This window comes from Cinclus cinclus, chromosome 5 (genome assembly GCF_963662255.1).
Source record: "Cinclus cinclus chromosome 5, bCinCin1.1, whole genome shotgun sequence".
Lineage (NCBI taxonomy): Eukaryota > Metazoa > Chordata > Aves > Passeriformes > Cinclidae > Cinclus > Cinclus cinclus.
The window spans coordinates 42,564,685-42,803,300 of record NC_085050.1 but is presented as its reverse complement, the minus strand read 5'-3'; the positions used below and the strand labels follow the sequence as shown (position 1 = coordinate 42,803,300).

At 38.9% G+C, this 238,616-nt stretch overlaps 1 protein-coding gene across 2 annotated transcripts; it reads right to left on the bottom strand.

Annotated features, from left to right (window-relative positions):
- Positions 1-56,697: 56,697 nt before the first annotated feature.
- Positions 56,698-238,399, bottom strand: RAPGEF2 (Rap guanine nucleotide exchange factor 2). 2 transcript variants are annotated; one of them, XM_062492880.1, is made up of 30 exons: positions 238,331-238,399; positions 180,958-181,028; positions 177,383-177,439; positions 163,082-163,165; positions 143,404-143,479; positions 141,131-141,298; positions 138,488-138,505; positions 101,025-101,156; positions 92,380-92,557; positions 90,555-90,691; positions 89,885-90,043; positions 88,099-88,251; positions 87,573-87,737; positions 84,515-84,622; positions 84,220-84,423; positions 84,000-84,108; positions 81,560-81,806; positions 77,009-77,166; positions 72,930-73,170; positions 72,302-72,685; positions 70,656-70,867; positions 70,453-70,576; positions 69,819-69,842; positions 68,550-68,773; positions 67,539-67,718; positions 65,009-65,161; positions 62,750-62,975; positions 60,620-61,179; positions 57,763-58,068; positions 56,698-56,723 (listed from the first exon to the last, which is right to left on the bottom strand). In XM_062492880.1, exons 1-30 carry the CDS (start codon positions 238,397-238,399, stop codon positions 56,698-56,700), a joined length of 4,953 nt encoding a protein of 1,650 aa, XP_062348864.1. The 2 variants fall into 2 exon arrangements, with proteins under 2 accessions (XP_062348864.1, XP_062348865.1); XM_062492881.1 differs by lacking the exons at positions 138,488-138,505; positions 141,131-141,298; positions 143,404-143,479; ... (2 more) ...; positions 180,958-181,028; positions 238,331-238,399 and adding an exon at positions 124,240-124,299.
- Positions 238,400-238,616: the final 217 nt, after the last annotated feature.

Here is a 238,616-nt window from a genome sequence, read left to right as displayed (position 1 = left end):
ACATAAAATTTATGAGATTATCTAAATTACCAACTTTTCTCACACAGTAATAGATCACAACCTGCAATCAGATCCAGTAGTCAAATTCTATGTGTGTAGAAGAGTGAAAAAAGATGCAGATGTGAGAAATAAAATGGGACCAAAAACTGTTATCTGATGTGTTTGTTTGAACTGCAGATGATACTGAAAGTATGCAATGGCCAAACACATTTGCAGGAGCTTCAAATCCAGATAATCTTTATCTGAAAGCAGCCTCTTAAATCAGGGATGTGAGTGCAGCATTATAGAAGTTATTCCATATCTACAGGATATGATATCCTAGCATTTACTATGCTTCCCAATCTAACTCTCTCTAAGCATTGAAGCTTTGAAAATCAAGAACTGGCTGAGAGCATGCAGAACAAAGCCATAACAACCATATCTGAAGACACAGAAGTTATCTGTCCTGGTTTGAAAGACAGGTGTTTGCTAAGGAAAGCAGAAACTTCCCTTTGGACTGAAAAAAAAATTGTGATTCTTCCGATTACTATAATTTTGGAATTAAGAGAACTCTCAGGCAAAGATATGGGGGTAGGAATGACAGTTCTTTACTAGTATATCTAACAAGACAAACAAGAACAACAACAGCTATGAAATTAGCCACAAACAGAACAGTAACTCAGTCCCAGTGTTTTTTGGCTGCAGGCACCTTTTCCCTGAGCTGCAGTTCCCGGTGCTGGGGGCGGGCAGGTCCCGCAGAGCCGCAGGAGGGCTGGGGGTGATGGCAGCGCTGTCCCAGGGGGAGAGAGAGATGGAGAGAGAGCTCTCTGCTCACGGTGTGGGTCCTGGTGCTCAGCAGAGTGCTGGATGGTGGTAGTTCACAGCGAGAAGAGAGCAGGGCAGGGTCCGATGGTGGTTTCCCGACGCTGGGATGGCAGGGATGGGACACAGGCGGCGATCGTCCTTCTCGTCCAAACTCCGCGGGGGAAATGGGCCGAGGCCCAGCCTTCCGCTTCCCCTTCTGGCTGTTTGAATCTCGTGGGGCTTTTTCTCTTCCCTCCCGTCCCCTCCCCCTTGTGACCAGGGCCCAGTCAACAGGTATCTTAGCATGACAATGGGGAAAATTCCACAGAGGGAAAAGGGAAAGAACCAACCCCCAACATTATCCACCCCGAATTTTCCCCTACCATCATGCCAAATCAAATTAAAATCTTCAAATTATAGACATCCATACAGTTACAGATACAGACACAGTATTGTAGGTAGTTCACCCTAAAACAAGGTCTCCTTGGTGTATGCATCGGGTCTTTCCATCCCTTTGCATCCCCTACCAGGTACAACCTGGCCCTTGAGCAAAAACCACCCCACGAATTGGATTGTCTTTGCTGGAGGCAGAGTTCACCCAAACAGTTTTTCCTAGCATACCTCTCATATGCACCACTGGAACCTTGTCCCCATCTGGTGTTCTCAAGGGCTCAGAATGGGCAGGGCCTGCTCGATTAGTGGAACCTCAGGTGTTCACTAACCATGTGGCCTTTGGTAGATTAATCTCCCAGTTTTTGAAAGTCCCCCCACCCAGTGCCTTCAAGATGGTTTTAAGCAGCCCATTGCACCGTTGCACTTTCCCAGCCGCTGGTGCGTGATAAGGAATGTGGTACACCCACTTAATGCAGTGTTCTCTGGCCCAGGTGTTTATGAGGCTGTTCTTGAAATGAGTCCCATTGTCTGCCTCAATTCTCTCAGGGGTACCATGTCTCCAAAGGACTTGCTTTTCCAGGCCCAGGATGGTGTTGTGGGCAGTGGCATGAGGTACAGGGTAGGTCTCCAACCATCCAGTGGTGGCTTCCACCATGGTCAGCACGTAGCGCTTGCCTTGGCGTGTCTGAGGCAGTGTGATGTAGTCAATCTGCCAGGCCTCCCCGTAGTTATATTTGGACCACCGCCCCCCATACCAGAGGGGCTTGTGACCAGGGCCCAGTCAACACGTATCTTAGCATGACAATGGGGAAAATTCCACAGAGGGAAAAGGGAAAGAACCAACCCCCAACATTATCAGAAGACTGCTCTGAATTAGCTCTTCCCAACTTTTCTTTCATTGATGTCAGTTAGCTGATGTTAATGTTGTCCAGCACTGTGCACAGTACTAGTGATGCCAGCAAGCCAAAAAACAGTAGTTGGAAGTTACAAGTCTGTTAACAGAGTTCAGGCTGCAAGCAAGATGCAAAGAGCAAGAACAATTGCAATGGCATGCCATGGGATAGGGTGCATTTTCTGTCAATTGCAGTCTTTAAAACAAGGTTAGATAGCTAACAGGAATGTTCTATTTCAGCCACAAATGACAGGGCTTTAGGCAGGAATTAATGAGTAAAATGAAGTCAGGCTAAATGATTAGGCTGTTCCTTTCTGGCTTTTACATCTATGAAAATACAGCTTCCCAGGGCAGCTGCCCTGATCACAGAAAAGCAGCCCACACAGTGTTCTTGAGACTGGAAACCTGCTGCTACCACTTCATCAGCTGATGTCCCCGCTGAGGACTCGAGGTTATGGTGCTGAGAGGAGGGAGGGTCTACACATAAAGCTGTGTCTTAATATGTTAAGCCACTCTGCCAGCTGCTTCCTTTGCTGCATTGAGCTAAGTAATTATTTTAAACAGATGTAAATCAGAAAATATCTTTGCTTTTAAAAGTTAAATGTACCATAAATTAATGCCCCTAGCTATTTTCTCCCTCCCACGTGTACAAACACTAAAAGCAATAAATTCTCCAGCAGTTTTTGAGCCTTTGTATTCCTCTTCCAGATGATAATTTCATAAAGAGTTTTGATGCCTGAGTTTTGGCTGCTGTACTACAACTGATACTACCACAATTACACTCCTGAAAGGTTCACATGTTTTCTTAAACAGTCTATTAAGACAAAGCTATAAATACACAAGAATAAAGCAATCTTCCTTGTCCCAGTAAAAGTGCCCTGAGCTGCTGATTTTCAGGGCACACAGTATTATGCAGTACTCTCTATTTCTCTGGGGAGGTGGCAGCTGGAGGTGTGGCTGGATGGGGTGAAAACCCCCCAGCAGCCATAGGGAAGCAGATACCTCCTGCAGCAGGTTTGTTTGTATTGGCAGCTGTCAGTAAACTGTTGCTGGGCAATTCTGCTTCTGTCATTTTGGTCAGTGGAGCACCTAGCACCTTCTTAAAAGGCACCCATTTTTACTAGATGTGAGACAAATTTGTACAGATCTTAATTAACGGATCCTATTTGATTGAAAGTAAGCCAGACTGAATGCTGGAGACAGAGGTTGATTGCCTATATTAATTTAGGTCATATAGGCTGCATCTGAAAGCAGTTCTGACAGCTTCCTCGAGCCTCTTCATGTCAGCAGGGGAAAATCCTACTTTTACAGTGCTGTCAGTGAATTATCGAAGATCTTATAATTTTTTAAATAAAATTTATCCATACAGAATCTTTATGGCACTGAGAAGGCTCATAATCACCATTCCACAGAGGACTGCAGGCAGATACTAAGGGCACATTCAAATCTTGCAATGGACAGAGACCCTTGAGGCAAAATTGAACCTGCTCTTTAGCTTGAGGTGTCACAGCACAACCCTAAGGGGCCCCAGCCTGAAATAACAGACCCAAGGTAGGGTTATATGCTGCAAATGCCCCAACCATCTCACCATCACAGTTTCTAGTGCCAAACAGTCTTTGCAATTTGCAAAGACAGTGTTCACAGACAGTGAATGGTGGGGAGCTCCCTGTGGAGCCCTCACTCCATGTGCGCATAGAGGGCATCAGTAATGCAACCTACACTTCCTGCATCCCAAGGCAATGGCTTTGGGCTTCTTTTCCCTGCTTGCTTTTTTTTTCCCCAGCCTGTTCTAGCTATATGACCTTTTTTTTTTTTCTCTGTCTGTCTGTGTGTGTTCAAGAATAAAATAATACAAGCTCTAACCAATTTACCAATTTTAACTGTGTATTTTCTGCTTTGGTGGCGGGAACATCAACTATAAGATGCTTGAAATCACAGGATCAGAGCAGTAGTTTTAAAACTTCAAATATGGACATCACACTGTTACCCACAGCATTGTTCCCCACCACAAAATAGTCAACACAGATATACTTCTAAATGTTTCTTCCATCACTCCGAGAATATTCATGAATATTCACATTTTTGACTATGTTACCTTTATTATAGATATGGGTTGCAATGCTTCCATGTATCATACTGGAGTAAATACAGAAATCAGTGTATTTCAGAGTGAACTCAGCCAAAAACGATAGGAAGGAGAAGTTTCTTAAGCCTTTAAATAAGGCATAAGATAAACTTCTGTAATGTATTTAGAGGAAAAAGAAAGACTGCTAGGCATCTGTAAAAGGAATGCAGGACTTCTAAACCCATGTACATTAATGCACTAGAATATGACAACAGGAACAAGAATATATCATAGGAAGACAATTACTACAGCTATGTTTAGGCAAGAACTGTCAGTAGGCCCAGACAAATTTCAATTACATTTGCCATGTGTTCACGCCTTACTTGACCAGATTGTTTCTGAATTCCTGCATGTTGAGGGTTAGTTCTCTCCCTTTTTCCCTCTGTGGAATTTTCCCCATTGTCATGCTAAGATACCTGTTGACTGGGCCCTGGTCACAAGGGGGAGGGGACGGGAGGGAAGAGAGAAAGCCCCGCGAGATTCAAACAGCCAGAAGAGGAAATGGAAGGCTCTGGCTCGGCCCATTTCACCCGCGGAGTTCGGACGAGAAGGACGATCGCCGCCTGTGTCCCATCCCTGCCATCCCAGCGTTGGGAAACCACTATGGGACCCTGCCCTGCTGTCTTCTGGCTGTGAACTACCACCATCCACCACTCTGCTGAGCATTAGGACCCACACCGTGAGCGGAGGGCTCTCTCTCTCCATCTCTCTCTCCCCCTGGGACAGCTCTGCCATCACCCCCAGCCCTCCTGCGGCTCTGCGGGACCTGCCCGCCCCCAGCACCGGGAACTGCAGCTCAGGGAAAAGGTGCCTGCAGCCAAAAAACACTGGGACTGAGTTACTGTTCTGTTTGTGGGTAATTTCATAGCTGTTGTTGTTCTTGTTTGTCTTGTTAGATATACTAGTAAAGAACTGTCGGAAGAAACACGGGAGACGAGTCTCATGCTATCATGATCAACAAGCCTCGTTTATTATGCGCTAGATAATTACTTTTATACATGCAATAATTAGCTCATACATATTGCAAACTTATAGCTCTTCATTTGTTATATAGTTCATGACGCATATGACCTTTGCAGTAAGCCTTGCAGTTGCTAGTTCCTCTATTTTAGATACTTTTTCTGCACTCCTTCTGCTTTCAACAACCTTGTTTTTGTATAATATCTGTGCTCAAGGATACTGTGTCCCTGCAGGCAGTCACATAGGCCACGGCTACACTTTGACTAGCCTGATTGTATCGTGGCCTTTGCAACGCAGCCATTCTTCTGTTATGCTCTCCACACTTCCCCCGTTTTCTTTTTGTGCTAATAGGGATGTATTCCCTTTTTGATTTATAGCTCGCATTATTGCACTTTGCAAGCATTTAAAAAGGCATGGCACTATAATAAGCACACTAAAAATTACAATCCAAATTGTAATCAAATGTTGCAATACGGATGACAGCCAGGGACTTAAACTAAGACTTTTTATCCAGTCTTCAAGCCCAAACCCAGAGTTTTGTTGTAAGTGTGTGGTTAGTGTATGTAATTGCTGCAATTGTGCGTGTATGGAAACAGAGTGGTCTGATAAATTCATGCAACACATACCTTCAAAGTCTTCACACCCGTGGCCTTGGGCTAATAATAAAAAGTCGATGGCGGCTCGATTCTGTAAGGTAGCGTGTCTCACTGAATCAACGTCTGTTAACAATTGTGACAGTGCAATCGATGTGGCATTAGTTTGTTTTGCAAGCCAGCATCCTAGTTTTCTTAAGGTGGTTAAGGCTTGCGCGGTACCTATATTTGGGATTAATGATGCCCCAAAAATCTTTCCACGGGACCAAAAGGTGGCTTTATCATCACATTCGGATGTGAAAGCATGCGCCATCCTTTTGGTTCTAAAATGGCTTTTACGTCGTTGTAAAATCATGGACGTATTTGGTGTAAGCAATGTTAATCGCCCAAGTGTACAGGGTCTCCTACTAATTTGGAGGGGATTCCTGCCCAGGCACGATCTCCGCATATAAGGAATACTCCTGGAGGCAAACTAACTGGCGAGTTAGAGGACAGCGACAAATTACTAGTTGTATAATTGCACCACCTAGAGGCGTTGCGGTATACTGGCTGGGTAGCGTTAACAACCATAGGAAATAAGAGATTAGCACCTTGCTTACCAGGGCCTGCGCGATAAACACTTGTCCAATTAAATTGGACACATGCATCTGCTTTAATTGAGCCTAATATTTCAAGTTCTTGAGGTTCTAGTGGAGCCTGTAGAAAATGGGATATAATTTTGTCCCAGCTGTCCACGTTGTTACCAGGACTGCAGGCATTACAGGAGGATACTCCTTTTGGGCATGGCCACGAATTCAGTGGCACTCCTGCCAGGCACGTTGAAAAGGGATTTTCTGGCGATGACAGTGCCAGGCATATAGCTTCTTGCCCTGTCTTGTTAGCTAACGTCACCCATATGTTTTCTTTTGGCTGTGGAGGGACCCAAATAGCAGCGGAAGCATATAGGTAAAATGATGTTACAGCAGTTAACACTAGCTTTAACTTGCTTTCCCTCATTGCTGATTTTTCTTTCTATTCTTTTGTGCTTGCTTTTTAACTCTCAACCGCTGATATCTGTTACAGAGTGCTTCCCACTCTTGGGGGTGGACTACCCACTGTCGAGGGATTCTGTAATACACGTCACACTGCTTCTGTACTATGTGAGAGTTACGTATTGCTCTAGCCCTCTCTACTGAGCGTTGAAGCTCCCAACAGGCATATGCCAGAGCTTTTTGCTCGGGGCTCTCATATAAGAGAACCGCTTGGTGGAAGGGTAATCCTGTGCTTTCCTCAAGTGCCTGTAGATGAGTCTTATTTCTCCAGACTCCCCGACACGAAAAACACCACAATCTCCCACTTGTTGCCTGTTGATGTACCTAAGTGTCTCGACCACAACTCCCACAATGTATCAGCACCCATGCATGATGATACTGGTCTCCACAGCTTAAGCATCCACAAAGCCTTATCTCTTCAACACAATAATTGGCTAAGCAAACAAGCAAATATGCTAATTGGTCTGCTGTCCTTGGCTCTATGATAGCTGGGCTAAGTATTGCCTGCAAAAAAGGTCGGTGCGGTCGAATCAGCAGCTCCAACTGCAGGGGTAGGTTCCTGACGGTCTCCACCTTGTGGTCGGTTAGCTGGCCTAGTCCAGTGTGCAGGGATCCACTCGGGCCCTGTAGGGGTGGAAACACAGAGATAACCCCTTCCCCAAAATAGAACTTCAGCTGGACCCTGCCAGAGTCCTGTTTGGAGACATTTGTACTTGACCCACACCCCTGCTGGTTTTTTCCTGTCATCGTCTGGCTCACGTATTTTATGCATGACAGCAGCCGGAACCTCCTCTGACCCAAAGATACACAAGTGGTTTAACACAAACAAAGTTTTTTGAAGTCTTTCTTGTATGTCTAGGGTGTCTTTAAACTTGTCTAAATATCTTTTCAATGTGTTATGTGCTCTTTCTACTATTGCTTGTCCTTGAGGATTGTGCGGTATACCTGTCAGATGTTTGACTCCCCATTGATTTAGAAAACTTTGAACCCTGCGGCTGACATAGGTGGGCCCATTGTCCATCTTTAATTGCTGGCAAACTCCCATGACTGCGAAACAGCTAGTCAGGTGTCTGACTACGTGAAGCCCCTTTTCACCTGGCTGTGCTGTAGCCCAAATAAAATGACTATGTGTATCAATAGTAACATGTAGGTATTTCAGCCGACCAAAACTAGCTACATGGGTGACATCTGCCTGCCAGATTTCATTAATTACGGTCCCCCTTGGGTTGACCCCCATTCCCAAGCCCACTCCATTATTGTGATTGGCAGAAACAGGGCAGCTCCTAACAATTGCTGCAGCCTCGGCTTGCGAGATGCGAAACTGTCTTTGCAAGCCTTTTGCATTTTGATGAAATATTGAGTGAGCTTCTCTGGCTAATGTAAACTGAGGCAGAGGTACTGTAATGGCCGCAGATACCAAGTCGTCAGCTTTTTTGTTTCCTTCTCCTAGGCCTACATTCCACTTATGACTCCTAATATGCAACATTGAATAGGCCTCTGTTCTGTTTCTCAGAGCACGCTTGAGCTGTAAAAACAGCTCATACAGCCTTTTGTTTTGCACGTTCTTAATAACAGCATCCTCGATTCTGGCAGCAACCCCCACTACATAAAGTGAATCGGACACCACATTCAATGGTTCAGTGATGTGAGTCACTGCCCATACGACAGCCAAAAGCTCCAATGTCTGCAAACTATCCTCGGGCATTGCTTCCAGGAGTTGCTGGTGCCATTTCTCTCTCTTTTTCCAGACAATCGCTGCTCTGCGCATCCTTTTTCCTGCGTTGGTGAAGGCTGTAACAGCATTAGGGATGGGCTTTTCTTCTCTTAGTGGCCTACCGATCCAACTCCATTCTCCTATCCATTGCAGTGCTCTAGGTGCCAGAGTCCCTGTCTCTATTCGCGCTCCTGCTCCCAGCAGTGCTTCTGCAAGGTCAGTGGAGTTCAGCAGGTACCAATCCAATGTAGGTTTTTCGATGGGCAGGTTAATCACTGCTGGTTCTAAGCCAGTAATCTCCAAGATTCGCATGCGACCTCTTTTTATTAATATGGCCAGGTTTTCAATTTTTGTGGTTAATGTTTTTCGCTTCTGCAGTGGCGGCGAAATCCACTCTAGCACCCTCTCTCCTGTTTTCTTTTTACATTGCGTAATAGCTCCAAGTAAGTGGGGTGCATTATGCCAAATGGTAAGGCATAGGGGTAGCTCCGGATCTAAGCGTGACACAAAACCTTCTGAAATGCAAGTGCTGATATGTTGTAGTGCTTTTTGTTGTTCTAACGTGAGGCTCACAGGCATACAGGGATCAGTTCCCTTTAGCAATGGTTGTAACATTTCCAGTAAACTGTTTGGAATGCCTGTAACTGGTTTTAGCCATTGTAAGTCTCCCAGAAGTCTTTGAGCATCGTGTAAAGTTGCTATTGTAGTGGCAATTGACAACTTTTGTGGCTTGATTATCTGTTTAGTTATAGTCCAGCCTAAGTACTTCCACGGTGGGGCTCTTTGAACTTTTTCTGGAGCTATGATTAAGGAAGAATCTGCTAATGTTTTTCTGATTTTTTCTATTTGCTCTTTTGTAAAGTCCTTGGGTTGTGAAAACAAAATATCATCCATATAATGATAAATAATTGTGTTAGGCAGTTGTAGTCTCAAAGGTTGCAGTGCGGTATCAACATAAAGTTGGCATATAGTAGGTGAATTTCGCATGCCTTGTGGTAAAACAGTCCATTCAAACCTCTTATCTGGCTCTCCTCTGTTAATTGCAGGTAGTGTAAATGCAAAACGCTTGGTGTCACTCAAGTGTAGTGGAATCGTGAAAAAACAGTCTTTTAAGTCAATGATGAGAATGGGCCAATTTTCAGGCAGCATGGTCGGATTAGGGAGACCTGGCTGAAGGGCCCCCATTGGCTCCGTCTGGTCATTTACAGCTCTTAGGTCGTGGAGCAATCGATATTTCCCAGATTTCTTTTTTATTACAAAAATAGGTGTGTTCCATGGGCTGGTAGACAATTTTAAATGTCCTTGTTGAAATTGTTCTTGTACCAGCTGATGTGCATGTTTTAGACTTTCCCTTTTTAAAGGCCATTGCTTTACCATCACAGGTTCGTTAGTGGTCCAGGTGAGTGGGAGCGGGAAAGTCCAAGCAATGGCAGCTACTCTAAAGGGTGTTCATTAGTGAGAACAAGTCCCAATTGCGACAGTGCATCACGCCCAATTAAACATTGTACTGTGGGAGGAAGTGTGGCTATTGAAAAAGATGCCATTGCTTGTTTACCTTCTATTTCTATGGTGAGGACGGGGGTACGGTTGGCCAGGGTCATTCCTCTGATGCCGGTTATGGTGGTTGTTGCAGCTTGTACCGGCCAGTTGGAAGGCCATTCTTCAGGGGAAATAATACAAGAGTCTGCACCTGTATCCAATAGTCCAGTCAGCTTAATGCTTTGGCCTTGGAAATGTAACTGACAAGGCCGCTTGGGTCGTGTTGACAGGTCTAATGTGAGCCATGTCAGTCCTCCGGTGGAGCCAAAAACTCCTTTGTGCTCTGGGCTTTTGCTGTAAAGGAGTTATTTCTCTGGTTAATTGTGGGAGCGGTACCAATTGAGCCAACCTTTGCCCTTTTGTGATTTTTATTGGGGGATAGGGGGTATGGACCATGATCATGATTTCCCCTTCATAGTCCAAATCTATAACACCAGGCAAAACAAAAAGTCCCAATATTGACGCAGATGAACGACCCAAAAGTAGTCCCCCCACAAGTTTTCCTTTTTTTAAGATAGGTCCAATGAGTCCTGTGGGAATTTTGTGTGGCATTGTAGTTAGGATTGTGATGTCTACTGAGGCTGCCACGTCCATGCCGAGGCTCCCGCTGGTGGCTGGCTTCAGTTGTTGGCTGGTCCTGACGGCATCGCAGCTGCAACTTGTGTCCCCGCGCGGCCGCTGCTCGCGCTGTTTCTCGAGTTTCCCGACTTTCGGCGACAAGCATTGGTGTTATGTGTGTTGGACTGGCACTTCCCACACCAGACTCTCGTTGCAGCACACTCTCGTCGAATATGTCCATTACTGCCGCAGCGAAAACATTTTATCTTGCTGTTACCATTAGAGTGGGGGCGAGAGTTGACCACTGCTGCTTGGAGGGGTGCAAGAGCTGCCATGACTTGAGTCTGTGAAGATTTTGCCTGCTCCTGTAGTACTTTTGCCTGTTCCTGCAACCCCTCTCCTATCTTTTGTAGGGCATTAACTAAAAAGACTTGCAAGCCTGAGGGGAGGGAGGCAGCCCTCTCTAGTAAATCTGCTATTTGCCAATCTCCTGGCATAGAACTTATAAGATTTCTAGTAGCTGTATTGTAATTTTGCATTACACACTGTTTCAATAGGGCTCCCTGCATATATTCTTGTACTCCGGCCTTTTCTATTGCCTCTATGACCTTATCTACAAAAGCTCCCAGTGGTTCTTCCCTTCCTTGTTTTATGCCCATATAAATAGGTACTCCTCCTGGATTTTTAATTTTGCTCATGGCCCTCCTTGCTACATTCATAGCTTCCCGACATTTATCTGGACCCATTAGTGCCTGTGCTTCAACCCGCAAATAGGCCCCCAACCCCATCAACTCTTCCACTGTCAGGCCATGCAACGGATCTCCTGGGGCTCTCTGTACATTGGCCGATGCCATGGCCTCTTGCTGCCAATGTGCATTGAACAGCATTAACTGATGAGGTGTATAAATCAATCGTGCCAGACCCCTTATATCCGAAGCTAACATAATATAGGAGTTAAAAAGATAGTCCAGCATTTGTCTAACGGGTTCACTAGTGACTCCATAACTTCCCACTGTGGCACGCAATTGTGCTAAAAGCTTCCAATCCAGTGTTGTAATAGCCGCCTGCAATCCTCCTTGAGGACTGGGAGTAAAAACAACTGGAAATGCAAGAGACTCGGTGGCAGCTTCGACAAGGTCAGAGTCTCCCTTTTCCACCCCCTGACGAGCTAACGCAGCCCGCAGCTCGCGCCTCTCCCTTGCCATGGCCTCCACGAGGTCAGATTTTTCCTCAGGGACAGGCTCAGGGCTCGTTGGGGCTTGCGGCGCCTGACCTGGGTCTGCTGAATCTTCAACAGGAGGTGCAGACGGAGCTGGCGGCACTGAAGCCAGTAAATTAACACTGGTGAAAGTGGGAGGATTTGGAGCACTAGCATTCCATTGCGGGTCATAAACTTTATTTCTCTCTTGGGCTGTCACTACCTCCTGTGCTGCTCTTTTTTCCGCCTGACTCATCAAAAGTTCATTGTGTACTACTTTCCATAATTTGCTTATCTTTTTTGCTGGTTTATCATCTTCTAGTACTAATTCCCACAACTTATCTCCAAACTGTTTCCATTCTGACAATTTGTGCACAGTATGAGGGTTTATAAAATACCCATACGACTAAGCATACTACAAAAGGGAGGGGAGTTCCTTTGCTAAATCTATTCCTTTAATTTGCCTCTTTCTTAAGAAGGCTGTAAATAAATCATATGTCGCTTGCCTGTCCATACTCACGTCAGCACGCTGTTGCAGCCCCTCCAGGCTTCGGCAGCACGTACCAGCCAAGCCCATCGCTGTGGTCGCTCAGGACACGGAGCACTTTCTTTTTTAGGTCTGTAGTCGTCCCTCTAGCTGCAGGACCCGGACCCAACATATTCTCCGAAATCCGTGGCGTATCACGTCTATCACATGGGGGTCACCATTTGTCGGAAGAAACACGGGAGACAAGTCTCATGCTATCATGATCAACAAGCCTCGTTTATTATGCGCTAGATAATTACTTTTATACATGCAATAATTAGCTCATACATATTGCAAACTTATAGCTCTTCATTGGTTATATAGTTCATGACGCATATGACCTTTGCAGTAAGCCTTGCAGTTGCTAGTTCCTCTATTTTAGATGCTTTTCTGCACTCCTTCTGCTTTCAACAACCTTGTTTTTGTATAATATCTGTGCTCAAGGATACTGTGTCCCTGCAGGCAGTCACATAGGCCACGGCTACACTTTGACTAGCCTGATTGTATCGTGGCCTTTGCAACGCAGCCATTCTTCTGTTATGCTCTCCACAAAGAACTGTTATTCCTACCCCCATATCTTTGCCTGAGAGCTCTCTTAATTCCAAAATTATAATAATCGGAAGAATCACGGGTTTTTTTCAGTCCAAAGGGAAGCTTCTGCTTTCCTTAGTAAACACCTGTCTTTCAAACCAGGACAGATTTTGGCTGCCCAACGTGGGGCCCGAGGGCATTGAGAGAAAAGGGTGAAAAAGGAATAACAGTTCTTGAGTTACCTCAGTTTTGTGTTAGGTGGCATCAGGTTGTCCAGCTTACCGTGGTTTGGGCTCCATGTGGCCACAGCTTTATCTCTCCCATTTGCAATCCCTTACTTGAACATGAGTCCTATAACTCAGGCTGCTGTAACTATTATCCAGTTCCTTTTGTGGGCTGATAACGTGGGAAATTAATGGATTTTTAACTTCCTCTGAAAGGTGGGCACATGGATTCAGAGCTATCACACTCTAACTGTATGTTTTTGGGGTTACATTAATAATGGCACATACTGTGAGGATATGACACCAGAAAAAATTTTGTCCCAACCCCTTACACAGTTTTTTGGGTCTGCTCCACCAGCTTTTGAGGGGTTCAAATCTCTTCTAAGCAGTAATGATATCATACAGTGGCTGACATTGCTAATAGGCCTTGTAAACCTGTTCTATTTAACATTCCGAGATGAGGGGAGATTGACTTGGATGACAACCCTGATACATCCCCCAAGGAATAGGGATCCTGCCCCAGAGCCTGGCCCTGCCCTAGAGCCTGGCTCTGCCCCAGAGACTAAGGATTCTGCCCCAGATCCTGACCCTTACCCTGCCCCTGCCCCAGAGACTAAGGATTCTGTCCCAGAGCCTGACCCTGCCCCTGCCCCAGAGACTAAGGATTCTGCCCTAGAGACTAAGGATTCTGCCCCAGAGGTTAAGGATGTTGCCCCTGAGCCTGATTCTGCCCCAGAGCTCACCTCAGAAAGGAACCATCCAGAGTGGGTGGGGTTTCTAGTGAAGGAGATGGGCCAAATGCTGAAGGACTACCTTTCCCCAGCTCTTGAGAAACTCTCCCCCTGCCTTAAAGAGGGAGAACCTGATGGTGCAGCTGTGGAACCCACAAATGTTACATCTCACCAGGTTCCAGCTGAACTGCAAGGGCACTCACAGCCAGCAGTAGTTGCCCCTGTGGAAACTAGAAAGTTTAAGGTGAAAACAAAGCACCTGGATAATAAGGATCAGAAAGCAGGGCCCTCACAACCAGCAGGGGAGCCAGAGGTTGAGATCGTCACAGAGTCCCTGTCATACGAGAGTCTCCGTAATCTGCGTAAAGATGTTGTACGAAGGGGCCGTGAGGCTTTTACAACGTGGTTACTGCGGGTCTGGGACCTTATGGGTACAGGTGTGCAGCTGGATGGTACTGAGGCAAGGAATTTGGGACCCCTGACCCAGGACTCAGGTGTGGATCACATATTCGTAAGGGAACCAGGCCCCCTTTCCCTCTAGGAGCGGCTTTTAATGAGTGTAAGAGAGAGGTTTGTCCATAGAGAGAGAATGCAGGAGCACCACCATAGAATGCGCTGGAAGACCGCTGAGGAGGGGATCCAACAGCTGAGAGAAGTGGCAGTACTGGAGGTACTCTTTGGGAGGGGTGGACAACATGACAATGACCCCGACAAGGTCAGGTGCACAGGGCAGATGTTGTGGAATCTGGCACACCTGGGGCCATCTCAATACACCACATTCATTGCAGCCATTAATGCTGACACCAACCACGAGACAGTGGGTTCTGTTGCCAGTAGGCTCAGAAATTTTGAGAGTATAATGAATGGCCCAATGCAGGCTCAGGTCTCTGCTGTGATTAGGGAACTCAGAGAGGAGTTCAAGGAGGAGATAAGAGGGGTGAGGGAGGAGATGAGGAAGGTCAATGCAGCACCAGTGCAAGTCACAGATCCCAGAGTTAGAGCCCAACGTCCCCCAGCTAGGGATAGAGGATACACCCCGCCAGCTGACCTGTGGTTCTTTCTGCGTGACCATGGGGAAGACATGAGGAGGTGGGATGGGAAACCCACTTCTGCCCTGGCAGCGCGGGTGCGTCAACTCAGGGAGGGAAACACTAACCAAGGGAGCTCCACTAAAGTGAAGGTAGCCTCAACTTCCCATAACCAAGATGCAGGGTATTACAAAAGGGAGGATGATTTGTCAGATCCCCTTGAGGGAACCTCCAACATGTATGCCCAGGAAGGAAATAATAACCAGAGCTAGAGGGGCCCTGCCTCTAGCCAGGGAGAGGCACGGGAAAACCGGGTCTTTTGGACGGTGTGGATCCGATGGCCTGGCACATCAGAGCCACAAAAACATAGGGCATTAGTTGATACTGGTTCACAGGTCACCCTAATACCATCAGAACATGTGAGGGAGGAGCCTGTTTCTATTGCTGGGGTGACAGGGGGATCACAGGAATTGACTTTGCTGGAGGCTGAGGTGAGCCTGACTGGGAAGGAGTGGCAGAAGCATCCAATTGTGACTGGCCCAGAGGCACCGTGTATTCTAGGCATAGACTTCCTCAGGAATGGCTATTACAAAGACCCAAAGGGACTCAGGTGGGCTTTTGGAATAGCTGCTGTAGAGGCAGAAGGCATTAAGCAATTGAACACCTTGCTTGGACTGTCAGAGAACCCATCTGCAGTGGGACTTCTGAAGGTGAAGGAGCAGCAAGTGCCAATTGCCACCTCGACAGTGCACCACTGGCAGTACAGGACAAATCGAGATGCCATGATCCCCATCCACAAGATGATCCGTGAGCTGGAGGGCCAAGGGGTGGTCAGCAAAACCCACTCACCCTTCAACAGCCCCATCTGGCCTGTGCGCAAGTCTGATGGAGAATGGAGATTGACTGTGGACTATCGTGCATTGAATGAAGTGACTCCACCACTGAGCGCTGCCGTGCCAGACATGCTGGAACTCCAGTACGAGCTGGAGTCCAAGGCAGCAAAGTGGTACGCCACCACTGACATTGCGAATGCATTTTTCTCCATTCCTCTGGCAGCAGAGTGCAGGCCTCAGTTTGCTTTCACCTGGAGGGGCGTGCAGTACACCTGGAACCGACTGCCCCAGGGGTGGAAACACAGCCCAACCATCTGCCATGGACTGATCCAGGCTGCACTGGAAAAGGGTGAAGCTCCAGAACATCTGCAATACATTGATGACATCATTGTGTGGGGGAACACGGCAATGGAAGCATTTGAGGAAGGAGAGAAGATCATCCAGATTCTGCTGGGAGCCAATTTTGCCATCAAGAGGAGCAAAGTCAAAGGTCCTGCCCGAGAGATCCAGTTTCTGGGAGTAAAGTGGCAAGACGGGCGGCGCCAAATCCCCACTGAGGTCATCAATAAGATCACTGCGATGTCTCCACCAACCAACAAGAAGGAAACACAAGCTTTCCTAGGTGCCATAGGCTTTTGGAGAATGCACATTCCTGAGTACAGCCAGATCGTCAGCCCTTTCTACCTGGTCACCCGCAAGAAGAACGAATTCCACTGGGGCCCTGAGCAGCAGCAAGCCTTTGCCCAGATCAAGCAGGAGATCGCTCATGCTGTAGCCCTCGGCCCAGTCAGGACGGGACCAGAGGTGAAGAATGTGCTCTACTCTGCAGCCGGGAACAAGGGCTTGTCCTGGAGCCTTTGGCAGAAGGTACCTGGTGAGACCCGAGGCCGACCTCTGGGATTCTGGAGCCGAAGTTACAGAGGGTCTGAAGCCAACTACACCCCAACAGAGAAGGAGATCTTGGCTGCTTATGAAGGAGTTCAAGCTGCCTCAGAGGTGATTGGCACAGAAGCACAGCTCCTCCTGGCACCCCGACTACCAGTGCTGGGGTGGATGTTTAAAGGGAAGGTCCCCTCTACCCACCATGCCACCGATGCCACATGGAGCAAGTGGATTGCCCTCATCACACAGCGCGCCCGTATCGGAAACCCAAATTGCCCTGGGATTTTGGAAATAATTACAAACTGGTCGGAAGGTGAAAATTTTGGTCTTGCCAATGAAGAGGAGCAAGAACAAGTGACCTGGGCTGATGAAGCCCTGCCATACAAACAACTGCCAGCAGATGAAACTCGCTACGCTCTTTTCACTGACGGTTCCTGTCGCATCGTGGGAATGAACCGGAAGTGGAAAGCAGCCGTATGGAGCCCCACAGGACAGGTTGCACAAGCTACTGAAGGAGAAGGTGGATCAAGTCAACTTGATGAACTCAAAGCCGTTCAGCTGGCCCTGGACATTGCTGAAAGAGAGAAGTGGCCAAAGCTTTACCTTTACACTGATTCATGGATGGTAGCCAATTCTCTGTGGCTGGCTGGAAAGATGGAAAAAAGCTAACTGGCAATGTAGGGGAAAACCAATCTGGGCTGCTGATGAGTGGAAAGACATTGCCAGTCGGGTAGAGAAGCTACCTGTAAAGGTCTGTCATGTAGATGCCCATGTCCCCAAGAGTTCGGCTAATGAGGAGCACCAACACAATGAGCAAGTAGATCAGGCTGCAAGGATAGAGGTGTCACAGATAGACTTAGACTGGCAACACAAGGGAGAGTTGTTCCTGGCTCGATGGGCCCACGATGCCTCAGGTCACCAAGGCAGAGATGCTACCTATAAGTAGGCACGAGACCGAGGGGTGGATCTCACCATGGACAGTATTTCCCAGGTTATCCATGACTGTGAGACGTGTGCTGCCATCAAGCAAGCCAAGCGAGTGAAGCCCCTCTGGTATGGGGGGTGGTGGTCCAAATATAAGTATGGGGAGGCCTGGCAGATTGACTACATCACACTGCCTCAGACACGCCAAGGCAAGTGCTATGTGCTGACCATGGTAGAAGCCACCACTGGATGGTTGGAGACCTACCCTGTGCCTCATGCCACTGCCCACAACACCATCCTGGGCCTGGAAAAGCAAGTCCTTTGGAGACATGGTACCCCTGAGAGAATTGAGGCAGACAATGGGACTCATTTCAAGAACAGCCTCATAAACACCTGGGCCAGAGAACATGGCATCGAGTGGGTGTACCACATTCCTTATCACGCAACAGCGGCTGGGAAAGTGGAACGGTGCAATGGGCTGCTTAAAACCACCTTGAAGGCACTGGGTGGGGGGACTTTCAAAAACTGGGAGATTAATGTACCAAAGGCCACATGGTTAGGTAACACCTGAGGTTCCACTAATCGAGCAGGCCCTGCCCAGTCTGAGCCCTTGAGAACACCAGATGGGACAAGGTTCCAGTGGTGCATATGAGAGGTATGCTAGGAAAAACTGTTTGGGTGAACTCTGCCTCCAGCAAAGACAATCCAATTCGTGGGGTGGTTTTTGCTCAAGGGCCAGGTTGTACCTGGTAGGGGATGCAAAGGGATGGAAAGACCCGATGCATACACCAAGGAGACCTTGTTTTAGGGTGAACTACCTACAATACTGTGCCTGTATCTGTGACTGTATGGATGTCTATAATTTGAAGATTTTAATTTGATTTGGCATGATGGTAGGGGAAAATTCGGGGTGGATAATGTTGGGGGTTGGTTCTTTCCCTTTTCCCTCTGTGGAATTTTCCCCATTGTCATGCTAAGATACCTGTTGACTGGGCCCTGGTCACAAGGGGGAGGGGACGGGAGGGAAGAGAGAAAGCCCCACGAGATTCAAACAGCCAGAAGGGGAAGCGGAAGGCTGGGCCTCGGCCCATTTCCCCCGCGGAGTTTGGACGAGAAGGACGATCGCCGCCTGTGTCCCATCCCTGCCATCCCAGCGTTGGGAAACCACTATGGGACCCTGCCCTGCTGTCTTCTGGCTGTGAACTACCACCATCCAGCACTCTGCTGAGCACCAGGACCCACACCGTGAGCAGAGGGCTCTCTCTCCATCTCTCTCTCCCCCTGGGACAGCGCTGCCATCACCCCCAGCCCTCCTGCGGCTCTGCGGGACCCGCCCGCCCCCAGCACCGGGAACTGCAGCTCAGGGAAAAGGTGCCTGCAGCCAAAAAACACTGGGACTGAGTTACTGTTCTGTTTGTGGGTAATTTCATAGCTGTTGTTGTTCTTGTTTGTCTTGTTAGATATACTAGTAAAGAACTGTTATTCCTACCCCCATATCTTTGCCTGAGAGCTCTCTTAATTCCAAAATTATAATAATCGGAAGAATCACATTTTTTTTCAGTCCAAAGGGAAGTTTCTGCTTTCCTTAGCAAACACCTGTCTTTCAAACCAGGACACTGCATCAAACGGTTTATGGCTGCTTCTTTCAAAATAACTCAAAATGCATCCCATCTCTGAACTGCTCTGAAAAATGCCATCAGGAAAATGAAACTGGATTCCTAGACATGTTCATTAGAGTAGGTGTCTTGGGTATAGCACAGTTGGCATGGCCTCTCCCAGTGCCACGATGCCCCCAGCCACAGTCACACTCTAAAACTGGGTGTCAGCACTTTGAGGATTAGAAGAGTGCAAGTATTTTTAAATACTTTTTTTTCCTAACAAAAGGTACTAGCCTTTTTTAGGTTACCCAGGAAAATAATTAATGCTATGCTTTTCAGACTTTACAAATAAGAATGATATGCCACTCTTGAAAGGAATTGTGAAGTGTTTAGGTCTACAACAGGATGTGCAACAGATCACACTCTGCTGGGAGTAGTCCTCAGGCAAAGGGAAGTGTGATTGGGAAGAAAAGTAATTGAATGAGCAGGAAAGAATTAATATACTTACAGGACATGAAATTTGACTCATCTGGCAGCTGAAGCCATGCTCAAATTTTTGTATGGAATTTTTATACTCATAATCTATATTGCTGCTTTATTGAGACAGCTCTCTAGTTGTCAATGCAGGAAGTTTGCTTGTCAAGGCGATTTACTCGGAAATAGTCAAGTCATGCTTTGTTTTGTAGGGGGTGTTTTGGTAATTTTTCCCAGTTAAAAAAAAAACAAAAGAAGGCACTTTTGGATGCAGCACAAGGGTTTTTCTGATTGCACAAGCTACATTCTTACTTATAACAATAGTCTCCCAACAGCAATGCATCCTGTCACTGTGATATTCTGTGGCTATAAACTTGTTATTCCTCAGCTCACCACTTACGTGTCAGAAAAAAGCCAAATTCAGTGTTGTAAGGTAATCCCTACATTCAGTCAACCATTAAAAATTAACTTCACTATTTTTTTTTAAGATATTCCCCATGCAAACTTTGGCATCACTCTTCACACTCTACTTCTAAGCCTTGTTTAGAACTGTGCTTGCAAGCGCTTCCTCAGTGAAAATTCCAGTGCAGCTGCAAATCCCTCCAGAGTTATCATTCTGCAGTGGTCCACAATTCTTCACTTGCCACTGAATTTTCTGTAGTATACTGAGTTATGATTTTGAGCATGCAGATGCATACAACACCTGAACTTTTCAGAAATGCATTTTTAGCTTGCTATAAAAAGATTTATTTGCATCAAGGTGCCCACATTCTAATTTTCACCATTGGTGCACCCACATTAACACACTGTTGCTCCTCCATTCTTATATTTATACTCGTCTAATCCAGAAATGCCTCCTCTACTGCAGTCTACCAGGTAAATGTAGCAAGATTTCAAGTATTTCCTTTCAGACATCATAACTCTAGTCTCTTAATTCTTCCGCTATCCTTTTCACCTCCCTGAGAGGTTTCATTTAAGAAAACTGTTAATTACCTGATCTCTGAGAAGTCTTCATTTTTCTCTGTTTGTAGCCTTTGGTACTCATAATTCATACTGATGCTGCATTGACTCTCCCTTGCTCTGGAGGACTTAACCCTTCATCCCTTCTCTTAAGTGATGCATCAATGTTGGGGGTTGAGTTTTTTTCTTTTCCTCTGCCTGTGGAATTTTTCCCATTGATATGCTAAGAAGCACTGATGGCTAGGTACTTGAGATGGGGGAAGGGGAACTCTTTTGGGGTTTGGGAGTTTTCTCTCAGAGGAACAGAGAGACACTACAAGTTTAAAAGCAGGTAAAAGGAGAGCAGAGGGCAGCTGTTCTCTCACTCGTTCTCGGCTTTGAATGAGGACAGTCACAGCTACCACCGCCATAGCCCAGCTGGGAGCTGCCTCTTCTTCTGCTGCTAGACCCCGCACCCCCTGCCCTGCCAGGACATCCTGCCATTTCAGTTTGCTGTTTCTGAGATTCTTGCTAGAGCACCGGCACCGACACTGCCCCAGGGTTCATGAAGCAAACCCTCTCTTTTCCATCCCTTCCCATCCCAGACCCAGCCGCCATTACCGCGTGCTCCCCGAGCTCTCAGCACAGCGCCCCCTGCAGCCCCGGGGGGATCATTGCACCGGCCCCGTGCACCGGGAGCCGCCAGCGCTCCCTGCCGGCTGTGACGGGAACTGCACCAAAGGGAAAGTGCCTGCGGCTGAGAGGAACCGGCACTGGGTTCCTGGTTCTGTTTGTCATTAACTCCATAGTTGTTGTTTTGTTTGTCTTGTTGTACATACTAGTAAAGGACTGTTATTCCTATACCAATATCTTTGCCTGAGAGCCCCTTAATTTCAAAATTGTACTAATTCAGAAGGCAGGAATTCTCCATTTACATTCTCCGTTTCAAGCGAGGGTTCTGCTTTCCCTAGCAGACACCTGCCTTTCAAACCAAGACAATCAGCTGGGAAAAAAAGACATTTGAAGCATCTAAAAACTCAAGAATTGTTATTGGAGCACAAAGAGTAAAGGTGACATGTCTTGCAAAGACATGCTCTCCCTAAAAAATAAAGGCTGCAAAAACCTGTTGGCAGAAATGAGCGTTTCATACATTACCTGCATCTCTGAAACATAAGGGTAAGGTGTGCAGGGTTTTTGAGGAAAGAAGAAGAACTCCAGTACAATACAGATTTCCCAAGCATTTTCAACTACAGTTTTTTTGTCAGTGATTTCAACCTTCCATGCAAGGAGATAGATGTTTTGCTCAAGTATTTTACTGCTGAGGTCTAATTTGCAGGTCAGTGTCTCAAACTGATCCATGCTTTAGATATAAGTCTGGGGCTCGCGTACTCATTATATTCAAATAGAAACCCTAAAGAAAAGTTAATAAAATCCTGGTGATAACATACACCTGAAAGAAGTTAACATGTCAGTAGACTTAAGTACACAACTAAAGGGTACAAAGCTCATCTCACACAGATTCAAGACAAGCAGCAATAGGAAGACGCCTAAGGGATAATCCTGCAAATCCCTCAACAAAAAATATTTTAAAGATTTTCAAGAGAACATTTGGGAAAAAAACCCAAACAAGTCCACATCTAGAAACTCCACAGTTCCCATCAGAGTTTTACATCTTTACCTGAAAAATGCCTTACAGCAACTGTTACATAGAATACATAAAGACAAATTAAAGACAAAATTCTCTTGTTAGATGTGGTTATTTTGCTTGCAACCCTCTAAAAGTAATTTTGCAACATCAATATGTATGAACAGTTACATTGATATTCTTCAAGTTTCTGGTGCATCCTAGATGAGATTACAATGCTGCATGACTGCTGACTAACTTTATTCTTCAAGACAAGCAAACCTAGGAAAAATTCATGTGAAAAGAAGTGTTCCCAGAAGCAGTTACATTCTGCTAGCCCTGCAATCATGGCTGACTTACTGTCTTGGTTTGAAAGACAGGTGTTTGCTAAGGAAAGCAGAAGCTTCCCCTTGGACTGAAAAAAAAATTGTGATTCTTCCGATTATTATAATTTTGGAATTAAGAGAGCTCTCAGGCAAAGATATGGGGGTAGGAATAACAGTTCTTTACTAGTATATCTAACAAGACAAACAAGAACAACAACAGCTATGAAATTAGCCACAAACAGAACAGTAACTCAGTCCCAGTGTTTTTTGGCTGCAGGCACCTTTTCCCTGAGCTGCAGTTCCTGGTGCTGGGGGCGGGCGGGTCCCGCAGAGCTGCAGGAGGGCTGGGGGTGATGGCAGAGCTGTCCCAGGGGGAGAGAGAGAGATGGAGAGAGCCCTCTGCTCACGGTGTGGGTCCTGGTGCTCAGCAGAGTGCTGGATGGTGGTAGTTCACAGCCAGAAGACAGCAGGGCAGGGTCCCATAGTGGTTTCCCAACGCTGGGATGGCAGGGATGGGACACAGGCGGCGATCGTCCTTCTCGTCCGAACTCCGTGGGGGAAATGGGCCGAGGCCCAGCCTTCCGCTTCCTCTTCTGGCTGTTTGAATCTCGCGGGGCTTACCTCTTCCCTCCTGTCCCCTCCCCTTTGTGACCAGGGCCCAGTCAACAGGTATCTTAGCATGACAATGGGGAAAATTCCACAGAGGGAAAAAGGGAAAGAAACCAACCCCCAACACTTACAGATCCTTATTCAATATCAAAACAAGAAATGGAGATTCCCTGTCGCTGTCTGTGGGGTCTCCTGAACTTGAGATCACCCACAACAGGACATTTAGGTGGTTTAGAGTTCAAGTCTTCCCAGCTCGAGCACCAAAGAAGAGTCAGGAAGCCATTTTCTGAGGTTTCCAAGGTTGTTTATTCTTTCTTATCTAAGAAATTCTTTCTCTAACTAACAGAGCTCTGTGTAGCACGTCGATCCAAGGCACACTCTGTCTGCCCTTGGGCCAGACTTATCTTTTATACTATAAATTACATACTTAATGTTTACAATTACTTTCCAATACATGACACTTTTATTACACTGTCCAACTTTGTCCCAAACCAATCCAGTGATGCCATCCTGTCTCAGAAGATGGATGACATGAAGAAGAAGAAACGACATACCCAAAAGCCTCCATCTTAGCTTTAAACCCCCTAATATAAACATTTCTAAAAACTCACTTTTCTACCGTCTAACAATTTAACTTATACTCTAGTTAATTTTTGTGACTTGTAATTCTTCCTGCAATGTTGGTAATTTTTTCCAGGGACTAAAATCCAGTCCCCAGGGGTCTTGGGCACTATACCAAGCCCTCTGAGCCCCCTGCCTGGAGGGTCTCGAGGCATCCAGGGAAGCCAGGGGAACACCCTGGACTCCCACATCTCCCCCCGCTGTTTGCACCAAAAACACCTCTTTTGCAGCCCTGTCCATGGCTCGCCGAATGCACTGAATGATGCACGGCAGAATGAGCAGAAGAATTACAAATCCTACTAATATGTAATACCCTACTCTTAGAAGTTCTTTCCACAATGGTGAAAGATTAAAAAAGTCAAACACACCATCCAAACATGATACAGTGACTTCTCCAAGTTTTGTCACACCCTCTTGCAACTGCCTGATGTTCTCATTAATTGATTTTGAATGATCTGACAAGTTCATGCAGTACATTCCTTCAAATTCTTCGCACCCATATCCGTGAGTCAGCAATAGATAATCAATTGCTGCTCTGTTCTGAAGAGTGGCTTTTTCACACTGTTGACATCAGTTCAATGCAAGAGAAACAGCTTGCTCTCTTCTCTCTATGTTTTAACTTTCTTAAGATTTTCAAATCAGGTGTTAATAATGAAAGTCTTCCAATGCTGCATGGACCTCCTTTGATGTTTGCAGGGATAGCAGGCCAAATTCTGTCCACACAAATGAAAAATGTCCCTTGCAGCATTGCGCAGGAACTTGGAAGGATGGTTTCTCTGAAACCTTAGTATAATTACACCACGATGAAGCATTTTTATACACATCATGATTCGGAGTAACATCTATTGTTTTCTTCTCTGTCACTCCTGAAGAATTAAATTTGATATAGAAATCCATTCTTGTTGAACCAAAAGTTTCCGGTTCTTCTGGTTCAAAAGGAGCCACAGGGAGAAACTGAACCCACACATGCCATCCGTCTGCAGGAGAGGACACACCCTGTAACACCTTTGGAGGGATGTTCTCTGGAATTGGCCATTCTTTCACTGGCAATTCCACCAAACATGTTGAAAATGGCTTTTTTGACCTGGAATGTGTCAAACAAATTGTGTCTAGACCTGCTTCATGAGCTAAATTTTCCCAAACATTCTCCCTTGGCTGCATCATGGGTAAATCTGCCCCATCACTTAACACAATTGACAAAAAAATTGAACACAAAATTATCTGAATAGACATTTTCTTTTTCAGTTCTTGAGTTCTTTATGTGTTGCTCCAAGAGGAGTTCACAATCTCTGTGTCTGACTCTGTCTACGAACTCGACTCTTCTCTTCCAGGTTTGGCATCTGCTTGCATTTGAGCCTGATACGGCTTCACGTATCTCACTGGCAGCCACATCTGTCCTCTCTCTGTGAAGACACAAGCAAAACCCTTTCCCCAAGTGATTAATTTAAAGGCCCTTCAATTTGACCTGTCTCCAGATTTCTGATTAAAACCAAAGGATTTTCCGTCAGCTTTGCCCTCGTATTGTTAGTAAAGTGTCTTATAATCGGTGGAGTTGGCTCTGAAAAATAACCATTCAAAAAATTCAATACATATAAAGCTTTATTCAGTCGCAAGTGAGGCGTAGCCTCTGCCTCCCCCCTTTTTTGTTTATCTAAAAGTGTTTTTAGGGTATGATGTGTCCTTTCTATAACTGCCTGACCTGTGGAAGAGTGGGGTATGTCTGACATAAGGTATGTCTGACACCCCACTTTTTTAGAAATTTGTCTAGAACCTTTACAATATATGTTGGACCGTTATCTGTTTTGACTTCCTGCGGTACTCCTAAAGATGCAAATGCTTGTAAAAAATGTCTGCATGCATGCTGTGCTGTCTCTCCTGTATGTAGTGATGCAAAAATTGCCCCTGAAAAGGTATCAACTGAAACATGAATATTTTTCAGTTTCCCAAAAGATGGATGTTTTGTAACATCTGTTTCCTCTTCTGTTGACTGCTCCCATAGAAACTGGTGGCTGTACCATTTGACATTCTGGACAGGACTAAATAATTTCTTTTGCCTGGCTTTTCAAAATGTGAAAGGATTCCATCAATTCTTGTGCATTTTGATGGAAAAATGCATGGCTTAATTTCGCCTGCTCAAAGATACCTGGTAAAGTTTGCAAAACTGACATGGATAATTTATCTGCTTGTGCATTTCCTTCTGCTAAAAATCCTGGGAGTGATGAGTGTGCTCTAATGTGTGCAATGAAATACCTATGTGTTCTGCTTTCCGGCAGTGTTTTCATACATGATAAATATGAATACAGAATTTCATTGTTTTGAATACAGAATTTCATTGTTTGTCTCCCTCAGAAGTGATCCTTCTAATCTTTTAACTACATTTGCTACTGAACTGGTTTGAAAAGCAAAACCAGTGAGACTTCTAGTCAGTAATACAATTTTTAATAGGGAAGAGAAAAAGGAAAAACAAAATACATGCAATAATAAAAAATAAAACCACTGACAGAGTCAGAATACAACCTGATACCCTGTCAGTCAGGGTGCTGGTGCAGTTTTCCTCCAAAGGGTCCAGCAATGATGTGGAAAAAAGCCTGGTTCTTCCTCTGGAATCCAGTGGAAAAAGGCTGCCTTTGACGTTCTAAACCTCAGTTTTTATCTAGGTAGGAAAGGCTTGGCTCGTCCTCCTGGCTGGAGCATCTCCCAATGGGATGATGTAATCTTATCAGTTATACAGTAGGACTCAATGGCCCATTAACAGAACATACTTCCCACAGAGATAGGGATGATCACCCTTCTCAGATGGTAATATATATCTTGTATTGTAAACCAGGACATAATCCTCCCCTTTTTCTATTACCATCTACATTATACCCAAACCAATACCCTCTTACAGATATATATATATATATATATATATATATATATATATAAAATACAGAATGAAAGCCTACACACAGTTCTCTCTTAAAATAAGGTCTCCTTGCGGTACACAGCGGGTTTCCCCATCTTTCTGCATTACCCACCAAGTGTAACCAAGTCCTTGAGCAAAATCAATCCCACTGATTGGTTTGCCTTTGCCTGCAGTGGGATTAATCCAAACAGTCTTTCCTAAAATACCTTTCATGTGTACCACAGGGATTCTGTCTCCATCCACTGTGTGCAGGGGTTCAGACTGGGCAGGACCGGCTCGATTGATGGACCCTAGGGTGTTGACCATCCAGGTAGCTTTTGCCAAGTTCATTTCCCAATTTCTGAAGGTTCCCCCCACCCAGTGCCTTCAGGGTAGTCTTAAGGAGTCCATTGCACTGTTCAACTTTCCCGGCAGCTGTCGCGTGGTAAGGGATATGATATATCCATTCAATACCATGTTCTCTGGCCCAGGTGTTGATAAGGCCATTCTTGAAATGGGTTCCATTGTCTGACTCAATTCTTTCAGGGGTACCATGCCTCCAAAGGACTTGTTTTTCTAGGCCCAAGATGGTGTTCCAGGCAGTAGCATGAGGCACAGGGTAGGTTTTCAACTATCCTGTGGTTGCTTCCACCATGGTCAGTACGTAGCGCTTGCCTTGGCGGATTTGGGGAAGGGTGATGTAGTCAATTTGCCAGGCTTCCCCATACCTGTACTTTGACCATAGTCCACCGTACCACAGAGGCTTCACCCACTTGGCCTGTTTGACTGTGGCACAGGTCTCACAGTTCTTGATGACCTGTGAGATGCTGTCCATAGTAAGGTCCACCCCTCGGTCATGGGCCCATCGGTATGTTGCATTTCTTCCCTGGTGACCAGAGGCATCATGGGCCCAATGAACTAGGAATAATTCTCCCTTGTGCTGCCAATCTAGATCCACCTGTGATATTTTCACCTTGGCAGCTCAGTCCACCTGCTCATTGTTGTGATGCTCTTCATTAGCTTGACTCTTGGGTACGTGCGCATCCACGTGTCGAACCTTCACAGTTAGCTTCTTTAGTGGGGTGGCAATGTCCTGCCAAATCTCAGCAGCCCAGATGGGTTTCCCTCTGTGCTGCCAGTTGGCCTTTTTCCAGCGATCCAGCCATCCCCACAGAGCATTAGCTACCATCCATGAGTCAGTGTAGAGATAGAGCCTTGACCACTTCTCCCATTCAGCAATATCCAAAGCCAGCTGAACGGCTTTTAGCTCTGCGACCTGACTCGATCCACCTTGTCCCTCGGTAGCTTGTGCAATTTGTCGTGTGGGGCTCCATACTACAGCTTTCCATTTTCGGTTAGTGCCTATAACTCAGCAGGAACCATCAGTGAAGAGGGCATACCGTCTTTCAGTCTCTGGCAGCTCATTATATGGTGGGGCTTCCTCGGCATGTGCCACTTGCTCCTCTTCTTCTTCAGAAGACAACCCAAAAGTCTCACCTTAGGCCAGTTTGTAATTATTTCCAGAATCCCAGGGTGATTTGGATTTCCAATATGGGTGCGCTGAGTGAGGAGGGCAATCCATTTGCTCCATGTGGTGTCAGTGGCATGATGTGTGGAAGGAACCTTCCCCTTGAACATCCAGCCCAGTACCGGTAGTCGAGGTGCCAGAAGCAGCTGTGTTTAGTGCCAATTACTTCAGAGGCTGCTTGAACTCCTTCACAGGCAGCCAAAATTTCCTTCTCTGTAGGAGTGTAGCTGTTTTCAGACCCTTTGTAGCTTCTGCTCCAGAATCCCAGTGGTCGACCCCGAGTCTCACCAGGCACCTTCTGCCAAAGGCTCCAGGATAGACCATGGTTTCCAGCTGCAGAGTAGAGCACGTTCTTTACCTCTGGTCCTGTCCTGACTGGACCAAGGGCTACCGCATGAGGGATCTCTTGCTTGATCTGGGCAAAGGCTTGCTGTTGTTCAGGGCCCCAGTGGAAATCATTCTTCTTGCAGGTAACCAGGTAGAGAGGGCTCATGATCTGGTTGTACTCAGGAATGTGCATTCTCCAAAAGCCTATAGCACCTAGGAAAGCTTGTGTTTCCTTCTTGTTGGTTGGTGGAGACATAGCGGTGATCTTGTTAATTACCTCTGTTGGGATCTGACAACGTCCATCTTGCCATTTGACTCCTAGAAACTGAATTTCCTGAGCTGGTCCCTTAACCTTATTTCGCTTAATGGCAAAACCCACCTTCAGCAGAATCTGAATAATCTTCTTCTCTCCTTTCTCGAAGACTTCCCCTGCTGTGCTCCCCCATACAATGATGTAATCAATATACTGTAGATGTTCGGGAGCCTCACCCTTTTCCAGTGCAGCCTGGATCAGTCCATGGCAGATGGTGGGGCTGTGTTTCCACCCCTGGGGCAGTCGGTTCCAGGTGTACTGCACGCCCCTCCAGGTGAAAGCAAACTGAGGCCTGCACTCTGCTGCCAGAGGAATGGAGAAAAATGCATTGGCAATGTCAATGGTGGCGTACCACTTTGCTGCCTTGGACTCCAGCTTGTACTGGAGTTCCAGCATGTCCGGCACGGCAGCGCTCAGCAGTGGAGTCACTTCATTCAATGCACGATAGTCCACAGTCAATCTCCATTCTCCATCAGACTTGCACACAGGCCAGATGGGGCTGTTGCAGGGTGAGTGGGTTTTGCTGACCACCCCTTGGCTCTCCAGCTTACGATCATCTCATGGATGGGAGTCACAGAGTCTCTGTCAGTACGGTATTGTCGACGGTGTACTGTTGTTGTGATGATTGGTACTTGTTGCTCTTCAACTCTCAGTAGTCCCATAACAGAGGGGTCATCTGAGAGACCAGGCAAGGTACTCAGTTTTCTGATGTCTTCTGTCTCTACAGCAGCTATCCTGAAAGCCCAGAGATATCTTTTTGCGTCTATGAAATATCCATTTTGAAGATAGTCTACGCCGAGAATGCATGGGGCCTCTGGGCCAGTCACGATGGGGTGTTTCTGCCACCCTTTCCCAGTTAAACTCACTTCGGCCTCTACTACAGTCAGCTGCTGGGATCCTCCTGTTACCCCAGAAATAGAAACTGACTCTTCTCCTACATACCTTGATGGCATCAGGGTACATTGGCTGCCGGTGTCAACCAAAGCCTTATGTTTTTGTGGGTCGGATGTGCCAGGCCATCGGATCCACGCAGTCCAATAAAATCTGATTGTCCCTCTCCTCTACCTGGCTAGAGGCAGGGCTCCTCTATTCCTGGTCCTGGTACATGTTGCTCTCTTCCTGTAAATATGCTGCCCGATCCCAAAGAAGAAAACACAAATCAACAAAGTTGTTTTGTGCGGTGCTTTATTCAGGGCCCGGGGACCTGAGGACTAGCGTCCAAAGTCGAAGTCCCAACCCGTTACTGAATCTTACACAGTTTTATACCCTTTTACAAGTCTTGCTTCACCAGGCCTACGTGCTATGGTCCACATACTTTACATCAAAGGCAGCATTCATCTTCGAGATAACATTTCTAAAAGTTATAACTCTTGCACGCCTGCCTAAGTTAAGACAATAAGATACCTTTCTAACGGTTATAAATCCTACATGCTTGTCTAAACTAAAACTATAGATTAATCCCACACCTGTTTATTGCACTTCATCAGTAAATTCCCTACTGTTTCTACAAACAATCAGTTGGTCCTTCTTTGCTCCACTGGCCCTTAACTCATTATTCTGTAGTTCAGCACATTCCCAGGCTTAGTTCCCAGGGCCTACCTTGTGCTAGCTACAAACTGCAGCCTTAGCATTACTACCACTAACTATTAAATCTATATGTATATGCTAACAACTCCCCCCTTTTGAGCATCCTTCAATCTTCTGCAAGGATGCTCAACTTCTTCCCTCCATTCTTCATGTAACCATCTCTAAGTACGAAGGAGGCGGTGTGTTCCCAGCCGATTGTCCGTTCCTGGTCATAGCCTTCATTATTCTCCGGGTATGAATTCCTTCTCTGGTGATTACTCCTAGAAGACATCTGTAAACTCCATACACAACTCCAATTAATATTAACAACATTATTGCATATTGAACAATTGAGGATATCCAACCAGAGACCTGGATCCCTAAAGAGCTGAATATTGCTCCAATCCAATTATGTTCCGCATCTTTTGCTATTTCCCTAGTTTTAGATTCAATATTCTTCAATTGATCTATATCTTTTTCTACTTCCTTTGTCACATTTGGGATATGAATACAGCAATGATCTGTTTTCCCATGCAGATATCCACAAACTCCATGCTCTCTTAGTAACAGCATATCTAGTGCCATCCGGTTTTGCAATGTCATCCAAGTAGTTGCCTGTAATTGTGAATTTAAATCTTTAAATCCCTTCTTGGTGGCTGCTGCTAATCTTTCGGTCTGTCCCAGGAGTCTATACAACATTTCCCTATTTCGATATGGGGAGATAGGTGCAAATAAAGATTCTAGTGCCCATCCGAATTTTACTCCCCCTGACGGTTCATGCCACTCATTTTCTTCAATAATTTCATCTCCTATGTCTCTCCTTTGCCTGGCCTGTATTTCTTGTTTATTAAGTTTAGATTGTTTCCAGAATGGACATAAGGTAGGAACTCCTAAAGTTATTTGAGTTACCATCCCATCGATCGGCATATGAGTGGTCCATTTCCCATGTCCCATTACCCAGACCAAGTTACCAGGGCTTCTGATAGTGGTAGTTTTGCAATCTACTTGTTTGTTACCGGCCATCTCTCCCCTAATTGTACGATTGTACCCTCTACATTCACATCCCCACTTGAGTAACACTCTTACTGGTACCAAACCTATTTCTGCTTCAGGAGTATCACAAGTAATAACTCGTGAACAATTCCATATCTCTGTTGTCCCAGTTGATGTCCTCTGAGCTGTCTCTGTTGTTAATACTCTAGTATAGGTCTGGTTCTTATTTCCTGTCCATTGAATGCACCAATTCACGGTTCCTAGGTAACTATATGTTTCTAATAAACTTGGTCCCCAAATTGCTCCCCAATCGTCTTCTAAAGACTGTGATTGTGTAATATTTTGACATACTTCTTCATTTTTTATGTGTTTTACTTGCATCCAAACCTTATTACAGGGTTCCTTTATCGGTCCCGCCACAATGCATTTGTTCATTTTACTAACCCACCCATAGTAGCCTGGCATTTGCTGGCAATCTTTTTCCAACATATTCCTAATCAATTGGCATCCTTCCTTCTTTTCTACATACTCCTTTGGTATCAATTTACAACTCCAAGTAAAATCCACAAATGCCCTGGGTAAAATTTCTACTGGGATGATTCCCCACGGTATCGGCTCCCCGGCTGCCTGTGGTAAAGGTAAACAGGCTGTAATCGAGGAAACATTCTGCACTTTGCCAAAGTCCCGAATTAATCCTACTATCAAATTTTCCTGTTCCTGACTGCGGGGAAATGTTACCTCTATGGCTCGAGTTCTTCTGTGAGTTCCTCTGATGCTATTAAGATAGACTGCAGTTATTGCATGTCCCCGCCCACTATAGACCCCATGTTGGCCAGTGATTCCATCTCTCAGATGCGACCAAGCCCTGACGTTTCGTATTCCAAAGTCACCCATTTCTCCACATGAGACTATACACAAATATCTACCTTCGAATTTCCCAATCTTAAGATCAGTAATATTTAACCATCCTCCTCCCACGGTTCCTTCGGACCACCAGCTAACTCCTTCGCTGATTTGGTCCCACATTCCCTGAGAATTTTCCTTCCACCACTTAACTTGTATCCCATATTCACACTCGTTTTCCAATCGGAAAGTACAATTCGTTCGCAAAGGAGGACTGTCCCACATGTCTACATAGGTTGAGGTTGGAATGACCTCAACATCCCCCTTCTTGGTACCATCTCCTAATAATGACATTACCCGTAATTTCAAGTCACCGTAGTCGAAACTATCTCTGATCCAGACTACACATAAATACTTGTCTTCAAATCCCGATGTTACATTTGTCAATTGTAGGGTAGTGTTTCCCATTTGTGTTTTCATATCCCAAGTTGTGACAATACCTGTGTCTACCAAATCTATATCCTTTTTCCATCTCACATTGACTTCTTCAGATCCAGCTCCCTGGTCATCGGTGAATGAACAAGTCAGATTTACATTCATTCCTTCAACCGCCATAGTCACCAGCTCTAGAACAGTAATAACAACAGATTCATGAGTTAAAGTTACTTGACATGACATGATCAGTCCAATGATTAAGATGTAGGCCTTGGGTCGATGGGTTTGGCTCGAATGACCATCTTGGTGGAAGACAGTGGCTGCACTTCCCAATGAGTAGGGACTTTCTTGATCCGGGTGTAGTGGATCCAGTTGTTGATGCCCTCGACTTTTGCCGCCGTGAAGGTTGTCATAATCACCTGACGTGGACCCTCCCATGATTCCTTCAAGGGGTCTGCGCTCCAGTTCTTTACATACACCCGATCTCCTGGTTGGATGTCATGGACTGGATTTTCCAGCGGCAGAGGGCGGTTCCACTGCAAAGCACCTCTCAAGGCTGTAAGAGTCTTGTTAAGAGATAGAACATAGTTAAAGAGCATTTGGTCCCCAGCCATGTGAGGATCACCTTTTAACATTGTTGCATGATATGGTCTGCCATATAGTATTTCATATGGACTTACTCCTACTCTTTCCTTGGGTTTAATCCTGATTCTTAACAAAGCCAATGGTAATGCTTGCAGCCATTGAATCTTAGCTTCTTGACAGATTTTCTTAATCTGACCTTTCAATGTCTGATTCATCCTTTCTACCTGCCCACTTGATTGAGGTCTCCATGGGGTATGTAAATTCCATTTAACATCGAGCACTCGTGCTATGTTTTGTACTATTCCGGCCACAAAATGTGGTCCCCTATCTGATGAAATTCCCAGGGGTACTCCAAACCTAGGAATAATTTCCCTTAATAAAGTTTTGACCACCTCCTTAGCCTGGTTAGTTCTGCACGGAAAAGCCTCGGGCCATCCCGAAAAGGTACAAACATATACCAGGAGGTATCTGTACCCTTGAGCCCTGGGCAACTCTGAAAAGTCAACCTGCCAATAATCACCTGGCTCTGGTCCTACCTGTAATTTTCCTAATTGAATCTGCTTCCTCACTACGGGATTGTTCTTTATACAGACTGGGCACATTGCGTTAACTCGTTTAGCTAAAGTCAACATCTGGTTAGAAATGATTTCTTTCTTTAAAAATTTTACCAATACCTCTGCCCCCCCGTGGCATTTGTTGTGCTCTGCTTCTAAAATTATTTTCATGATCTTGACAGGTACTAATACTTGCCCTGTGTCGGTCACATACCACCCTAACGTGTTCTTCTGGGCATTCACAAGTCTGGCCAGTCTTTCATCTTCTAAGGAGTAATTGGGCTTCTGCTCTAGGTGAGGAGTGACTGGGCTTACCTTTGTCGGAATCAATGCCAATTGTGTCCAAACCTCACGTGCCACTTTCCGAGCAGTAGCATCTGCTAGATTATTTCCTTGGAAAATTTTTCCTTCTTCCTTCTGATGTCCTCTCACATGCATTACTGCTACTGCAGCTGGTTTATGCACAGCGTCCAAAAGAGATAGGATTTAGTTTCGATGTTTTATAGATGTCCCTTGAGAACTTAACAGTCCTCTTTCTTTCCATAATGCTCCATGGACATGCAGAACTCCAAATGCATATTTAGAATCAGTCCATATATTTACCTTCTTTCCTTGACTCAAAACCAAGGCGCGAATCAAAGCCACAATCCCTGCTTTCTGCGCTGATGTTCCCGGGGTGAGGGCTTTAGCTTCCACGACCTGGAGAAGCGTTACCACCGCATAACCCGCATACCTGGTCCCATTCTCGACGAAACTGGATCCATCTGTAAACAGTTCCCAGTCCGGAGACTCCAATGGCACGTCTTTCAGGTCAGTGCGGCTAGCGAAGACTTGTTCAATGACTTCCACACAGTCGTGGGTCAATTCGCCTTCTTCCTGCTCACTGCGGAGAAATTCTGCTGGATTGATATGGTTAGTTACTTTTAGCTCAACATCATCTTGTTCCCTTAATATTGCTTGATATTGCAACATTCTGCTGGAGGACAACCAATGCCCCCCTTTTTGTTCCAGAACTGTTATCACCATATGAGGCACAAACACTTCTATTTTCTTACCCAAAGTCAATTTTCTTGATTCCTGAATCAATAGCACAGTAGCTGCCACGGCTCGCAAACAGGACGGCCATCCAGAGCTGACTGCATCTAGTTGTTTCGAAAAATAGCTGACCGGACGCTTCCATGATCCCAGCTTTTGTGTGAGTACTCCTAAAGCCAGTCTCTGTCTCTCATTTACATATAATTGAAAGTCCTTGGTTAAATCAGGTAGTCCCAATGCCGGGGCTTCTTTTAGTGCTTGCTTTAGCCCTTGGAATGCATTCTGCTGTGGCTTGTCCCACCGTAACTGTGTCTCTTTTAGTGCCTCATATAAGGGTTTGGCCAGGAGTCCGAAATTCGGGATCCACAGCTGGCACTATCCTACCATTCCTAGAAAGGATCTTAGTTCCTGATGATTTCGGGGAATAGGTATGGTGCAGATGGCTTCAATTCTATTTGCCCCTAATCGCCTTACTCCTTGTGTTATTTCACAGCCCAAATATAACACACTTGTCTGGATGAGCTGGGCCTTTTCTTTCGAGACCCGATATCCAGCCTGGCCTAGCATGTTCAATAAGCCTATAGTTAAATTTAGGCAAACGTCCCTTTCTTCTGTGGCCAGGAAAATGTCATCTACATACTGTAGTATTACATAAGAAAAGGGAGATTCTTTTACCTGTGTTGTTTTCCATTCTTCCAATTCCTTGGCTAACTGGTTCCCAAATATTGTGGGGGAATTCTTGAATCCTTGCGGAAGTCGTGTCCAAGTAAGCTGTTTCTTCCGGCCAGAGTCAGGGTCTTCCCACTCGAATACAAAATATTTCCTACTTTCAAATGCCAGAGGGATGCAGAAGAAAGCGTCTTTTAAATCAATTACTGTAAACCATTGAAATCTTTCAGACACAGATGTTAACAAAGTATAGGGGTTTGCCACCACTGGGTGGATATCCTTGGTTATATTATTTATAGCTCTCAGATCCTGAACTAGCCTATATTTACCATTAGGTTTTTGTACTGGAAAAATTGGGGTATTAAATTCTGATTCACATTCTTGCAAAATACCTTGGATTAAGAACTGAGCAATCATGAGGGCTACTCCTTTCCTAGCTTCTAACTTAATCGGATATTGTCTAATCCTTACCGGTTGGACTCCCTCCTTTAGCTCGACCACTACTGGTTGAGCTGCCTTAGATTTACCTGGAGTGCCGGTTTCCCAAACCCAAGGTACCACTGCCTGTTCAACCTCTTCGGGAATTGGGGTGGGTTCTACCTCCTTAATCACAAATAGTCTAGATATCTCTTTATCAAGAATCTCTAATTTCACTCGTCCTCCTTCAAATAATATTCTCACGTTTAGGAGAGATAATAGATCTCTTCCAAACAGTGACTCTGGGCAATTAGGCATATACAGGAATTGATGATCAAATTCTTTTCCCCCGAATTTTATGTCTAACGGCTGCAAAAATGTCCTCTTTTCTACTTGCCCAGTTGCCCCTATTACTTGAATTTTTACATCACTTAACAACCTTAATTTTGTATTCAAAACCGAATGTGTTGCTCCCGTATCAACTCTAAATTCTCGTTCTTGTCCCCCTACCTCCAATACTACCTTCAGATCCTGATCTACTCAGCTCTGATTTTGATAGTCCCCTAACACCAATGCTTGAGCGACATCTACCGGCCCCGTGGTAGCTCCTGCGTTTCCCATAGGATTTACATTTCCCACATTACCCATTCCCCATTTGACTGGACATTCATTTTTCCAGTGCCCTAACTGTCTGCAGAAAGAGCATTGATTAGGACCCAATTTTCCTTGCCCCCCGAAGGGATTTCCCAATCCTCCCATTGCTCCCCTTCCCAAATTCTGCTGAATTATGCCCCTTCCTCGACCCATACCACCCCGGCCCCGTCCTCGTCCTCTTAGGCTTCCTCCCGTAGCGTGTTGCATTACTGCTAAAATATTTGCCTGATGTCTTTTTGCTGTCTCTTTTTCTCTATTATTATATACCTTCCATGCCACTTCTAGCATTTTCTCTAGGTTCCGAGTGTCTTCCCCTTCTAACTTTTGCAGCTTTTTCCTAATATCATCCTGAGATTGCCCCATAAAAATCAAAGCCAACTGTAATTTCCCTGCCTCCCCGTCAACCTCTAAATTAGTAAATCTGCGTGCAGTTTCCTTCAGCCATTCCAGGAATGCTGACGGGGACTCACTTTTATCCTGTCTTATGGAATACAACTTTGACCAATTCATCGTTTTTGGCATCCCCGTTCTAATCCCTTCTATTATTAATTCTTGATAAACTTGAAGTCTTTTCCAACCCCGACTGGTGTTAGGATCCCACCCGGGGTCCTCTCTCGGGACCAAGTCATTTAGAGTTCCATCCGTCATTTGTACCCTCAACATTTCCCTGGCTCGTTCTGTCATTGCCCGTAACACCATCTCTTTCTCGGTTGAATCCATCAATGTATCTAGTAACACCTGTAAATCATTCCAATCAGGATTTTGTGTTTTTATTATCATTTTTACCACTCGAGCAACCTTGTCCGGATCCTCCCGGTATGACCCTGCTGCTTGTTTCCAAATTATCAGATCCCCAGGTGAGAACGGGACTTTAATAACCACCTTCTCACCCTGAGGTCCCATAGCTTCCCTTAAAGGGGCTATCAGTTGGGGTTCTTTCCTATTTTTCCTCCCTTGTCTAGTTCTTTCTGCAATAGGGGTTCTCGGTATATTATGGGTATGACCAGGAGATGGCTCCCCAGGACAAGGTACTATTGATTCCTGGGAACCCTTCCCTATTTCTGGAGTTTGTATTATTTCTCTTTCTTCTTTATCACTGTCTTCTTCTTCCGAAGCTAATTCTGCAGGAGGGGCACTAGGAGCTATAAACAAAGATAGGTCCTCTTCCTGGCTTGTCAGCTTTGTCAAGCAACCATTACACCTATTTCTTTGTCTACAACCTTGGCAATTTTGTTCCTCTACCTGTAATACCATAATACCACATTCTTTCTGCCATTCGGGTTTGCCTTTTAGGGTATAAAACAAATCCAGATAAGGAATCTCATCCCATTTTTCATTTTCCTGTAAAAACTGCATTAACGGGGATATCACACCAGGGTCAATAGACCCATTGAGGGGCCACCCCGAACCTCCAGTTTCATATTGTGGCCACCAATGATTACAATAGTCAATCATCCTTTCCCTTTTTAACTCTTGATGGAACCCTTCTCTTTTCCAACGCCCCAACAAACATCCTAACAGAGTATTTTCCAGAATTTTTCCATTAGATTGAACCAAAGCTTTAAACGTTTTGAATGGCATCATAATAACACAATCACACAATACTATCTCACAAACACACTTCCAACAGTCACAGCTACAACAGATATTGATTATCAAATTATTAACCAATAAACCAACAGATACTGATTATCAAATTATTAACCAATAAACCAATAACCAACCAAACTTGCCACTTCTCGACGCCGCGAGGGGCAAGTGCCGATCCTGCGCAGCTTTCGCTGCGTCTATCGGTCGGCGCCTAGGCTTTACCAACCAAAGACGTCTTTTGCCCAACCCTGCGAGGATCGCCGCCTCGACTTATCAGGCAGGCACCCAAACCAAATAATAAAGCACCTTCGGGCTTACCTGTTACAGTCGTCCATCAGGCGCGGGGTCGGGCGCGGGTCGATGACTCCCCAGGAATCACCTGGTGCCGGCGTGGAGTGGATCAGCTCGCGAACCGCCCCAGCCACCTCCGGAGTCCTGCTGCAGTCGCCAAAAACTGCTGCCCGATCCCAAAGAAGAAAACACAAATCAACAAAGTTGTTTTGTGCGGTGCTTTATTCAGGGCCCGGGGACCAGAGGACTAGCGTCCAAAGTCAAAGTCCCAACCCGTTACTGAATCTTACACAGTTTTATACCCTTTTACAAGTCTTGCTTCACCAGGCCTACATGCTATGGTCCACATACTTTACATCAAAGGCAGCATTCATCTTCGAGATAACATTTCTAAAAGTTATAACTCTTGCACGCCTGCCTAAGTTAAGACAATAAGATACCTTTCTAACGGTTATAAATCCTACATGCTTGTCTAAACTAAAACTATAGATTAATCCCACACCTGTTTATTGTACTTCATCAGTAAATTCCCTACTGTTTCTACAAACAATCAGTTGGTCCTTCTTTGCTCCACTGGCCCTTAACTCATTATTCTGTAGTTCAGCACATTCCCAGGCTTAGTTCCCAGGGCCTACCTTGTGCTAGCTACAAACTGCAGCCTTAGCATTACTACCACTAACTATTAAATCTATATGTATATGCTAACAACTAGGTTCTCGAGGTCCCTTCAAGAGGATCAGTGATATCATCATTCTGATACTGCTTGGAATTCTGTGCACAAGAGACTGGAGCAGCGTTGAGTCTAGATGAGCTTCTCGTGTTGGGTGTCCCTCTTTTCAGTTCACGTACCTGGGCCGCTAAGGAGGAGGTGGGTTTTCCATCCCACTTCCTCATTTCTTCTCCATGTTCCTGAAGGAAAAATCAGAGGTTACCTCGTGGAGTGGGTCCTCTCTCCCTGGCTGGGAAATGCCAGCTCCTAATGGCAGAGACTCTTGTTGGTTCTGGTGAGATCTGGTAGTTTTCTTCCTTAAGTTCTTGTTTTAGTTTCTGATGGCCCTCTTCAGTCAAGCTCCGGACTTGCTCAACCAGCCTTGTTTTCACAGATGAGACATGGGTACAAAATGGGGCAGTGACAGTGTCCTCATAAATTCTTAGTTTATTGGCCAAGACGCCTACCATATCCTCACCTTCCCTCCATTGCAGCATTGCCAGGTTACGGGAGTACATCTCTGGTCCAAGCCATGCAAATCTTAACCACATCTGTGACGTGCACCGGACACAGTCTGGGCTCTTAGGAAATCTCTCATCTTCTGAGAAAATGATCTCCAGCACAGCTAATTCTCTCAGGCATCGGATACCTTGTTCCATTGTGCTCCATTTTCCTTGGTGCACCTGGAGATCTTCTTTACAAAGGTATCTGTCCTTCACACTTGTCAGCAGTCGCCACCAGAGGCTGAGGGTTTCTTGAGTTTTCCCGATCCCCTGGTCAATGACCACATCCCGGGACAGAGATCCCAGTTGCCTGGCCTCACTTCCATCCAGAACTGTGTCATTGGCTGCAGCGTCCCAGATGCAGAGCAGCCAGGTCAGGATGGACTCGTTTGCCTGGCGGGTGAATTCCCACCGCAGGTCACGCAGCTCACCCAGGGACAGAGAGCAAGTGATGATTTCTGGCTCTGTCTCTTCTGCTGGGTGCAAAGGTCCTGCCACATCCTCATCAGTGACTATGTGAACTGATTTGCTCTTTGATTTCTTCTTCTGAACGGGAGCAACTGCTACTGGTCTGGGCTGTTCTGGTTCGGTGACAGTTTGTGTGGAGATGCTGATGGCACTTTTGGTTCCTTCCTCCTGGGTAAAAGTCTTCGTAGAGACGGACACTGTTGCTTTTCTTTTGGCTTTTTTCTCCTCTGTGACACTCTGTGCAGACATGGACGCAGTAGATTTGTTTCTTTTTTCCTCTTCCTCAAGAATACGCTGCCCTATACCATGTAGTGTTTTGTTTCTAATCTTGTTGCAGGCTGTGAAGGCTGTGCAGAGAAGACAAAGCAGAACTAACAACAATATTATGCTGTCCTTGGCATCCAGAGAGAACTCAACATTTCCAAAAACTGCCAGGCCTGAAAGATTAGAAAAAATCATCCTTTTCCCCTCCCCCCAGGGGCTGGGTGCGATTGTTGAGACCCCAGATGTAGCAGCCTAGACTAGGACAAACAAACAAAGTTGAGTATATATTCTGAATTATGTTGTTCATTGCCTCAGAGGTTATCATGCAATAGACATAATAGACCAATAAAGCAATTTTTATACCATACCCTGGTCTACACAGGAGCATTACAACCGGCAGATAGTTCCCCATGTGCGGAAAAATATAGAGAGTAAAATATAAAACCCACGTAATCATGTTGAGAATCATGGCGAATAGGTGGCTTCCACAATTCAAAATTGTAATGCTGACTTTTTCTCAGTACGTTCTTGTCTCACGTTGGGCACCAATAAAACCAGTACATTTACTGGTTTGAAAAGCAAAACCAGTGAGACTTCTAGTCAGTAATACAATTTTTAATAGGGAAGAGAAAAAGGAAAAACAAAATACATGCAATAATAAAAAATAAAACCACTGACAGAGTCAGAATACAACCTGATACCCTGTCAGTCAGGGTGCTGGTGCAGTTTTCCTCCAAAGGGTCCAGCAATGATGTGGATAAAAACCTGGTTCTTCCTCTGGAATCCAGTGGAAAAAGGCTGCCTTTGGCGTTCTAAACCTCAGTTTTTATCTAGGTAGGAAAGGCTTGGCTCGTCCTCCTGGCTGGAGCATCTCCCAATGGGATGATGTAATCTTATCAGTTATACAGTAGGACTCAATGGCCCATTAACAGAAGATACTTCCCACAGAGATAAGGATGATCACCCTTATCAGATGGTAATAGAATATATATCTTGTATTGTAAACCAGGACAGCTACATATGCCAAATCTGTGATCAAATTGAGAGGCTGCTGAAACAAATCAAAAACTCTGACCATTGCTGCTAATTCTACAATCTGTGGTGAACCTTGCACTATTTTCACATCTGACTCCCATTTTCCTGTAGCTGAATTTTGCCATGTAATTACTGATTTGTGAGTCTTTCCTGAACCATCAGTGAATATTGTGATTCCATCCAATGGTTCCTCACTTATTTTTGGTTTCTCTCTAAAGCTTTTAACATCTTGTGACTTGGATAATGAATTGTACAAACACCTGGATAATCTAACAATGCAACTGCTAAATCTTGTGATTTTTGATTTGCCCAAAGTATTGCTTTTTCAGAGGTAGATACATTATTGAAAAATCTCTGCCTGCCATTGTCATCAACCTTGTCTTCCCCTTTATTATGATCTGAGCCATCATTTCCAGGTTTGTGAGAATCGTTTTCAGGGACCAGTAGGATAAAAAAATCCACTCTATAATTAAAAGAGGGTCTCTTTGAGACTCATCACATTGAAAAATCAAGCCATATAGCTGTGTCTCTTCTCCCAACACCACTAAACAAAAAGGTAGTGAATCTACATAATAGTGTGCCCATCTTTGTTGTACGATTTCTGCAACTCTCTCTGGAGCTTTCCATGCTTCTGGTGTGCGAGTTCTGGGAGATTTGATACTATTGTCTCCTCTCAAAAGATTGAACAAAGATGAAAGATCCTCATTTGTGATTCCTAAAATTGGTCTCATCCAGTTTATCTCTCCAAAAAGTTGTTGTAGATCTTGTAAATTGTTGAATGTTGAGTTGATTTCTATTTTCTGAGGCTTTATTGTCTGCTCCATGATTTCCCATCCAAGGTATTTCCAAGGTGCAATCTCTTGAATCTTCAAAGTGCTGATTTCCAGTCCAGCCTTTTGCACTTCTGCAATCACACTGTCACGAGCTTCTTGTAGCTTTTGTTGTCAATACCGCAATGAGCAAATCATCCATGTAATTAATGATCCTCACTTCAGGATATTTTTTCCTTGCTGGAGCCAAAGCTTGTGCCACGTACCACTGGCAAATTGCTGGCGAATTCTTGAGGCCTTGTGGTAAAACCACCCAATGACATATTTTCAAAGGTTCTTCTCTATTTAGACTTGGAACAGAGAACGCCATTTGATGAGCATCATCTGGATGAAGTGGTATGCTAAAGAAACAATCCTTGAGACCGTTGATCACAAGCGGCCAATCTCTCGGAATCATCATGAGAGAAGGAAGTCCTTGTTGAATTGGTCCTATTTCTTTCATTATTTCATTCAGCTTCCTGAGATCATGAAGCAGTCTCCATGAACCAGAAGTCTTCTCCCGAATGACAAACACTGGAAAATTCCAGGGACTATTTGTTGGCTTGATATGTCCTTTTTACAACTGTTCTCTGACTAAACTCTTCAAAGCACTCAATTTTTCTTCTCCAAGGCCCACTGATCCACCCAAACAGGTTGTCCTGGTTTGAAAGACAGGTGTTTGCTAAGGAAAGCAGAAACTCCCCTTTGGACTGAAAAAAAAATGTGATTCTTCCGATTATTATAATTTTGGAATTAAGAGAGCTCTCAGGGGGTAGGAATAACAGTTCTTCACTAGTATATCTAACACAACAAACAAGAACAACAACAGCTATGAAATTACCCACAAACAGAACAGTAACTCAGTCCCAGTGTTTTTTGGCTGCAGGCACCTTTCCCCTGAGCTGCAGTTCCCGGTGCTGGGGGCGGGCGGGTCCCACAGAGCCGCAGGAGGGCTGGGGGTGGTGGCAGAGCTGTCCCAGGGGGAGAGAGAGATGGAGAGAGAGAGCTCTCCGCTCACGGTGTGGGTCCCAGTGCTCAGCAGAGTGCTGGATGGTGGTAGTTCACAGCCAGAAGACAGCAGGGCAGGGTCCCATAGTGGTTTCCCGACGCTGGGATGGCAGGGGGGGAGAGGCAGCGATCGTCCTTCTCGTCCGAACTCCGCGGGGGAAATGGGCCAAGCCAGAGCCTTCCGCTTGCTCTTCTGGCTGTTTGAATCTCGCAGGGCTTACCTCTTCTCTCTCCTCCCCCTTGTCACCAGGGCCCAGTCAACAGGTATCTTAGCATGACAATGGGGAAAATTCCACAGAGGGAAAAAAGGGAGAGAACTAACCCTCAACACTCCTGTTGGAGCACATTGCAATAGTCAGGCACAAACTGGTATCAGGAATGTTAGGAATACAGCCTTGATTTCCCCATTTTTCTCTGCCACATTTTTAAACACAATATCCCAATACCTTGTTATCCCATCCATATTATTCTCCTGATGTTTTTAGGTGTCTTAAAAAGGTAGCAGATCTTTTGGTTACAGGTAAGAACCTGATATTTTGTCAACATATAGGTTATCATAGGTCAGTTTGGGTTCAAAGGGACCTTTAAAGGTCTTCTAGTCCCATCCCCCTGCAGTGAGCAGGGACATCTTCAACCAGATCAGGTTGCTCAGAGCTCTGTTCAACCTGACCTTGAATGTTTTCACAGGTGGGGCATCTACCACCTCTCTGGGCTGGTCTTGGATGTTTCAGTGTTTCACCACCCTCATTGTAAGACATCTCTTTCTTATATCTAGTCTGAATCTATACTTTTTTAATTTAAAATCATTACTCCTTCACTCTTACCACTACAAGTCCTGTTAAAAAGTTTCTTTCAGTGCTGAAAGGCCACAGTAAGGTCCTCCTGAAGCCTTCTCTTCTACAGATTGAACAACCCCAACTCCTTCAGTCTTCCATCATAGCAGAGATGTCCCTTCCTTGTTATTACTTTTGTTGCCCTCCTCTGGACCCACTCCAATATGTCCATGTATTTCCAGTACTGAGGGCTCCAAAACTGAAGCCAGGTCTGCATTAGAGTGGAATAGAGGAACAGAATTATTTGATCGGGCCACTAGATGGGTCAGGCAGGACTTGCCCTTGCTGAAGCCATGGTGGCTGTCCCAAATCACCTCCCTTAACATAGCTTGTAGGAGCATCTGTTCCAAGATCTTGGATCAGGCTTTTCCTTGTCCCTTGTTACCCATTTGGAAGCTTCGCTCATCATGAGGAGGATGCTTTCTTTGATCTTCCTTTACTGGCTGTCTACCTATATGTGGCTCATCTCCGTAAAGCTCCAAGTGCTCCAGTGTAGCCAGCAGATCTCAGAGCAACAGGCTGAGGGCTCTCAGCAGCACCCTCTCCCTCTAACCTTGGCATGTCATCCCACAGCTTGTCACATGCACTCCTGGTATTATCCCACTTCCCCTTCAAGTCTAGCTTAAAGCTCTGCCACTGAGCCCCACTAGCTCATGAGGAAAGACCTCTCCTCCCGCTTTGAGAAATGTGAATCCCATCTGACACCAGAACATCTGGTGCTGTGTAGGCCACCCCGTTATAGAAAAAACCAAAACTGTTTATAGCACCAGTTGTGGAGCCATGTTTTCATGGTATGGTCCTGTTTCATCCCACGTAGCTTCCTGAAACTGGAGAGATAGAGGAAAGAACCACCTGTGCTCCAGATTCCTTATCAACCATGCCAAGGCCCTGAAGTCTCTTTTGATGGCCCTTGGACTACACATTGCAGCTCCATCAGCAATCACATGGAACAGCAATGATAGGTAACAGTTCAAGATTGGGAAGTTTCCTGGTGATGTCCTTAACCTGGATCCCAGGGGAAGAGGCCTTGGCAACATCTGCGCTGTACATTGCAGTCAAAGGAGACCATAAATATGCCAAATATACTGTGCGCTTGCCTCAAGCCTTGTATTCCCCAGCCCCCTACTCATCTGTCAATATGTGTTGATGGCTTATTACTTACCACATCTTAGATGAAAGGGAGACCAAAACCCAGCTCAAAGTAATGATCAGCAGGCAGACTCAGCCTCTAAACTTTAAAAATATAAGTTCTTATTATGAATACAGGTTATTTGATTTTAAAGATCAGTATTCCAGAACTGTTTTCTTCAGGTATTAATTCTTATGGCACAATTTTAAATAGTAATTTTTTCATATTATTTTTATGCCTTAATTTTTAATTGCATTTTGTTCTTTGTATTAGTTTGAGTTAAATTTATCACTCATTAATGACAAGAAATGAGACATGTAAAATAAAATTACCTAATCTCATCTGACTAGCACTAGCACTAATTCTATTCTAGCACTAATGGCTAGGGAAAGAATTGCTCTCACCCTGTCTTGCAAAACCACCTGCTTTCAAGACTTTATTTGTGTGTATTATACATGTTCTTCATGCTTGTTGTTTGGCCAGAATGTGAGTATACCTAAAGATTACTGAGGGAAGGTCAGATTAGCATGATGTCTGTTCCATGGTTTGGACCAGTGCTCTTCCTTGTACATTTTTCTCCTTAGAATGAAATATGCCATTTTGTAACAAAAAAGCTGGAAGTGCTAAGGTCATTTTTTTTTGTGCTGGGCAAAAGTTGAAGATTGAAGTAAGCATTCAGCTTGTTCAAAGTCTCCAGACCATTATACCCATATCAGTCTTAGTCAATTTATCACTATTTTTCTTTAAGTATGTATTAAGAGCTCAATAACTTTAACTGAACCCTCATCTTTGAAAAATCCAATTTATTCTAACAAGAATAAATGCTATGTCATCAACATGCAGTATTTTGTAAGAACATATTTTTAGCAGTTTTGTGATAGGTATTGATTGGGTACATCTGGCCAATTCCATGTTTCTAAAATCCCAGCACATTTCATTTATAAAATAATATTTCAGAAAAAAGGTGACCTTCACAGAGCAAGCAGTGTTTTCTAAACTATTTAAGTGTGCATCTATAATTTAAGAAATCTGCAGAGAACTGGGTTGTTCTTTGTTGTTTTTTGGTAACCTTGGCAATGCAGAGCGTGCTTTGAGAAAGAAAAAAGCCAAGAGTTATCCACTGATATAATTTTATAAATGCATACTGCCTTTCTCACAGGGTCTCCAGTCTAAATTAAGCATACAAATTGGATGTAGTAAATGAAGGTAAACAGTGAGGCGGGACTGAAATGAAGGACAGATTGTGCTGGTACAGTGCAGTGAAAGATTATATGAGAAACAAATACTGGTATAGGCTAAATTGACAAAGACTGCAAGATATATAGCTGAAGACAGAAGAAAGGCAGTAAAATAATGTATAAAACATTAACCTACAACCCTGAAACTCCAAGCAGCAGCAACAGCAATTTACTTGACTACTCTAGGTGAATAATCAAAAGAACGCCACTGATGACTAGCTAAGTCAGCTTTATGCTCTTGTCTCCACAAGGACACAAGGCAGGCAGGGATCCAACTGGAAGTGGGACAGCCCACAAGAGAGCCTTCAGCCCATCATGCCACAGGAGCTTGAACTGCTGTCAAGCAGCTCATTTGGATGTAGAGGGGACATGACCGCATTCAGCAGGTCAGCAATTTGCATTCTTCCCATTTATTTATGTGTACCTTTTATGTATGCACACTTCAGAGCATCAGAGATATGAAGGAAGGAGCTCCTGCTTCAATCACCATGCCTTTTTGGAGTGACCCACACCAAATGGCAACTTTCATAAATGCCCATCAGGTCTGAGGGCAGGACCCTCTCAGCTCAGAACTCCAGGCACACCAGAATTAACTGAACTGGGATTTCTGCTGTGATGAAATTATGTAGTAAATCATGAAACCATTTGGATGGCTCACTAATGATACAGACCTACATCATAATCAAACAATGATAGAACTAAAGCACTGGATAATATAGCTGCAAATCAGGGAGCAGGAGCAGGGAATTAAAGGTAGATTATCCTAATAAAAAGGAGTATAACTTGCTTTTAGAAATCTTGTTTAAAAAAACGCAGCATTATTCCACTGTTTAGAAATAAGCAGGTTCATTCACTTACAATATAAAGCGTTGAGAATGCCAACTACATACCCAGATAATTATGCACTTCTTACTTTGTCTTTGCCAATTGGACTAAGGCAGGCCTATCATATAGTATGAAAGATTGTTTTAAGAAAATAATCAGCAAGTTAACATTGCAGTACAGGCTGCCATGAGAAAGCTCCTCGGACACCTGTGACTTGCACAAAGAATTAAGAACTCTAACAGTACAAGCTAGGACAGGATCAACATTTTCTTTCAATCTGTCTGATACTGAGATGCATCCTCAAGAGAAAATGTCTCCTTGTTGTCCAAAGACACCAACTGCTGCAAATGAAACTATGCCCAAGAAAAGTCCATCTTAAGTATTAAGGGCAGCTTGTGCATACAGCATTAGTGCACTTCAACACCAGGAAAAGAAATTGTTTGTGACATCAGGCTAACAGGAGATGCAAAGAGGAATAGCATCAGCGCAACAGGAGGCAGCAAATACATTCAGCTGCAAAGATTTCTTTAACAGTATACAGAAGTTGAAAGCAAAATTTCAGCCAAAGCTATTAATTATGAGGACACAATCATCAGGACAACATTGAAATCAAGGGCAAGCTTACAAGTATGAAAGGAATAAAGGCTGACACTGCTGATGCTACATAAACACCACTAAATTTCTGATTTCAGTGAAAATGCAAACTCAGAAACCTCAACGAACCTCAACCTGAAATGAACAATTCAAACAATATTTAGGTGAATAAAAAACAAAGTAAAAGAAGTACTAAGAGAAAATGATGCAGTGTGACATCCCAGCAGGTTAGAGGTCGGCAATGATTAAAAAGATGCAGAGCATGTCACACTTACTTCAGGGAGAACCCATTGCACTCAAATTAAAAACAAATCTTGCAAAACAGAGGCTGAAATTAGAAACTTAAATCAAAGACTAGTAGTTGCAAAGACACCAAAATAATGTCTCCATCAGATCCAGGTGATTTAAACAAACATTTAATCACCTCATACTCTTAGTGATAGTTATAGACAGTGTCACTTGACTGAATAGAGTAACTTGCTCTCTGCAAGTGGACTGACATTTTGAAATGAATATTTGTGCACAGTGACTCCACCAGCTGGTCAAATAAGCCTTTAAGGGAGCCTTGCCCAAAACTGACAACATTTTTATGTCCCTAGTGCAAAGATAACATGAAGGAAGGTATAAGGTATTGAAGGTATTACCTTCAAATACTTTCCAGAAATATCTCTAAGTGTAATAAGACCTACAGGACACTTACTGACCTCCGCAAGCCTTAGTCCAATCCCTTACTGGAAAAGTGGGATACTAACTGCCTAAAGACAGTACTCCAGCTACTCAGGAACTATCAGAACTTGCAAACTGCTGCCTTCTAGCTGAAATGACCCTGTTACATCCCACTTGCATGCCACATCAAAAGAAACAGGATGTATCCAACTGACTCCTTAACTGAGGTAGCTCTACAGTATAAGCAACGAAGAACTGGATACAATCTTCAGTGAATTACAGATGACTCACAAGATTTCAAAGACATTAAATGTGTGACATGCCAGTTATGATAAGAAGTATTAAAAGAGCAAAACACAAAGCTACACCAAAAAAAGAATGCCTATGCACATCACTCTGGAAAGCCAACTGCTTGAAAAGCAAGTGCCAGAATGGAAACATCCCAACCAAATGTTGTAATCATGGAATATTCTGAGCTGGAATGGAACCACTATGATCATCGAAGTTCAATTCCTGACTCTGCACAGGACAGCACTCAGAGTCACACCATGTGCTGGATAGTGTTGCCTAAACACTTATTGAACTCTGGCAGGCTTGGTGCTGTGCCCACTTCCCTGGGGAGCCTGTAATACACAACGTGGAGGTACTTCAGTCCTGAACAGGTCTTCAATAGTATTTTGTAAAGAAGTACGTTTTTATAGAGAATGCATACTGGTTAAACATGAAAAGCAGCAAAAATGTGATTTACAAAAATGTAAGTTGGACTAAATAAATTCTTTCAGTTATACAACAGACCCCTCTGCCTGTTGGATTACTGTTTGCATCTGAGAAGTCTGGCCAGAACCACAGCTTCTCTCTTAGTTTCCCTCCTCACTACCTCCCTTCATTGATCCTGAGCCACACTCCATTTCTATCTGACAAAGACTTCAGAACATAACAAACCAAAAACTTTGTATTCATCAGATCACAACAAAGTAAGGGTTATGCTATGAATATATTATGGGCGCTATACAGAAACTTGAACAATCCAGCTTTCAGGCAGTAATTGAGAAAAGGGCTATATACATGCAGACAAAGAACTGGAGTCTGAATTTGTCCTGTCTGGGTACACTCCTTTCAAGCTTTCTTAGCACTAAAGTGTTGCCTCCTTCCATTGTTTCTGAGGACTACACACAAAACACACTTTGGGAGGAAGGAAATGGGTGGTGCTGTGTTCGACAAAGAAGCAAAGAGAAGCTGTGTGAGAAAGCTGGTAATATAAGCAACAGGAAGAGGTTAACAGGGAGGGAGAATTATGCATCTAAAGAACAAGGGAGGGATGAGAAAGAGGAAAAGCATGTATGTGCTGGGAAGAGGAGAAGCAGAAAAGTGCACCCTTTTGTAGTCAACAAAGCACTTAAAACATGAATGAATTGTTGAATCATATTCAAGAGCAATAAATAAATAAGCCATGTGAACATGAATTTCAGTAAAGTCTCTTGTTTTGAGCTTTTCATAAATACAATGACTGCCTTGCCAAATGAACTTATATGAATCAAGGCATAGCAGGCAAAATCTCAGGAAGCTCAGCGACTTTGCCAACATTTGATTGAACATAGAACAAAATTCAACATTCTTTAGAAACTTTTATGTTCAGCCTTAATGACAAAGACTTCTGTCAGTTTCAGGGCTGTTCAGCTTAAATGTTGCACTGTGCTACAACCTCCTCTCAGGGAGCTACAGGAAACAGGACCCCAAGTTTCCTTGGAAGTTGCATTTCACAGGTTTTCTTTTTCTCCTCTAAGAAGGCACAGACTTTCTCAAAGCACAGTACCAGAATCTGAATAAAATTCTTCAGCCAAGTTCTCCACTAATGTTACTTAGAGTGAAATATTCAATTATTTCAAAGATTTCCCAAGACACAAACACTGTTCAGAATGTATCATCAGCAAGGGTAAGAAATAAAATCAAACCACATTTTTTTGATTAACCAGGAAAACCTAGACTCTGTCCTCTAACCCAAACCAAAACAAGCAAAGGAAACAAAGATTGACAAATTACTGGAGGACGGAGAAGAAAAATCAAAATGGACAGAAGTCAATCTGAATTAGACTTTTTCATTGACACAAAAGGACAAAGATTCTTCAACAGAATAAATATCTTGAAACAAAAATGAGTCTGCAGTGCCACTATATGGCCAAGAAAGAACAGAGCTCAGGAATAATCCATCTATAGCTATGTACTATACCTACTAGTTTTGAAAGAGCTAGTATTTGATATCACAGACTGAATAACAAGACCTAGTGAAGCTGTCCCATGAGGAGCAACACCAGGGGACTGAAGCATTACAAACATACAAAAAATGTGGCAGGGACAAACAAGTCATCAGTCTGACCTTATAAAACCTTGAGAACACATCTCAAAATAGAAAATTGTTTATAGATCCTGGAGAAAATACAGAATACCTACCTGCACGGGAGGGAATATACTATGTGCTGTAAGACATGGAAGGATCAGTTTGGAGAGGGACTACTGCTGGAGTTTTTGATGATCAGATTATTACCTTAATAACAAACAATAATCATTGTAGCACAAATGGTTGAGACTACAGTGTTAGAAGAGACTGACAGCAGATGAAAATATTGTAAGAGGAGAATGTGATGACAAGATAATCACAGTGACAAAATTAGAATAAAATTCAGATCAAGATGCAGATCATGCTTCACTTTAAGCAGTATTTTTAGACATCTACATTAAAATTAAAAAAAAAACAAAACCCAGAAACAACCAAATAAACACAACAAAAACCCCCAAACAAACTCCACAAGATGCAGAATGCATACAGAAGTTTCCATTCTACCTGTCCCACTTAAGTTTGATTTATTCTGACAGGACAGATAAGAAGAACATATGGCCACCATAAGGAAAAGGTACAAAGGAGACGGGAAGAGAGCTGCTCAGCCCAAAGAACGTTTAATGTAAAAATTATATACACATAAACCAGCAATATGGAGGCTCATGTTCCATTGACAACCAGAGGAATGGATCAGTCTCCCAAGTAAGAAGTGCAGCAACAGCACAATCTCTCCTTAAGAGCAAAACGTGCATCAAGGCCATATGAGGGTTCCTGGGACCAGAACAAATCTAGTTCTATGCTGATGTTGGAAGTAGGGCCTCAGTGTGGAAAGTTGCTTTTTATCAGTGCAATTTCCTGTGTTTTACTTGGACTCTTACCAAAGACATCAAGGCAGAAAAGACATCCTTGGCCTCATGGCCTACCTTCTCTTAGAGACACAGATCAAAGCATCTTATTGTTACACAAAACTCAATAAAACTAGTTAAAAACTACTCATATTTCTCTAGTTATGAGAAAAGCCTGAACACATATTGAACACAGCACCTAGGTAATTTATCTCTGCCACACCTGATTGCAAATGGCAAATTCTTCCTGGAACTGTATGAGAAGATTAACAATTCCATGTCAAAACAGTTTGGTAGTTATTGAGAAAGCATTTTAAACATCAGTACTCCAGTGTAAGTTTCACTGAAAAAAAAATACTTTAAATAATGCTGCACTGGCTTCTTTTCCAGTGCAGACATCCTAGCTAAGAAAGTGGATGCTGCGATAGTACACCTTAGGTTTTTTCCTACATATACACACATATAAAATGGGATTTTTATGTATGTTTTTATATACATACACAAAGGATTTAACTGCCAGCAAGTGCAACACTTCTGCCAAGAAAATAATCCTCCTTTCAGACATTAGACTACCTAGGTGAACACTATGCCTTTAAGGATCAATTGAATAAAGAAAGAAAATCCCAATTCTCCAAACTGGAAGAGAAGACTGAGCATGTCAAGCCACCAAGTAAAAAGCTGAGGGAGCTACAAGTCTACACTTAATGAGAAGCCAGCACTTCTACTTAACACAAACTTGAGTTTTGACACAGAGAGCCAAGACTCATTTCTCTACAAGGAATGAAGGCTGTGTATAGGTGTGTAGAGATTTATAATAGGTGTCACAGATTTAATCGCAGGAAAACCAAACGAGAATAGTTTAAGATTATGCTGTTGATGTTTGCTAGTAGTTGAATATCTTCAAGTAATTCCTACATACTCACCACATATAAGCAAGAGAGAACTTTAAAGGTTTTCATATTCTAGCAAAAACTCTAAATTTTCATTTATCACATTTTCAGTGGAAAACAGAAATAATGGATTCCACCTCACATCAGCAATAAATCTACTTTCACTCCCGGCCTTCTCTCAAAGCATGCCATTATTAGATACAAGACTGTAAAGCTTACTTAAAGGACAATCTAGAGATAAAGGACCAAAATGATATTAATCATCTCACATGGCTGCTGTCTGCTGAGGGGGTCATTTTTCAGAGTAATTTTAACAATATTCATATTTTCTTCAATGGATCTGTGCTATTTAATCTATGTTAGAGAGGCTGTTGCTGCTACATAGGCTTTATTCACATAAGTATTTTTAATGTTTCATTCCATATAAAGGAATACATAAATATTAATACGTGCAATTAAATCATTACTTGAATTCTCTAGAGTTGATTTTGTTTCAATTATGCAAAAATCCATATGAGACAACCTGGAAATTTACTGCATTTCCTACTAGTCTTGAAGAAAATGGTGGGCTTTTGATTTCATTTATTTTTTAAAAGAAAACCTGTTCCTCACTTTAGGTTGACCAAATATTTGAATCTCAGATATACAGATGTAAAATGTGCATGCTCCTCCAAGATGAATCCATTAAAGCAGTACCCTCAATATTTCAGCTTTTACAGATTGGTGCTGACTCCAATATGCAATATATTGCACAAAGGAGTAGCCTCTGCCTCAGTAAGTTTCAGTTAAAAAAAAGCCATAAAAGAAAACAGATAATTAAATGACCTTTCCTCAAACACATGCAAAAAATCCTTAGATTTCAATGTTCCTTCCCATTTTGTTGAATGCAACACTAAATCTCAGCAAGTGGTATTTATTTCTCTGCATCTTGCTGCAGTAAGTACAAAATTCATATTACACATAGTACAACTACCAAACCTGTTTGAGATGTCACACCAAGGCCTTTATTTCTAGTGAATCAGTTGCTGTGTGATGTGTTATCACCCAGTCCATAATAAATTAAGCTATCTGTATTGGATGCTATGTTGAGGAGGTCTCCACATAATGTGTTCTAAAAATACTAATTACAGTAAGGAGGCATGAACAGGAGGATAGGAAGTGCTGCCTAACCCAATAATACATCAGGCATAGAGAAAAAAATTGACAAGTGTGCAAACACCTCACAAGTTGGTAAGTGAAATTACTTCCCTATCACTGTGCCCTTAGTACCACAGGAGGACAATCTTGCAGGTAAAATATGCAAAAATGTGTCTTCATTCTACTAATGAAAAAAAAAAAATTAATCTTTAGCTTGTTAAAATGTACCCAACAAGTATTAGCCATAGATGCACAGAGATTAGTTCCAGTCACACCACACAAATCTAAATCTCCATAATTTCTCTCCTTACAGTGATAGAAATTACAGTGATAAAAACGCAATGTTTGCAAGTGCTATATTTTCAGTGGTTTTAGCTTTCTTATAATTTTAAGTGTGGATCATTTCTAGAATTATGTTAGGAGGACTTATATCTAGACAGCATTTTGTTGCTTCTCTTTACATTGAACTAAAAATTTCAGACTTGGAAGCACCACCTGCCAGGCATTTCAAAGCTAAATAGGATACGGCTGTTTATGGCTTCAGCAGTACCATCTTAAACCAGCCTTCTGCATACCACTGGAAATAAAGAATCTAGCCTCTAGGGAAAAAATAAAGCCTACAGATTTTATTTTAATTAACATCAGCTTTTATTACTGGGGATGCTATTGGGTGGTATTTATTATTTGAAATACTTTGTTTAGTAAAAACTCAAATGGGTCACCTTCCATACTTCTCCCTACCCAAATGTTAAAACATATATTCCTTACTTTTACACTATTCAGAATATATAATCAACACAATCTTACCCTTAAAACTTCACATTCTACATACACCTGAACCCATACCTTTTTTGGCATCTCAGATGTTTCTGCTGGGGATGCTCACAGTATCAGTCATTCTCATTCAGCAGTACACACACCAAAGTTTTCAAAAATTATCAGCAGCACAACTGTATATTAAGAAAAACTCCACACCAGTGGTTTGCCCACATCACTTGGCAATGTCCCTTTAATATTAATACACAGAGAAGTAAATTTTTTTCATAAGTTTGTTCAAGTATGTGGAACATGGAAAATGCATAAGAATCAATATGGACTTCATTAATGTTATATTTATTTATTTATTTTCCAGCTTCATACAAACTGGATGTAGAAGCATAAACATAGTACATTTCTACCATTTTCAACAAAAATATAACCAATATGTACAATTATTGTATTAAAAATACAAAAGGATACAGACTCCACCAATGTCTTTCTAAAAGACATACAGGTACAAGTAGTATCAAAAGTATGAGGAAATCACCAGTTAATTGTACATTCTGCACTTGACATCACAGAGCGAACTGAGATTAGCAGTCCTATGGTCTACAATTACTTAATGCTTATATAACATTTGTGCAACTTGTGATAGAGCTAGGATTTTGTATTTCTATATGCACATGAGGTCCATAGCCTTGAGAATAAAACTGGCAAATAATGCATATTACATATAAAATTACAAATGCATAATTGACAATGTGGTATATAAGCAAATAGACAAAAGCTATGATTACTGGAGAGAGAATTAAATAAAGCACTGACATTTGTTTGATACAGTGAAAAAACACTGCAATTTGATCTTTAAAAGTTGAAGCTATTTACGTTTATCTACTGATCAATATGATCAGCTGAGTTCAATGGAAAAAAAAAAATCCAAGACCAGCAGTTCCTCACATTTGAGTACTACTCGGATTGGCAGCCTTCACTTCTCCGGAGTCTGTGCAAAAACAACACAAAAATAGAGGGGAGGGTAATTTCAGTCATTATAGGGTTAATAGCAGCTGTGAGCAGGTGGTTGCTACACATTGGCCTTCTCTACACATGCAGTGTTCCATGAAGCCATTAACAGTTGTGACTATTTCTGCATTGCAAAGGCTGGCAAATCTAACTTTGTTATTTTTTTTATTTTACTTAAAGGCTCAATTATCCCCTAATGTCAAAGTCAATAGATGGAGGTTATTAGATCAGTGTTAACAGCTGACACGAGCTGTGAAATCCCAACTTGCCTTCACTGCAATGTTATCCAGTTAATTTTTATTTTAATATAACTACTATATAGTTTAAAAAAATATATATAACTTAATGGTGGGGTTGCCATCTGTCTTATTACAACAGGACACTTTTTTAGCATGCCATCCTGTATTCCACAAGGCACAGGTATGAGACACTGTGTCCTCTTCCATCACTGACCAGTTGTGAGCACTGTGTTTCTGCATTTACACCAGACCCGGATGAGAATGCCATTAACACTAACATTTACAAACTTATGAAGATTCCAGGGTGGGGCACATTAAGAGCAAAGCCAGGTGGTCAAGGAAAGGCTGCATCCTGCAACCTCTGCCTTCCCTTCTGCCCTACTCAGCCATGTGATAGCAATATTCTTCCAGGAGCTCAGGCTGGCAACCCTACTTACAGGTGTGAAATAATACTGTAATTACTATTCAGATGCACTATTTGATCTCCCAAACGCAAACATACAAAATTGTAACAAAGGCATTGTAAACAAGCAAACAAGCACTGCCTCCTTGAAGGATCTCAAAGCAATTTTCTCTTTGTAGGTTAAAGGCCAAATGTAGTTTGACAACTAACTTATCTCATTATCCCAATGAGACTAAGTGCTAGGATTGTGATTAAAATCTAAAAGGAAGATTTTAAAAAACCCTTCCAGGCATTGGGAAGTGCAGCCAGAGTTAATCATCCTGATGTGATGATCTTGGAATTTGGAATGATACTGTGTGATGTGGCAGACAGCGACAGTGGTAGCTTGGAGATTGCTGCACTGTGCATTTCAAGCAACACAGTTTGAAAAGTGCCGGGGCGATTTCTTCACAGTATTTCACATGCAGGGGGAGAGGGGACAGAAGGGGGAGGGGCAGAGGAAGAAGCCCCATGCTGCTTTAAGGCAGGGAAGGAGGCAAATGGGTCCACCATCCTTTAATCATAGTTCCAAGGCTCCTATTCTAGGGACGTCTTCTTGTGCTCTCCTTTAAGGTGGCTCACTCTGGATCCAGAAAAGCCCAAGTCTTAGACAGCAGAGACTTGTTCATCTTCTGCAAACATAATAGGATAAGGGAAAATAGAATTTAGTTCATAAAAGAACATGACTGCTACTGAATGAAACAAGCTGAGTGTTCAACAGCTGTGTGTATTGTGCTCATGCGTTCTCCATTTCATTGTATATTGTATAAATACATATACTTTTAAAACAATCTAAGTTTCAGTACATTTCAGGTCTCATGAGACATATTTCTTTGGAATTTTGATCTTGAAGAAAATAAGGCAATTGCTTTAACTGAGCTAAATGCAGTTATTCACCCTGAGGAGCACAACAGATACTCCTAGATATCTAATAGCTTAAGAAAGGCATCTGACATTTTCCCCTAAATATATCTTCTATTTAGTCATCATTAGTAGAAACAATTACAATTCTTTGTCATGGTAGCTCTCAAAGTTTGAGGCAATTCAATTAAGGTAGATTCATTTTTTCCCCATCAAGTTCAACTGTAAAGTTTATCCTGCACCTAAAACCTTAGTAACTAAGAAGTTACAGGGAGAAGGGGAATGTTGGTCTATCATTAAGAAAAACAAAGCATTCAAATGAGTGATTTTGGCACCACCCCGCCTAAATTTTAAGGACCTAAAGCTGCAATCCAGCTACACTTGCTCTTCTGTGGAAAAACATCACAGTTAAGCTAAAGCATAAAGATGTAGATGCATATGGATCAGCAAGGTAGTGAGACAGCAGTGGGCTCATAATGGGAAACAGCTGGAGTGGAAGACTCCATGTCCACAGTTAATGTGGAAAATCATGGCAGGCAGGGCCGTACAAGGTGAACATAGGCAACTTCAGAGATGCTGCCTAAGCCAACTGCTTGGATGTTCAAGATTCAGGTAGACCGACATTCCAAATTTTAAATTATATTTAGGAGGAACTGAATTCCTTCCCTTCCAAAAAGTTAACAAATACCAAGTTTGGAAAGGAAATAGAGTTGAAATTATGGGAAGATTTGTGCAATTTGCTTTGTGTCTGTGAAAGCGCTGACCCGTTTTGCATGCAGCACACTCAAAATCTAACAACTAGAAATTTACCATCTTCCTCTGTGGAAAACCCTTGAGTTGGATAGTGAGCAAGACGTGGATCTGACTCATTTGGTTTATGCCACTGAGGTTTGTTCACAGGCCTGCCAGTTGAATGGCTGTGAGACTGCTGCTGTGGAGTTGCTGTCCCATGAGTCTCACATGTCCGTGCCACCATTCTAGACCTCTGAAGTGCTATGTTGTAGTCTGGAGGCTTCCTGGTTGGATGGGAGCCACCTTCTGCAAATTCAGCAATAGGTATTCCTACATAACCAGGAGGAGTTGGAGGTGGCTCCCGATATCGACCCTCTTTTCTTGCTGCAGGAAAAACAACAGATGATTGTTAGAAACAGGATGAGGAACACTGCTCAAAGGCAAATAGACAGCTAAAAGCTAAATAATTATCAACCAACTCAGCAGCCCAGGAAAAGAAAATCTGAACTACAAAGATTAACTATTATATGCTAGACAAAGAGCTTGTGAAAAAGAAATCAATCAAGAAAGTACAGAATATACAACGTAGACAGGATGTAGCTATTCTTCCAACAATGAAGCATCAGTCTAACAAAATTCACCAAATTTCATGGGGAATTTGTTCAAACTTTGCAATGGAAGCTGTTTGATCAATTATACAGAATAAAATGTACAGTGATCAAAGTAACATGGAAGACTCAAGAGTTGACAGAAGTAGTAAATGTCAGGAATTCTGGCATCTCCCCAAATGTATCATTGTCTTAATTCTGAAGAGGGGCTTCACGTCCCAGAGGTCATCCCTTTTGTTTTTAGCATCTTGGAGGGGTAAAAAGAAATACATCTGATACATTATTTTCTTCCTAAAATCTTACTACTTAATGAGGCATAAGTTGCAACTCCAAGAGGTCAGGAAGAGAATTGGACTTCATCATTATACCATTTGCATGCACTACTGCCTGCAGCCCCTATGGTTGTATTCTCTACAAAATCAAAATTGAAAGCCTTCAAGTAAGAACAAAAACTGGGTGTGATTTTATCTAGGACGACCACCTAGCTTGTTGATCTCACTGAGATGTAATTGTTTGCCTGAACAAGCACTAACTCAGGGCATACTGAGAAGCTCTCAGAGAGAACTACTTTAAGGAAAAAAAAAACAGTCAAGCATCTGCAAGGATGCACAACAGATAAGCAGTAGTCTCTGTTTCACAGTTAAGTACTTAGACAAGTCAGCTGGGACTTTGATACTGAACACTTAATGTGGACCCAGCCCTTTAACATATGACCAGTTTAATGACAAACATTACAAGTACAGCAGGAAAAACCACTGACACGGACAATTTACTTTCCACAACTTGTCATACACTGTATATTCTTGCGTAAGTGGTGATGACAACACCCCCTGCATTAGGCAGCATGATTTGACTGAAAGGGTAGTACAAGCTTAAAATGGACTGGTGCTACTTGGATGCAAGTTTTTATAGACCAAAAATAAATCCTTAGCATTACAACAAAAGCAAACATTTTCTAACAGTCGAAGTATTTTTCTTGGACAAACTGTTTTCACTAAGCAAAGCAGCATAAGGCAGTTTCTGAGAAACTTTATTCAAAGATTTCTGGAAATCAGAAGTTCTGTAGAAAAATTCTGTTGTAGAAGAATTCTACTGAAATACTGTGAAAAATCAGTATCTATTAAGTGAAAAGAAATATGTAAAAAGCAGGTTCTGTTGGATAGTGGTACACAGAGTTACATTTGCAGGGCAGTTAGTTAATAGTAGTGAAGGGCATAGAATTGTGTTGGTTTGAATTTTCAGGTCTCTTTCATGTTCTTTCAAGTCTCTAAAAATGTAGTAACAAGCACTTGAGAGGCAAGTTTAGAAGCATATGTTACACATTCTGGAGGAAACCAAGAATACCAAAGAGTAAATTAGAGATTGGCATGAATCTGTACACATTTTTCCCCTTAATAGTCCAGGCATTTCGACCTGCACCCAAGCTTTGAAGCTGAAGGGCACTGCTAGGCAATATACCCATAGCAATACAGGCAGAAAATGGAAAAGCAGTTTATCACAGTGGTCTCAGCATGACCTCAATCTGGCAGACATTCAACTGTCTCAGCAAAAAATAGCTTTTAGATAGTTCTTTGTGTTAACTTGACAAAAGGCAAAGCGAGGGGGGAATGAAAGGAAGATAACAGGCAAAAATGAAGAAGTATTGGACAGCCCATGGATCGGGATGCATAGAAGGAACAATATGATAAAAATGTTAAGCTCTGCCAAAGACACCTGCATACTAATTTATATATTATCTGATCTTTCCATTATTGAATGCATAGAAATTTATTTCAGCTCTAACTTCTTTGAAACCTCTTCAGTTTCGGCAGTCCAAAGAAACATTTCAGTTGGTATTTAAACACAAAGGGATCCCATTTTCAGAAGTCAGGAATATTCACAATTATCAGACAAGTCACACAAAGGTATAACGTAAAACACTATAAAAATCAGGCCACATTTACTAAGATTTCTAAATATAGCCTATGGAGCCTTACTGTGATGAGAAATTCAAATTTCAGAACAGACATCTAAATACATCAACCTCTCAAAATACTGTCCAGCAGTTGAGCTAGTTTTTTGATGTATGGCAGGCTCTCTTGAAACACAAAGGCACTGTCAGAACTGAGAACCAACAATAAATTATATTTTCCCTAGTAATAAACGCACAGTTAAAGGGAAAAAAAAAATTAAGAGAGACTACAGAATGTTCAGTTTTGCTTTAAAAATTAAAAGGAAAAAAAAAGAGAAAGCAAAAAAATCAAACCAGACAAAAGAAATTCAGAACAATATGGGAAAACTTAAGCAAATAAATTAAAATACTTCATGGTAAACTGAACTTAACTTACCAACAAGCCCCTTTGTACTGCTTGATGCTGCTGCTGTGTGAGCGGGGATGGGAGCTGGCTTTGTCTCCTCTGCTGGTGCAGATGTTATGCTACTGGTTTCAGCTTCAATCGAAACATCCTTCCCACCCCTCCGCTTTATGGTACCTGTATCACCCTCAGAGTCCTCTCCCCAATATCCTGTGGAAGATGCCCAGCTTGCTCTGGACTGCGCTTGATCGAGGCCCTCCCTACCTTGACTTTGTTTGCCATATTTTGTACCATGGTCAGGGAACATCAGCTGGTCCACATGGCCGCCTGAGGCCCACAGTCCTGCCCCATCACCTGAACTATCAAAATGAGCATGTCCAAAAGGCAGAGTCTCCCAGCTCCTCTGGTGCTGTATTGTCTGGATGTTATCATGAGAACCACTCGAACAAGAAGTCCAGCTACCACGGCCACTGTCAGCTGCGTCGAGCGAAGCTCTGTCCCCCTGGTCCTGTGACAGCTCTTCTGTACTAGGAGAAGAAAGTACAGTTGCTCCAGCATACAGGCCTCTGGTCTCTGACAGCGGTGCATATGAGCTGGATACACATTGATGAGGGGGACAAAAAATCCAGTGTTGGAATTGGAAATTATGAATAAGACACACACAAAAAAAAAAAACAACAACCAAAGAAAAACAAAATACACTGTGGGTTGCACTAGGTAACCTTTATGACATTTTAAAGGTCCCTTTCCACCCAAAATATTCTATGAGTCTATGGTTGAAGATTTGGATGCACTTTATAGTATTTATTGTTTGCATGAATGGCTAATTCAATTTTGAGACTATATCTCTTTTCTTTCAAGTATATATTCAACAAAACAAAAACAAACCAAACAAAACTGGATAGATAACTTGCTGAAGCCTTACACTTCAGCATGTTATTTCCAAAGGTACAATCTTAACTTCACAACAGTTTGCCTTTAAGACAGGCAAACCACACACACACATATACAGGGAAACAGACAGGAAATTTTCCAGCCATGCTGAGCAAATAGTTCAAAAGTTAGAAACAGAATTTAGCAGGAGCTGGCTGATATTCAGGTTTAGATTTCAGATTTATTTTTTTTCTGCTTAGGAAACTGTGAAATGGAAATGTATTTTAACCTTATTTTTGGAAACGCTACTTCATAGAGCAAGTATGTTTTCTGTAGCCTTGCAACAATTAAGTGAGCCTGACATAATCCCTTACACAGCAGCAGAGAAAACCAACAAAGTGTCATTTCTGCTTAGCAGATATCCAGGCTCCTGGGACTTGTTCTTCCAGGGCACCCTCCTATGCAGACTGCAACCCTTTTCTTCCAAATATTTAAGATATCTGATGAAAGAGTTTGCATAGCCTGAGATTCCCAAAGCTGAAGTGCAGTAGTTTTGGAATAGGTCTGCCATTCACAGACCCTGCAGGATGAAAACCCTAGAAAACATTCAGAGGACTGAAGCATCCAAATAAACAAACAAACAACAACAACAAAAAAAAAAGAGTGGAGACTAAACAAGAGCCAGAGTTCCAATTATTTTCACACCAAGGCTCACTGCTAGAGATTTAGAGAACTCCTCACAGCACTATCTTCCCCACCATTACAGAAGTTAATTACCTAGAAAATTACTAGAAAACCAGCAGCATAATGTGAATTTTAGTTTCCAATTATTGTTGACTAGAAGAGATACTTGGATTAAAATATTGTGGAGTTTGACAAATATGCACTTTTCCATGAAGCAGACTGGAAAATTGCTAGCTATTTCTGGTCTCAGTTTGATCACTGAATAATTGTATGAAAATCTCATCTAATTCAGTCAATTTTCTGTGAAGAAAGCAGGCTAGAGTACTAGACTGCCACAAGTTGATAATCCATGGCACCACTGAAGATGGTAACATCTTCTGAGGTAAAGTCTTGCTGCTGTAGACCTCATCACTCACTCAGGAGTGCAAAACTTTTTCTTGGCAGGAATGGAGCATTATCACAAAATGCAGCACTGAAGCAGTAGTTTTTTAAGAGCAGAGGAGAAAAAGTATTTGAGAGACACAGGGAAAGTTACATGGACAAATACACATGCCACACACACACAATATGAAAGTATAATATAAGTAAGCAAAATTAAATTCTTACCCTAAGCTGTATTGATCTGGTTCAATCATGATTCTTCTATCAATCCTTCCCACACCAAGATTTGTCTCCACGATGCTGACAGAATGCCTCTGTCTCCTCTCATCATGCAGGGAGACTGGCATAGAGTCAAAAGAGGAATTGCTGACAATACTAGATCTAGAAGAAATTTCACTGTGACCAGAATCAGAGAAGTTATCCACAGTGCTGCTTGGAGCCAAAGAGTAGCCTGCAAGAGGAACATTGTGTTACTCAGACTCTCCAAGCTGCCTGCTCAGTTCTTGACAGGCCACTGGCAATACTGCAATAAAACTGGCAATAAAACAAAGCTGCCATTACATTTGCACAGCACTGCAAAAGATAAACATACACGGCAAAACTGGGTGACACTCTTTGGTATCTTAAGAGATTCAGAGAATCAGAGATTGAGGATTGTGGGAACGTATACTACTAATTTACAAGCCAACTGGTCTCCTTCCCTATTCTCTGCCCTCCTCTCCTAAATTCTTTTGAAATTCATCATCATACTTGTATCCTTACATTATGAAATACTACTTCTCAAAATCTGCCTTTGTATAAACATTGTCTCCAAGACTGGAAGGAAAGAGGTGCTCTGGTTGAGATTACTGTTTATAAAGTATTCCCAGAGACTCTCTCATACAGTCTTTTTATTCTGCAAAACTACACTTCAGAGATGAACAGATATATGAAGCCCAGATGTCTGGGCTGACTGCTTATTACATGTCTTAGCTGAGACATGGGCAGGTTTTCAAGATTTCTTTGTGATAATTGGCTCACTAATTAATTCCAAATTCCACATTACCAGAATTATGGTGAAATTTGGAGGTAGGTAGCACTGACACAGCCCAACTGAGATAAAATCTGCAAACCATGTCATAGAAGCAAATTCAGCTTTTCTTTCAGTATTAAACAAAATGCACTGAATGTTCTTGCCAGCTAAGTTAAAGATCATTAAACACATCCACAAGTGTCCACAGTTTTCACTTGTTGCTTTTACTCTACTCTTAAGTGTCAAAATTACTTCAACTTATCTATCCCAATTCACTTGCTGAGAACTAATGCTGGGAATTAATGCTGTCATTTTTATCTGAAAGAATGTATGATTAGCTTAATGTAACCAAGGATTTTTAAAATCATGTTTATGATTTGCTTTCTGCAAAAATAAAGTGCTGTTCACACTGAGTCAAGTACAGAATTCCAATTCTTTTTTCAAAAAATGCATAGGTGTGACCATATTTATATAAGTTCACTCTTTGCTAGTGTAGTATTTGAGAGAAATAATGATGACAGCTTACAAGGACTCAAGATGATATATACTCTACATATTGTCCTCCTCCATCTGACCTTAGTAAATAACACTTCAATAGAAGTCATTCCAGGCCCAATGTATATTTTACCATAATGCTCTACTATGTAACTGCTAAACTGAACTTCTATGCTATTCTGAAAAGAGAATAACTTAAAAGGCACATGCAATACATCCAGGCTATTGTACTTCCAAAGTGTCTTCTGTTGTTTTTTTTAAACTACAGGACAATGCCTCCATACTCCGTTTTGTCAATTCATAGCCAGAACCACCATGAAAGCAAACAAACAGGTTTTCAAAAAATCTCTTTAAAGTCCTAAATTCACTTTAAAAAATAACTCTGTGAAATTGCTTTAAAATATCTTGGTCAAGAAAGCTCCAATGTATAATACTATTCCTCAAAAAATCATACACATGGTTTAAATAATCAGGTTGCTATTGAAATATTCTGTAGTATAAAACAGAAATTACAGTATTAAATATTCTGATTTGAATTCCAAAACACCTTAAGCCTTTCTGTCATACGTAGGTCACATCCCATTCAGATGCATAAAACAGCAAATAATTCCTCTAATAGACCGGTGTGGTCAATGCTGTACAAAGACCTTAAGTTTCAACCTGCACATCCTTCCACCGAAGGCAGAAAACACTGATCACGGGAATATGTTTTGTCAGAAGCAGCTGCAGCCAGAGTGACCTACTGCATCAAATCCTGTATCATACCAGGCTTTCATTTCTGGCTTTTTATCAGCAGAGAGCTTTAAAGTACCCTTGAAATCAGGTTCACAGCTACCTTTCATGTATCCCACTCTGCACTACATTTTCTGCCCTCTTGCTGACCATATGTGACAAAAATAGGAGCAGCTTCTTTCTCAGAAGCTTCCAAAGTCCATGAGCTTCAGGAAACAGGATAAGAAATACTGAACATCTACTACCTTTCCTTGGAGAACTCTGTGGTGAAGTAGGAGGAGAAGACAGCTGTGAAGATGCACTTGAGACAGTGTCTTCAGACTGTTTCTTGTGACGATCCAAACTTCCTTCTTCTGATAATGAAAGGATTTTCTTTAAAGCTTGTGGGGAGTTAATGCCTTTAGGTAAGAATTAAAGTAGGCAGATGTAAAGTCCAGTATAGATATATCCTTATGTTTCACAATGCATTTATAGAGAAGACACCCCACAGGAGGAAAAAGCCACATTTTTTCCTGTATATTTCTGAATTCCTGACACCAGCTTAAATGAAGCAAAATGTTTAAAAACTATTCCCTTTTAAAATATAGCACTTTATTCCTGCATATTAGTGCAGATGGTCTTTCCTTCTGGCCACTTAAGATAAATACTTTGCCACAGAAAACACAAAGATTTGATGTTGCAGAATGCCACCTGTACAATATATAGTTGAGGATTATCTTGGGTTGCAAATCAGGATGTAACCAGAAGTATGTATTTTGTCACCATCTGTTGAAGCCAGGTGGGGCAGTGCTCTTTATCTTGTCCACAACCCATGCTTCCTCCAAGGAGATATCTTCTATTAATGGACCACTGAGTCCCACTGCATGACTGATAAAATCATATAATCCCATTGGGAGATGCTCCACCCAGGGGGAAGAGCCAAGCATTTCCTACCTAGATAAAAACTGAGATTTGGAACACCAAAGCAGCCTTTTTTCCACTGGACTCCAGAGGAAAACCAGACCATTTTATATCATCACTGGACCTTCAGAGGAAAACTGCACCCTTCTACAGGACCACTGCTTCAACTGAACCACATCTGTCACTTCAGGAGGACTGCAGCCACCATTTAATGGGACTGCTACCAATGCCCTGACTGACGGGGAGTCAGGTTGTATTCTGAGTCTGTCAGTTCTGGTTCTTTTTGTATTACTGTACTTTTATTTTAATTTTTTCCCAGTAAAGAACTGTTATTCCTATTCCCATATCTTTGCCTGAGAGCTCCTTTATTTCAAAATGATAATAATTTGGAGGGAGGACACTTTCCATTTCAAGAGAGGCTCCTGCCTTTCTTAGCAGACACCTGTCTTTCAAACCAAGACAGGGATATGCATAGAAATAGTTACTGAGAAACTTGAACTAAAATTAGCTTAAATACAGACATACACCATCTCCCTGGTTAGTGAAGATGTATATAGTAAGAATGCAAACTGCTCTCCTATTTCTTTTCTATTCAGAGTAGCCTAGAAGGTCAAAGGAAGCTGGAAAGAAAAATTAATGATTAGTCTTACAAGGCCATCCTGCAGCTGCCTTTTGTCTTTCATTTTTAGGAACTATTGCTGCACCAGTTTATTTTGGAAAACTACAGAGTAAAAATATCCTGAAGATGATATATGACGTAAAGATCTAGGGCATCAGGAATTGCTTTTTCCAGACCACATTTATCCATCTTTCTCCGATCCCCTCAAAATCCACCCTGGGACAGCCTTGTAAGTTAAGATAGAGTTTGTCTGACAGTTTTGCCATTTTTTGTGGTAGAGGTTATTTCTAAGCATTCATGGACTTTTATCTTTGATCTGTTGGATCACAATCCTGCTATCAATAATTCACAGCCGCCTGATCAGCATAACCTAGTGAGTTTTCAGAAGCCTTGCCACTATAAGCAAAAAATTGCAGTCTATAGTGCTTCAAAGTCCTTTTAAGATTAAAATTTAATGGTAAAATCAACAAGATTTAGATGAATATTGAGTTGTTTCTTGCTCATTTTGCTACTTCTAATGCTTTGTTGCAGGCTAAGCAGTGCATGAGGAAAACCAATAAAGAGCGAAATCAGAATTAAGCTCTTATGAAATGACCATCATAAAAAAGGAAGGGTCAGTTATGCTACATATACTTCCTAGGGATATTACCATACTTGTGATTTAAGGAGTTCATTAATAGTGCATACATGTTTTGTACACATGTTGTGACACAGATTTGGAAATCAGGGTAGAAGAACTTCCTCTAGTCTGGTACCTTTCTGTAGAATATGGAGGCAGCAAGAACTGCATAACAATAAAAAAGCAGAAGGGAGTAGAAGCCAAAGGGACAATTGTTAACATGGAAGTTCAGACCCACATTTCTAACAGGACTGCCAGTTGGAGCAGGCCTGAATTTCACCTTAAATTTTTTACTTGTGAAGAAACACCAAAACTTAGGAGGCATCTTAAGAACTCCAGGTCCCTAATTCCTCTAAAAAAATTAAGGCAAGATCCCAGGGAAAACAGTGAGAAACATTTATTCTTTCCAGCTGCTACCAACAGGTAAATACTTATACTGATTAAATTGACAGGATGCTTTCCCTAGATTTTTTTCTTTCCATTTCTAGAGAAGTGAACTATGCCTAGATACTGCATGAACAGGTGCAACTGCATATCATACTACCAGAAATGGAGCCTTATTTGATTAAAAAAGTCTTCCCGACGCAGGCAAACAAACTTCAGAAAATTAAACCAAATTCTTCCTTGTTCTACCTACCAAATGGTGGGAGGTCTTTGACTGGCACTTTCTTGCGAGAGGGATAAAGAGACACGGCTGGGACCTGCAATGCTTGGTTTACTTTATGCTGCTGCTGCACTTTCTGCTGGATGCCTGCCCGGGGAGCCACTGGTGATGTTTCAGATTTCCCAGATCGCTTGTCTCCTGTGTTCTTCGGCACTTTGCAAGAAAGGGGACAAAACACTGAATGACTACGAGCTAAGAACACAGTGGTGTTTTAGTCTGAGCAGTGCAAAAGCCTCTGAATTAGAAAGTGCTCAAATACTTGTACAATTAATGCAGCATGGTATCTTTAGATAGAAGAGATGAAGAAGAGAATAGGGGGAGATGTAACTCCATTTAGAAGATGTACATTATCTATGAATGTTTTCTTTCTCAAAATAAAGCTCTGATAAATGACCACTGTTACAAAAAACATGACTAGAAGTTATACTGGACTATCTATCATAAGGACTACAACTGATCCAGAACAGACATATAATTACTAGTTTTTGCTATCCTGCAGGAAGGGAAGGGCACAAGATACAACATTTCCCAAAATAAAAACAAAATTGATACCCATGATAAGGTCCCCCTCTGCTGCCCCAGGTACAGCCCTCCAGGTATCTCTGAAACATCTGAACATAAAAAAATCCCATACTCCATCAGAATAATCATATCACTATTCACACTATTAATCTCTGTATGTCAGAAAAACAGAAGAACTTTTGATTCCCCCATACCCTTTGTAGAGACAAATCTAGAAAGCCACTGTACACTTCATTGTGACATCATCCTAAAGCCTTATCACCTGTATAAATACTATATCTCTATCCTGTTAATCCACAAGATTATTTCCTTCGGATTCATAGATGTTTAGTACTTGAAAATGACTAGACAAATAATTTTCTACTTCTTTGTCTAGTTACTGTTCCCAACTGATTCACTAGACTAGAAACAGAGTTATATTGAACAGTTTTCTTGAAATTCACAACAAATGTCAATGCTCACATGTGTTTGTGGCTGGCTCACACTGCAGAGAGAGCATCTGGAGGCTCTCTTCGTCCATTTCCAGATCCAAGTTTGAGAGATACTGCTTTACTTTCCGTGCCATCTGAGCATCTTCATAGAGCTTTTTAGCATTAAGAAAGGAGCTGCGACGGACCCGCTTCTTATGCCCCCCTGCTTGTGCAACATCAAGCACGGCTGCATTGGCACTGCCCTGGCTGAGAGACCTGGAATGAAGGATAGCAGAAGGGGGAAGAAAGAGAGCAAAAGTATGACTTAGTCCAACATGGTATCACCCAATCAACATGAAATGTGCAAGAGATTGCATGAATGTCAGTCTATGGTCAAAGCTTACATGCCTCATTCCAGTAAGTCAAACAGCTATAACAGACAGAAAGATAAGGGCCAGGAAATATTTTTTTCTTGGTTACAGGCACTATTTTAATGGCACAGATATTTTAACCTATTTTGCTCCAGCTACGCAATAACACTTCACATGTCTAGAAAAGCATTCAAGGTAGCTTTTTCACATAAGCCATCTACTGAGAGGACTGGAGCATTAGGAAAAGCTCATGCAGTAAGGCAGTGCTGACAGAAGACTATAGTTGAGGTTCAAATTCAAATACATACAAAGGAGGCATTTTGAAAGCCCTCTGTGTTTCAAATCAGACTGTATACAAAATGTACAGCTCAATTTTACAGAATAAAACTTCTTTATAACTTGCAAGCCTGAAGAGAATTTTGTTAAGTAAAATGAGCAGCTAGTTCATGATAAAATAAATGTCATGCACACTTCAATGTATGTATATCTATATGAATGCTATGCATTGATCCTGAATTGTTAAGGTAAAAATGATGGCTAATTGTAATATGAAAGTAAGTTAGTCAAGCAGATACTCTAAGTTTTAACTTTTGAATTTGATTGTGATAATTATTTAATAGGTATAAGGAAATTAACAGCTATTTTCAGCTGTTGCAACCTTGTCATTTTGTAATTTCTCTTTGACCGCAAGTCTCTTCCTTCACCAATTTAAACTGGAGGTGGGAAAGAATATTTCACTTCTATCCATGACCACTTAAAAATAATTTACAACTTCAGTGTTTTAATCTCAAATCAAAAGCACTCCTACATTAAAATGTATTGTCAGTAAAAAAGGGTTAACAAAAGAAAAAAAAAGTCAAAGCACCAGAAAATTAAAGATAGCAAGTAGGAAAAAATGCAAATGATAAAGGAAGAATGAATGGGTGCGTATGTTGTCTCCAATCACTTACCCCAAACTCCTCCATTTCTTCTTCCTGCAAGTGAGAGCCAGGAAGAATAAAGCACGGGTTTAAGAGAAGACAGAGAAAGATCACAAGCTCAGAAAGAAAAAGACCAGACTTCAGGACAAGCAGCTCTGGAAGCCCACATTAAAAAGAGCCTTACTCGGGCATACAATCAGATATTACAGACCCTTCTAGCCCAAATTCAGAAAAAAAGAGTATGCAATAAGCTTGTAAAATATGAAGCCAAAGAGCATTCACTCCACTCTTGTTTCCTAACACAAGAAGCCGACACTGCTTCAGATACATTACCACTTCCACTAAATCAAAATTACAAGGCTGACACCAGTCAATGTTTCAAACAGACAGATAAGTTTTCAAAACAGTTTCCCTCCCTCCCACTGGTAGAATCTCATTTTTATGAAGTAACCATCAACTACAGAATAGTAACAAACATTTTAGAATGTATCAGTAACCACAAAATGTCAGGGTTTCTACAGTTTTAGACCACCACATCATGCTGATCAATTGTTAACATAAAAAATTCATCCTGCACCAACAGAAAGTGCACACAGAAGTGCCTCTTGCTGCCACCTAGCCTTCTCCCAGCTGGGGAAAGCTCTGCCTTGTACAACACACTTACCTTGTTCTGAACATGAGAGCAGGATCCATGTTCACGGATGCCATGCGACCAACATGGCGTATCTCCTTCGCAATCATCCGCAGCTTCTCAAAATTCACCAGGCCCTCAACTTTAGAATCATTTCCTACAACCAACAACATCGGTGATTAGGCAGGAAAGTTACTTTCCTTAGCCAGCAGAAGATTATCTACTTCTGCCTTTACCTTCATGAAGGAATGTAAGGTCCTTTTTGATGACAGGAAACAGGGGGATAATAGGGGGCTGTAGGTTTTGGCTGTTAAGGACATTACGATATTTTGCCATATTCCTAGATGGATCAAACAAGTCCTGCAGATCTTGAAACAGTTTCTCATACTTGCTTGGAAGCTTTTCCCAAGTAGTTCGGAGCCTTGCAACTGGTGCCAAATTCAGGCCACTTGAAACAAAAGAAGTGCATAACAGAAATTTAAAAACTTCTTTTTACAAGCGTTTATTACAGAATACATGTATTACAGAAGATCATTCTTATAAAACCCATAAAAAACTGGAGATATCTACATGATGCAACCATAAGCAGAAAAAAGTTACACTTGGATGAGTAATTAAACCTTACAGAGAGTCTATGTTTGTTGCTGTAGAACAGTGTCTGAGTTTGATGAGATTATCATAATCTAAGTAAATCACGATCACCACTTACTTTCAGATTAAGAAACTGGCAGAAAAACCATCTTCCACCTCCATGATAATGTTCAGGTGGTGACAGCACACCTTCTTTCTGCAATAATCCATTTGACTTTGTTCTTTCAGGATGAAATTTTGCAACACACTCTATACCTGAGGTTATTCTCAAGCTGTAGCTGGTGCAAACCCCCTTCTTCCCTTGTAGTGACATTGACTGTCTTGCTGTTAATTTCTACCTGGTGGGAAAGTCTGATACCTAGAATCTTTCCTTCAAGTTTTTCCTAGCTGCTTTTATTTCTCATTGAGACTGGCTGAAATAGCTGAAAAAAAATCTCAGTATTTTCATGTCTCAGAGATGCTGAGTGATCATCAGCATGGATTCTTGACTTGACTTTGGAACTTGCCCCATTTGCTGAATAGTATTCAAACCTACTCATCTTCAGGAAAAGTGTCACATTCAGTCTGTTGACCTAAGGTCAAGACAATGATGACAAGAGCTTGTGTCAAAAACAGTGATAACACTGTCAGTTTACTGTAATTTTGAGTTTTTTTCATGAGAGACAATATAGGGGCATTGTTTGGTTTACTTTGGGTTTTAAAAAAATGTGTATAAACATAGACATTAGAGCTTTCTCTCTTCTTATTCCAAAACTAAGAAAGGTTTACTGAGATTTTCAGTACATTTTAAAATTCTTATTAAAAGATCTTTTTTTACAGACTGTTATGGTATCACAGTCTGTTATTGATTATTATCAGAGTTCCTTGCATGAAACTGCTGATACGAAGAAAACCAAAGGAAACATATCATGGCTGAATGAATTTATGATACTGGCCAGTATGTATAAAAATGAGCTGCCTTGGGGAAATTAGTCCATTAATTTCCAACAACTGTGTGGTTTTCTTGTATATACCTGTTGTTACTTCTGCTCTTTGTCTTTAAATAAGTGTATTAGTTTCTCTTGTGCCATGTTGACATTGCCACACTATCTTGAGCAGTAACTACCTAAACAGCAGCATTCCAAACAATGTTTTAGCAAACATTTCAGATTACAGAAAGTTCCAAATACAGATGGCCAAGTGTTGATGTTAGCAGTACAAACTGGTTTATTCTATTAAGTCCATTTTTTTTAAACTAACATAAGTAAGACTTTGCTTTTTACTTAGAAGTAAAATTATTAGTGGACAATACCTAATGATGGCAAACATCGAGTTGAAGTTCTTGCATTCTCTGCAGTGTAGCGCTATCTTAATGAAATGCTTAATGATCTTCATCCTCTTCAGTTGGTTGGTTTCTCTTAGAATCTCAGAAGCCACCCAGAATGTTTCTTGATTTATCACCTCTTCAAACCTTTTTAGATTAGTGCAACCTGTTTTTGATTTGAGTTTAAACAAGTCATCTATGTATTCTGTGGGTTCGATATTACGGAACAGCTCAAAGTTTCTCATGGAGAGTTGGGTAGCCACCTCAACAGTGCTGAGCTGTAGTAGGGAAATTTGGCTTTCCCTTAGTAACTCTTGTGCATCTTCATCTGAACAAAGAGTTTCTGTTTCCATGTTGTTCTTCAGGTAATACCTGTAAAAAAAAATTTAAAAAGACACTAGATACAATACAGCTGATCAGTGCTGAGAGTTACAGCAATGATCCAGCTGGAATCTGAGAATAAAAATGAACTTCACCAGGGTCTAGGTATCAATGGGAAGTTGCATAAGCAGCAATGTGTTGCAAAGAAACAGAACATTAAATAATTAACACTCCTTTAACAAGATTTTGACTTAATAAACTGGCATCATCAGCTTTAGCTCAGTCTCCATCTTACCTGCCACTCAGCTGTATCCTGTCAGCAAGCTTGGACAGCTGATCAGGAAGCCTCCTTTGTTTGATGACACCCTCAGGTGTGACAGAGACTTCACATAGTGAGTATGCATCAGGGGTTGCAGTCAGAGCAAATTCCCTGATGGCCTGGATGACCACTTCCTTTGCTGTTGTGTCCTTGCTGATCATTATGTAGCGACTTTGCTGGTCTGCCTTGAAAACTCGCAGAACTTGGTCTGGTAAGTCTGGGAAAAAAATTACAAGCAAGTTATGCAATTTAGTAAGCAAAGAAAAATAAAAACTTAATGCTAAAAGAACAAGCAAGTCACATTGAGTTTAATTATTAGTGTTTTCAGTTTTTATTTCAGCAAAAGTCCTGATGAAAAGCTAGGCTCTTACTGACAAAGAATATTTTCTATTAACATCCTAGTTAAAAAAGCTACTTCTACTAACATCCAGGAAAAGAAGGTAGTTTGGCTATAAATGGAGAAAGCCAAAAAAAAGTTAATATTTTCAAAGTTTGGACAGACAAACAAATGAGCATGAATGTATTGAAATCTAGACCCACCGATCAACTGAATTTTTGTATTTATCACTGTATTATTAGAAAAAAAAGAGATGAATTAAATTATACAGGTATCCATCAGTAGTTTTTTTAACTGACAAGTATTTAAATTAATTTCTTCCCTTTTTCTAGTTTTGTGAGGCATGACGTCTACTCATTTCTCTTTAATATATTTCTTCTTATAAATAATTATTTTTTTAGATCAAAGAGGTCATAGAAGCAATAAAATATATAATAATAATAACAGAAAGCCTTCTACATGAAGGCTTCTGAAATTACTATAATGAAAAAGTACTGAAAAAACAACTGCCAAACAAAAACATTCACTTTGGTACAACTAGGTTTTTTTGACAAGATCTGAATGCGCATAACATGAATTCAAGTTATTACAGAAAGATCTATTCACCAGCAGAAATCTTGTGACAAAAGAACAGAACTTAACACTTCCCCACTGCTCTTGCATGTTTCCAAAATAATAATTTGTAAAGCATTAAGATGAATTCCTCTGAGTTCATTTACATGCCACAAAGGTTTTTTTATGCTAAAATATATTATTTTACAAATTTCATGCAACTAAGCCTGTAACTTTTTAAGCTCACAGTAGTTTTTGAAGCTTGAGAAGCACTAATACCAGAACACACCAGAACTGTGTGATTGCACCATCAGTTACACATAAAGGATATCATTATAGGCCAGCTTTTAGCTTTTCTTAAGCATTTGAGTCAAATGTACAAATACTTTATAACAAGCAAGCCAATTTTGCCTTTTATCACTCATTTTCCAGTGACCCATCTTCCTTCAGCAGTTAGTTGAAGAGGGATTCAGAGCAGAATATTTTCTAAAATGCTTTCTACATTTTTTGACATCTGGAAGAAGGCAGATGCCAAAGACACGGCCTTTTGGAAATGTTGTTAAAAATCAGATCCTTCTCTAGATGTTGCTGCCTCTTGCTGTTGCAGAAACACTTGCCAAAGGAATGCTGTGAAGTTGAGAAGCTGCTGTAAACAACACCAAGGTGAGAAATCATTTAAGGGTCCCTAGAAATAAAGTGTTTTGTGCAACAAGAAAATAGCCTGCTCTGCTGGGTCACTGAAGTCGATATGAAGAAATGTAGAGGACAGCAAACAGGATAGTCCCATCTTTGCACTGCATTTTATCACCAAACTTCTCAGGCTGCCTACCTATCAGAGCTGACAGCAAAAGCTCCATACAAAAATACACAGATGCCTGCCAGCAATTGAAATGATTACAGCTATAGCAATGGTAGCAAGTCATTCAGCCCAATATTTTTAAAATAAAACACTTGAAGAGAATTTTAATCATCCCCCTTCACTGGTTTTCAAAAAGGGAAACTGGAGTGGCAGGCTGAAGAATGCAATGCTGTATGATAGGAATCTATTCCCTTAGAAAGATTGTGAAGGGAAAGAAAAAATACCAGTGACTGGTAGTTCATCATTACTCTATTATTTTGATTTCCAATCAAACAGCAAAGGCAGCACAAGAAAAGAGAAATTAAAGTGCTATTGAACATTTAAAAATAAACCTTTAAAAGCATATTTGACACAGCCCGAGCCAATAAGAAGAGAAACCAAAATGACTCCTTGCAGATCTCAAGCTGTTCACACTTTCTCCTCAAAGACTATTCTTCTAAAAGGAGCAAGTTGTTTTATTTTCTATCCTGAGGGATATTTCTCAAAACCTCAAAGGACAGCTGCTCTACCAGTTTCTCTTTCTCCTCCAGTGCATTCAATTTCTTGCAAGTTGCTTCCATTGCTGTCTTTAATTTAGACCAAGGTAGTAAAAGGAATTAAAACTGCTGGCTTTAATTTTTTCAAGTCTTGGAATATATAGAGATAGAATTCAACTCTTCTATATATAATGCAACCATCTCTAAAGTCCTTAAGGTATATGTTTTTCATTTCAAGCCCCCTTTTCCTTCATTTCCACACAGGAAAAGAATTTTGCCTCAGAATTACTTTAAAAATATTCCCTGTGTTCATGAAGGCAAATTTTATGAAAAAAAAATTAAAATAAAAAAGAAATACATTTTCTACAAAGACATGGCAAAACTGTTAAACATTTGGGCCATGGTATTACATCATATTGATCTTCTTTCCTCACTGTAAAATGCAAACAGTTGAACCTTATTAATTTATTAAGCTTCTCTGAGCTCCATCTGTAATTGAAAAGTCTTTAGGCGTGCAATGGCTTTCCTTCTCATGGAAGTTTGTTCGAGCTGCATGAGACAGCAAGGCCCTCAGCTCTGGAGGGTGGCCAATGGCTGCACTTGGCATTAAGGGCACTCTGATTACCTAGAACTATCTGGTCGAGGTAAGTGGCAAGCTAGAGAATGCCATTTATGGAAAAAGTCCTGATGAAAAGTAAGGCTCTTACTGATAAAGAATAGCTTCAAGGTGTTAGACACTAGTCATTAGATAAAACGCAAAAAAATATCCACCTTCCAAGTTGCTCTGGATCCATCTTAGACACTGGAGCAAAAATTACAAACCACCCCCTTGCAAACTCCTCTAGCTCTAAAACACCTGAGATGAAGTAAGTAATGCTCAATATCACATTTTCAAGCACAATGATTGCACCAACTTGGCCAGTGTGTAGGCACCATCCCTTTAGCTAATCCTCTAGGGAATGTTTGAAATGCCTCAGTTTAAGGAAGGCACTGAACTTTCAGTTCTACTTTTGAGTAATTCTATAAAGATTAGGCTAAAATAACCAAGCATCTGCAGAGCTACCATCACCATATCCTGCTCCAGAAGCTATATTTTAAAAGCAAAGATTTGGATACTTAACTCAGGAAAGGTTTCCCACTAAGAACCTTCCTGCAGGCCGATAAGAGCCCAAATCCCAACCCTACCAGGAGTTCCAGCTGAACCGTTCTTGTAAGATAAGGCTCTCAAGTTTCTCATACTCTCAGCCTATTTCTCCCTCACTCACCCCTGTGCTTTGATCCTCTCTAAATGTGCTCATTTTTTATCTATTTCAGAAAGGGATTTTTATATTCAAAGAATTTGGCATACAGCTGTAGTGCAGGGTGACTAACAAGAAACTTTGAAATTCTGTCCCTTACAAATGTAGTACAAATTAAAAAGTCTGTTCAGAAAAAGACTAAAACACATGTCTTGTGTCCCAGACCAATGTCCTTTCCCTTTACTATAAGCTAAAGCTATTTGAAAATATTTCAGTCTTGTAAACAATGATCCATGAAGGCAAATGATAAAATACCAAGCAAAGCAGGTTTTTACTGACTAAGAATATTCAGTCAGTAAAAAGCACTCTGTATACAGCATATATGAAAAACAGACATCTATTATATGTGGATGAAGTATATTGCAGCAGATGTAATAAATCCTCATACATGAATATGTGATTAATTTGTGTGTGACAGCAAACAGTTAATAAAAACCCACATCCCTCTTCAGACTCTACAAATCCACACAAAAAACTTGAACTATGAAAGGAAATCAAAAGGTCAAGAACAACAATACAGAAAGGATCCTTACCCGGAGTAGTATTAAAGTCTAAGATGCGGTGATGAGACTGCAGCAGGTCAGGATTACTGGATGACAGGGTTCCACTGACAGGTAAAGCAGGAGGAATGTGCTTTGTTTGCCTCAGTCCCACAATGCTGTCATCCTGAGATTGGCCAATTCCAATGTCACTGCATGCAGAAAGAAATAAAATCAGGACAGACATTCAGAGCTTGGCTACACTAGAGGGATTCAGTGATGCCTCTATTGCTAAATTTTCGTACTTTCCATTGTTAATACAGCAATTGTTGTTTAGAAGGCAAAGTCTTCTAGACAACAGGACTTGCTTTGTCAACAGTCCACTCAGAGTGACTCAATTTGCTTGCTCACACTGCCAGAAGATCCTCATCATTAAGTTCTGAGGAGTTGCTAGGCTCCTTTTTCAAAAATTATTTTGGCCAAGATATTAATTGAAAAGATGGTACACACCTCATCATTCTTGCACCATCCTATCACCATCCTATCACCCAAACTTTGAGTAATACTGCTGCTTCCAGGTCTGAATTTCATAGATTTTTTTACCCTATCACAGACAGGATTTGCAACAGTATTTGTGATGTTTTTGTAGCCATAGTATACAAGATCTTTCAACAGACAGACAGACAAGAGAGGATCATTTAAGATAATTTAGTTTTCCCACCCTTTATCATTTCTCTAAGTTTCTCTTCACTCAGTGTGACTGAAGCAGTACCAGGTAAGGCTAAGCTAAACAGCCACACTTATGTGATCTAAGTATCCTCTCCAAACTTGACAGCTGTAAATAAAGTATTCTGTGATAAAGGTGAAGGGTTTTGTCCATTAAATTATGTAAGGCAGGGTCCCACAGGAGGTCAGCAGTGCTAGATGGATCGGAGGCATATTATTATATGACATAATATCATCATATTATAGAGGCACTGATTTGCTTATTGTTTTTGAGTTCATAATAAAGTGAAGCAGAACACCAGCCACAAGATGTAGAGCTGGAGACAGTCACTGACCTTCTCTCCAAATACACAGATCAAAACTCTTAATAAAATACTAAAATACTGCTGAAGAGCAGTCATTATAGAAAGTGAAAAGCATTAAAAATGCAGCAAGTATAGGCAATGCCTTTCTAAAAGCCAAGCATGTCTAAATCTGTATCTACGCACTTAAGTAAAACATCATCAACCAGAATTCAGACTTCACTGCAAATGTTACAGCTAAGTCAGTCTAGTAAATTAAATGATGCAACACAAATGACCACTTGTACTTTAATGTTGGGCACTTAAGCCTTTGTCTTTGGGCTCTATCCATCCTCAGAAAATCTAAACAGAAGTAATAAAAGGCTAGATAATTACCCTGATAGCTGTTACAGCACCAATATCCTTTTGTGGATGAAATGTACCAATGAATAACTCTACACAGTACACTCTTGTACTACTTCTTTAAGTGCTATGAATTGAACAGCAGTATGGAAAGCTACAACAGTATCTGAGAACTAAAGACACATTTTTAATTATATGGACACAACTGCTTTTGAGAAGGTAATGTATGGTATCTCTCTATGTTGTGTTTGGGTTTTCTCATAGTTTTGCTCTTAAAAAACAAGATAACTCTGTTTTACCAGAACACTTTCATGAAGTGTAAACCTCAAGCCATGAGAGTGACAGAAACACTCAAGTCCACTGAAAAAAGTTATAGTATTCTCTCTTAATCAGAATATAAGGTGAATCCAAATATTTGTATTTTTGTACTTCCATGTCAAGCATAAAATACTGTGACAAGCAGTGATGACCTATTCAGCACACAGCACCTTTCTATTAAGCCACAAGCAATTAAGTCTTTCACTACAAGCAAAAGAATTGCCAGCAATTGGTACCATGTCTTTCAAGTAGGAATCACTCCACATCAAAAAAAAAATAGAAAGCAAACAAAAACCCCTGCAGTCCTTGTACTTCAAGATGCCTTCTGGTGGTTCTAAACTACTATATAACAGATTCTGTAAGTGTGCCAACAGGTATTTTCTCTAAATTCAAATCAATTGACACGTGAATCTTATAGTAATAGTTTTACTTGCATTATGCATTCCTTTGGCAGTTTGCCAGTTTTATATATCTTATACCTATCCTGTGCATCATGACCAAAGCAGCTTCAGTAAAGTGGATCAACTCTGAAAATGCTAGGTTTAAAAGCAAAAAAGCATTTAAAATTGTGCTCGAGTTCAAGTATTCATATCAGAAATGGAAAATCATTTGCTTTATGCTCAGTCTACTCTTTTTTTTAAAAAACTTAGAATCTGAGTGAGTTCTAACTTAAGCAAACAAGTCCTGAACTCCAGAAATACCAAGGGGGGGGGAAAAAAAAAAAAAAAAAAGAGCAACACTAAAAAACAATCCATGTCCCATGAAAAACTATTGTTAGGTAAAATATTTTATTACTTTAATGAAAGGAGAATGTGGTTTTAAGGAAACAGCATTTCTATTGTTTTTTGTACATCTGCCATGTAGGGAGATAGCACATTAACTGAGAAATAACTTTCCTGCTGAAGGACAAACAGGGTAGAAGGGATAATGAAATGGCAGAAGTATCTGAATGCTTTCTCCCTCAGAACACAAAATCCTGTGCATGCCACTGCAGGGCTGCAGAGAGGAGAGACAGAGAGCCATCTGCTTTGTCTGGGATGCTGCACTATGGACCAGACAGAACTTCACTAGAGGGGGAGGTGGGGATTGTGTTTAATCCTTTCTTGGACCAACTGAGCCTACAGACCACAAAACCACTCTGTGTCAGAAAAGTGAACAAAGAGCTCCAGTGGAGGTTGTACCCGGAACCCTTCAAGAGATGTCTTACAGACAGTGAAGATTTCCCCAGAAGTGCAGACAAAATGGTGCTGTTTGCTCAGTTTGGGAAGTTATTTAAACTTACTGGACTAAACAGCAAGACTGAAGGAAGACATTACCTCCTGCTCAGACTAATTCATCTTTGATACTGATTTAATGTCTCATGAAGCAGACAAGCTCCCTCTAAGAGCGACCTAATCTTAGTTGAAATTGGTTTTGTCCGGGTACATCCTAGAGGCACTGGAGCCTTCTGCAGCCTTCACACTCAAAAAAGGTGGACAGTTTCACCTCTTAAGCCAGCTGAGTCATGAAGTCTTTAAATGCCTACTTTAACTAAGGAGCAAATCAGCTTTTTCACCCCTCTTGATTTTCTTATATGCAAAAGTGAGAATAGGTGAAGTCACCTAATATATGCAACACCAGTAATTAAAAGGAAGAATGAGATTGATGCTTCTACACAACAGGGGAAAGCAGAGCACAAACACTAAAGTCTATAGCTACAGATCTCTGTGCAGAAAAAACAACTGAACATCAACAGGCTTTGCAGACAAGCTGCTATATATAACACATGAAGTACAGCTAGCAAAAAGAAAATAAAATAGGTCAAGTTTTCCTGAATCTTACCTAAAGAGGTCCCTGCATAGAAAAGGTGTAAAAATGAAAGAAAATAAAGGGGAAAAAAAGAAAAATCATCATGAAAATTTTATGCAAATGCCATGAACCACAGTGACCAACGCAGAAAAACAGACCTAACTATGCACAGTTCATCAGAGAAACAAACATGCAAGACCAGTTAAATAAAGGAAAACATGCTAAAGACAAACAACATAAAAAGAGGATTTACAGATTCTCCTCTATTGAAAATTAAATTTAAATTTGAGAAATATCCATTATTTTGATATAATAATTTATATTAATTTAATCATTCTATTACTAACATTCTATATGCAGTGTTTCAGAACAGTTTGTATTTAGTAGGCAATATCTAACATTAGTTAAGCAAACTTTTTTAAAGTAATAGCAGGAAAAAAAATCCTGCATTTTTAGCACAAGTGTCTTTTTTTTTTCAGTTTCCATGGAATAGTTTCTCCGTTAGTGGGACACATGAAAGAAAAATGCAAGAAAACAAACAGATCACACAACTACCCTCTACGATTAATTTTTCCCCCATTGATACCATGTGCATTGGCCAAGAACCAGGTTCCCATAATATCATATAAAATTCACTCTTCTATTGTTGCCAGCAATTCTCAGAACGCTATTTCTAAAATGTGTTCATAGAATAAAGGCTACCAGATAGCATATTTAGCTTTCATTAAAAAAAACCCAAAACCCACAATTCTATCAAGGAACCCAAGTTAAAATTTTAACCTCAGTCTCCCTTACAGCAGTACACAGAAATTCTTATAGACCACTGGAATGTGGGTACATTGAAATCATAGCCTTTGCAAGTAACCTGCTTGCAGAATTATTCTGAAATAATTTCAATTAATGGTCCCCTTAAAAGAAAACAGGAAATGACAAAGTATTTGTGTCATTACTTTATCTATAAGAAACAAAATGCATCCAAATTGGAACTGGAACTGCATTGTTAGTCTATGCTTGTTCAAATATTAAGAACATTTTTTCCTAGCATTTTTTTCATATGTAAAAAAGTATATACACAAACTATAAGTTCATTAGAAATTCTTATAAGCTAATGTGGAGGAAATAAACTCACTTGTATGGTTTCTGAGGCAGAATACTGATTCGAGTCTTGTCAAGTATCTTCTTTAACTTATTTCTTCCTCCAACTGTGTTGGCTTTACTTTTCTTATTTACTTTTTCTAATCCTATTACCTGCTCCACATCAACAGCAAGGTCAGGGATGGAATAACGACTCGCCTTTTTAATATCACCAATTTTAGGCAGGTGGGGAGCACCATTTCTCTTTTCTTCTGACAACCGTGTTAAGAGTTCTTTAAAAACTGCACAAGAGAGGAAAAGGGAAGGAAGAAAAAGGACAAAAATGTAAAAGAAAGCTCTGTGCACCAGATCAGTTTAATAATTTAAAAAAATATATTAGGATATTCTGTCAATTCCAGCATTAAGTTAATTTAGGTTTAAGACTTGAAAAGCATTTTTGCTTTTAAAAATGAGATTCATTTTCTGTAGTATGAATCAGAAAAAGTCAATTGGCCCAGCCTAGAAGAGAAATACACAGGTACCCACATGGTTACATGGATGGTATCAAGAGAAGGAATTTTACTTTTCAGCCTAAGGATAAATGGTTCTGCAGAATTGCAGCACGTATAAAAAGAGCACATTAGACAAAAGTGAGATAGGAAAAATGCAAATGAGAGGGAACGTTTAAACAGAGAGGAAGCAACAAAAGCTTTCAGATGGACAAGAAGTTACTATCAACAGGATCAAAAACATCAGAAGGGAAACAGCAACAAAGTCATAAGGAAAATAAAGCAGGAGACTACTGAGACACCTTGGATGTTTGACAGGGCTGTTGTATCCATCTGCCAGAAATACCAAAAAGCCATTCATTTTCTCTCAGTTCCCTAAGGAAGAGTCATTTCTGAAGCAGAAATAGCTAATAAATTTGTAAGTTAGTTCCACTGCAACTTTGAGCCTTAAAAAAAAAAAAAATCTGATATACTTACATAAATCAAACAAAACTGAACTGGAGAGTAAGTCATGTATTCTGAGTGTTAAAGGAACTCTCCATACAAAAATAGAAAAAATCTTCTGATGAGTTCATTTGCAATAATAAATGAAAAGTGATAATTAAAACTAAGGAACTGTAGAAATAAATATAGGAACAAGGGCAACTAACTACAGATGAGTGTTAGGGGCTATGTTTTACTGTTACTTATTAATTTTGTCCTTAATATTCTCTAATATCTAGAGGTACAACAAATTGCCAAGATACCTCAAAAGCTTGAAATAAGACACAAAAGTGGAGAAGAGTAATCCCAACAATAACTATTCTGTTCAATAGGACTTGGAGGCTGGAGAGAGAAATTAGGTACAGATAACAAGATGCTGCTGAAAAGAGGAAACTCTCCTTTTGGGATTTGTGGAGGAGGAATTCTTCATGCAATACACAGAAAAGAACTGCTCTGGGACTGTACTGTAATCTGATTTCAGTACTGGCAGTGGAGCCATGAGATAGAAAAAAATAGAAAAACACATCTTCTGAAGAACAGAAGAAATCAGGTTTAATCTTTAACATAGTAAAGCAATACATGAGATTCAAACACCCCGTGTGAGAAGGATGGTTACAGAATTTATACACAGATAGACAAGAACATCTGGCTAAATAAGCATATGCAGATATGTTAGGAAATGTCTTAATTATTAGAAAAAACTGGAATATTAGAATCTTTACTGCAAAGCAAAATTTAAAAAAAAAAATCATCTCCAGAAAACAGATCAATGACTTTTGGAGATAACCTAGGCAAACTGTATCTTCATTTAGTGCAATGACATGCTGTGGTAATATTCTGCCCTACTTGCTTGTGATGAAGAACCTGATCCTGAAAGAGACACTCAAGGAACACATCATGAAATTGTCTAAGTAATCCCAAGTATCCAATGGTAAAAAATTCAAACCAAAACTCCAATCTATTAATTACTTATGATGCTAACTGAGGTCCTGAGCTGCTTGAGGACTCTTCCATGAGTACTTTAGTACTTGTTAAAGAGAAATATGTAGAGAACAAAGACAAAGGGTACCAAGAATACTTTCACCTAGATGACAGTAAAGGTTGTAATAGCCTTGAGCTTGTTACATTCAGAGTGGGCTGAAAAAGCATGAGTAAATTCAGCAGACAGAATAAGACCACTGATCAGATGAAATGCCTGAAGAGACTTCTTTCTTGAGAGAGAACCAAACATGATATATACAAGCAAGTTTTTTAAGTTTGAGCTACATGGTCACAATAGCTCCTCTTAATCCAGAAACATATACTTGTGAGAGGAAAGTCACTTCATGTAAATCCCTACTCATAAATTTTTCTTTGCAATTATGATCCAAAGTATTTTAGGACCTTCATGTTCCCTCTTTCTATTCTCTCCAGTACAAAAGAGTTTGAAACAAACTATTTTAAACTATTAAAAATAATTTAGGTCACTATCAAAACTAGAATGAACAATGCAGACAAACTTACCAAATAAATTGGTTTTCACAGTGATAGACAGGTGAGTGTTATTTCTAAGGATTTCCATGGCTTTTGTCAACTGAATGTTTTCAAAGTTTTGACCATTGACTTCCAATATCTAAAAGTCAAACAAGTTTGGAAAATGTTCATATAGTGAAGAGAAAGGAAACAAAAAAAAAAGAAAAAATGGGGGAGGGGCAATGGAGGGACACATTTTAAAATTACATACCTGGTCTCCACGTTTCAAGCCTGCTTCTGTAGCTTTGCTTCCAAAATCTACACTGTCAACAAAGATTCCAAATCCCTTTTCTGACCCTCCCAGCAAGATAAAAGGCAAAGGGGCTTCTCGAGATGGCTTTGTTAGGGTTATCAATCTTCGTTTAGCTTTAGCAGCACAAGCAATATTTAACAGCCTTAAATGTCCACCCATTTTCTATAAGAGAAATGCACAGTAAGTTATATATAACAACATCCTAGCTATTCCCTGTTATCCCAAGTTGTCAGAAAAAACCCCACACTCTTACCTCCCTCTCCAAATTGTTCTCAAATTCCTCCAGAAATCGAGTCATAGCAGGATCTCCTTCAAAATCATTGAAGTGATTGTTCACCCACAACAATACTACCCGTGTAACCTGAAAATTCATCAATATTATAAATATTTTGCTGGAATACTGAGAACAACACAAGTCCTTTAAAAACACTGGTGATTAAAGGCCCTGTAAATTTGGAACATTGGAATCTTAAATAATATATATACATACATCCAAATCAAAGTTCACTAATATGAAATTATTCATCGGGAGAATACAAAAAATTAAGTATTAAAATTGTTTGCACTTGTGTAAGCAATTGTATGCTGTTTTTCATAATGAATACTACGAGTCAGAAAACACTGGCTGTATAAAATTTGATTAAGTAGGGAACAGTGCACATAGGGAGAAGGCAACAAGGTAGATCCATTTCTGACTTATAACAATTTCCTGTTCATGTACATTTCCAAATCTGCTTAGCTCTCCAAGCACACGATCACGAAGCTTACGACACTGCTTAATATTGGCCCTTGAATCTCCTAAGTCTTTAGATGTGCCACCATTAACTTCATTTGGCATTTACCTCCGTAAAAGAGCTACTGTATGTTTAGAGAGGCAGGAAAAACATGATATTGCAAGAAGCAGGAAAGAGGTTTTAACAGCAAAACCAGCAATTCCTCTCCCTAGAGTCAAACTTTCCTTTTTTATTTATTTTCCTTATTTATTTTTATTCCTCCTTTTTTCCCTCTACCAGTTACTCCCCCCCAAGCAATTATGATGATCAAGCTGGAAAGAATCTTAGCTGGTATTTTACAGTTTCTTAGGAAAAAATCTAAAGGAATTCTAATGAAGGTAAAGCCACAAAATAAGAACTGCATTTTTTAAAACTATATGCTTTTACTATAATATTCTCTCTTTTAGTATGCGATTTGACCTGGAACATCAGCAGCACTTGCCTGACAAATCAAAACTCTTTTGGTGTCTTGAATTAATATTGATTCATGCTATTTTTAAAAAATTGCTGAATCCAAAGAGTTGTACCACTCAATGCAACCTCTAAAAATACAGCTGCACTTCTTTTATGCTGGGAAAGTAAATCAGTAGGGATAAATCTCTAAACATTTCAAAATATAGAGCTTAAGAACAAAGTCTCATACAAATTTTAATCAGCTAAGGCTAACAACCCCTGTCCATTCTTTGTGTTCCAAACCTCTGCAGCCTCATGTGCTAAAGGTCTGACACCAGGCATGCAAGACCAATCCCTGCCACCCTCAAAGTTTCTAAACAGTTTTCCTTTTATGCCAGAAAGGAAGCTAATTCAGAAGAACTGCTGAAATTAATGACCAAACTACACAAGCACTTCAGAACTCCTCAAGTTTAGATTCTAACTGAAGGCAACTGCCCAGCTCTATATGCTGCAGCTCCCAGCCACAGGAAAATACTTGAGATTTCTGTACCTTTGAAATTAAAGATGAACTTCATTCCATTAAACAGCTTTGATATTTTTCATTACTGTGGATGACAGTGGGAGATTCAGACAATGTCTGGTTGAATTTAGGGTAATTGCAGATTATTAAAATTGTCTGGGAAGTTGCAAGCTCTACCACGCAATATATTTTAAACTACCACAGTGACAGCTTCATTGTCAATGCTGCTTTTAAAGGTGGGAGTTACTCATCTACACCCAAAGGACACTGAGCTGAATGCTGACTTCCAGAGGAATGCCATTACTTGTGTCACAAATCAGGAACAGAAGATGAAAAGAGGATTAAAGCTGTAAAATCAAGAAACCTGCTGCAGGGCAAAATCATCACTACGGCTGGATGTCGAGTGTCTCACTCTGAATACTCCTGAGTACTGATCATCCCCAGGAAGTCTTATTCTCCCCCTCCACTCCCCTTACTGCCTATCAGCACTCAGTACAAAAGAGCCAAAATCTTCCAGATTCCTTATTACCTACTTGCTTATCTCCACTTGTCCCAAGATGTTCTCTGCCTCTTGCCTTTCTGTGAGTGCTACTGGAGGTCAGAAAAGGTTGGTTATTGAGGCAGCAGAACAAAGACCTGTTCTGCATTCAGACTGATACAAGCAACTGTGCTGGCTAATGCTTTTAGAGGCTGAAGGGGTTGTCCATTGGAGGACAAGCAACATAACTTTAAAGATGAACTCCAATATTATAGCTCTGAACAGTACTAGCTGCAAAGCCCACCCTCTGTCAAATATAAGATCCTTCCTTCAAGGCACAGCTATACTACCATTTCTGGAAACAATACCCAGATTCAAATAAAAGCCAAAAACCAAATTTCACTTTCACTGTACTAATATAATTCCCATGGTTTCAAATTTACAAAAAGAAAAGGACATCCGGAAACTTCTAGATTTTTTTTTTTTTTACATAACAATAAGTTGCATACAAGAGAAAATAAAGCAATACACTTTGAAGCACAATAAAACCTCAATGGACAGTGTGCTAAAACTGGATGTGCCTTATTCTTCCATCATGGAAATTTCATTTAGGGAAGAAGATATTTGATTGCTTTCTTGCATTTGGGTCAGGCTTGGTATGTTTGGTTTTTGTTTTTGTTTTTTTAAGCTACATAAAGCACAACAGATTCCTAACAATGCATGAATTTTCTATACTCTTTTTCAAAAATCACATTTGCCAAATTGAATTAACTAGCATTACATACAGAAAACACAGAACTTAGTTATATGCTCAGACTTGGAGATAAAATAAAATTCTACTGAATTACATTAAATAAAAATACTTCCTATTGGAAAAAATTTATCCTGTACATCTGCAAGCAACTAAGTAGTAAAAACACAGCAAGGTAAAACATGGGTAATTTACCTTGCATGAACACAGTAATATTTCAATAAAATAAGGAAAAAAAATGTTCTTCATTTTTTAGCTATATATTCTGCCATTCAAATATGTCACCAGCTGTTTGTGTCTTATTCAATTGAGTCATTCTCTCTAAAGCATATTTTATTCTTATTAGCTTATATTTCAATGCAAATGGTAACAGTATATGATTCAGGAGATTTTCACCTTATCCCTGAGGCTGGGGTCATTAAACCACTCCAACAACTTCTTGCCCACTTCCATTGGGCTGGAAAGAAAGGTCCTATATGTCAACAGGAAGTCTTCTATAAATGTTGGGTCTACCACAGAGTGCTCTTCCACCAAATGCATTGTTAACCTTTCAGCTGTTCCCTATTGAAAACAAATAGTTGAAAAGAATCATAGTTATTACCACATTTTCAACACAAGCAAGTTTCTTTTTCTTGTAACATACTGAAGACTCATCACACTAGAAAGAATACTGCCATCCATTAACTGGTGAGCTAAGCAAACATAACAGCTTGACCACTGTGGAAAGTAAATAAAAAATGGAATTAATCTCTACAGAAATCACTTAGCTGTCAACATACACAATTATAAAAAAAAAAATCTAGAAATATTAAAAGTCTGCTTTCAGATATTTACTTCTACTATATCTCTCAACTCATCATAACTAGGCAAGTTAAGAGGTTTACAGAACACAGACTTTTGCAAGAGACTCTTTTCCTTTTACCTTGATGACAATGTGACCTTTTCTTGTTCCAGTGCGGTCAAGCTCCCTGTGCTCCTTCACCATCACAATCTCCCCTTCCTCTTCTACCTTCTGCATGTTCTTTTCCACTTGATTGAGGATGCGGCAATAATCTTGCTGGGCTATACAAACAAACTGGAAAGAAACATCGCACGCCAGTATTAAAAGGTAAAATCTTCAGAAAAGCATTTAGACTTAAGGTGCAAGTACTCTATCAACAGACAAGATAAAGTAGCTTATCAACCTGCAGTGAGCCAAGTTTGTCTTTCCCACAGGTCAGCTGTTGCAAGCAGATGAACAGACAGGCACAGTACTGCCTCTACAGTCCTGCAGCTAGAGGAGACCAAGATCCATCAGAGCAGTATGATTTAGTATTCTCGGCCATTTTCCTTCAGCTGCTCTGACCTCCCCACTGCTGGAGATGAAGCCCAGTATCATAGCCAGTCATTTTTTTCTTACATGAAAGCTTTTTTGTGGTGTTCAGAAGGATTAAGTGAAAACCTAGCTTTTATTTTTGGGCCTATTGTTTTGGTAAATAATCTTCATTTGTTATAGCTATTTTATTGAAGTAAATGATTAAGAAAAGTAACATTTATTCAATTAATGAGTGCAGGCACAAAGAAAGAAATTACTTCTGGCTTAAAGCATACAGCAGGAAAATGCCTTTCTACAGTCATGAGTTCAGCCAAGAATAAGTGCAAGAATAAATACCTTAGGAATAATACCTAATATCTACACTACGTAAATATAATTAAGACTAACCACAACAAATTAGAAAATGACTACATTGTACACAAATTGTTATACACTTGTCTCTTTTGGGGAGCAAGTTTAAACTGCCTTATTATAAGAATTTGGCTATTTAACTGAGAGGAGCAGTGTTTCTTCTGATTGAAAAGTTGTTAAATCCTCATGTACCTACTTAGGACAAGGGCACAAGAATCAGACACAGTATTCTCTCTTTAAATTCATTTACACACCATTTCTTTTTTCCAGCAGCTAGTAGTAGCTGAAACAGAAGTCCCACAGTTTGGGTTTGCTGAAAACCTTACCCTAACATGGAACCATTTAGGCACATTTTGGGAGTTAGATGGCCAAGCTAAACCAGGTGATTCTATCAATACACATTTACACATCCCTTTCAAAGGTCATCTACTTAAAGCAAATTAGCCATCAGAACCAAGCAAATTGTTTAATTCACTCATGGCTGCGCTATTATTTTCTGGATGTGAATAAGCAAATAGCAACCACATAACCAGATTCAGGCAGTATTTCTATGCTATGAAAAGCCTTCTTTACATCTGACTGCTTATATTACAGCAAACATCAAGGCTTTTTCCCTGAAATGTCAGATCAGCCAAAATTAGATCTTTCACTCGAACTATGGAAAAAAAAGTCTGTATTACTCTGATATTCAGTAGCTCAGTTGAGTAAGGATGAAGGGCTATTAGCTGCAGAAATAAAGGTGTCTGTTACAGCTAATGGACCTTGAGATCCTACTAAGGAACACTGGAAGCAATAGATGTATGGAAGAGGCTGGTGGCCCTCACATTCTGGAAAAAGCATCTTTATCCAAAATGATCCCTTACCGAGATAAAAATAACTCCATTTCCCATACTGTGGGTATGCAGGAACCATACTGCCCAACTACTGTCAGGGTTACCCACTGTAGATTTTACATCTATTCAGTTTAAAATAAAACTGGGTCTCATTATTGAGTTGCACTACACCTATCTGGGTGTGAATTTGCATGTACTAGACACTCTACCTGGCAGTCATCCACTTTGGTTCTCATCACACCTTTCATGTATTCCTTTTCCATGGTGGGGGAAACACCAAAACTGTTCCCCATGCACAGTATTTCTGTTCTTCCATCAGGGTATGTCACTTCCACAGAGCCATTCAAAATGACTGACCAGGAATCCAGCTACAAATCAAACATTGCAGGACACATGAAGACCAAATCACTTGTAGTATCATACTTTATAAATACAACTCTCAAAATTGTTCTAGAGCAAAACTTATTTTTTAGCACCCATTATAAAATTTAGCTCATTTTTATTAAACGTGCAGCTATTTTCAGCTCAAGAAAACTGGGATCTTAAGTTTATCTTTATTATTAAGAGATAATACAATAAAAAAAAAGAAAGGAAGTTTTAAAACAGCACTTGAGCACTGAAATGAACTCCCCACATGAGCTCAAATAGGCAGGAAGCATTTTGTACAGTACAGAGAATGCTTTCTTTTGTTTTTATTGCTTAAGAAATGCGTGAGTACTTAAACAAAAGCTTTCAGAAAATCCAGGACAAAGAGGTCTGATTCACCTGAATGTTGCCTTTTTTCTTTTTTTTTTCTTTTAAGTAACAAAAGAGGACCTTAACCATGTGGAATCTGGGATGTTTGGTGTAATAGGAGAGTCAAAAGCAACTTCTACTGACCTCTTCCCCATCGTTTAGTACAATAGTTCCTGCTCTCTCCACAACTGCAAACACCATTACAGCACAGAGTTCTCTCCTCACTGACATTGTCATGTTGGCAAAAGCAGGCAATTGATGCATGAATTCCAGTAGTTGTTCTGAAGGAGAAAAAGCCCACTGAGTCGTGCATGTCAAAACAACAAAGCACAGTAAAGACAGTTCTTCAGCAAGATGCCTGAGGCTGCTTAAGTAAAAATGCTGCACAATCGTTTCTGTATACTAATAAATCATGTACAGTGGCCTGTTTTAATTACTGGGTATTTTGTCTGGCTGGTCATATCATCAATAGAAACACTGCAAAGTAAAAGTCAGCATAATGGAAGAATTGTAATGTAACCAACAGCTCTAAATAAAACCAATATTTTTAATACTCCAGTCTGGGTAATAATTTCACTGTGACTAGAACAGGACTATATAAAACCCAGCAAGACAAATTTCACAAAACTGAGCAAGTTGTTTGGTAAAGTCACCCCCTCCTAGGCTAGGCTTAACAGTAAATTGTACTTGATCACTGCCTGGTGGTTTCATAAGGCTCTTCTCAGATGGAACAGACAGGATTAATACCTTAAAGGGAATTAGTGCTGTTCTGTCTTCTACATGCACTTGAGTTGCACTTGTGCTCAACAGTGAATTTCCTGTATTTTCATTTTTATACTGTTCATAACCACAGAACTCAATTTTAGCAGCCCTGCCAAGTGATTATATGCCCTAAAAATGTTTTTGCATCCAGTTTGATCTAAAATGTCTACTGAAAGAGTTCATTAAGACCCCATCTTTTCCCTAATTTTTTATTTACTCTGAATCACAGAAAGGTTGTGGTTAAAAGGGACTTCCAGAAGTCATCTGGTCAAACCTGCTTGCTCAAGTAAAGCCACCTACAGCCAGTTGCCCAGGAACACATCCAAACATCTTTTGAACATCTTCAAGGAAGAATATTAACACCTCTCTGGACAACCTCTCCCAGTGCTCAGTCACAAAAAAAAAAAAAAAAAAAAATTTCCTAGTGCTCGGATGGAGCCTCCTGTGTTTTAGTTTGTGCCCTTTGTCATCTAGTTGGGCACCACAGTGAAGACTCCATCATCTTTACACCCTCACCAGAGGGTATTCATATACATTAATGAGATCCCCTGAATCTTTCCCAGGCTGAACAGCTCCAAGCTCTTTAAGACCTTCCTTGCATAAGAGATGCTCTAGTCTCTTAATCATCAGATAATCAACCTTAATCATCATTTAGTCATGCTTCAATAAAAGAAAAATATCTCACGCAATGAAACAGATTAGATTAAATTTTGGATTCTAGTTCTGCTTTGCTTTCAATGTGTTTACTTCTACGATAACATAACAAATTAGTTTGATTAGATGCACATTTATGTTAAGGTTTTAAAGGCGCCAATGTTTGCAACAAATGTCAAGTCACAATGTTACAACTGACAATTTCAAATATACTGTGAGAAGCAGCTTTGGCATTAATGTCACCTTTGCCAAGACTCTGGTTTCCAGTTTTCAACAACGTTCCCTTCATAAACCTGTTCTGATATCAAATGGAAGCTGAAGCCTGAGATAAAAAGGGGCAGCAAGTAACAGGTTTCACCCATATATTTTCCTCTTCTTTGGTTGTACTTGTTCACATTATATATATAGATACTTATGTATAAAAACAATAATAATAAACACTAAACTCACCAACTACAAAGGCCTAGGCTAAAATAAACCCACAAGCTCAAAAAGTAAGTTTTTGGAGGCAAAGAAAATGTTTGATAATATTTTACGACAATGCAATACTTACCAATGTCATCATCTGTCCTGTCTATTGGGTCTTTTTCCAAGCAGTCTCTAACAATATCCCTGCTCATCAAAGGATCTGATGCCCTTTCAATGTCTTCTTCATCATCATCATCCTCAGAATCCACTGCTGTCTCTGGCAATCCACTGAGATCCATATCACCAGCCTCACTTTCTGTAGCCTAATAAACATTTAAAAGACATTCAAATGCATTCTTTACTGCTGCAGTTTTCTGGTTAAATGTACAGAGATGAATTCTATCATCTAGCAGACCACTCAAATTTATTCAATATTTTTATATTGCCTTTTTTTATGTATCTTTTCAAAACAACTAACAATTGATCAATTAAAACACACTGTGTTTAAATAGAATTGTTAATATTTGTTTCAAACACGTACAAACGATTCAACAGACATTATTTAATCTGTGGGTCTTGGGGAGATTGAACGCTGTTACATTTCAAGCAACAATGTCTTGGACTGTTAGCTGAATATAATTTTCTTCAATAAACAGTTCATTTGACAATTTCTGTGCTCACCTCAAATTTACATTTTCAGACACTTAGGAAAGTAATGTAATTTTAAACAGGTAGTTCAAATAAGAAATAAGAACAGCATCAAATAAATAAGAACAGCATCAAAATGCTACAGGAATTTTGCTATCTCTCAGTCACCTAGGATCGTATTTTTCTTTTACAGTTCCAGTCGAACTTAGTTAAATATGGCTTTTGTTTGCTGATAAACTGCCTAAAAATTTACAGATGCAGAAAAAAACCACAGTCATTGCTTAAACACCACAGATGGACTACCCAGAATATTTGTCAAACTTAACCTCCTTTAAATTGCATTAAAATGAATGAAAACATAGTCTAGATATAGCTTGAGGTGGTCATTGGTATAGCACCTAAAGGTAAATATATTTTAATTATTCAATTTGAAGACTGAATACTTTAATAAATCCCACAAACATTTGTCCGTCATGGCTGATATGGCTGCTTTTTCTCAGAACCTGATTTAATACCACAGCAGCTGCCAAGGCTCAGCTATGATGATTTTTAAGGAAATGCAGGCTTCTAATGAGCAAGTTTTAAGCCATGGCCTGAGAAATCCAGTTTCACAGGCCTTAAAGAGATGTTTTGTTTCTGAGACTCGAAGCACACAATGCATTCACGTCTCCTTTTAAAATAATACATGGGACAGACATGCCTACTAAAGCTTGTTTCATCTGTCTATCTCAGACTGGTAAAAAAGACAACACACAAAACTAGGTCACTCTCTGAACACAGAGAAGGTAAGAGAAATTGCACTGGCAATTTTGTAGAATCATCTCCCCTGTTCCTGCCTCTCTATCTGTGGCTGACATCTGTTATTTTAATGCCACTACATACAGCCACCTCATGAACAGCAGCATATGGCTGGAGATGGATCAGGGGGCAGCTAGTGAGAGTCTTAAATGCTTCTGTCCCACAGCACAACACAAGCTTTGTAACTGGGCCTTGTTAATATAAAAAACATGATGACAGCAATATTCGAATTATTCTCACTTTGTGGTTTCGGCTCAGGTTTTTTTTTAGTTGTTGTTCATTTTTGGGGTTTAGTGGCTTTTTTGGTTTTGCTTTTGTCAAGAAAAAATGCTGCTCATTTTTTAACCGGGATAAGGAAAGATGTTACTGGCATAGAAACAAATCCCAAAACACAGCACAGATAGGAGTATTTTTATTAGCCGTCTTACTGTGTTTAACATGCACATTCCCTGCAATACATTTGAAACAGCTGTTGTAACTGCTCTTTCAAATTAGCCTTCATCAAAAGTGACTGGTGGAAAAATCAGTGGTGATGAGTCAGTAGACACACAGCTTATGACACCTATGTGTCAGAAACTGAAGTCTCCAACAGTGACAATTCTGGTGACAGTGGGACTGATTCACAGTCAGTTTTGCAAACCTTCCCATCTTTAACAAGTGCCCCTGCTACCTGCCCAGATTAAGCTCTCTCAAAAGCACGTTAGCAAAATGAATGCAGAGTCCAATTTAGATAGAGCTCAATGCTAACACAGACGAGAAACTTCCACCTATTGTACAACATCTGATTATTAAAAGATAAGTTATTTTAGCATCTTAAAGCAATAAAACAAAACTGGAAAACTCTTGAAGCTCTATTATCAAGAACAGTTGATGCTATTTAAAACAAATTATCACACTGAATTAAATGTAACTTTGGACTCAGAAAGCACTTTACAAATACTACTAAAGGATACAAGATCTCCCAAAGATGATCACTACTTACACCTGCTGGGTTTTTTTTTTTTTTTTGACAACTGAAGTTACAGGTGGATGGAAAGAAACTATTTGTAACTTCCTATCAAAAAATCCAAACCATAGCAACAAAGAAGCTCAGCACTGAATGCAACAATCCACAAAGAAAACTTGCTACTTTAGGACACATTTAAAAACACCTTTTGAGGAAAAAGAAAAAAATACATGTTTTCAAATACCTATCTGAAATTGCTATGATCATGCAAAAGATGGCAAAGAAAGACAAATGTAGCCTTTCTGCATGAAAAAAACAAAGCAAAAACGAAACCGAACATCCCCCTTCCCCCCCTGCAAAAACAAAAAAAAACCACAAAAAACACAAACAAACAAAAAACAACCAAAAAATCCAAACCAGAAAACCAAGAAAACCTCAAGGGCTCCTTGTGTTTATACATGACAAACACTTTTTTAGGTTTAGTAGCAGCACACATGATATCAAGTATTCAAGGTCCTCTTGCTGAGACATTAAATTTCCTGACCCAACTAGTCTGAGTGCTTTTGTACCCCCTCTTGTATGAGAAAAACCAAACATGTCTGCACAGGAACCCCTTGTTACTAAGCAACAGCCTTGCATCTGTCTAAGACTAAAGGGGAAAACTCCATGAGCTCCTTTGGGCATAGAGAATTCCTTATGAACCTCAGCCACCAAAAACCCAAACACAAGATGAATATCCAATAGAATTTTACAGGCAATCGGGAGGCTTAGATCTTCTCAGGGCATGCAATCAAGGATGAAATAAACCTCAAAATTACCATTCCTGGGTTCATGTACTTTGCTTCTTGGGAAACAGGAGAAATTCTTTTCACTGAAATAAATCTAAAAAGATTGCGTGCAAGAAAAATGCTGGTTGCAGCCTGAAGTAAAAAACAATGTCTTTCCATAGTCTGAATACCAACTGTGATAACAAATTTCTCCTGTCATCTTTCCAACCGTGGAGGAAATTCTTGAAGCTTCAAAGCAATCTTGGAATAGTGGCAGCCTAATATTTTATTTGTCACATCACCAACATGAGAGTTAAGAGATTAAGACAGACATTTTCAAGCCTGAGTTGAAGGAATATTTCATATTTGACACATAAAGAGAACATAACCAATTTTAAGCAGTGGCTATAAAGGTTAATACTGCACCAATAAACAACTAGTTGCTTCAACTGCTGAGGATTTGAAGTCCAAACACACTTCCAGATCTGAGTGATAACAGCTAATTAAACAAATATTGTGAAATAACCAAGGAAAAGATGTAAACTTAAAGAAGCATTGTCTGAGCTCTTGGTTAGCCTTTGGTTCCCTGACTGACATGGGGAAGAAGGGAAGGATTAAGAAAAGAAGAATAGCATTCATTCTCCCTAGGACAGAAATGGTGGACCCTTCTGGCCACTTCAGATTGGCAGGACAGGAAATTGGTTAGTCCCAACTCTACTGGTCTTTCATTTTTTAGAGGCACAATGAAGATGGGCATAATGAGAGACATGATGGACTACATGAGCAGCTAAAGAAGATGACTTCATTTACTGCCTCACTTCCTCCTCCTCCTCCAGTGAATTTTTGAGTTTCTTGAGAAAACAGATTAGAAGAAGTTAAGGGCAATCTCCACACAATCAACTCTAGCTCTAGTGAAACAACTGCTTCATCACACACAGCCCACCCTTACTATGGGAAACAAAGTGGGAAGACTTGGAGAGCTGTTTACAAGATAACTGGCTCTGTTTTAAGAGGCCTTCATGGTTTTCTTTCTGCACTGGTTTGAGAAAAACTTCCAACTGATGACAAAAAAGACAAAAAACTAGAAAACCTGTAAAAGTAATCACACAAGCCACTGTTTTTCGTAGTATTTTAAACAGACTATTTTAACCTTTACTTTTAAAAAAAAAATTTTCTTTAGGAAACATTTTATTATTTTGAAGACTACATTTGCCTTGTAACTATTGTTACCACCTAAATCAACAATCCAAAATCTCCAAATATACAAGAGAAAAATACCAGGGACAAAAAGGAAAAAAACAAAAACGTCAAGAACAGAAGAAACTCCTTGCACAAACCAGAAATATGTTCATTGCCTGGGGCAGTCCTTCAATTACATGAAGCTAACAAAGAAAGAAGCCATGCTCAGCTCAAGAACACCACCTCCACATTACTTTTCAACCATTGCCATTTAAGGGCTGAAAAAATAAACTAAAAAAAATGTAAATAAGAATGACTATTACCAAAGTCACTCACTTTTTACTCTGTAATTTTTCAGCTGATAGCAATACAAAACACCAAGAACACTGGCTCTACCTGTCTCATGAAATGACTTGCAGAAGTCACATTACCTTGAAATATTCCCTCACATCATATAGAAACATTGGATCCAGTGTCTCCACAGAGAGAAATCATGTCTGGGGTTTTGTTTTAAATTAGCTTTCAGATGACTGAGCAATAGTTTATAATATCAATAAATTAGGATGAAATTCAATCAATGCAACTATAATATGTATTTGTTTATTAAATAGTTATCATATGTACTACAATCAACTGTAATTATAACACGTACAGAAATCATACGCAATCTAAAGGTTATTTTTTCATACTACATTGACACAAGTGTGGATGTCCAGGAAATACTTTCAAACTCCTTCAAGTCCAAGATTTTCAGCACTCTCCATATTTGTTCTTTCATTATCTACCCCCAAAATTTACAATACAGCAACCCACATCCGTCACAGAAGTCAGTCTGAGCGGTTTTCCTCCCTAAAGATGGAAATCTTTAGTGTAGCAATCCAGACCACACACACCAGGAGCAGTGTCCTCCCCTACTGTCAATAATTGCCTCTTTCTCAGAATGGAGCAACATCTGCCAAGACCAAAGGCATACAGAACATGGACTCTGGAAGTTACAGAGCAGATTAAGAGGCCCTGAATTTATAGGAGCAATAAGGAACTGCATAGAGCTTTGTTGAAAGGGCAGGGGGGACAGTTCACAGGACAATTTACCTGAGCTGTTCCAGCCATTCTGGCATCAGGCAAAGCCCTGCACTTCAGCAGCTGATACAGTCAAAAAGACTGGCTTTATCTTAAGGTAAAGACTCTTTATTTTGCACACAGTGACTAAAAGGCAGGCTGCATGGACTCTCTCTGGTTTCAGAGACAGAAGACTGGTCTCCCTCAGGAGAGCTCCTGAAAGGTGGACCTTCCTTCTAGGAGCTACCATATCAGAATCATGAGAAAACAAAGCTGACATCTTGAAAATTTCCAAGCAATACACATATCCTGGGAGGGTCTCAGAAAGGATGTTCCTGGTTTCCTGTACCGACAGTGGTATCTGGGCAGGGACCAGAGGGCATACAAGTGTGGCAGGAAGCCATCAGTCTGAGGACAGGATGCAGCAAAGAAAGGCTGGCAAAGAGCTGAGCCAACACAACAATGCTTCCCAAAACAGGGAGGGGGAATAATGATCTTAGATCTCTCCAATCACCTGGCAATATATTTAGCAGGTATAGAAAGCATTTAGGAGCATAGAGGAACAAGTATATGAGTTCATTTAAGAATCATTAACTAAGCCTAGGAATCAAGAGCAAGCAGCCATACATGAGAAGCAGCAGTGAATGATTTTCTTTGCCAAGTCAATAAAATGACAGAAGCAAGGAATTGTTCTTGGCAAATACAAGCCAACACATAATCCACTGACATTCAGCATCCCCTTCCTCTCAAGTCACCCTACAGAGTTTGTCACTTGAACTTACTTCCTAAAATAAAAACAACAGTATTTAAGGATCTTATTAATTGGCACCTGGTATGTTTTTGAAACTTGGGTGGGGTCAACACCAAGGTTGATTTTATTTTGGTAAGTACTTCTTATTCTAAAAGAAGCTCTTTCATGTGCAACATTTGACAAACAAATTTAGATATGGCATTAATATTTAAAATGAAATATTCTCAGTTCAGTGCTGAAAGCATCTGAAGATTCAGCTTCATGATTAATTTAAAAAAATCTTAAAAGGCCATGAACATATTTTCACTGGAAGCAGCTGTTCTTAAGGCAACAGAGCTAAAACTTATGGGATGCAAAACATGACATATTACCTCAGATTGCAACAGTAATAATCTAAATAACACTATAATTTTTAAAAACTTTTTTCTATCAAGTGCAAGACAAGATGATGATCTTTCTAAATCATTGCTTTCTACTTAGCCATAATGAACAGAATTCCACCCCACTGAACAGAAAAATGCCATTATATACAGAAAATAAGAATCAAAGGAACAATGATCATGAGCTTAACCTAAGATTTATCAAATTTGAAGTAAAAACATAACACGTTGATGACTTGGTTATGGTTTATTGGTTTTGAATAAATACTTAGGAGAGAATTACAAGGCAAACAATTGAGAGAGAATGACTGATCCACTCTCCTGGTTTAAAAAAAACCATTCTATTTAATCCTTAACTTAGCCCTAGGGGATTCAAATTACACCCATTTTATTTTGATTTGGTGGTTTTTTTTTTTTAAGTACTTTAACCTAGCCTAACACTGCTATATCACATTTCTTTATAACGGAAACTGAGGCCAGAAATTAATGATTGGCCACAATTTGAGAAATCAAGGCAAACAGTACTTGGTACCATTAAGTTAAATTCAAGAATTTAAGAACCATATCAGGTTCCACACCTGAATTTAACTTTTAATTAATAAACATTTCTTCAAGCATATGTATTAAGACAGAAACATGAGGTTGCACTCTACAATACATGATCATATTTCTGGATGTAGATATGGACATAGGCTATTATTCATGCCTTAACATTGTGCAATTTGTAGATTAATTGAAGAAACTAGATAATATTTTTAAGAGTGGATTATGCATTATGTTTGTAAACTCAGTTTAAAAGAATACTTAAGAAGTACATTTTCTCTGTACAAATATTTTTGTAAACCTTTAACTCTTTCCAAACACCAACCATTATATTGATACCAACACTACAAATGAAACTAGTAGGAGTCAGGTTGGCACCTACACAGAGAAGTATTTTTCTGAGGTTTCTTTAGGTTTTTTTACGTTGTTTGGTTGGAGGTAATTTTTTTATAATTGCACAGAAATTCAATTATCTTTTCCACAGTTACGAATGTTTTGCTGAAAGTCATTGCAAAAAATTTACTTCCAGCTTATCTCATGAGTAACTATATGACTGTAACTGCATGCCACCTACAGCTGTGTCTCTAGAGGCACTTGTTATTTTTCTGTTAGAGTAGAAATCTTTGTAATGAAAGAAATTAAAAACTATATAAGAATAGAAGAATAAAACTGATTTTATATCATCTTCACTTTCACACGATAAACCTAAATCCTGTCTCAAAGTAATCCTGTCTTCAGAAGAAATTCTGACAAACTTACTTGACTGACCTATGCTATGCGTGAAGTGTTCAGCTAATTTGATAGTTTTGCAAAAATAAACCTTTGCATTATTGTAATTACTGTCTAAACTTAACTGTGGCCTTTTTATAGCCTACACTATTTCACAAAAAGAAGCCTATAAGCTTATTCACCTGAGACAACTTCTACAACTGTGACAACAGCTGAGTTTTTATGTATTTGTTGACATTATTTTCATGTTGTTTAAATTACTACATTTGCAATTTCAGACGCATCTCAAAAAAACATTATTCCTCTTCTAGTTAACAGTACTTCATGTTGAAGTGATCTCACTACTTTATGATTATTTTGACAGAAATATATTTAAATTTGATTTGATTCCTTCCTCTCAGAGTGAAAAATTGGTACGCTTCCCTTTAAGGACAGACTCTCCTCCAACATAGCAAGAACCATAAACATCAAGTGAAAAATGCATAATTCCTCATTTTATTTCACTTTAGACTTTTTTTTTTTCCAATTTATATTTAAATTCTGGATCAGTTTCAGAGTCTCTCTAAACTCAAGCCGTTCCAAATGACTAGCACACAGCTTTACAAGAAGAAGCCACCTCAGAAGTATAACTTTGAAAAGCATCACCAGTTCAACCTCCCCACCTTTCTGAGGACGGCCAGAAGAGGAAGCACTGCTAAAGGGTTGGCATCACATTTTTACAGGGTGGGGAAATAGAAATATGCCCCTCAAGCAGGCCAGCACAGGCTTCTCACTCCATATTTGTTTCTTTCCACTGAATAGGTTCTACATTATGAACCCAACACATCTAAAGCCTGAAATCATTACAATTCAAACAAAAAGTGGCTTTTTGAAGTCTGTTGAGTACTTCTTCAGATAAAAACTGACAAGAGGCAATAGCAAGGGCATTCAGCCATTAAATGCAAAACTGCTGGCAATTGCACCTCCCATCAGCATCCCTTCCAGTCTTACCTGGTAGATATCTGAAAGGCTGCTGCTTCCTGAATCACTAGTGATGCTACATCCTGAGTGACTAGATGAAACGTGGGTCACCTGTGGGTGGAGACTGTCAGTAAGGTGCAGCTTTGTGAAATCTGCAGGAAGCTATAGGTGGAGCAGAAAAAGCATCATTACAATTTGAGGGAGATACACAGCAAAATTAATTCAAATCATATATGTCACACTTAACTCTCTTCCAGTATCAACTATTTAAGAAAACCACTGGGGCTTGAGAATGCAGCATAGAAATTTTGAGTTATGTGGCTTTTTTAACTCATGCAGAGGTCAGCAAAATACCACCAAACTGTTGCAAATATAAGAGGTTTAAGAAAAACGTGTCTGAGAACAAACATTACTGAAGCAATATGCCAAAACCCTTCAGTAGCTTGCTATAGGGTTTGGGTAGAATTAGAATGCATATGAATATGTGCTACTTTCAAAATCAATGGTTGCCTGCAGGATGGGAATTAACAAGGGAGTAAAGTCACATACTTCTTCAAAAAAATCAACAAGCACTGCTCTAGATTTGGTAAACTCCTGTTTCTCAAGTTGACAAAGTACATTAGAGACAAGGAAAATCCAAGTCACTGAGGTATCCATTATACTTCGAGCCAAATAGTAAGACAGCAAATACAAAATGGGGGAAGACTGATACAATTACAAAGAGCTATAATCCTGATATTAGTTTGCTCACGTGCAGTGCTGAAGAATGAATTGAGACAGTATATTTGATCATTTAACAAACATTTACCAAAATTTGTGATGTATATTTCCACTATTGCTTTATGCCCACAGCTCCCATCAAAGTCTTTAAGAACTGTAAATCTTTCCAGACTGCAGAAAGCAAGCTTTGACAAAGTAAAATATTTGCTGTCTGAAAAAATATTTAAATGCTATTTCAGGGGCAAATTACTCTTCTCCCCAAGAAGACTGCATCCTACAGCCAGTTAATAAAAGTATGTTAATGTATCCATTTTGACATGCAATAAATTCTTCAATAATTCAAACAATAAAAACTTTGTTCATTAATTTTGTTTCAAGTCTGACAAGGCAGATACTCTCATCTCTAAGGAGTTGTGTCTGTATGAAAAATGTCACATGAAATGTGTCCATCCATGTCAATTATGAATGCTATCTTGGCACTGGTTCTCCCTGGATGGAAATGGAAATAAGACCTCACCCAGCATTAAGAGAGAATAAGCTGATCAGTGTAAAAGATTAGAGAAAAAAGTCAACTCCAAGTCACCGGAGAGTGTGCTTGAAAAATTATCCTCTATACAGCCAAAGATACTGAATGATTTTACTTCTGTTTGCCTTTAGTTCTGTTTATGGAACATGCCCCCAAAAGAACCTTGGCTTTAGGATTTGCAGTGAAATTAAAGACAACTGCAAACCTTAGTCTTATTTCGACTGACTGGCATTTCCTATTCTAATACATCTGAAAAGGATTTCTTCATTATCACAGAATGACTGCATTGGTGATAGCAAAAATGGCTACATTTTAAATAATTCTTTCCTAGTATTTTACCAGAAAGAGGGGCTAAAACCAGCAACCAAATACTAACAATCTACAATACTAACAAAGCTACAATAAGCCCAGAGCTAGATTTGATCTTCATCAAGAAAGAAAAGGCAATTAAGAAAAGCAATACTCTAATACACACAGCCATGAATGCTGCCTCCAGAAAAATTTAGTCATGTTCACTACTGTTAATGAAGTACCAGAAGGAGAAAATACAGCATATTAGGGAGTGCATTATAGTATTTGATGTCTTTGCTACTTTACTTTTCAATCTGTAAGTTTGAATTATCATATAATGGAACCATATATACTGATATTCAGGCCACTATACAATTTTTCTTTTTATAATTTTTGAGCCATTCTGCAAATAAGTACATATTCCATAGGTAGAATGCAAGGTAAATTAACTGCCACAGCTTTTGCAATACGTTGCTGACTATTTCTCAAAGTACAGTCTCTCATAACTGAAGCAGTCTATATTAATTTCAAAGCAGAAATCCTACATATTATTTTAAGATGTAACCACAAATGGCCTAAGATTCACACATTTAATGATAACTTACAGATATATTTTGAGAGTTTTACCTTTTATAAAGCACTGACTATTGCAATCTCAATAAATATTAACTCCATAGGGAACTGTATATGAACACAGTGTGGCACCCATCCAAACGTTCAATTTTATAGTGCCCTGCAAATATCTCCATGTCATTAACAACAGCATTTATTTTTTATCAATGCATTAAAATTTTTAAAGAACCTTTCATCTAAGCAACTCCAGTTAGTATGTTAAAAAGTGAAATCAAGCTATGATAAATATAATGATTGCACTCTGTTTTAAATGAACACCAAGGATTTATGTTTTGCTACTGCACAGGCATAAGGAAGAGGCAGGGGATTCCACAAGAACTGATGGAAAACACAGCAAATAAAAGCAAGCCTTCTAAAGCTTTCTGGCTGTAGACAATCAGCTGAATGCTTGGTGATTACTGGTTTCAGAGTAACTCCTCAAGTCAAAGCCATGCTGCATGAGCTGGACTTGCCAAGTGGTGACAGAAGATCAGAAGGCGGCATTTTTCTTTAGGCAACCTAACTAGTTACTTTGATCCTAATCAAATAGGACTATTTACAAGCAGAAAACACATGCTCACATCTTTGCAGAACACTACATCTCTATGCTACATGCCCAAAAGCAGCATCCGCTTCAACTGCCCTACCCCCCAAAGTTTAGGTGAGAGACTGCATGAAGAAAAAAATAAAATACAAAAATTAAACAGGCTGAAACATTTAAACTGTAAACTGAATGCAAAATGTATGTAAGAAATACATGTATTTCTATTTTAGTTGTTAACTGCTGTTTAAAATACTTAATATTTGCATTGTACACAACGGAGAAATAGTAAAGTACTGATGACTATGAAATCCCACATCTGCTTAAGTCTTTTATGAAAGTGTGGCGGGCTTGACACCAGATGCCCACAAAAATCACTGACAAAAGTCACTTTCCTCAGCTGGACAGGGGAGAGCAAATACAATTAAAGGCTCATGGGTAAGGACTAAGAGAGATCACTCACCAGTTACTGTCATGGGCAAAACAGACCCAGTTTGGGGACAAATTAATTGATTTTATTATCAATAGGATAATAGAAACAAACCTAAATCTTTATGCCTTCCTTCCACCCTTCCCTTCCTCCTAGGCTCAACTTCACTCACAAACTCTCTACCTCCTCCCTTGCAGTGGTGTGGAGAGGCAGGGAATGGGAGCTGTGGTCAGTTCACCTCAGTCTGCTTCCACTGCTCCTCCCTCCTTGGGTAGAGGACTCACACCCCTCTCTTTCCAAAGGAGGCAAGTTCTCCATCATCATCTCCAAAGTGAGCCCTTCCCATGGGCTGAAGCTCTTCACAATTTGCTCTGCTGTGCTCATAAGTCCTGCCAGTAAACCTGTTCCAGTGTGAGCTCCTCTCTCAACAGGGTCACAAATCCTGCCAGCAGCCTGCTCCAGTGTGGGCTTTCCACAAGCATTCACCTGCTCTGGTGTGGGTGTCCTCCAAAGGTTGCAGGTGGGTCTCTACTTCCCTGTGAATCAACACAGGCTGCAGAGGCACAGCTGCCTCACCATGATCTGCACCATAGACTGGGTAAATCTCTGCTGGGGCACCCAGAGCACCTCCTGCCCTGTCCTTCTGCTCTGATCTTGGTGTCTGCAGGGCTACTCCTGCCACATTCTCACTCCTCTCTTGTGTGGCTGCAATTGCACAGTTTTTGTTCTGCCCCCTGCCCCCACTTTCTTAACTGTTACCCCAGTGGTGCTACCATCCATCACTGATGAGTTCAGCCTTGGCCAGTAGCAGGTCCTTCTTGGCACCAGCTGGCTTTGGCTCCATCAGACACAGGGGGAGCTTCTGGCAGCTTCTCAAAGAAGCCAGCCCTGTGGCCCCACACTACCAAAATCCTGCCACACAAAGCCAATACTAGTCAAACCTTTTACTCCTGGACCACAACATTTGGTAAATGTTTTTCAGTTAAGCAAAACAAGGACAAAATGCAATATTCAACCACCAGCAAAAAGTTGTCTACCCCAAACCAGGATATTTACATCCAATTTCTTACTTGCAGCGGAACATGATTAGAGAATAACATAACGAAACCATACTAATATAGTTCAGTGAAAAAAATTGCTAGGAACCATCTCCGGGCAGTTAACTTCATTACAATAGGTATGTTTGTCCTGTGTATCACTTTATTATTAAATTATTAAGTGACTTGGGTATTGTACATAGCAAGCATCACACTTAAGTACAGCTTTGCTGAAGCCAACACCTACAATATTTCTTAACTTCATTATTGAACACTTTTAGTCACACCATCAGAAGGAACAGGCACACAGAGTAAAAAACAAAGCAGGGTAATTTAAAAAAAATGCATGATTTGTTTTTAAGTTAATATTGTTTCAAAACACCATGTATATGCACCAGTTTAAATAACTGATCATCATTAAAAGGGTCAGAAACTCTCCTAATAACCTTGTCTCAAGCACAACCTTTGTAAGTGACAAACATTAAGGTGATAAATGCATAGCTGTAATCACGTGCAACAGGGACAAAAGTTCCTAGTAGAAAACATGACCTGAAAATAAGCCCTAGTCTTAGTCTGACAGAGGTGAAAACAGTATCTTATATTCAAAATGTAGTTCTTAATACACAAGTATAGCTACATACGTACACACATTTATACAGATTGCACACATAGATAGAAACCAGAGTTAAAACAATACATCTGGGAACTACCAATTTTTACTTCTTGAAAACCCTAAACCAAAAGAAAACTTAAACAATTATGTGAAACTACCTTAAGGGCAAAGATATATATCCGTTTAGAACTGTACAACACCGTAAATCCTATCTTCCTATCTTAAAAGCATCATTTTATTACTTCCACCCTCAAAGTGAGTCACTGTGCTATGCATGCAAAACTAACAACTACTTTGCTCTGAATATGTTCCTCCTATTTTAAGAACATCATTATTTTGTCCTACGCTACAGCGTGCCTTTCATTATAACAAAAGACATCTTCTACCCAAGGAAACACTGGACTTAGCTATGAACAAAGTATTTTAAAAAAAAATTAAATAAATTTTGAAAATGTTTACTGGACAAGAAATGAAAATCCTTGGATACAGTATAAAAATGAAAGAGAATAGCAAAAAAATAAGTGAAATTACACCAAAATATTTTCTTTCTTTAAACAGTGTTCCACGGTGGTTTTTGTTTGGTTTTTTTTTTTGTTGTTGTTGTTGTTTGTGGTTTTTTTGAGGTTTTTGTTTTCTTTTTTTAATTCGGAGTTTCATTTTTAAAAATGCAGTTATATGTGAAAACAAGTATAAACGCAAAATGTGAAAGACAAAAACAAGGATGTAATTTTAAATTACCAGATGAATTCTGGTTGGAAAGCTTCAATATACAACTCATTTTAAGGAAAACATATCAGCAAGCCTTTTATAAACAAGGTCTTCAACTGAAGGCTGCTCAGCACTTTATGAAAGATTTATAAAGCCTGCAAAGTGACTCAAGTACATCTGCAAAAAAGATGAGACTAAAGAGAGCAAAGGTGTAACATTCTGTTATGCAATTCCCAATGAATGATTTTATATGTAATTAAGCTCAGCTCCACTGAGATAGACTACGCAAGTAGACATAAAACAACACAAACTATCACCTTTATAGCCTCTATTTCCACTCTCTGAAATTAAAGAAACACAAGCAAGCATTAATTCTTCAACCTCCAAGCACATGCATCTGAGCACTTATTCTGTAGCATCTCTTTACTAATAAAATAATAAAGGCTACTATACAGTAAAAGCCACCATAATAATTTTATTTTAAGTTTTTAATTCCTTTTATAGATGACACACTTAGTCCCACAAATCTAAGTAAACTACAACAAACTTATTTTGGGATTCTGTTTTTTCTTTTCATGAAGAGAGAACAATAGCAGACAAATAAAAGCAATACCGTGCCTTAGTCTTCATCGTGTTTTTCCCCCATCCAAGACAGAAATCCTAAAATTTTTACTGTACTACAAAAGTAGTAGGTTACAAAGGCAGTATTCTTTAGTATCCTACAAAATTACTAACATTTAATTTCCATATTTTTAGAAACATTTTTTATATTAAACATTTGTACATCTGTCGTATTTTGTATTTTAAACCTATGCCCACATTCATGGTATTTAATAAGGAAGAAATATTTGTAATAATGTTGGGCATTCATCAATATGCTATTTCAACATAATTCTTCCACCAACCAAGAGAGACATCAAGGAAAACATTTTTATGGTTGAGTGATTTTAAACACAGCAGTCCATGTAATAATTACAGAATAATAAAGTAATTTCTATCAGTTCTGTCAATAGACCTGATGCAGCCTGACATGTTCATGCAGAGTTAAATTTTAAAGTGTAAACTATATACAAATAAAATTAGGATGCAATTCCCAGGGAAGCAGGACTTCCTTGCACTTAGGTGGAAAAGACTGAGAAGCTTCTAGATATTTTCTACAAAACTTCTGCAAGACTTAAATAAAGATCTCCTTTTTGACTTGGATTATGTATTCTGTAGCATCATTCACTTCATGCAATGATACCTCAAGTATTTTCAATCTCCACAGCTTTCTCAAGTAGACACCCTTCTGTGAAACTTCACAGAGACTTACTCGTAAGAATGTTCTCCATCTTGAATCCAGCACAGGAATCAGCCTGTCTTCTGGAAACCTTGCATGTAGATACTATTAACTGCTGTTTAGCAGTTGTTTGTGTACAAAGCCCACAGCAGAACATCTCTAACAAAAAACCAAACCCAACCAAAAACAAAATGAAGGAAAGAAAAATATTAAAAGGACCTTTCATGGCAAGCTCTTAATTCTTTCCTCCACTGATATTTTGCTATAGCTAGCATCGCAAAAAAATTATTCAGATGTTCAAGCTAATGCAATGTGAGCTGCTGGTCTCAGGGAGAGAGTGAATGCACAGGAACTTCATTTTGCTTTCTTTACAAAACACACACTGACTGCCACTTACTGCACATCTCATAGCTCTCAGCAGCTAATTTTATGAGCACTTCATGCATCAAATCATTTCCTTGAAGATTATTGGCTTCTGCAGAGAGACAGAGGTGGTAAAATTTAAATGTGTGTCTGGGGAATGAAGAAAAACCTCTCAGAAGCAACTCTTTAAAGAAAAAGTAAGAAGTGCATCACTGAAACACACCCATTCTTATTTAATCTATCTACCTTCTCCGTTGTATGTTCAAATGTGTTAGCATTTGTTCTTCCCTTTGGAAGCATTTCCATCAAAGAATCAATGCAGCATTTCATATTCAAGTGTCTTCTTCAGAAAACCTGGCATAAACACTATTCCTTCAGGAAACACAAATGTCAATTTATTGGCAACAGCTCAAATTAAATGGAAGTGAAAAAAAAAGAGAAACTGTTTTATACAGGTGTTTACAGTGCCAGAGAACCCCAAATACAAATGAAAAATTAGCAGGATGGATTTGAACTGAATCATGCTAAACTAAATATTGTTAACAATTTTCTGAAGTTTTTCTTGGATTTCTGAAAATCTGAACTTAAGCATTTATAATATGTTTACAATTAACAGAATAAATATGCAAGATCAAAATACTTCTATTCAGCATTTACTCAAAAACCTGTCTCAGGAAATATTTGATAGAAGTGTAGCTTCTTCATTAGTCAACAAAGGATAATTCATTACTTTTAAAACATGGTCTCTGGTTTTAAAGTTAGAGCAGTTCTGCTGTGGACATCAAGCTAAAAAGTCTGTTCTGCAACTGTTTTGTCTCTGCATACACATTTAAGTATTGCCAACTCTCTGACATCCTTACCCACATGCAGAAACGTGGTCTGATAATTTTTGTTCCAAAACAATGTAATCGAAGTTAAACCTTCCAGAAGGGAATTAGGGGAGTTATGTAGGATTTTCAAATTTCAAAATCTCCTTTTTGTTTTTGTGTGTGCGTGTGTGTGAGAGAGAGAGTGCTTGTTTGGTTGGTTTTTTGATAAGTGTCTGGTATTCTGTATTATTTTGATTGCTTTTTTTCATAAAGTGATTGAATTTAGTCCAAATCCTATTCTCAGTCACTTTGAACAACTGTGAGTAGCAGAATACCTGTTCCAGTGTATTATGTCTGCATATGTTCCCATATCATAGGCGTCCCTATTCCATAGGGACACAGCCTATCACTCTCAGTAGCACCCTGCTGTCCCACCAACCACTGGCATTTAAAAGAGTCCTGACAGAGTCTGCACAGCCCACACCCTCCCACAAACAGCTTCCCAATAACACTGAATAAAATTGGGAAAGGAATTCATCTTGTGGAAATCTATGTAACAAATCTACAAACAAGTAGGGACAGGCACCCACTGATGACTGACTGCTTTTTAGGCTGAAGGCAAGACTGTTCTGAGGCTTTTCAATTGACTTCCGAAATATCTCTAGGGGAAGAGTAGAAAACTGAGCTAAATCACTGAACTTCTGTAAAGGCTCCCCACTATTTAATATATGCGGACCACAAAATAATAAAGCTTGGATTTGCAGAGATCTCTCTCTTGGGAATAACTGATTTCCATACTAAGAAATCTCATGTTCCAGTTGATGTTCTTCCCACAGTAAGTATTTCTAAATACTTCCTTTTGTGGCTGTTTGGGTGCTTAATATGCTGAGAACTACTGCTGGGTTGGAAACTAAATGGCCCACTTTCAGATCTTTTAGAGGCTTGTAAGGCTAAATTTTGAACTCTTTGGCCTATTACAAGTAACTGTGGGAGAGGAAGGAACAGAGAACCTGGTCACAAGCTTTGTTTCCACAGGAAACCAGACAAAAGATTCATGCCTAAGGAAATAAAAGCAAAAAAAAGTTCAAGAGCACTTTATGTGGGCACATATGTTTACAGGAAATGAAAATTCAAACATTTTCAAGGAAGATGTTTTAAATCCTGCAGAATATTTTAAATAAATTATAGAATGCTCATATATATCTCATATACAGACTCATTCTGAATTATTTACACAGCAGTCTCACAAGCTGACATGGGAGATGCTAAAAAGCAATTACACCAAGCAGGGGTAAAAATGATGGCACCCGAACCCAGATTTTATTTTCAGCTTTAAGCACCGCTCAGAATTGAAAGCCACAACAGAAAAGAGTTTAGCCCAGAGGTGAAAACATATATCCTGGGCACATCTTAAATGGTTGAAGCAAAGACCTATGAAATGCCTACAGTTCCAAGTGTTGAAGCCTGCCCATCAGTAGGCTGCTCTTACACCACACCATATGTTGGTGGTGGGGTCTTATATACCTTATCATAGAATACTTCACAATTACAGCATTCTAGCCACCCTAACAAAGCTCAATGAAGTTTTTCAAACATTCATAAAGCTCAGTCTTGAACCAAAGCCATTCAATCTGAACTACTGCAATTCAGTACTGAACTACATCACTGAATTTTACTGCACTGAGCTAATTTAAAAGAGTAAAAGAAAAGCTAATTGATTCTAGAATAAAGGAAAATAAATTAAGGGCTACTTAGGTAATTGTTATTTTTTAAAAGATGAGATATGAAAGATATACAAATATCTTAGAACTCCCCACTTTCCAAGTGGAGGGAAAAAACTGTTGGCACCACTGTGCAAAAGACATTTTTGACACAAGAGATGAGCAGCAGGAACACATGTGAAATCAGACAGTTTAAAACAAAAAACCAACACCCTAGGAAATTCCCTGCAAGAAATGACTGTGAAAAAGTTTCCATGTATCAGCTGATCAGAAGGTGACCGAATTGTTCAGGTGATGCAGCAGAAGGAGAACCCAATATGATCACAGCATGCATCCTCCTGAAATACAGTTCTGGGCTTCTCTCCATGACCCCAGTAGAGACCTTATTTGGAAATGCTGCACATATTCCCAGCTGTGTGTTTTAAATAAAGATGGCTCCAAGCCATCCACATACATAGGCAGAAAAAAAACTATCAGGATCATGAGAAGAAGAAAAACTAATAGTTGACAAAGTGTAGGAAGAGCACAGCTTTTTTCAGCCCACACTGAGAGAATGATCACTATGCAGAAATAGGAAGGAGGAAAATGAAATATTTCCAGTAAAAGGTAATGCAGGTGTAAAGCCTAATAAGCAGGAAGCTGAAAGAAGGCTGCTAGCTAATGAACCACAGAGCTTCTCCAAAGCAGACTCCACAGGAGCTGTGGTAGGGAAAGCTTTCAAACTGAAGCAAAGCAAAGTTATTAGAGTGCTGCACAAGTGTGCAATGGCAGTGACCCAGAAAATCCTTTCCAGATCTATGTCACACATCCAAGCAGAAAAATCTGAAATGAGCTTATTTTTTTATATACGTATGGCTCAGAAGCAGACTAACCAATGGAGGAAGAAAAAGACAAAACTAACATAAAAACATTTTAGATCTTCTTACTGGTAGCTTCTTAGTAAATACCTAAGTACTCTACACAATTCCAAAGAAAAAATTTTTCAAGATATAAATACTTAGGGATCTCCTGTGCACAGATGCAAAAGCTGAGCTCTGTCTCTATAAATATCATATTAATTGAAAGAAATTTGATGAAAATTTAAAGAGAGACATGACTATTTACAAGCAATTAAATAGAAATTTTGTTTGAAGTCTGAGAGCTGCAGCCATGTCAATACCACCCTTGGCGTTTTGAGTAAAGGATTATCTCTGCTTTAGAGTATCAAGGAACAGTCCAGGAGAAAAGCGAGTAGAAGTTTCCACTATTTTTCCTTCTCTAACAATGAAAGTTCCACACTTCTGCTTCACCTCAAGCAAAAAAAAAAAAATAAGAACACAAAGAACTGCAATATTAGAAATAACACACAAGTGGACATCAAAGCCCTTGCTAAAGCTTGCTTTTCCAAATGTTGTGATTGTAGCATTTTTTTCATATAAAGCAAAAATGTATAATGCCATAATCACTAGTCTTAGCTTGGTAATTGCACAATATTGAGCATTTTAAAACAATGTTACAATTTTTTTTAAAAAAGTTGGACAACTACAAGGCAAATAATTTTGATTGAAAATGGGGAGGATGTTATTTTCAAAGGTGAATTTGAAAAGAAACACTGCTTAAAAAAATCTTACAACTCTGTAGGTAATACTTCTGAGACCAATGCAAAGAGTAAAATGATTTCATATTTGCATTACAGATAGTATGGGTAGTCTTCCTATTTTTCTGGCTAAATGAAGAAATAGTACAGTAACAAGATAAAATATTTTTAATGACAAGCATTTCCCTTTACACATGACTAAAGTTGTAAAATCTTCAAATAGCATGATTTTACCATAACTATAATTTTTAATACTATACTAACATGACTACTAGTCAAACAGCTTTATTACTTATTTTATGAGTTTTGCAAGTGCAAATGTACTCATGCCACAGCAATATAATAGCAGTGTTGCCGTAATACCCCAAGATTTGCTTGCTAATTTATTTTACACTTTTCCTCAGATGGTAGTCAAAGAAAATTAATGAACATATTGTAAACTGACACAAGCTTTTAAAACTGTATATGCCATCATGCATTCCTAATACCTACATAGTTTTTATTCTGTCACACAGAGCAAGACTCCAACTTCTGTGAACTCCTACAACTCTTTACTGCTTTGGGCAAAAGACTTACTAGTGTGTAATCACTGTGATTGTAGGAAGGGAAAAAGTAAAGAATCATTTTTCTTCCTTTTTCATCAAGGAGCCTTTAGGAAGTGCTAACACGCTCTCTCAATTCTGGAGCACAATGCAGCAACAGCTGTGAAAGCCATTTAAAACTATCTACACATATCAACACAGAAATATCTTTTATAGTAATTATATATCCAATAAATTTTGGAACAACCTGCAGAGCTTTTCTTTATAGTCCAAGTGATATTTATTCAAAATTGTAATATCTAACACTAAATTTCACTAGCCTCCCACCTTGGCTTTTTAATTGCCCAATTTTCACAAGCATCCACAACTACATTGTAAGATAAGCCAAACAAGAAGGTCCCATATGGAGCCTGTTATAACCAGGGCTGCTTTAGAGTAAGCAAACACTGTCAATTGAAGCACCATGTTGTTCTGCTTAAAATACTGACATTCTTTAGTGACTTTCAGAAATTCATCTATTTATGTCTCTGCAGGTGTGCACACAGTTTAAATCACCCTGTATGGTCCTGCCCTGCATCAACAGCTTCCTAAAAACACAGCCCATGTAAGAAATTACATATTCTACTGATATCACAAAATATTTCAGTGGTGTTTATTTAGGAAGAGATTTTTACATCACAGATTGCTGAGCTGCAGAAAAATAAGCAGTACAGAAAGCAGGTTGAAATACCAGGGCCAATAACTGCAGCCCATTCTACAAACACAATCAACAGACATTCTTCTTTTTTTTCTCCCACCTACTGAAAGTTAAACTTTGGAGTAGTGTGTGCATTTACGTGGTCAAAGTGTGTGCATTTACATCAACTACCACATTAGGTCACCTTGCCACGACCAGATAATATGAGAGCCAAACCAACTGCTCATTTACAACAGCACTAAAATGGTAGTAGTAGTTTGCTGTAACACATGGTGCAAGAGGTTTAGAAAGTTACCTTCATAAATGTGGTAGACATTTTAGTCGTTGCTACATTAAACATGTTATCTCTGGATGCTTAACTGACTGTTCAGTTGGAACACTGAACCTCCACTTAAAAGAAACAGCTAAAAATAATCATGCTACCCTAACTCAGGAATTCCTAAGTTTAGTTTTCCCTGGGTACCATCATCACAGAAGGAATACTAATGTACAATACTAATGGAAGTTGCAGGTGTAGGAGTGACATTTAACTGCCTAAACAACCTCTTCCTTCAACAGGAAATAAGTAGATAACTAGATTTTCTAAATCCCACTGCTGACATGCACACCACTGCATGGGAAACTCCACTTTACTAACCATTTATTTAGGAAGAGCAGCTGCATTCAGGGACTTTGGAAAATATCTACTAAATGGAAATTTATAAAAATCCTTTGCCCTGAAATGCAAGAAGTCTCTAATCTTCTCACAAGACACACACACAAAAAAAACCACCTCCAGAAAAATACAGAACAACAAAAAAGAACAACAAATCACCACAAAAACAAATAAAAAACAAAAGACAAAAACAAAACAAAAAAACCCAAACCCCCCAACCAAAATAAAAAAAAAAAAAAAAAAAAAAACAGCCAACAAAAAAAAAAAACATCCAACAACAACAATATTATCAACTGTTAAGAGCCTATTGATTTCAAAATGAGCAAGACTGAATAGGACAGAAATTCCCAGAGTCAGACCAAAGAAAATATTTGCGGAAGTCATACACCAACAGGTAAGGAGAGCTACACCTAGCATACAGACTTCCACCATTATTAAAAGAAACTAACACTGGTTTTCAATCTGCTTCTACAGCTGTGAAAAATAAAATATGAGTCTTCTCTGCTGCTTAAAAAAAAATCCAGTGAACAACCATTTCCAGATACAGAGTTAATTATTTAAGTAGTACATTTTACTAAGGCACCAAAATTCATAAATTCATACATTTTCCTTTTCCTCCTGATTCTTTAAAAGTGAGGACAACAGAAAAAAGAATATTCTACATTATTTATAAGTATTTATACAAAAAAAAATTCCCTCTATAACCAGCTGCTTATTCAAGGTCAAAAAACCTATCTGAAAATAATTTGGAAAATACAGGTTCCTTTTTTCCCTAGTTTGTTATCAGAAATACATTAATATTTAGATGTCAAGTTGTATCCATGATTGGTGAAGCAGCACAGGCAAAGAGTGCTTGTTTTGAAGAGTTGTTATTTAGCTCCTTACATGTAAAGAAAAAACCAAACACACCCCCCCAACAAAAAAAAAACAAAACAACAAATAAACAAATCAAACCAACAAATAAAAAACCCACCAAAAACTCCTCAACAAATGAAGAGCACAACTTACTTGGACTAAAATGAGAACAGGGATGATGGTTCAGCAAACTTAGGCTATAGCTAACTAAGAAATTCCCAAAATTCAGTTTAAATTGCACAAAATCTAGAATGATTTTTTAAAACCATGACCAATTACATTCAGGTACAATGTCCTTCATCACCCTGTTTTCAAGCCATCAATCCCACTACCAATAGTAAATGTATGGCCCATTTCTGCACCCATGTTCTCTTTTCCAGGCTTTCCCATGCTTTTTCAAACCATCCTGCAATAGACCTTCCTGACATTCATGCAACTCCTACAGCATTTGGCAGGCTGGCAGGCACACAGCAGCAGATAGGCATTTAGGAAACAATGCTATGGATGGAGGCCTAAGAGCACAGCCCAGCTCCCATTCTTCTGGCTCTGCAGGAAGAACAGCAGCAGGGAACAGTATGAGCCTATTTTTAACGATAAAACAAGTCAACATGACTACACACACAAAGGGAGACCCACAAAATAGAACAACGTCATTTTTATGAAATCATTTTTTCAGAGGAGTAATAAAAGAAGAAAGCTTTAAACCAATTCTTCTTCCTTTCAAGGTCACAGTTTGGAGTCAAGCTACAAAATAATAAATCCTACCTAGTCTGTCCCAACAACCCAGCACACAGCACCTATGCTTGCAAGCAACAGGTCGCAGCCAGATAAAATGAGGCAATATTTATTGACTGAGCGAAAGAAATTCCAGACTGAGGTGTTTGACCATCAGGTTATTATCTGGGTTTGCAGCACGGTTTGTGGCTCTGAAGACCAGGTAACTGCAGTTACCAAGAGGATGCATTACCATCACCAAATGTTGGCATATGGTCACCAGCCAAGCCTGGGACAGTTGAAATAAGTCATCTACAGGTAGAACGCTACACAAGGGCTACATGGAGCTACATTTCATGCCTGCCATGGCATTTGTTAGCTTCTCAACAGATCCTAAATGCACATATAATGGAATACTTTGCTCTTGTCTTCATTCTAACTCACAAGACTGCTTTTCCTCTATTTTGAAAAGCAACTGGCTCTTGATCCACATTGAGAAGCTGGAACTGAAAGAGAAGGCTGGTGTTAAACCAATTTGCATATTCCTAGTCCAAAGGAGAACTGTCATCCCCATCTACATGCAAGAGCTGGAAGTGCCATTGAGGTATGTGTACATCTGAGTGTAGGGAGTCACAACTGTTTTCACATTCAAAGCAAAACCTTTTTGACATTTTGTCAAATAGTTCACAGCTTTCTGCTGTTTATAGAAGTCACTAAACTGGAATTCAGAAAATCCATTTGAATTAAAGGAAGGGCAGTCATACTCCATATACCACAAAGGACAGGAACTATTGAAATTGGAGCAGATCAAATTATTTGATGCCTTTTTAAGGCATTCCAGACAGACTTCAGAAGTAACATCATATTACTGGAGACATCAACTTGTCTGCCTATAACTCAGTACTTGGGAAAGGCTAGAAAACTGCTCAGTCCAAGCTATGAGGTTTAGCAAGCTACTTCCCATTTAGGAAAATCCTCTTTCACTTTTTATGAAAAGAGAACTAAACATGCCAGGATTTTGTGTTCCAGCATCTGCAATGAAGACCAGTGATTGCAAAAGGATCTAAAGCCTTATTTTTAGCTTTTTTTAAACTTTTTTTAAGGTTTAGGCCGAGTATAGAATGCCAGGTTAGCTGAACACCATGAAGGTGATTCATGGCAGCAAGCTTAATATTTGCAGTGAGAGCAACCCAAAAAGATAGATACACCCTTTAGCCCAAAGGACCAACATACTTGCTAATGGAATTAATAAAATCTTGCAGTCTAGTAACTGGGTCCAGAACTACAAGAGCAAATCACAAACAACACACACACAAAATTTCCTATCTTCATTTATTTCACCAAATGTTGTGAGACTTCATCCATCCTCAGCAACAAATAAAATCAAATAAATTTAGGCAATAGCTCATCTCCATCCCTAGACCTCATGCTTATTAGGGACCAAGCAGCAGCACTGCTTGTGTCAGGAGCTATTATAATGTAAAGCTATTTACCTTTAACATCACGTACATAAAAGCAATGCAATCTGTTGTCCTTTATCTGTCCTCCTAGTATCCTCATACAAAACAGGGGGTTTGGAAGGAATGATAAACACTCTAACAAATTTTAGCTTCTGGGCACAGGATCAGCTTTCACAAGTAACCCACTGAGCAGAGACCCCTTCAGCACATTTTATTCTTCTTCTGGTTCTTAGCTGAATCATCACCATCTCAAAATGAACAGAAAAAAAGATAAGGTGACAAAATTGGAATAACCACCAATCATCCAATCCTGGGATACCATACGAGTGCCAGTGACATTTCTGTAACAGATAGATGGGTTAAGCATGCAGAGGTTAGAATCCTAAAGACACTGCAGAACTGCTAGAGTCATGCCACACTTCTCTTGCACTACAGCTACAACATTCTTAAATACAATCTTGAGAATGAATTGTGGTGGGTACATGGTTCTTTGGTCAAGGGTAAATCTCAAGACATTAATATTTTATGTTTCTCAAATCCTTAAGATTAACCATATTTCTCAAACGCTGGAAACACTGGTTCAGTAATACACTCACTTGCACAAGTCCTGAAATACCCTATCAAGTGGGTTTATTTTCTTCTTTCTAGTAGTGTTACTTCTGTTTATTTAAAATTTTAGAAAGAGCTACCAAGAATGCATCAGTAATAGTAAACTAAAAGATTGAGTAGTCTGGTTATATATCTGCTGTTGCAATTAAGGTACCAAAAATAAAAAATCAGATTTTAATAAAATAACCCCATGATTCTCAAAATCTTGTCTCTGTTTCAGTCAAGCAAAACATCACACCCCTGTGTGATCCCATTGAGGGATTAGTAAAATTAGCTCAGTTTTTCAAACATCAAGGATACTGATAAGGGCTAATTTGTAGCAATTTAAAGCCTAGAATACAACAAGGAATAAAAAATAAGTGAGACAATTGAAGAAAAACAAACTTCAAATAAGCTTAAAAATATATACACTTAAGTGATTCCAGCACCAACATCATGATCCCAGAGCGCTGATGGTCTGAACAAAGCCTAAATATTTATGCAATTCTAGTTAAGAATGTAGAAATCACAGTTCCTAATGCTCAAATTCTTAAATAATTCCTGTTATCACTTGATATTTCGTGGATTTTTCAGAGAGCCTGTAAAGTTAGCAAATACAGAAGTATTTTGCAGATAAGCTTCAGGCCGTGTTAGCAGCAAAATACAGAACACAAGACACCTCCCCTTGTTTTTGCATACTGGAGTAATACCAGCAGCAATCACAACTGAAAAAAAAAAAAAAGGCAGCACAACTCACAGCATTTTCTAATCCTCTTATAAGCTATACGTTTCTTTACATACCACTGCGATCCCCCACTTCTGATAATTAAAAATTAAACTTCCCAAAAAATCTAACTTGCTTCCTCTCACTGGAATATTTTTACTGTTTTGTTCACTAAACTGTTGGGTTTACATCACTTGGAAACGAAGCACCAGCATTAAGCATCACTGATTAAAACCCTTGAGCCAGTATTCAGCAAGGGACTTTGAAATTATTTTGCAGGTGGAATAATGAACTTGAGATACTGAGGCACAGGATTTCCTTAGTTTCCTTAGTGCTTGCTTCTAGTAACAATGAACTTCATGCTACTCATTGTGCATATCGTGAATTCCATATTTAAGTTATTTTTAACTTAGGCTACTTAACACAACACATTGTCTCTGCTGTTTATAGTCTTCCTATGCCTTTATTAACTCATCAAACCAGGAGCAAGTGAACACTATGTTAAGGAATTTCAGATTTTTTACTTCTTTTATGTTTGGGATTTTTGGTTGCTTGGATAGTTTTTGCTTTTTTATAATTGTTGGGTATCAGCAGCTCTCAGTTTCAGCTAGATTTTCAGCATGTCTGATGATCAGGCAGGAGTGTCAACAACTCAGTAATAATAAATAGCTTTAGTCTCTCAGTCTCAAAATAGCATTTTGGAAGAAGCTGACTTTCCTTTTCAGGTTCACATCTGCATTGTGACTATAAATATCACATTCCAGTCTGCACCATGAAAAATATCACTCTGCAAACACTCCAACAGCACCACTAGATTTGGCCACTTTAGAATATAAACCAAAGCCATAATACTGATTAAGTTGTGAGGCCTGAAACTCTCTTATTCATAAACTTGCTAAAAAATGCCCTTCTGTGCAATCTTCTATGTCAACTATCTACACTGACCTGAAAGAATTTTAGCTACTTCATTACATATAGATGGCAGCCTTTCTGGTATGCTTTTGTGGGTTTTCTTTTTTTTTTCTTTTTTTTTTTCTTTTCTCCTTTCACTTTGAAATATGCTGTGCCATCTCCAGGCAGTGAAACCATAAAAGAAAGATAGCAGGACATCTTCTATGTGCCAAGGATGCTGTCACTGCCATCTCTACAGGTCACTAAATGCATTCACGGTCATTCCTATGAAATGACCAAATTTTGCCATTTAGAAGCTTTTGGGGAAATCTGCAGTTAAATGCTGTCCTGCAGAACAGGAATTTAGCCAAAGTCTACCACAGATCTCAGGCAGGATGCCAGGCAAGTCATTTAAAATCAACCTTTCATATGATCATTAGGCTGTAAGTGCCTGAACTGGGCCAAGAAAACTGAAGCAACAAAATCCATCCTCTGAATGATTAGTTAGACCTTCCTATGCTGTGGAATGACCATCTTAAGCTCTTAAAATTCTTCTCTTATATTTTGCCAAAGATTTGCTTCAGCAGATCTACCTGAAAAATTAAGATAGTGCCACCCCCGCAACACCTTAATTATTTGCCTGAATACTGTAGTTACAAGGATCTTGAAAAGCCACAGAAGAGAATAATATTTATGCTTTGCTCTTGAGAATAATAATTGAATAGTACACCACAAACATAACCTGGCCTTTTGAGCAATGAAGCTAGCCCAAAACATCAAACAGCTGCTCATCACAGAGCTATCCATCTTCAGATAAATCTTGCAGAAGATATATGGTCATGCAATTAAAGACTCTCATAATGCACTTATAAAGAGGTGAAACACTACTAATCACATAAAAAATCCACAACCCCTTTATTGGTCTCCAGAGAGGAATTTTTTTTCCCAAAATACGCAAATTAAAAGGAAAGGAATAATCAGAAGGGGCCAAACCAGGAATCTGATTTCAGTAAGTGCTAAAAATAAAGGTTAAAAATAAAAACAACAGAAGAAGATAACATATATCAAGTCCCAGAGGAATGTGATTCATCAAGATGAACAAAATCATAACCATGAGCAGCTGCAGCAGCTAACAGGTCACCACTACCTAGACTGAGCTTTCTCATACATGTATTTTTTTTTTTTACAGGTATGTATACACAAACGAGCAAAAGCTTAGCAACTGCAGCCATCTGATAACAACACCACACCTCTTTTATACACCTTATTAGTGCTGTGTGATGCTCACTCAAAGGACAAAACTATATTACATTTATTATATGAGTTAAGAAAAAATACTGATTATCTCTTCCAGTAACAAAAAATGATTTCTAGTATAGTTCCAGATTTCTTAGGAAAGCATGCCAACAGGCACCCATACTATACATCAAACTAAAATAACCATATTTGAACAATCCCTGTTCAAGACTTTCTCTCAAAATATCACTCACTTCCTTCTCTTTCCTGGGAGGGAGAGGACCCCTAGCACATGGTCACAAATCTTTGTGAATTAAAATATGGTAAGAACAACCCAAAAATTTGACTTACTGCTTCCAATATTTTTTAGTAATTCAAGACAGGTCGAGCTCAAAGACTACAGCATCCATGATCACTAAAGAAGTGTCACTGTGCTAGCAGTGAAACTTGTCCTTTTTTAGCAGACTTTATTTCAATTTCACCTGAAGTATACTTTCTTACAGGTTGTCCATAAGTGACTCCAATGTATTGTGCAATTCATGGGTTGTTAATCATTACACAGCCATATAAGAACTATGCACCTCAAGTTCCATTTTTGCAAGTCATTATACCAGTCAATTTTTTAATTTTGTTTTTTTCTTTTAGTTGACCTTGAGTAAAGTTCCTACAAACAACCAACACAAAGGAAAAAGAGAAATGAGATCAAAAGCTAACACCTCCAAGGCCCAAGCCTACAACGGGAAACTTCAAGCACTACATCTTCATGTGATTTTTTTCCACATAATAAACCAGGTATAAGATGCAACACGTGAAGCTTTTCAGGAGATTGTTTGAACATTCACAAAGCAGTATTTTTTGAAACACCATTCATCTTCCTAAAATTTAATAAGATTAGGAAAATTATAATGAAAGCCCTACAAAGCTGGTTGAGAACAACAAGCAACGACACAGCCAAACAGAATGAACCTACAGAAGATGTCCCATCCCTCTCAGTGTTCAAGGCCAGGCTAGCTGGGGCTCTGAGCAACCTGGTCTAGTAGAAGGTGGCCCTGTCCATGCCAGAGGGGTTGGAAGATGATGATGGTCTTTAGGGACTCTTCTAACCAAAACTATTCTAAGATTCTTTTAATTGCACAAAATCTGGTAAAGTACATCAAATACAACAACTAAGTAGAAGAATTTCGCAACAATCCTGCTTTCATTTCTCTGCCATCTTTCAACCAGAGCATAATTTTACTACCTGTTAAGCAGTTGACAGCAGTTGTGTATCAAGGAATATCACTCTCAGATATGTGCTTGTAGCACTGCTTCATACTCTTCCAATTTATGAAATATGAGGCATGTAAGACCAATACACTTGATTGATGCTACTGACTTTATTTTTTATATTAAAAAATCTAGGAAACACAAGCATTTTCTACTCTTCCTCTCTCCATTTTCACCATGATTAACACAATAGCCAGTTTGCATACCATTTTCACAGAACAGTGGATTTAAACCATATCCCTCATTCCCTAACTAAACTAGTGTGAAATTAAGATTTAACAGCATTAAGGAAAATTAATTCACAGAAATATGTGAAACCTTGCACAGGAGATTTTTGCATTCAGTTCCAGATTTGAACTGAATTTTGCATTCAGTTTCAGGAAATCAAGCTGTGAGACTCTGGGTGGGGATGTCACAGAAGTAATTGAACTTATTTCAAGGAGAAGGGCCTAAGTCAAATATCAATAAAACATTTAGAATTCTGGGAACACACTAACATGAGAATAACTCATTACCAGAAATTATTAATTCAAGAAGTTTTCCTCTTAAGCAAAGTAAGGGAAAGTCTTATGCCCTGGAACTCCAAGCTTCCTTTCCCTCTCTATGAAAAAATTTACATCTTTCAGTCTTACCTTCCAAGGAAAATAACATCTACCTGGTGAACAGGCATGAAAAGTTTCATTGCCAAAGCAATGATTTTGGCTGAGTTAGACTGTGTCCTAACAGTTTAGTTATAAAGTTCTGTATAGTCTTTAAATTAAGTCTTTTTTTTTCATGCAAAGTCCACAACTACATGTCAGACAGTATGATTCCTTTTTCTTGCATATATGGGGACATTTGTAAAGCAATACCCTTGACCTTTTTCCTTTTACTATTCCTACGTTTTAGTTCACTCTCCATTCTGGAGAGTGAAATTCATCTCAGTGATTTAAGTAACTCAAAGTTATACAACTGGAATATGACAGAATTTGTAATATTGAGTTTCTAAAAAGCTAGTTTATTTTTTTCTTTATCTATAAGCACTTATTTAATATCAGTTAAACTTGTTGTGCTACCAGAGTAAATCTAGAACTTTTCATTGGCATTCTTTGGAGAGTAGGAAGAGCAGAAAAACCCCATACATATACAGCTTTTTCATTTTATTCCTATTTGCAAGTTCAAAGTATCCTATTCTATTTCAGCTTCTTCAGTGCTTGAGTTTCAGGAGGAAAGAATGTGGGTTTTGTTTGGGTTTTTTTTAGATTAACTTCTAAATATTTAATAAGCACCAAACTTCTTGGTTACATGAACTCCCTTTTACTTAGAATGTAATTAACAAGTGAAAGGAAGAAAACAGTCTACAATAAGAAACTGTCATATGCTGCTACATGTGTAAGAAAAATTCACTGAACACATCCTAAAACATTTCTAGATTACTTTCTGTATTTCTACACAATCAACACTGAATTCTTGCAAAAAAAAAATTCTTCCTTCAAAAAGTTCCTGCTATCACCTCTTCCCATTATTTATGATTCTTTAAGCATATCTGCCGAACATACTGTTCACATTCCCATGCACATTCTAAGACACAATAGTCACAGAACATACACTCATAACTATCTTCTCAATAAACAAATTTTAAGATTGAAAACTATACTGAACCATATAAAATGTAGCATGAAGATTTAAACAATTTAACTGAGCAGTATGGTTCTATACATTATTATAGAACTTGCAGAATCTTTTCGTCATGCAAAATCTTAATTTCCAATTCCTGACACCTTGAGGCCTTGTTAAATAATGTTTGCTCTTCTGCTTATGAATGTATTTTTCCCAAACAATAAACACAGGCAGCCTATGGGATTAAAGCATGACAAAGGTGTAGCTGACTCATGGGATCAATTAGAAAGCAGCAGTACTCACGCCTTTTGTTCATTCCATGTTTTACTAACAGTTTCTGCATTTCAGCATAAGTGTATCACAGATGTTAAATGCCATGCTATAAGGCAACAGTACACTAGTACCACACACTAGACAGAATAAATCTATTCTTATCATCACGTACAATTATATCACTTGTTTTACAGCTTACATATTGCTTTAAAGTTTTAACAAATGCATAATGATTTTAACTGAATGTTCAAAGCTTCCTGCCCAACCAAATATGTCAGCATTTCTTCAGTAAATTTTTAACATTCGAAAAGAACCTACAGAGTTGCCTTTTCTAAGCTAAAAACGGTTTTAAATACAGCCACCGACATTAATGCCACCTCAGAGACAGCTTTCCCTCCAAACCCAATATTAAATCCACAAGCAGGAAAGCCAGTGAGCAGGACGACAAGCAGCTTCCATCTCCATGCAGTTTACCCGTGACAGGTTATTGATAGAACAAACAAAATTTGCAATACTTACTGAGTGTTTCTCCTGCTGGCCCATAACTCCATGGTTAGCTGGGATTGCAAGTGGTTTCATAATGAAGAAACATAAGCTGAACTGAATTTACACATCATGTACCAATATCTTATGGATGGCAAGTCACCCTCTACAGCATTAAATTAAAAAGATGTGGAGGGGATGAAGCCAAGCTGGAGCTAAAAGTGCCACTACTGGTAAGCTCAAAACCCCCCTCGCACTTGTAGTGCAGAGCAGCAATCCAAATGACAGTGTTGGTCTCCATTTTTGCAACACTGAAAGTCTAAGCATGTCAGGACGTACAGAGCCTGATGAAACCCTACATATCCAGCATCCATTCAAGGGAACAAAACCATTCCCTAAGCCTGAGGAATGGGAAGGGGGGTGGGGGGGTGGGCGGGGGGGGAAGGACAAAAAAAGCTAAAATGGCTGACTGCACAGAGACTCCCTCAAAAAGGCTTAATACAGTATTATATTGGTCAGGGTGCAGGAACCAGCCTCTAGCACTCAGTCAAGCATTGTTAATACTCCTGTTTCATTTGCAATCACACACTCACAAATGCAGCCTCCCCCCTCCCGCCACCACTACCCTCCACTCCCCCAAAATCAGGGCAGCGCACGCGAACAGGGACCTCCTCCCCTGGCTGCTAATGATGCTGACAGAGTAGTGACCAGTGATCTCTGTTCCACTCAGCTAACCAAGTTTGCACAATTAATCTTAGCAGCATGACATTGATGGACATTTAATTTTACGATGCCTGTTTCCTCACAATCAAGACAAGCACTTCTACCGCCCAAAGAGCCAGCAACAAAAATACAACACAGTTACACACACAAAAACCCAGAGAATCACGAGTCTGAATGCAATACGCCAATATAATTACGTTATTGTGCTTACTTTGGAAGACCATGGCTGCAGGCAGTTGGCATAGCAACGCACAAGGAAAGCCATTTCCTGGGTAGAAAGAATGCTTCCTTTTCTAAATAAAAAATTCCTCTTAGGATACAAACGGCATTGCTGCTTCCTGCAGAAAGCAAAGACACTGAAGTCTGTCTCTTAACCTGCACACAGGCACACACTCAATGCAGTTCGAGTGATGTAAGTGGATTCCTCTCTCTCTCCTCTCCCTCCCTCTCCCTTTATCCACCGAAATATTCGAGTCAAATGGAAGACACCCTCCTAGAGGCTTGCCCCCTCTGATACTTAACTGTTTCACTCATTAAGGTAGAGATGGACAATGCAGATAGAACAGCAAGCTCCTGCCTGTGTCTGGCATCAGCCTCGGAAGATCAAGGCATCTCCAGAGGGGAGGGATCCGTTCGCTGCTGGCTCCTAAGAATATCACTGAAGTCAGGGTGGGAATGAGGACCCACGTTTACCTCACCAAATCCTGAAATGAACACGACTTTTGAAGAAGATAATGCTAGAGCAGAGACATCACCTCCCTTTCCCCTCCACCCAAAAGGAGAGCTGCTGCAGAGCTGTAAACATTTTTATCAGGTATTTACAAACAGTGCACTTGATGAGCTCTCTCAGATTTTCAGCAGCTTCGCCCTTTCACAGGCCAGAGACATCCATGCATGGGGTGTGGGAGGTACATGTGCAGATACACCTTTAACACCATTTCAAGCCTTTCTGAATGGAGCTCCTGCTTCTCCTTGCACACTGAATATACAAATTCTCCTAAAAACACATGGGTGTACAGGCTGTGGAAGAGACTGACATAAACATGGCATTTATAATTCTCCCCTCAAAGTGTAATTGTATCTTAAACTCCGAAATGTCCCCAGTCACTCCCATTTACACTACAGCCCTTCCCACACTGTATTAGTAAAATCGTGCTGCAGAGGAGCTGAAATGCAAAGGGATGTGCTCAAGCAATAAATTGTCAGCCCCATATAATGGACCTCTTAAATGCCACAGGTCTGTACCACTTGACATAGGAGCAACCAAACCAGGCACATGACACACTACCATTAGGCTTCAACATCAGTGCAGTTCTCTGTAACATATTCTTTAAAATCAGAGACCATCTGGCCTTACAATAACTTCAAAGTATTTTTTGCCCCAACAATGACAACAGAAGAAAAGACTTAACAGTTGTTAGAGAGGCTTAATACACAGGAAAATAATTGGATACTACAGAATACTGTCATACAATCTGCAGCTGCTTTCCCCCAAATTAACATGTACAGTGATAATGAGTTTAGTTTGTTACACATTGATTTCCTTCACTCCTGGCAATGACTGATAGCAAATGAGACTATAAAAATTAGTGGAGATGAATTCTAGTAGCAGCAATGAAGATCCTGAAATAATCCAGTCTATTTTTTGCACAATTATCCAATGGGCACAGTTTCATATACTTTTAAATTGGATGCATTTGCATTTATGTGAGTTTAATGACACTTATGCCCTTGGTCTTCAATATATTCTAAAAGATAAATTTTTCTTTAAATTATTCAATTACAGCAACCAGTTCAGAATTTTGAAAGTCTTTGCCATGTGCCAGTGCAACTAACCAATGATTTTAAATATTAAATTATGCTTAAGCCTTGTAAAACAGTTTAATACTGAGCACAATCAATTTTCTGATGAAGTGCTTATTAGAAGTAGCAGACCTTATGAATTCTAGGAAGGTTAGGCAAACCCCCTCTAGTATAAAATTTAAAAATATTACTTGTTGACAAAGCAATTAGAAGCCTCTTCAGTCTGACTGGGTGGCCTTGTGGTTAACACCATGAGCAGAATTTGAGAATTTTATTCTCATGCCAGGAACAAAAAAAATGAAGTTCTACCAAAACAGAAACATCTCCCCAGCACAAGAAGGCAGCACACCACTTTCTGAACTCTGTCACGCACAACTACCAGCACGCATCCTCTCTACACTAGTTGACATTTCCAGCTAAAATCCAGCATAGGTTTCTGTGCCATAAGCCTTCACGAGTAACATGAAAACATGATTAAGCCAATCAAAATAGTAGTGGAGCATAAAACTTTCATATAACATTGCCATGAAACACTTTCTTACTACTTAGGCTGGTCACCACTGTACACCTGTACTCATCTGTTAGGAAATTAAGCCAGGACTTCGTACATGAATCCAAAAACTTTTATTAACCTAACAAAGTTTAATTGATTTTCACTTGCATCAGACTTACAAAAACTTTGTGGTTTCCAAAATAGAAAAATAAGCCTCTTTACATTCAAAATGCAAAAAGTGACATTTATGTAATTAGGTGAAGAAAACACCACTCACAGACAATTAGTGAGTCAAAACAGTTTAAAAAAAATTAATGGTCGATTCCATTTTTCTACTCCTTCCTCCTCAATTGCAATCATTTCCAGGTATGGTGGGATTGTACGTAACTGTCCATTTTCAGGTCAGAAAACACTTATGTGTCATTTATTTTCATAAAAAATAATTGAAGTAGAAGTCCAATTAATTATTATAGGTTACAGTGAAAAATTATTGGAATTTAAATCAGTATAAAACATGAGAACAATGTATTGTGGAATGTTTCTATCATAAACATGCAAAAATGCGTCACAGAAAAAAAACCTGCAACTTCCTGTTCATGGGTTTTTCAAAACCCGTGTAAGAGCTCCTTCCTTAGATTTAAAAGTTTGGAGGGGGAAAAAAAAGCAAGACAGTTTTTTAAATGTTTTTAGGCTATTAAAGTGAAATATTAATAAACCTAACATGCAATAATTGCCTATTATGAGCTATCCCTGGCTGCTTTCAAAATACTGTATTTATAAAAAGAAATCTAGTGTCCCTTTATGAGTCACAAAAAAGAATGCCAAAAAGCCATTTCAAAAGCAACTGCAAATATATGGACATGCTAGGACTATCCCATAGGATTAGGGTTTCGTAAACAAAACTGAATTCTAGGTAGAAATTGGTAGAGATCTCAGCAGCATGTATCATCTGACTATAATGTCTCTCAACATTTTACATTCTAGAACATCATCTCACATGGATATTATTCTCCTAAGCAGTGCCAACAATGCCTGGAGTATTAAACCTTTTTAGGTTAATGACAAATGCTGTAACAACAGATTACACCTCAATTCCTCTGTATCAGTTACCTTAACTCAAAACTATTTACAGAAGTACTTAATTTTTTATACAGATCACATACACAGAGACCATTCTTTTCCTGAAGTACCTCAAAATCAGAAATTATCACCACATTTCCCCCTTCCCTTTAAACACAACGTAAAGTATCATTTCCTTCATGCTCACATACCTAGTCAAAAACCAACAGAACACTCTAAGGTCACCGAATTTACTGCCACTGTGTGACTCCATGCAGCAGCTAGAAAAAATATTCACAGTGAAGGGAGAATTACATAGATATTACACAGCTGTGTAGGCAGAATAACAGACAGCTAAATTGAAGAGTGCAAGAATGGAGTACATAATTTTAAGGACAATAAGGCAGAGCTATCTTCTGTTTCCCCCATCCTCCTCACTTGGAAAGAAGTGGAAGTTTAAAACTTAAATTTAAGCTCAGGGCTTTTGGACACAAAACTGCTAAGCTCCCAGGAGCATGCTTCTGAATTTTATAATGCTGGTTTTTCTCTGCCTCCCACTAACTTTACCAGAGAGATTACTACGTAACAATCTGTTGCTCCCATCAGATTTAAGAACACCAACTGAAACCACTAAAATACCAGAACAATAATTCACTCAAAATGCTATGATACACTTAAATGTGCATCATGCAATACACAAGTCTATTCTAAAGTATTCAGACAAAATTACTGCCAACAATTTAAATCTCTGGCTGTATGACCTGATTTCATGTAAGCAAGTTCCTATTTATCAGCATAAAGCAGATGTGTGACGACCTAGGAATACTTATCCCTACTAGTATTTTCTCAAGAACTTTGAGAACTTTAAATAAAACTGTTGAATAAAACAAAATTACCAATTATGTTCTCCAAGGTACTAAAATACCACATTGGCCAAAACACACTGAAAGTAACAGTATTTGACTTTTTTTTTTTAAATAAGGCTGTGGCACTGCTATCACTATTACAACATTCATTGCAAAAACTGGTGACACCAAAGCAAGACTTAGTATGGAGAGATGTGTGCTGTTTAATAACACATTTACTAGTGTTACAGACCATTTGAACAAATGCCCTTCTGTTGAACTGCTGCTGCAGATGAATCTATAATCCAGATCTTAAAGATAATGACAAGCCCAGAGCAGTTGGGCTGGTGCCTCATTTGGGTGGATGTGCCATAGACTGCCAATCTTCCCTCTGACAGCAGACTCATTTGTCACCTTCTGTGCACAGCTCTGCTTTCAGTACAGTAAACTTTTCCTTTTCATCCCTCTTAAAATGGGAGCAAGTCATAGTATTGATCTAATATACTTGCCATTGAATTCTCTTATGTTTGCCAACTATGTTAAACAGACACAAAGAAAACCTATGGATGGTCCAAACTGGGACAAGACATTCTATTTCCAGAATATCTAAATTACCTTATAAAATTGACTTGAGCAAAAGCTCACCACAGCACCAGAGCATAGAAACTTCTCTGGACTCCATAATCATTTATGCTCTTCATCTAACAATGCTTTTAGGAAAAACAAAAAAAAGAAAAAAACAACCAAACAAAAAAACATCAAAAATAAACATATCTTTCATGTTCCTGCTAGGTCTAAATCATATATATGTATGTTTGTGAAGTCACTTTATGCGATGTTTAACTGATTTACCTGTGATTTTTACACAAAACAAAGCACTCATTCTTACACAAGCCTAAAGTTGAATGCATACTGACATGGCTTTAAAACTATACATTATCATTATTAAATGCTAAAAATTAGGCATAAAATCTGCAGTATTAATGACTTCAGTTCGCAGGATGGCCACAGATTAGTTTCATTTCCTTCACTGTTTCAGTACTTCAGAGGTGGAAAAAAGGCATTATGTCAGGATAGACAGAAGTTTTTCCCAACGTTTACAAAACTCTCTCACATCAATGTTATGACCAGATTTAACAATGGCATGTTAATTACACCAAAGACTGTGAGAAAGTGCTTTCTGTTTTTAAACTGGGGGGAAAAGCACGAAAGCAAAACAACAAACACACTTTTAAGGTCAAGAATCATAATCTCAAGCATACAGGTGTAGCAAGTTTTCTTTACCAGATCTAAACAGAAGTTTGACAGCCTTACCTGCTGGGGACAAGGTTCACTACTGAGATACAAATCAGACCACTGTCTGGGAGGAAAAACAAACTAACAAAATACCCACAAAAACTCCCAAATATCATGACGCCCGTACCAAATTCACAGCAGGAATCCAGGGACACAATCCTTCAATTATGTGAGGCAACCCTAACATTTCACACTCTTTGCTGCGTAACAATGTAGGAAAACTTCATAGAAGATGGATAACTACCTCTTTCATGTGTATTCTACTCTTGGACTGTTGAAATGTGAAAATAAAACTCAGGGATTTTTTTCTGGGGTCAATCAACTGTCCAAATTCTATATTTTTAAGGTCATTAGTAGCCCTGTTGAAACTTGGTACCTGAAATACGCTGACGTATTTGCATTACAAGGATGATTGTTGTGGTGCAGAACTAAACATATCTGAGACCAACCAAAGCATAGGAACAAATATTTAATGTCTCAATATTAAATACTCATGGATTAAAAACAAACAAACCCCAGATTTTTTAGTCTTCTGTAAATGCCAGCTAGTTTTCTGTTGGTTTTTGTTGTTTATTTATTCATTGGGTGACTTCAACAGTAGTGAAGGGGCAGTATTTTCATTCTAAGCTAATACAATACACTTTCTAACAGTTTCTGACTTAGAAGCTTTAAGGGAGAATCTGAAATTCTGTTCAAGGTGCAGACATAGATGGGGCCAGCAGAAAACCACCAGACTGTCTGTTCATCTTTTCTAATGTGTTGTACTTGGACATCTCCCAGAGTAACTCACTACTTATCTCTGGTGTCCTGAGGAAGTTTGACTTTCAAAGGGCTGGTTGCTATTACAGAGAATTTTCACTCACTCCAGTTGTCTGTTGGAAGGAAAAAACTCTTGTTTTTTTCTCTAGTCACAGTCTCATGTCAGGAGACTCTCTGAAGAGCCTACTCCAGGGGTTCCCAATTAAAATCAACACTGAGGAGTTTACCAGTGTAAGATCATTTTCTGTTGGGAGAACTCTCTCCTTGTGCTCCTGCATATCCTCTCTTGTGTAATGCACCATGCACTAACATATCCTGAGAGCTTTGTGCCCTGCCTCTAGCAACTGTACAGAAATAATTCATACAGACCTCTTATCAGTAACAAACCCCATGCAATTTCACATGTTCTTTACTTTTAAAATAATTGCCAAGCAAAATGAGCCAAATTGGTTTTATATAGGAAAAAAGTCAAACCACAACATTATATCCTTCAAATAAAGAGAACTTAATATAAAATTCTAAGAAAAACCCTTTCCACTTCCCTAATCAAATAAATCAGGAAGCCAACTACCATCACTTGATGGATGTCCCATTTTGCAAATGTAACACTACATTTTTCCTTTGCAATTATAAGATCAGCTACCTAGATATAGAATTATTAAATAAAAATAGGTAGAAGTGCACCTACCAGACTGAGTTTCCCTTGTAATATGGTACTATGCTGTTTTGTATTCCAAGACTGGTGGCAGAATTCTTACTTTTAAAGTGGTCTTTTGTGCACCACAGATATCTGAAGACTTTAAAACCAGTTTAGCTGCAGGCACTTACAGTTAGCAAATTACAGTGCTCAAGAGGAATACATAATTTAGAAGTAAAAAGAATGAAAAGTAAAATATTTTACACTGTAGCACATGCACACACACATGCCTATGAAATAATGAAAATGTGTGAGAACACAATATGTGTAGGTTTTCTGCCAGGCACATCAACAATACACATAACACCTGCCAGCTGTTCCAGCTGCATGTCAAAACTTTACTGTCTGAAAATTCAAATATAATTAAGGCTAACCACTCAAACGTAAAAACCAGCTCCCAAAACCCATTACACATACAACAGAATACTAACACTTTAACTAGACCTTACATTAAAAAAAGGTTTCTTCATGAAAAAAAAAATTCAAATATTTCCATCAGATAAGTGTAAATACAAGGAATATAAAAAAAAATGCTTTAAAAATATGTCTACGCAACAGGGTGGCGAAGAACAGGAAAAGAATTCACACACAAACCTTGTTTAAATTTCAAGGTAACTACCTTGCTTTACTTAGGACTTGTTAGCTCTCCTGAACTGAACTCTCACCCAATGAAGGATGCAAGTAAATGTAAATGCCATGAATAATGGCATTTGCACTCATCAGGATCTAGCCTGGGCACTGTACTATACACATCTACCCAATAAAGCTGAAAAGCTTTAAAAAAAAAAAAAACAACTCATCACCCATTAGACACACTCCAGCAACTCAATGTCCTTTTTGTAGTGTGACACCCAAAACTTAACAGAGAATTCCAGGAGTGGCCATATCAGTTCTGACTACAAGGTGACAATCACTGCTGATCCATGCCAGAATGCCATTTGCCTTCTTGGAACCTGGAACATTACTTTTTCCCCATGTTTCAATTCTATACTTTCTTAGTTGCTTAGGATATTTTAACTACTAAATTTGTTAATTTTTTTAGAGCTTTGAAATTCACTCAGCAAATGATAATGTGAAATTAGTCAAGTAAAATACAAGGCTTTATTAAAAGTACTCAGAAACATCTAATAATTTCACCTTTAAGTCACTACGTCAAGCTCAGGTCACATAACTGGCTCAGATGCTTGGAAATAAATGAACTGACAGCTTCTTTCCATCTGTCAGTGGGCAAATAACTGCACTACTACTATCACTCACGATACTCATCTGTACAGAAATGCCAGCATTGAAAGGATCTGTACTGGCATTCTACAAATATAATATGGCAGATCCCATTTCCCCATAGGTACTTTATATACAAACAGCATTTCTAACTGAACAACCCCATGTTAATGAGGAGATCCTTTTACACATGTATATATTTGCTTTTTATAATTTTCCTCTGCTCTAATCACAGAATCTGCTGAGTTGGAAGGGACCCACAAGGATCATTGAGTCCAAGTGGTAGAAACTCAATATTTGTATTTAGTTACATTGTATGACAATCAGTTTAGAAAAGAGTTATGTAAAATACATTTTTTCTGCTGCATGAACAACTTTCTGCTTTGATGACATACCTCACATTTAGTTTTATACCTCTTATCTCAGAAAAACAATATTTTATATAGTATAAAAGAGCACAAGTCACTAGCAGCAATAAAATCATGCCACTCTGGAAAATCTATCTGTTATTATTAGCCAAAGTTTTACATATGTGTGGTCACAAAGTACTGGCAACTCTGCAAGATGTAAACAGGACCTAGTGTCATTAATACGTCAAAAAACAAAACCAAAAAAAAACAAAACCAAAAATATTACTGACACTTCAGTTGAAGAAAATACTGCATAGCTTCAATGTTTCTCTTTGAGTTTCCAAATCTAATCACAATTACAAATCCAGTTATGACATCAATGTGAGCCCTTCCAAAGGGAATGGAAGAACAGTAAATCCCAATGGACATAAGAGTTCTGCAGTAGGGATGATGTAATTTATAAAAAAAGACAACCTCTGATAGAAGCTGCAAGTTGAGTAAATAACACACCACATGTCATTAATTTTGCATTAGCTTGCCAGTAGCAATTACTAAAAGGATGATGAACTAACAATTTTGCTTTCCTTTGGGTGCTACACAAAATAAAATGATAGCATTGCTCATATATTAATAATAGTACAAAACTTAATGCATAACTGAAACAGTAACACTCCCTTACAACACATATGAAGGAAGGAAGCTGTGAGGCTAAAAAGGTGGCGTTTTGCTGGAACACAGGGACAGGAATAACTTTTTGCCATTATAACATTACCAGTGGATACTCCCATGAAGAAACATCCAACTTCCATTAAAAAAACGTGGTTACCATGAGCTGCCCAAATCATCTCAAGCATTTCCCATTTCAGGTAAAATTATCCTACAATTTTTGTAGTGTCTCATTTCAAAATGCACCTACCATGTATAACACAGTAACACTCTTCAGGAATTAATGTTACTGGATGTGTTCAAATATATAGACTATGTATATCTATTTAATACTTTTTATTATTTCCCATTATGATGTACGCACCAAGCTCATCTGAAATCGTGAGCAGATCACCATCATGGAATAATAAAAGCAGTTGCTTTTGAAATTACACACTGGATTTTGTAGATGAAGAAAAGCAAGTTAACAAATATCCTTCCTGGTAAAAGGACACTCATGCTTGGCAGCATTAAGAACAAGCCCCTTTCTTTTATTAAAGGAACAATCAATAGAGTATTTTATTTTCAACGTGAACACTAGAAATGTTAAATTATTTATTTTATACTGTTTTGTTATTAATAGAAACAAATTTGTTTGGGCAAACAAACCTGCATTATTTATGCTAACATGTTTAAAACTTTGCATACCATGCTACTTCTCATCAGCAATACTCTGCAAATTTAGGTGGGCACTCAATTATGTCTTTCTGCTGACATTACTTAAATTCATTGGTGTCATAACCAGGAACAGAGTGAGTTCAGATCAACTTTTATTTACGTGAGGCAACCTTCTTGCTTTCATTTTGCATAGGCCACAGAGCAGAACCTTCCCAGTTTCCTTCCTCTTCACATTTTTCCTCTATCTGGGGAAAAATCAGTTACCAGCAGGCCCAAGATTTCATCTATTTAAATAGTTTCAGGTACCATAACTCATACGAGCCTCTAAAGCCAAAACCCTCGAATATCCTACACTCCAAACATTTCTGACAACTGAGTGGATTTGTCCCCACTTGTTTCTTTGGGCACTTTATTCCTTTGTAAATACGTTTGCAACACTTCCAAGGTCAAGGATGCTTAAAAAATCCTTTTTTCCCCTCCAACCTCTCCACATCCTTTACACCTTTTCACAAAGTCAAGCTTTCATTGTGTCTACCACACCTTCTTGCCCACTGTCCTATCAAATAATTTTCTTAGATGTGGTTCTTTCTTCCCGAAAGCAAGCTTTTCTTAATGTGAATACTCATGATTTAGTCTGTTGTTTGTATTTTTTTTTAATTAAGTGATCTTGTATTAGAATGGAAGTTCTAGATATTTCTAAAAATCATCAGGAACATTAAAAGCTGCATCTATTTACAGGCTTGAAAGATTGACAGTGTTCCTTTAAACATATTTCTTGTAGACTGGATATCTGGCAACTGTTTCTACTGATTAGAACTAATTTAAAATAACTGAAATTCCACAAGGCAACTAAGTATATATGACACAGGTATCAATTTACTATATAAAATACAATGCACTAACATGAATGCAGTTTATCAAGCTGCATTACAGTACTGCAAAGTGCACACTGGTGGAAAGCAAGCGCATGAGGCATTTCATGATCATATGTAGCATGGTCCATGGAAGGATGTGCATCAACATGTATTTGTACATATTGTACAACATACAACATAAGTAAACATGAAGAGAAGCAATGCTATTTTTTCTGGTTTTTAACATTAAACCTCACCCCAAATTATATTGGACTTCTGTAACAAAGTGCTAAAACTTGAATCAACTTCTTGGAATTCCTATCTACTGTGTTAACAATCAGAAAACACTGCTTGTCATCTTAGAAACTTCCACACAGGGTTAGGGTTAACCCTAACCCTTTCACACTGAATAAAGGAAAACAACCAGAGTTGTGCATCAAAATCAGGCATAAAAAAAAAAAAATTAAAATCCTTCCTAAATGTAGCAATATGATACACAACAGTTTTATAATGTAATTTTACAGACAAAAGAAAGGTAAAGGCAAATTTGTTTCATGAAACAGAACAATCTGAACATAAATTTTCAACCAGGTATTTTAGATTCTCAGCAGACAATGGGAATTCAAACATTATGAGGAAAAAGAAGGTTACTTTGCCAATGCTTTGCACTATTAGCTTTAAAAGAAGATAGGGGCAGAAGAAAGTTTGCTACTGTTTGCTACTAAATGAGGAAATCCTTTTCTAAAAATAGCATACACACATACAAAAAAAAAAAAGCTAGAAAAACCCTCTTGCTTATATTTGCAGGGACTCAACAACATTAGACATGGCATAATTTCCAGACCTCCTCCCATTCACATTTTCCATCAACTCCTTCAAATAAAATCCAGAAGGAATATTTGTCTGCTCTAAACACAACTCTCAATGCTCCACAGCAGTGTGTGAGGAAAAAACTGTTACATTCCTGTAGCTGGGATAGAAGCTGGGGTTATTGATGGCTCCGTGCCCACCGCTCTTTTCTTTCCAGCACCGGATAGACGGATTGTCACCCCAGTGAATCTCAAGCCAAAAGGGACAAGGAAGGCTACTACAGGCAGAGAGCCCTTATGCAGCTTTTTCAGCAGCTGGCTGTAGTAAGTCTGGCTGAGAATGCACTAGCAGTGAATTTCATAAGCCTGTTAACTAATTCAAATCTAGAGAGATTCACACAGAGTAAAACACCACACAAAATCTTTCTGTTCAGGGCTATCCACAGGTGCTTCAGCATTATTCCTATAGGCATACCTGCACCTCTTTAAATATACCTCGGTAAGATTTGATACTTCGCCGCTGGCAAAGTAAAGATCACCGTACAGACTTGTAAAAGCCCACATCTCAGTTTACATACCAAGTCTAGAGAGACACAGACTATCATAAACCAAGGAGTTATAAATCACTACTTATAACCTCTATGCCACTAAAGAACAGCACTTGATTTTGGACAAAGTCATTTTTCCTTTATGTGCTTGTGTCAATTTATGCCAAATATTCCATACATTAGATACAAAATAGCCAGCTTTGCAACACTCAGAGTGAGCATGATTAATTCTTCACAGATGTAATAAAGTAGCCACAAAGTTTATTGGCAGTAAGATACTACAAGAAAGTCTATCCTTTTTTAAACATTCCACAAATGACTATTCACTTTTAAAGTATTTTTTAAAAAAAATCAAAACACCCAAAACAAACAAACAAAAAAACCCCAAAAACCCCCAAAACAAATTAAAAAAAAAAAAACAAACCACAAACATTCTAAAGCAGAAGTAAAGCCATGTAGGTTTTCAGTAGAATGGGTTCACACTTGTTTCAATCAAATAATTCTAAACAAAGACTTCACACTGAAAGTATGATGTAGCCTTAAATATAGGTACATACAGAATGAAAATCCCCATTCAGGAGTTAAAATCCTAATTCTGCTAGTAAGGATGCATTAATCTAGTTAAAGATGTTTCTGACACATGAGAAGCACAAACAAACATTTTCTAGATTCAAGTGAGAGCAGCTCAAACTTACCGGCTTTGGGTTTTTTTTTTCCTGAAAAAGAACTGATCTATTTTACCAAACTATAAAGGTGGTTAAAAAGGATGTAGTTTTATCTGTGTGATAAAACACATTTATTTTATTTCCATATATGACAAAGCTTCTATTTGCCTTACATTAGAAATCACCAACACTTGTTCCAAAAGTAATTTGGCTAAGTACTGACACTCAACATTAGATTTCACTTCAAATGATTTCTCAAAGCACCTTCTCCCTGGCTTGGCAAAGCCGTGTTTCAGATCATGGCCATTTAGACATACTTTGCCTACAAAATCCAGCCACTCTCTAGGGAGTCAGTAGAAACCATCAGAATGGAAGACAAGCAAGAAACACCATGGCAAAGCCTTTTTTGGCTTCTTTACTGCTCATCCTGTCATACTGCATTTCCCTGGTTTACTGACACATAGGTACTAAATGGTGACAGAGGGCAGTTTCCTAAGCTAAAATCAAAGATGAAGTCTTCTGTGTCATGAAGGAGATACTTGAATAAAGTGTCGGCCAAACATTAAATATTTGATATACACCTTTTCTTTATAGTTCTCATTTCCTACACATCACAGGGTGTGGCAAGGCAGGTCAATCAAGCTGGGTAAGAGACATTGTGCTGTCAGTAAATTTCACCCATATTATATAAGTATTTTTATATCACAACGAGATTGCTGAACTGTCAAAGCAAAGGCTAGAAGGCAATTTTAGTCATAATGTCAACATCAGTATTATGGTATCACACTGCAAATCCCCAAGTAAATTGTTAGTGGACCATACACAGTAAATTACGATACCTGAGGTTTAGTGCATTCCTGTGAGCCAAAATGAAATGAATGCCATATAGGAGGAAAGGAAAAGATGAACATTATCAGACATGCCATAGTAAATTCCACCACTATGAAGATAATGTTAAAATCATGTTAATGAGGGTCCACCATCCAATACAAGTTGGCTCTACTGCATTAAGTCATGCTGCAACAGAGAGCACTGCGCTTAATTTTTAATTCTTGAACAGCGCACCATGCATCTGCATTTCATCTCTACATTTCACTCTGTGCTTTTATGATACAGAAAACTTTCTTCAGAAAATACTGTTTGAACCTTCTGAAGAAAAGCATTCAGAGACTACTGCAAATAAAGCATAAGTATTTATCAACAACCGAAATAATAATTCTACATGTTAGCTTTATGGATTTAGGGTAAAACAGAATATAAGAGAATCACACGTCGTGAAAATTTCAAGGATACTATCAAAGCAGCTTTATTACTTTGAGTCTCATATATGTAAAACCTAAACTAGAACACATGCACATGGAAAAGCAAAATTGAAAAAATTATAGCATGTTAATCCTTTTTCAATTTAGCTTAGTTTAATGCTCCCATCTTTTTTAACAAAAATTAAAAAGCAGAAACAAAGACAACACTCTGACAGAATACTGACCAAAGAATGGATGGGCAACAAGCCCACAGGTACTATAACATGTCTTGAAATCCTATGTGTTTCCAAAAAAATCCTGCTTTTTCAGTCAATTTTTCAAGAAATTAAGACCAATAAAATGAGGTCGAAGGACATAAAATAGGAAGGGCAAAAAGACAACACAGCCTGTTTGGTTGAAGCAATAGAAATAACATCCCTAGTAGAAGTGAATGAGACAATAATATCTAGAAGATCACCAAATACTGTAAAAATAGGAGGAAATGGACCAGCATGAAGAGTCTTAACTACATTTTAAAACTTATTTGAGCTTATTTTACTCTATTTGCCTTGAAAAAATAATAAAGCCAGTCATATGCATTCCATTACACCTTGAAAAGCACCATTTGACTGTAACTGTTGTAAATTTTACAGTTTATTTGGCAATCTCATCCCTCTTAATATGAAATCCCACTTGCAATGGATTTCCCAGTACATACACAAAACCATTATGAACTTGCACAACAGAATAGCACAGGATGGACTTTCACTTTTAGTACCAGTTAAGCTTACAAAAATTCATCAGGCACACCTCAAGTGAAATTTATACAACAGGCAAGGACCTACAAATGCAAATGGCATTGTGTAATCTAAATATTGCTCTTCTAGAGTTAGGTACAAATCACACTACCACTGTTTGCTAAGCACAACATACACATCTAAACAATATGAACTAAAGTAATTCTTTCTGTAATTCCTGCAAAGTACAATACCACTTTTTTTTTTTCCTAAAACAGGCCAGTAAAATGTTTTATCTTCAAGCCAAGTGAACTCGCTCAGTTCACCTTCAATTTAGAGGCAATTAAAACTGCACTGAAAATTAAACCATTAAAAGCTGTTGTATAAACAAAACCAAACAGCATAAAATGTATTTATTCAAGTCATGAGGAAAAGCCTGTATAATTAACAGATGTAATCAAACATCTACACACTTATAGACACACATTGAATATACAGTGAACTGGCAAACAAGTCAAGGAATAACGGTAAGGAAGGAAAAATTGAAAAAGCTAGTAACTACGTTGTACCAAAGATAGCATTTTAAAAAACGCTAAAGCTCTCGTCCTACAAATTTATATGCATATCACTTACATTTTAGAAAATTCAGCCCATGGAACTCTATGAGATTAAATATGCACAAAGTCATTTATGCCCATGCCTTTATGGTTCTACCAGATTTAGGGCTTAAACAAACAAATGAGAACCAAAGATAAACAGCTTTTTCAGTATTGTGCTTACAGCTGGAATCAATACAAAACAAACATTAATCTAATAGAGCTTTTCTTAGTTTAAAAGCCATATAAAATACTTCGTAGAATAAGTTTTAATTATTAGTTTATTTTCATCTCAAGAGAAAGTCTGGAAACAGATTCCCTCCCTCACCCCCAAAAGCAATCAAGTGAAGTGACCAAATTATTTCCTCCATGATGGGCCAACTACACAGCTCACTAAAATCCAAGTATAAAGGTCAAATACCAGAAGAAGTTAATTTAAATTCTACATTTAACTTCTCAATTCCAAAAAGAAATTACAGATTTAACCCAATTTGGTGTACTGCAATGCAGCACAGTCCTTTTCAGGCAACACCTGTTATCATGTATGTGAATGAGTGCTTCACTAAATGACCTTTTAACACAGTACACTATACTAATTCTACTGTAACTTAACAACAAAAGGAAATAAAACCAGAATTTCCTTAACAGTTTCCCATAATGATTGCAAAAGGAAAAAATAATACATGACATTCACAGTCATAAGAAACATACTTTCAGCTCTGAACTAGGATGCAAGCTGCACACACGTTCACATACTAATGGAGCCACATTCACAATAATTTTGAAGGGAAGCCTCCCCACAGAAGCACACTTGAAAGATACCAGCGAGTTTAACCATTTTGACTGTGTTATTTTCAGTGGTTTTCCTGTTTGAGTTTTTTTGTGAGCCATACATACTGACAGCTTACCGTATGGTAGCCTCTAGGAAGAGGTGGCTTCCCCACTGGGTAAGGGTCAACAGTATCAATAATTGTTTGTCGCTCCCCTTTCTGGTTGATTTTCCTAAATCTTCTTCGAGATTGCCTGTGAGATGCTTGACGCTGGAAATATTCCTCATTTTCTTCCATGTAATCAACCTACAACAGATGCAAAAGAATGCGTCTTTCCCCACAAAAGAGAAAAATGTTTCTTCTTGTTTGAAATACAAGAAATCCTATTTTCAAAAACCCACAGCCAGCTTTGAGTTTCCTGCATTTTCAGCACTAAGTGTGAAATTGCTACTAAAAAAAAAATAGAACAACATTAGTATGAAAAGGATCACTGAATATGATCACTTCTCAAAAATGACAGAAGAAAAATTCTCCCTTCCTCACCCCTTTCTTATGCTTGCACAGATACAAATTTCCCCAACCAAGACATTATGGAAAGAAAACTGGTACAAGAGAACACTTGCCTGTTTCCCTATTGACATCTACTCAGCATCTTCCCTAATCCAATCCATGGCAAAAGCTTCATTCTTCAGGATTCGTTTTATTATTTCAAATATTTTGAAGGCATAAAAAAGGATGTCTAATAGACTGGATTTCTGTGTAAAAAACACTTCAACAACAGGGAGAATAAAAAAAACCTATTGGGTATATCTTAGTATAAAATTACTCTTCTCAGTTTCACTGTCTACAAAGTTTGAAGACTACTTTACTACACAACAGTATGCTTCCATGAAAATATTTTAACTAATAATTCTGGTTTTCCCAGAAGAGAATGATCTTTTTGCAGTAATCTGGCTGAAAATCAACACACCTTCTGTGTTCACCCTACTAATAGAAACTTTACTTGAGTTATCTGAGACTAACAAGGAAATGAAGAAAAAAATCACAGCTTCCAGCATTGGCTATATAAGGGGATTCAGTTAACTCCTGCTATTAAACTCCATCCCTCAGAATGAGAGATGAGGCACCTTGCAAGGTTCCTGCATATGTTTCAACAAGGAAATGTTAGACAAAATACTCCTATGAATTTGCAGCTTATCCATGTCAGAAGTGTCACACATCAGTCAGTCCATGTGACCAAGCACAGCTTTCAGTGCACTAATTCAAATGGATGAGCACAGTCCCTGGCTCACCACAAGAGCTGGCAGTGTTTACCCCCTCTGCAGGGAGTATGTATTTCACATCTGACACTTTCACACTCACACCCTGCTAAACTACTCTGTGCCCAAACAAATACGGGGATGGGATTCTTTCTAGTCTAAATGCAATTACTCCTTTGAAAGCCTGAGTGAAGCATTCAATTTAATCTTTCCAAAACTGTAGGGGTTATGATTATGGCAAACAAACGCCTCTGACCCAGCATTATCCATCAGTCAAAAAAAAATCTTATTAAGTCATCTCCTTTCCCAATGCCTATCTTTATACCACTCTTCCTTATAACTTAACAAGGAATGCATGTGAAACAGACATACAGCTACAACCAGTGAAATTCTATACTTCTAGAAAACAAAACTGGGACAACAAACTGTTTCCCAGATGGTCAGATGCAAGTTACACAAACTGGTAATAAAAAAAGTACAATCCCAAATACCACATTTTCCTGAGCCTCCACAAGTTTTACAGAAACTGTTACATTTTAGGAAAAATATGTTTAGTGTCACAGTCTACATTTAAGCTATCTGTATGGCTTAGATAATTGTCACGCCTATATTATGAACTGATCTGTATCTCTGTGACAGAGAGAAGAAAAACTTAGCTCATTTGTTCAGATGATGCACCCTGAGGTGACAACTAAAACTTTTAAGCCTGTGAACCCTCAAGGACAACGGTCTGCCACTGGACTAGAGCAGATGCTGCTAACAAAATACACTCACCTTCACCCATGCAGGTTGACAGAATTTAAAACATTCAAATTTATTCTGAAAAACCTGAGATAGTTGAAATTAAATTTAATTCAAACATTAATTACTTATAGTAACCTGAAATTAATACTTTAAAGCATCTATGTTTATCAGTAATAATAAAGCGGCTTCAAAAAACATCCCACAAACTATTCTGCTGGCACAAGAAAATTTTAGTTTTACAAGAAATCTGAAAAAGTAAATGTAACAACAATATAAATTATGGGTATGACATCTCATATTTATTAAAAGATCATGTGGAAACCAGCAAATGTAAGTCTTATTGGAAGTTGAAGTTTTACCAAAGCTGGTTTGTAAAATTTGAAAGTAATTAACTTAAAATATTCTTACCACAATCATTTCTGATGGCTCTAAAACAATGCATTCACATCCACGTCTGAAGCTGCCAGCAGAACGCTTGCCGAAACTGAAAAATAAAAATATTTCAGTTAGAAATCGGTTACAACAGAATTCATATTTACATCTCATCCAGATATTGTAAAGCATAGAAAAAACATACATACCTGTGCACAATATTAGTTTCATGCATATGTCCTTTGACAATTAACTGGGACCCAAGGACACAGAGCTGACTATTTTTCATTTACATAGTTCCCTAAGAAAGTCTATTAACACCAAAACAAGCATCAATCAAGAGCTGTCTACTGTTCAGCTGGCTCTGAACTGCATTAGAGCATTTGATCTAGTATCTTCTGGCATTACAGTATTAAGTTACCTAGGCTATCTGCATTCCTTTAACAACAGCTAACTGGCATACCCAGGAAAGAATGAAAAGACTGATCAACTTCAATTAGTTCTTTTCTACTTAAAATGAACTAATAAAATAAGGAAGATGAATACATTCCCAAAGTAAATAGAAGAAGACAAAAGGTTGTTCTGCCCTTTCATGAGACATTCTCATCATAGTGCAATAATTAAACATGATACTATTTTGTTCCCTGTAAGAAAAAACTGAAAGGTTTTTTATTTTGGTTTCTGGAGAGTTCTGCCTGTATGAGGTGAACCTGTGCACATGCAGGGCTCACTGCAAAGAATTCTCAAAGTGCAAAGGTAAAGGTGGAGAGTAGAGAACCAGTCAGTGAAATCCATGACCTTTACTGTTAGAGCCCCAGTCACACACCATTGGAGGGGAAGAAAGTAGCCAGCTGAAGTTTGTTTCAGGGGTGTGTGATTCTTCATCTAAGTAAGAATGCCAGGTCAATACCAGCCTTTCCCTGGTAGGGAGGCAGGACAGACAACAAAATGACCACAACTTCAGGACCCCTCTAAGTTAGCTGTAACTAATCCATCCCAAAATAGCTGAGAGCCAATATAACTATTTAGCCTTTCCCTTTCTTCCACTTGGCACTGTGCAACAGACATGGGAAACCTTCCTGTCTGAAACCCCCAGGGCAACACCTTGAAAAACAAACCAAACTCAACAAAAACATAACATCTGAATTTTAACCAATGCTGTCATGTGGTAACACACTGAAGCTACAGTGTTGTGAAAGGTTTAAGCTGTTTTAAGCTTTATTTTCTAACTCACAAAATGCAGTTTGCACATCATTTGGAACAGTCTATCTGGCCAGTTCATATCTGTGCTCCTGACCTGCCTTGGCGATTAGTAGAAATGAACAATTTAACTTGCTACCCCAAAGGCTAATCTCTTGACAATAGCACATTTATAGGCTAAAAAAGAAGGCAGTCAGATATTGAAAAGAAATGCCAGCTGTGCTTATTCATCAAAATAATAATCGCATTTAATGGTACATGGGGCTTTTACAATAGAAAATTTTCCAGAATACTAGGCCTCTTGAAAAGAAATATTCAATAAAGAAGTCTCTAGATAAAATGCTTATTTTCCTAGAGGCAAACACATACTTCATCCCAGTCCAGCAACAAAACACAGAGTTCTTTATTCTACAATACCACCTTGAATTTTTTACAATTTCAACTACTCTTAAAAACATCAGAAAATGTAGCCATTATACTGATTCATTCAACTGTTGTAGAAGTGTCAAAACTTATTTTCTTGGCCAACAGTCTGATTCATACCACAGTTTTTTCCTTAGAAACAGAAAGGAGGAGTAAAGAAAGGAGAAAGTAAATCAACTCATTGATTGAGAAACAAAAATGCAAAAAATTGTGATTAATAAATCTACTTATTTGATATTCTACTTGGAAGCACACAGAAATATTCTCTTTCCACTTAGAAAATACATATTGCTGTATTTTTTGCCAACCCATTTTTGTAGCCTCAGAGCAAGCACTCATTTCAACAGAAAATGCATATACACTTCTCCACTCCACCTTTCTTCCTCCTCTATTGCTGTCTGTATCAACTTTAAACTTCTGTTTGTCAGTAATCACTGCTGACATGCAAAAGTTTCAAGCTTTAGCAAACACAGTAAAAACAAAAAGCTGTGTTTTAGATGCGCTGCTCTGTTCTTGAATTACTTGTTTAGATTTCACCTTTTTAGCACCAGAGAGAGGTAATCAACATATTAAGATAGAAGGCATGAATTCAGTTACTATAAAGAAAAGTCTCAATTTCTGCCCCCAAGTAACACACTGGTTCTCATGACAAATATCTGTGCCATTCCTGGACTATTTAGGCTCTTATGACAGCATGAAACTTATCAGAGCAGATGGTGCATCACGTGTACATATTATCTTTGACCAAAGATCACAAGGCACTTCAGGCTGGAAACAAACTCTAAACTTTGTGAAGTTCTGTAAGAAAGAAGATAAGTAAATCAAGGCACAAGAAAATTAAAGGACCTTTCAAGCATTGCAGTTCTCAGATGGTCACACCAACTAAACCTCCTGACTTTCACTCTCTGGTGAGGAATTCATATAATCAGTGAAAATTAGGGAACTGTCTTGTTACTGTCCACTACATCTGGGCACTTCAGAATAGTCCATCTCTGACTGTGGTAGAATATCCATCACAATAGTGCATACCATCTCTTGCAGAACCACACTCAAACAAAGGTTTTTGTTTGACATGCAGCTCTGAGAAACAACTGGCGTTTTAAGGCATTGTTAATCCTGCTGCTCCAACACAAGACTGACATCAAAATCAGTAAATTGTATCTGAATTAATCAGTTTCCCACAAGAGTAAAAGATGAACAAAAATATACTTCAGTGACTGTCTTCTCCTAAATGCCTAGCTGCAGTAACTAGCCATCAAACAAACTCAATTTAATTGAAAACAGGTTATTCAAAACATTAACACGAGTAAGAAGCAGCAAATACCCAACACATGATACAGTCTGTCTACTGAACTGATAAAAAAGCCCCAGCTGTAAAGCCTTTTATAAAATTCTTCATTATAAGAATGTGAGGCACCGGAACAGGTTACCCAGAGAAGCTGTAAATGCCCCATCCCTGGAATTATTCAAAACCAGATTGGATAGGGCTCTTGAGCAACCTGATCCAGTGAAAGGTATCCCCGCCCATGGCAGGGGGTTTAGAATTACCTGATCTTTCAGGTCCCTTCCAGCCCAAGCCATTCCGTGATTCTCTGGAATACCAGCAGAAGAGCTTCATACAAGGGACCATGAGCAGGCATGTAAGCTGGCTTGTGGGATGTTAGGTACCACACAGAAACAGTACCAAGCAAATAAAGTTTCGGTGGAAGGGCTGATAGATTTTCTTCTTAGTATCAGCTCTATTTCAGTAACTTTGACTAAACAATAGTCTTTACAATATTTTGATGCCAGACTTTCCATAGAAAGTGAGTTTGACTACTCAGATTTCTCACAAAATAGTCAACATGAGTACTGGTAGCTAAAGTACAATGTAGAGAGCCTTTATTAGCAGGTTTCAATAGATCAGGGATTTGACAAATTCATTTCTTTCCTTACTGTAGGGTGAGATAAGCCTGTGCATACAGAGACTTTAAGTTTAAGCCCCATTTTTGTTCTTAAAATGTAGTAGAGAATTTTACATGATATACACTTCACATTCAGTTGGATCATACCATTTCTTAATAATTTAAATCAAATTTGTCTTATTAAGCCTTATTAATTTCAACTCCTACATATAGCTTGTTTGCAACTACTAAGTCAATGTTACACCTGAAAGAATCACAGATTTGCAACTGTTTTCTCTATATTGGTGATGTGCATAAGAGAATTTCACCAAAGGAAGGCAGTTTAAAGCCATCTTTACAATTGCAGCTGTCAATATCGGATGCAGAGGTTAACAGTAATTTAGAAAGCCAGAAGGGCTACCTGGTCAGGATATTGCTGCCTCATCTAAATTCCCCAGAGAACCTTGTTTTGCAGCAGCTTTTCCAACACTTTTCTTCCCTACTACCACATAAACTCTGACTTCACATTCCCCTAGTATTAAGCTTCACAGATGCTCTCCTCAGTACCTGTCTTAGAGATAATTTCACTTCTGGAGTCCTTTTCAATCACATTACTTGTATTCCCATAGGGATACAGAATGCATGATGTGAATATAAACCTACTTTAATTAAAAAAAAAACAAAAAAAAAAACCCACAAAAAAAAACGTACACCAACATCAACTCCCCCCCCAAAAGAAAAAAGAAACCACAAAACCACAAAAAAACCAAACCAAAACCAAACCCCAAACAACTACCTAAAGTTATATAAAATATTTACAGGAATCCATGTTTTAGTGGACAGATAGGTATTTTTCCCTAACTATACCAGTCCTTTAAATAATTTACAAAAGTCTAATTTCCCACTTGACTGTTCAAAAGTATTATTTCCAAATACAGTCATTAGTATTAAAAAAACCTTTTTCTTACTATGTATTAAAAGCAGGCATTTTATGATTGCAGTAAGTTTACAAGCATGTAAGTAGTTTACAATTTTGTTTCACTTTAAATGCATTCTTAAATTGAATTTACACTGATCAGAGATGACAGTTCCTCTATCCATAAGTGTATCTTACTACATATATCTATCAGCTTACAACTTGTTATACTGAAAACATACATAGATGGCTAAAGAACAGAGGTATCAGTTTTCAGGTTTCATGCTTGTTAACAGAAGACAAGTTTTAAGTGAAAATCAAGGGTTTTCATGTTTCCCAAGTTTACACTCTCAGTTTTCAATTAAAAAACTCTTCACTATTATGAAACTCCAGTAGTTTAAATATGCCTGTGGCTAACAAACAACAACAGAATAATTTTGGACCACTGTCTGCATTTATTCCCCTTCAAATTTAATAGATTTACAAACAAAACAAAACAAAGTACATCAATTATATGACACGTGTAAAGCCACAAGCAACACATGCATTTTTATAAGCACTTACACCCATAGACAGCTAAAAACTTGCAGGTATTGAGGTGACTTGTTCTATTCTTTCTGTTATCATCATGACATTGGAGGACAAGGCAGTTTTCTCCAGACACGACCCATCCATTTCCCCAGACACCCTCACACACACACACACAGATTCTCTTTTCAAAGCTCGCCAGAGAGGCAGCAGCTACTGAAGAGGGAATGTTTCTCTATCAGCATTCAGCCCTGTCCCCTCACCCTGGGCCTCCACATTCCTGTTTTCACATCAACCCAGCTCCCAAATGGAAAGTTATTTCTCAGCACTGGAATGTAAATGTATTCATCAAAAGTGATGGAGAATCTGAAGGAAACCTCACAACACCAAGAAAAGGGTTTTCAGTGTTACGCCCTTTTCTTTTTTCCTCTTAAAAATCAAAGATCACTCACATAGGAAACTCAATTTCACTAATGACAATAATTTTGCAAAAAGGACAGACAACAATTTAGGGTTTCCTCTACAAAGTAATCTTAACTTTTATTTATTTTGATATTCCCTACATTACATTAGCTTAAGATTTTAGTAAAACTATTTCTAAGTCTGACAAAGAAATCTCCACAAAGTATGGTCATCTCTATGGTGCACATTCTTCACCAAATAATACTGTTGTAAGTTTTATATATATGTAATTGCAATATTTTGAACAAAGTTGCTGGTTGAGAATAAAATCTATTTAATTGACACTTCCTCCAAATCAAAAAGAATAATCTGTTTAGACAAGTTGTAATGAAAGGAAAAATGCAAGTAGCAAATTTTCTTGTTTCTCAAGTTCTTAGAATCTTACAAGGTATATGTATGCAAGGAAATAAGTTCCACACAGATCTTCCTCTTTTTTTATAACAAAATTTACAATATAATTAAAGTCAAAATGCAATGCATGAATATTGAAATATTTTATGCTAAAACTCTAGAAAGCAAGATATTTAAAAACTTTCTTTGTTCTGAAGTTTTCATATGGAAGGTACAATGAGTTTAAGATCACCAATGTGCAGCATTTGCCAATGCAGAACATCTAAAAAATGTCAATTAAAGTAAACATTATCCTCCTCTCACCTTCACTGCAACTAACCCTTATCTGTTCAGGACTGTACATTAATAAATCCATAGGGACAAGGCTATGCATGGTTCAGTTTAGTTTCTCAAGCTTTTAACATATTCATGATACAAATGCTACATAAACCCAATACTTCAAAGTGCTTTTTGTGAAAATTACATTGCTTCAATTGACACTTACATTTAGGAGAAATTCAGAAAACTACCAAAATTAAATACAGAGGTATGACATGAAGTACATTTAGAATTTCAAGTTATGTAAGCCAAAGTATCTTCATTTGCTCTTAGGTAGCCCTCACACTAAACATGCTATTATTACCATCACCATTTACACTGAAGTGCTACCCATTGCATTTCCAGTCTTCCCTCTGTCCTCCAGTTCTCAATACCAGAGCAGAGTCCCCATCCTGCTGGATGGATCATGTGCTGCATGTCCCACCTGCACACATGACTGAGAATGTCAAGGCAGGCACCTGCTTTCAATCACTGCATCAATTATTATCTGATGATACAGAAACAAACATGAGCAGAATGTCTCATCTCCAAAAAAAATCCCAAAATCAAATCTGGATGTAATAATAAACGTTCAGCTAGCAACAACATCAAAATTTTAGTTAGATTTAATTGTAAAGCCAACCAGTCACACTGAATTTCTTGATTAGATATAGAGCAGTAGATATCTAAATGGGAAATAAAATGGGGACTATTTTCTATCTTCCATTTAGAGAGATAAGGGATTCAGTCAAGTTTCTCATCATGCATCTTTTCCATTAAGAACCACCATATTTCATTTTGCTATGTCCAGATCAGAATGAAAAGCATCAGTCCCTCTACATGGTTTATTCTGGCCAAGCTAGGTTTAGCTGGGTTTCACATCAGTGTGCTCTGAAACCCAGACCCCCACCCAACCCATCCTCGCCAAGGAAAAGAAGAAAGTCACAATTAAGAAGTGTGTATACAGGCACAAGCCATTCCCAGGGGAACGCTTAAGTGCTCTGATGAAAATTAAATTTGGCGTGGCCATTTTCTGACCCCTCAGAAAAAAAGACACAGCCCCTCATGCATGCAGAGGCACTCTAACGTGAACAGTGCTGCACTGGGGATGATGCAAGCAGGGAAGGCAGCAGCAGGTTTCCCCACAGCTAGAGCTGCACACTGGAAACCATGAAAGCAAGGGTTCATCAACTAAAAGACAGGGCATCATTATACAGAACATCAAATTACCTGATAATATAGGCTGACTTCTTTGATTCTCATTTGAATTAGTGCCTGTCTTTTATGAAGAGCAAGTAAAGATGCAAGGGAGGCCCAAGCTGCTTTTGACTTGTTTTAACTGTTCTGTTTAATTAAAATGCAGTGGTCATCTGCATATCAAAATAATATCTAGATTAGCCCTTTTTTTCTTTCAACTTATTTAACTCCTACAATGTTTTCCTATTTATAGCTTTTTTTTTTCCAGCAAAAGCAAGTAGCTGCTTACAGTAATGCTTTTCAGTTGAAAGGAAAATTCAGATGCTGGCAAGTTGAAGAGGCATTTGCAGAATTGTCACTACTTGCAAATCCTGGAGACATGAGCTCACTGCACACCATGGATAAGGATAATTAGGCTTATCCAATGTCATATGATAGCTTAGATGTTTACAGTCTCAGATACAACAGCCCATGTGTCAGGGAAGAGACTCACTTGCAATATCACAGCTAAATACCCGCCACTTAATAATACCTGGGAGGAGTGTTTCACGAGAGAAAAAAGCCTCAGACATCACTGCAGCTCCTTGCTTAACTTGGGACCCAAACCAGCTGCTGCCCGTGGGGGAAGAGTAATCATGGTGCCAAGGATAAAGGATAACCCTGCTGCTGCATCAGGAGGGTGGGATGAACCCAGCAAGCCAGACAGAGAGAATGCTTGATGACTAACCAGACCATATTAAAACTACAGAAAAAGCACATTTATAGTAAATTAATGCTGTAAATAATTCCTGATAAAAATGTGCAGAAGTTAAACTCCAGCTGAAAACTTCAGTGAACCTCTTAAGTATTTTGAACACTTTTAGTTAGCATCCTTACAGATGACAGACTATAGTGCTTTATCTATGTAATACTCCTAGGGATTTAATTCTTATGCAAATACAACCCAGATCAGAGGTTGCATTAATTTACAGCTGACTACTGAAAGCACTTCAAAGGAAGTTCCTGAAAACCCACAGTGAATAGTTGGAAATTAGCTAGATTCTGGAGGTTTGCTTCCATATAAAGTCCCCTCAGTCAACCCTGAAACATATGCTTTATGTTCTTCACACAGTCTTTCTTTTAGAACAGACTACTGTTTTGAAAAGTGAGGTTAATTTTAAAATTTTACCTGGTTACAAGAGTGAATATATGGTAGCAAGTTGACTAGTTTAGGTTAAAAAAATAAGTAATTGTATAAAATTTCACATTTGTTGCTTTTCACCTTATATTTTCCTAATGGAACATCAAAACTAAAATATTAAGATACACAATGTTATAAAACCCCATCTGAAAAAGCCCTTTTAAGAATAACACACAGTTTTACAAACTTACTGCAAAAAGGGTAGATGCTCAGGGTGTTTATAGCAGCAGGTAATCCTGAATATTTTTCAGACAAGAATACCATTTAGCGTTCCTTTATGACCTTTTTACATTTACTACACAAAAGAAACATTTTGATGGCATTTTTCTGTTGAATTCAAGATCTGTGTTTATAGACTAAATATACAATTATATAAACAAACAAAACTGGAACCTACTAGTAGAGGCAACAACAAATTTATCTTGTTGCAGCAGCTCATCTTTGCAACATCTCCAATACAGAAAGCTAGAAGGCAAGTACCTCATCAGAACACCTGGGAATAGATTCTTCTTTGGGAAAAATTATCTTTATTTTTTAAATTAGAAGTTCTCTTATTATTTTATCTCGGCAAACATTCAAAGATGAAAGGTTTTTTCCTAACCTACTTTTTTTCTTATCCTTTCAAATAATAAATAAATAAATTATTTGAATAAAGACAGCTTTGCTTATGCTTCATGTTAATGACGTCTGTGTTGCCATGGAGATTACTGTGACATCACAAGATCTACATAATGGTCTCAAAGAATAAGAAGTTGTTGGAAAACATTACTTAAGAGGCAAGACCTTGTCTAAACACAGCTTGGCTTATTAACATTCATGAAATTCATTAAAACAGAGGAGTATTTTTCCAATGTCATACAAAGACTTTAGATGCTAGTTTCTAAATGAAAACTTTCTACATTGAAAAATACATAATAAGCATTTTTAAGTTCCCCTAGAGACTTTCATAATTAATGGTATTACAAATTGTCAGTTCTTTTAAATTACTAAAATCACTTGACATTTCATCTAGGTTTTTAGAAGTAAAACAAGACCATACATATTGACACTTTCCACACACACTTAAATGCCTAACTCATTTTATACAACTAAGTCATTCACATGGAGAGCTAAACACATTCCTAAATAATGAGTTTCTGTAAATCTATTAGTGTACAATGTAGATGTATTCAAGATAAATTTGTGTATTTGTGAATGAATAAACAAAGTAAAATGGTGGAGTAGTAGTGACAGTTTTGTTTTAGCTATTTATATTATAATTTGAAAAATAAATCATTCCTCACTTAAAATATACCACGTCTTGTATCCCTGGCTTTGTTTTTCAGAAACATTTGAAAATTTTAAAATCATGAAAGAAAACTCTCAGACATTTTCAAATCTTCTAAAATATGGGGTAATATTTGGTTAAAAAAATGTGAAAGAACTTTCTTTCTTTGTGAAAGAACTACAGTAGTGAAATCATGCAAAGAATCAAGATAATAATTCTAATTCCTTTCAGTTATTCTAAAGTCCTCCAAATACAAAAGTAAACACCATTACTTCAGTTTATCAAGATTTTCCTTCAGCAAAATTAAGATTATGAAAGTTTAGATCCTGAGAGGTTCACATGAGGCAAAGAAAGGGCAGTGTCCTCTGTCCCCTCTCTCCACATATAACTTCTCCTTTTGTTATTCTTCATGCTATTTTTGCACATACTTCCTTTTGTTGTTATTTTGAGGTAAGCAATGACCAGATTACTTCAGTTCATTACACTTATAAAACTTGTCCAGAGATCCTGAGAGAACATAAAATAAACAGGGTCTTCCTTTTGACCTCGGCAGGAATCCTATAATGCAGTTTTCCCAAGTAACTGAAGGGGGCTTTGATGTTTTGCAGGTTTGTACTAAAATTCAAAAGTTTAAGTACTATTAAATTGAATCAGAGGAAATCTTAAATCAGAAGGAAGAGATCGTATAACAGGACATTTCGCCAGCTGCAATATCAATTGTGAAAAAGCAACAATTTTCATAAGACAGATACCTATAATTAACAATGTAAGCAGTAGCAGATACCACATTTAGCTTTTGACCATTTACTTTTATTACACAGAGGATTTTCTCCTCAATTTCTCAGAAAGAGTTCTCAATTTTTTCCACATCACCATTTGTAGCAACCAATTTATTATGATTTCAGAAGACAGCTTTTTAATATTAAAATCAAAACAGAAATTTTATAAAGAAAATACAAAGCTGAGTACTGTTGAAATAAAATATATCACATAATTATAATGTAGAGAAGAGCACCAAAAGCAAGAGCAAAGATGAACAATGTTTCCAAGATTGCTTAGATGTTGTTCTCAATGACTTCAAATTGTGACATGCTCCATTAGAGACCCTAATGCTGGGATCAGAAATGTACCTCTAGCTAATGAGACACAAAATAAGCTAAAAAGAGTCAGGAATGAAACCATACTGTTTCAAGGCCAGCTTTTACTGTAGCACATTTTAGATACCAGGCAAACAACTAAACAGCACCAAAATTTTTCAACGATGTCTTCAGGAAAAAAGTGAGTGTTTTCAGTGGAATTAATCTTTTTCACACCCAGATGGAGGGAAGGAAGGCGGGGGGGGGGCGGGGGGGGAAGGGGGATTAACAACAAAAAAAGCAAAAAAAATCCCCACCACTATTAGAGCTTATCTTCTCAGCAATTAGTCAAAATTTTACCCCAACTTTCTAAGATTTAAAGAAATGGGATCTGAGAGTTGGTAACAGTCAGAGTCATCAAAGATTAAGTTTCCTCTACCAGCTACCTTAAAGGATTCTCTCTTTTCCTCTCCTGTCTTTCTGCTCCAAAATTATGCCCCATTAATCTAGGTTGTTAAACTCTTCTGCTTAATTCTATATTTTTCCTTAAGGTCCTTTTCAGTTTGAGCTATTAAGATACATTCATGCTTACACAGATAAAATCTACTGCCCTTGTTACCTCAGATTTTGTTTTTCACTGGCATTGGAAATATCCCACTGAAAAAATTTTATTATATTTAACCTGTATAGTAAATGCAAAAAATAATCTAAATTGGTTCACAGGCAAAGCTCTCCATAAAAGCAGTGGTCTGGATTTATAATGTTGCATACTTTGGTTCTATATATCACAGTTTTTTCATTACAGTAGAGACCCTTAACTTTCAAGTATTTTCACAGAGCTGCAGTTTCAATGGGGAAGATAAACACTGCTGAAGTGAATAAAGCACAATGTAAGAAAAGCCTAACTTCTTTACTTATTTTAAATGTACCAACAGTGGCAAGAAGTGTCATCTTGACCCAGCTTACAATTTCCATGCATGAAACACTGAAAAACCAAACCTAAGGATCTCTTGAATCTGTAGGCTCTGCACCACCAATTAATGGTGTCTCCCCTATAGAAAGCATATGAAATTGTTCTGAACATTCCACAAATGTCTCTGAGCACCATCAGGTGATCCAGACCTTCTCAAGCCCATCATCAGTCTTTCAGGAAGAGACAGAAGTCTGTAGCTCTAAATATATACATCTAGAAATTGGTATAGAGTTTGCATTTGTGAAAGCTCCTGAAGTTTGTTTTTATTCTACCATGAGCATTTCCATCCCTGAAAGCCTCCCTGTGCTTAAGAGGAATCGAAACAACTCAGGCTCACTGAAAATATATTCAGGTCATTTGACACTTTCAGCTTCATTGTTATCTTGTCATTACAAACTTGGAAGAAAGCCTGGTAGCACCAGACCCACAACACTGAATTTCTATTTTTGCTTTCAGAAGATGCCAGTGTAATAGATTAAGTCCCTTAACATTTTATCAGCTCCACAAAAACAGAATTCCAGTAGCACTGAAATATGACAGGAACAACACCAGACACCAGCCAATCTCATCATTTAGGAACTGTCTCCTATTTCCCAGCACCTCAGATACTGCCATGATCTGTTTCAGACCTCAGTGAACCCTTCAATTACGCAGTACAACAGAAGATGGATGGTATAAAGGAGAAATCAGCTGTAAAAATAATTTTAAATATTCATATTCAAAGAAACCCGTACACCACTTTTTTTAAACTCTAAGGGCTCTTTTGGTTGACCTGCTCTGAATCACAAATTTTGTTGAAATAGCCAGTGACATCACAAGACACATCAATTTATGGCTTAGCTAATTCTGCTACAGCCAGAGCTGACTGTGTCTGAAGTGATGAAGTCAGACTCTCTTGAAGCGCTCCCTGCCTGCCCTGTCTGCCAGCCAGTCCTCAGGGAGCTGGGTTCAGGCACAGCCCCATGGCAGCTCCAGCTCCTCCAGCAACTCATAAAGAAGCCTGCACTGACACACACGAGTGAGTGCTGGATTTCACTTGGTTACATGATACTGACAAGAGATGAGCAAATTCAAGGTAGATGGCCAGATCAGGCACTCCCAGTAAAATGCTACCTCTTATAAGAAAGATTTTATTGTCCCTAGGAGTGTGAGTCTCAATAAGTAATCACAGTCACACATGCTGTGATAAATCTAATTTTCTGCTTGCAGGTAACAGTAAACATCTCCATCCAAAAAGATAAATGCAGTCTTGTGGGTAAATGCAGACAGTACAAATATCTATATTATATATCAATATCTATTCAAAATTCATTGTGAGTAATTCACAATAGCCACACTGTCATAAATGGACTGACATCACTACTACTTCCAGCTTATGATCTCAGTCTTTCCTAAATGAAACCCAATGATCACACTCCATGCTTCACTTTCAATTGATGGGACTGAAATGCTGAAACCAAGGCATTCAAACCAGATAGAGGCAGGAGGGGGGGGGTCAGCCCACAACAATACCACACTCTATGCCTTCCCACCAGCCCTTAGAGACAATCATGAGCAAGGCTTCAGAACACACCAGCTTGATACAGACATACCGAGACAACAAACAGGTGACAGGAAAAGCAAGCAGCAGCAAAAATAGTTTTCTACTCAAGAGAATGAGTTGCAAGGGCAAACTAAATTCCCAAGCACGAACTTCCAAGTAACTTCTTAAATAGACTTGAAACTATAACCTGGGGACTTCTTTTTCTCTATGAATATCCAGTGTATGGTCTTGATGTTTCCATCACAATGCTGCAAACCCTCAGCCATAAGCAACTCAGAATCTGGAAAAAGCTAAATAAACTCCACACAGCTCTTGATCAACTCCTTCTGCAGCTTAAACAACTAAACTAGTAGCTCCCAAAAGTATAACTTGGAGCCTTCCCTAAGTCCATTGTTCTAAAACACTATTTCCTGCTCAGGGGGGGAAAAACCTTCCCTTTTTAGGGCTTTTTATCATGGTTTAAATATTTGCATATACCAATCACTCTCAGTTAAAATCCCAGTTTCATTTTGTTATCCCATAAGTTTCAGTCAGTAATAGCCGTTATTAATAAACACTAAGTTGCAAATATATGAGTCATACTGAGAGAAGGATTTTATCATTGTGGTTAAAGATATCAGCATAATTTTACTGACTCAAAAGATCAATCAAAGCCAATTCTGTATTCAGAATATACACACACCATGAGTTAGATTTACATAAACTACAAAAACCAGCATGATTCAGACATCACAAAAATAAAGAAGTATGTTTTAGATATATAAAGTTGTACAAATGCAGGTAGATAGCCAAGGGCTCTGCTCCAGCACCATTACACTCACATTCATTACCCATCAAAACATAAAGGTATGCCAAAATCCCTAACAAATTTTATCCTGAAAAGTTATTTTCATTAGTTAATGTGGACACACTTGGATGAAGACAAAACATTTCTGCATAAACTGAGTTTCGCTATTGCTTTACACACATTCAAAAGAAGTCCATTATTCATTCAATGATTCTCCAGTATGATTAGATATTCCATTCCATTTTTAAGTTGTTTTAGTATGGGAAACACTAGAGGGCTAAACCATCAATATTTAAATATACATCCCTTTTAATTTTGAAAATAATGAAATACAGATGTTCTCTCACCTTGAAACTTAAATCTTTTAATTAGAGGAAAAAGCTTAAATAATTGCTCCTGTATGTACGATCTGTGAACTTGCCAAAGGGAAAGCAGCTCCATCCATCACCATAAGAGGCAGTGAGGGGAGAACTGGTTGGATGTAGCAGCAGTGAAGGAAAAGAAGCTGCAAGCAAGGAAAAGAAGCTGCAAGCAAGGAAGAGAAGCTGCAAGCAAGGAAGAGAAGCTGCAAGCAAGGAAACAGTAGGTGAGTGAGCAGTGAGAACTAAGTATAAAGCAAGGTTTGTGGGTGGCAAGTCAGCACAGCTTGTACCACCCAAACGGGCTCAGAAGCATTCTAAGACAAAAGCAGAAAACCCCAAGCACCAGAGCCAACAGTCTGAGAAAAACTGCCCAGCAATTCTGTAATTCTGTATTTTGTTGCTGCTAAGAGATAGCTGTGGAGGCCAAGAGCAGGCACAAGGTGAGCTGTGGGAGATAGAGAAGACCTTTGGGTACTGCAGCTCCCATTTCAGTAATACAAAGGAACCAAGTAGAGTCTACACTAGAAGCAAATTTCTGGTACAAAAACCCCACAGGATGTCCAAGCAAATAACCAGATGTGGTGACAGCATGGAGCAGGTCAAGGCAAGCTGCAGGCCATTCCAAAAGACATTTTGAGGGACTGTCATATAGTTACTGTCAGTGGCCATGTGAAAACACAGAAGAGCCAGGACAGTCCTCAGGGAATTGCATTTTCTGCTCATTTATTTTCTGGAGTTCATATATAAACCTCTTTCTACCATGTGAATTGCTTCAGGGTTCAGATGCTCAGGGGAAATGATGAGGGGACTGAGTGTTAATTTGCGCTAGCTTGATGGTCATGATGGGAGGAAAGAATTAAGGAATGTTTAGTTTAGCATAATGTATGCCTGATACGTTAAGGTAAAGGAAGAAGTTCGTAAATATTAATAGGAAAACTGGGGAGAAAGGAGTAGGAGGGAAGAGGTATGACCTTCCTCACATTAAACTACCAAAATAAATTTCACTTTTGTAATTCACAGAAATTAAATAGAACAAGATAAAGCTTTACCTTATGTCACCACATAAATGGCAGCTTTAATTCTTCAGAGCACAATTCTTTAAAACTGTGGATTCTGTATTTTCCCAAAATTACAATTTGAGATAATAAAATCCAGCCTTATCTTATGAACAATATTTGCCAGCTGATTGCTTGGCATTTCAACAAATACAAGCTAAACTGTAATACAACAGGGAAATAAAATTAAACTCATGCTATTCTCCAAAAAAAACCCAGACATGGTTTAGATGTTACAGTTTCCAAAGCTAAATACTTAATTTAGGACTTAATGTATTCCAGTATCCCTGAACAACTTATTTTTTTAAATTTGGAATTAAAGACTTGTCCAGTAGCTAGTTACAAGTAATTTTACAAGTCATCATTATAAAACTTTGTCAGAAATTGACAGCTTTGACACTCATTTCAAACTATTTCAACAGGAAGCTATTTGCCCATATCTCATACACGAACAAAGCTGGTTATTTTTTGACTGCTGTACTATTTTTTATTTACATGGGTTTTAGTAGCATTTAGTAGCATTTTTTTTTTATCTCATTGCTGCTTCCAGTAAATTGTTCTTATGCCAATTCCCAATCTTTGTGTCTCCCACCAGAGAGGGTAGTGAGAGGTGTCTGGCTTGGGGGAGTCTCCCTGAAGGGGGGAGGAGGCAGTGAATTAGGGTGTGCTGTTCCTAAGCCACAGCAGTGCAAAAGCAGAGATGTGGTCATTTCTTATGCTTTTACATAGCTTTATGGCAGGTAAAGGAGACATTTTTTAAAATATTCTTCCCCAACTATATATTAAATATCTGCCAAACCTACTATCTCTAGTGAAAGAATTTTAAATGGTATCTTAATACCAGAAATTAAAGCCATGGACACAATGATTTGGAAGAAAGAAAAAAGTCAGTAAGTTTACCTGACATAACATATGCAACAAAAGAGCATTTCCAGTGCTGCTCACCAACCAGTCTGATGATGCTACACCTAAAACTAATGCAAACAAATCAGCTAATAGAGGACCCAAATGCAAATACTATGGTGAGCATATGCAGTCAAATGCACTAAGGTACTTCCAAGTGTCAGCTTAAATCTAGTGACAGCCCTCTATCCTGTTCTTTACAGACTCACATGCCAACTGCCACCAAGTTCAGAGTAAGATCAAATTCTGCACAGGACTGAGAACAAACCTGAAAGGTTGTAAGCACATTTGTCCACTGGGTCTGTCTAAATCACCCAGAGATACTACTTATGCTCTGGCATGTAAAGACATTTGTTTTAGAAGAGTGAAATCCAACAAAGAATAGCAAATGCTCTTGAAATTCAGGGGGTGCGGGGTGGAATTGGTGGGATAACAACACGTGTCTTATTTGAATTTTGGCAGCTACTGCCCAGCCATCATTCAATGAAGGCGAGCTTAAGAAGAGCAGGATGACAGGCAAGGGGAAGCCCTCGGTCTGAGCAGGATCAGCAACCCAGAGAATCCATCTAAAGGGATTTACTACAGATGCATGGGACAGGCTGACAAAAAAAGAGAATCATTTTAAATTGGGGGGGGGGGGGGGGGGGGGGGGGCGGGAGAAAAAGGAGTTTTGGATGGTGAAATGCTTAAGGATGAATTACGTTTGGCTCTGGGAAAAGAAAGGGAAATGAGAAATTTCTCATTTCATTTCTCATTTCTCAGTCAAACAGATTTGGAGAAAGGCACATACTTCTTGCTTTCTACATATTTGATTGCTCCTACACAGACTTCTTGGCTCCATCCTGCTCTCTTAATCACAAGCTTCACATACTGCAAAATAATATCCTAGTGTCTTTTTAGATGGGCAAAGCTAATGGATTGAGCTGAAAAAACATTAAAATAGTATAAATATTAATTTACCACTGCAAATTTAGTTTACTCAAATGACAAAGTCAAAATTAGATGATATTTACTTTAGATCTCTTCCCATCACTTGATGTCAATGATGCATGAAGATATGCTCCATTTGCTAAACCATAGCCCGTTCATTTTAATAGCAATAGGGCATCAAGACACACGAATTATGCAATGCTCCAAAAGGCTCTTGAAATTGTTACTCCCTACATATGTAAACAGTTGGTTTCAGCAAACACTTACCCAGTCATTGTCTTTTGTCCACTTCTGACACTACTTTTTTGATTCCAGAATACCACCTTAACAGCTCTTAGCAGCCTTTTCATAAGTCTCACTCCCTTTTTTCTGAGCACCATAAAATTTTATTTTAGCATTTCTTCTAACCAGTCTCTTCTGCCCAGTATGCATATCTGAGTACTACACTATTTCTCTCCCAGCAGTTCACTGGCAGCATAAGTAAAACTGAAAAACTGAATTTTCTTCTTAGGCAATTTTTTTACTAAGCAAATAGATCAATAAATCATTTATTAGCCACCAGTATTCCAAATCAGAAATTTAACCTGGGTTCCCTCTCACTTTTGCCAAGTTACTTATTCATGGATGAGGCCAAAGCCCAACCACAACTTACTAATTTACAAAGATAAAATCCTGATTAACCTTGTCCTAAGTTTTAATAAGGCCCTCACGTATACTTCAACGACTATAGCTTCTAAGCACAAAGCCTCTCACTAGAATTACTCTGGTTTCACTCTCCCGAAATACTTTCTATCTTATATAATTAAAATTTCTTAATGTTGCTTTCATGGACTTAATTTATCTTTGTTAATTAACAAATTGTCTCTCTGGCATTTGCTTCCCAAGACACCCGCTTTGACATCTACTTGACCTCATCCACAACTATAAAACCTGTTCTTATGCCAACTTCCATGCCTGTACTTCACTAAGGTAACAGACACTGTCCCAGATGTCATTTTACACATTTCTGCATATGAACAGCACCTAAATGTTCTGCATATTGTTATAGGCTCTGCAATTTTTTGTTCATTCTCCCATGAAGAAACTCAAGCTCATTGTTTATCTTATTTATCTTCACCTCTCTTCAAGTGAGTGAGGTACAAGCATTGCTGTATTTCAGAGGTACAGAAGATTCTTGACATGCACTATATAGAACCCCCCTGCATTAATTCAGGTATTATATATATTGCCTCCCGGTATCCAAAAAAGGTAGCACTTTCTGCCAGCTTTTTTCCCAGCACTGCCTACTCATGGATGACATATGGGACTATTTTCACCCTTCCAGAAGTAGGGGTCCTATAATCTGCCATTGTGCTACTTTTTCCAATAATCAGTTTTGCACCTTTAGCATTAACTATTAGACAGCACAAGCTTTTTATCAGTAGTGCCCGACAGACACAAGACATTTGACTGCACCAAAAACATGGCACCATCATCAAATGGAAATCCCAAGATTTGCACTGATCTCCCTCTTACTGGAAGTGCAGATTTCAAGATCTAATGTTTCATATGCCAACACTAGCCATGAAGGGGCTTCCCCCTGTTTAAAATAGTAAAAACATTTCCAGTGCTTTCATTATCATGATACTACACAGAGACAGGTCATCCTTTCACTCTGCCTCTCACAAATTTTATTACATGCCATATACTTCAAATGAGTCTTTTACAGAGTCTGAATTAATATGCATCAAACCAGTATTTTAAAATAATTCTGTTCTGCTTCCATTAATATGATCAAGTTCAGTCACTTTAGGCTAAAATTATTGCAATCACCTGCATTTTCTTCCATATCTCCATATACTTATTTTTACTGGAGCAATATAAATTTTGAGTGCCTCACACTCAAGGAATATTTTTCCATGTGAGAAACCACTCTTCATTTCAAATCCATTTGCATGAAGTACAACAGAAGGAGAAAAACCTGCAGTAACAGGATCTAAGCATATGCTAAAACATGCACCAAAGACTTGTGCACAGTAAGTAAAGGAAAACATCTACATCCAAATTCTGGAGCATCCTAAAATTTGAAGTTTGATTACTCACAGGAAGAGACTACTCAGTATTTCACTCTATTGTCAGGTTTTTAGTGGTTTTATTTTTTAAATCAAGAGCATCTGCATTACACTTCAGACAGTTGTACACTGTCCACAAAGATGGACTTTCAATTCTAGCTGTGGGCATGGAACAGTCACCACAGCTAGTAAAGGCAGGAGATGTGCATTTAGATTTGTTCTTCTGTGTTCCATTAAATATAAAACACTATCTTTTAATTCTAAAAATTCTCTACATCTCATGATTTATGTTTAAAATATAGAATGTAGTACCATTCATAGCTGACATACCTGCTCCTTGGAAGAAACATGGATTCTTTAATGAAGACTGAACCAGACAGCAGGATATACCAACAGGTACCAATATCATCAGGGCTGGAATTAAAAAAAAAAAAAAAAAAAGACACAGTTTAAAACAGATTTAAATTACTCACAGCAGTACCAAATTTCCAAATTTGCACTACAAAGAACATCAAAGAGGCAAAAGTGCTCCAAACTATTGAAGGAAGACACAACTCAATTATTTAAAAAGTAGTTCCATGAAACTATTCTAATTTCCACCTGCAAACATATTCATCATTAGAATGGTTAATTTAACTTACTTGACTTTATTAAAAACATCTATCGATTCATTTGGTAATAATGCAATTCAAATTAAATATAACTGTAAGTGATTAAAGGAAGCCAAGCTACATGTAAATACACTGTATTGTATTGAATGCATTGAAGAAGAATGACAGTTCTTACTGAAAAGAGCTGTAGCATCTTTCCCTCTACAAAAAAAGGCATCCTATCCCAATACCAGCCATCTTCTTCTCAACCTTTTCTTCAAGACAGAAATTTTCCTTTCTGCATCAGCATGCCTTTCTACAAGATAAGACACCATTGGAAACATCTCCAGATGGTAAACCTGCATCAGATTTGCCTGTCATCATTATCTGCTGCTGCTAACCACTGCCATTTTCATGTCTCTTCCTGGCACCAGAATAAATTCCCAACAATATGGGCAAAATGTTTCTTTTCCCCTCTCTTCATCCCTATAGAGGAACTGGATGAGGAAGACTTTTTCATCCAGGTACAGTACTGTAGATTCAGATGTTGCTCCTTGAGTAATACAAAATCCTTTTCATGTGCTTAGACTCTTTTTGGATAAGTAAGTTCAAATAATGTTTGGACTGGAAAAATAAAATAGATCAGGGCTACTAGAAACAGCTGCAGTAGAAGTCTCACTCCATGCTAACAGTCAGTGCTGAGAATCTCTCTACTGTACTTCAGTTTCTACCACTCCTGCTTCTTCCAGAGAAACTAATTGAATGCAATAGACTAATTTAATAGACTAATAGAGTTCATCCTTATGAACTGCATGAGCATTCTTATCGAAAACCACATCCCTAGCGACACTAAGAGATGCAGATTATGTAATTAATTTGTAGCACCTTCATTTTTAAAATTATATGTCTCAAGTCTTTAGCAACAACTAGGTCTACTTCGAGTAACAATAGCCCACACCTTTTAACAATGATGACAGCATAGTATTAAAATCTAATCTTAAATCTTAGTAGGCAATGTACACATTAGCTGTGTGTTTTTCATTTGAAGGACTGCAATTTAAGAAGTACATACACAGTGGTCCTCAAAACAAATGTGCTAGCCTAAATGAGCTGGAGCTCTCATCATACTCCATTTTTATCTTCCAGTGTATAACATAAGCATGAGAGAAAGGACAAAAGCATAGAAAATTGAAGGAAAATGAGGGGACACAATTTGTGGCCAAGAACCAGATGAGCTGAATAAGAAGATTGAGCTTGTATTTCTTTTCTAGCAGCCAATGTCCTAACCAGTGAAGTGATGCTGGTCAGCCACACACACCAAACAAGTGACAACATCTTCAAAATCAAGATTTCAGGAATATTTATTTATACTGATAGACCATAGAAAATGAAGCAGTAACAGTCCCACAGCTAAAACAACATCATCTTGATTCACATAGCTGAGTGTCCTAAGTTGCCTATTCAGAAGTGTGCCTCACTTGCGTCTCACATGGGCCTTATCACCCTCAAATTTGGTGGTCTAGAAAAACCAACATTGTGCATAAGTGCAGAGAACCAGGTTAAAAGCAGATAAACTCATAAAAACCCCAGCACTTCAAAAAATAAAATAAAAATCATTCCTAAAAACATAAACATGCACCTGAGTTAAGTTACACATCCTTAAACACTTCCTTCTTTACCCACAAGTCCTACACCGACAGGCATACAACAGCATTGCTGCTGAAATGTGAGTCTGTTAGATTTTTATTATGTTCTTTAATAGCTGTCATTCTACAAACAAATAATCTGGACTAATTAGCACAGTTAAAAATTTTTGAAATAGAAATTTTAAGCAATGGATACAGACAAAGTGATTTACCAAATACCTGGGAAGTAACTGTACTAGAATGTGAATAATAATTTTTCCATGTGGATTACAGCACATTATATTATAATATATTATCATGTGAGTTTTGTTGTCTTGGGGGTGGTTTTTTTGTTTTTTTTTTTTCCTTTTCCTAAAAACTGGCAGCTTGACCAAGTATTAAAGTGTAGTCTGGTAGAACAGAACCTGGAATCTCCGATTTTATAATTCTAAAGCAAAAGTAATCTAGGAGATCTTCTCATGCTCCCAGAAAGGCATTTCCAATGATAAAATAATTGGAGCAGAAAAAAAAATTAAGCCAAAAGAAAGTATTTTAACTTTTGCAAATCTACTAACATGCAAGATTTTATTTTCCTCCTTTTAAGAGCTGATTAACTTTTTAAATTCTCTCTCAAACTACCTATTTGTAAGGGGCTTCAGTTATCTTTTCTCATTGGAGATCCTTTAACCCCAAAGAGCAAAGCAGCTACTGGCATTCACAAGCACCAGTCAATATGTTCAATATGCAAATTCTTAAGGCTATTTTTGAATTTACCTTTGAGTCATTTAACAAACACCTAGAATGATTATGCATTCAGCTGTAGAGGTTTGAATTTTCCTTATTTGATCACAACACAGAATGACTTTTCACTCAATCATCCAACTCAGTTTTCTCTCTTTTTTTGCCAATTCACTGATTTATTCTCTTCCTCTGAGTGCTGGCTCTTCAAAAGCTGTTGCTCCTTCTCACTTATCTGTCATGAACATCATACTTTATCCACTTTGTATATAGCCAAATGAAGCATCTGCTTATCTGACAGCTGAAAGAACTGATTAAAAAATAAATCAAATTTCAGGAATACCATCTAATTGCATTTGTTTTCCCCTTTGCTTTATGTGTAGTTAATGACTGGTTTTATTTGCACAGTTACATTTGAAAATTTCTAAACTTTAAACTATTTGCATCATGCATATCTACTGAACTCAACAATTTAATTTTCTAAATAAAAAAAACTTCAATATTCCCGTGTCACAGTAGTGGAATATTACTATGGAACATGTCTGTATTCAAGGTATCTTCCCTGAAATACATGTGTTATTCTTCTAAAACTTTCACTGTCAGACAAAAAACATCATAAATATTTCCAAGACAGTCTTCAAGAGCAAAGAAGACAGATATGGTATTAATTCTCCTCTTTTTTACAGCTAGTAGTGTCTTAATATAGTCTTGACATCTGAAAAAAATCCCACATGTACAGCAAAGACATTTCTTTCTCCAGAGCCCACATGCTTCTCTCAGAAAAAAAAAAAAAAGGCAGCAATTTAAAGACTGATCCATTCCTTTCATATGAAAATATATTTAACTCCTGCACTTCTAACACTTGCTATACTCCCAGCCGATTAGAATTAAGCATCAACAAAGCCACTTGGCAGCCAGCTTTTGCTAGACAGTACTGTCACGTGCAATTCTTTCACTTTCAGGGTTCTGGGCTTTCCACAATCCTGTTCAAACATCATGTGGCATTCAATCAAGCATCCATGTTTTCTGTACTACACTTGACATTTGTTCATCAACAATGCATTTGCATTCTTCAGGACTTTTGTGCCTGTAATGAAAGGCAGAAGGAACTACAGAAGAAGCAGATGCTGAACTATAAAAGTACTTCTTCAGGCCACCTGAGGACTTATGCAAATCCTATTTTACCCAATAAAGAACACTTAAAATTCAAAAGGTTTTCTTTGCATTCACATTTTACATTTTATTTTCAACATTAAAACTGAACTCTAGAGAATAAGCCTAATTATAAAGTTTTCTTTCACTGACAGAATAATGCCTACCCCAGCAGCCCACAGAAGAATCTAGAAACTTGATTTGTCCTAAAGCTATCTCTTCTGCCAAAGAGACAACAAATTGTTCTTAAAAGGCTTTATTGCAGACAGGACAGTTCCCTGACTGGGTCTGCACGAGGGAATTAAGTCTACGTAAGCACTTCACCAGGAATTAGCTGAAGCAGGACTGATGCTGATGACCTTTCCACAAAGGCATCCTTCAAGAGACATGGGGTTTTTTTCAGCTTAGGAGAGTTAAGGGGAAGGTCCATAGCACCTGTCAGTCAAGCTGATGTAAAAAGGAAAGACATCTGCTGAGGTAGGATATGTCCTATTAATAGTTTAGTAATGATCCACTGCTGTCCAGCATCACCACAACCACTGAAGCACGAGGAGCCAGCTGTCACACATGAGGAGACTGGAAGTTCAGTGAAAGCTCCACAAAGCAATGGAGCTGGGGAAGGGTCTGGAGCACAAGTCCTTTGAGGAGTGGCTGAGGGAGCTGGGGGTGTTTAGTCTGGAGAAAAGGAGGCTCAGGGGAGACCTTATCACTCTCTACAACCACCTGAAGGGAGGTTTAGCCAGATGGGGTTGGCCTCTTCTCCCAGGCAACAAAGAACAGGACAAGAGTCAGCCTCAAGTTGCCCCAGGGGAGGTTTATATTGGATATTCAAAGGGAGGTCAAACACTGGAATAGGCTGCCCAGGAAAATGCTTGAGCCACCATACCTGGAAGTATTTAAAAAATGTGTAGATGTCTTGGGGAGAGGGTTTAGTGGCAGACCTCACAGTGCTGGGCTAATGGGTAGAATCATTAATAATTTCCAACCTTAATGATTCCATGACCCACATCAGGCTGAAAGCAAAGCTCACCAAACCCAGGCAAATAGGACTTCCTTTCTAGTTTTGAATTCCTCTCTCCACCCTCCCTCCACTCTTTCAGGGCTATATGCACAGTGGGAGTGGAAATAATTGAAATCAGGCACTATTGACACACGTACATTTCCAAGCAGGCATACCAAGACCTTTGCAGGCAAGACTTTACTCCACATGTTAGCCTTAAGTGACAGAATACATTGCTTCAAATACTTAAGACTGAGGGAAAGCTGTTTGTTTCGGGATCTTTCTTCAGCTCAGCTACTGTTCTGGGTATTTATCTGGATGAAACATAGGACTGTTAAAAGTTATACAGCCTACCAAAAGCAGCAACAGTCCCCAGTTACAGAAATCAAGATTTATTGCCAAGAAAGTTGGATGACACAAGCAATTTATCCTGCAGAGAATCAGAACGAAGTCAACCCCAAAGTCACTCATTAGGGGCAGTAAGAACAACAAAGTCAATATACACTCATTCTGTCCTGAAAATAAGATTTGTGTTCTGCAGAAACAACAACAAAAGGACTCCAGCACCAAGATTTAATGTTCTTCTCTTGTAACTACTATGTTAGAGCTACCGACCAATAAAGTTTTCAGAATATTCAGGTTCTAGCAGCAACCTCACAATGGTGCATAACTGAAAGCCAATATCAAAATAGCCACCAACGTGCAGGTTTTATTAATAATCTGAACTTTAGCTGAACAAAATTTGAATAAATCTGCTTGTTATCTTGACTTCTGTATTATAGCACCTTCAAGAGCAGAGGATTTCCTGGGGAATCTATATATACTTTCCCAAAATGCCAGAGAACTTGATTTACAGGAATTCAGGAGCTAGAAATGGAAAGCCATAAATTGGATTGCAATGGCTTCCTGTTGTGTTTCCCTGTCTAGCTTCCTTGACGTAGTCCTTTAACACAACTACAACCTGCAGCCAGACAGGATATATTTCTGCTTTGAAAATTACACAATCAACTGAAGACAGAACTGTGCAAAGAAAGTTCGTATCTGTCATTAATTGTCCTGTCTGGAAACTTCAATTGTGTAATTATGCAATGGCCTATGACATCATTAAGTTGTCAGCACTGATGAGCTTAGACAGTCTTTTCAGACTCAGGCTTTCACATTTTCTAGCATATAATTGTTTTCTGAGACCTCAGAGGCACTCAAAGTTCAAAAATCAAGAAGTGCTTATTAATCTCCAGACTGACAAAACCCAAGAAGTTTGCAGGCTTTCTCACAGTCTCCAGTGCTTGTATCAAACTCTTCATGCTATGATCTATTTATGTCTCGAGAAGGGGCAGCTTCTTATTCCCAGACCAGCAGGTAGCTACATATGCACTACTTAAAACTAAAGCTTTATTTTCTAATTATAAATATTTTATTTCTATATAAAGCAATCAACAGTACTTGCATGTTTGCAACTATATATCTGAATTATATATTAATGGCATATCAAAGAAATTCTTCACAACAAAACATGTCCACTACACATATCAATTCTTTAAGACATCTATCTACAGGAGCACAGGTGTTCCAATTTTAGCTTTCAGATTTTCTGATTACTTAAGGTGCTAAAAACTCTCCAAAATATTCAGCTACAATAGAGATTTAAATCAACCTGTCAAACGGCAAATAAATCTCAAATACCTATACCAGCTGTAGTATCTTCCTCTATCCTAATGAATCCTGATACATCACTTTTCTTTAAGACTTGTTTAGAAACAGCTAGATTTTAAAAAGAGCAATCCATTTAATTCTCATTCTCCATCAAAATGAGACACAGCACTACTACAACCTCTGGAATAATAATCATATTCAGCACATTCTTACTCAGGTTCAACAGAGCTAATGAACATCTTAAGTACATACAGTGGCAAGAATTTGCAGGCCTTTGTGATGACTGCTGTCAAGCATGCTTTAATTCTGTCAAATAAGACATTGCTTCAGTTCAAAATTCAGTACCTGGACTTAAAAGCACATGCTAAACAAAATTCTTTGCTCTTCTGCCCACCTTCTGGTCATTGGCTTCTCAGGCAACTCCTTTAAAACAGCACGTGAAAAAAGCTAAGCAACGTGAAGGTTTCAGTGGAAACAAGCACGGAAATTACTTCCATATAGTTACTGCTTAATATTGCTTTTACACTTGTATCTGTCCTGAGACCTAAACAACAGAAGTGTCATCCTCCCTCCAACCCTGGACTTCCAGCAACTCCCGATGCTGGAAGGACCCCTAACTTAAGTCATTGTCAACATCCAGAATTACTTTCCATTCAATGCTATTTTCAAGCTACGTCATAAAAGGGTCATGAATTCAGCAAGAACAATTTCTTAGTTGTGAAAAAGCTGGTTTGATTTATGGAGACAATAATTCTTTAAAATTCCAACTGCTAGTGGATTCATTCAAGTCACACATTTAAACTGGATATAATACCATCATCCTACAATCTATAACATTTGTAATTGTTTTGATAAAGAACTTACAAACCAAGGTGTACCTATTACATTTTCATGTAATCATAATCAGCGTTGTTCAAAGTTAAATAAACTCCAGAAAGTAAGCAGAGTAATTCCAAAGACATTGCTCATGTTCCCAGGCCTCCACTCGAGAGAAGCGGAACAATGGAAATTTGACATGTCAGAACTGGGAGCTCTTTCAGACACTTAAGCACTCCACAAGAAGAAATCCCAAAGAACATTGCTCTGCCAGCTCATGTTTCATATGATATTGTTACAGCAGATTAATCTGTTTCTCTTTGCTCATTTTGGTTATCCTCTCTATGTTGAGAGCTATAAGCAGTTCATTGTTTTACCTGAATAATCATTGCCAGAATTAGACATTAGCCTTGAAGTGCCTTAGTATGTCAAACATGTCTAAGTTGAACAATTCCCTCAGGTAGACCTCTCATTGCCTGAAGATCCTGCCCACCAACTCTGTAGTGTTCAAACACAGAATAACCAGAAAACTGCTTACTAACATTGTCAGCACTGCCTCTAATCCCCCTTATTAAGCCAGTTAAGCAGTTACCTGACATCTGCCAGAGCATTTCAGATGCTCTTGATCACATTAAGAGGTATACCCCAAATACAGAAGTAAAAGAGATTGGTACTTGATGCATCAACCACACTCAATTTTCAAAAATACTTTTCTTCTTATATGAACACGTTGAAGTTATATTTAGAGCGAAGATTAGAAATAGGAATAAATTTAAGACAAAGTTCAAATATATTCAGTAACAAAACTGATAACTCAGAATTTTAAGCTTATGATTGTCTCTAAACAGTGTCCATATTATAACTTATGTCTGTGACTGTATTTTACAGATGGACCCAAGATGAAAACTGGTATCCTGACTCCTGGTAGCGACAATGGGAAATGTAGAAGAATGAACCACAGGAAACAATTCCTCAGTATTCATGAAAACAAATAATCAGAAGTATATATTTTTATAGTGTATTTAGGTTATTTGCATATTTTTTTTCACTTCTGAACTAAAATCAGTGAAATAAAATAAGAATTTTGGTCAAATTAGAGATCATCAATTACAGAGTGTCAGTAATGCCTGTCAGTCTAAGACAGTGGATTAAACATGCAATCAATAAATACATTATATAAATATATGCACACAAGCTCATTGACCCACTGTCATTGAAGTCTTGATATTAAACTTGTACAGTGAATTAGCTCTTTGTATCAGAAGAAAAAAATCAGAACAAAAGTTACAGTCTCCTAAATTAGCAGAAAACAATTACAGAAGCAGCAAAATAAAATGATCTTGCATCCAAAACACTCTGAGGTCAAGACAGGCAAATCTGTTCTTACAACTTTCTAATACGTCTCCTAAACCAAAGCTTTGAGTGCCTCAAAGTTCTCAGAATTACAACAAAAATGTGATAGCTTTCAGTGAAACATTTACAATAAAGAAGGTGCAAAAACATTACTTCAGTTATCATTCAAGGAGGTCTCAAAATTAGGTGAAACAATAACACAAATTTGGAACTGACTGTGCAAAGCCAACAGACTGTAACATTGATCACTGACACTGTTAAAAATCTTTGATTCAGTGTCTGTTTATACAGAGACAACAGCCAAGTCCTTGAATGTGTTTATTTTAATGATAGACGTTGCCTAAAAAAAATCCCCACAGAAAACGTATCCTCAACACACCACATGTGTTTCTGATTTACTGCAGTGCAGAACTGGCAGTATCCCAATAATATTTTGGCAACTGCCCTACTATCAGAAGGCACAATACAAACACCTTTACGAATATTTTCAGGACAAAACAGAAGAGGCCAGCCCTGCTGCAGAACTTCGTTGCATTATTAAATATACTGCTGCAGAACGTCCACAGAAACCTATGGATGTGGAAGAAGCATGAATGAATACATATATTGCCTGCAGAGATCCACCTGAAAATTCTGACACTGACCCAGAGATCATAGAATCATTTAAGTTAGAAAAGATCTTTACAATCATGAAGCCCAACCATTAACCCACCACTGCCATGTTCACCACTAAAACCACATCCCCAAGCACCACATCTATGTCTTGTAAACAGCCCCAGGAATGGTAACTAAACCACTTCCCTGGGCAGACTGTGCCAATGCTTGACAACCAGTTCCATAACTTTTCTGATGTCCAAATCTAAACCTCCCCAGCAAACCATGAGGCCAGTTCCTCTTATCACTTCTTACTTGGGAGATTCTCTAGCAATTGCTTTCTGCAGTCCTTTAGGATTTAAGTTTTATATCTGTAAGATACAAGCATATATAGCTACAGACCACATACATTGGATCTATAAAAGCACTTCATCTTAAAACAATTTCAGTAAGGTGGTGCCAGCAGTGCTGTTCAGTTTAAAAATCATGAGATTCAGATTAGTTCAGTTGGCTGGAGCAGTGCTAATGATGCCAAGTTTGTGGGTTTGAACCCTGTATGGACCATTCTCTTAAGAGATAGACATGACAATCCTTATGAGTCCCTCCAACTCAGAATATTCTCTGAGTGTGTGTGGGGGGGATAGCTAAAGAAGATAGTTTTAACTCACTTTTTGTCACACTTCAAGTCAGGCTACGCAGAAACATACAGCAACTTTGGCATAAATTTCTGTTGGTTTACATGCACTGCTTCTGTCCTCCTGAGGGTCTTCAAGGCAATATGCTACCATGAAAGAACCGCAAACTCAATAAATGTTGCTTTTATTGTAGGACTTAAAAGTGCGACTCTTGGATTACCACTTTTAAAAAGACTACTCACAGATCTATTTCACACCTGTCCTTGCACAAAACTACTGCCCTGCAGCATTTTTGAGACATTCTGCTCTACCTCAAGAAAGACACCAACATTTTCATCTAAGAAAACAATCAATGTCTGAGTAGCTACCAAGAAGTTGTGCTCCTTTATTACCTTTCCAGATTTCCTTTGTTTCAGGATTTGATGGCTGGGCCAAGCCAGTCCTGGAGAAGGCTGCATGACTAGCCCATCACCAATGTGTTTGGGTCTTGTGATTTGCCATGGTGATGTAATTCAGAAAACTTGGCTAAGGCTGGATGGTGATATTACTGCTAATAGATCTGAGAATTTAGTTATAATCATGTAAATTTCAAAAATAATCAGCTGAAATTATATATCTATCTTTTTAACAGGCTTCTTCACTTCTCATCCCCTTTTCCCTCCCAATTCCATCACTATACAAGCACTACAGTCTTAATACAAGTCGATGTTTTTCAACGACTGCATGACAAATTAGGAATGAGGAAAAAAAACAAGACACAATGTAATTGCACATCTTTTTTCTCACACCTGCCTACCACAGTCAGTAACTTAGAAACTAATCAGCTTGCTGTTTCTCATTTCAGCTGTGAACATTCTCTGTAGTAATAACTGTGTTTTACATTTTTTCTCTCCAATCTCCACTTCATATATATGACTTCCACTTTTCTTTCTCCATACTGTATTTTATTAAGGGTCGCAAACTGAATTCCATAAAAGTACACAAACATTTTGACATTAGACAAGAGCTTTTTCCAGCCAGATACATTAGCACTAACATTCAGTTCAAGATGTCTAAGAGATAATTACTCTTTTTTAAACAATTGTCCTTTTTTAACAATCACCACCATCACAACCAGTAGTCTACTACCAAAGTCCTACAGACTGCAAAATTTGTTACTGTTAAGAACTTTAATCGAAAATGAAATCTTCTCAGTAAGGACATTTGGGAGGTAGGAGCATATATCCTACAAGGATTTTTTTTAAGGATTTAAAAAAAAAAATCCAAAAAAACCCACACTTCATAATAACCTCGACTAGGGTTTCCTTCATATTTTTTAAAAACAATACAAGCAGTAGCCCAGTTCCCCATTAAATTGCTCGAACTACAGGGAATGTACTCACAAAGCTATGCTGTGCTACAGCCTGGCAATTCAGAAACATAAGGTTTTATTATTGAATGACTTTGGACTGCAAGTCAGCAAACTGTATTTTCGGCCAATCCAATATTCTCAGTGAGAAAATAAAGGAGGCTTAAAAATATACAAGATTTCCTTTTAGAAAGAGTAAGCCAAACACCACTGATGCATACACACAGAAATATCAAATAGCATGGCTGAAAAACACATATGACTAATGAGGAGGAAAAAGAGGTGCTTATTTTGCTAGACACATAGTTGTTTGCTTACATCCAAAGAACTTATCACCAAAGACTCCTCTGCCATCATAGCACAAAATTCAACGCTGATCTGAAAAATTTTGTTCAACTTTCCAGAGGCATAAGCATCCTCTACAACTCCACTAGAACTTTGTTTTCCAAAGAAAATGCTAACTGGAAGCTCACTGTTAGACACATTAAGAATTACTATCATGCAGGTACGAAAACGTAACTTTTTTTTTCCTTTGGACCACTGATAAAATACTTATTAAATTACCAAAATAAATACTTTTTAAATGAGATTTCTAACTAGATTTGAATAAAGGTAGCGAGTAAAAAAAAAAAATCCAAAACGAATATGCATGCCAAGTAAGCCTCAATTCTGAAATTTTGCTTTGCAGATTTTCAGCCCTTTTAACATTAACTTCTCATCAAATGAAAGGAGTAGAAGGACTGGCAAATGAAGAATAACTCAAGCTGAATTGCCACTTCTAATAACCCAGTTTCCATTTAAATAGTGACATGGCCGTAGGGTTTGAGAATTGTCACTACCATGTACACCCACTAATAGTAAAGTAAGTGCAGATGAGATAAGCCAATTTTAAGCAGTGTGCTCCATTTTATCCCTTTGGTCATAAAAAATATCTATAGAGCTACTGTGAAAATTATCAACTTTTTTTTCTTTTTTAATGTAGGATAGAATATGTGCTTGTAAGGAATGCACAATTATTTTCAGCATTGCATACACACAGTAGAAACTTACTTTTTTATACATACCATTGACAAAGCAGATGACACACAGCTTTCACAGTGAAAAATTTTTGATTAAATAAACAGTGCAACTGCATTAGTCTACCCATTAGCATTTAGGGATAAAAGATTTAGCTTTTCTGCACTGAAACATTAAGTTTTGCCTCAGGGAGGTCAAACAGGTCAATTAGCAGCTCCAACAGTTGCAGCTATTTTAATAGATATAGTACCCAATTTCAGATTTCAATGCAAATATACCATCACGGGGCAAGAGGAAGAAGCTGCAACTTAAAAAACAATCAAAAATGTTAAAATCTAATACTCTTTTAATACCTTAGTCTTGATGATGAAAATAAGAGTGTCAAGTGATAACTCTGGTAAGTTCATTAAATAGTAACCAGGTTGCATATTCCAAGTTGATTCCCTGTAGCTCAGAACTGAGTGGATCAATCCCAGCCTGGCTACCACTTTGCTTCTCTCTTGTAGTACCCAAAGAATTTTTCCAAACATGTACATAGCAAAACTGAAATTCCATTCTTAGAAGAGTACATCTTTAACACAAGGTGAACTTATGAAACAAAAAAAAAAAAAAAAAAAAAAGGGCCCCTCCAAATTCACTGCCCTAATAATAGAACATTGAAATTAGGATGCGGGTTTCATGAGATTTTCTTACTAAGTAGATCTCAAATTATTAATTTAAAAAAATGTAAAGCTACAGCTCAGAGTAACAGAACACATTTTTAGTTTCAAAATATGGACTTTTATTTTTTTTTAAATAAGAAATATTAATTGTTAACTTTCAGGTTTAGCCCATTAAACATTAAATCAGAGATGTGAAATGCTAGAACAAGCACATTTTACATTAGTATCTATACACAGAAACTGCCAAATTGCCCATTAAACCTTTTGAATAAATCATGGGGAAAAAACGTCAAGAAGCAACTAAACAGGAATGACAGGCAAACAACCAAAGTGAAGATGAAGTCACATGAAAGGAGTGACAAAGAAAATCAGTGCTAAAGAATTGCAAAATGCACTACCAGTTAACGCAGATTTCACAATCTCCTCTTCGTGAACTGTATTTTCTCAGGCACATATTTCCTGTAGTTTTTGCCAGCATTGAGTATATGGTTAGCTAACAGTATGGATTCATTCAGCATATAATTCAAATTTAAGTCAGCGCTTAGAGTGACCAAAATACGGGGTCTAAACAAAGACCTTGTTACATAAGGTATACAAACCAACTGCCTAGAAAAGGACTAATCACCAGCACAATGATCCCCAGCAAATTAGTGTGCAAAATGAATAAAGATTACATTGGTCTAATTAAAATTATCTATTTACCTACAGATTTTATCTATCCACCTATATATTTTGACCTTGTGTATTTCGCATACATAACACTAGGGGGGTTTCATTAGACCTTAAATTAACTTTGCTGAATTGTCAAGTCCAGCATTTGAGTTTACTCATTCACATCTTCCTCTTGATGCTCCATATAGGAAAAAATCACACATGTACAAAAGAAGGTATAGAAGTATATTCTTTGTATGCTTAAATGTTCAAAGAATGCCAGACAACTTAGAAAAATATGCATTTAGAGTCTGGGTTAGGGGCAGCAAATTAGAATCTGGTAAACATTTTGTTTCAATAAATTGTTTCCATGAATGAAGCAATTACAATTCTCAGATCACTACTGTAAATCTGAGTTGACACTAGAGCACATCCCTGCTAATTATAAACTATGTTAGATTTGTCAGTTTGGGACCACTGGCACTAAAAGCTGATTACTACTACTTTCACAAAACTGAAGTAAGACTAAATGACAATTAATGAGAAAAAATCCCACATCCATCCATTACTTTTATATAAATGTAATACAACATGCACCACCAAGCAAGAGCCACTGTTAGCCCCTTCCCCTAGCACCTGTAAATTTCTCTGGTATTTGATGATGAAAATGAAGTGGATCATTTGTATTTACAGACTGTGCATGCTAGGCAAGGAATTTTGGCATTAAACAGCCCTCAACGCACTTTAATATGAATTAATACTTTGAACATCATACAAGAGGAAGCAGAAATACTTACTAGTACAGCACTTCATTTGCTTCATGCCTTTCATATCTGACAGTTTCACACATCAGTCTGAAAGAGAAGAAGTCAGTTTCAGTTATGATCTCTATCAGTGTCACAAGGACTTCACTTTCTAAAGTTACTCAGCATTTCCACAGATAATTTCCACAAGTTCCAGCACTTACAGAAACCAACCACTCCTTTAAACCCAAGCTTATTCATAATTCAAGACAACAAAATGTAAAATCTAAGTATTTAAGTTATTAGTTCATCCAAGATCAGATTTGATTTAGGACACTAGATTAAGGTGCACCCATAAAAAATTATAAAATTAAGTTAAAATTACATTGATCTCATTTTTCATAGTGATGTGATAAAGGCAAGTAGCTTTATAAAAACAATTCCGAATTTTAGAATGGTGGGAAATGTACTATGAGCAACACTAAACAGAGATACAGTATAAAAATTAGTCTCTTTTTCGAGTCAGACCCAATAGATAAAACAACAAATTATGTTGCATGCTTCTCATTTTGCTAAAATTCAGCAACTTGAAAATTACTGTGAGATTTTAATGCTGAAATCCCAGAGGGCTCAAAGTGGAAAGAATTTCCTGCAGGAAAATTCTCTGTCTAAAGGGGAGGATTAAAGTGCTTTCATATTCACTGTCTCCCTGAGAAATGTGGCATAATAGAGAGCAACTATAATAGAACATACCACATTTTAGGAAATGCAATGTTAACTTGATGTAGAAAAATCACAATGCCATTTCTGTCTATTGCCTCAAGGAAGCAGCCCTGTGAATTACTGGGGGGTGGGGACAAAAAATATCCCACTGCCTCCCTTGTCCTGTCTTACAGCTCTGAAGCAGACTGCAAACCCCAAGGCTATTTGACAGTCAGACAGAGATTTACCTAAGAGGCTCATGAGGACATTCAAATAAGGAACTATATTTAAATTCTGTAAATAAATTCTCTTTCCTCACATAATCCATCATCAGAATTTTGGTATATCAATGACCAGCTGCCAGCAATCATAAGCAGACAAAAGCACTCAAGGATTACTGCTCAGGCAAAAAGTCTCCAAAAAGTTGATCTGAGGCCTGTAAGAGTTGGTCTGGGTTTGAGATAACAATCAATTGCCATTTACCACCAGATCATTCATTTCAATAGTCAACAGACTGCTACAAAAATCACCTTAGCACTTATCTCTCACAGGATTTTACTTCTTTCTTAGTGGGCTGAAGTAACATTTTTTTTCTGTTCCAGTGGTAGGTTTATAGTGGTATCATGGCGATTCATAAATTGTTAATAGAAAATTGACATCTTAATTCTGTTTGCAGATAGATACAAAAATTAAGAACCAAGTTTTACTACCACAGCCTTTCCCACACCCCGCTATTTTAGTTCTACACTTTGGACCATCTCTGAGGACTTTTCTCCCAGAAAAATCTCGGTTGTATGAAATTAAGCATTATGTACTGCATATGAATTTCAGCTAATGAAAAATTTTCTTCCATCCTGGCATAGCAAAAAAACTTTTAACCATAGAACCATCTTTTTTCAGACACTTCTCTCCACCATAAAGTTGGGTCTTGTCAAAATCTTTTGCAGGCACTGAAAAGCTACTGCCTGCTTCTACCTCCTGGGTTTTCATCTTCCCTCTCTGATCCTATTTTGAGAGGGAAGGGGAGCACAGACATGAAGTCACTGATGAGAAGATACCAGAAGAAAAGTCATTGCTAGGAATCAGATTTAAAAATTTATATACTGCTCAAGGATAGTCTGTGCCCCACTGGTCTGGAGTGATGCTGGGCAGCGTGTCACCTAAGAGCAGGAGTCACAAGAAACACAATCACTTTAACAAGCAAGTTGTGTTCCCCTCTGAATTGGGATAGAAGGAAGCACATTCTTGATAAAGTCACACAAGTTCACTACTGGCACTGAGTTTTACAGTATTTTGGTCCCATTATTAGAACAGCAGTAGGGGAGAAAATGCCTCTTAACAGAAGGTAACCAAGTGTTTCAAGTTTTGTGCTACACTGAACAGTTAGAAATTACAGTGACCAAGTAGTTCAAACGAGATTGCTTCTCAAATATTTGAAAAATTGAATCAGTTCTGATCAATACTGGTGTCCAATTTTTGCTCAGTCACTCAACTGTGATCTTGATCTGCTTCCTCAACAATAGTAATAAATTACAGATGAGATCACCAGGCAAGCCAAATGGTAAGCTATTCACTACTAGAGGCTACATTTAATACATTCAGTTTTAATGAATCTCAGAGGTTTTTGTGGCATTCCACTGCCACAAGAGGAACTGTATCCTAAAGGATACTATAAAAGCTTTCAGTCCAACATCTGCCAAGAGCCCAGCCTTTTCCATGTATGGTACTGTAAACAGAAGCTCTCTTTGAGGAATTTACTATGCTGGGAGAACAAGTTCCACACATTCCTCAGCAAGAACCTCATGCTGCACAGGAAGCCAAGAAGCACACATCAACATACCACACAACCATATGTGCACACTTTGATCTTTGTAAACAAGTTAACATCGGTTCAACTCCAACTATGCAAAACTTCACGTGCTAAAAGTATTGCCTATAATAACATAACACAAAATACTTCAACTGAATGTAACTGTGACCTCCTTCCAAAGCAAAAGTAATTACAGAGGCTTCTTTGAAATTAACATTCACATTGCAAAATATATCTCGAGCACTTTGGAAGAAAGAAAACCCCGCCTTTTATTTTCTCCAAATTACAGAATATTGGCTTGGGAATGTGGACTCCCACAGAATGACGAAGCAAGAGGCTAGAAATTAGAGCCTAAACCAGCATTAATCAAGTCAAAGTTGCTTCAGTATCTTCAGATGTGGCAAATGTTGTCAAAGCTCAGGATATAAAACAGCAGTAATTCACCCTCTCTACCCACAAGGCACAGAGGAGATGTGCTGGCCTCCTTCTGTAGCAGCCAGTCTCCCACTAATGCCCAAACACCCTTAAAAAACTGCTGTAAGATGTTTGTGGGAGGACAACTGAAACCAATACTTAAAAATCAAACAAACACAAGTCTTTACAAAAAAAATATAGGAGGCTGTCAGGAAAGTCTTGACTTGAATTAACTTGCTTCATAAAGCCTCTTAATGAAAAGTGTGGATGACATTTATCAAATAGCTTTACTAAGTATTATTTGCATGTGTTGTACATAATGCATCTAAAATTTCCACACAAAAGCAAGCACAAACTGAAACAGAAGCTGAAAAACAGACTCTGCTCTCATGATTACAATAGTACATAAATTATTTCATCAATATATGGGCTTGTACTCCATACGTAAAGCATTTATTTCTAGTCCAAAAGTTCAAAAAGAAAACAAATCGACAATAGACAGAAATTGGACAGAACAAATAGAAATACACTAAGCAGACATACAAGGAGGAAGCGTTAGAAAACTAAAGGCAAGAAAAGAATGCAGTGACAGCCAGTTTGAGGAAGGGTACACAAGAGTAATAGTATGTGGTTACCAAAATTACTGTTCCTTTGCCTTGTTAGTGCATTAACATATATGGTTTTTAATGACAAAGTATCATACCTTAGCTGATGCTCTCTCAGATTAGACAATGCTTCCATTCCATGTAAATATGAATACACAATCTCCAAGTCCTACAAAAATAAGGAAAACATTTTTAGTATTCTCAGTTTGGTACAAGCTGTTAAAATACTGGTATTAAAAGCATCCAAAGCTCTCTTAACAGGGCTAGTAGGGACACTTCCAGGAGGTTAAAGGCAAACTGCAGGAACACCTTTGATTATAACCTGGAACCTCACATGAGAAATAATGACAGCATGTCCATGTCAAATACAGAAACCTTTCTGCTTTTGCTGTCATTACTCTATGTCTGGGAAACAAGCCTAGTCCAGAATTACAGTGAACTGTTTTGCAACTATCACAGTCCTGCTTTCCAAAGCCAACATCCCCAAAACTTTTATTTACTTTGTAAAACAAGGTCATAAGAAATCAGTCTTGTCATGTTCAGGGGAAAAGAATAGAAAAAAAAAATACATCACAGTCTAACAAAATATCCAATTGTACAGATATTTCTAAAATTGTATCCTCTTCAAACGAAAGATAATCCACAATCTTAAATGAGTTAAAAAAAAAAAAGCTGGCATGAACAGAAAATGATTGGCATGAGATAATAAGAAAAACCAAATATGATCCCAGTTATAATATGGTGAAGTCTTACATTCAACCATAGTGGACCTCCAATATCCAGCTGACAAAACATTAATAAAGATATGAAAACAACATCCAAGACTAAAACATCCTAAAATGCAACTGTAGAAACACTAATGCCAGGCTAGAGGCTTTGTTCTAGTTATACTTAAAAGAACTGCAGCATTTAAGAGAAAGCTTCAGTGAAGCCAACAACCTCAATTTAGAGTGATTTAACTTTGGATCATGGATTTCATGCTGTTTTATCATCTTTTTTCTTATTTTAGAACTTGCTAGTTGAGAGACAAAGTATGATCCATAATTCATTTAAAAATCAGAGCAACAGTTCACAACCACAAGCTGAGGCTGACAAAGTTGAAAATAAACTAGCACCAACACAACTTTAATAACTTATTGTGAGAAGATGTTTTTTCAAGTAATGGAATATATCAAAGCTAGAAATTTATGAAAGGTTGATCACTATGAAGTACTTGTGAATTAAAAATTGCCTGAAAAGTAGAGAAATATTTGTTTTCAGACACAATGAATGAATGTTCTTTGGGCAAAGACAAAGAATTGACATTGCAGAGAGAACTTGAATTTAAGAAAGAAAAAGTAAACCCCCGTTAAATATATTAAATGCAGAAATATGCTGTACTTGTTAAAACCATAGTACAGATCAGAAAAGATACCAGGAGCTACATTCAGTGGCTAAGGCTAAATAGAGGTCTCTCATTCTGTAGCAAAAATAATGTTTTTCTCACAGTGGAAAGGGCAAATGTTCAGTTTGAAAAAGCAGAAGAAACACACAAGCCAAAGTGCTGCAATTTCACTTCAATTTTGGCCCTTCTGTTCCCTGCCCTCTAGAGGCCTTGGTCCTTGGGAGAGAAAAGGACACATCAAAGACAAAAGTAATTATGCATGTATTGGGATGGAGGGACTCTGCACATAGAAGGTTCTGAAGAGAAAATACAGTAGTGGCTCGTCTTTTTACTTTTTTTTCATACAAATTATAGCATGTGAACAGACATGTCTGCTGTAGTCAGTGACCTGCTCACTCGCCAGGCTGGCTGGAGGTGAGCAGAGGCTCCGGGGAGCCCTGTGCTGGCGGCAGGGTAAGATGCAAGCCAGACAGTCCCTGTGGCACCACTGCTGCTCATCCAGACGCGCCAGGCTCCACGGCACAGGCTGACAGCTGCCCTGGGAAGCAGGGAGGGGACCACTGAGGATCAGATGCTTGTAGCAGCATCTTGCACGGAAAACAGCTTGGCCAGAAAAGTGCTGCCTTAACTCATTTCCAGCAAGTCTCTCTAACAACAAGGGGAGAAAAAGAGAGTAACCTTCTGCCAGCATCTTGCACTGAGGTTTCTTTGGAATGGCAGAGACTATCTACTGTAAAGTATTAACAGAAGACTAGAGAAACAATTAAGGATGCTAGCTTATAGACCCAGGAGTGGACCCGTGGGCACGTGGCTTCCAAAACTGATGGGTGACACAAACCCAGTGACCAACCCTACAGATGAACAAAGGAGTGATGAGCACAGGTTGTGTTCTGAGAAAAATGCAGCTGAAGTGACTCAGTGCAGGGGGAATGCATTAAATCAGGGAAAGGAGTCATAGAACCATAGAACGGTTTGGGTTAAAAGGGATGTTAAATATCATCGTTCCAACACCCCTGCCATGGCCAGGGTCTACTTGCACTAGATAAGGTGGTTCAAAACCTCATCCAGCCCAGCCTTAAGTCATTCTGACCAATTTCACAAGCAACAAGATATGTTTAGTGAACTCTTTGTTCTAAAGTAAGTCATTCCCTTTCAAAATACAAGCATATTTGTCAAATACTTGCAAAAACATCCCATAGGTCCCCAGATGAGGAACTGCAGATGGTGAAGATCCTTGACTAAAAAGAAAAGAAACAAAATAAAAGATAAAAAGAGGTTAAAAAAGATCTAAAGAATTCTAATAAAAGGGAGAGGTGAGGAAAAAAAAACACAATTAATGAAGTGTTTACTTGTGCTTCCATCATAGTTGCTGGCTAAAGATACCTCGTTACTGAGATAAGTAAGGTAAGAGGCTTTTTTTCGATTTGGAAGAAAAAAAAAATTCTAACATCTCAGCTGCCACACACTGGATGTTTCGACAAGTGCCCAAGGGAGCTGCTACCCATTCCTTAAGCGGTATTTCCAGAGGTGTCTGGCAGGGAACAGCTCCCTCTAGCACCAGAAGTTGAGCATTGAAATTGAAGTAACAAACTGCAACACCCCTTTCAATCAACTCCTCCATAATACTGCAAAGTACAAAAAACTACAATAGAGTCCGAAGAGCAAATACATATTCATATGTGGTCAGTAGGCTCTGCACACTTCCAGTCAGCCTGCAGCATTGAAGAGCAGGAAGGCAATTTAAAAAAAAAATACATCAGAATATCAAGTTATTGTTGTTAGGCCACATCAGTTTTCCTTTTATCTCAGGAAAAACTACACTGTGCTTACTTGGCAAAAATACTCATTATGGAACACCAACAGCTCTTCCAACTTTTTAATTCAAAGTGACTTGAGAGAATCCAAGAGTTATTTGGAAACATCAGTGCCAAGTACTGCAATACCCTAAGCAGATTCCAAGTGCTTGAAATTAAACCATTTCACAAAAACGACACACACACATAAACTTAGGCATGTAAACTATGAAAGTTTTTGATTTAGATATTCAAGACACTTGACAAAAGTTAAACTTCTAAATTTCTGGGGAAAAGAACTCTGTCTTTAAAGGACATGACACGCCTACATGATTTATGCCAACTAGTTAAGCAAAACCCTTAAAGCAGCAGCTAAATTTAATCCCACTGTGATTTACACAAACATTTCTGCCAGTTCGCAGTGTCCCTGAAAGCTGCCTCTAGCTAAAGCACAGGATATGTACAAGTAGGCAAGTGACAAGAGCACAGATGCTTCCTTGGGTGCTGTTTTCACAAGGCATGTGCCCAAATAACCAGCGGAGGGCAGAGCGAGCCACCGAAACCTCAGAGAACGTCATTCTCCCCAGCTTCTCCCTTCATCGCTCCCGAATATAAACTTGGTCAAGTTGGAACACGCCAAGAGGAGCAACGCTGATCATCACCACTGCAACTGGTTAAATATTCTGCTACAGGAAGGACTACTTATCCAAAAGCGCAGAGAAACTACCAGCTTTCTGCTTTCTAGGTTTATCCAACCACCAGAATTTAAAAAAAAAAAAAAAAAAAAAAAAAAAAAAAAAAAAAAAAAATAAAGGGAAAAAAAAAAAAGGCAAAAGCCGTGCAAAGGCTCAGCTGTTCTCGCTACACAAAGGTCGCGGCAACAGCTTGAAAAAAACATGGCAATAAAACTCCAAACCCAAAAATTAAATGCAAAGCACAAATTAGTAAAGCTTTTAAAACATGTTTTTATTTAAATGAAAGCTGTAAAACTGAAATCTAATCTACACTTAAATCTGTACTGCAGCCAAAGTCATATGCTTGAGTTGCTGTGTGGGAAGCAGCACAAAATTTGTTTAATTCAGTGTTATTTCTTAATTTACTTGTTTCTGTAGTGTCAGATGGGTCACTTTAAAGTTCTGACGGTACACTGAAACAAAACAGAGATATTGAAGTTTTAACACAGCTCAACTTCAATTAGATCTGCAGAAACATATTGGTCTGCAACCTTACCTCTGCTCTCCATACTAATAAAAATCTGTCTATGTTTATGCCCAGATTTTCTATCCATTTGATTGTGCTTCAAACATGCTTGCCAGTTACACAAGCCAAAGAAACCCAAATCAGAATGCTGGCCCCAAATTCATACTTAATGAAGATATTTTTACTTTATTAACATGACAGGGATGTGAAAATTTGCTATTTTGGACAGAAAAAACTTAAACCTCTCTAAAAATTGCAAGCTTACACTGACTGCAGTCCTGTTTTGCATTAAGGTGTGAAACTACAGGCCAAACTCAACTATTCATCCTTGCCACAGTTAAGCAAAACCCTGAGAAATTCATTGCTCTCCAAGTAAGAAATTCACTCATTTCTGTGATGTGGCAAGCAAGCAGAGAGCATCTTTCATCTCGTAATAGTTTGGTTTCTTTCAAATCAAAAGGCAAAAATAAAATAAAAAACAAGCTAATGTCTTGATTCATGGTCTTGAAGGATAGGTAAAAAAGTAACTTTCCAAAGCACCCAATATTCACCTGAGGCTCAACAAGATCTGCTTGCTGAGAGTATATTGAAAGAGTATTTTGAAAAGCTGATCTCTTAAAAACAACCTTTCTTCAGCTCACACTCAGCCAACCACCAGGAGACCCAGGCTCCAAGGGGAGGGGCTGTAGTCACTCCCCATCTCACAGGGCCACTCCAGACACACTCCAAGCCCAAGTTTCACTGCTGTGAAGACAGGAGGTCCCACCTGGTCCCTCCATGCTGATTCCTGCCACCTCCCCAGCCCCAGGGTGAGCACCTGCTCACAGGGACCCTGCTCAACTTCGAGCTGCTCTCTTGGCAGCATTGAGACCCATAATCTCAGTGTCAAGGTCATGGAGGCAAATCTGATGCAGCCTGGAGGAGGTGGGACCTCAAAAGCTTTGATGGGTTCCAACAGACCATGAAACTGCTGGCAAGAAGAGAGGCATTTCTGTATGGCTGACTGAATAGTTATTTTAGCTCAGACTGGGACCTTCCCAAATTTTGATGCACTAACAAGAACAGCAATGCCAAGTTTTTTCTTCTTATTGAGCAATGAATCCAAAGAGCAACAATGCAAACCCAGGTTGCTGAAGTCCTGCCTCTCTTTCATTGCAGCTGTAGGATCCTGTCTTTTTCCCTTTCCTTCACACACCCAGCATCTGAAATCACAAGTCTCAGCCACTAGAGTAGCTATACAAAGCACTTACATTCCTTTTTTTTTTTCCCCTCTACTATTGATTTAGCACTGGCCTGTCTGGCTGCCTGAACTGGCTCACCCAAGCCAAAGCAGTCACCAAAAGAAAGAGACTGGATTACAGCAACAGCAATCCCATCTGGCTTACCCAAAAACTTCCATGTGCGCAGAAGAGCTGTGGCCACTCCCATGTAGGTTTGTTCACATCTGTTTCACACTAAAATGCCAGGCTTCCACCCAGAGCAGCTCAGGAGATGACACAAGTCACTGCCTTCAGAGACAGCAAGGTATGCAGGCAGGCAGGCAGGCAGGCAGGGCAGGGCAGGTGGAGGGGGAATACATCAGCTACACCAGCCAAACCTCCCTCTGCAGGCAAGACCTGAGGAGGACTAAACACTCACCCAAGGGTGAGCTCATACTTTGCAAACAGTGACCTGCAAAATATAGGAGCAAACCACAAAACCTGACTACCACAGTGACAGAAAAATCCAGTATTGCTGATACCAAAATCACTGCCATGCACACATGAAGATGAATATTTCATTTTCATCTCCGGTGTGCCAGCAGTGGAAAAAAACCTGAATGCACTGATAACTGCTGTGCAGGAGCATGCCCAGGTACGTATACACTTATCACTGAGCCATAAAGGGATTAAAAAGAAGTATTTGTCTGCAAATTTCTAACATTCTTTTTCTTACACCAGGACCTTTAAATTCAGGTGGGGGTGCTGCCACATGGGAAGCCTGCCAGTATCCAACCTATTATACTACCAATTTAAAGTAAATTTTTCTTTTTAACTTCACTGTAAGCGACAACAACATTTCTCCACAAGACATTCTTACTATTGCACATAAAGATCCATGGCTTAAAATAAGCTAAATCCTAAATTATTGGAAATAATTTATTGATGCTGAATTGGCAGCTATACAAAAATAAATACTTATGTGAAATTACATACATTTAATAGCCCTCATTGGAACTTACATGAATGAAATTCCATGGGTTAAGTTTTAAGGAAGAACATAAGTTTTGTCAATTTACCTGAAAGTTCTGAAAAATCTTATCATCTTAACTTGTATGGATTGATCGCAACTAACATGCAATACATTCTGGGGAATTCATGACAAAACATCACTCCACAGCAACCAGGCCTGACTAAGCTTGGGAATCAGCCTTCACCAGAAGGCCATCCAGCCAACCCAAGCCTTCACTTCCCCTAGGCAGTGGAAAAAGAGATATTGTATTGATCTTGTTAAGAGTTGTTGACACACAAAAAATGTTATTTTTAACACCACCATGGGGAGTTCTGGGTTACAGGTGGAATTTTTAAACTGGATTAGAAACACAAGGAACAGGCGATTTTAATCTGGAACTAAGCACCCATGCGTTAAGCTAATCAGGAACAACTCCAAAACCCCACAAGGAAAAAATCCCATTTTCCTGGGAGTAGTCCCAGTACAGAACAGAAACAAGTTTTTCCAAAGATTTAACTGAATTACTGCTTCAGTGTCAGATGCTGGAGAAACACCATAGGACCACAGTAAAGTAACTGCAGAGAAATATGATGTTTCAGCAGGGCACTGAAATCAGCTTTCCTGTCTTTGAAAGATACTTTATTTCTTTTGTGAATTATTCTCTTTCTGAAGAGCTTCCCTCAAAGGACAATTTCATTACATGCTCATTTCTGCCTTTTAAAATTTTTTTTCTAATTGGAAGTGTACAAAAATGAGTTGGAAGGTTCAACGACCCACCCACACCAACAGACTTTTAACACTGTCTCAAAAGGAGTCCGATTGATTCAACACATCCTGCTGGTCATAAAGCTTTCAGCAGAATAAAGCGGGAAAAAAAATTAAGGCATTCATTATTATAATCATCCCATAAAATGAGGGGATGAACAGGGAAAGGGTAGACGGGAAATTAAAGCCTGCCATGCTGTTGAAGTCCATGAGCAAACTAATGAGCATAGGAAATTACAGGGTAGTGCAGTGCATTTCTTTTCTGCTTTCTGGACTTTCAGAAGTCAGACAATTAAATGCTTAACACAAAAGCCCAGGTTCTACAGTCAGAAATCCAAAGGTTCATAGCATGTCCAAATGCAAGAAAAACAGTTCCACCACAAAAGATGGCTCCTACTGGCAGCATAGTCCATAATTACAGAAGGCATTTCAGTTATTCACCATTGAAAATATATGTAGCTGTCTTTTTGCATCTTTTCAATATTTATTGCCAGTAGTTGGTGGTTTGTATTAAGGCTGCTAAATCCATTTTCACATTCCTTGCACAAATATTCACATATTTTGTTGCAGAAGGGTTTATTTAATGCTAAGGAGAGTTTCAAATTGTTTTGAGACAGGGTTATTTAACCCATATTTTTCATTAACTATATAAAATAACACCCAGTATCGTATTAAACAAAAATCGATCTTGCACTTACAAAAAGATCAGCTACTAAACATGGTGGTACATATTTTTAAACAACTTCTTGTAGCAGAGACCAACTCTATGTAAGTTTATTCAAATATATAGTACTACAATGATTAGCAGCTTTCACTTTAAAAAAAAAATATATGTTCTTTTAAAAAATTATCAGGAACTGAAAAGGGAAAAAAAATGAAGTGATACGCAAATGTTCTGGAGTTAATAGTCAAAAAGTAACTCCAAGTTGGCACCAAGTTGTGATGGCAGAAGCACTTGAAAGGACATCAGCCTAGAGATCAACATCACAGAAAACAACTAAGGTGGCTACAAAAAGATGATCATAGTGAATCACCTAAGGTTGCCTTCTGAAAATTGGGTCAATAATTAGCTGTGCTTAGATGATTCCCCCAGAGCTGTGAGAGCAAGATTATAACAGTCCTCAGATACTTTTAGTGGTGGGTTTGGGGGCTTTTTAAGAATGCTTAATTAGTCTCTAAGTTTCAAAGCAGGCAGGTTAATATCCATAATACCAGGTTACTCACAAGGACTATAGTTCACACAACTTAGGAAAAACTAAACTAGTCAAACAACTTGTCATGAAGGAAGCACATCACTACAAAGTTGACCTAGATGAAATAATCATACCAATTCCCTTATATTGGGTAAGGGCAATCTATTTTCTGATAAAAAAAATAAGCTTCTGTAAAGCCTAGGTCCTGGTACTTCAACATCATAGCCACAGCTATTACTTCTTCAAATGCATCATTAAAAGTGTTATGATCATTACAAAAATCCCAACAACATGCGCTTTTTAGCGTACTGGTATTCACGGTGGATGAACACATGGTGGACCAGATGTGTTAAATAGGGTCAGTATTCCAAATCATGAGCAAAAATGTCACAGTGACATAGAAGAGGTGCCATACATCAATTGATATGTCGTCATTGCCCCTGTGAATACTTTAAGCTTCCATAGTGAACAAACTGCAAATTCAGTACCAGGGTAAGGAAGAAATGTGCCTGAGCTGATGAAAGGGTAACCCAGTAAGCTACCTCTGCACAATTACCTGCGATCTTCTTTCTGCATCTAAAGGTGTAACAGTCCCAACTGCTCACATTTAACCATTTAACTTCTCAGACATAACTGCATTACACCTTGCTTTTAAAACAAGACCTTGGAACCACCCTTCTTGTGCTTTTGGGAAGGAGCAGCCCAGCAATGAAATGGGGGTTTCAGCATTGTCCCAAGTGCTGAATGTCATCACCCTTCACCCTCTGGTTTGTGCATTTTCTCCCTTGCCAACCAAAACCAAACAAACCCCAAAACTACCCAGGAACACAAGCTCCACCCTTGTCAAGAAAAATCAGTTCCGAACCCAGCCAGCAATACACTCCTTTCAGAACTACCCAGAGCATCAGGGCCACCTCCACTTTGTAAACTGGAGTTTCCCAGAAGCCCATGATGCTAGGGGAGACCCTGACCGCTCCCTCCAGAGGTTACTCGTCACAAACCATCACCACTGAGCTGGGCTTCAGCAGTGAGGAGCTCCAGGCTGCAGCTCACTCCTGGCTTACTACCATGACAGCTCACATCCAGAAACAAAAGGAACCTGCACGTGTTGAGAACTGTGCTCTGCCAGGATTTACTATGAAAACATCTCAGTAGTACTATAATCAACAGAAAATACAGTGACTTGTTTTCTGTGGCTGGCTTACAGTCATTTTATATTGCTGGCTTACAACCAACCAAAACAAAAACACAAAACAAAACAAGAGTTCCCCTTTCCAACCACAAAGGCAACAGTGGGTATTTTCTGAAGTAAAACTGCACTATTTATTTCTGATTTTGAGAGCTTGGGGTTTTTTTAATTGGAAATAATTTGTTCAGTTTCTTCGTATTTATGATTTTTTTTTAAAAAGCAGATACATTAAAATCATAAGAGGGAGAAAATATTACACTGCAACTAATTTAAAAAGTTTATAACCCAATACATATCCTTTATGTTCACATTTTTAAAGAAAGCCTTAAAATTCATTTAGGCAGATAGCATTTTCCCAGAAGTTAGACACACAAGATTGCCAAGAGTCATGCTCTTTTCATGCCTTTATTTTTTCTAGCAGATACATTTCCAGCATACTTCAGAGCATTGCTTCCAAGAGATATAAATCTTACTTGAAGCATCAACAGTAGGTCACATATAAATTATTTCCAGGCTATCAGGCAAATGATCACACTGAAGTACATATTTGCATGTCAAATGATTCCTCACCCAAAAATTAATCACAAAACCTACTGGTGGTCACATCCTTCCAGAGCTGGCATTACTCCTCTGTGTAAAGAAGGCAAACAGATAACTAAAGTCCTAAAGTACTTTCCACAGACTAATCATTAAGTCTGAATTTATTTCTTAGCTCAAGTATTTTCTGAAAGAGACTGCATTTAATAACTCCAAATTATTCTCTTTTGGGATTTCTTTGAGGTTTTTTTTTCCTGTTCCTATAACCAATGGTAGAATTCTGAGAGGGATGTAAGTTTCAGGTTTCTTTTTTTGAGTATTACTCAGGGTTGAATCGATTTCCGTATTTCAGATGGGGAAATACTGGGGACACTGCTTTGATCTGACTTCAGCATACGTTTTCACTCTTAGAGAACACCAATCACCTAAGAAATGGGTGCACTACAAATGGGCAAACATCCACAGAGGTCAAGCTTCTGTAGGATCATGGTGGTGGTGAAGCATGGCCCCTCTCGGGCCACCGCACTGCAATGCAAATGCAGCTCCAAGTACCATAAAACCAGATGGGAAACACAAGCTTCCAGTGCTGAATGGGTTGGACTTCCATAAATTCAGGCTTGATTATTCTGTGGAAAGTACTCTAGAACTTTAGTTGTTTGCTTGTCTCCTTTACACAGAGGAGCAATGTCTGCTCTGGAAGGATGTAACCGCCACTTTTGAGATTAATATGCTCTCTCAGGCACTGGGAGAGGATCTGACACCTCAGCGAGCAAACCCCACTTGGCACAGCTGCCTCCCCTCTGTCTTGGGCTTATGCTGTGACCCTTTAATGGTCCAAGTCCAACAAGCAGAAGTTATGCAGGCACCCACAGACGGTCCACATGACACTGCACCAGCACCAGGGCACTTGAGACCACCCTGGCTGGGTGGCAGAGTAGGCGGATGAGCTGGGGTCAGCTCATCTGCTCTGCCTGTTAAGGTGCAGTGACACAGAGCAGCTGCAGCTGAAGTACCACATTACTGCCCTTACAGAGAAGGACTTGAGTGTCTTGGTTCAGTCTTACCTGGCACAGCACTCACAAGGGAAAATCATCAGGAACCACATGGGAGTTTAAAGAACATAAGGGAAGTCACACAGAGTGAAACTTCACTCTGCCATCCACTAAAAGAAAAATCCCTTCTGGAGAGAACAAACCATTCAGCTGGTTTGGCTGTACTGTTAAACCATAGGAGAGAATCTGGAACCACCCTTCTCAAACATCCCCCATCAGCAGCTCTAGATAGCTCTTTCTCAGCTCTTTGAAATCCTTTTCATCTCCTCATACCTGCTGAAGGCATCCATCAGATCCAAATCCACTTCCATGCTTCAGACAGCTCAACCCCAAGACCAAACACCTATACCGTGTGTCAAATAGCCAGCTCCATGTCTTAAACGCTGCATTTGTACCTCAGATTGCAGTTGGTCACACAGACCTGATTTTCACTCACTATCACAAATAGGAGATTCTGAAAAGGCTGGAAGCTGTGAATTAAGCTGATCTGACACATACTCTGTTCCTTGACTTGGCTGGCTCTGTGTTTTTCAATAACTCTACCAACAACCATAAAGAGATAGAAATATTGCCAGTTATTTTTTGGTGACCAGACACTTCCCAGTTAAGAATACAAAGCAACACAACAGCAGTGACTCCTCTAGGCTGGCCTACAAACCATCTACTGAACTAGAGTTTAATTTCTACAAACTGCTAGTGAGATATGTGGTTGTCATATCACAGCTGATATTTTTTCTTTTTCTAATGAAGTTCAGAAAAGTCCCTCCATATGTTATACTCGTTTCTCTCCCCAGAAGCCCCAACAAAGACGGACATTCACAAGTCAGCAGGTGGTGCAGTCTCCAAAGGACCAACAGCAAATGTTGCAGGATTGAAAATCCAAACACACCGACACATGAAAACCCTGTCCACAGGACAACAGCAGGCAGCCTTCTCAGAATCTTAATCTAAGACATATTAAAAGGCAAGAGGTTTTTCCATAGTCTTTCCAGAGGAGGACCATATGTCACATGCTTTGCTCAGTGCAAGTTAAACACGTTAGAGATATAACACTGAATTCCTCTTGTATAATAAAATACACACCCCTTGGTTTCATAACAGAGTATTTTGACCTAGTTCTCAAGCATCATTTTTTATAAACTTCTAACCAGTTTGTGATACGTAAAAAACTTACCGGTTGATTTGCAAACTAATTTAGACCGAGCATATGACAGCCATCCACTTACAAAATCTTAACAAGATACTGCTTTATCAACTCCTGAGCAAAGGACATTTGTTCTTAAACCAAGTGCATGCCTTCATAGCAGCTTTAAATCACGTGTTGTCTCCAAAATCAGACATTAAAGGTATGCACATTCCTCATCAGAGATTACTGCTTATCTCCCGAGTCTGACAACTCACTCTTAACATTAAAAACAACTCCAAACAGAGCTCAGGTAAGGCATGGCAGTGGAATATCACACCCCTCCCAAAAGCACTCAGATGGACAATAGGCGCAATCTCTGCCATCGGAACACCACACAGTGGCAAGAGCCCTTTGCAATTAAGAACCCAACTCTAAGCAGATTTGCGCACCATGTCACTATCTAAGCATTCCTAAGAGTCTACTAATAAATATGACCAAAGTTAACTAGCTGCGTGCATAGCCCTCGAATGTCCTAAAACATAGAAGGAACAAACACCCACGTTTTTTCCCCGAGTCTGCCACAAGAACATAGGAGTGACAAACGCTATTTCAAACAGCAGTAAACCTTTCTAAACCTTTCCTCAAGATACAACGGCCTGTGGTGATGCTGGATGAAAAAAAAAAAAAAAAAAAAAAAAAAGGAGACCCACGCAGAAACACTACCACCTCCTCCAAGAGCCTTACTCCAGGAACATCTGTTGGGATAGGTGGATGGACCACGCTCACCAGTGAATCTGAGCTTTGGGCAAAGATGAAGAGGGATGAGAGGGATCATTAGTGACAGTGACTAACAGCAGAGGGCTCCTGCAAAGGCTGGCCATGGTGACTGAGGTAGATGGCTGCAGAGGGATGAGAGGGCAAAGCATAAGGACACCACACCTGTGGTGTTCAGCACGAGGAAATGAGACCCAGGCAGGTTTATTATTAGTTCTGGCCTCCATGGCTGTCTGTTAGTACCAACAGAGCTAATCACTGTTTTCGCTCTCTGCTCCCCAACCCCACTTGGAAGAACTCATTAAGTCAGGAGTCAGGCAATACCCACAAGAGCCTCCACTACATTTAGACAGCACTTCTCTGCTGGAGAAATAAGCCACAGAAACTGTGGAAAGTAAGATGCAGAAGGCAGATCCACAGGGAGTCAGCTCAGGAGCAACACAACTGGATCAAAACTAGCTCTGTGGAAATCCAAGGTGCTTTCTGCATCCTGTTCACTACCCCCAAGTTCAAAAATAAAGCCCAGTAGTTACACCATCCCTGCACCATCATGAGCTTTCCTCAGTGTGCCTGCTCCCTCTCAGCTAAAGCATCCTGCAGGACCTGACCTATCTTTGAAAAATTAACACAACACATGTAAACTGAAAGGGAAGCCTCTAAGTGTTAAGACTTTTTCCTTTGAAGACAACATTCTCAGTTACATTTAACACAAAACATTATTATTTTTAGTGTCACACATTAAGGACTGGCTTTTCTGTCAGATTTTATCTATTTAATCTGCAAGTGGTCTGCAGTGTCAGACGAATCATCTAGTTCAAGAAACAGTAGACTGCAAACTTTTCATCCACAACACAATACCAACAAGGGTTTTCAGATTATAAAGTCATTGTTTCTACATACAAGACCCATGCACTACAGCTGAGAGCTTCTGACAAACTAAGGTTTTACCTGTCACATTAGCCCCTCCACTTTACCTCCCCCACCTGCATTCTTAACCTACTTCAAAAGTTTGATTTTTTCAGAAAAACGTGAGGTTTTTTGCTCCTTTGTGAAACTATCAATTGCTGTAGACTGGCAACTATGTCTACCATTTGCTTTTTCCTCATCCTTATTGAAAGAAAATAATTTCTTATATTTCTAGTGTGTTCCCTTCCTTATTTTCAGCAATAATAGCATTTAGCCCTAACAGAGGCAGACACAGAGTTGATGGTCAGCATAGAAATGAATTAGAGGTCTCATAGTAGCTGCTAGAGGGAAAACAGCCCTAAAAAAAACTACCAGGGGAAGAAAGAACTTGTCACCTCTCTTGGCAGTCTCAAATACTAGAAAAAGTCTGAATTAATCCAGCAGCAGGTCCAAGACCCCACACATTTAATGGCGAGCCAAATCCTGTAAAATCTGGTAAAAGTTCTACAGAGTTTCCAGTTGTACTTTTAACTAAAGCTTTTTGGCACTTGCAAAGGTACAAAGAGCAGCCAGGGGCTCTAGAACAAACACATAAGCTGGATGTGTCCATGAAAACAACCAGCAATGCAATAATTGTCTTGTAAAATTTGTAAATACTTTGTTCTCAAACAGGGGACCCTGCAGCTTCAGTTAGCTCAGCCAGTTACTACATGATGCTAATAATGCCAAGGTTATGAGTTTGATCCCCATATGGGCTATTCACTTTAGAGTTGGACTCGATGATCCTTGTGAGTTCCTTCCAACTCAAAATATTCTGTGATTCCTTCCCTTCTGTACTTTGAGTGCACCAAGACTGCACTGCTTATGCTTTAATATTTATCTTCCCACAGCTGAATGGACTGAAAATAAGGCAAGATTTGGCTGTGGATCTCAGTCACAAATAACAAATTTAAGCTCTCTGCAGTTCGACTCCACTTTGGCCAAATACTATTTACTATTTACAAATAATAAATTTATTTATTATGTTACTACTTACATTTAATACATGTGCAGGCACAAAACCTGTCTTGCACACAGTTTGGAGGAACCTGTGCTCACAAGTGCCCTGCTAAATTTAAATTCTGCCCTGGAAGATTGTGAAGACCTTTTTGCAAACCTCCCAGAGACTGCCTGATGACTGCAAGCTATGTACTGATGCAGCACATGCACTAAGTGCTGTCTTCTGCCAGCTCTGCTCGGGTGGGTACTGGACAGATGAAAGACCACTCTGACAGACACAGACAGTTGTTCCTCCAGTTTCAACAGCAAGTTTTGCCAGAGGAGATTCCCCAGAGTTACAGTCATGATTTAGCTGGCTCTGCACAGTTGGCTGACCCAGGGGTCAAGGTCCGCACGTTTTTTTTTTACCATTGACTTGCACTTCCCTTTCTGCTTCTTTTTTTCTTGTTTTGTTTTTTTAAGACTTAAGAGTTAACTTACAAGTCAAGAACAGCAAATGCCTTTGTTTGTGTTTTGGGGGCTTTTTTGGGGATGGGGTTAATTATTGAAATACTACATTTTCATTTCAATATATGAAGAAGTCATAGATTTCTAACCTTAAATTACAGAGCAGCTTCCTTTCAAGGATATTTTGATTTTCTTTCCCACAGAACATGACAAGACTCTAAGCTCAAGCTTTAATGCAAGAAAACATACTCTCTGAAATTATTACCTTGCACTGTGAGCTTACAGAAGGTACCAGCCTAGTAAGAAGTAACAGGGTGGCTAGTTGAGTTTAGCTATTTACTAGGTTATGGTTACAGTCACACACAGGGCACATACAGAGCACACATAGCCACTAAAGTATATGGAAAGACCATTTGGCCTTTAGGGAACCAGCTGATAATTCCAGGCAGTTCGGGATCAACATGATATCCTTCACTGTATCATGGAGCTGGCAGAGGTGTCGGGCTCCTCTGGCATTTGGGGGAATGATCACAACTGTGAGGGCACAGGGAGGTGACAGGACAATGCTAGGCTTGGGCTACTTTAAGAAAGCCTACAGCTTTCTTCATTCTGTGCTTTCTGGAATTAGTTTTCTGGAGTTACTTCTAAGATATTAAATGTTTGGGGAATTAACTACATAATTTTGATGTTTTAAACAGAGGAATAAAGGACTTCCTGAGAAGCAGGGTTGTACAACAGATCCTTCAGCAATTCTCCTTTTCAAGCTTTGGCAATTGCTGATCACCTTGTGGCATTGGTATGGTCTCACTTGGTAACTGGGAATTTATCTAAGGCCAACTGGTCTTAGTTTTACTGCATGTGATTTACAGTTCCCAAGGGACAAGGGAAGAGAAACAAATACTGCATTCAATACTGATCCAGAGACATAACCAAAGAAATAACTACAAGTCACAGCAATAAACTAATGGAGTTGCAACACATGTGATTTCAGAAACTTTTCAAAAATTTCTCATCATTCTCTTCTTCATTTACTTAAACCTAAAAAGTGTTGGGGGAGGGGGGGGGAACATTTGGCAGAAGAAATTTTACTGGAATTGCAAAGGTTTATCAGCAAAGGCAACCTGAATTCAAGCTTAACTTTAGATGTTGTCAAGAAAAAAGACACTGAATACCATGCTAACAGCCTTACAGGAACTGATGAAACTTGCAAACCTGATCCAAAAGTCACACTATAATTCAGAGAAATGAGATACTAAGAGCTGAAGTTCTACATAAGAAAGGCACATATCAAAAAAGTTAATCAAGGACCCCATCTTTTATTACAACATATTTTTTCTTTTGATTGAAAAAAGAAGGCTTTTGTACACATCCTCCATATATCTCAATTTTTGTTGCTTATGAGTCCACTAACTAGTTTCAAACTTCTTTTATAGCATGGAAGATTTACAACAGAAAGAAATAATGAAGAAACTCAAACTGGAAGCAACAACCTTAGAGGCAGAGAATCACAAGGAAGGCATAAGTTGAGAACATCAAATACTTGAAAACACAAATATTTACACAGATTCTTAAACTCACAGAATAACTCTTTAAATATTAATAAAACCCAGACCTGTAAAGTACTTCATACCAACACAAATGACCTGAAACAAAAGATCAGCTTTTCCAGGCTTTCTAAATTAAAGTTAATATTTAATACAGTTTTCCTTAGCCCAGTAACTAAAAGTGAGTCCTACGTTAGCAAATCAGAGCATCCTACTTTCTTTCAAGCTATGAATATACTTTTGCATGTTAGAAATAAAAGGTGACCTCAAGAAAAATCGAGCTTTGCTAGTTTTTAAGTAAGTACAGCTTATCCAAATTCTCAGATCTTACAAAAAAAAAAAAAAAAACAAGCACTGCTTTTTTCTCTGATAGGTAGCATTTTGCCCAACAAACAAGGAAAGGACTAGCCCAAACTCTCATGGTGAGCTGGCAGAATGCTCCGGGACAGAAGAGCTGCAGGAGCTGGAGCATTTGGCAATGGAAGATCAGGAAGTCAGTATCTGGCTGTCTGACAAGACAATTTTCTGGCTGTAATCTCATTCTCTTAAGCAAATTAAAATAACAAAAAATGCTCTCATTGCCCTTATGGTTAACAGCATTTCATTCACTTGAACAGCCTGCTGTTTGAATCCTTAATATGACTATTACCAAGAATAAGTTTCATTTCCAACCTCAAACCAGCAGATCAAAGTCTCAGAATTCCCTCACAACATTGAGATGGTCCATCTAAGTCCAACTTAACTCCCAGAATGTGCTTTGTTGGTGAGTACATGCTTTATTGAAAACAACAACATTAATCACATATGGAAAAAGGGTTACGGATGGACCATTTACACAATGAACACAATAATCCTGACCAACCAGCATCACACAAAACTTTTCTTCTATTGTCTGTTCAGTTGATACTAAAAAGTAATCTAAAGTAGTCCAAAGCAATAGTAAAACATTGGAAATTCAATACTTGGAAGCAATCTACTGAAATAAGACTTACAACAAAACATACACAAGATTCCCATACAAGAAGTATTCCACTGCCCCTGCTGTCAATACTTTTCTCCAGAACACTCTATTAATAAAAGGCACGAAGAGGTAAATCAAAAAAGGCCTTTTTATAAGTATCAACTGTCAGCAAGAAAAGACCATGTGACTGTCTTAACTCCTAGGCACCATTCAACAAGAATCACATTACTGTAGAAATACATTTCAACATTAAAGCTCTTGATTTAGCCTCACTGTAGCTCAGAGTTTACAAGTAACCACAGTGAAATGACAGAAGATGCAATGAAGTGCCTGCACTTGTTAAAAGAAGTCTGTATTTGTTTCTTGCAATATCTCCTGCATGGACACTTCAGCACCAAATCCCATAGTTAATATGGTTTTAGAAGGTTATGCCTCAGGTCAGTATCTGGAAAAATACACTTAGATATTTATAAGCTTTTTACACAACATGAAAAGCAAAAGTAACCAAATAATACATGCGGTTGTTTACTACTTCACCATTACAACATCAGAAAAAAACAGTAACTGTTTTGAGACCAAGCACAAAGATGTCCTAATTACTGGAAATCCCTCAACAAACCTAAGCAGCAGAGCAAGATTAATAGTCACAAGACCCAGAGATTAATCTATTTACCAAAGAATCCGTGCAACAAAGCAGTCTAATACTAAGATTACTGAAGCTAGATTTTCAACAAGGGTCAAGAGACCTAAACACTGCAAAACATCTCCCTAATAATGACTTCTTATAAAACTAAAAATACACTCCAGAAGAAAAAGATATTACCTTGATGACTTCCATTTAAAACATCTAATTCAACAAGCAAAACTCTCTAGATGAATTCAATCAAGAGCCAAAATTATCACAAAACATATTACAATGCAAGCCAAGTAACAAGCTGACCAGTGAAATAAGTCCTTTGTTTTTAATTACATTAAAAGTACAAGAAACTTACCCAATTCCCACCCTCCTCCCCATAAAATAAGAAATCCTGTGTTGGAACAGCATAACCATCAGTACTAAACAGCATAACCAATCAATAAAATAAAGCCAAAATTTAATTGCTAATAAGAAAAAAAAGGTCTAAAACTCTAATTGTAAGAAATTATCTATTCAATACATTCCACAATTCAGACACGGGATTCTCTTCCAAAAGCATTTACTACTACTTTATAAGGAAAGAAAAACAACCAGCGTCAGATCTGGAACACAAACTTACTAAGTTTAATGTGTGTGTGCGCGCGTATATATATGTATATAAATTTTTTTTTTTTTAAAAGGCTGATCAAGTTGGCTGAACCAAGAGACAGCTCTGACACCGTCTGGATGATTGCCTGCCAGCAAGCATCACATATCAGCCTTCTAAATCCCAGTTCAATGAAAGGTGGTACAGTGAAATTCAGTAACCCAGAACCTGGAAAAAGACAATTCAAACTGGAAGTTTCAAGGGCTGTTGGAGTCTTTGTTGCATAGATTGTTTAAAAACATTCAGTCATCTTACCAAAGAATTCAGCAAATTTTATCGCTTCCACCAGGGACAGATAGCTTTCAAAAGACAAACTGGCTGTAAGCTACATGTATGCTAGAGAAGATGCCAGAGTTCCTGTATGTTGACCTTTCCACACTTAATTATTTAGTCAGAGACTTCCACTTGCACAGGTTTCAGAGGTATGTGCTTAAAAAAAAGAACATTTCACAAAAAAGACCTTAAACCAACCTAGCACTGTTGTCACTTGAGTTTGCACTAAATAAATAAATGCTAGCTCCTAATGCTCCTATCATCCTATAGTTTCATTCACTAATTTTGTTTTTTTTTTTTTAATTTGCACAGCATGAACTATATAAGAAACACCTTACAGCTCCTAAGAGCATGTGCTACACGAGGGGAGAACACACTGCACTGAGCTGCGTTCTGTGCTGCACAGGCTGTACCAACACCACTGAACGCCTGACTGAAATGGGACACAAAAAGAGCTAGCTGCTCATCCACAGACTTCCGGGGACCTATAATGAAGCTCAGACATTTTCCTCAGCATGGGAGAGCTCTCCCAGAAAGACAGAAATCATTCCTTCAATCTAGAGCATCCCACAGAAGAGAAAAAGGAAGATGACAACAGAAGGATTAACAACCTATTACAGCTCCCGAATTCCATGCTACAGATTCAGAGGTCAGACAGCTGGTCCCAGAGGAGCATTTCCTAGCTGAAAACTACCACCAGACAGCGTCACTCTCTCCCCAGTTGCCAACTGCCTGCCCCAGTGACGTGGGAGGACTGGACAGAGGCACCTGCTGGTGGCACAGCCAGGCACCCCCAGCACACAACCCACCCTGGGCAGTGGGGAAGGAAGAACGGGTTCCATGGTGGCAAAGGAATGCAACAGAGCAGGCATTTTTCCCCACAAACTGAACTTAATCAATGTTTAGGCCTCAGTCATCAGAAATTGCAGGCCTGTGGAAACTGGTATTTTATCAAGGCAAATGCTAAATACAATATAAGAATCCATGAGTAAACTCCAGGCTATCCTGTAACTGTCAGCACTGATAATTTCTTCATTTACACCTAGCTCAAGAGCCAGTTGCACCAGCCACATCTTCCAATTTTTGTGTTAAATAATTATCTTTAATAGTGCTTTTATGGTAGGTCTTCATTTTCCCACAGCCTCATTAACCAGGAGACTTGAAAACAATAGGTCTTATTGCATGCAAAGACAGAGGATGCAGCTGCTTCCATCTATAAATAAGATGTTGTTGTATCAGATGTGACTGCTATTGTTTCAGCAGTCCATTGGTTACATGAGATTAGAAGTAAGGGTCAAGGTGTATTTTTTTCCTTTCTTTGAATTGACAGGACCACTATCTTAAAAAAAAAAAAAAAGGACCAAAAAGGTGAACAAAAGACAAATTCAATAGTTTATACAAGTCTCATCTTTTCCAGGTTCTTGACATAAGACAAACCTGAACTGTAACAACAGAAACCACTGAACAGCTTTGTATTTTAATAATAATTTATGAGATTACAGGGCTGTTACATACTGTACATCCAGTGATACTTTAAAAGCACCTGTGGGAAAATGTAAATCTGAGCTTTCATTAAGATTTTTGTAGTTAATGGCCTATCTGTACATATTGACTCGTATTTAAATCATACCTCAGATTTTCAAGGAGGACAGAAGAAGCCTGGAATAAAAGACTGTATTACTCATCAACTGAGATGGCAGTTTAGGAACATTTCATTAGGAACATGAGTTTAGGATGGGCTTAACATATACCACACTCCCATCTTCAGCTCACTCCTGAGTGATGAAAAGAACAAGGGAGACAAAAGTAGGGAAGCACAAGAAAATCCAAAGTGCTTTCCGTACTGCTTTGTAAAACTGCATCTCAAGAAGACAAGGATGGATCCCAGGGGCATGAGTATTAGAAGATTCACAATGGAAGAAGGGGAAAAACAAAAAGACCACTTCCTACCCTTATCAGATAATAAAACTTCACTGATCCATTATCAAAGGCTTCTTCTCCGATGTACCTCTTCTCTTCTGATGACAGCAAATACTAAGCCATAACACCCCCTAATGCAAATTAGCACTATTATAAATTAAATTACATTAGAAACACTCAGACAGTTCATCAGTACTTTTAGTCTACAAAAGTATAATTTAAGGTTTTTTTTGAGAAAAGTGTATTAAGGTAACAGTACTGCACTGGCTATAGTACACTCGCCATTGGGATTTGGCTGCTCTATGTGTTACCCTGAAGCTGTTGGTGACAGAAGACAGTTCTGCTTTGGAAGAAGAGCAACACTCCTTGAAAAGCTCATATACCTCACCAAGATGTCTTCTAGTTCCCTCTTCCCAGCAGCTACTATCAGCCAGGCTACTCTACTGTAGGGGTGCACTCCAAATCTACAGAAAAACCCCATCCCTCAGAGAAAAACGTTTTCATTTTTCATAATCCATCTAGAGCACACACAGGAAATTAAATTCTAATTTAGCTTCAAATTCAGGGACACCTGAGCTGAAAAATACTGTACCTTCCCACACTGCCTCACTTTAAGATATATATGATGCATCTTCCTATGTCTATATGTAAGGAAGACAGACACACAGATATTCCTGACAAGCCATATACAACCTTTGTGGGTTTTTCTGTACTAAGCTTCATTCCACTGTAGCAAATTTGATTTAAGTTTTGGGTTTTCTTTGTGGAATTGAAAGGTGGGCAAAACAGAAACATGGTGGGGGCAGCAAGAAAAAAAAAAACAAAAAACTAAAAATAGGTTTACGGAGAAGAATTTTCAGAAGCACTTGAGGTGGAAACAAGCATTGCAGTCAGAATGAAAACTGTAAGCAATTCTGAGTAAAAAGCACAACCCAACAAGCCCAAAATGTGCTGATAATTTAGTGAATTCATTATAAATATAGGAAAAACACCTCTGAACACATTTCTGTTTTGCTTTTTAATCTCAAAAGTTATGTTGGAGGAAACTTTCTCTTATGTGCTTGCTAGCAGGAAACCCCTGTTTTTTACATTCAATAGCGCCAGAACCCTCCAGCATCAGTTAGTGACTGTGTTTAGCAGAAAAACATTACTTCCACCAACAGTAACAAAGTAACATCGGTATTCACCAAGTGCTTTACACTATTCTTCAGATAACTGACTTGCTTTTTATTAAAGAAAAGCATTAAAGGCTGCTAATACTAAGTTGTGCTGCCTGCACACATACTCATGCCTCTGACAAAAGTTCAAACAGAGGAACAAGCCTAGACTCAAAATTGAAGTCTGCACCAATTCACACAGACACAGATTACTGATGATCTACTATCCTTTTAGTCTAAAAGGTTAAAACCCCTTGAAAAAATCCTTTTAGTGATGAGTCATACAATCTACAGACATCTGGAACTATCGTTAAAAAATCCCATTTGAAAAGCGGATAAGTCATGCACTGGCTTTTAAGGGCAAACTATATGCACATCATACAACTCAATTATTTAAGTTCTCATATTTTTCAGAAAGGAGCATATTTTCCAATTCTTCTTGAAAACATAACATTGGAGTATCAATTCAAGTATTTCAATGACTTTCAATGACCATAGCTTGCAGATATATCAATAGTATACAGTAGCTATACAAGCTCATCAGCTAGACAGCTTGTCATCAAACATTAACTTTTTACAACAAGGTACTTAACATAATACTTACTTGCTACTAATCTTTTTCCTCAAAAAAGTATTCTTATTTTTGGACAAAGCCCTAGACAAGTTTCAAGCGTGCAGTTTTTAATAATGTTGTTTGCTTGTTTTCCCAACGCCCATCACACAAATTTCACCATTAAAAAAAAGATATTATGTAAACAAAGAACACTACAATGCTCATGAAGTGTCATCCACCCTAAAACAACAAAGAGGTATTTTTCAGGTTTCAGATCAAGTTAACCAAAGGAAAAAGAATGTCACTGCTTCAGCACATGCTCAAAGTACAGCAATTAGTATGGTGTGTCTACCAGAGAAAGGTATTGCAGCACCAAATTCATAACCTGAATTAGATACCATACACAATGTGACTGAACTGAGTACCTAGAAGTCCTTTTGTAAGACTTCTCCCTATAACAAGGCTATACAACATTCTCATTAGAAAGAAGTATTTCAGGCTGTCCAAATCTATAGCTCTCAGGTGACTTCTGGGCAGATTTTAATGTAGGTATTTCTTGTGTTCCTGTACAAAGCACCTCCTCCTCTAGTTATTTTTTTTCCTACTCCAACCACTATATGCATAAAATAGGCAGAGTCATATATCGTAGACACTGAGGTTGCTTTGTTATGTATGAGCTACTGCCAAAAGAAAGTAGCACTATAATAGCCACTTAAAATAGAGGGCATAATTTGAGCGAGTCAGCTGCAGCACAAACACAAAGGCACAGGGGTAAAAGGAAGCATCTTCCTTCCATCTTTCCTTACTGCATAAGGAAATATCACCTTCATCCCAGCAAAACAAACTCTATGGAAGAACAGCTATAGCAGTACAACCCCTCTGAGCACTTCTGCCAGAGAAAGACAGGAATATGAAAGATCATGAACTATACTGCTCTCCCTATTTTTTATTTCCCAAAGGTATCACAGTGTGAGCAAATTAAAGGAGTGTTCCTTCCTCCTCTCCTCTGCATGGCTCCCAGCCCCCATGGACTTGCTACACAAATGTTTATGTAGCCTTTTGAATTTATATATTTTTATTGTTTCTGCTTTAGAAAAAGTCCTATACTACTTAATTCACAAATAGCACAGACATCTCAGGTCAAATTTACTTTGTGCTTGTATCTGAGATTTGAATGCTGAAATGATGCAGAGAATATACAGATAATTACTAGCCCTACAACCTTTCACTGGATTTGGGGTCAATGAATAAGCATTTGCAATGTCTAAATTTTCTGTACAGTTATGCTGCACACTGAATAGTTATTGTCTCTTAAGATGAAAATGTGCTGTTCCAGAATGAGAACAAAAAAAATGTATCTTTCTTTCCTCGTCTATAAAAATACCTTTTTTCTTTTTCTTTTTTCCTTTTTCCTATTCTTTTATTTGAGCTGAATAGGCATTATCTCCTCAAGAGACTTTTGTAGATGTGCAAATTTAAATTTTCCCACTCATCTTCTGGAACACATACTTGCAGGTGCAAAATGTTAGAATTTAAGACTTACTGTTATTCTGCAGTAGCACACTGAGAAATGGTTTGACAGAGGTGTTCAACATCCTCTATAAAAAGGAAACCTTCTTGCTCAACTAATTCAAAGTTTTGCACTCAACCTAGAATCTCAAGAATTACAGATACACTACATTAATTTTACTAAATTAGGGTCATTATCTTCAACATTAAGTGCTTGAACATTCTTCAATTTCTTTAGGAATAACCATAATTTTAATGAGCAGCTCTTATACTGTTGTTCCTTTTACAATTACCAGATGAACTGGGGAAAAAGGTTAATAAGTCATTTCACACAAAATTGAATATTTGTGTGAACAAGGCTACATTTTTCTCCCTATCTGGCATCACCAATACTTAGCCTACAGCATTTGCTATGTGACAACTTGCCTATATGTTCCAGATAACAATGGTTTTGAAAAAAAACACTGATAGAACCAATGCAGCCTGCTCAAAAATTTGATCTACAAACACCCAAGGCATACACAGCTGCAATTTGATCATTTATTTATCCCTCAGAATAAAGGAAGGAGCATACAGGAGACCAAGAACAAAATGAGACACATGGCTTTCACATCTCTATTTTGGCAAAATCTCTTTACTTTCAGCCAGCAGGTGTTCACATCCATTTGCAGATGTTTCAGTGCTCAGACATTACCAATGCAGTGTCAGAACTCATTCTGCTGCACTGGTGTCTTAAAAGAGTAACAACAAATCTTGACAGGTCTTTTTGAATAATGTGTCTTTACTACCTTCCCATACTCCCAAGAAGTCATCTCCTCTCTTTCTTTCCATAAGCAGCTCCCTTAACAGCAGCCACAGTTTGTCGCCGGGACGTGACAGAAAGTAGTATCATCATAGATGAAACAGAGCTGAAAATTGCAAAGCAAACTAAACATCCAAAACTTCTTCAAGCACCTTAGCAGACAGTAAAGAAAGAATAATAGAATCATAGAATGGTTTGCGGATGAAAGGGACCTTAACAACTAGTTCTAACAATTCCAGGGATGGGGTACCCATAACTTCTCTGGAAACCTGTTCCAGTGCCTCACCACCCTCACAGCAACTTTTCCGAATAGCTAATCTAAACCTCATTGGTAGTTTGAAGTCATGCCCCCTTGTCTTGTCTTGCAAGTATTCTCTCCATTTTTGTCGGCAGGCTCCCTTCAAGTATTGGAAGGCAGCCAGTCACCCTGAAGTCCTCATTTTCAAGCTGAATAGTCTCAATTCTCTCAGTCCTTCCTCACAGAAGAGGTACACCATCCCTTAATCATCTTGGTGGCCTCTTCTGGACTTGCTCCAACAGGACCATGTCCTTCCTGTGCTGAGGACACAGAGCTGGATGCAGGGTTCCAGGTGGGGTCTCACCAGAGTGGGGCAGAGGGGCAGAATGCCCTCCCTGGCCCTGCTGCCCACACTGCTTTGGATGCAGCCCAGGACATGTTTGGCTTTCTGGGCTGTGAGTGTACATGGCTGGGTCATGTCCAGCCTCGCATCCACCAGCATCTCTCCAAGTCCTTCTTGGCAGGACTGCTCCTGACCTGCTCATCCCCAGCCTGTGTTAATACCAGGAATTTCACCAACCCAGGTGTAGCACCTTGGTCCTGTGAAGTCTCACAATGTTCCCATAAGTCCACTTCTCAAGCTGGTCCAGGTCCCTCTGGACAGCATCCCATCCTTCAAGTGTCTCACTGCACCACTCAGCTCAGTGTCATCTGCAAATTTGCTGAGGGTGCAAGAGCGCTGTTCCAAAATGTTTAATGGGAGATTATATCTAATCTTATTTATATCTTTACTAATAGCCATTAACAAAACACAACACTGGATGATATGGGTGGCAAAACAACAGTCATTAGGAGAAAAAAAATAGGATACAGAAGTGTAAACTACCAGATGCAAAACACAAGCAAAAGACACAAAGGACCAAGGTTGATGTTCTAAATCTGAGGGGCTGATCAAGCCCAAATTCACCCATGCTTGGGCTTCCAGTGGATCTGTCAAGTGATGGGCACATACACACAGGGCACAGAGCCCCTGCAGCAGCTTCACTGAAATATAGCACATAAGAAAACAGTCTTGTCAACTATTATTATCATATACAAGAATATAGAGATTTTGACCAAATGTAGAGGTCACAGGGAAGAATAAAAGTCATTACAACACATAGGCAACAATATACCCAAACCCACATTTTTAGTTATGTTTGGTTATGTTTTTTGGTGCTTTCTTAGACAGGATCCAGAAAGACAGATGGTTCTAACAAACACCACATAGAACACCACTACCACTGCAGCACCACATAGAACACTTGTAAATATGGAGAACATAACAAGTTACAAAGAAACAACAAAGCCAAATATTTAGTTAAAAGGGAATATAGCAAAGTAGTACAGAAAGGTACCACTGTAATATTTTCATTATTAAACTTTTCTCCCAATTATGCCTATGACAAATGAAAGCATTTAAAAAACATTCATACCTAATGAAAAAGCATTTATGAACTAATAATAAAGTATTTGCTTACTATTTGTAAGTCATGATAATGTGACAGTTTTGAGAGCCCATAATGTAGCCATGAGAGAAGTAGATACTATGATAACAGCAAAACTACTCAAGCCTTTCTATAAATGGCTCTCAAGATCCAATCTAGTAATTTCCTTCAGATTAATTTAAACCCAGGAGAGCTGCAGAGATTGTTCTGCAACAGAGTGTTCCCAAAATGCTGGTATAACACAGTAAAACACAGAAGAGGTCACAGGCAACTGCAGCTCACTAGAAGCAAAATTAACTAGAATATACACAGGGCTATTAAAAGACAAAGCTGACGTAATAACACAAGCACCACTGCAATGGGAATTTGGAAAGGAATACAAACAGTTTAGGAAATACTCTGCTGCATAGCAGTCTGATATGGCAAAAGATGGATTCAGTCACTCAGTGGCTTCTTCTATTTGAGTCCTTAAAAAAAGGCTCAAATATATCACGTAGAAAAACAAAATAAACTCTCTTCTAATTTTATTAATAAACCAGTTTATTAGTTGAAGCCAAACACATGATTTCTGATTGCTTGGATTTGGTAACACTTATACGACAAATTCTATATACAAACCATTATCATTTATACATGCTCACCCACATAAACAGCAAGATCAAAATTCTGTTTTTCTTCATTGTGTTTTTAATAAAGGTTATACAAACCTTTCTGTCAAGGGCAGAAACAAGGAGAAACCTTAAAAAGAATGAAATTACATGGAGCTAAATTTGTTTTCTACAAGTAGTAAATATATCTGCCTTCTCCTAATTTGCTGTCCCTGAGGAGTCAGTAACATATCAGCCATCTGCCCTTTATTAGAAAACACCTGTAGGAGATGGTACAATGGCTTACATCATTGGGCTAATGCTCCTTTAACTATTTATTACCTCAATAATTAAAATGGTTGGCTTTTAAGATTATGGTTATCTTTGCCATAAAATAAAAAGGAACAAAGAGAGCATGTGACCAACCACAAGCATTCCATCAAGTCAAAGAGCAGTAAGCACAGTGTATTCAACTATTTGTAGTATTAGGCAGACTGATGTAAAAACTTTAAAAACAAAAAGGGAAAAGAAAAAGAAAAAAAAAGAAAAAAAAGAAAATCACAAAACCCACCATGACTGAAATACTAGCAAGGGCTTTTTTCATTCCAACTCAATGTCCCAGCCCACTTTAGAAGAGCAATTTGTCAGCAGGGGAGACGGAAATTAAGTCATTCCTTTCCTGCTATTAGTACTATTAGCAGGCAGAATGGTGCCCTGCCTTGGTCAGGGAAGTTTAATAGGTAAAGGTTTATACTGCATACTTCACTGTTTGGAACAGTAACATAGATTAACAGATTAGGTAGGAAGTTTGTATAACTCAGGGAGGGTAACGCTGCCTGCTGCTGAGTGCTATCACTCACTCCTCTCCAGTCCCTGCCCTGTGTCTATCCCAAGCTAAACTGCTTGCTTTCATCTTAAGAAACAGGGCACGTAGGTGAGTGAGTGACAGGCACCTGGGATTACACTCGGGTGTCAACTTGACAATTATAAAGTTAATGCTACTGAGGAGAGGGGTACCCCCAGTTCCTCATTCTTTAGTACCAGCCCAGGCACGGTAATTGGTTTCAGGATTCTCAAACCAGTAAGGTGAGTTCCCGTGGATCTATCTTTGCCATCTCAGCTCTTGCACACATCCTTCCTACCTTTCTGCACCATAATGAGGAGGAGGAAGACAACATGATTAACCATAGATCATTTTCTTCTATGAGGTGAAACAGAGAAATTGTAGTTCTTGCATACTTCTGAGACAGAATCCTTTTCCAGCCTTCACCCACACGCTGAATGCCATGAGTTACAAATAAGTGAATGAACTCTCCTTGCTATTAAAGCTTTCAAAACGCCCCACCACATGCCTACCTGATGTTGTCACCAAGAACAGATTTGCATAGACTGCAGCAAATACAGAATTAAAACTGTTGAAAGAGAAGCAAAAATTTCACTGCATGCAGTGGAGCAATCAACACTGAACCTAATGTAAGTGGGGTTTTTCCACTTCCACTTACTAATTTCTATTACAAGATTCTTCTGATGAGAGTATTTTAACATGCCCTTTCTTTTCCCACTGTTCATCAGCTGCCTGTATCAGGATTCACTCTGTGTGCCAAGCATATTATTCTCCTTTTGCAACTCTGAACTGGCACCAATTATGCAAGACATTTAATATAAAAGTCCAATTGCATTTGTGAAAGAAGTTCAAAAGTTGGAAGAAAAGTTGGACAGAAAACATTGACCAGAATTTTGAGAAAATAAACAAGGGCAAGCAACATTTCAGAGGGTATAATTAAACCTTCATCTTCTAGAGACCAACAGTTTTGGATTTCTCAGAAACCCCATGCAGCAATAACTTATTGCTAAATTTGGGTGGTACAAAGTATTGTTTCTCCCACTTTCCCTCCTCCTCCCACCAGCTCTGGGCTATTCAAAGTGACTCGGAAGATTTTAGAATGGTCGCAGTTGTGTTAAACTTCTAGGTGAGCATCTTCAGTGTATTAAGCAATAAGCTATGTTAAAAAGATGAGAGAGGAATGGATTGGGAGAAGTATCTATGCAGGTCTCCACTGCTGAGAAAAAAATAAGCTGTCCACATAACATCTTTCTGAACAAGTCACAGATATATCAATTTGTTTATAAACTTGATTTAAAATATTACTTAGAAACATTTGTTCACCACAATGAAACCAAAAACAACTTAAAATACTTGTATCCCTTTTGATAAACATAAGATCACAGAGAAGCAGGGTAGTCTCACAAGTAACTCCAGCACCATTCATCATTCCCATCAGAACATTATGCCCATCAGAATCAACAAGACAGGAAAATCTCAATATTTTCTTTGAAGATGAAATAATTACTTCCCCAATTTATCCTTATTTTTTTCCCTATTGAATATATTTGCTGTCTATTAGGCTTTCATTTGGTCCTCTTCCTCATGGGAAACAAAGGGGAAAATCAATTACAGTTAGGAAAATAGCAATTTTATTTCCTCAGCTTTCTAGTTCTTATGCTCCACAGCAGTTATACAGTTTGAAAAACACTGCTAAGATGCTTGCTCTGTTGAGCTATAAATAGGTTCCTTTGAAAGAAGGAATGAGAGATGGATCTGGAAATTCTAAGTTCAGTGCCCACAAATGAGACTAGGCACACAATTGCCAACTTAGAAAAGCTAGTATAGATAAAGTTATATTTAAAATACTAAGCTGCTAATAAAAGCCAGGACTTGTTATAAGTAGAGTCTATATCCAAAGTGAGAAATGTAGAACGAATATAATTCATACTCATTCACTAAGTTCAGACACCAGCTGATCCTGATAAATATTGAGATATTACTAGCTTGAGATTCTTTTTTTTTAAACTAGAGAACAAAAAACACCAAAACCAAAGCCTGACAGTCAGAGCCATCCATGTCTGTCATATGAAGCTCAAAAACAGCTGTTGGTTCTGCCAAAGAAGTTTGTTTCTGATATACATTGTTTGCCGTCCTCTCAGCAGCACCCAAACAGGATGTCCTGTATTAAACTCATTTTTCAGCATTAAATAGCATGCACAGTGAACCCAGCTCTAAAAAAATTGACATTAAGGCCATAGTGCTTATCCTTTGCATAGCTACTGAGTGATGAGTCTCATTACCTGGAATTAGTACTTCTAAAAGAAAAAAATATTACCCCTCTTTTTCCCAAGGTTTCACTATGATCAGAAAAATCTCAAAGTGTTTTTGTTCAGTTCATTTAAAAATAACAACTCCTGATACAGGCAAGAGCTCCAAGAGGTGCAGGAAGGGAGTTGCGCTTTCTGGGAAGTGACTGTTTGGTGGTATCACAACTCCCCAGCTCCACTGGCTGCCATAAAGACAAAATCCATTTAGGGAACTGAACGAGATCATACTTGAACATATTGATTCGGTGCTACAATAATTTCTGTACACCATCTTTTTCTGTTGTGTGAAAGTTGTCATTTGCTGTAGCAAACAAAAGACTACAATTCATAGCCTAAGCTGATTTGGGAAGTGACACCTGTCTCATTACCAAACAATTACCATTTATTATCTCTAACCTTCCTTGCCACAGTCAAAGATGAATCCTACACATTTGCACTTCATAAATATAGCAACAGTTGCACCCAGGAGCTGGTCCCACACAGCAGCTGTACTGTGAAACTGAATCAGAGAAATTAAGCACCAAAAAGATTGCCCACAGCATCAGCTGGCGCATCCTCCACAAGCACATGCACACCGGCTGCCTCTACAGCACAGCCCTGGCCACCTCGTGCCACCAAGCAGCTGGTGAGTCACCTGCTGTATCATGTCCTCGGCAGCAAACTCTCTCTGTGCAGTATCTCATAAGAATTACGGTCTCTGAACATTCTGATTCCATTCGTCTTCCTTCCCCTTATTCATTAATTCAATAAACACTTCTTTGTCCACCACTCCCCTCTCTAGGATTTTCTAAATTCCAGGCCAGAAAACTCACAAGTCATCACAACCACGTTTCTCTTCTTTCCTTCCCTCCATTAAATTATGCAAATACAACAGATAAGCATCCAGTAAAGTCAATCCTCACCCTACCTCCTTTAATTTCAAACTCAGTATGAGGAAGTTTAGTGACACCATACCAGGACCATCAGCTAGGTTACAACAAGTTAGAGGGTGGAAGCACATAAAGGGTTATGATGAGAAGGTGAGAAGCAAAACAAATCCTAGTGAGACTGAGTAGGAGCCAGACAAGCCTTTGAAGGCTGACTTCAGGAAGGGTTACAGACCAGCAGAACTATCTTTGGCAGCAATTCATTCAAGGGAGACAGAAATTAGTGGTCATTTTTGGTTTACTCTGTAGAAATTAATTTTCCCTCATCCATGCTCTTCCAATAGTCCTGCCAGAAACTTGCACAGTGTAAAACATACACTTAATACACTGAAAGGTACTGTTACAGGGGTTTGTTTCACCTTCCTTACTACACTATAACATATACCAACAATTTTCCAGCACTCCAGGATTCCAGGGCGATCCTAATACCTCATAACAAACCTGTGCCCATTCTGATGGTAAAGGCAGCTTTGCCAGTTTCAGGTTTTCATCTTTTGCCATCACTCATACCACCCCAGTATTCCTCAATCATGATGGATATTTGGTAATCCATTCTTGGCTGCGACATTTGTTGGACTGCATATTTTTGGGGAAAAAGCAAATTTTGTTGTTTGAAAAAATTACACAATTCCGAGCAAAGATGAAGCCATAAGAATGAACATAAACATACCCTAAATTAAGTTATAGCTTCTAGAATATCCATACCCCTGTAATGAGCAGCATTTTGTCTGAGCACACTGAAGTCCTCAACTGCTGGGCTTCTTCCCCTCCATAGACAGGAGAAGCATGCATAATTTTCATTAGTTTTCAGAGAAAAAACACTATAAGAAAACTTCTCCCATCAGATTATTTTCCATTTGGCAATTTGATTGGCTTTTAGATTCTGAGGCCTAAGGAACTAAACTGAAAGAACAGAACAAAAGGATGACTTCTTGAAAGACAGATCTTTACCATTAAAACACTGAAGAGCTCCCATCTGCAAACACCTCTCTTTCTGCTTGGTAAACCTCCCCTAAATCTTCAAGAAAGTAAAACTGATTTATTTTTTTTAAGTAGATACTGTAGATATCTATTGGATTTTTTTTTTAATAGGAGTAACAGGATACATTTTTCTTTTGGAACTGAAGAAAAATATGGGGATGTAGTCTCCATTTTTAGACATGCCACAGCAACATGGAAATATTTTCATGACAATGAAAGCCAAGAAGTTAAGATATCTGACAAATGACCTTTAATAAACTCTTAAGTTCCCTTGGACAGCATGCATTACATACATTATTTTGTTTGGGGGAAAATATCTCACTTCCTCTCTCAGTGAAAATCAAGTATTTACTTTTATAACGTTTTGTATAAAACAAGGCCATGAAATCATATAAACCCTTGCAGGTTATTGCTCACCATATCCACAATAGACTGCAGAAGCAGAGGTGAAAAAACCTCCTTAAATGACAGGTTTTGATACAAGAGAAGCTCAGATGTTAAGGTGATAGATGGCAGAAGCCAACAAATACATACAAAATTCAAGAACCACTATAGCGTTGGAAAACATCTGACAAAGGTATATAGCTCCTATCACCAAGTTCAAGCATTACAACATCTCAACTAAAATAACAGAACGGCAAGCTAAATTAATTCACAAGGTCAGGACCAAGGAGGGCTATCTTTTTATGCTTCATTTAATCATCCAACAAAAACTGCACACACATGCTTTTTTTCTAACAATATTGTGTTTAATACAGTGGCATAATCACACCACACAGCTCAAGAAGCCCTACAAGTATTTGGTAACAATTCTTACCTACTTTTTCAAATTAATTAGCCAGTAAAGGTTTTAAGTCAACCTGAAGCTTATCTACAGAGAAACTGCAAGGGAATTTATGTCCTTGAATGCATTTAAAATATTTCTGAACATGCATATAAGGAGTATCAAGGCTGTAGCATCAAAAATGCACTTGTAGGATGCAGCATAGCCTTTGCAGTGGACAAAGACACTGGCATTTCAAGAGCTCTGTTTATACCAGGGTGGGTCTGCTCAGAAGGTCCTGCACCTGGGAAAATTACAGAAGCAAGAAACACAGATAACAAAAAATTTCAGTACAACAAAAATTTCAGCTAAGGCTCCTAAACTATTGAGTACAGGGAAGATGCCATAAGAAAGGCTTTTCTCATCAGGTCAATATCAACAAGAGCAGAGTTAAGTCCTTCACTTTTGCAAGTTAAGAGTTCTTTGTCTGCCATTGAGACTTATTAACTTGTTATTTAATTACACTCTAATATTAAACTTCTACTAATTTTTCTCCCACAGCATTACTCTCTAGCTTCTTTAAGAGTTGAGACAATGGAAGTATCACAAGAAAGAAATCCATCTCAAAGAGATTGCTAGGATTGATAACTTTGCCATTACTAAGCAGTACCATAAAGATATTATATCAAGTTAACAAGCCCAGAGCTCAAGAATATATTTGCATATTTATTTTACGGTGTTTACTTCCTTCCTATTCGCTACACAAGTGAGCTGGCATTACTTCTTGTAATTAAATCCTGAATTTTAAATAACAGCATAAAATTGCATCTATTCCACCCAACACAAACCAGGCTTCTCCCGAAGCCACAAAGAATGCTTTTCTTCTGTCATTCACTTGTCCAATATGCAAAGCATAGCTGTCAATCAGTTACCATCCCTGACAGAATAACTGCTGAAGAGAACATGGAAAACATGAGGAGGTTTGAGACCAAAAGAGATACCACCAACATTCCTCCTTGCACACTTTAGTACTAATTTAGAATTCTGATTCATTAAGATTCCATTCAAGTCACTATTAGAGCAAAACAAGGAATCCATAGAGGAAGGTTGAGAAGGTCTTAAAAGCCAGCACTGCCAAATAAGTTTGGGTTGCACCACTCCTACTCATTTCAAAAGCAAGCAGTAGCATCATTCACCAACAGATGCCTCACCTTTGAGGAACTGATTTGTCTTTAACAATTACTCCAAGATTCTGCTTACTTCTTACCTGGTCCTCACTCCCCTCTCAGCCTGAGCACACATGCAAGTTTTCTTATGTGAATGCCTAACAAAACTACATCTCACTGAATGAACGGCATCTTTCTTCTCATTTCCCTGATGCCAATTTAGTATTCTATCCGCAAAATTTCTTAGAAAAACTTTCAGGTGTCTATCTCATGTGAAATACCCCTCGTAGCACCCGAGTAAATATTTAAGTTCATGAAAGTTATTTAACAGCTATGCAGCAGAGAGGAGCAGGAATTTTTCTGGAGTCATGATCTGCACAGATATTTCTGCAAATCATGATGCAACAGAAGTGATATTTTTGACTGCTGGGAGGCAGCCATTCCTTACAAAACCCAAAAGTACATTTTCTTTTCAGTCTGTGCTGACTGAAAGTCCAGCTATTACCAAGGCAAGCATAAATAAGAAACACGGATACATACAAAGCCATTTATTATGTTTTTTTAACAACTCAAACCCCTGTTCCAAATCTCTAATTCAAAATTTTAAAGAAGAAAAAATCAGAGACTCTGTATATCTGTATCCAGCTCCAGGCTTTGCAACTGTTTTAGTATCTGTGATCTAGAAAAACATTTAACATGTTAAAAAAATTGAAAAGTTTATAAATATCATTGACTTGCACTTGACTATTTCTCGGCCTTGAAAATATCGGCCATTTGTTATCTAAAATTTTATATTATCTAAAGAATTTCTGGTCTTCTTACAGAAGGTTATTTATATTCCACTTCCTGAAATGGAAATTCAAAGTTTCCTGAGATAAAAATGTTCGTGACTCACTGCAGGGCTTTTGCAAGACACATCCCTTTAAATCTGAGCAAGTCAAGCAGTCCGGGTAGCTTATATAAATCTGAAGGAAAACATTTTCTTCAGGTTCCACCAACACACCCATGTCTTGAGTTCTATTTTCAGTCCAGCACAACTCATGATTTGATAGCAATAGCACACAAGAACAGGATGTTGTCTGAGTAATTTTAAGTGTTGCAAAAATTTATAATTTAGAAATATTATAGAGTTATCTTCTAGATATAAGGAAGAATTTTTTTTTTCTGATGATGAAGACAGTGACTAGCAAAGGTTGTCCAAAGGAGTGGTAGATGGCCCTTCCCTGGACACATTCCAGGTCAGGTTGGCCAACCTGACATAGCTGAAGATGCTACGTAGCCTTGCTCTTTGCCCATCTGGATTAGATGACCTTTAAAGGTCCCCTCCAACCCAAATCATTACATGATTTTTTTGGGGCTTAAAAAAAAAATTCAGGTGGCAACAAAGTGATCTTGCAACATCTGAAAGAAGCAACAGAAACCATTTTGGATCATGTCCTCCCTTTCTCTTCAATGGAATCACAGAAAGATAATTTAATAGATTAAATTTTTGAAGCATTGTTTAAAAGACAAGTTTATTCTGAAGGCCTCAGCTGCATTTTTGGAAAAACCTTTTGTTAGTATATTTGCAACAAATTAAACTTTAAAAAGTGGAACTTCTCATAAGCAAACTCCACTAGTTTAGACAACTTAAGTAGCTGCTGTATGACTAAATAAAGTATATTTCTCTGCTTAGCAGAAGGAAGGAATTTCCCCTCCCAATGCCCTAAAGGCTTTTGATGCATTTTTTTTTCCTTTTCACAGAAGATATGATTAATAGCTATGGCTTAAATCCAGTGTACAGTTTTGGCAGCTGCTGATGGACCACTCCATCTACTTGCTGCTGCCTCTTTGCTACGCTCAACACGTGCTGCTAAATGCATGCTGTCAAAAGTGCTAAAATTATTCACTTTTAAATGTGGTAAATCTAGATAGTGACTACTTGAAGAAGTTGTTTCTTAATTGCAGGTGTTAAAAAAAAAAAAAAACCCCAAACATTTTCCCAGTCAAATATGGCATGTCAGCTTTCAAAGTATATAAAAAGAACCATCAGGTAAAAAAAAAAAAAAAGCGTAACTGTCCACTGTCTACAGAGCAAGCTGTAATTAAACAAATTGCAAACCTTCCTATGAGCAACAACACAGCCATGAAAAACAAGCTTTTACGACTACTGGAAGTCTATTTTTTGTCTCCACAGTTTACACAAGTAGCATTGTCTCTAAAATTACTGTTTAGCCATGATGGAAAAAGATCTGTTTTCAGATTACCAAAACAAAACTTCTCTCTCGAGTACAGTCTGAAACCAAGACTCAGAAAAACCTTAAGAGATTTATGTATTGAAGAACATTATGCCATTATTTTTGTTTGGATTGTATGCAAAGGGTTGCATGCAATATAGCCTTTCAGAGAACAAGAGCATCCCAAACACAAATACAGATGCTACTCCTAACACTTCAAGATCATTTAAAGTCGGATAAATGCTTGGCTGTCTTAAGATAGCAAGGAGTAAATACATTTAATTTCCAATAGCAACCAAAGGTTGAGTGTTTATCAGGTTTTAGAATATGTTCCTGTACAGAAATAAGAGAGCCTATAAACTTCATTGCAATGAACAAATTGGAGACAATGTGGATCTTGAAGTGTTATTAATTTTCTTCATACTTTCAAGTTTTATTTGATGTAATAATTTTTAGTGCTGCTCATATTTTGAAGCAGTGCTAGAAGTGTATCCAATGCCAGCACCAATAATCTCCTTCTGTTTTCTTTTGGTTTGCCTGGTTTTAAGTAAAGAATTAAAAATATAATTATTCCATGTAAGGATATTTCATTGAAATTGGAAGCTCTTGCTTATTTTAATTGACATTAGCAGTGTTAATTTAAATTTCCAATTGGCATAACCAGTTTTTAAGCAGCGAAAAAAATTTAAATACTTATATACTGTAAACCTGTATTTGCAGGTACTATATTGTCAATGAAAGTGGGACTAAAACACTAACTAGTTCTCAGTTTTCTCTCTGCAAGCACTGTTTGGTAGTTAAGCACAAATGTACAGAAAGGTTGTTTTTCTTATTAATTCATTAAAAATGTCTGGTCTCCCCATAGGAAAATTGTATCCTCCTCCTCAAACCATACAGTCATGGATCTATGGATTCCCCTCTCACCCCTTACAACAGCAGCACTTCTTTTTGAAAGACGTGCTAGCTAGACTAGTAGAATCAGAAATAATACCACAAAAGGCACAGTCAATCCATGCTCCTGCTCACCCTCCTCAGATACAGTAATTATTGCAAGCTTTACTTTTAATTCAGCCTGCCTAATGGTTTCATACAGTGATATTTAGCACCTTAGCATTCTTCCCTCACCCTTTCTGATCTCCAAACATGTTTTGTAGTGAGTTGCACCATGTTTTTGTAATCTACTGGAAAGTTACAGGACTGTTTCTTGTATGATTAGCAGCATAGTGAGATGAGACATACCTACTGACACCATACACATCCAAAAATTAGCTTAATTAGCTAACAGCCATTTAATAAGTCATTAATTAGTTTAACAGTCACTTAATTTGTTGGTGAAGTAATACCTGCACATAAAGAGAGCAAGGAGTCTACAAACACTTCATTGCATTTTACTAAAAGGAAAGCTGTTATTATCACACCTACACTCTCTCTTCAGGCTGGTCTGTAACAGCCTGCAAAGCAGTCAAACCTAACTGACACACTCCACAAGTGGAGACATTTGCAAAAGCTACTTTGCCAGTACAGGTATGTTTATTCTCAGAGCAAAATGATTGTTTGGTGATATAAGATGATCAATAGAATTTTTCTGTGAAAAACTGATCACAGCATAAGGTAGACTGGTGCCATTGTACAGGAGAGCATCACTGACATTCCTATTCCTTCTGAGCATCTCAGTCCAGACATAAGAAACTCCCACAACCTACAGCATACAATTTATATGCAACATTAGAGCCTATTAAATCAGTGCATGAACAGCTTTGCCAGGACAGTTAATTTAAATAATGGAGATGCCCAAATCCAATTACAGTTAAAGCACATTTCTACCCGAATCTGAATGAAAACAAATAGCAGAGAGAAGAAAAAAGTAGAAATAAGCCAAAAAACCTGGCCATACTGAAAAAGCTCTTCACACATTTTTTTGCAATAAAAGATATTCACATACTTCCTTCTGTAAATGAAAATTAATATGGTTACCTTAAAATTTATCTCAGTTGTATTTAAGAAAAAACATGGGATGAATTGCTATAAACTGAATTCTACTTTTTTCTCCTTATATAACCTCCCTCTGAAAGTTAGTTTCTTCTGCCACTGCAGTAAATGAAACAATATGTCTTTCTAAAGAACCACAGATCAAGTGCCAAGTGCTGGAGGGGACAGTCAACAGAGGCAGAAAAAGAAGCTACCTGGAAACACACACTGCATACTCCGACCTCCTATCCTCTCCTACTTCATTCCCCTTCCTGTACTTCTCATCTGGGGCTTAGCCTTTAAAAACCACCAACCTCTTAGAAAGAGGTTGTTCTGGTAAAGTGGTTAATATTCATCTACTACATGTGAAAATGTCACATACAGCAGTACCTACTCTGTTGGCTGTTAGGCTGCTTCTGGTGAACATCACTGCACTTCATTATTTAACAACTTCCTCAGCACTCAGAAACTGTCTGGACTAGTGGACTGAAGGTTATTAACATTTTTAAATGCCTGCAGCTAATATTTCCAAGTTGTCCAAGATGGTAATTACTGCCCACATTACTGTTAAATATTAGCACCTGGCCATATGATATAATCCAACATACATTTTCAAGCTGGACTTTACATTTATTTTGCATACAAACACTTTTCTCCCCTAAATAAGCCACACTAAATTTCCCTTAAGAGAAACAGGACAAAATATTGATACCAAATTAGCTTTCTTGGGTTTGGAAATTGGACAATATTCCTTTAAGAAGAAAAGAGCACATTAACATTGAAAACCACTAATTGTATACCAAATGCATTCTACAGAGTTACAGGATGCTCTCTTCATTCTGAAGTGGGGAAAAGAATTACAGATGGTTATTTCAATAAAAGCCTTCCCCAGACAGCTGCACAGCGATGCTCAGATCAATGCACAGCACCTCATCTAGGCAATAGAAGAACACCCACTTCCATTAGCAATAACCACATCTGTATGCACAGCTCGACTCAGCCAGCACAACTATGATAAAACACTCTCCTACCCTTTAGTTAGAAAAGAGGGTCAGAGTTACCTGAAACTGCACCAGGTCCCTAACAAAAGTCTGCTCAAGTCTCCCTGAGCAAGACTGTGATTTTTACACCTTCACCTACCAAGTCAAACTGCAGGACCTGGAAGATACACAAAAATAATTTTCTCCTGGGTGTATTTCTCCTGAAAATAAGAGCACATGGGTGGCAGACAGACAGGGTTAGATAAAGCTATTGTGGTATTTTAAAATTAATTTTTAAATGACTCAGCCAATTTAAAGTGCTGTAAGGTCCCTCCAAACAGCAGCCTACCACCAAGAAACCTCAAGATCTGCCTTCTGAAACAGGCAACATCTTTCAGCTGTCCACAGGGTAGCAATTACAGACAAGTCATAGTGCAGAAACAACAAAAGATTTTTTTTTTTCCTTCACATTGCTATCACTGGAAGCATTGTAACTTCCAGAGATGCTCAAAGGAGCTGGATGTGAAAATCCATGCCAGAGTTTATTTATAAGAAGTCAAATTATCTGGAAAAGAGAGCACTCTAGTCCTCAGCTTGATGTCCCAGCTCTCATGGCAGTAGACAGCAAAGGAGCCTGGCATAAAAATATTTGTTTACACATGCAAAAATACATCTTAACCTTCCACTCCAAGTTTACACTTAGTATTAAAGCATTTCTTAGTATCCAAATCCATAATTTTTCCCACCTCTACTTTGTCAAACAAGCAGCAGCTCACAGAAAACCCAAGAGATGAAGCTTTATTTCTCAAAACTATTTGGAAACCCAACTAAATACCTCCAGAGTTCCACTAAAAATGAATAATACTTGATTCTGGATGCCACCTATACTTTTAAAACTGGAATATGGCATTTGAATAATTTACATGCCAGTTGATTTTCCAGATTACATCTTTAGCAGACATGGGGAAAGACTGACAAACTGTTACCCACAATTCCAAACATGAAATAATGATTTGGAAAGTACATCCTCATTCTCACAGTCATTTAAGGTATTTTACAGTCCTCCTACGCAAAGTGGAGAAGTTTTGTTTCCTTTCTTAAAGACATACTTCATTTGTTCAAAGTGAGCACAATTATGAAATGTTAGATCTGTATTAATAGTTACTATAACTCACACTAACTGAAGACAACATCGTGAGAACTGAATTACAAAAAATCTCCACAACTGAATATATAGAGCATATTCGTGCTGTTTCAAACATCCCATGCTGCCAAGCAATACCATTTCAGAGTAGCTGTGTTACTTCCACTTGCTCTAACACATTTATTCATACTGCAAAATAAAACCAAACCAAAGAAACTGCTAACACCCCACTGGACAGAAAGGTCATTTTCTTCATTTTATCCAAGTGCAAACAGATGTTTGAATATAGTAATTTTTTTTTAATATAAACACAATCAGAAACCATTTCTAAGTGTGTCATTTTAGAATCATGTTGTTACTGGGAACTTTATTTTTTAATTAAAAACAAATGTAAACTACAAACTATTGATTAAATAGCAATCTTATAAGTAACAAGCTAAGAAAAAAAAAAACAAAGGGGTTTTGGTTTTTTTGTTTGGTTTTTTTTTGTTTGTTTTGTTTTGTTTTTTGGGTTTTTTGTTGTTGTTGTTGTTCTTTTTTGGGGGGTTTTTTGTTTTTTGTTTTGTTTTGTTTTTTTTTCAGCATACTGAGAGATGTCAGAGCAATTGTAAAAACTACCCTTCAGATTTTGACACTGCATGGGATTTATAAATCCCATATAGCTTTTAGGCTGAAGGAAGAATCTGTAAGCTTTAGTGCTTATGACAGGCTGAACTCCTTTTACCCCTTAAAGCATTTTTCTTGCATTGTTCATTACCAAAGTGAATAATGTTGCAATTTTAGAAAGCTGAGTCCTAGCAGCAGAAACCAATCAGAAATAAAGTTCCCCACACAGAAAGCCTGCAACTATGAAGAGAATAAGAAAAGCAGAGAGAATAAAACAGTAGAATGAGAAGAATGAGAAGTGGAACTGGGAGGGGGAGGGATTTTAAATTACAGTTGGTAATAACTGGGAGGTTCTCAGCTGCAGAAAGGGAAAAAGCCTTCTGCTCATCAAAGAAACAAAATTGGGTGATGGTGGTTAGAACATGACCCAAAAGGTGACCCACTGTATGAGGGATTGACTAGTATTATCTAGTGCAACATTTTTACTGTATCTGGCTTCTTATCAGGTCACTATCTCACACCTCCCTGGGAGATTCTCACTATTTCCCCTATCTATTCAGATCAAAAGACAACTTTCTGGTTAGCAGGTGGTCTCGCACATCACCTATTTATACACAGAAATCCCTTCTGTGGTTTTTCTACTTTTCCCTTTTTTGGTTGCTGGTTGGTTGGTTAGTTAGTTTGGAGTTTTTTAATTACAGGAAAAACGCTTAGCAAGATCTTCACAGATCTCCTTCTGAGATTAATTAAAATGGTAAATTAATCCCCCAGGAATCATTTCCTTTTAATATTGTCAAAGTAAAGAATTAAATAAGTTGGAATTTATTTGAAACACTACTGCATGTGAGTGTTTGTCCCTGAACAGCAGGCTCCTACCTAAAATTTTCTAAATGACTTATGATTGCAGCACCTCCAGGTTTTCTAAGTGTACTCTGAGCAGGTTATCCTTCCCGAGAAGCTGCAATGCAGGCATTGCAGGGTCATGCTACCTTTAAGAGCTGGAATTTGCTGAAATGACTCAGTGCCAAGGAGCTGCTGCTGAACATCGTGGTGCTGCCTGCAGACCACCACGTCTGATGGTCTGTCACTGCAGGCAGTCACACATCATCTACAGACACTGCTTTGTCATTTTTCACTCCTTACAGACACTACTTTGTCATTTTCTTCTGGGGAAAAAAATACAAACCCACACATCCATCTTGAAAGACAAATGCCCATTCTGATGTTTTAGACAGCAGATACTAAACTAAGAAACTGAGTAGCAGATGAAAAAAGGATCATCTTCAGCACACACCACATAGCCTCTTGCTTTACTTTAAAGCTACAAAATCCTCTCTTTTAATGGAATACAAAAATCACTCATTTTAACTTGCAACTAAGTTCCAGTGATTTCAAGGCCAACTTTCAGCAGACAGCAAAGCACCTGAAAAGATGCTTATCATCCCTCAACAATTTACAGCTGGAAGACAAGACAGATGTTAGGCAAATGTTCAAGGGGTTTTTTATCATAATTGTAGGTCCCTGTTATTTTAAATGGTTGGCATTAGGAATACAAGAAAAACATGAAACTAGTCTAATTATTATGGTAACTACTTGAAAGCAAAAGAAAAGTTGCAAAAGCAAAAAGTTACTCTCAGTCTGCAGAGTCTATAGAATATTTTGGACCAAAAAAAAGGAACAGGTCCCCTAGTTGACAAAACCTCTGATTACTGTAACTCATACGACACTTGGGAGTTTTATCCCTTCTGTTAGTTAAATACATAGTTAAAAACTGATATCTCCCAGTTATCAGGGCACCCAAAAAGGTTAAAAACAGGATCAATACAGAAAAATATTTTGTTTTTGACCGTTTCCTAAGAAATGCCACACTACTTTTCAGAATAAATTTAGAACATTTTGTTCAATACTCTGAATTTCAACAGCTATGAAAACTTTCAGACATAGAGAGCTGACTTCATAAGCCTCTCTCAACTAGCAGGGCACACTGAGGATGAGTCTGTTTAACAGGGACAATTAAACTCATCATGTTTTTCTGAAACCTGGTCAAGACAACACATTGCAAAGTCTCCTAAAGCAAATAAATGCAAAGTACTAAACACTAATCAGGTTCATTATAAAAAGTTATACAAAACCCAGATACGCAAATATGAAGTTAAACAAAAATATTCAACTACTGCTGACAGTCCTAATTCTAAATACAGTTTACTGCATATGGAAGTATAAAACAATATAAAAAACAAAGTCAGATGACACAATAGTCCTTATAGACTATATAACATACTGTCAAATCCATATTCCAAAAAGGAGATACTTGCCATCAGAGGTTTCAATAAGTAACATAGGCTTAAATAAATTTTAAAAGGGGAACATCACAAGAAGACCTGGGTGCATGACCCTTGTTTAGTTAAAGACTTTAATCATGTCTTCAAATATAACTTCATTTTAAATTTCTTATTTATTCCTCAGATGTACTTCACAGTGCATGCTTGCTAAGTGGCCATACCACAAGCATACAAGTTCAGTTGTCCTACAGCATAAACAATAGTGCAAGCTTGAATGACTAAATAGGGCTGTTTGTGAGAAATGAATCCTGAATTTAAGGATTGCACTTGCACTGAACCCTGACTATGAAAAAAACAGTTTAGTCAAAAGCCTTCATTGCACTCCCACATCTTTGCTGCCCTCAGGATTGCTGTACTCTCTGAGGACTAGTTTAAGTGGTTAAGCCTTTTCTTTGTAAACTGGGGAGAACCTCTTTCATACACCAAAGCTCACAAAAGAAGTATTGTGTTTAATGATCATTTACTTGTTATTTTCATGAACTCCAAGGTGGGAGAGACCTTTCATATTTACGATCCTCCAAGACCTTACATGGTTTGTAGAAATATAGAACAGATGAACATCTCCCACAAGTATAAATATATCCCTACGTAAACCAAAGTCATTAAGGTCATCGGAAAATCTAAATGGGAAATACCAAATAGGACACCACCTATGCTCCTCTGCCTCCACATCCCATTCCACATGTAGACTCTACTAAAATGAGAAATAATTGAAACTGAAGTGGCTACTGTCTTTTGTGTTTTAATTAGTCACTCAAGTGTTGTGGACACCAAGAGATTATTTTTTAAAGTTTTGATTTTGGACGTGAACCAGTGTATGCCAAAGTCACAGCATGATACTGCAGAACTGAGGATCTGTGTTTCATTGTGGAAAAATACTTTCTGTACAGTTCCTTTTGGGAAGGAGAGAGGACAGGACATGCCAGAAAACCACAACAAGTAGCATTTTTGGAGGAAGGCACTTCCTGACCTTAGCTTTCAGATAAATCCCAAACGTAAGACATCTATAAATAGAAGAAACAGGAAAAGAAATCAAGATATCAAATGTCACTTGTTTAAAGCAGAACTTTCCTTCCTCCTTAAAAGAAATTGTGACACAGTTTTCCTAAAGCAATGCACAGTGGGCAAGCCATGTCTTACCAGCCTAGAGACTGGCATGGCTATTACTCCACTATCTCCTGGCTCATTTTATAACCAATTTAGAATTATTCTTCACTAGTGTCCATAAGTAACATTTAAACTACAACACACACAGGCAACTTACCACAGACTCTCAAAACCATTTTGTCACATTAAGTTTAACACATAATGATACAGTTGCAAAACTTAATAAGCCCATCTTCTACTATTTTACATGTTCTGCAGAGCTGGCAAGTTTTAGATTATTTTATCTTGAAACTAAGATTACCCTGGAACAATCAGGGTAGGTAAAGTTATCTCGGGAATAGCATTTCAGCAGCTATCTAATACCAGAGGGGACAGGCCAATATTTGGCTGACAAATTGTGATAAGCATGCTCTAAAAATAAACAGTGACTTACGAGGCACCAAACACCACAAAGCTGCGGCCATGGTTTTTTTGTGTTTTTTAATATAAAATGGAAACCTCATGCAATAAACCAAGGTGCCTTGTGAAGTTACTCATGGTTAACAGAAGTAATACTTCACCCAAAAGCTATTTATGAAAGCCAGGGTAACCATTACAGCACCTGTTTCAGACAAACCTTCTTTGTTCAAAAGAAATGTAAGGTAACTCACATACTGGAATGTGGGCCAATGTCAACAGCAAATCCAACTGAATTTATGTAGGTTGTGTCACTATAAACCACATTACTTTCGTCATGGCTAAATGTTCATTTGCTAACAAGCCAACATGGATTGTAAGCAAGTGCCATTATTTTCTCTTCACTTCTAAATTCATGTAAAATCTACATTCACATAAGAACATTAGGTCTTAAACAGTCATGTTTGCTTATCAAACCTGGTAAAAGTAGAAATCTGACATGACAATTCTCATGATGACAGCTCGAAGTATTTGTACATTTTGTTTCAGAAGTGAAAAATAACCTGCATAAGGTACACTGTATTGCAATTTATAAATAAAGGAGAGTTTCTTTCCAACTTATAAATAAATGTGAAATGAATTATTAGCCAAATCACCCTGCTCTAATTGTAAGTGAGAAAGATACAGTGCAGTAAGAAAAATACCTGAAGTAATGCCTAAGGCATAAAATTCAAAAAGCACTCCAATAGCAGTTTGGAAAGGGAGAAACTACAGGACATCAAATTACTAAGACAGAGGTAAAAACCACAGCACAATGCTAGATAGAAAGAATGACAATGAGAAGGGAGAAGGACTCAATTTGCCTAGGCATTCAGAAACATACTTCAAAAATAAGTATCCTATCCCAAAACTCTATTTTCTTTGTTTCGGGCTCTTAGAACTGTTTTACAAAACTAACAAAGCATTTCTACCCCTTTGCACCATGCATTGCGTCGACCATGTTTTCCAGAAATATCCTGTAGTCTAGGAGTTTTTCAACTACTCAAGTGATATTCCTCTAAAAGTCATCTTAAATTAAAGAGTTGAACAAGACTCTTGAAGATGATTTAGTACTAGTGGAGACCAGGTATCTATCCATACTCAGTCTGGTAAAACAACAAGCTAATAGCACTAAAATAAATTACTATCTAAAATACAGCAGAGATGGGATATACTTCTCTCTTCCACCTTGACAAACACCTACAACATCAACTAAAATTTAGCTAAAACAACTATCACCCTTCCCTTGGCACTGTTACCTCAAGCCATTTGTAACAGCTGAGGTGGAATTGTGCTGCCATCTGATAGCTGCTCAGTGGCCTATGACCAAGAAATTGGCATCTTCCAACTAAGTCATCTTGAATTAAACAAGGCATTGGTGCTAATTAGCAGCTTTCAGCAGTAAGGGAGAAGCCGTGACAAGGACGGAAACTCAATTACCCTCGTTCCAACAAGCGCCTGCTCCTGGTCAGCATGTAGCTGGCAGAGCCACTTGTGTTTCCATATCTATGGCACATGTGAAATACTTCAGCCTTCAGATCAGACCACTGCAGGCCATTCACACAGAGGTTTGACCTTTTGTGATTTGTATAAATTTGTAACAAATCCATTGAAGACCCCCGACAAATCTGATGCATTATGCAGCCATGTGTACCATAGGATCAATGGAGAACAAAAAATGCAACTCAGACTTAAGACTCTCACAACTACTTTCCTGTAACTCAGAGTGAAAACTGCCTCACTGGGAATATTTACCATCTGCTCATCACCTCCTAAACACTAAATATATTCAAGCTACTTAGTTACTGCACTGATCGAGTTTAGAGGAAGACACCACCTGAACACCACTCATCATTAACCAGTGCAAAATCTTATTTCTTGTTTCATACTCAGATAGAGCACCATCTATGAACCACATTCCCATTTACTGTTTTTCTTAAGATAATATAATTTCAATTGATGGGTCACTTACTGCCTTCATTGGTGAAACTGCTGGTTATTAGCCACCCTCAAGTGGAAATGACCCAATGCGTCATGATCAACTACATTACTTCAGCTTTCAGCATCTCGTTACAAATTTAGCAACTGGGATAAAAGTCCAAACGTGTTACACACCTTTGCACACATTCTGCTTCATCAGCACCCAGCACCTGCTTTTTTCTTCCATTTTCTGACTCTTTTGGAAGACTGCGGTTCCTCCAGAGTTGAAGAAGAATTCCAGAGGGAAAATTCTCATTGTGGTTTAGGAATAGTAATCCCCAATTTAGTGTTCTTACAGAAACATTCCAGAGCACACAGCACTTACTCTCCCCTTCCCTTCCCCTGTGGCAGGATGGAAAGGGGAATTGGAGGCACAAAAGATAAAGACCACAGGTTATGATCAAGTGTTAAGAACAACTACATTATAATTTTTCAGCTGATAGCATGTAAAGTTCAAAGCTATTTCAACATAAAACACCATCATACATGAGCACAATAAAATGCCACAATTTTCAAATACTGACACAGCTAGTTAAACCAAAGTCCATCTTTTTTTTGCTACAATAGCTATGACACCTTCAAAAACTGCCTAAGCTACAGCACCCAAGTAGAAGCTAGCAATGGGGTGCTGTGTTCTGGCAGCACCTGCCTGTCCTACAGCACTGGTGAGGGAATTCACTTTGAACCCACAGCACCACTGGCAAGGGACAAAAGTCTGCAATACTGCACAGACAAGCCTCTTTCTCTCAGTTCAAAACGTATCTAAATATTTGCTACCATGTATGCTGTGTATTTGACATGTCTTCTGACAAACAGCGAAGCTCTGCAGAACCATTTACATGAGTGTTGGCCACTCACACAATGCAACCCCTAACTGATTTCTGCAAGATCATGAATTTTGAGGAAATGTTCTGTGAGGGTGAGGGAATGGTTTCCTGACAAGATTTAGCACTTACCTCAAAGTCAAAACAAAAACAATAGAGGGTAAATATTTTAGATATGTCCCAATAGACTCCACATTGCTTTGCCCCCATGAAGAGAGCCCACCAGCATCCAATTTTCACCTACTATGCAACAAATCAATTTACATACAGATAAGATTCAGTTAAATAATACAAAACAAAACAAACAAGCAAAAAAAAAAAAAAAACAAAAAACAACTCAGGCATTAGCATCTCCCCTAACCAATTTGGGGAATGCAAAGGTAGCATTACTAACCAAGCTCCTTACCATTGCTATATTCCAGTGGGGGAAAAGAATTAGAGCAAGAAACTTCCTACAAAGTTTATTTTGACATTAATCCTCAGAAAAAAAAAAAATAGAAGATCTCTCTCAAGGAGCATCTCGCACATGTGCCCTTTAAGTTAAAAAAAAAAATCTTATTTTAGGAAATTCATCAAGTATAAATAATGTCATAACAATACATCCAGTTTACTATTTTTTATACTTCTAGACAGTGTTTTAAAACGGAGCACCACATACTCTCTGGGAGAGGCTAAGGTATTTCAGAGGTTCCAACACACAACCATAAGCATTTATTTTCAGTCTCTCAAATAATAGGTCTTCACACCTTCAGCTGCACCAGTACAAACATTTGAAGCCACAGTCTAAATCAGACTGAGTCACTTAAATTTTAGAAAGCAAAAAACCTATATTTTCTCTCAAAAGTAAGATCCATTTCTTCTGTTCAGCTAACAAGATTGTACTACTTATCCTGTGTTTATTGTAGCCTCACAAACATTTTTGCCTGCTGTAGCCTGCTGGACAGGCAAGAATGAGGCAGCAGAGAACATCAGCTGGGGAAACAAAGTGAGTGAGTGGCTTTGGTGGGTGCCTGGTGTCCAGTCAGCATCAACCCACTACAACTAGCTTTGCTGCTAAAGAAATGCCAAGTACCAAAAAAGATTTAGCCTTTGGTTTCAGCAACTCAAACCTCAAGCAGATATTGGTGGCACAGCCTTGTTTCCCCATCAACTGTTTACAAACCACATTTGTGTAATATTCTTTCTCACCCCTCTAAGTTTTGAGTTATTTTTTGCGTAACAGGGCAAAAAGTGTGAATGACTAATTTCAGATGGAACAGGCTATATCAGTATTTTTTCCCCAATCACAGTAACAGTAAAATAAAGATGGGAGACCAGTATCCCTAACAATACAGAACTGCAAATATTCAAACAAAAAAAAAAAAAAAAAAAAACCTCAAACTAGTAAGCAAACAATCCATGGATAACAGGAACCACCTTCCCTCTTTGAAACCCAAAAGAACTATACAATAAACGTTTTTATTAAGCAAAGTTTATTTTAATTTTAAGACATACAAAAAGCAAGCAAACAGAAACAAACAGCCTGGTAAAGACAGTTAACAACAGGCATGCTCCACAAATGTGTCTTCCATGAAACTTAATACCTATTCCCAGGCAATTCACACTGAAAACAGATGCTGTTTCATTGTGTTGTTCATGTTTGTCAGAATACACACAAATAAGAGAAAAACAGGAAAATCATACTGTCCACAGAAATTATTCATATCAGAATATTCCTTCAGTTTTTATCAGTGCTGAAAAGCAACCTCATGCCCTTTTTCCCCCCCCAAAAAAACATTTAAATATTTTTTTATTTTTCCTTCAGTCTTTTGCTCAGGTAATGATACACATGCTGCTCTTTATTATTGACTAGAATTTCTTTGAATTGCTCTAAATCAAATATTTAATCACTCTTACTCAGGTCAGACAAGACAGAGACACAAACAAACATATCTATAGCTCTATGGGCATAACAGAGATACCCAGAGAGAACAAATAGCTAATTTTAACTGCAAACAAAGCTGTAAGAAAAGCACTGCAGTAGGGCTCATCTCTCCCTTTTAAAGAAAAGTGGTCAACTTCACCAACTTCACAAAAAGGGAAGCAGAGCACCACTTCCATTTTGAGACTTATTCAAATACAGTCCTTCATGCAAAATATACCCAGCAAATTAAATCTGCAACACTGGCTGCAGCAAATAAGGCATGCAGGCTCAGCTGCCCTTCACAAAGCATCTTTGTAGAGCTATCTTTCTGCCAGTGCTCCTTTTGAATTCCCAAACAATACCTCGCAAAAATTAGATCTCCTACTGTGGGAAAGTTCCCAAAACACAAGCCAAAATTTATTTTCTCATGAGGATACAAAAAATCCTCAATGAGGAAGTCAAAGTTCTTACAATGACTCTTTAGTGTACATATAGTTATTCTTGAAGCATGCTAACAGATTAAGTTGCAACATTCTGATATAGAGAAAAAAATATTAATATCAGATCAGTAGTTAAACAGAATGAATTGCTACTGCTACTAGTTACTACTCAGTAATTTGCATAAGCATAGACTTTTAAAAACTTTTATGCACACAGGCTTTTTAAAACAATGGATATCAAGAAACAATAACTTATTAAAAAATAAAACTTAACTAAGGGATATTGTAGTAAGTGTAAAATATATGAATCACCTTTAGAGATTACACTCAATTTTTTTCCCCCCCTCAGGTACCAAGGGTTCTCCATGAATAAACAGATAACCCACAGGACACACCAACCTCTTACTTAAAAAAAAAAAAAAAACAAAACAAAAACACCACGATCTTGGGAAAACGCTTGTGCATCCTTTATTTTTGCTGACCTACACTTTTATGCCCAAGACATGAAAGAGCTATCAGTCCTTTTGGTCTCAGAAGCCAGACAGATGATTTTGCTCGTTACTAGTTTTGGCAGAAGAGCAAGCCTCTCCATCCTAAGTAGCCTTGCTTTACAATAATCCTCTTCCACCAAAGCCTCCCCTGCAGCCACACTGGCTATATCCCACACACACCAGTGGGTGGGTGAGGATGGGTGGGAGGGTCCCAGCCCTTGGGCATCACAGAGGGTACAGACACATGCTCTGATGTCTGAACAGCACCTCAAGAAGCAAATGGACAAAACAAGCTTGGACTGAGTAGAAGACCCCTGGGCTTTAGGCCCAGCACTGCTCACTTCAGTACACCTCCTAGGCAAGAATGCCACTGAAAGGCTCCCAGTTTTTAAGTGCAGGAAAGAGACTGTGTCCACAACGGCTGACAAAAACCTGCTCACAGGAACATACTCAGCCCAAACCGAGAGCAAACACTTCTGCAGCCACTGCAGGGCAGAAATCAAAAGCAAACGCTAGCAAACAGATAATTAATCAAGTAGGAAATTACACAGAGCTTATCGGTGCTACAGTTAAACCCTCACTTTCCCAGTTTCAAACCAGCTCGGATACATGCAGCTAACCAAGCTGTAATCTTCTGATGCAATGAGAAAGCACACAAGTGTTTAAGACAAGGCTTCAACTCAGCTATTTCTATGCTATAGGTGAAGGCTTCCTGATCATACCGAGGTCTTTGCAAGTGTTGGCAAAACTCGTATCATTGAAATATACAGAAATCTACTAATGCAGCAAGTACTAGCCCAATGACAGGGGAGAACTACTGCAAAAGAAATTAAAAAGTCAATACTCTTGCCATTCTCAAAGCTCTTGGCCATGAAGATACGAATTATTATGGGAAAATACACACACATCCCCCCACTTAGAAAGACTGGGAAATAAGCATACTCTCTTTCAAAACAAACAGGATACTAAAGCTGCTCATTGCAGTACATACCCTTAGTTTTGAAAATTACATGAAAATCGACACTGCAAGTTCAGAATCAAACATTCCATGGCTGTTTCAATAGACTGAGAGTTCACAAGAAAATCTGAGCTATGCAAGGATTTTCAGCTTTACTTATCAGCCACAAAAAGATATATTCATACAAGTAAGTTTGTTGGGCATGGAATAACGCTGCATAGTAATATTAGCTTGAGAAAAATTTTAAGTGAAAAAAAAAAAAATGTACGCTTACTTCCAAAATACATTCTCTGGTATTATTTCTGTACTAAACAAATACATCGTTGGCTTTGTCAGGTAAAGGTCTCACTTTTTCCCTATAGTTCCTCTGGTTTTTATGCTCCCAGTTAAGTGCTGAAACACAGCAGGAAAAAACCCCATGGTTAAAGGTCTCTAGATACATCAGTCTAATGCAACTTGTTTCATCTGTATCCACTCACCTACTTACAGCCCAAGAGCCACCACAAGACACCACTTAATCTACAGTTTTTCAGACACATTCAGGGTATGTTAACTATTTTGAACAAGCTTCCAAACCCCTACAGCATCTAGAGGTTTGCTGGGCTTTTTTTTGTTGTTGTTGTTCAGACCAACAACCCTTACAGCTGACTTTATGATGGCAATTCTACTTGAAGCCCACTGCTGAGCAAGAAAGAAGATCAAGAATCAGCAACAACCTTTCTTCATTAAGTTGCGTTATTAATGATGGTCCCAAAGTTAACACAAAACATAACAGGCTCATGACCCCACTTCAGAATTAGTCACTTCAGTCTGCAGAAAGCCTAAACACCACTACTGGAAGTACAGTTAAGAATCTAATTTTGTTGGCCAAATGGGCTCCCCAGAAAGAAGCAATGTCTAACCTTGCAAAGTAATGCTTCTCCTGAATAACCGCATAACAAAGCTCTGAAATGCACTATGGAAAGACCACTATATCAATGCAGCACAGCCAAATTCCAGGCATCATCTGTCACAGTCCTCTGCTTCTCAGGGCTACCAAGAACGAGCAGAATTTAGCAACAGACTCAGCTCTCAGCACTATACTGCTGTTAGCAGCCTGATAACAGGGGTTATCCTCCTCTGTAAATGCTCTCCTAAAAAGATGGCAACACAGTAGAATGTTGACAGTGAAGACAATCTGAAAGCAAAACTCAAGCTCCAAAATATTTTTGTTTTTCAAAGGAAAGAAATCCCAAATAAGCTCTTTTTCAAAAGATCAATTTAGTCTTCTGGTCTATTTGATACACAGACACATGATCAGCCCAAATTAAAAGACTAAATGTTCTTCTGCTAGACTTACGCATAATACACTTAGTTTCTCTGATCCCGTTAAACTACACGGCCTTGTATTTATTTTTTAAGAGATCACTGTGGCAAGAAGGAAATGTTCACTTCTGGCTTATCTGAAGATTGCACACAATCACACTATCACTGGTTACAAGTATAAAAATAACACAACTGGGGAACAAGCTGAAAGTTTATTTGGAAAAAGCATAGGTACATCCTATAATTAAACCATTTTTCCTCTCAAGTGTTCAAGAAGGGAGTATCTGCTTAACAACAGCATCCTGTTTAGACGTCTTCTGACATTAAATGACGCATTAGCATCAAACCAAGGGCTACTGTACAGCTCTCCCCCCCACCCTGAAGATCTGGTCTGATGCTGTTACACCTCTGCTCTTCATTACTGCTGTACTGAACTGCCTTCATTGGCAGTTTCCAGAAGCAAACGTTAGGCATCTAACATATATAAGGTACACACTGAAAAAATTTCTTCCTGCAGACATCACTACATGGCATGAAAACAGTGAACGGCATGCAGAGTTTCTGAAGCTACTAGCTATTCACATGCCATGCCATGCAAATGAGTTGTTGGGATAAAGAAAGATTAGGGCTCAGTTTCTCTTGTTTGAAAACAAAAGCAACCCTATTCTTTCAGGCCAAGCTATACCAAGTTTTTATACCAGTATAAAAACTGCATGCTTTCTAAAATGGCCTGAAATGCCAAAAAGAATTTGTTTTGTAAAGACTTAAAGCTATAACAGTCCATGCAAGAGGATGTTAGGAGAGAAAAAAAACTAGATTGCTATTACTCACAGCTTAAGGGCATAAAACCATTTGTAATTTATGAACATTTAAAAGTTAGATTCCCCAAAGTAGTTAAATTAACTTCCTAGTTCATGTCTTCAAAGACAAAATGAATACTTTAATACGTCAATTAAAGAGAAGAGTTACACAACAGACATGTTAAAGTACAGGCTACATATATATCCTTTTCTTTTGTATTTCATTTTCTTTAGCCAACAGAATACTGAGCTGTGATTCACAAAATTCAGGAACACTTTATAAAGGAGGATATACCAAAGAGATATAAAGTTATGAATTTACAAAAGCAACTTCAGTTGCAACTACACTGTTTACCTCAAAAAAAAAAAAAAAGAAAAGAAAAAAACCAGTCCAAAAATTACCAAGAGATATCTACACTACAGAAGTTTGTGTCACGTTAACTTTGCTCCCTCCGACAATGTTTATCAGACCTACTTCTTGAAGTTGTACATACTGGCTATCATGCTGTCACTCCTGTCCCCTGAGCCTGCAGTGAAGGCATGGTGCCAAATTTGCACCCTGACAGTCCGGGGTGAATAGTAATGTCAAACAGATATTTACCTCATCATGATTTGGGAGAAACTGAGCCCCAAAGAGTTTAACATAAGCAAGAAGCAAATATGCTACTAACATACTTCTCTTGCTATTTCCTGCACTGACATAAATATGATAAACGTATTTTCTCTTTCCAACCCTCTCTCAACTTTAAAAAAGCCTCATGACTTCCCAAAAGCCAAAATTAAGCAGTTATCTTTTAGAGATAGCATAGCAAGGACAGGAAAATAAAAGTAAAGAGGCAATAAGTTACTTTAAGGGAAGAAGGAAAAACAAGGTCTTTGCACCTTTTTATATATTTTTTCCTTTTTACGTAATGATGAAAGATCAAATGCACAACCATATTTCTTTCAAATTCTAATACTGTTGTAAAATAAAAATCAAACTTCCTGAACAGAGAACCAACAGTAGAAACCTAACACACACAATTCAACATTAGCCATTTACAAAAACATCAACAGGGCTTTCTGCTGCAAACCCAGTCTCCCCAGCAGCGACAGGAGGGCATCACCAGTTTCAAATATTTCCAGTGCTAACAACACATTAGATTTCCTATATATTTGGTCTTACTCGTGGATTGTTTTGGGCCAGTGTCAGTTTCATGGATTTTAGGGTGGGCTTCTTTTTCTGTGCTGATTGCCACAGCAGGTTGCCAGTGTGCTGATTAGGGAAGTTTTACAGCACTAACGCAGGCCAGGTGTTCCAAATTTAGCTCTCTGCTCCACGCCATTCACTGGGCTTGATCCCTACATTAGGGCTGGATTCTTTACTGCAGCATTTCTTACTTTCTGCCTTTTGTGTTTCCTTATTTATCCCATCTAGGCAGCAAGGCCAACTGGCAAGGACATGAGAAAGTTTAACAGTTCGCATGGCACAGATCATGCCACAGGGGAAGCATCATCCCCCAAGCCCAGCCTGGTGGCCCCACAGCCTGACCTGGTGGGTTCTGAGCATCTGCCAGCATCTCTCTTCATGAAGGCCCCACCACAACCATGTCCTGAGGCTGGACACTGCTGGTAGGCTCCCCCAGCTGGAATCTACGCCTCTACCAATTCAAGTGACCTCGCTACGAGTTTGCAGAGTGTCTTCCCCAGGAGAGAGCACTCAGCCTCCTTCAGCTTTCACAACACACTGAAGGGCTGGGTCCAGCACTGAAGGCAAACAGATATTTGGAAAAGGTCAAACAAGGACAGAGAAACAAGTCTAGCACCACAAAAACACGTTCCAGAAGCAGCTTCCTTTTCTTACAAAAGAAAAAAAAAAAAAAAAAAACAACAAAACACGAGTTGCCAAAAAGGCATACCACATATGATGCCTATATAGTCAGTATGTTTTTCCATGAGAAGTTTTATTTTCTCACACATATTCCATGAGCACAGGGATAAAAATAACACTACCACAATTACATATCCGTAGTAGGAGGAATGGCTTACGGGTGCTGACCAAAAGTCAAGGTTTCCTCTTTGCCCCAATTTGAAATCATCACCAGCCAGTCAGACGCCTGCCAAAACAATCAGTAACAGCATCTCTTCCCCAAAACCCGAATACAGGGACGGCTCAGAGAGTAGGACAAGCCCTTAGAAAACAGGACAGATGGCATTACAACTCCAAGCAAAGTAACTCCTTGTATCATTACCTATTGAACCGCGGCTTGATGTGGGGATCAGTGTAAAGCTTATTAGTCTTTAGACAGTTGGCAGCAACAGCCACTGCAGCAACCGTTCGGGAGCAGAAGGAACTCATTCAGTTTAGTTGTTTTTCAGGTCATGTTAAGTCAAAATGTTTCTCTACGCCCTCCAGTCCCCAGCTTAACCTTTCTCAGCCTCTAAGCACAACTACGCTTACAAAAAGCTTCAACTCACACACTCCTCTGACAAAGAAGGCTCCAGGAGCCCGGCACAGGTATCTAAAAAATCCCTGCCTAGTGCCATTGTATAAGGATTTCACCCTACTTTGGAGAGCAAGGACTTGCCAAGAATACCACTGACCTCAGCCCCTACATTATGAAACAGCGCTGCCAGCTCCAGCCAGCTATGTAAAAGTAAGGATTGAATTCAAATCCTGAGCCACCCGTACTTCGGGGCAGTAACAAAATGCAAACACTAACGCACAGGCGAAACAAAAAAAAAAAAAAAACCCACAAAAAAAAAAAAAAACACAACATCAAAAATTACACTCTAAGTTCATTTTCTATTTTCCGGAAGCAATCTTCAAAATAAACCCAGCTAGTGTTTCTCCCTGCGTTTCCCCTAAAATTAGGCAGTCGGAGGAAAGTTGTCGCGTTAATGCGCGCCTTCCCCTCCCGGGAGCTGCCGACCGGGAATTCAGCGCTGGGGAGCTCGGCGGGGGCTGGCAGGGAGGGCAGCGCCGGCCGCGCTGCTCCCGACCGGGGCCGAGGGGCGCCCGGTCCGTCCCGGCCGGGGCTGCGGGCGGGGGCAGCGGGGCGGCCCTTCCGCCGCGCGCGGGAGCCGCGAGCTCCGCGGGGAAGGGGCGCTTACCTGGGGGCTCCGCTCCGCCGGGTTCTTCATCACCGCCTGGCGGAAGCTGTTATCCACGTAGGACGCCATCGCGCCCCTGCTGCCTCCCGCCGCCGTCCGGGAGGCGCTGGGGGAGGGCGGCCGCGGCCTGGCGCTGCGCGGCCGGAGCGCTGAGCGAGGAGCGGGGAGGCGGCGGCGCGCAGGCACCGCGGGCTCAGCAGCGCCGCCGCCCGGAGCTGCAGGCGGCGGCCGAGCCCCGCCGGTGGCAGCGGCGGCGACAAGGGCTCGGCGCTCCCTCTCGACCCGG

Coding starts and splice junctions, on each gene's coding strand:
- RAPGEF2 (XM_062492880.1), bottom strand. CDS start 238,399: ATGGCGTCCTACGTGGATAACAGCTTCCGCCAGGCGGTGATGAAGAAC. Junction 177,440..180,957: donor CTGAGAGAGCATCAGCTAAG/GTATGATACTTT, acceptor CTTCTCTTTCAG/ACTGATGTGTGAAACTGTCA. Junction 81,807..83,999: donor TGTGAAAACCAATTTATTTG/GTAAGTTTGTCT, acceptor TCTCTTGTGCAG/TTTTTAAAGAACTCTTAACA.